The sequence below is a fragment of the Leucoraja erinacea genome, chromosome 14, assembly GCF_028641065.1.
Source record: "Leucoraja erinacea ecotype New England chromosome 14, Leri_hhj_1, whole genome shotgun sequence".
Lineage (NCBI taxonomy): Eukaryota > Metazoa > Chordata > Chondrichthyes > Rajiformes > Rajidae > Leucoraja > Leucoraja erinaceus.
This window is the reverse complement of record NC_073390.1, coordinates 31,070,366-31,358,723: the sequence shown is the minus strand read 5'-3', so window position 1 is coordinate 31,358,723 and position 288,358 is coordinate 31,070,366. Positions and strand designations below refer to the sequence as shown.

The window sequence follows — 288,358 nt, the reverse complement described above, 5'->3', positions numbered from 1 at the left end:
CGCAGACATCGCTTGCTTTGGACAGACTCAAAGGAGGGGAGTGAGGAACTGGTGATGGGTTGCGCAGTTTTCACCACCCTCTGCAGTGCTTTCCGGTCGGAGACAGAGCAGTTGCCATACCAAGTCAAGTCAAGTCAAGTCAAGTCAAGTCAAGTTTATTTGTCACATACACATACGAGATGTGCAGTGATACTGTGATACAGTTGGTAAGGATGCTCTCGATGGTGCAGCGGTAGAAGTTCACCAGAATCTGAGGAGGCAGATGGACCTTCTTAGTCTCCTCAGGAAGAAGAGATGCTGGTGAGCCTTCTTGACCAGAGTTGAGGTTTTGTGGGTCGAAGAGAGGTCATCAGAGATGTTGACCCCCAGATACCTGAAGCTGGAAACACGTTCCACCTCCATCCCGTTAGTGTGGATGGGGGTGTGCGTGCCGCCCCTAGACCTTCTGAAGTCCACAATGAGCTCCTTGGTCTTCTTGGAGTTAAGTGCCAGGTTGTTGTCAGCGCACCATGTTGCTAGGAGCTGGACCTCCATCCTATAGGCCGACTCATCGTTGTCGCTGATAGGCCAATCACTGTTGGGCCAATCACTGTTGTATCATCTGCATACTTGATGATGGTGTTAGTACCATGTACAGGTGTGCAGTCGTAGGTGAAGAGGGAGTAGAGGAGGGAGCTCAGCACACAGCCCTGTGGTACGCCGGTGTTCAGGGTGAGGGTTGAAGAGGTGTGGTTGTCTGACCTAACAGACTGGGGTCTGTTAGTTAGAAAGTCCAGTATCCAGTTGCAGAGGGAGGGGTCGATGCCCAGGTTGCTGAGTTTGGTGATCGGTTTTGAGGGGATAATAGTGTTGAATGCTGAGCTATAATCGATGAACAGCATTCTTACGTAAGTGTCTCTGTTGTCGAGGTGGGAGAGGGCGGAGTGAAGTGCCGTTGAGATGGCATCCTCCATACTCCTGTTCTTGCGGTAGGCGAACTGATAGGGGTCCAGTGTGGGTGGTAGGCAGCCTTTGAGGTGTGCGAGGAACAGCCTCTCGAAGAACTTGGTGATGATGGGAGTAAGTGCAACTGGGCGGAAGTCGTTGAGGCTCGCCACAGTGGAGTGTTTTGGCACCGGCATGATGGAGGTGGTTTTAAGGCACGTGGGGACACCTGCTTGGGCAAGTGACAGGTTGAAGATGTCATTCCAGACGTCTGTCAGCTGCGCAGCACAGGCCCTGCGGACGGGCCCGGGGATGCCGTCAGGGCCAGCACCCTTATGAGTGTGTGGCTCATGGATCAGTACTGGGCCCATTTCTGTGAACCTATGAGGTGGTTGCATTTTTCGAAGTCAAACCTGGCCAGGAACTTCACAGTGAATGATAAGGTATTTTTATTGCGTTGTCAAGCAGAGGGAGTTTAGGAATACCAACACACAGTTCCCTGAAAGTCTTCCAGGTGAAATAGTTAAGGCAAATTCAATTGGAACATATAAAATACATTTGAACAGGCACATCAGGTTGGGAGAGGCACTCAAGCTTCACATTCATAATGGGAACTGTGCAGGAAGAATATCCATGACCTCCCTGGATTTGCCAATGGTCTAAAAATCTGAATCCCTCCCCCGTGCATCAGTTCCTCAGCCGCACAATCACCTGTCCTGTCTTCAGGAGCCAGAAACAAGATGTCATGTGACACACTGTTCAGAGGCACAGATATCTGAAAGAGAAAAAGGTCAACAATCCAGGAATGGCTAGAAAGTTTCCCCTCTAAGGAAAAACACATGATAGGGGGGAAAAAAGGCTAGAGCAGAGAGATTGGATATGGGTTGTGGTGCAGAGGTACATCTTCACCCTATCAAGAAGACAGTCGTGGGGGTTGAGGGGGTGGGCGGTTTGAAGTGGGAGGGTAAAATTTCCCTGCATTGTTCCAAAATCCCCTGATTCAAATGTGGTAATGTGCATTAGAATTGCCCAACAAAGGTGTCTGTGGAATTCATTGCCACAGATGGCTGTGGAGGCTGTCATTAAGGATTTGCATGAGAGTAAGAGAAAATGCATGGAATGAGTGCAAAGGCTGTTACATGACTTTTAAAACTGTATTAGAAGAAACGTTGATTCATTCAATGCTCCAGGCAGAACAGGATCTGATTGAAAGATCCTGTTCCTCTGTAAATTTGTACTGCCTTGTGATTCAAGAGGCAATATCTCTTGAAGAAATTGTGTGAGTTGCGTGGAAGCCACACATCCATCTTTATATGGATTATTTGTTGGAGGTTTTTACTGTGAAAATTGTTATATTGAAGTTTTTTCTGTTATTTGTGAAGGCTCTAAAGGAAGAGAGGTGCAGGCCCTGTTTGTATGTTTCTCTGTTTTGTTGTATCTGTGATTTAATTTTTTTAATTTAATTTCTTTGGTTTACAAGAGACCATGGACACACATTTGGAGAAACCGGTGTTTAGGGTATTTTTAAATTGTGAATTTGAAACTGGTATTTTGGAAGGCTAAAATATTTGGAAAACAATCCTAAAACTTGCTTTTGCTAACAGGAATATTTTCTTTTCCAGAAGTTTCAATGATTTTGCACAAGATTTTTGAAATGCTTATGTTGAAACATCGTATATGAAGCAGTGATAACATAAGTAATTAAACTTCATAAAAAGTACTTTATTCAAACAACATACAGAGACCATGGCATTCGCCTCCATAATGTTCCGCATCGTAGATCATACTGAAGCCCGTGCTTCACTAATCGCATACCACCTGATGGCATAGTGGAAAATGAACATGGAGCATAGATCATGGATCGGGCCAGCAATAGCAAAACCAGGCATGGATCAAATGAGCAATAGTGATTGATCTACAATAGAAACATACAAAAATAGGTGCAGGAATAGGGCATTCAGCCCTTTGAGCAAGCACCACCATTCAATATAATCATGGCTGATCATCTAAAATCAGTACCCCGTTCCTGCCTATTCCCCACATCCCTTGATTCCTTTTGCCCTGAGAGCTAAATCTAACTCTCTCTTGAAAACATTCAGTGAATTGGTCTCCACAGCCTTCTGTGGCAGAAAAATCCACAAATTCACAACTCTCGGGGTGAAGAACTTTTTCCTCATGTCAGCCCTAAATGCCCTACCCCTTCTTCTTAAACTGTGACCCATGGTTCTTGACTCCCCCAACATCAGGAACATTTTTCGTATATCTAGCCTGTCCAATCCTTTAAATATTTTATATGTTTCTATATGAAACATATTGTTAATCATATTGTTAGCGTGGTGACTTGGAAGAAATAGGAACTGAAATTAGGGTTGACTCATTAGGGCTGAAGGTTGAAAAGTACAGAGGATGACTCCTCAAACATCTTTTAAGACCCTGGAGGATATTGCATTTCCATCAAGAATCTTGCACTTTCTATTATAGCACATACAAGTCCAGCCTTGTAAGGATGACTTGACTGTGGGCAATTTTATTCAAAGCATAACCCTGTCCGGAAAACCTTCTTCATAAGAGAACCTAGATAAACGCCATTTCTCTTTTCACATTTCTTCCCAGTCTCTCCTACAACATGAACATGACAAAATTGTCATTGAAAACCTTTAACCAAAGAGCTCAGAAGAGGAAGTCTCCAAGGACTTTTCTACAGCAGTGGTTAAACCGAATAACAAATGCACGTCCTTCCCCTGAACATTGTTCGCTCGTGTGTCAAACGATGTAGCTCAGCGTTGGCTTCTGTCATCATCCAACATGTTGAAAGAATTGTCGCCCAACACATCACAGAGTGCATCGCATCTTCGCTTCCAGGGATTGCCACGAGGAGGCTTTGTCATATGTCCCGATGTCGGAGTTTCGATCATTCCAAACTTTATTGCCTTCCATCTGCCTACCTGTTCAAGTTCAAGTTTGCATTTATTGTCACTTAACCAACTAAGATATAGTGAAATTTGAATTACCATACAGCCCTACTAAGTGAAAAGAACACAATACACACATAAAATAAAATTTAACATTAACATGCACCACAAGGGAATCAACATTCCTCACTGTGATGGAAGGCAATAAATTTCAGACATCTTCCTCTTTGTTCAACGTGGTCGGGGCTTTCAACCCTCTGCAATTGCCGTTGCCGACAGTCCTGTGTCCAGGTCCTCTCATCAGGATGATGGAAACTCCGGCATCGGGACAGATTGGAACTCTCCATGGCAATGGAGCTCCCGAGCCAGCCACTTCTTACCGGAGCCTGCGAGGGTACTTTCAGTGACTGATGTGCAAGGACACCCAGGTTTCGTTGCATCTCCCCTTTTCCTAATCTGACAGCATTAAGATAATAATCTGCATTCCTGTTCTTGCCACCAAAGTGGATAACCTCACATTTATCCACATTGTACTGCATCTGCCATGCATCTGCCCACTTACCCAATGTTCCCGTCACTGTTTTCCAAATGCACTGCTATAACATCTTTAATACTCAACTCATGCATCTTCCCCACTATCGATGTAAAGCTAACTGGTCTATAATTCCCCGTTTTCTCTCTCCCTCCCTTCTTAAAAAGTGCACTTACATTGGCTACCCTCCAGTCCACAGGAACTGATCCAGAGTAGAGAGAACATTGGAAAATGATCACCAATGCATCCACGTTTCTGAGGGACACCTCCTTGAGTACTCAGGGATGCCGACCATCTGGTGATTTATCTGTCTTCAGTACCAACAGTTTAGCTAACACCATTTCCTGACTAATATGGATTCCCTTTGGTTCCTCCCACTACATCCTCCGTACCCTCGTATTTCTGGAAGATTATTTGTGTCTTCCTTAGTGAACCCAAATAACTCATTTAACTGTTCTGCTATTTCTTTGTTTCCCATTATAAATTCACCTGTCTCTGATCACTAATCTCTTCCTTTTTACATATCTAAAGAAGCTTTTAGAGTCAGTTTTTATATGCCGCGCAAGCTTTCTTTCATGCTCTTCCCCCGCCCTCGTAATTAACCCCTTTGTCCTCCTCTGTTGAGTTCTAAATTTCTCCCAGTCCTCTGGTTTGCTGCTTCCTCTGGCCAATTTATATGCCTTTTCCCTTAGATTGAACATTATCTTTGATTTCCCTCATTAACCACAGTTGGGCCGCCTTCCCCATTTTATTTTTTCGCCAGATAGGGATGAACAAAGTTTGGAGTTCATCCATGTGGTCTTTAAATCTTTGCCATTGCGTCTCCACTGTCAACCATTTAAGTATAATTTGCCAGTCTATCCTAGTCAATTCCTGTCTCATCCCTTCATAGCCTCCTTTCTTTAAGTTCAGGACCCTAGTCTCTGAATTGACCGTCTCACTTTCCATTCTAGTGCAGAATTCCACCATATTATGGTCACTGTTGCCCAAGGGGCTTTGCAGAACAAGAACACTAACTAATCCTTCTTCATTACACAATACAATATTATAAACTGCTCTTCTTTTTAATTATTAAAATTGCCTACATTGCTGCACAATTCATATCTCAATGACAGAACATTCTCTCTCACTGATACACTGATGGTCACCCATAAATGATCAAATCTCCCTTTGCGCACTCCCATCTTTCATAAATAAGTAACGCAAACATATACTCAAGATACCAAATGCCAAATTAAACGACCGAGGACAGTCTCACAAAACATCTTCACTGACACTGCCAGTTTAAAACAGGTGAGTGACAAAGCTGGTAAACATATTTACTTTGGAATCGTACTGTATTTGTTTCTTATCTTGGAATAAAAGTGTTTTATTTGCCATGTTCTCACTTTTCCACAGATCACTAATTTCAAACTAACTCAGCGGGACAGGCAGCATCTCTGGAGAGAAGGAATGGGTGACATTTCGGGTTGAGACCATACTTCAGGCATGGAACTGTATTGTTAAAATACAGCTGCTAAAAAATTACCTCATCCCTCCCTCCATCCAAAAATCGAATGTCATTATCACTAATCATTAATCCTCAGGAAATCCTACCTCCACGCCTCCACCCTCAATGTGCACAGCTCATGTCTACCGCCTCCCCAAGATTCACAAGCAGGACTTGCTATCACAACATCATTGATGCTGGCGTGAGCTGAGTCAAACAAAGAGAGGGTGAGGCAGAAGGTGATAAACTCTGGATGGTCGGTCAGGTGCTGTTAATCCCCAACAAGGTTCCCAACATTGATATCAGCTGTTGTTATCAGTAATGTTGTTGTAACAATGCTACAAAATGTTGAGATTTTAAAAATCGTCTTTAATTTATCCCATCAGATAAAGCATAAACACAAGTTTAATTTGATACCTAATTCACTTTCATATCTTCAGTATTAAAAAAGTTATGGCCATTTTCATACTTGGAAATTGGCATCTTGTTCCCTATTGCTTTTTCATTGACAACACAAAAGCTGTGATCGAGAACATTTAAAAGCCGATAACTTTCTTAAAATTTAAGAGAACTGAAAGAAATGTTCAGTTATTATAGATTGAAGCATTCTGAAACAAATATGAAACAATCTTACTTAGATGACTTGAAATTAAAGCATATAATTAGTTAGTTACCTAATTGTAGCTAATTACAAAATTCAATTACTAGATCTAAACATCTATCCATTTCTTAAGAATAGATTAACATTTTTAAATAGCCTAAGTGTCCAAATAACATTCACACAAGAATTCAGAATATAACATAATTTTTAAATCTCATTGTCATGGTTTTATAGGCCAAATGGAAGGAATTTATTGTTTAATACCTGTAAATTAATGGCCATTTAAAGCAGCTTGCGAGTGGGATTTTCTGGAACTGGACCATTTGGAACGTTCGGTGAATCGCAACTTAAAATGTGAATTAAATACATCTTAAGAAACACTTTTATACATAAACCTAAAGTTATATACCTAAACATACATATACCTAAAGTCCGTACTGAACTGGGGAAAAGGGCATTTAGTTATGCTGCTCCCTTCGCATGGAACAAGCTGCAGAATGAACTGAAACTTAAGGAGCTGGTTTCTATAAACAGATTTAAATGCCTTCTTAATGATGTTGAAGCTGGCTCTTCTGTCTGTACATGCTTTGTTTGATGATGTTCTGACTGTGACTCTATTTATAGGTTCTCTGTTGTTTTTAAATTATTGTCTGTGACTGTGGAACTGTGCTGCTGCCAGTCTTGGCCAGGACTCTCTTGTAAAAAAGATTTTTAATCTCAATGAGACTTCTCCTGGTTAAATAAAGGTTAAAATAAATAAATAAATAAATAAAAATAAACTACTTTCTTTTACCTGGACCTCCATAAAATCCGTCCCAGTTGTCGGCATTGACGGCTTCAGAAGCTGATTTTAAAATCATTCCATTGATTAACTTGTCAGGTGAATGTTTTTTTAAAACACACAGAACGGCGGTAGGAACGATTCTTTAGCAACATCTTGCACTCCAACAAATATAATTCAGGGACCAAGCCGGGAAAAAACCCCGTTTTAAACCCCCCCCCCCCCCCCCTCAAACGCGCCAAAATCGCGCACACGGCCAGCGGCAGAATTTCAGCGCCGCTGAAGGTAAGTTTTGTAACATACCTAGTTGTTGGATGATCAGCCATGATCATATTGAATGGCGGTGCAGGCTCGAAGGGCTGAATGGCCTACTGCTGCACTTATTTTCTATGTTTCTATGTTTCTAATGGAATCTCTCCCTATATATTTTAGTATTGATTCCACTGGCACACTCAGATTTCTCAGCATTCTCCTATCGAAAGCTATCAAAAAGTTTGGTCTCCTCCATGCTCTGGGAATAATACTGTTTGATTTATTAATTCACAGGAGCCTTTGGAGCCTCATTGCCACACCATGATTCCTCATTGCCACACCATGATTCCCATTCATCGCATATTTAGCCTTGTCTTCATAATTGGAGCTAGTGTTCTGCTATATGTAATTTGGCATTTGAAAACACAACAAACTGTTCAAAAGAACATGGTAAGAATGTCACACGTGGAAGATGAAGCTACCATGGAGGATCCTCGTCCACTCCTAAATCCTGGGATTATGTTTGTGGAAACGTCAGACAACCTGGAGCTGAAGCCATTGGTGATGTGCTCAGTGGAGTCTACTGCTCGTCAAAACCCAGATAAAACAATCTATTTCTTCATGAAGGGGTTCAGTGGCAACTTGAGCCAATATCCAGAGCCTAAGTACAGACTCATCCCGTTGCTCTCCTCAATGAAGAATGTTGTCCTTCTCCCTTTAAATGCTAACGAACTGTTTGATGATACTTCATTGAATACCTGGTATCAAAAGGTAACCAATAAGAAGAAAGTGTGATGTGTTACATTTTGGGTTGTTAAACCAGAGTAGGACTTTCTCAGTGAATTCTAGGGCCCTGGGGAAGGCTGAAGAATAGAGGGAGCTAGGAGTACAAGTACATAAGACACTGAAAGTAACATCATAGGTGGACAGGGTGGTGAAGAAAGTTTTAGACATAAAGATAGACACAAAATGTTGAAGTAACTCAGTGGGTCAGGCAGCATCTCAGGAGAAAAGGTATAAGTGACGTTTCGGGTCAAGACACTTCTTCAGACTGAGAGTCGGGAAGGGATTAACTGGGCGCATGAAAAGGTTCAAAACAAATCTACCAATGACCAAGCAAAAGTGCAGTCCCCAATGATCATTTTGAGGATGTGAAGAGTCGATAACGAAGAGACATGCTGGTCTACATCGGTGAAATCATTAGGTTTAGGGTGTTGATGATGTTGCAGTTGCACAAGAATTTGGTGAGGCCCCACCTGGAGTTTTGTGTTTTGTTTTGATCACCCAGGAAAGATTCCATTAAGCTTTACCATGATATTAACCAGGAAACAAGGACTAAATTATTGGAAGAGGTTGGACAGGCTAGGAATTTGTTCTTCAAGCTAAGGAGACTGAGGGGTGATCTTATAGACGCGCCAATGTTGTTAGGGACATGGTTCAGGTAAATGCAAACAATAGAATCGTGAGGCCTGATTTTCCATACAGTAGATGGTCTGTTTAAGGAGTGAGCTGGAGGAAGTGCATGTGGCAGCTACTGCAACAGCACTTAAAAGGCATTTGGACATGTACATGATAGGAAGGGTGTGCATTGACTATTTTCTTCCTGGGAGTAAGTTGACTCAGTCTATCTGAAATTTGAGTCCAAGTTTGGTCTCCCCGAATGAGGAAGAATGAACACACTAATTGGAATGCAGTAAAGTTTCACCAGGTTGATTCCTTGCATGGCAGGTTTGTAGTATAACAGAGATTGGCTCACATAAGATTAGAAAACCCACAAGTTATCACCCTGAAATATCCAATATTCGTAAGGTGCTTGACAGGGTAAATACTGAGATGATGTTTCCCCTGAGTATGTGTCTATATTAAGCGGATGACTATCTCCAAATAGGACTTTGGCCATTCAGGATAAAATTGAGGAGGACCGTCTCTCAGTCAGAGGGTGGTGTGGTGAATCTTTGGGATTTTATGCCAAATAAGTCAGTGAGTGTTTAATGGTTGGGCATCTATAAAGCATGAATAGATAGATTTATTAATATTTGCTGCTGCAATATTCAACGTTTAAAATAGATATTAATGACCACTGTGTTGTCTGGACTGGATTATTTCAGTCAAAATAACAAACTGCAAAGGGTGCAGAGAAGATTTTTAAGGAAGTCATCAGTTCTCAAGGTTTTGAATGAAAAAAGGAGAGACTGGAGAGGCTGCATATTTCTGCATTTGAGTATAGGAGGCTGAGTAGTGACCTTCGTGTGGTTTATCACATCATAAGATGCACAGATAAGATAATAAACCTGTACAGCAGGATGGAGGCAGTTCATCTCAAACTATTTAAGAAGGAATTTGGTAAGCATGTGAATCACCACGGATCTAATCTAGATATCTGGGTGTAGAATCGATGAGTGCAGTGATCAGGTGGATGTGATTTGTCAAAGTATTTACATATAACTGTATGACTCTCCATCTGGCATGAATAAAGATGAAGGGAGGATAGAGTTGTTTCTTAAGGAATGGATCTGACAGCTTAACATGGATTGAGGGATAGGTCTGAAGGTTTAAGAGGAATTAAAATTAAGATAATGTTTCTTTCTCCATTATATTGCAGGTAAACCCAAAAGAGGAGAGGTATTGGCTCAATGTATTTGCTGATGGCTGTAGATTTGCACTGTTGTGGAAGTACGGGGGCATCTACCTGGACACTGACATTATATCAATGAAGTCTATCCCATTTGGCAACTTTACATGTCCAGAGAACTCAGATTATATCAGTGTGGGTGCAATTGGTTTCTCTCACAGGTACCATCCTTTTCTTTGGAATTGCATGAAAGATTTTGTTGCCAACTACAATGGAGCTATTTGGGGTCAACAAGGTCCTCAACTAATTACCCGTGTGATGAAGAGATGGTGTCAGATAGATAACATTGGTGCCTTTATTGGCAAAGAATGCAACAACATCTCTTTATGGATCACTGATCGATTCTACCCCATCCCATGGTCGGCTTGGGAGAAATACTTTGCTCCCTGGAAAATGAAAGACGTGGAGCGTATACTTTCAGTTTCGTATGGAGCGCATGTCTGGAATTTTATGAATTCCAGCAGAAAAAAGAAAGTAATTGCTGGAAGTGGATCATTAATTGAACATTTTTTCCAGTTATATTGTCCAACTACATACAGGAATTTAAATCAATTGAATAATATTTAGGACTTTGTATTATGCAATGAGCGAAATAACTAAACCAACAGACCTTTTAAAAGTCACAATGTAAAATATGCATAAAACACATTTGAGGACTATTAAAATTTGTGAGACGCACTGTTATCCTTATTTTTTCTGACCTGGATACACTACAATTCCCATGTACTATTTAAATTAGACTCAAACCACCAATTGACACAACATGTCTCTTCCTGGAACACCATTTCTCTCACTGACACAATCTCTCTCTCACTCAATGTTTCTCTTTCACTAGTGCAATCCCTCTCTCCGCTGGAAAGATGTGGATGGTTTGAAGAGTGTGCAGACAAAATCTAGCAGAATGCCACTGAGTTTGGAGGCGTTAGCTCTAATGACAACTTGACTTGTTTTCTCCAAAGCATCACAGCTTGAGGGGAGACCACATAGAAGTATATAAAGTTATGAGAGGCACAGACAAGGCCGATAGATGGAACCTTATTTCCAGGGTGTAGATGTCAAAGACTAGAGGGCAGAGCTTTCAGGTAAGAGGGAAAAAGTTTAAAGAACACTTGGGGGGCTAGTCATGTTCTTTAGATGGAGAATGATAGGTACAGGGCCGGATTTAGATGAAGAGAGGCCTTAAGCTATTTCACTTGTGATGGCCCCGCCCCTCCCAATACCCCCACCCCCACGGCTAGAGGATCATGACTACCCGACAGTGACAGTGTGACACTTTTAGATCCTACTGTATGTTGTCAATAAACAGTTGGTTTTAATATACATATTGGATTCACCGCGGAGCGGGCGATGCCTCACCTGGATCGCCGTTTGAAGCTCTGGAGTTGTGAGCCTGCTGCTTCAAATCATGTAGCTGTGGTTTGCGGAGCTCCCAGCCTCGGGCCGCGCTGATTTCAACATCGCGGAGCCCTGGGATCCCTTTGCCGAGGGCCGCCAGCGTGAATCTCCGCCCAGCTCAGCTTGTGGATTTTGGGAGCCGCGGTCTCTGGTAGGAAATGGCCGATTCGGAAGTCCAAGCCGCTGAGAATGTTTTTCTGTTCCGACGTCGGATGGTGACCCCAAATTTCATTGTACCAATTGGTGCATGTGACAATAAGTGTCTCTTGAATTGAATGTGGAATATTAAGAAATAAATAAATTGGACATATGGGCATCTACCTGGACACTGACATTATATCGATGAAGTCTATGTCATTTGGCAACTTTGCATGTCCAGAGAACTCAGATTATATCTCAGATTATAACTCAGAAAACTCAGCTGCACCCGCTGAGTTTCTCCAGCTTTTTTGTGTAACTTTCGATTCTCCAGCATCTGCAGTTCCTTCTTAAACCCAGATTATATCAATGTGGCTGCACTTGGTTTCTCTCACAGGCACCATCCTTTTCTTTGGAATTGCTTGAAAGATGTTGTGGCCAACTACTTTGGATATATTTGGGGTCAACAAGGTCCTAAACTGATTACCCGTGTGATGAAGAGATGGTGTCAGATGGATAACGTCAGTGCCTTTATTGGCAAAGAATGCAACGCCATCTCTTTATGGATCACTGATCGATTCTACCCCATCCCATGGTCAGCTTGGGAGAATTACTTTGCTCCCTGGAAAATTAAGGACGTGGAGCGTATATTCTCAGCTACGTATGGAGCACATGTCTGGAATTTCATGAATTCTAACAGAAAAAAAAAAGTAATTGCTGGAAGTGGATCATTAGTTGAACGTTGTTTCCAGTTATATTGTCCAACCACATACAGGAATTTAAATAAATTGAATAATATTTAGGACATTGTATTATGCAATGAGCAAAATAACTAAACCAACAGAGGACTCTGTAAAGAAACTCCAAGGTGTTGCAGGTGCATTGTCTTGACTGGATAGCTGCAAAGGGATTGTAAATAATGTTAATATTGTTGCAGGACAGTTATAACCATATAATATAACCATATAACAATTACAGCACAGAAACAGGCCATCTCGACCCTTCTAGTCCGTGCCGAACACATAATCTCCCCTAGTCCCATATACCTGCGCTCAGACCATAACCCTCCATTCCCTTCCCATCCATATAACTATCCAATTTTTTTTTTTTTTTTTTGAAGTTGTACTGCTGCTTAATGATTGGCTGAAATGTGAAGCCCTGGCAAAATTGTTTATACTGCCAGGGGAAAGGTTGCACTTAGCTGAATACTTTCCAGAAGCTTCTGTAGAAACATTGTATTGGGATTCTTAGTAATTGGATTGGGTAACTGTCAATAATACTTTAATGTAATGTAATTGATATGTGTGATTGGCTTGTAAGGGGCGCCACTCCTATGTAGTCTGGCCTGCAGGGTTTATTGACCAATGAAAGGTAGCCCCCACTAGGATCTTTGTCGATCTTCTGGAAGGGTGCTTGGGACTGCATGACCTTTTGGAAGTGTCTGCTTGCATGAGAATGTTCCGACAAAATTCCACATGCAGGGCCTCGGTTGAATGTTTTTCCCATTTACTATAACTATGGTGACTGAGCGGACCCCATACTTCACTACCATAAAGCGCAAAAGGCTGGATTACACTGTCAAATATTTTAAGCCAGATTTTAATTGGAATTTGGATGTTGTAGAATCTTCCTTTTTATTGCATACAGAGCTCTTCAAGCATTCTCTTTTAGTGCATTCATTGCCATATTGAAGCTCCCTGATGCTGCTAGAGCAAGGCAAGTGTAGCTCATAGTGTGTTCGCTAATAATACCATTGAGAGTAAATTAGTATTTATCTTCCTGACATCTGGGTCTTTTCGGCGGGAGCAGGTAATGTCATCCCTGCCTCAGAACAGAAGATTATTGGATCAGGCAGAAGATTATTGGATCTAACTGGGGAAGAAACCCATAAAACAGGAAATATTTCACAGCAATGCTTAAGTGTTCAGTCTGCTGACTGTGAGGAAATCAGATGTCTTGTTCTTTGGCAGTTGTTGGGCTGGCCATCAGTTTGACAATGGTGCACTCAATTCTTCCATTGCTGTTGTTCATTCCAATCAGATCAACTCTGATTGTTGAATGCAGTGTTGAACACTGAAGGCTCAACAGCACCTTTTTTGCAGCTACAAGAAATGCAATTTTACTTTATCTCTTTCAATCTTCCAGGGACCCAAATAGTCTTTCCAGATGAAGAACATGTATGTCCTGCAATTTACAGTACTGTTTGATGATGACAATAGTGTTGTCTCAACAGTGAGGAAATGACTGGTATATGTGTTACTGTTTTACAGAACACCTCCCTTCAGTCCACATGGGTGACCATAACCTTTCGGTTGTGTTTGAGGGATTTGTGTATTTGATCTATGTCCTGAATCTGGCTTTCTCATGGGGCCCAGTTACCCTCTGACATGACTCACACTCACAAAATTTCTTACAGCAATAGTGCGTTACTCAACCAAGTAGTTTCAGTCATGGGCATAGGATTGAACGCTGAAACAGGTTTGCTTTTCTGCACTGATACCATCTCTACATTATATTTTGAGCTCTGCCCTGCAGTTAGTCCCTGTGACATGAGCATACAGGAGGGCGGGTTTCACTGCTGGTCAGTCGACCATAATGTTCATTCCCGATCATCGTACACTCTTTTCTTCAGAAATCCAAAGGCACTGTAAGTAACGGTGACTTTCATTGTCCAAGTTTGTCTTCAGTGAGGGCTGGCTGTAGAGTTATGGGAAGCAACAAACGTTTTTCATGATGTATCATGGACTTTTATTGTTGCGAACAGTTTCATGAAACAGGGCAAGGTTGGTAGAGAACGTTTGTTTCACTGGTGCTAAGTTTTAGGCCCATCCACTCTTAAGTTTGAATGAACAAGTAATAATAAACAATTTGGTGTTTGATCGCCGAGTGTGTGTGAGTGTGTGCACACACATGTGTCTGGCATTCTATAGAGCTACTACTTTGCATTAGTCTTAATAATATACATTTCCTAATAACATATTTCATAATAGCAGCTCAGTTGAGGTTTCAATTACTTTGTCTGGACTGAAGAGAGTCCGGGTTCACCAGTATCCTGTTTGTTTTGTTCCTCTCCTGCAGGAAGCATGTCGGAGGGAGGCTGCTGCAATGAAGACGGAGAGATTGAGTATATTGTTGGGGTGATAATACAGGGTTATGCAACATTGAGACTGGGTCTGCTGTGAATGCATTGGTTAAGATTATGATTTACAGATCTGAGACAGATAATCCCCGATTATATATGTTTTATAAGTATAGAGATGGAGGAAATGAAAGCTTCAGGTCCCTGCACATCCATATCTCCGGGTAGAGTCGGCGGACTGCGGCCACGGTGGCGTAGCGGTAAAGTTGCTGCGTTACAGCACTTGCAATGCCAGAGTCCCGGGTTCGATCCTGACTAGGGGTGCAAATTTACCATAAAATGCACCAGAAAAGTGGGGAAAAGGTACAATAAAAATTGCACTTACGGATGGTCATTTATTTAGTTGCCATGAGGTCACGTCGTCACTATTATAGTATAATTATACCAAGAGAGGATTTATTTTCACTTACACCAACAAATTGTGTGTAGAATTGGACCTGCCATGACAGTCTTAATCACTGGCTTGGAAAGCCTTGTTGAACTTAACTATCGTCACCTGTGCGAGCTATACATGGTGGCGTCATGGTAATTCCGCTCATTAAGGGGCTGTGGAAGATCTTCCCCAAATTGCCGATTATCAATAAAGTAATCAAATCTCTCGTTTAACTGGGATGTGTGTCTTCATTGCCCATGACAAATAACTGGCAGGTTTGGGTTCCAGCATCTCTCCCACTATGTCTGACGTACGGGGGCTAGAGGTGCCCCAGTCCTTCTCTGTTTACTGCGTTAGCATCGGAAAGGAGCAGGATTCGGAGTCACTAGCATGTGCTGCCTGTTTGGGGAAGGACGATACCAACAGAGCATCGATTTGCACAACTAGTCCTGGCGGCTGCTGAAGGAAGCAACCAGATAAACCCCTCAGAGTGAGTACCAAGGCTTGGGCATCTATGTCAGACGAGATTGCGATTTGTCCTAGTGTCTCCAGGGTGGCCAAACAAATGATCTTTCAATACATTGTACAAACCCATTGCCAGACCGGGGATATTTGCCAACTCAATTAGTTCTGTCTATAGTTCCTCCTGGATACAGGGGTTACTCTTGTGATTATTGGTTCATAGAAGAGCATCAGCATGTCTACATCTACGTCATGTCTGAATGCATTATTATGTTTAATCATCCTTGGTCAATTGATGAAGTGTGTAACGCATGGACCTGTTCCACGGCATGAAGTCACAGAGCTTTAAAATCTTCACATAGTCACTCACGTGACTCCGAAGTAAAATAGTAAGATTAAACGAGAATTTACCAGTTTGAAGTTTGATCTTTATTTTATGAGGAGTTACGATGAGGATTACGTGCCCTCCGCTCCCAACCTCTCCTCATAAAACTCAGCTGGTAGTTCTAGTTTCTCGAATCTTACTATTCTCAGGTCAATGTTTCCCTCTCTGTGACGTCACACCGCTGCTTTTAAGATTGACGTGCTGGCGGGGTCTTCACGTAATCCCTCATCATAACTCCTCATAAAATAAAGATCAAACTTCAAACTGGTAAGTTCTCGTTTAATCTTACTATTATTGTGCAGGAATGAAGGAGTAATTATGTGCTGGATGGATACAGATTCATGCCAGGAATTCCACTTGAAAGGACTATTGCGGAGCAAAACAATATAATCATCCCTTGATAGAATGAGAATGGCAATGCCTAGAGACATTGTACTGGGCAGCAGAATTGGAAAAGCTACAAGTTGAATGTGAAAAATAATATTACTCTTCTCTTATACACAGGTCAATCCCGAAAAGGAGAAGTTTTGGACCCATGTGCTTGCTGATGGCTGTAGATTAGCACTGCTGTGGAAGTTCGGGGGCATCTACCTGGATACTGACATTATATCATTGAGGTCAATGCCGTTTGCTAACTTTACTTGCCAAGAGCAGGCAGGAATATTCAACAATGCAGCATTGGGTTTCCCTCATAAGCACCATCCTTTTATATGGAATTGCATGGAAGGTTTTGTAGTCAATATCATTGAACATGTTTGGGTTCAACAAGGACCTCAAATGATTACCCGTGTGCTGAAAAAATGGTGCCAGATAGATAATCTAACTGCCTTCATGGGCACAGAATGCAATGGTATCTCTTTATGGATCACAAGCCGGTTCTACCCAATCCCATATTCAGGCTGGGAGAAGTACTGTATTGCCTGGAAAAAGGAAGATAGAGAGCAAACCTTCTTGGCTACATATGGAATACATGTCTGGAATTTCATGAATTCCAGCAAGAAAAGAAATCTGGTTGCAGGAAATGGATCATTATTGGAATATGATTTTCAGATGTATTGTCCAACTTCATACAGAATATTAATCCATTAAATAACTAGTTTTGATACATTTAGTGTTTGATCTATTGCATCTCTAGACCCCATGAAGTTGTAATTTAGTACAGAGAACAGGTGTTGCATTTTGGGATGTCTAACAAGGGCAGGATATACACAGTGAATGGTCGGCCTCTGGGGAATTTTGTAGAGCAGAGGGATCTAGGAGTGCAGGTGCATGGTTCCTTGAAGGTCGAGTCACAGGTAGATAAGGTGGTCAAAAATGCTTTTGGCACATTGGCCTCCATCAGTCAGAGTATTGAGTATGGAGTATGGAGGTCATGCTGCATTTGTATAACACATGGGTGAGACTGCATTTAGAATATTATGTCCTGTTCTGGGCACCATGTTATAGGAAAGATATGGTCAAGCTTGAAATGGTTCAATGAAGAGTTACAAGGATGTTGCCAAGACTAGAATGTGTGAGCTATAGGGAGAGGTTGAGCAGGCTGGGTCTATTCCTTGGAGAAGGGAGGGGTGATGTTATAAAAGTGTGTAAAATCATGGGAGGAATAGATCGGATAGATGCACAGAGTCTCTTGCCTAGAGTAGGGGAATCGAGGACCAGAGGACATAGGTTTAAGGTGGAAAAGATTTAATAGGAATCTGAGGGATAACTTTTTCCACACAAAGCGTGGTGGGTGTATGGAACAATCTGCCAGAGGAGGTAGTTGAGGCTGGGACTCTTCCAACAATTAAGAAGCAGTTAGATGGTTACATGGATAGGACAGGTTTGGAGGGATATGGACCAAGTGCAGGCAGGTGGAACTAGTGTAGCTGTGACATGTTGGCCGGTGTGGGCAATTGATACAGTGTTTCCACACTGTATCACTCTATGACTATCTGCTCTCTAGAAAGGTGCAGGAAAGATCTGGGTGAGGAACATTTAATCTATCATCCATAATCAACACCAACCCACAACCCAATATCTAAACTGCTTGACTGCATTGGCCCCAGCCTAGATACAGCATGTCTGAACAATGTTTGATTCAGATATTGGGTAAAGGGGCTGTCCCACTGCGGCAACCTCATCCGTGAGTTCAGAAGACTGTCTTTGACCTTCAAGCTCGAGGGCACTCGCCTGGAAAACCTCGAGCCGGATCGACCATTAGCGATGAAACCGCAAGCTGGATCGATTGACCACAAACACACACACACACACGAACGCACACACACGAACACCCAAACTGAACAGGAAGGTAAAAGACGTCTGGCACATACCGGTCGATTTTCCTTGGACTTGAAAACTCCAATGAGCCAATTAAAATGGCCGGTCAGCGAAGGAGATTGCCTATGGCTGCCCTTGACTGCCTATAACTACAGGCAGTGTGAACTACACACTTCACGAGTTCAAAAGAAACATGCCGACCAATTTTTACTCGCGGAAAAATTTTCAACATGCTGAAAAATGTTTCTCAACCAAACTGAGGCCGCGAGTAGACTCTCTCGAACTCTCTCTAACTTCTACAGGTGCACAGTAGAGAGCATGCTGACCGGTTGCATCGTGGCTTAGTTCGGCAATTTGAGCGCCCTGGAGAGGAAAAGACTACAAAAAGTAGTAAACACTGCCCAGTCCATCATCGGCTCTGACCTCCCTTCCATCGAGGGGATTTATCGCAGTCGCTGCCTCAAAAAGGCTGGCAGTATCATCAAAGACCCACACCATCCTGGCTACACACTCATCTCCCTGCTGCCTTCAGGTAGAAGGTACAGGAGCCTGAAGACTGCAACAACCAGGTTCAGGAATAGCTACTTCCCCACAGTCATTAGGCTATTAAACCTGGCTCGGACAAAACTCTGATTATTAATAACCACTTTCTGCTATTTGCACTATATCAGTTTAGTTTATTTATTCATGTGTATATATTTATATAATGGCATATGGACACATTTATCTGTTTTGTAGTAAATGCCTACTATTTTCTGTGTGCTTAAGCAAAGCAAGAATTTCATTGTCCTATACAGGGACACATGACAATAAACTCACTTGAACTTGAACTTGAGTATGCGGGAACTTCCCTCACGCATGAAGGAGAGTTCCAGTGACCTCATAGGACCTCCTAGGACCACGTGTCGACCATGCTGCGAGTTTGAGTCAATGGCAAACTCTTCTAAACTCGCAGATTAGGTGGCCGCAGTGGGACAGGCCCTTTAGGGTTCAATGGGGATGATGGATTAAGAGTTTCACACTGAGATCTTCCCTGCACAAAATCCAGAGATCAGTTGGAACCTTATTCATGCAAACCATATGACCATATACACATGGATATGGTTAGATCTCTCTTACATCTTCCTATCCATGTATCTTAACTTTGTCTGCTAATGTAGTTTCTTCTGGCAGCTCATCCCATATTTGGACTTCACTCTGTGTGGAAAAACGTGTCCTTGAGGTCCCTCGTCAATATCTCCCCTTTCAGATTAAGCTTATGTCCTCTAGTTTTAGAATCCCCTGCCATTGGGTAAAAAGTGTGCGGATTCACTTTATCCATGCCCCTCGGGATCTTGTATATCTCGTAAGATTTCCCCTTAGCTTCCTATGATGCAAAGGAAAAAAATTCAGCATGACCTACTCTTCGCGATAATACAATGGACCAGATTGTGCTATTAAAAGCTGTGGACAACAGCATCTCTGCGTACATGGGCAAATGAGGCCTCAGAACATTATGGAATTCACAATAATGCAGGATGGGCTAAACAGAGAGGCCTTTCACTCCCCTTTGATAAAGTCGAAGAATGCGTATCTCAGTGTGAATATTGAACCGACCATTATTTAAATAAAATATGGCACACATTAAGCATGGGAGCAGCCCTGCACAGGATTGGCAGTTCATCTACGTTGGCCAATTCCCCTCCATCCAAAATACAATCCTGTCTAACCATAGTCAACACTTACTCTGGTGTTTTGATAGCCATTCCTTCTGTTAAGGCAGGCCACAATAATACCATCTGTGGCCTTTAGAAGCTTATATCCTACTTTGGAAACCCTGTTGAAATATAGCCTGATAATGGAGCCCACTTTTCAGGGCAGAAGGTGTAGGGGTGGGCATCTATCAATAGTGTGCATTAGCTGATATAAATGACTTACTACCCCCTATCAACTGGCTTGCTTGGACTGAAGAGGATGAATGATCTGCTTAGGGATAAGATCATGCTCCTTACCCATACAGATACCCTTCATGGATATTGACTGTTTTGCTTCAGGTTTTGTAGAACTTCAATACATCATCCTCTGGTGGGTAGATTGCCAATACAGATGATGGCCAGCTCCAACAGCAACAACCTCACATTAACCTCTGCTTGTGTTCCAGCCTCCAAAATATGTCATGGTAGAAAGGTAAGGGTACACCACCTAAACAACCCTCTGCAAATGGCTGAAATTCTTGCAGATGAGCAAGGCAGTGCAAGTTTTTCAATGCAGGGACGGTCTGTACCAGTTTGCTTGGGTTTGGGAAAACTTACATGGTGCAAATATTGTGTTTCGCTGAAAATAAGGGCAGATATTAGTTTGGATAAATGGATAAACCATGGAAATTAGACCATAGAAACATAGAACATAGAAATTAGGTGCAGTAGTAGGCCATTCGGCCCTTCGAGCCTGCACCGCCATTAAATCTGATCATGGCTGATCATGCAACTCAGTATCCCGTACCTGCCTTCTCTCCATACACCCTGATCCCCTTAGCCACAAGGGCCACATCTAACTCCCTCTTAAATATAGCCAATGAACTGGCCTCAACTACCCTCTGTGGCAGAGAGTTCCAGAGAATCACCACTCTCTGCGTGAAAAAAGTTCTTCTCATCTCGGTTTTAAAGGATTTCCCCCTTATCCTTAAGCTGTGACCCCTTGTCCTGGACTTCCCCAACATCGGGAACAATCTTCCTGCATCTAGCCTGTCCAACCCCTTAAGAATTTTGTAAGTTTCTATAAGATCCCCTCTCAATCTCCTAAATTCTAGAGAGTATAAACCAAGTCTATCCAGTCTTTCTGCATAAGACAGTCCTGACATCCCAGGAATCAGTCTGGTGAACCGTCTCTGCACTCCCTCTATGGGGTATATTTGTGACTGTTCTGGTCTGGCAATTGAACCAGCCGATTGAACTGACAAGGCCGTGTAGAATGTGTGGAGAGAGGATCAATGCACAAAGGAATACAATCTCCTGAAATAGATGCAAATTATTCTTGAGAATCTTGAAAATGGGCATTAGATATAGCTTCTGTGAAACTCTGTTAAACCCTACCAACCTTACCCTGCTTCGCAAAACTGCCCCCGCAATAAAAGTCCATGATACATTCTGAAAATCACAGATGAGTAACCGTACCTGAATTAATTCCACAGGGATGAGCATCAACACCTTTTTGCAGGCTACTTTAATTTAATTTTTGTTTAGAGATACAGCGCAGAAACAGGACCTTCAGCCCATCGAGTCCCAGACGACCAGCGATCCCCGTACACCAACACTGTGCCACACACAATTGAGACAATTTACAATTTTACCAAGCCAATTAGCCAACAAACTTGTACGTCTTTGGAGTATGGCAGGAAACTGGAGCTCGCAGAGAAAACCCACGCAGGTCACAGGGAGAATGTACAAACTCCATACAGACAGCACCCATAGTCAGGATCGAACCCGGGATTCTGGCACTGTATGGCAGCAACTCTACCGCTGTGCCACCGTGCCGCTATAAATTATTTGACCCATCCACCCATGACCCACCCTCCAGCTTTACATTCCACTCCTCTTTATTTCTAATCTGACATCCTTTTTGTTTCATTTTCACCTCTAGCCTTTGTCACCTCCTCCACCCATATGCCAACCCCCCCAACAAGAGTACATTGGGAGCAGTTGTTATTGGGTAAGTCTACAGCTGACATGTGGGAGTTATTTAAAGGTCAGCTAATCAAAGTGCAGGATCAGTAAGGAGGATGGATAAGGATGGCAAGGTAAAGGGAACGATAGATGACCGAAGAGGTTGTAAACTTGGTCAGGAAGAAAAAGAAAGAGTGTCAGGTTTAAGAAAGAGTCATCAGACAGGGCCATGAGAAATATGAAGGGAATATGAATAGGAATTATGAGGAATATAAAGTGAATAGTAAAAATCCCAAGCAAGTGATCAGAAGGGCCATAAGGGGCCATGAAATGTAATTGGCGAGTCAGTTTAAAGGAAATCCCAATGTTTTTTATACATATGTTAAAAACCAAAGGGTGACCAGGGAGAAGGTAGGACCGCTCGGGAATAAAGGAGTGTATACTGTATATGCCTGGAGTCGGACGATGTAAATGAGGTGCTAAATTAAGACCTTACATCTACATTCACCAAGGAGAAGGACTGGAAAGACAGAGGTCAGTGTGGAGAATACAAATATGTTAAGGCAGTTTGAGATTGAGAAGGTGGTGGTGCTGAGAATCTTGAGGACCATTAGGTGGACAGGCCTCTAGTGACATTGGATCTATCCCAAATTATTGAGGGAGGCAAGCAAGGAGATTGCAAGGGCCTTGATGAGGATCCTTGTTTCTTCTCTACCCCAGAAAGTGGCCAAAGTTGTTCCTTTGTAAGGGAAGTAGAGAGGATCCAGATATCGAAAGGATTTACTCCCATTTGGAATGGGCTAATTAGGGATAGCCAGCATGGCCTTGTGCATGGCAGGTCATGTCTTGCAAACTTGATTGTGCTTTTTGAGCAGGTGCTGAAGGAGACTGATAAAGGTAGGGTGGTGGATGTTGTATGCATGGATTTTGATTAGGCTTTCGATAACGTCCCTCACAGTAGGCTGATCCAGGAGATTAAGATGCACGGGATTCACAGTGATCTGGTCATATGGATTCAGAACTACCTTATTCATAGAAAACAAAGGTATGTGGTGAAAGGTGGATATTCAGGCTGGAGGTCTGTGACCAGTGGGTTTTGCATGGATCTGTGCTGAGACCTGTGCTGTTTATACTGTAAATGACTTGGATGTAAATGTAGATTGGTTGATGAGTAAGTTTGCTGTCGACACCAAAATTGGGGAAATTGCAGACAGTAAGGAAGACTGTCAGAAGATACAAGAGGATATAGATCAGCTGCACAAATGGGCAGAAAAATTGCAGATGGAGACTAATAACTAGTGGTGTGCCTCGGGGTTCATGGGCCCATTGTGTTTTGCCATCTGTATCAATGATATGGATGAGAACGTACAGAGCATGATTATTAAGTTTGAAAATGACACAAAAGTGGGTGGTATTGTAGATAGATTTTTAAAAATTGCAGCAGGTTCTTGATCGGTTACGCAGGTGGGCTGAGGAATGGTTGATGGAGTTTAATACAGAGAAGTGTGAGGTGTTACATTTTGGGAAATCTAACCAGGACAGAATCTACCCAGTGAATGGCAGGGCTCTGGGGAGTGTTGTGGAGCAGTCTGATCCAGGAGTGTAGGCACATTGTTCCTTGAAAATGGCATCACAGGTAGACAGGGTGGTCAAAAAGCCTTTTGACATATTGGCCGTCATCAGTCAGTGTATTGACTATAAAAGTTAGGAGGTCATGTGACAAGCTGTACAAAACATTGGCGAGACCACATTTAGAGTATTGGATGTTGTTAAGCTGGAAAGGGTGCATACAACATTGACAAGGATGTGACCAAGACTCGAGGGCTTGAGCTCTAGGGAGAGGATGACCAGACTAGGACTATATCATTTGGACGCAGAAGGATGAGGGTTGATCTTATGGAGGTATATAAGATCATGAGAGGAATAGACCAGGTAAATGGATAGTGTCTTTTACCCAGAGTCGGGGGAATCAGAGGGCACAGGTTTATGGTAAAGGTGGAAAGATTTAATAGGAACCTGAGGGGCTACTTTTTTTTATAAAAGTGTGGCAGGTGTATAGAATCTGCCGGAGGAGGTAGTTGAAGCAGGAATCATCACAATGTTTACAAAATATTTGGACAGGTACATGGAAATGATAGGTTTAGATTGATATGGTCCAAATGCAGGCAGGTGGGACTAGTGTAGATGGGACATGTTGGTCGGCATGGGCAGGTTGGGCCGATGGGCCTGTTTCCATGCTGTATGATACTATGACACCATTTACTGTGAAAAGAGGTAGAAAGAGTAAATTGTCCAGGTAAAATCGGGCAATTTAGAAAAAGAAGTTGGTTTTAAGTTGCAGTGCGGAGTGGGGGAGAGATGCATTGGACAATGGGAATATCGCTGATCGGATGAGGCCAGGAGATTGCCCATCCTAATTTTTCCCTTCCCCTTCCTCACTCAAACTGACTACCATCTGAATTTGCTGCATTCTGCTCATTAAGTACCGTGACATCATCATCAAATCTGCTGACAAGTATGCTACAGTTATGGTTCAGTGAAATGATTGCTGATTTGCAAAACCTAAATGTCAGCTCAGCCATACCCCCTGCTTCCCTCTGGACCAAGATCCCACCACGAACATAAGAACCATTACTTCCGTACAGATATAGACATAATTTTCTCTGGAGATCTTCCCTCCACAGATTCCAACGTTGTAGTTCCTCAGGCCCATGCAGCCCACTTGTGTCTCCTGTCGAGGATCCACAAAGAAGACTGGCTGACAGACCAATAGTCTCGGACTGCTCTTTTCGGACTTGACTTATTTCCTCCTTCTTTAACTCAATCCTTTCTCACATTGTGCTGTCCCTATGACAACTGCTTCCCTCTGCCACTTTGACAGTTTCCAATTCCCTAATCAGCTCATGTTCACTAAGGATGACCATCCTTCGACACCCCCATCCACTCCAGGGTGGTATGAGGAACATTTACTCCTTCCTTCAACAGTTTCCTGCCACAGACATGCTCATTCACCTGACTGAACTCAACTTCACATTGAAGAACTACACTTATTTTCTCCTGATCATAGAATTTGCTCTGGGAATTTGCTTGGAACAAGTCATGTCTGCCTCATTGTGAGATATTTAGAGCTGTCTTTGTATTCGATGTATTCTTGATCATTAGTGCTGATTTCTGCACTTTTAGATCAAAAATTTCATGACCAGTTTCAAGATCCTTGACTTTCTCGTTGGCAAGCCTGTTTGTCTACCACCACAACAGTTCCACAATAGACGACATTTCCCTGGCCCTACACTCATCTCAGGAACATCTAGATAACATGTGCACCTGTATCAGACTATAGCTCTGCCTTCAACACCGTGGTCCCATGCCGTCAAAAACCCATTTAATAACTCCTAGACTTCAGAATCAGCACCACCTTCTGCCACTGGATCCTTGACTTTTTGAATTATAGACCCCAATCAGTGAGAATAAGTGACAACGCCTCCCCCACAATAAGTCTCACCACTGGTGCCCTGCAATGTTGCATTCTCAGTCTCCCACTGCATGCCCTATACATAACCAAATTCCGCTCTTACTTCATTTATAACATTACAGATGACATTATTTTAGTGGGACGGATCTTGAATAATAATGAAACGGAGTACAGGAAAGAGATAGAGACCTTGGTAACAGTGTCAGTAAAATGAAGGAGATAATTATTGACTTCTGGAAGCATGATCAAATACATGTCCCAATCAGCATCAAAGTTCAAGGTTCACATTTATTTGTCATGTACCAATTAAGGTGCAGTGAAATGAGTTATACAATCTACACAATAGAATTTACCATAAACATCCACCACAGCATTGTTCACTGTGATGGAAGGCAATAAAGTTCAGTCAGTCCTCCTCCTTTGTTCACCTGTGGTCGGAGCCTTGACCCTCCGCAGTCAGCACAAGAACGATCTGATGAGCAAGCCCTCTCACCAGGATGATCAAAGCTCCGATGTTGGGACAAATCAAACACACTTGGTGGCTTGGAGTTCCCGAATCAGCCACTTCCTTTCTGGAGACCGCGGCTTCAAGATGTTATAGGCCGCAGGCCGGTATCAGATCTTTTTTCCGGCAATCCCCGGCAAGGGATCGGCCCCCTCCTCGATGGCAAAGTTTGCCCCACGCCTGCTGCTAGAAGCTCCGCAGGTCGAGGCTTCAGGATGTTATAGGTAGCAGGCCAGTGATCGAAGCTTATCTCTGGCGATCCGCAGCAAGGGACCGCCCCGCTCTGCGTTGGAAGTCCACGCTACACCCGCTGCTGGAGCTCTGGGCCCGACTCCAGGAAAGGCTGCACTAATCCAAGTTGTTAGGCCGCGAGGGAGGCGAAGAAGCAACAAGGAAAAAAGTTGCATCTCCGTCGAGGTAGGTGACTAAAAGCGGTCTTCCCCTACTCCCCCCCCCCCCCCCCCCCCCCCCCCCCACCCCCACCGCTCCACCACTCCCCACGTTAGACATATTCGAGAGACACTAAATCATATATTTGGACATACTGAAAAAACAAAAAAAGTCAAAATGATGAACCCGCTGCTGGCGAGGCAGCCGACTACGCAGCACCACCCAATAGTGCCGGATGGAAATGGTTGAGTGCTTCAAGATCCTAAATGTAAATATCACAAATAAACTGTCCTGGCACAGCCACATGGAAGCTATGGCTATAAACGTACAGCAACTAAGTCATGGGATTAAGGAAAATCAGCATCTCTCCAATTTCCACAGATTCACCATAGAAAGCAGACTATGGAATTGCATCACAGCTTGGTTTGGGGTCAGCTCTGCCCAAGACCACACAAAATTACCGAGAGTTGTGAATGTAACCCAGTCTATCAGGATGGGAACAGTGTAGAGGCAGCTGCCTTTGAGTCATCCTTTTCAGCCCACCAGTCTGAGCTGTTTGCTTTAATAAGAGCATGTAATGTTGGAAAAGATCTGAAAGTAATCTTATGTACAGATTCTAGATATGCATTTGGGGTAGTACATGACTTTGGACAGCTGTGGAGGAAAAGAGGATTCCTAACCTCAGCAAGGGACTCAAATATCTCATAAGTAATTGGTGACTGATTTATTACAAGCTCTGCTGCCACCTAGGCAAATTTCAGTAATGAGTTGTAGCGCTCACACAAAGGGCCAGACCTCGGTAGACATATGGAATCGCTGTGCTGACCAATCAGCAAAGGAGGTATTCCGGGAACGCAAGGTGGTGGTCCAAAAATGCCGAGGCAGGTAAAAAGTTCATGTAACGGATCTCCCTCTGAAAATCCAATGCCAACCATCTGGGAACTTACCAGGTTCTCCTGCCGACTCCAACTGCTGTTAAGGTAGAAGGAAGGAATGTGTGGGTCCATCTTCACCATTGCAAGAGTATTCGTGGAAAAGGGAGTTACTAACTTGTTTTCCTCAAGGAATTTCTTTGGTATAGGAACACCGTACCCATCGAGAGTCAAGAGTACATTAACCTGGCATGATGAACAAAGAGGATTCATGCCCATGCAAACTCGGGAGATGGAGACTCGTCAGTCAGAAATCGTGAAACTATGTCCATGAAAACTCGTGAGGTTACTTTGAGTTCTGATGAATTACATCGCCATCATTGTTAAATTGTATAACAGGAATCATTGTCATCTAACTTTGTTTGTTATCATATATGATAAAAGAGGGGAATGATAATATCAGGCATTTTAGGTGCTTGACAAAATGGATGATTTCTGCTTGTGTGAAACCTGCTTGCCATCTTTTTTCAAAAGCTGCAAAGACCATGAGGATCATGGCTCCAGAGAGTCTGTGGCCTGGGAAGGGGTTGAATGGAGGTTGATGTCCAGATGGCCATTAATTGGTAATATGGATGAGATTTTGCAGAAGGAGCTAGGTCCTGTTGCAAATGCATGCTTGGGATTGGTTGAGAAATGATGGGTTACAATAATATTGCAGACTATGTTGCATTGTTTTCCTGCTGTTACTTATGATTGGTCCAGGAGAGGGGCCTTACCCAGGATATTTATTTTATCTGGGAGAATGTTTCTTTATCTAACAGACTTGTTCCCCCTTAAGTGCTTTATGTTGAAACTATGTTATATGATATTTTATGATTTGGTTATGGAACTGTTTTTCAATGTATCTTGTAACCCTTATTGACAATTGGCTTGTAGGGCTGTGTTTGTGTGTCCCGTACCTGTTACACTTTTGTATGGCTTGATTGTATTCATGTATCGCATTATCTGATTTAATTGGAATGGACACAGATTGTGTAGCTATGCATAACTATAATGATATCTACAATCCTTTCTTCTTTGGAATATGTATTGAAGTTTTCACTGTGGAAATTAATTGTTTGTTCTATGTTATCAGTTCTTTCAAATGTTCTGAACTGCAAGCATGGAGTTCTGTTTTAACTTTTATGTGTTTTAAGTTAGTGTTCATTTATTTTTTCCTTAGGTACTGATATGAGGGAGAGGCAAAGGCTCAGATTTCACATTGGCCATGTGAAATTCATTTACGGTGTTACAAATGGAAGTGTCTTTATTCAAGATATGAGATGCCCACATTTCAGCACAAAATAAACTGATGATATGATAGGTAGACACTTCCCAATTTATATAAGGGTTATGTTGCATAGATTTCCACGTAAATCAGAATCATCTACAGTACTACTGTACATGTGTAAATTTACTATGTATGTACTATACTGCACTGCAGACACTGTATAAAGAATGTCAAGCTGGAAAGGGTGCAAATAAGATTTTTGATTATATTGCCAGGTCTCAAAGGCCTGAGATATAGGGAGAGGTTGCGCTGGTTAGAAATGTATTCCTTGGGGAGTAGGAGGATGAGGGATGATCTTACTGAAGTGTACAAAATCATAAGAGAAGTAGACTGGCTAAACGCACAGTCTTTTGCCCAGACCTGAAGGACATAGGTTTAAGGCGAGGGGGAAAGATTTAATAGAGATCTGAGGAGTAACTTTTTTAAGCAAAGGGTGGTGGGTATATGGAACAAGCGGCCGGAGGAGGTAGTTGAGGCAGGTACTATTGCGCCATTTAAGTAATATTTAGACAGCTACGGATAGAGTAGGTTTAGAGGGATATGGCCAAGCGCGGGTTGATGGGACGAGTGTAGACAGACCATGTTGGCCACTGTGGGCAATTTGAGCCGAAGGGTCTGTTTCTTGTATAGTACTGGCTATTAATGTACATTGGCTACTGGCTAATACCTTTATTAGGAATAAAATGATTTAATGGATTTTAACAACAACTACAATACAATACAGCCCTTCAAAATAAGGAATGAAAAATTATTCACACAATTGGAGAGTATGATAATTATTGTGGACTTTCAAGGTGCAGTTTCTTTCGCATGTCCTTTATTGTGCTCAGCATCTTTCACTATTGTAACCACTGTCCATACCGAGACTGGGTGAGCATGCAAAGGCTGATAAACTTTATCCACCTTCATATTTCTTTATCATTTTTATCTGTCTATCTTAGTGAGTTTAAGAATGGGTTCAACACTTTTAGTATCACTTTGCCTTTCTCCAGTCACGATTAGGGCACAAATATCAATAGCACAAGAAAACATTCACGGAAAAGCTACGGTTGATGCATGAGGCTCTGAGTGGTGGTGCCACCGATTGTGGCAGCCTCACCAGCAGCTGTCTGTCCTTTCATCCTTTTTGTTATTTTTAGTCTGTCGAAAAGTTTTGTTTTAGAGGTCTTTCAGTCTTTTTAATGTGGGGGGTGGGAGTGGGAAGCCGTCTTCTCAGTCACCACCTGGACGAGGATGCGTCTTTTCTCTGAGCCGCATCCTCGCCCCTCACGGCCTGCACACGGCACGGAAGGACAACTGATGGGAGAAGCAGTGAATTAACTGTTGGTGCCTGAAATCTTGGTTGGGATCAAACTGGGAAGTCAGGACCCAGAGTTGGAAGCCACGAGGCACAAGACGGAGGCATAAGCAATCGCCAAGAAAACACAAGTGGATGTGGTGGCGAGTCCGGAATAAAACGTGGTCGTAGAGCAGCAGGAATTGCAGAGGCAGAATGAGAAAGGATCTTGCAGAACTCCCATCGGAGAGAGGAAGAGAAATTCTTCAAAGGAGACATACCTTGAGGATATTTCACAATGGAGCAGAAAAATATAATCAAAAAGGAACTGCAGATGCTGGTTTATTCCAAAGATAGAAAATGCTGGGTCAGGCAACATCTCCGGAGGAAATGGGTATGTGACGTTTCAGTTTAGGACCTTTCATCAGATTGATTGTAGTGGGGAGAGAAATAGAAGCAAAGAAAAAGACAAATGAGAGCCGGCAACAGATGACAGGCAAGGAGGTTCCATGATAGGCTGACTGGTAGCTAGAGACAGGCATCTGTTTCCATGATGTATGACTCTATGAAACAAGCCACTACTGGTTTATAATCCTTATCAAAACATCGGCAAATTTCTTGTTGCATTTGCCTTCATTGTCCCAGTAATGGGTTTGACAAGAACAAACATGTTCTGAAATAATTTGTTTAAGAAGGAACTGCAGATGCTGGAAAATCGAAGGTACACAAAAATGCTGGAGAAACTCAGCGGGTGCAGCAGCATCTATGGAGCGAAAGAAGATATTTCACTCCATAGATGCTGCTGCACCCACTGAGTTTCTCCAGCATTTTTGTGTACCTTCTGAAATAATTTGTTTATCTGCTCATCAACATACCTGTATTTACAAATTTGCATTTGAACATGGAGCTAAGCCAATCTTAAACTGGGAAACATGCCTAAGTGTTTCAACACACCCTCACAGATGTTTATCTACCTTTTGTCTGTATTTCTGAAAGTCAGCCATAGTCATATTGGACTATTATTTTTGAAAAACTCTATTACCCCTCCTTGGATCTGTGCAACATAGTTTTATTTGGAGTGTTTTTGATTTCTTTGGAGTTTCAGGATCGATAGAAAATTTAGTGAAAGCATATTTCCAAGATTTCCGAATGTGTATTAGTACGGCAGACTTTACGACAGCATGGCTGAGACTAGAGATGGGCATTACGGCAGGGTCTACTATTTCTCTGTTAGCTTTTACAATGGCGATGGAACTAGTGATTAGAGCATCACAGTGGGTCGTCGGCAGGGAGAGATGACAGGACGGACTTTGCCTCCCTCCAATTACGGACTATATGGATGATATAACCTCAACAGTAGATTAAGAGGGACTGAGTGGAGGTGTTCAGCGAAACGATCGCCGAATCTGTGCTTGGTCAAGTTGAAACGATCGCCGAGCCTGTGCTTGGAGAAATTGACACCTGGAACAGCAGATACAGTAGATGAGGTTGGAGGAGATGCAAGTGAACCTCTGCCTCACCTGGAAAGACCTTGGATGGGTCCTTGGATGGAGTCGAGGGTGGAGGTAAAGGGACAGGTGTTGCATCTCCTGCGGTTGCATGGGAAAGTACCTGGGGAGCGGGTGGTTTGGGTGGGAAGGGACGAGTTGACCAGGGAGTTTTAGAGGGAATGGTCTCTGCAGAAAACAGAAAAATATTGGAGTGATGTCCGTTCAGTTTGTCTTAACCTACCTGATCTCCCAGTGGCTTCAAATCCCCCTCCCATTCCCAGCCTGACCTTTCTGTCCTGGGCCTCCTCCAATGTCAGGGTGAGGCCCAGCACAAATTGGAGGTACAGCACCTCATATTTCGCTTGGGTAGTTTACACCTCAGTGGTGTGAACATTGACGTCTAACTTCAGATGGCCCTTGCTTTCTCTCTCCATCCCCTCTCTTTTCCCAGTTCTCCCACTAGTCCCATGGGCCGCGGAACTGGGGGGGAGGGGGCTGGGGGGGGGGGGGGGGGGCAAGACAAGCTTCATAACTCAAAATTATCCGGCGCACAGGTGTATTTTATTCTTCTTCTGAGAACCTCCGACATCCAGAATCTCTGAATAAGTGCACAGTGAGCGGGGAAAAACCACAAACAGCCATGGCGGAAACTGATTGCCCCCCAAAACCCTCCTCCCCCTCCGCTCAATGGCCAATCACAGCTTGGTTCACCGTCGAGATATGGGGCAGTGAACAAAGCGCTGTGATTAGCCGCCGAGCGAGAGAGAGCGAGAGAGTGTGAGAGAGAGAGATAAGGCCCCAAGAGGGAGGGAGAGAGAGAGAGAGTGGGCCCTGAGAGAGAGTCGGCCCCGAGAGAGAGAGAATGTTGGCCCCGAGAGAGAGAGTTGGCCCAAGAGAGAGAGAGTGTCGGCCTCAAGAGAGAGAGAGAGAGAGAGAGTCGGCCTGAGAGTTGGGGGGTGGCCTGTATCATCCCCCAGTTTTTGGAGGTCGAGCAACAACAAAAATAATAATTGTGCCACACCCTCTTCCCGCTCGGTCATTTCACTCCCTCACCGGGTATCCCCGAAGCCGATGATCAGTGATCGCTCAGCCCCCCAACTTTCAAAAACTTTCTGCGGCCCCTGAGTCTTACTGTCTCTGACTACATTCTATCTTTGTCCTGCCCCTTCCCCTGACATCAGTCTGAAGAAGGGTCTCGACCCGAAACGTCATCCATTCCTTTTCTCCAGAGATGCTGCCTGACTCGCTGAATTTCTCCAGCATTTTGTGTCTACCCTGGTAATCATTCACTGCCGTAGGATTTTAATTATTTTCAAATCTCACAGGTTATACAAACATTCCAGGAATAGTGTTTTCTGGGTTCTAAATTAAGAAGTTACTGTAATAATATAAAGAATACCCATTTCAAAAGTGGTGACACCCTCTCAGAGAATTTGGGCATAGAGAGACATATCTGTATCAGCCAATAGCAACAGCAATATTCTTTGTTGACATATATGAAAATATGCTCTCAATTGTAAAGAAGTTAATCTTAATGTTGTATTGTTACTCAGACAATCTTGATGCAGGTGGTGAATGACTGACAATGATAGCAGCCAATAGTAACTGACAATGATAGCAGCCAATAGTAACTGACAATGATAACAGCCAATGAGAGGTACTGTAATTGATGTGTGAGCAAGTGTGTAAATAAAGTTTCTCTTCCAGTTTGAACAAGATGGATGCCCCACTGTGTTTTTTACTGCTCTGAATTATCTTCGGTCTAGCACTGGGTAGGCTGCAAGAATCGCTGCACAATGCACCTCTGCCAACAGGTTATGGGCCCAGCTTTACCTAGAGTTACCCAGAGGTACCCAGAGACAGTTACCCAGGGATTTACCACCGAGAGAAACGTCCGGTGAGAGTTAACTTTCTAAGCTAGCACCATGAGTAGACGGAGCGCCCAGTCGAGTAGCCGCTGGTCTCGGCTAGTTTTTGACGGAGATGAAAAGAACTATGAGCTGTGGGAGACGAAATTTTTGGGCCATCTTCGGTTACAAGGGCTAAAGGATACTATCTTGGAAGAGCCTACCGACAATGAAGAAGGAAACGAGGCCAAAAATTCAGAGGCATATGCTGAGCTAATCCAGTTTCTGGATGACAAGAGTTTGTCGCTGGTAATGCGAGAAGCAGCAGACGATGGGTGGAAAGCGCTAACTATTTTGAGAGATTATTATGCGGGTAAGGGAAAGCCACGTGTAATAAGTCTGTATACAGAACTGACCACTTCAAAAGTTGAGCAGCGAGAGTGTAACTGAATATGTTATAAGGGCAGAGACAGCCATCACAGCATTGAGAAACGCTGGTGAGGTATTGAGTGACGGACTGTTAATTGCAATGATTCTGAAGGGACTGCCTGAATCTTTCAAACCATTTGCTATCCATGTCACGCAAAGTGAGCAGGCAACGCCTTTTGCCGAATTTAAAACTAAATTACGGAGCTATGAAGACACGGAAAAGATGCGTGCAGCAGCATCCGACGACAATGTCATGAAGGCACGTGTGCAACCGAGTGTGAGACCCGACACGACAAGTACAAGGGTGGAGAGAGCAGACATTGTGTGTTTCAGGTGTGGCCTAAAAGGACATAAAGCCAGAGCATGTCAACGCAAGCAGTGGTGTCGTCACTGTAAAAGCACCACACATCGGGACGCAACCTGCAGACGGAAACAGCGGCGGGACGACGCACGACAAGTTTCCGGGGAGACTAACAACAAGGAATATGCATTCCTGGTGAGTGAAAGGGACGCGAAGATCCAGTCAGAGCGTAGAGTCGAGTTGAAAGGGCTGATGGTCGATACGGGGGCAACTTCGCATATCATCACTGATATAGCAAGGTTCAAGAAGTTCGACGATATGTTCCAGTCCGAGACACACTGCGTGGAGTTGGCTGACGGAACAAGGTGTGATGGAGTCGCGGAGCGCAGAGGAGACGCGGAGGTTTGCTTGGTCGACAGCCAAGGGCGTCGCCACAACACAACACTGAGGCAGGCGTTGTACATCCCCTCATACCCGCAGGACATCTTCTCTGTAAAAGCAGCTACTTCCAGCGGAGCAACCGTAATCTTCAGGGACGGGGAAGACGTCCTACAACACAAGGACGGTACAAAATTCCACATTCATGAGTACAACAGACTGTACTATTTGCACACGGTAAACGTTGAATGTGATGACCAATGTAAGAGCAGTTATGATATGCAGACATGGCATGAGATTCTAGGGCACTGTAATTATGAAGATATTCAAAAATTACCAAGTGTTGTTGAAGGTATGGCCAATTAAGGGCAAAACAGACAAACCTGCTCTACACTGTGAAGTGTGTACTCAGGGAAAGTTTATCCAAACTAGGAACAGGGACCCTGATGTAAGAGCCAAAGCAGCTTTGAAGTTGGTACACACAGATTTAGCGGGACCGATAGACCCAGAGTCCAGAGAGGGGTACAGGTTTGCGCTATCATTCACTGATGATTATTCCAGTGCAGTGTTTGTGTACTTTCTAAAGAATAAGAGTGACACAGTGCAAGCCACCGAGAGGTTTCTTGCTGACACAGCCCCATACGGGAAGATTAAATGTATGAGGTCTGACAATGGTACTGAATTCATGGGAAAGAATTACCAGGCACTACTCAGCAGAAATTGCATTAGACATGAGACCTCAGCGCCATACTCACCACACCAGAATGGTACTGCTGAGCGAAATTGGCGCACCCTGTTTGACATGGCCAGGTGTATGCTAATAGAGAGTGAGTTACCTAAACAGTTTTGGACCTATGCAGTGCAGACAGCAGCTGTAGTGAGGAACAGATGCTTTAACAAGCGCACAAAGCAGACTCCTTACTTGATGCTGACAAGAAAACGGCCCAACCTGTCTAGGATGCAAAAGTTTGGGTCTGAGTGTTATGCCTATAAACAGGACAAGAGAAAACTGGACTCAAAGTGTGAGAAGGGAATCTTTGTCGGGTACGACAAGAATAGCCCAGCTTACATGGTTTACTATCCTGACAATGGGAAAGTAAAGAAGCACAGACTGGTGAAGTTTGTGACCAAAACAATTATAGAGAGGCAGACACAGACTGACATGACCCCCAGTGACGATGACTTTGAGGTGCAGAATAGGGCCAGTAGGATGAGAAAAAATACTGATGAGAGTCCAGGACATACTCAGGGCCAAGATCCAGTAACTAGGCCTGAGGTGAATAGCCAAGCACAGATAGGTGAAAACAAGCATGAGCCTGCACGTTACCCTTCTAGATTGAGGAAGAAACCAGGTTACTTAAGTGAATATGTAACTGGCAAGGCGAGTGATGATCATGTAATGATTAACATAGATTATTGCTACAGATTGATGTGTAACATCCCCCTAACATTCAGGGAAGCTGTAACCTCAACTAACTCAAAGGAATGGGTTAACGCAATGCATGAGGAAATGCAGTCGCTGAGAGAAAATGACACATTTACCCTAACCAACTTGCCTGAGGGTAAGAAAGCAGTGGGGGGGTAGATGGGTATATGCAATCAAGAACAATGAGGATGGATCTGATAAATACAAGGCACGGTATGTAGCCAAAGGATACAGTCAAATATTGGGTGTAGACTATGAGGAGACATTTTCTCCTACTGCTAACCTGACCAGTATCAGAGTGATGATGCAAAAAGCAGCACAGGAAAACCTGATTTTACATCAGATGGATGTCAAAACTGCCTACATACATGCACCAATAGATTACGAGATTTACATGGAACAGCCAGAAGGTTACGATGTAAAATCCAGCGCAAATGAAAAGTTGGTGTATAAGTTAAAAAAGTCACTTTATGGGTTAAAACAGTCGGGTAGAAATTGGAACAAAATGCTACATGAGTATCTGACTGAAAACGACTTTGTGCAAAACCCAGCTGATCATTGTGTTTACACAAGGGAAACAGAAAATGAGAAAGTGATCATGATAATATGGGTCGATGACTTAATTATTGCTGCCAGTGATGAAAAGTCACTGAAAGCTGTGAAGGAGATGCTCACAGCCAAATTCAAGATGAAAGACATGGGCAAACTGAAACATTTTCTTGGCATTAATTTTGACCAATGTGATAACTGTGTGAGAATGTCACAGAAGAAATATGTGGAGAAAATACTTGAAAGGTTTGATATGCAAGATTGTAAACCGAGGGCAACACCTTGTGAACAAAAATTAAACTACACTGATGATGCAGAAATGATGACTGATGTCAGAAAATACAGAGAGGTAGTAGGTAGCCTAATTTATCTGACTACTTGCACGAGACCCAATCTCAGTTTTGTAGTAAGTAAACTGTCACAGTACTTTACTGAGCCGACGGAAGAGCAATGGGCTACTGTAAAACATGTACTGAGATATCTGAGAGGCACAATTGAGAAAGAGTTGTGTTACAGGAAATGTGACGACGAGAAACTGGCGTTACAAGCGTACAGTGATGCAGATTGGGCGGCTGATGTAACCGACAGACGTAGTACAACCGGTTATTGTGTAAGCCTAAACAACAATGGTCCTTTGATTTCATGGAAAACCAAAAAGCAGCCCACCGTTGCACTGTCAACTTGTGAGACTGAGTATATGGCGTTAGCCGTAACACTACAAGAGTGTATGCGCCTAGTACAATTACTAGAAGGTATTGATGGGCATCAGTACCCAACACCCAAGGTTTATGAGGATAACCAGGGTACAATTGCGTTAGCAAAGAATCCTGTAAGTAGACAGAGGTGTAAGCATGTGGACATAAAATATCACTTCGTGAGGTCCACTGTGAATCATGGCAAAATAAGTTTGGAGTATTGTCCAACAGACCAGATGGTAGCAGATGTGATGACAAAACCTGCAACAAAATTTAAGTTGATGGAGTTTGCAAAGTTTATGTTTGGAGAGTAACCATGTATGTAAAAGTCTACATGATGTAAGGTAGAAAACCTTAGGATGTCTTATTTTGAGTTAAGATAACAATGCGAGAGCAAGTGGGGGTGTTGACATATATGAAAATATGCTCTCAATTGTAAAGAAGTTAATCTTAATGTTGTATTGTTACTCAGACAATCTTGATGCAGGTGGTGAATGACTGACAATGATAGCAGCCAATAGTAACTGACAATGATAGCAGCCAATAGTAACTGACAATGATAACAGCCAATGAGAGGTACTGTAATTGATGTGTGAGCAAGTGTGTAAATAAAGTTTCTCTTCCAGTTTGAACAAGATGGATGCCCCACTGTGTTTTTTACTGCTCTGAATTATCTTTGGTCTAGCACTGGGTAGGCTGCAAGAATCGCTGCACAATGCACCTCTGCCAACATTCTTTCTGTTCTTCTGAAGCTAATGAGTCGGCAAACTAATCTGGGCAAGACTGACAAGAAGGATAGAATTTGTTTGTTTGCCTGATTTTTACGGTGTCCATTGCTGCCTGTCCATAATCCAATTTATTGGTTCTTTTAATGATATAGTATACAAAACCACATAAAACTGACCACAAAATCATAATATCAGTATTCTGTTTTCATAATTAACCCTTTATAACTAATCCATTAGCTAGTAGCCCCCCACTCGGTCATGACAGACCATGGGTGATGCATTCTAGTTGTTGGCTGCTTGCTCCAAACCTCGGCTAGACCAGCGTCGCTTGTGGCTGAAGAGACTAATGTGGGAGTGACAGTCTCTGTCGCAAAGGTCACATTTGTGTGTGGTTTCTGGTTTGTTGAATTTGCTGCGCTCCCTTCTGCGTGCCCGCTTGTCTGTCGCTGCATTCATCAGTTTCTCTTCCCCCCATTTTTGGATGTTGGTTCAGGGTCCCTCTCCATCTTGTGTAGTCAGCTGCAAGGCTCTCTCAGGACTCCACATCGATCACGAGCGCCTTCATATCCTTGCAGACAGCCTTGTAATGTAGCTGGGGGTGTAAATAGCTTGTTCTAAGCTTCCCCCCAGTTTAGTTTCAGTCAATAAGAGTCAAGCACTTGCGCATCTAAACTTTATTTTGGAAACATACAATAACAGTTCCCCACTACTATACCTAACCACCGCGGGTTCGATCCTTGTATCTGCTTGGCCAACCTCTACTAGCCTCCTGCAAGCAGAGACACTCCAAAAGGTCACGCAGTCCTTAGCGTTCTCCCAGAAGATCGACATCGGACCTCGTGGGAGCTACCTTTTGTAGGTCCCCAAACCTTGAGGGGCCGAACCATATGGGGTGGGCTCTTTACAGTCCAATAACAGATATCGATTACACAGTACATGATAGACATTTCCCTAACCCAATAATACAGTAACCAATACAATGTATTCAAACAGAGCTTCTGGAAGGAAGCAAACATAGCAACATTTGCTCAGGTATTCAAGAAACCCAGACAAGGCTTAACACTTAACTCAATCAACTTAGCAAAGTAAAGCTTTGTAACAATATTTACAATGTGTATGTCTGGTTTGCATTTACCCAATCTGTTTCAGGCAATTTACACCTAATTGTAAGTAACTGCAGATGTCCCATTCTTTCCCTGCACTCTTAATTAGGCTCACGACAAGCAAGCACCATTCCACAGAAGTCCTATTTCTGCAGAAGGCACATCTAAATTGACTAAATGACCTAGCAGCCCAAAAGCCTTTACTCAATTTTAGTGTCCTGGCATCTCCAATTTGGCCAGAATTAACAGGGGCGGCCGATGGTTCTCCACCCAAATGTCAGTTCTCCATAGAGGATGTCTTTTGGAACACGGCCATCCTCCATGCGGTGGACATGGCCCAGCCACCGCAATGTGCACTGCCTGAGTAGAGTACTGGGAAGGCCAGCGCGAGACAGGATCTCGGCATTGCACACTCTGTTTTGCCAGGATATGGCGGATGATTCTAAGGTGGAAGGTGTTGAGGCTTCTCTCCTGCCTGGTATATGTAGTCCATGTCTCACTGCCGTACAGCAGCGTGCTGTTGACACAGGCATTGTAGACTGCTATCTTTGTCTTCACTGTCAGCTTTGGGTTGGTGTACACTCGAGTTGTGAGGCAGGCGAGGGTTGTCTTCCCGATCATCTTGTCAATCTCTGTGTCCAACGAGAGGTTATCGGTGATGGTGGAGCCGAGGCACATGAACTGATGGGCGGCATTGAGTTCGTAGTCATCGATGGTGATGACAGGCGGTGCCTCTGTATCCTGCCCCGGGACGTTCGTCTTCTTCGGGCTGATGGTTGGCCTGAAGCCCTTGCAAGCTCGATAGAAGCGGTCCATCAGTGACTGTAGTTCCTGCTAGGTGTGGGACACAACTGCTGTGTCATCTGCAAACAACATGTCTCTGATGAGAACTTCACATACTTTTGTCTTTGCTCTGAGGCGGGTGAGGTTGAAGAGCCTGCGATCTGATCTAGTACGCAGGTAGATCCCTTCTGTTGCAGTGCCGAAGGCATGTTTCAGGAGCAGAGCGAAGAAAATCCCAAAAAGTGTGGGAGCGAGGATGCAACCTTGTTTGACACCACTGCAGACGTTGAAATGCTCCGAGAAGCGGCCATCGAATTGCACTGTCCCCTTCGTGTTGATGTGGAAGGATTCTATCATGCTCTGCAGTTTTGGTGGTCAGTCGATCTTTGGCTCAGCCTTAAATAGGCCATCTCTGTTGACACGGTCGAACGCCTTGGTGAGAGGCAACATACAGGGGCATTTGCTTTTCTCTGCACTTCTCCTGGAGCTGGCAAAGGGAGAAGACCATGTCTAGTGTTGGCCTTCCAGCTCGGAAACCGCACTGTAACTCTGGGTATAACGTTTTGCCAGCTTTGGCAGCTATCTTTAGCTATTATTATATCCATTAGCTATCTTTCAATATACTACACTGGAACTCTGTAAGGTATAACCTTGGGAAAGATATATCTTTATCAAGATTGCTAAATTAATCTTTGACCGACAGCCATTTCTAGGTTGTGGAGTCTTGTTTCTATGTTCCTGGTCTCATTATTGTAATGACTGGTTTCAAAAGCACATAAGCAGATGAGAAAGACCAACGACTAAAAGTGGAGAGAGAGAGGAAACTGAAACAATAAACAATCTGTTGGAGGAATTCAAGATCAAACAATATGTGTGGATGGGAAGGAATGATCGCCATTTCAGGTTGAACCTGCCTCATAACCGGTTCTGCCATTTTTACGAATTAATGTACGTACATACTCCTGATTCTAAAATGTAATTGTACCATGTGAGCTCGATCATATGTACAGATGTTCATAAACTGGGGGTTCATAATGCGGGCATGGCATGTATCCCTGTTGCTATCTCCTCATCCTGTTGTGTCATCTTAATCTGGGCCTCTGGGAGGTAATCATGCGTTTTATGATTATCGAGGTCAAACTGAACTTTGGCATTGCGAACTTTATCCTGCGTAAAAAGTTTCATCGCCAAATCTGTGGTGTTCTGTGCTAAGGTGGGGGCCCATTGTTATGACATTTCAGTTTATGGCATGTCAGTGGTTTTAACAAAGAAAGTGGAATTTTGAATTGGGTGTGTATTTCCATGTGCCTTTGGGCATGACACAATGTTTTTCTTTCTGCAGATATATTTAATTTGCATTGTTTGGATTCCACCTGTGTGCACTCTCAGATTGGTGATTCTGAATGCAAGGTGAACCCATAGGCTGATGGCCCTAGATTTCTCATGTTAAGAAGGCCGAGGCATACTTCTCCCCAGACTCAATAGCTCTTACTACTGTTGTCCTGGACTGATGAAATTGAATAAAAATTAGAACATGACTTATCTCGTGGATAATGTGACCTTCTCTTCCTATAGATTCTATGTTAAATATTTCCCACTCATTCTCTTTTGTAGTGACTGACAAACTATCAAAACAAGATTATTATAGAACATTGAACAAAGAACAGCTCAGCACAGGAATTAGCCCCTAGCCTAGTTCAATTAATTTCCTTTACGTGCAAGTGATCTATATCTTCCATTCCTTGCATTCCCAATAATAATCACTTAAATGTCGTAATGATATCTGCTTCCACCACCATCCCTGGCAATGTGCTCAAGGCACCCGCATCTCTTTGTAAAAAATATTGGCCCTGCATATCTTCTTTAAACTTTTCTCTTTCCAACTTGAAGCTCTACCCACTGGTCTATAATATTTATATGCTGGGAGAAAAAGTTCCGAATGTCTACCCTCTCTATGGCTTTTATTATTTTATCTACCTCTTTCAGGTGTCCCCTTAGCCTCCGTCATTCCACAGAAAACAAACCTAGTATGTCCAAACTTTCCTTGTAGCAAGAACACAGTCCCATTTCCCTTTCCCCATTCCCCTGTTCCCAGTAATTTATTTCTATCAAACATGCCCATCAACCTTCCTTATATCCTTTATACCATTAACCTATTTTAAGGGGCAATTTAGAGCAGACACTTAACCTAACAACGCACTTTTCAGATGCAGGGAAAGACAACCAATGCTGTCATAAAAATAATGTGCAAACTCCACACAAACTGCACCAGATTTCAGGATCGAACCAAGATCGCTGGAGCTCTGAGGTAGGAGCAGTAACACCCTGCTGCCCATTCTTACACAAACAAGCCTATCCAGGGCACAATATACCTATGTGTTTTTAAACAGAGTGTCTGTAGAATGATTGGACATTTTTTTCAAGTTCACGGGTAAGTGCTTACTGGATGAGAACTTTTTACAAGTGCGGGTAAGTTCACAGATCTTTCACATCAAAATCATATTTCTGCCAAATTTGGTGACTACTAATTAACCTGAGTAACACATTAACTCAGAAGGAATAAACTACAAACCAAACAACCTATCATGAGGGAGATCTTTGCATCAATTGATTTTTATGTTCGGAATTTAGAATTATGTTTTTGAGAGATTTTTATTTCAGTTTGCAAGGATTGCAAACAGGAATAATAACATGCAGAAGTATGTGGGCTGCCAGTGATCACCTGAACAAATGTATATGAGTTACATGGCTTGCTTAGTTTTTTAATAAACTCCTATAAGAGCTCTGTTACCACCAGAGGCGCTGGGGAGATGGCTGCTCTGCCGGCAGTCTGCGCTTTTTCATTCTTTTTGTTATTTTTTAGTTTGTTAAAAGCTTTTTTTTTAAATGTTCTTCGGTTTGTTTTATGTGCGGGGAGGGGTTCGGGGTAAACTTTTTTTCAGGTTCTTACCTTCCCGGAGATGTGATCAATTTTCGGATTACATTTTCCAGGCTCTTCGGCCTACCATCGATGGAGCTGGAAGCCTCCTCGGACTGTCGTGAGCCCCACACACTGGACAACATCGGAGCTGATCCCTTGCCTGAGATCGCTCCCGCCGCGACCACCACGGACTTCAACATGAAGGGCTCGCAGTCTCGGGTGAGGCTAGTCGGTAGCTCCAACGTCGTGGAAGGTTCACCAGCCCCGAGGCGAGTTTTGATCGTCCAGCGTGGGGGAGCTGACATCCCCTCAGTGCAGAAGCTTGATCGTCTCGACGTGGAGGGCCCGAACGCCGCCGGCTACGGGAGGCAAGTTCCCGTCAACGGGGTCTCGAGGCCCACGACCGAGGAAGAACTAAGGGAAGACTTGAACTTTATTTTACCTTCCATCACAGTGAGGAATGTGTAGGAGTCACTGTGGTGGATGTCCATGTTAAAATGTGTTTTTGAAGTGATCTGTTACTTTTAATTGTATGACTGACCTGGCCAATGAAATTCCTCGTGTGTTGCAAAACATACTTGGCGAATAAAGTGTAAGTAAACAGGTCCTTTTCAGAATGGCAGGCAGCGACTAGTGGGGTACCGCAAGGCTCAGTGCTGGGACCCCAGCTATTTACAATATATATTAATGATTTGGACGAGGGAATTGAATGCAACATCTCCAAGTTTGCGGATGACACAAAGCTGGGGGGCAGTGTTAGCTGTGAGGAGGATGCTAGGAGGCTGCAAGGTGACTTGGACAGGCTGGGCGAGTGGGCAACTGCATGGCAGATGCAGTATAATGTGGATAAATGTGAGGTTATCCACTTCGGGGCAAAAACAGGAAAGTAGACTATTATCTGAATGGTGGCCGATTACGAAAAGGGGAGATGCAACGAGACCTGTGTGCATGGTACACCAGTCATTGAAAGTAGGAATGCAGGCGCAGCAGGCAGTGAAGAAAGCAAATGGTATGTTAGCATTCATAACAAAAGGATTTGAGTATAAGAGCAGGGAGGTTCTACTGCAGTTGTACAGGGTCTTGGTGAGACCACACCTGGAGTATTGCGTACAATTTTGGTCTCCTAATCTGAGGAAATACATTCTTGCCATAGAGGGAGTGCAGAGAAGGTTCACCAGACTGATTCCTGGGATGTCAGGACTTTCATATGAAGAAAGACTGGATAGACTCGGCTTGTACTCGCTAGAATTTAGAAGATTGAGGGGGGATCTTATTGAAACTTACAAAATTCTTAAGGGGCTGGACAGGCTAGATTCAGGAAGATTGTTCCCGATGTTGGGGAAGTCCAGAACAAGGGGTCACAGTTTAAGGATAAGGGGGAAATCTTTTAGGACCGAGATGAGAAAAACATTTTTCACACAGAGAGTGGTGAATCTCTGGAATTCTCTGCCACAGTAGGTAGTTGAGGCCAGTTCATTGGCTATATTTAAGAGGGAGTTAGATGTGGCCCTTGTGGTTAAAGGTATCAGGGGGTATGGAGTGAAGGCAGATACAGGATACTGAGTTGGATGATCAGCCATGATCATATTGAATGGTGGTGCAGGCTCGAAGGGCCGAATGGCCTACTCCTACACCTATTTTCTATGTTTCTATGTTTCTATGATTCAGATTCTGATTCTCATGCTGATTTAAATCTTGATTGATTTTATATCCCAAATAGGTTCAGGGTATACTCCAGGGTAAGACATAACTATCTAGTTTCCCCAATCATCATCCCTGCCACCAAAATAAGAGCAATTGGTGCCTGAGAACACAAGGGTTTTCCCCAAGTCACGCAGTGTCCTCATCCATTATTGTTGCTCTGCCAAAATTGGAGTAAACAAAGGGATCATGTGCGATGGGTGCGTGACCAAGATAGTCAGCAGATTAAATGTTTTTGGAATTGGCTCCATAAAGATGAATGAGAGCAATTATTGGAGGAATTAAAAGCATGAGGGAAATGTTGAAGACATGGTTAGATTAGATTAGATTAGATTAGAATTCTTTATTGTCATTCAGACCTTTCGGTCTGAACGAAATTATGTTGCCTGCAATCATACACAGAACCAATAAAAACAAAACATACAATAAACACAAATTAAACATCCACCACAGTGAGTTCACCAAGCACATCCTCACTGTGATGGAGGCAAAGTCTTAGTCTCCGTCTCTTCCCTCCTTGTTCTCCCTCTGCGCTGAGGCGATCGATCCAGGCTGGAGATGCCGCCCTCCAGTCCAGCGGACCTCCATGGTGATGTCGCCGCCGCCGAAAGCCGGAACGCCGTATCCGCTCCGAGACGGCCCGCCACAGCACCAGCTCCAGGCAGCCGCCCCAGCTCCGGGCCGCCGCCCCAGCTCCGGGTGTCGCAGTCTCCGCTCCAGGCCGCCGCCCCAGCTCCGGGTCCCGCAGTCTCCGCTCCAGGCCGCCGCCCCAGCTCCGGGTCCCGCAGTCTCCACTCCGGGCCGCTGTCCCAGCTCCAGGCAGCCGCCCCAGCTCCAGGCCACTGCCCGAGCTCCAGGTCCCGCAGTCTCAGCGCTGAACCCCGCAGAATCAGCTCCAGGCCGCTGCCGAAAGCCAGGACGCCGCACTAGCAAGTCGGGCCACCGCTGCCTCAGCCCCGAAGACGGCCAGCCTCTCGTTGGTGAGTCCTGGCTGGCTCTGCCTCCGGAGCCTCGGGGTCGGTCGCAGGCTGGAGGCCGCCAGCTCCGCCATTAGGCCTCAGCACAGACGGAGGCAGAGAAGGGGGATACGACACGAAAAAGTCACATTCCCCCGAAGGAAGAGACAGAGAACATGTTTCACCCGCCCCCCCCCTCCCCCTCTAACACAACCCAGCAAACTAAAACTTAACCAAAACAAGACAAAAAAAACAACAGAAAAAAGTAAAGACAGACGGACTGCAGGTGAGCCGCAGCTGTTAACAGCGCCGCCACTTCCGGAATAGGTGCAGGAGTAGGCCATTCGGCCCTTCGAGCCAGCACCGCCATTCAATGTGATCATGGAAGGATAAAGGAGGAAGTTTATGTTTGGAACAACCTATCAACGACAATTATGTGCAGGGTGGAACTGCAGAAGCTTGTTTAAACTGAACACAGACATACAAAGTTGGACTAACTCAGCAGGTTTTGCAGCATCTCTGGAGAAAAGGAATATGTGACGTTTCGGGTTACTACCCTTCTTCAGACTGAGAGTCGGGGGAAAGGGGAATGAGATATATAGATGGTACTTAGGACAAATAAATGATCAGCCATGATCACATTGAATGGCAGTGCTGGCTCGAAGGGCCGAATGGCCTACTCCTGCACCTATTTTGTCTTGTCTGTTGAAGATATACAGAAAGCACTAATAATCAAGGTGATGTGGAACACTACTAGCTGAGCCCTGTGCCACTCACAATGATATATCTAGCAACATCTGGAGCCAAGACCTGGGGTTAAAATTACAGCACAGAGTCAAGCAACTTGTTCTTCCACTTCATTGAAAGAGTAAAGTAGTTACACCCATTCTACTTAAGTTGTCATTAATTGCAGAAGGAATGGATTTCTTCAGAGTGATAATTACGGGATTTAGACTAATGGATTATATTCATTTGTGATTAAAACTATAGGCTGGTTCCAGTCCAGCATAAGGTTAAGAATGACCATCAATTGCAACATTCTCTCAGTTTCAATGTAATTTCACAGTAATCAGCTGACAGTGTGAGATAAGAAGCATGTGTCCAATCTAAGATATATCTAGCAACATCTGGGGCCAAAATTACAGAGTCAAGCAATTTGTTCTTCCACTTCATTGAAAGAGTAAAGTAAATACACCTATTCTACTTAAGTTGTCATTTATTGGAGTGAACAAAGGGATTGTGTGCGACCAAGATAGTCAGCAATTACAGCACATCAATTACAGCACAAAATAATTTACAATGTGGAATGCAGAATTGGCAGGGCATTGAATAAGCATTTTGATTCTATCTTTAGAATCTGCCCTCTGGAAGGCGCTATAGGTGCATCAAATCTAGGACAAATAGACTCAGGAATAGGTGTTTCCCGAAAGTCATAACTACCCTTAATTCACACATGCACTGACTTCACAGCCCAACACCCGGACTTCCATCTATTCTATCCACGTACTAAAATTTGGAACTGTAATGTGTATTGTAACTGTAATTTTTAATATTTTTTAAAAACATTTTTAATATTTAATATAATCTTTAAACATCTGCCTAAGAATACTACTTATTCATCCTTCACCATTTTGCCTTTATAGATATGTATATAGCGCCACAGAATTGTGCACCTATCCCCCCCCCCCTTCCACCTTTTGTTTTGTTTTCTGTTTCTTGTTTTTTGTACTAAATTATATGTATGCACTGAGTACGAGCTGCTTTTAATCTCATTGTACATGTATAGTGACAATAAATGGCATATCTATATCTAAAAGAGGAAACAATAAATCCCTCAAAAGGCCAGGAGATAAGACTCTAATGATAGAAACATAAAAATTAGGTGCAGGAGTAGGCCATTCGGCCCTTCGAGCCTGCACCGCCATTCAATATGATCATGGCTGATCATCCAACTCAGTATCCCATACCTGCCTTCTCTGCATACCCTCTGATCCCCTTAGCCACAAGGGCCACATCTAACTCCCTCTTAAATATAGCCAATGAACTGGCCTCGACTACCCTCTGTGGCAGAGAGTTCCAGAGATTTGCCACTCTCTGTGTGAAAAAAGTTCTTCTCATCTCGGTTTTAAAGGATTTCCCCCTTATCCTTATGCTGTGACCCCTTGGACTTCCCCAACATTGGGAGCAATCTTCCTGCATCTAGCCTGTCCAACCCCTTAAGAATTTTGTAAGTTTCTATAAGATCCCCTCTCAATCTCCTAAATTCTAGAGAGTATAAAGCAAGTCTATCCAGTCTTTCTTCATGGTAAGAGAAATTTGAGAACATTTGTAGAATTATGAAGATAGTGTTTGGAAATTCAATGCAAAAATGTCAATGTCTCTAAGATCTGATAATCTGCATTCTTGAGGATTAGCAGAAGTAGTTGCAATCTTACAAAATTCAATATTGTATATTTCCTCCACAGTATTAAAGCTTCATGGACTTCATGCAATCTTTGCTGCCCTCTTGAGGAAGTTTCACCCCCCCAAATCCAATTTGAAATAGTGGATGCCTTGTGGCTGCATGGTGGCACAGCTGGTAGAGCACCACAACAGGATTACCCCGTTCAAATCTGTGTTGAGTTTGCACCCTCTCCCAGCGATCACGTGGGTCCCCTCTAAGTGCTCCAGTTTCCTCCCACATACCACGTTAAGGTTGGGTTGGTTAATTGACTGTTGTAATTCACTCTTAGTTTGGATGGTAAAATTAATGGGAATGTGGGGAGTATAGGCCACAGTGAAAATTGGTGCGGAAATGGGATTGCTCTGTGACCCTGCATAGATGATGAAGTAAGGAAAAATGCAAACGTGTGATGATCTTTCGAAATTATCAGAATTCTAGAACAATCAGAGTAATTTGGAAGACAGGATGAAAGAGCTAATTTGTATTTAAGAAAGGAGTGAGAAAGTTGCAGTCTGACATCTCTTGACAGCAATTTGTTAAAATAATCCTCACTTTACAATGATTGGGTAATTTGAAATATAATATGGCAAATGTCACGATGGCTTTATAGAAGGAGAAATTTGTTTAAAAGGGTCTGAGAGAATAAATGGCTAATTTCAAGGAGGTAGACTGTTGCTACAGGGATCTGACTGTGCTCAAGAGGTGCGCCAATTTCAATGATGGCTTTGGTGGAAAAAAGGCTAGAATGTATACGGGTTTTCTGATGAGAAAAAGTTAAGTGTGAAAGTGAAGGTGAATGCAAAGGTTTTGCGGTAAAATTGTGATCACCTCAAACTCCCACAGCTACTGGCCTTACTGGACTGGTGGATTTTCAGATTTTCTGGACTGGTGGATTTATTATCATCTAACTAATAAAACTCTCTTTGTTAGTTTGTTTCTCTTTCACATCTTCTCCAAAACCCGACGCGGCAACGGAAACATTTTTACATATTCCGGTAGAGATTCACCTTATGATTTCAAAATTCCCCTCATCTGACGCCCCTGCTCTGGATTAGGTGCTGTCAAGGCGCAGGCGCAATTTTCCTCGAGTTACGTCGCCATCCTCCCCCCAACCCCGTTCTTCAAAAAGAGCAGAAAGAACCAAAGATCTTCTCCCCCCTCCTCTCTCCCCCCTCCTCTCTCTCCCCTCCTCTCTCCCCCCCTCCTCTCCCCCCTCCTTTCTCCTCCCCCCTCTCTCCTCCTCCCCCTCCCCCCATGCCTCCCCCTGTCCCCCCTCCTCTCTCCCCCTCCTCTCTCCCCCATGCCTCCCTCTCCTCTCCCCCTCCTCTCTCCCCCCTCCTCTCTCCCTCTTCTCCCCCCCCTATCTCTCTCTCCCCCCTCCCCCATCACTTCCCTCGCTTCCCCACCCTCTTCCCTCAACACCCACCCCACGCCCCCCCCCCCCCCCCCCCCCCCCCCCCCCCCTCTCCCCCCCTCCTCCCCCCCCCCCCCACCTCCCCCTCCCCTCTTCCCCCCCCCTCCCTCCCTCTCCCCCCTCCCCCCCCCCCCCCCCTCCTCCCCCTCCCCCTCCCCCCTCTCTCCCCCTCCCCTCCCCCCTCTCCCCCTCCCCCTCTACCCCCCCCCCTCCCTCCCCCCTCTACCCCCTCCCCCTCCCCCCTCTACCCCTCCCCCCCCCTACCCCCCCCCCCCCTGTGGGTGTGTGCGGTGGTTAGTGTGTGTGTGATGCTGCAGCCCCCCCCCCCCCCCCCCCCCCCCCCCCCCCCCCCCCCCCCCCCCCCAATGCAACCGCCGATGAGGGGACGGGACCCAACGAGTCCCCCTTCGTCTAGTTAATATTAATAGTACTCCTTTTTATTATTCCAGCACACTTTCAATTCACTCTTTCAACTGCTACAAGTTAGTGTAATTACATTTCAGTAATCCTATAGATTTAAAAGGAAGGTGGGAATGGGGTCATTAAAGGGAGTGTAGGTTCAGAGCCAGTTTGAGAAGATGCAGTAGCATTTAATTCTGCTGACTGGTTAGCACACAACAAAATCCTCTCAATGTAAGGTACATGTGACACATAATTAAACTAAAATAAACTAAGCTAAACTGAACATTTCTGGGAAATTGAATAGGGATCATTGGAGTTTTAATTTAGGTATACGAAATAAATGTGGAAGACTGATAGATTTTTATGGAGAAAAATTGTGAACATTCAATTTAATGGAAACAATACGCAAAAGATTATTGTTAAGGTTTGTGAAACGTGAATGTTCATTTACTGAGGAATGTTGATGTTCTGATTTATTATAATAAGTATAATGTGGGTATACCAAATGCTTGCTGAGGCACATAGTATGCTGGACTTCATTGCTAGAATGCTTGATAGAGGAGAGAAGTCTTGCTTAGATTCTCAGAGAGATTTGGTGAGACCTCATTTAGAATCCTTGTTCAGATTTGGTGTGTTATCCAAAGAAGGATACACTCAGAGGCAATAACGCACATATTCATCAGAACATTCATGGTCCAGTTGTCTTAGTTTAGTTTAATTTAGAGATACAGCACTTAAACAGACCATTCGGCCCACCGGGTCAGCGCCGACCAGCGATCCCCACATATTAACACTATCCTATGCACACTAGGGACAATTTTTACATTTACCAAGCAAATTAACTTACAAACCTGGGAGTATCTCTGGAGAGAAAGAATGGGTGACGTTTCGGGTCAAGACCCTTCTTCAGACTCCAGCATTTTGAGTCTAACCTTGATTTAAACCAGCATCTGCAGTTCTTTCCTACACAACCTACAAACCTGTACATCTTTGGAATGTGGAAGGAAACTGAAGATCTCATAGAAAACCCATGCGGTCATGGGGAGAACATACAAACTCCATACAGACAGCACCTATAGTCGGGATTGACCTCGGGTCTCCAGCGCTGCAAGCGCTGTAGCAACTCTATTGCTGCGCCACCGTGCTGCCCCTATGAGGAACATGATTGATGTCTGTTCAGTTGTGTGAAGCACATTGCAAATGGAAGATTCTGTTGAGAATAGACGGTAGAGATCAAGAGATTCTGTCTTTAGTTTGAACATCTAGAATTAGGGAGTCACTATTTCAAATATTTTTACTCAATTATTCAGGATCAGATATGTATTGCTCATTTCCAATTCTTCTTGTTGATGGTGGTAAGCCACCTTCTTGAATGACAGCAGTCTTATCTTGGAGAGCAATAGATGTTCATCTGAGAATATTCAAGACTGAGATAAATAAATTTTGGACACCAAATGAATGGGAGGGTTGGGTACTGGCTTGGGTGCTGGACTTGAGGTACATGATTATCCATGAGCCAGCCTCTGTAAGTCCTCTCTCTCTGCATACATTCCAGATTCTTGAAAAACTGGTGGGTTGGGAAATAAGAACCTAACAACATAGAAGCAGGTGTATTGGTATTGGCTTATTACTATCATATGTACTGAAATACTCTGGAAAACATTTATTTTACTGCTGTGCAGGGAGGTATATCATACATGAGTGCATCATATAGTGTGAAACTTCAGAATATATTGTTACAGCTACAGCGAAAGTGCATGCGTCGTAACAAGGAAGATTGGAAGATCGGCAATTGATCTGTAGCATATGAGAAGTCTGTTCAAGAGCCCGATAACTGCGGGAAGAAGCTTTTCTTGAATCTGGTGGTGCATGCTTTCAAACTTTCATATCTTCAGCCTGACAGATGAGGGGAGAAGTGGGAATGACTGGGGTGTGAGTGTCCTTGATTATGTTGACTATTTTCCTCATGCAACACTGAATAGATTCAGTGGATGGGGGGAAGGCTAGCATGCTTGATTACAAGCATTACATTCACAACTCTACAGTTCTCTGTGGTCTGGGACCGAGTAGTTATCATACTAAGCTGCGATGCTTCATGGTAGCGTTAATCCTAGTCAAATTGGAGAGGCTAGGACTTTAAAATGGGGTAAAAGCTTCAGGGCTGATGGGAGATTTGGTCAATTTGGAATTGCTCTCTGCAGAACTGGGACAAGCTGCGGAGTGGTGCTAGTGTGTCTAGAGCCTAGATACAAGTTGCAAGAAAAGAATAAGAACACCTGCAGACCCTGTCAATTAGGTGCGAAATGCATAGAATGGATTGGATGGCTGTAAACCAGACATAGACCTTGTAAATAATTGTAAAAATGTTGCAGAGTTCTACTTTGCTGAGTGATGATTGGATGAGGTATTGAGCCTTGTCTGGGTTTCTTGCAGATCAGAGTAAATGTTTCTAAGTTGGCTTCCTTGAGAAGTCCTGTTTGAATACGATGTATTAAGCTGCTGTATTATTGGGTTAGGGAAATGTCTGTTATGTATGGGGTTAATTAATATCTGTAATTGGATTATAAAGAGACCGCCCTCATGTGGTTCAGCTCCTCGAGGTCCAGGGACATGTAAAAGTCCACTGCCACGAGGTCCAGCGTCGATCGTCTGGGAGAGCGCTTGGGACTGCGTGACTTTCTGGAGTGTCTCTGTTTGAGCGAGGCCTAGAGGGCTTGATCAGGCAGATACAAGGATCGAACCTGTGGTGGGATAGGTACAGTAGTTGAACTGTGTTTTGTCAACGTAAAGATTAGTTGTTCAAGTGCTTGATTCTGTGATTTTTGACTGAAACTAGACTAGGGGGAAGCTTGGAATGAGAAATGTACAGGAGGATGTCTTCCATGATGCATCTAAGGAAATGGGAAAGAGTCATTAAAGACGGCCCATGTTTGTGACTGGAGGCAGTAGCATTGATCTGCTTTATTGGTCATCTTATTGATATGGTTTGTTATGGTCAAATTGTTAATTAAATTGTTTGTATATATTTACACCTAGAAACTCTACCATCCATTGTCCTGAAGTGCTTTGTGAGTCTGGACATACCACATTCTTTATATAGGGTCGCACATTGGTGCAGCGATACTCGTGACCATACGTGCTGTCTGTGCAGTGTTTAGACATTGTCCCTGTGACCGCATGGGCTTTCTCTGTGTTCTTCAGTTTCCATCCACATTCCAAAGACGTTCAGGTTTGTAGGTTATTAAGCTTCTGTAAATTGCCCCGAGTGTGTAGGAATGTGCAACAGTAATAACATAGAACTAGTGTATGTGATTGTTGGTCAGCACAGACTCAGTGGGCCGAAGAACCTGTTTCCACACTGTATCTCTAAGTTAAAGTAAACTAAAAATTCTTGACCATCTCCACTTTCGCACCTTTCAAACAGACTGGGTAATGTACCTCTTTATATTTCGCTGTTGATGACCAGCTCCTTTTTGCTGACTTTGTTATCTTGACAACATGCTACTTTTCTTTCTCCTTCCTCTACTCCTTCTCGTCATTGTGTGGAAACAAGCCCACTGCAGTGGTGTCATCTGCAAACATCCCAAATGGATTAGGAGCTGGATTTGGCCACAGTCATTGTATATTGGGTGATTCGTAAGGACTGAGAAAGCAGTCTTAAGGTGCACCAGTGTTGAGCCATCTTGGTGGATGTTTTGTGGCATATGCTTGCTGATTGAGAACTATTGGTCAGGAAGTCAAGGATCCACTTGCAGAGTGGGTGCTGAGTCCTAGCTCCAGGAGTGTGCAGATGCGTTGGTTAGAATTGTGGGTTTGAAGGTGGGGCTTTAGTCAATGAATAAGAATCTGACATAGGTATCCTTGGCATCCAGATTTTCCAGGCATGAAAGTATGGAGCAAGGGATAAATCATCCGCCATGAGCCTATTGTGGTGGTAGGCAAATTGCAGTGAATCTTGGTTGCCTTGGAGACTGGAGCTGATGTATGGTATTACCAAACTCTCGAAGAACTTCGTGACAATGGATTTTAGAGTAGCGGATGTCAGACATTAAGGCAGGCTACTTTGTTTTGCTTTGGCACTAGGATGATATATTTATTCTTAAAGCAAATGGGAACCTCAGATTGGATTAGGGAGAAGTTAAAGAAAGTCAAGAGTGGATAGTTGACATAAATACTGACAATTAAATTCTTACTTGCAGCAGCATTACGGGCTTATAAACACAATACTCATGCATAACATATAATAAACAAAAATCAATACATTATTAACCGCAATACTAGTGCAAAAAAGCCTGACATCCTTAGTACAGCTAAAGACAGCCCATATTTCATGGATGATATACACAAATACTCTGGCTAGTTGGACTGTGCAAGTTCTCAGGGCATGGGACTCTATCTGGGCTGGTTGCTTTCTGCAGGCTTGCTCTCAAGAAGGCCAATCTAATGTCTGCTGCAGAAACTGTGGGCACAGACTGCCAGGACAACTGACATCAATTTGTCGCCCCTCTCTTCAAAACAAGCATGTACCATAATGCAGAAACAAAATGCTGGTTTGCAAAAAAATACACAAAGTGCTCGAGTAACTCCAGGTCAGGAAGCATCTCTGGAGAACATGGGTAGGTGATGTTTCGAGTCAGGACTCTTCTTCAGACTGATTGCAGGGAATTGTATTGTACTGTATGGGAATGCATCACAGGGAAAAAAGGATGCATTATTTTCCAGCAATTCTGCCTGACTTTATTGTGTAGCCCGTTGTAGCCCACTATAACATGCAAGCCTTGCCACAATCGTGTGGTAGACTTGGAGTCTAGCTTGGTTTGGAATTGCCTCTTGGTATCTCTGAAAACTTTGCGAAGGTCAGCCTCGATAACCTGCTGATCCGAGCGCGTTGCCTCCATTTACTGCAGAAACTAAATATGCAACTTAAAAATATATAATTGGAGAGCCGGATAATATCTTGTTTTTTATACGCCGTTGATTGCAAGAGGCCAATACAATGAAATCGGAAGAGTTCCTTTACAGTGCATCCATATCATTGTGCATTGCAGCTTAACAGTGCAATGTTCTGGGTTATTGCGCGTCCTATGTGTGGCTGAGCTGAATCCCGCTCCCAACTGCTTAGATCCCGCCTCCGGGCTCCAATAGATCAGCTCCGGTCTCCATGCCGTCCTCGGCGTCCCCGCCACCAGGCAACTGCCTTTACCCAGCGTCCTGTTTCCACGGCAACGCAAGCTGGGCGTCCTGTTTCCCCGGCAACCGTGGCCAGACTGGGGGAAGGGGAGGAGGGGGAGCGGGATGGGCCGGGCCGTAAGGGGCTGCTGAAGCTGAGCGGGCGAGCTCCGGAGCTGCCGTGGGTCCCCATGAGTTCACCGAGCCAGCCCGCCGAGGACAAGCTAGAGGCAGTGATCCAGGTAGGCGGCCGAGCTACCGGCAAGTTTAAATCCGGCGGCCGACTGGTTGCAAACGAGTAATGCTCAAGGCGAGGGGTATCTTCACAGGTTCAATCTTATTTTGCATTTGTAATGCTCGGAGGAATTGACCGGTTTAATATTGTAAGCAACCCCGTGCACCTGCACCGCCCAGGGCCGAATCGGACTTTGCTCCCCTGCGAGAAGCAGCTGGAAAACCCCATCCTCGAAACCAGCTATTGTTCCTCTCACCCTTCCTCTCACCAGGGGACCGCGCCGCCAGCACTTTCACAGCATTGGACATTTCCACCCATTTCCAAGCAGCAGATACCCGATGAAGAATCCCGAACCTGATCACTGTTTCTCCTTCTACAGACTGAAGAAGCATCTCGACCTGAAACGTCACCCATTCCTTCTCTCCAGAGATGCTACCTATTCCGCTGAGTTACTCCAGCATTTAATGTCTACCTTCTCTTTCTACAGATGCTGCCTGACCAGCTGAGTGCCTCCATCATTTTCTGATTTTGGTGCAGATTTTGTCTGTCTGCACCAGTAGCTCATCATTTTAAAGTTCCTTTAATTGCTCTCCTGCTGCACGGAGTTCAAACGGACAGTCAACAACGCAGAACCGTGAATTTGAGATCAGATCTAATATTTTGAATTTGAATTGTGATTTTTTTCCCCCTCCATTGCCCTTGCTGTCCATGGAACATGCTGAGCATTGTTCGTAGTGTCTGACTACACTTGAAAAGGCTGATCGTTGACTGATCGGGGATTTCCCGAGGCATGGAAAGGAATATGCAAATATAAGCCTTTGCGTTTGATTGTGCATGTCTGCATAGAAACAGGCCCTTTGGTCTATCAAGTTTTCAGCATCTGCAGCTTTTAAAAAAACTTTCAATGTTAGGCATCATTTTTGCTTTAATGATCAATAAAATTTGGTGCTTTTGGGATCACCATTTTGCAGCAGAGAATCACAGGCTAGTTACAATATTTGTTCAATTAATGCCATACATATTCCATGCAATAGTCAAAATCAAAGTAAATTTTATTCGTCACAAAAGCAATTCACTCTACCCCCCCTCCTCCACAAACCTGCAGTTACCAAACCCTTCCTCCCTTATGGATTTGGGCACAATTTCCAAATCCGCAACCAATTCTATTAACAGCTAGTGGAGTGCGGGGAAGAATTGCACTCTAAACCCCTGTGGTAAGGATTAAAACATCCTTGAGAATAATTTGTGTATAATGATCAGTTTTCTCAATGAAGTTTTCTCAATGTAATGACCGGAATATTCCTTGAGATATGTAAGTAACTTGACTGGTTCTGCTGATTTTCCCAGTGAATAAATAAAAAAACTATGGCAACATTGAAAGTTAAAAACCTGCAGATGCTGGAAATCTGAAATAAAAAGAGAAAATGCTGGGACCACTCAACTAGTCAAGCTGTACCTGTGGAAAGTAAAACAGTTGATTTAATTTCCTTTAGTTTAGAGATAAAGTTCGGAAACAAACGCTTCAGTCCACCGGTGATATCCTCATACTTACACTATCCTACACACATTAGGGACAATTTATGATTATACCAAGCCAATTAACATAAACCTGTACGCCTTTGAAGTGTGGGGGGATCCCGGAGAAAACCAACACACGTCGCAGGGAGAATGTAGAAAATCCGTATAGACAAGCACCCATAGTCAGGATCAAACCTTGGTCTCTGGCGCCATAAGGCAATAACTGAACCACTGTTCCCCCCTGTTTCAGGCTATTATAAGTGGAAAGATTTGGAAAAGGGATAAGTTTGGACTAGCAGAGAAGGAGGAGGAATAGAATAAACAAAAGGGTTCACAAACAAAGTGCTGAAAGAACTCAGTGGGTCAAGCATCTTCTGGGCATAGAATAGACATCATATTTTGTATCAGGATCCTTCTACAGACACCGGTTTGCAACAGCCAATTGCATGTATTTGGGGATATACGAAGAAACCAGAGCACTGGTGAGACAGGCAGTCACGGAGAAAGTGCAAACTTGCGGAAACAGTACCCGAGGCCAGCATTGAACCCAGGCCACTGGAGCTGTGAGATAGCAGCTCTCTAGCTATGCCACTGCATCATCATCTGGGTCAGCTATGTGTTTCCACTGGGGCAGAGAATTCCATCAATTCACCAGTCTTTGAGAGAAGAAATGTCTTCATGACTAATTTTTTAATTTTGTGGGAGGACTAACCTCACCAAGGCAGTGTGTTCCAGATTCTAACTGCCCTGTGGATGAAAGAAAATCTTCCTTGTATGCCCTTTAAAGCCTTACCCTTTTCTGTAAACCCATGTCCTTTATTTTTTTTAGCAACTCTGCTATGTGGAATGTTAGCTCCTGTCTACCCAATTTATGTCCCCCATAATTCTGTTTACCTTTATCAGCCAACCCCTGGTCCCATCCACTACCTCTGTTCCAAGGAATACCAACCCAGCCTATACAATCTCCCCTTGTCATTGAAGAAAGTTCAGTATGAAGTGTTTTCCTCTAGTATTCACAGATTGCGGATCCCTTGCTTTATTGGCAATTCTATTACTATAATCTTAACAAAATCTTGTAAAAACTGCTCAAACAGGCTTCACAATTATTCCAATGTCACCAACACTGCAGTTGTGCTGATGTTTTTCACACAGAGAGTGGTGAATCTCTGGAACTCTGCCGCAGAGGGTAGTCGAGGCCAGTTCATTGGCTATATTTAAGAGGGAGTTAGATGTGGCCCTTGTGGTTAAGGGGATCAGAGGGTATGGAGAGAAGGCAGGTACGGGATACTGAGTTGGATGATCAGCCATGATCATATTGAATGGCGGTGCAGGCTTGAAGGGCCGAATGGTCTACTCCTGCACCTAATTTCTATGTTTCTATGTTTGGTCTCACCATGTGTGCCTCTCAGCCAACGGTTATGTTATTGTTTCAGAAATTGGAAGAGACCATCCTGAATCCAGAGGTGCCTGAAGAGGATAAAGGTCTGACGATCTGTGGAGAGGGGCAGGACTCTGCTCCAACTCCCGTCTCTGCTCGAATCCGAGAGATAGTTACTAAGAATCTAACCGAGGAAAGCATGGAAGGTTAGTGTACTGCTCTAAGTACAACACCACCAGTGGGCAGTAGGGTTGTGGTAAATATAATGCTTGTGTTACCGTGGGACTGGATAGTGGCCATTAGCAAACATTATCGTAGAGCATTATTCTCCACTTTCACTTCCTGCACTCTGTTATATTTTAAGCCTTTGAGAATGTCATTACCTATGGTACTCAAACTCCCATATTCTATGAATTTATTAGTTCATAGAGTATGGGGCGCAGTAATTATCTGACATTTCTTGCCCTTGAACCGAATGTCTTGCTGCAGCATTCAAAGGGCTGTTCCAATTCCTTTGCTGTGCGTCTGAGGTCACAAATAGGTCATAATGGTGAAGGGCAGGGGATTTTATTCCACATGATATTAGTGAGCAATATAGAAGCATAGAAACATGCAAAAATAGGTGCAGAAATAGGCCATTCGACCATTCAATATGATCATGGCTGATTCAATATGATCATGCCTGTTCCTGCATTTTCCCCATATCCCTTGATTCCTTTAGCCCTTAGAGCTAAATCTCTCTCTTGAAAACATCCAGTCAAGCCTCCACTGCCTTCTGCGGAAGAGAATTCCACAGATTCACAACTCTCTGGGTGAAAATATGTTTTATGACCAGGGTAGATTCATCGTCAACATTAATGACACTAGCTTTTTATTCCAGATTTGATCAATTTAACCAAATTTAAATTCTCTTGCTATTTAACCTCTTAATCAGATGGTGCTGTAATAAAGATGGTTAGACAGAAAGAAAACATAGAAACATAGAAAATAGGTGCAGGAGTAGGCCATTCGGCCCTTTGGGCCTGCACTGCCATTCAATATGATCATGGCTGATCATCCAACTCAGTATCCCGTACCTGCCTTCTCTCCATACCCCCTGATCCCTCTAGCCACAAGGGCCGCATCTAACTCCCTCTTAAATATAGCCAATGAACTGGCCTCAACTACCTTCTGCGGCAGAGAGTTCCAGAGATTCACCACTCTCTGCGTGAAAAATGTTCTTCTCATCTCGGTTCTAAAGGATTTCCCCTCTATCCTTAAGCTGTGACCCCTTGTCCTGGACATCCCCAACATCGGGAAAAATCTTCCTGCATCTACCCTGTCCAATCGCTTTAGAATTTTGTAAGTTTCTATAAGATCCCTCCTCAATCTCAATCTCCTAAATTCTAGAAAGTTACAAAGGGGCACGATAATGGTGATGAGATCACCTCTCATTCTTCTAATCTTCAAAGAATATAGAACTAATTTATTTGGCTTCTTATGATGGGTAATCCCTCTAACCCAAATAATTAGCCGTGAATCTCATTTCGACTACCTTCAATGGCATTATTTCCTTCCTTGATTAATGACAAAAACAGTACTTCAGGGGTAGCCTTGCTTGTATCTTGTACAATAAGCGAGTTCGGTATTACAACTGTGCATGCCCAGGTCATGGGTCATTTGGGCTAAACATTCTCGCCAGCTGAGCTACTGTGTGTATACGGACCTGCGTATTCATTTCAATGAGATTTATAAATAAAGTAATCTAAGTGGGACCCGTTGGATCCCAGCATCACAAGGGAGAGCTGGTCCCCCGACGTAATATTCCACCTCTTCACAAATTCCAATATTGGTGGCCAGTGGGTGGGGGGGGGGGGCTTTCCGGGGCGCTAGTATGGGTGTTGTGGGCTGAAGAGACTGGTTTCCAGAGGGCTAGTATGGACATTATAGGCCGAATAGATTCTTGGGCTGATGGCTCAGTCACTCAAGCCTGTTGTGCTGGCAGCTCACTCACTCACGGCTGGTGGGCTGGCAGTTGACTCATGGCTATTCCCTGAAATTCCATTTTAAGCAGGGTGCAAGGCCATCAAATTTGTGCAGTTTCATATCATTTCAAGTAGGGTGCAAGGCCACTAAAGACAGTGAGTCGTGACCTCACCCTTCTCCATCTTGCATAGACTGAACCACGCCAAACTTCTGGGTTTTATAGTCCCTCCCCCCCCAACCACCCCACCAGAAGGGGTGTGGCCTTCATGGCCTGATTGACATGAGAGAGAATCTCACCATTTTTAAAACACAAATAACTCTTTTATTTTCCATCGATATGAACAATTCTTGGCACCTGATGAGCGGAGGGGGACTCTAAGATGGCCAAAAATCACAGCCGTACGTGGTAGTGTTTTTTTCTAAAATCAATACAAAACACAAACAGGATTAGACTTTTAATTATATAGAAGGCAAGGCAAATTTAATTAGGCAAGGCAACTTTAAATAGGCAAGGCAACTTTAATTAGGCAAGGCAACTTTAATTAGGCAAGGCGACTTTAATTAGGCAAGGCAACTTTAATTAGGCAACACAGCTTTAGCATTTTGAAACCAAAGGCAACACAGCTTTAGCGTTTCCAAACCAAAGGCAACACAGCTTTAGCATTTCCAAACCAAAGGCAACGCAGCTTTACATTTCCAAACCAAAGGCAACACAGCTTTAGCATTTCCAAACTATATTTTCAAACCACATTAAGGGCACTGACAGGTCAGTAAAACTACCCACAGTTTAGTAGACATGTGTTCAGTGTTATTCACAGCTCAGACTGAGAGACGTGACCCTCTCGCTCCCCCATCTTGCAGAGACTCTGAGGCACTCAACACTTCCGGGTTTTATAGTCCCTCCGGAAGGGGAGTGGCCTTCAGGAGAATCTCAACATTTTTTAAACACTAATAACTCTTTTATTTTTCATTGATGGGAAAAATCCTCTTGTCTTGCGCAGCGGAGGGGGACTTTGAGTAAGATGGCCAAAAATCACAGCCGTAAGTGGCAGCGTTTTTTCTAAAATCAATATACAGAACAACAGGAAGTGGTCAAGATCAGACATTTAGTAATATAGATTAATTTGTCAAATATATCAGCAGTGGGTCACAGCATACTGCAGGCGGCATATATTCACAATTGTATCTATTTAAATTATTGACTCAATACAGCACCAGCCTTGATAACGCAAGAATACCTGGAATGAACCTGTCAATTATCAAATCGCTGGCATTAGCCTGAGTCACAGCCATTCAATTTCATATTAATTTACACGAATTACAAGTTGTGTGGTCAACCAATTTTAGACAGTGCTTACATTCCTATCTAAATAACCTACCTGGATTGAAAGAAACGAGGAGAATGTGCTGTGTGGGGGGTAAGTTCGAAAGTTTAGATTGGATTCGACAGGCTGGTTAAACCTTCGAGGTGGGTTCGCTTAAATAAAGATGCTGTCGCCTTAACCTCTGGGGTTGGTTCCAGTCTGTCAGGGCACATAGTTGGGAGCTGGATCCGGGTGACCGGGCCGTGATAATCATGAGAATTTGCAGCCATTTGAACCACAGCCAAACTAGAGGCTTCACTCAGGAGTGGGTTACAACTCCCCAGCTGATGGGACCTGTTCTCGCTCTCTTTGAAGGAGGCGCCACGAGTAGGCAAACGCAGAGCCAACCCGTAATATGAGTGGGAGCATTTTCTCTGTCGGATTTTGTCGACAGTTGGGATGGGGGATCTGGGAGAGAAAGAGCTGGCGATGCCGCACAGATGGAACAGTCTAATAATGACCCATTAAAATCCGCTCTTCCGCCATTTGGCAACCTGGGCTGATCTGATCTAATCTGATAGCCCTCTCGCTAGCTCGCTGCGTTCCCGATCCGAACGCAGAAATTCCACAAAACCTTTGGGCTTCGGGTAACACCTGCACAAAGAGCCTTTGCTAACAAGGGCTGGTGAACTGTGCTGGCCAACGTGCACTGGGCGAGATCGCTGGGGGAAATGTACCGCAACCATCGCAACGTTGGAACGGCACAAACCCTCCACAGCTCCTTCACAGGGCCAACCCTGTACTCCGTTTTTTCTCGGGGGTAAATCTTTGCATTAACGATACATTCACACCGCCTGTAGATAAAGCATCAGTCCACATCACACTGATACAGTCGCTGCCTGCCTCAGATTAAATGTATTTTTACATATAAATTATGAATAAAGATACGGAAATGTTTCAAACACAAGTAATATTTTCTTATTCCAGCAGCAAACACATTCAAGATTAAATAAAAATAATAAATTCTTTAACTTTTTGAATATCTCATAATTGCAGATAAATGAATTGAACTCAAACTGGGACTGTGTAAGTATTGTGTGAACAGCAGAACAAGAAAGGAAGCTATTTTACTTCGGAGTCACGTGAGTGACTACGTGAAGACCCCGCCAGCACGCATGTGCAACATAGCGTCTCACGCAGTGCAACAGCGACGGACGGGAGCACGAGCTCTCCCGCAACAAGTTTAAAAACGGGACCTCTAGGTAAGTAAACTTACTCTGAGGTTGTATTTTGGAAGCTGCTTTACCTTACATGAACAAGGGAAAACAAGCAAAGAAGGTCGTACCCTGTCCGACTGCAATAGACCAGGAGGGTCCCAGCAGTGGGGGGCGACCGGCGGCACCTGGACCGCACATGCTGCGGTCCTCAGTCACCGACAATATTTCCGAGCCAAGCCCAGCGCCGCTAGCACCACAGCTCGAACAACCGCAGCGGGCTGGAGGCAAGGCTAAACGGAAGTTGGACAGGCCGGTTTACTCGGATGAGTTCGGTGTGGAAGACTCACCGCCCGAGAGCGGCAGAGGTGGCCGTTTGGGCCGTATGGAAAGGCTCATGGAGCAAATACTCCAGCGAGACTTGCTCCGGGAGATGGGGCAAGCTCGCCAAGGGAGCACATGCACTCCCGTTCCAGTGCATTATCAAGCACTGGCCATCGCATCACCCTCTGTAGAAGGAAGCATTGGCGACCAGGACTGGGCTGCTCAAGAACAGGGATCACTGGCTGAAGAACACGGGAGTATGCTGGAGGTACAGGATCAGGAAGAGCTGCTGGGAGTGGTGAACTGCTACGCGGCAACACCGTGAGCGGGACGGCCGTTACAACCTAAACTGGCGGCCAGCATTGACTACCTGTCCTTTAAACCACTCCATGAACAGGTAGTCAATGAGGCGTTGGATCTTTACACGTTTCCCGAAAATTGCATTTCGCTCAATGTGCCTGCCGTTAACAGTCAAATCTGGGGGTACATTGGGCAGGGTATCAGGACCTCAGAACCACAGATCCTGCTATTTGGCAAAGACTTACCAAAGCAAGTCAAAGATCTGGATGAAGAATCCAAGGCATTTGGACTCATGAGGGCAGGCCCTGGATCGAGCAAAACCACGCAACCCAGACGGCAGTACCCCTACGCATCCACCAGTAGGCGTCTACTTCATTGTACTTGTGAAAGCTCGGGGCCCGCATGTCATCCCCGGAAGTCTTTTTTAGGACAGTCCCAGAGCGGGCCCCATGGAAAATGCGTCACCCCGGCAGACAAGGAACCAGAAGCCCAAGAAGTGAACACTCTACCAATAACAATGGAGGTAGGTGGGTCTGGTTCCTACCAGTACATAAAAGTGGGGGGATTTTGCTAACAGGGGGTAGTCTACACCTGTTTTTGGAAGCATGGAGGACTATCACACTTGATAATTATATACTAAAAAGTATACAAGAAAATGTATTCAAGAAAATATGCCACTAGGTCAGCATGCACCCCAAAGGGGATTTACCCTCTCACTAAAAGAAAAACGTGAGAGACAAGCAGAACTGGTGAGGTTACATACAAAGGGAATCATAGAGAAATCTAAACATGAACCTTTGGAATTCGTATCAAATATATTTACTAAAACCAAAAAAGATGGTGGATGTTGCATCATCATTGACTTAACCACATTGAATACTTTTGTTAGGTATATACACTTTAAAATGGAAACATTTGTGACTACCAAACAATTGATTTCCAAAGGATACTTTATGGCAAGCATCGACTTAAAAGATGCATACTATTCAGTACCCATTCATAAGGATCATTGTAGATACCTAACATTTAACTGGATGGGGCAACTATGGCAGTACAAATCGTTGCCTTATGGTCTAACATCAGCCCCAAGACTGTTTACCAAGATATTAAAACCAGCCCTGGCAATATTAAGAAAACAAAAACATATTGTCATGGCATATCTTGATGCTATTTTGATAATAGGCAAAACCATGGAATTAGCTAATTCAGCAGTATTAGCTACTAAACATTTATTTGAAACCTTGGGGTTTGTCATACATCCAGTAAATCTAAGTTGACGCCATCCACAACTATGGACTATTGGGATTCACAATTAACTCAGTCCACATGTCTATAACATTGCCAAAAGAAAAATCAGCAGAATTGGCACAAGCCTGTAACAAATTAATGGTTAACAATCAACCAACCATTCGACAAGTGGCAAGAGTAATTGGGAAATTAGTAGCAGCATTTCCAGCTACCCAGTTTGGACCTTTGCATTATCAAAACTTACAAAGAACAAAAGTGTAAGCGTTAAAACAACATGCAGGTCACTTTGACTGAACCATGAAATTACCTATTGAAGCAATATTAGAGTTACAATGGTGGAAAGAGAACATTTGGCATAGTTCCAGTCCCATCATTATCAATATTCCAACATTAACAATACAAACAGATGCCAGTGCTCAAGGCTGGGGAGCAACTAATACCATATCCAGTACAGGTGGTAGATGGGCTAATCTAGAATCATCACTACTACAGACACTGGGTGTAAACTATTTGGAAATGTTGGGTGCGTTCTATGGGTTAAAAGTATATTGTTCAAATATGCACCATGTCCGTTTGCAGATTGACAATACCACAATGGTGGCCTATATTAACCATATGGGTGGTATAAAATCGATATCATGTGATAATTTGGTCAACACAATCTGGCAATGGTGTGTCGACAAACATATTTGGCTATCAGCAACTTACCTACCAGGTAAGCTAAATACAGTGGCAGACACCAGGTCACGTAAATTCAATGATAACACCGAATGGATGTTAAACCCCAAAGCATTTGCTGAAATCACAAAGCAATATGGAACACCAGATATCGATCTCTTTGCATCCCGACTGAATCACCAGGTACCAATATATGTCGCTTGGGAACCAGACCCTGAGGCAGCGGTGATAGATGCATTCTCGCTGAACTGGGGAACTATTTTTTCTATGCCTTTCCCCCCTTCTGCCTCATCAGTCGGGTACTACGCAAAATACAGATGGACTCTGCTTCAGGCATTTTGGTAGTACCCGACTGGCCCACACAGCCATGGTTCCCAGTGGTCCTTGACAGGGTCATTGAACCACCCATGACCATTCCCAGCGGACCAGATCTACTGATCCACCCTGTCTCAGGCGAAAGTCACCCATGCCATGACAGAATAAACCTGTTGGGTTGCAGATTCTAAAAAGACCTTTACTGGACCTGGGATTGTCAAATAGGACCATGGACACGATGACAGCATCTCACCGTCTTTCCACCAAGAAACAATATCTCTCCAGTATCAGAAAATGGGAAACGTACTGCTCAAGAACAGGGACAACATACAGATCAACAACCATAACAAATATACTGGAGTTCCTGGCCAGGCCAACCACGATGAAGGTCGAAGCTATAGCACTATCAATTGTGCTAGGAGTGCACTGTCAGCCTATCTGAGGCAGGCACCAGGACAACAGGCCATAGGGTCTCATCCGCTGGTGGCCAAATTAATGAGGGATCTTCAATACAAACCCCCCTAGACCTAGGTACACCAAGATCTGGGATGTCAGCGTTGTCCTGGCATACCTAAGGGGATGGCCACCAGCCAGATCCCTCACTCTGGAACAGCTAACCCTGAAAACGGCTTTGCTGATGGCGTTAGTCTCAGCACAAAGGGTCCAGTCCCTTTACCTACTCAGACTGGACAATATGGTCATAACATCAGACCAAATAACATTCACCATTCAGGAGCTGGTAAAACAGAGCAGACCAGGAACTTCAGGACTCATTATGGAATTCCGGCCGTACCCACCTGACCCCCGTTTATGTGTCATGGCACACCTACTACTATATATCAACACAACCAAAGATTCCCGAGGGAGAGAAAAGGCACTATGGGTCAGCCACAAAAAGCCACATGGTCGGGTGTCATGTCAAACCATCTCTAGATGGCTCAAACAGGTATTGGGAGCTGCTGGAGTGGATACTGATATTTACACATCGCACACCATCAGGGCAGCATCCACGTCGGCGGCTAACAGAATGGACGTGCCATTGGACCACATCCTGGCAACAGCGGGGTGGTCCATGGAAAGAACTTTCCAAACATTCTACAACAAGCCAATAGTAAAACCTGTTTCATTTGCAGAGAGAATTTTAGACTCTGCAAATATATAATTTAAGCCCGGGGGAGCATTATTTTCTTTGTTATTGTTTCAAATAAATACCATTATTGTTTTATAAACAGATTCATGTTTGATTACGATAACATACTTCCTCCCTTGGATGACTTTGGCAGTGAGTGAAGCATGGACTGTTACATGGTTTGAAATCACAGAGCTTTAAAATCTTCACGTAGTCACTCACGTGACTCCGAAGTAAAATAGTAAGATTAAACGAGAACTTACCAGTTTGAAGTTTGATCTTTATTTTATGAGGAGTTACGATGAGGGATTACGTGCCCTCCGCTCCCACCCTCAATTATAAAGGTCAACTGGTATCTTAGTTCTCCTTATCTTTACTATGTTTATTTCAGTTATTGTGTTGTTTCTGTGATTCCACACCGCTGTTTTGAAGTATGTCGCGCATGTGTGCTGGCGGGGTCTTCAAGTAATCCCTCATCATAACTCCTCATAAAATAAAGATCAAACTTCAAACTGGTAAGTTCTCGTTTAATCTTACTATTGTTGACAGAATTCTAGATTAATTCCTTGGTAGAATAGTTAATAATTATACACAGTTTGTACAGCACTGTGTTTGCTTTTTTAATTCTGAATGACAAATCCCATGATTTCTTGCATTTATCGAGATACCGAACCCGCTTAGTCTAACAAAACTGCTCATATTCAATGTGCAAATTACCCTTCTTGCCTTTATGAATTGCCTTTATTGCCCTTGCTTCTTGTTAACTTGTGGTGTTCCATCCCCAAGAATACCTAGATCCCCCGGTACTTTACTCATCTACAATTTCTCTCCATTTGGATTATAATGGCAGTTTCTTATTGCGTTCTCAAAGTCCAACTTTGATAGCCGTTACTCCTCGCGGATGGGTTGGAGGTAGAGTTTACGCACTCACGACACACTTGATAGTAAAAAAGTATCTTCCAAATGTTGTTTCTTGATTAATTAACCTTTTATTGAACTAGTACATAGCAAATAAATAATCCATCACTTTCCGTTCTTAATCCCTGTTCCATTCATGTGATATAAATCACATGAAAGTTTCTTCATATAAAAGCAGGCCGTCTCATTAACTTGTGTGTGTCGTGATCATGATTCATGTGTGGTAAAAAACTGTATTCTCACCATCATTCCGAGACCCAACTGACTCCTAATCTATGAGTCTGCGCTAGTCTCCTCTAGAAATAGACATGTCCCTTCTACATATCAAATCCCACCTGCAAAAGTACAGACTGGTAAAAACTAAAATATTAAAAATGACTATAATATACTGACTTAAGCTCAATGGCTCCTACATACCGGTCCCTAATTATTCTACGTATATAACAAAACAATTACTAATAGACATTAAAAAAGGAACAAAAAAGCTTAATGTATATTAAAAAACAAAAGTAACATGCATTATATTTTGCATTCAGTCTTCTTTAGCGATTCTTCCATCTTCACCTTCGCCTTCTAGAAGCAGACATATCTTATTATCAGTCTTACCAAGACATTGTTACTGAAGACGTACTGTACGCACAAAACCTTCTTATCATACTTCATCCTCTCTTAACTTCGATAGGACCAAAATAATTTACCCCATCATCTGTAAATGGAGGATTACTAGGTTGAATCCTCTCCAGAGGTAAGCCCGCCATTTTCTGTTCTCCAACTTTTCCACGCTGTCGTCTACATTCAACACAATTTTTTATTATCTTTTTTGCAGCAGCTTTGATAATCCAATATTTTTACAAAGCTTTGACAACATATAATTTCTTCCTCCATGTCTTATCTTTTCATGGATATGTCATAACAACAATGTTGAAATATGAAAGTCCTTCGATAGAATAATAGGATGCTTACCTTTCTCAGGCATTGCTAGTCTATTCAGGTGACCACCCGCTCTCAGTAGTTCTTCTTCCAATATCAAGCTTGTACAATTTACTGTCTCTTTTGACACCATGTACTCCGGCTTCTAACATCAATATTTATTTTTTGTATCTTTGTCTTTGACAGAAAGAAATAATGACGTTTTCTGCCTTGAGAGATCATCAAGGTGTAAACCCTGTCAGCAATATGATGCCTTAAAGACATGCATCTTCTTTTCAACCTTTTCCTTTAGTTTATCGGGATCTTCTTCAAAGATATCTTCAGCAATCTCTTTCCTTTTCCGAGCAAACAGCAATAACTTTGTTTAAGTTTTAAGAACCCAAGCCACCACAGTCATCAACTTATCCCTTGATGATAAATGGGTAATTAAATCATTTGTTGTGTCCGATGAATCCTTAACAATAACATTCACCATGATGTCTTGTTTAATTTCCGGATCATAGAAGAATAAGAATAACCTTTAATAATCCTTTACAGGAAATTACAGTGCCACAACAGCTTCAAGACAGACATAACACCACACATTTCAACAGATATCTTCAATACATAATAAGTTAAAATTTTTGTGCATTATAAAACCTTATAGCAGCTGGTATACAAGACTTCCTATGTCTCTCCGTTTTGCACATTGGTGCAATCAGTCTCTGACTGAAGATGCTGCACTTGATCACCTTCAGGGCGTGGAGTGGGTGAGTGGGGTTGGTCATTATTGAGCCTAGTTTTTTCAGAGTTCTGGCCTCTGCCACCTGCTTGACCGTTAGTTGCTCTGCCCCAACCACTGAGCCGGCCTTCCTGATCAGCTTATCCAGTCTGTTTTTGTCCGCTATTCGGGCGCCTTCTCCCCAACAGGCCACAGCAAAAAACAGAGCACTGGCCACCACTGAATGGTAGACACTGCACAGTAGGGGTTGACAGATATTAAATGACTTTAGCCTCCTTAAAAAATACAGTCTACTTTGTCCCTTCCTGTACACCGCCTCCATATGACTCTTCCAGTCCAGCTCACTGTCAAGCTGCACACCAAGGTACCTGTGGTTGGCGACCACCTCCACCTCAGTGCCCCTGATGGTGATTGGTGTTGGTTGAGTCCTCCTCCTCCCCCTCCTGAAATCCACAACTATCTCCTTCGTTTTTTTGGTGTTGAGATGGAGATTATTGTGTGCACTCCACTCCACAAAGTTGTTAATTGTGTCTCTATACTCCTCCTCATTGCCCCCTTTGATGAGGCCTACAACAGCTGTGTCATCTGAAAATTTCTGCAAAAAGCAGCTGTTGGTGTTATATTGACAATCCGCTGTGTAGATGGTAAACAGGAATGGAGCCAGCACAGTTCCTTGTGGAGCCCCTGTGCTGCTCATGATGGTGCTTGAGACATTGTTCTGTAGGCGCACATACTGTGGTCTGGGGAAAAGGTAATCCAAACACCACAGTACCATTAATGGATCCACCTTCATCTTCTCCATCTTCTCCCCTAGCAGTCGAGGCTGAATTGTGTTAAAAGCGCTAGAGAAGTCAAAGAATGTAATTCTTACAGATGCATCAGGGATGTCCAGATGTGTGTACGCCCTCTGCAGCATGTAAATAAGGGCATCATCGACACTGATGTTGGGCTGATATGCAAACTGTAAAGGATCCATTTGAGTTGACACACTAGTCCTGAGGTAGGAGAGGACAAGTCTCTCAAATGTCTTCATAATATGTGAAGTGAGCGCTACTGGTCTGTAGTCATTGTGGTGAGTGGGATAGGTCTTCTTTGGGACAGGTACCAGGCAAGATGTTTTCCACAGCCTTGGGACCTTCTGTAGACGCAAGCTCAGGTTGAACAGGTGTGTTAGAATACCACACAGCTCTGAGGAGCAAGTCTTCAGTAGCCTTGGGCTGATGTCATCGGGCCCCACTGCTTTCCCTGGCTTCAGTCTGTCCAGCATCATCTTGACCTGCGCAGTATGAAGAGTCATAGGTAGGGCTGGTGGTGTAGTAGTAGGTGGGAAGGGGGGACCCCGTGCAGATGACATCTCAGGAGTATTGGAGAGAGGGAGGGGAGATGGTGAGGAAGCATCAACGGTCAGCAGACCAGGTGGGGGAGACTGGGATGGTGTGGGATTTGAAATCATTAGCATTGATTTCAAATCCCAGTTCATGTTTTGGCAGTAAGTTCCATTATGGGAATTGTCATTTGCTTCAATGGTGCCACTCTGCCTTTCCCATTAAGAATGCAACATGTACTTCCTTGTCATCATTTTCCAGTCTTAGATACGAAACAGTATTGTAGCCACTTTCACTGGCATCTGAGAAGTGATGCAGCTGTGCACATCTGATTTGACCAAAATTTGTAGGCTTCATGCACCGGTCCACTTTAAATTCCGAGCTCTTGTCGAGAACTGCTAACCATTCTGTCCATCGCTGAGAGAAGGTTTGCGTTATACTCTCATCCCATCCAAGTTTTTTCTCACAGAGATCCTGCAAAATTAACCTGGCTGGCAGTGTAAATGGTGCAAAAAAAGGGTCATAAATAGAACCAATCACGGATATGATACCCCTTCTTTGACATGGTCGCTGTTGAATCGAGATTCTGAACTTGAACACATCTGTTTCAACGCACCAGTGTAATCCTAGTGCTCTTTCCATTGGCAGATTGTCTTTGTCCAAATGCAACTCTCTGGTCTCCTTGGCTCTGTTATCTGGTGGAATGGTTTCCAATACAACGCGGCTGTTGCTGATCCACTTGGATAGCACAAATCCTCCCTTATTACAAAAAGAAGTCAGATGTTTTACCATTTGAATTGCTTCCTCTTCCGTCTAGCACCCGGTTGCTGAGATTAAGTTTTTTCGCCCATCCACTTACTCAGTGCTAGTTCTGAGTCATGCCAGATATTCTCTGGCTGTAGATTTGATTTAGCTGCTGTTTCCAGCTTAGTAGCTCCTTCTTTGGCTAAGGAACTCTTCTTCTGAGATATTCTTGTGCCACATCTTGAACCCTGACCTTCCAGTGCCTCCTTCTTCGTCTTGCCAACTGCCAACTTCATGGCTATCTTCAGCAAACAATCTTTTCTGCTTCTATAAAACAATCATTATTTTCAAAGTTGTATTGGCTTCTTTGCCAGTGTCTGTTGTGAATAGTCGTTAGCTGGGCACGCTGCATCTCCTCGGAATCCAAAACATAAATTAAAACTGAGCTTTTCAAGGTCAACAACTAGCAGCTATCTTCAAGTTAGCATAAGCAAACTTCTGACTGCATTCTTTACTTCTGCAGAACATTTTCACAGGCTATTAAACTTTAAACTTCTGGAAGCTTTCAAATATGATAAAATAGTAAGATTAAACGAGAACTTACCAGTTTGAAGTTTGATCTGTATTTTACGTGAAGAACCCGCTTCCAACGCATGCGTGTCATTCTTCAAAGCAGCGGTGTGAGGTCACAGAAACCTATAATGACCTAACATAGTAAGATTATCAAAGAGATACCAGTTTTTGATATGATCATAAGAGGGTGGGAGCGGAGGGCACGTATTCCCTCAACGTTCCCCCTCATAAAATACAGATCAAACTTCAAACTGGTAAGTTCTCGTTTAATCTTACTATTTTACTTCGGAGTCACGTGAGTGACTTTGTGAAGATTTCAAAGCTCTGTGACCTCATGCCGTGGAACGAGTCCATGCTTCACAACTGCCTTGGGTATTGGGAGAGAGCATCATTAGTAATTTTAAAACACACTTATGCAAAGAATTGTGTGGTATAACGAAAAAAGATATACATTTTTTAAATTGACAATCATAGCCCTGTAACCTTTCGGGCAAATTATATTGTTGAACATAAAATGGTTTCTGAACACGATGATGGCTCCAAAAAATAACTGGTTTATTATAAAACCTTTGGAAAAACCTTTTGGATGACCATCCTGCCATTCTGAGGATTTGGTCTGTGGGTACCTCTAGAATTTTTGCTGCGGATGTTGCTGCAGCCCTGGTGGAATGAAAGTTAAAAACATTAGTGTCTATTCCTGCCATCTTTAGGACATATTTGAGCCACCTTGATATAGTTTGGGTCGTGACCCTTTTGTGCGGTTTCTTGTAAGAGATTAACAACGCCATTCTCTGACCTCGAATGCTCTTAGTATATTCTATGTATAGTTGGATGTGTCGCGCTATACACAGTCGTTCGTCATATGGGTATACCATAAATTCAAACACTTGACCCGATGAACCTGGTCTGTTTTCTTTTATTAAATCCTGTATGACAAACACCAGTTTCTCGGGTGAGATGATCAGGGAGTCCAGGCTCAGTTTGCTTAATGGCTGGACTCGTTGTGCGGTAACTAACGCCATGAGCATAACCATCTTCATGGTCCGTTACTGAAGTGACAATGCTGTTATGGGCTACCAGCTCCTCAGCATGTTTAGAACGACACCCACGTCCCAGATTTCGGAGTACCTGGTTTTAGGGGGATTACCATTGAATATGCCCCTCATGAGTTTTGTTACCAGGGGGTGCGTTCCCACCGTGTGCCACTCCGTTCCTTGTGATAGGTAATTGGAGAGTGCACTTCTGGCACTATTGATGGCACTGTAGCTCCAACGATTATCATAATGGAGGCTAGTTAAAATTCCAATACGGCCAGAATGTTCTTGGCCTTTTGGTCGAGGTTGTTGTCCAAGCAGTATATGCCCCATTTCTTGATGTGTCCAAGGTACTGCTTCCGTGTTGACAGTCTTAGTGCAGATGAGATGAGATTCATCGTCCTGTCTGACAGCCCCATGCCGTGTAGTGGGTCTTTCAGACTCTACAAATCAACAAATCCATAGTCTTATGGCATGGATGACTGCCCCCAGTCACTGGATGAATTAATAAATTTGGCTATGTTCATGTGGGAACATGGTTCTAACACCATCCCCTGTATGACCGAATACCATGATTGAGTAGGCCAGTCGGGTACTATGAGAATCCCAGATGCTGAGTCTAGTTGAATTTTTTCCCTAGTACCCCATTGATGGGGCAGAACGGGGGAAATACATCACCCTATGGCTTTGTTTACATAACAATGCCAAGCTGGTTTTAGAATTTTAGTAAATAATATTGGGGCTGATGTTTGCCCCTTTGGTAAGCTCTATATTGCCAAAGTTCCCCCTCTTTTGAGTCAATGCCTGCCATATAGAAAAACCCAGCTGACACCAAGTCTTTATCAGTAATAAGAGTATCCATCTTAAAATGAACATCTTGAACGAATGTGTTTAGGGTTGAAAGGTCAATGATAATCCTGCAACCCCCATCTATTTTATTTTTAATAAATATGTTTGATACAAATTCTAATGTTCCATGAAAAGTATGCTCAATCACACCTTTTGTGTACAATTTTTGTAGCACCATGTGGGCTTTAGATTGTTTGGGTTATGTAAGGACAAAATGCCATTCTGGTGTATGTTCAGATTCAGATTCAGATTCAGATTCAGATTCAATTTTAATTGTCATTGTCAGTGTACAGTACAGAGACAACGAAATGCATTTAGCATCTCCCTTGAAGAGCGACATAGCAAACGATTTGAAAAAAAAAAAAATAATAAGTGTCCGGGTGTTCGGGGGGGGGGGTGGTGATTGGCAGTCACCGAGGTACGTTGTTTAGTAGAGTGACAGCTGCCGGAAAGAAGCTGTTCCTCGACCTGCTGGTTCGGCAACGGAGAGACCTGTAGCGCCTCCCGGATGGTAGGAGGGTAAACAGTCCATGGTTGGGGTGAGAGCAGTCCTTGGCGATGCTGAGCGCCCTCCGCAGACAAAGGCTTGCTTTGGACAGACTCAATGGAGGGGAGCGTGGAACCGGTGATGCGTTGGGTTGGTAAATTCTATCAGATAGCCCTGAATACTGCTGAGATTATATGAATCCGTAGTGATTTTATACCATAACTGTAGTGTTGCAACCTCCCCTCCCCCACCATCGTGGGTCCCTTTTTAACAGAAGAACCACACCCACCTACCTCCATGGTTACCGGTGGTTGTGTTATTTCCTTGGTTTTTGAAAAAGGGGGTTCTGGTTTGATATCTCTTGTTCGGGGTTGTGTGGGAGGTTGAGGCTTCCGCATCTTCCAGGGTGGCCGTCCCTGGCCATACCCTAAAAAGGCTACTGCGGGTTATATTGATTTCTGGCACTGCCACTGGTATGAGCCACATTTTTTATGGCCTTGCATGTGGCTGGTATCGTGCTCCAAAATAGGCCCTTGCGCTGGCCTTGATGAGCCCCAGTGTCTTGGCTTCGTCCACCCACAGTTCTTTGTTTGCAAATGGTAGCATTTTAGGGGTCCAGTGCTGGCTGAATGGCAGCCTTCCACATGTAGTTCAGCTCATATTGCATATTACTAAAACAGAGCTAGTGCGTCTTGATGGTCTTTGGTTACCTCTGTTTAGTCCAGGGTGCGGGTGTATGCTGTGATCCCTTCCGTCAATCCCTTTAAGGTTTTTTGGATCTTGAGGTCCTGGTTCCTGATGTTCGTCCCCATATGCTGCCAAATGCATTGGTTTACACTGGGCACCTGTAATGCCTCACCGTTGCCAGGTGGCAGATGTCTGGCCAGTCTCTGTAAATATTTCTTGTTGGAGTTTGTGGCCGGACATATAGTAATACTATTGCCATCCTGGATCCAAGTCTACCCCTGTTTGACTTGGTTAAAGTAATCAGCCACCATGTCCAGCAGAGTCCCTGCTGTGTTAGGATCGTGGGACGCTGTATTACCAGGCTCTGACCCATCAGGGTCCTGCCTACTCTTTTTTATAGAGTTAGAGATCTCTAGGGGTCCCGCACGGGGTACCCATGTGGGGCTTACCTCCTGCCCACTTGTCTTTTGTTCTGCGGACCCCTCTTGCAGGTCAGCCCAGAACTGACCCGCAGTGCTCCCCTCTGATGGGGTAGAAGCATTGTGCAGCCCTCAAAGAGGTACTGCTGTGGGTTTATCACGTCGGAGCAAGGCTCCATACACCGCTTCTTCCCGCTCCAGCGCTCTCGGGCGCTGGCCGCCGGCGGTTATGCAAAGTCGGACCCCTCTGAGTCCACGACCTTGTTTGTTTTGTGTCTAGCCTTACCGCTCGGCCGCATGGATCTGGCCGGTGCGGGGCCGACATCGGGCACAGCTGATCCCACTACGGGTGATCCAAGTGCCGCTGGCTGCTGCTGGCTGCCCGCTGCTCCACGGTCCTCCTTCTCCAGCTTTGTCCTTCCTTCCGTGGAGTGGATATGGCCGGTGTGGAGGACATCTGGCACAGCTGATTCCATCTAGCCCACCAGCTTTGTCGCAGCCCGTTGTTTCTGCACCTGCAATCACCATAGAAATGCAACAAAAAATCGCAGCTCTTACCTGCAGGTCCAAGTTGTTGCTAGGGGTGAGCGTCGTTCCACCCGTCTGCTGCCGTTATTGACTGGTCAAATCAACGGCTCTATTTGAATGGTCTCCCGCCTGGCCGTGGTGTTCTGGCTGGTGCGGGACCAGGTCAGCACTGGTCTCCTTATAACGGGAGTTAAACGTGCCTATGGCGGCTGCTACTGCCGGCTGCCTCTGTCTCCCCAGCCAGCTTTACTAGCAGCACTATGGACAGTCCTTTGTCCAGCTTCCCCTCCTGTACAGACGCAGTGTGGAGAAACAATTTTTGTTTTTTGCTCCCTCTCCCGCCCGTTGCGGGAGCGAGTCGGGAGCGAAAGTTGGGCACAGCTATTCTTATTACGGGAGCCGACTCTGGTCGCAGCTGTTGTCCCCTGTTGCGCTTACTCCACCTGGCTTAGCCACGGCAGGAGCGCAATCTCATATTGTCCCCTAATTTTTAAAAAGGGGGCAGAGCACTAATACAACCTACTGTTGTGTAGGTTATTGGCTCTGTTTTTTCCTCCACCCCGTATGGGGTGAAGTTGGCACTCGCTCCCGTTATGGGAGACAGTGGTGCCGACTTCCGTTGCTGGCTGCCTGCTGCTGTTCAGCGGCAGCTCGGCAGTCTTCCTGGAAACAAGAAGAAAAGGTAAGGAAATTTCTTACCTGTTCCGCAGCCCCAGACCCATGTAGCGTCGGTCCTTGGCTGTTGTCCCTGTTGTCGGACTGACGGCTCCGGAGTACTTCCTTGTCAGCGTTTTTTCTCCCGAAGCTGAAGTCCATTTTATCCCCTGATTTTAAAAGGGGCCAGAGCACTAATACAACCCACTGTTTTGTGGGTTGTTGGCTCTGTTTTTTCCCCCGCCCCGTATGGGGTGAAGTTGGCACTCGCTCCCGTTATGGGAGACAGTGGTGCCGAGTTCCGTTGCTGGCTGACTGCTGCTGTACAGCAGCAGCTCGGCAGCCTTCCTGCAAACAATAAGAAAGGTAAGGAAATTTCTTACCTGTTCCGCAGCCCCAGGCCCATGTAGCGTCGGTCTTTGGGGCTGTTGTCCGGGCTGTCGGCTCCGGAGTGCTCCCTTGTCGGCGTTCTCTTCCCGGAGCTGAAGTCGCACGAACTCCCGCTAAGGGAGACTGTCGTGCCACCGGCCGTTGCTGGCTGCCTGCTGCTTGCAGACTTCTCCCCCGCCAGCTTTCAACAGCCTTCTGTAGAAAAAAGGTAAATATGGAAACGATGTTCACTTACCTTACTGTTGCAGGTTTGAAACCCTGCCATTTGGGAGGAACGTCCTTCCTCCCCACAATGACCAGTTGCAATGCGTGTAGCGTAATGACACGCATGCGTTGGAAGCGGGTTCTTCACGAAGTCACTCACGTGACTCCGAAGTAAAATTGTCGATCAACTCACGGCGCTCTCGGTCAAATAAGTCTTCAATCTTCTTCTAATGACCCAGGCTGCAATGTGTCAGAGTTGCCTGCGGCCAACATATTCTTTGATTCAGGATTTAAGCTCTAATCTCTGGCAGATATTCAGCTTCTTCTTCAGTTCCACTGTTGAATCAGTCTTTGGCTTACAACCTCCTGGTGGTAACACAGTTTTTTACTTATTATAAAGGCATTTTCTTATTACGCTCTCATAGTCCAACTTTGATAGCCCTTACTCCTCGTGGATGGGTTGGAGGTATAGGCTACACACTCACGGCACACTTAAGGGTCTGTCCCACTTACGTGACTTTTACGGCGACTGCCGGAATCCGACATAGGTCATTACAGGTTGCCGAAACGTTTCAACAAAAAGTACAGACTGATAAAACCTAAAGTATTAAAAATGACTATAATATACTGACTTAAGCTTAATGGCTCCTACGTGGATAATCCTTTGCATCCTGGTGTGAAACTACACAATCTCACATCTTCGCACATTGAATTCTATTTGCCATGATTTTGACCTTAACCACTTAACCTATCCACTATCCTGTTGTAGAGTCTGAATATCCGTATTGCAACATGCCCATTCGCCTATTTTAGTGCCATCAGCAAACCTGGATATCTTGCACTCTGCCCCCTCCTCCAGATCTTTAATATACATTGTAAGTAATTGAGGGGCAAGAATTGATTCCTGGGGCACTTCAGTACTTAAGTAGCTGCTCTTATTCCAAATCTCCTTTCTATATGATAACCATTCTTTAACCATTCATGTTAACCCACATCCCTTTGTGTCTGAAGAAGGGGTTCGACCCGAAACGTTGCCTATTTCCTTCGCTCCATAGATGCAGCCTCACCCGCTGAGTTTCTCCAGCATTTTTGTCATCCCTCAATACCATGAGCTTTTACAATATGCTCCAACGTTTAGTTTTATTTATCTGAGAAAAAAAATTAAATCCCGCAAATGACAATCAAGGTGAAATTGAGTTTAGATTTGTTTAGTTCAGAGATACAATGCGGATACAGTGCCTTGGCCCACCGAGTCCACGCTGACTAGTGATCCCTGCACATTAACACTGTCCTACGCACACTAGGGACAATTTACCAAGCCAATTAAACACAAAATCTGTACGTTTTTGGAATGTGGGGGGAAACCGGAGAAAACCCACGGAGAAAACCCACGCAGGTCACGGGGAGAAGGTGCAAATTCTGTACAGACAAGTACCCGTAGTCAGAATCGAACCCAGGTCTCTGATGCTGTAAGGCAGCAACTTTATCGCTGTGACCCCGTTGAGTTAAGACATGAATATTTCACTGGAAAGCAAACATCCATCCATATTTGGCCTGATTTGGCCCCTATACAACTTCAGTCCTACACCAACACATTTGATGCTTAACCTCGCCAAATACCCTAACAGGCTTTAAAAATGCTATAGGAAGCTATTTCTGGAACACCCGTTGTACTAGCACAGAGCAGAGAGGAAGCATCAGTTCATTAACATCTGTGCAAAGGCAATTATAGTGGTCAACAGATGCCAGCGAGAAATAACTGGCCTGTTAACTTACCATCTGTAGTTGGGAACATGCTGAAATGTAGCTAGTCATTTAGAAAGATGTAATGTAATCAAACCACTAATCAAAATGTTTATGGAAAAGAAAGCATGTCTGATACTCCAAGGATGTTACACAAACATCAGATCAATAGAAATTAACTTTCCGATGTCATATATGGATTTCTAGAAGTACAAGCACAAGCACTATGTTACCGTAACTATTTTCCAATGATAGTTTAGAAAATTCTGCTCAATCTGAACATAGAGGTATTAATTTTAATTCTTTAATGTTATCCATGCAGTTGGCAGGAGTTCAATGGCCGGTCTTCAGAGAGAGAATTGTATGCTGCAGGAGGAACTGTCTCGTATGGAAGACTTATTAGCGCAGAGCCATGCTGAGCGCGATGAGCTGGCCATCAAGTTTTGTGCGGTCAACGAGCGGGTAAGCTGGGGCAAAGATATGTACTGGAAGTGAAGCCTCTGAACTGATTCACTATTGTTGATTTTTAAGAATAATTTAGACCCAGCATTCAATAAATGAGAGCAGAAATGTTTGCTCTGCTACCTTCCAGTCACAGCTGCACATAGGAATTTGATAATTTGTCAAATGAAAGTCTGCCCCTTCCCTACCTTACCTGTTGAGATGTCGAATCGTACACCATGGAAACAGATTTTGCAGAGACAGCCATTTTTCCAGTGCCTCTAGATACCTCCTGCAGGTAGACCAGGCCTAGGAAGCACCTTGATGTGCAGTGACCATTGCTGTCCAATGGAACACGAGTTTTATGCTAAGTCTGAGGTCTTGATCTTCAAATACCTTTTTCCTAATCCTCAATGCAAGGGACGGTGTATTTCAACATTGATGCTTGCCTTTATCAAAAAGTGGCTCCCAAGATACGGGAAAACATTTTCCAGGGTTCTGCTGTGAACATTTCATGACTTGTAAAATACTGTATCTGACATGATACATACTGCAGTAGATGTGAAAGGATCATGTACCTACTGTTAGAATTAAAGTTATTTTGTGCGCTCATTGTGATACTTTAACAAGCACCATCTGTTACTTATGCCTCAGCACACCCTGGTTGAATTATTCTGACAATCTACTTATTATATTCCTTGTTTCAACAGTATCACTGACCAAAGCTAAATCCATCTTCTACTTCCTACCAAGATCGGTTTCCATTCTTTAACAACTTTACCTGATGTTAATCAAAGACCAAACCAAGAGCTCGAGCCATATTGATAAATCCAACATTGGCCTCTCTTCTGCAGCCAAGCCCATCGTGCCCCCAAATCTCCTTGTCTAATCCATTGTTTAATCATTTGATCATTCTACCTTCACGTTTACATTAAATCTGTCCCTCATTACCTCAATGCCTCGGTTTTTCTCTTTCTTCTTAAAACCTCTGAGCATAAATTACAGTGCAATGTCTACTTTCCTCCTCTGTAGGTACATTGATTTATTAGATAACATTTCAGGTGTTCAAAAAAAAACTATCCAAGATGTGTCCATTAACTTAGATGCCGTGTAAATTCAATGTAGTTCTCAGACTTTGCCAGCAGGTAGCAGTATTGATTCAAGCAGCCTTACTCTCTCAGTATTCACTTTCGCCTGATGCATCTAAATGGGTTTAAAAACACAAAAGTACAAACTCCTCATGAGGCTAATCCTTATAATTTCTGAAAGATGTCACCTGAAGCCTCATGTTGAGTGGTAACTGTTCACACAGTGACATGTTTTCATTTCTATCACATCTTTAACATAAACACTATAGTCCACATTTCGGGTCACTGAGTCCATGCAAGTTTACGTTACAATCCTCTTTCCCAGTAATTTTCTTTGTAAATTATTTTACCCACTTCCCACTCAACTCCCCCCAGATTCCACCCCTACAATGGGGATAGGTTTACAGTTGCCAACTAACCTGCCAATCCACATGTTTTGGGCTGTGGGAGGAAACCGGAGCACCCCGAGGAAACAGTCACAGGGAGAACATGCAGATTTGGGACAGTGTCAGGATTGACCCAGGTCACAGGAGCTGTAAGGTGGTGGCTCTACTGAGTGCTTAAGGTGTTTCATGGTTGGGTGTTGAATCTAATATAAAAGTGTTTAATCATTTGATCATTCTATCTTCACGTTTATATTAAATCTGTTCCTCATTACCTCAATGCCTCGGTTTTTCTCTTTCCTCTTAAAACCTCTGAGCATAAATTACAGTGCAATGTCTACTTTCCTCCTCTGTAGGTACATTGATTTGTTAGATAACATTTCAGGTGTATAAAAAAAGCTATCCAAGATGTGTCCATTAACTTAGATGCCGTGTAAATTCAATGTAGTTGAGAGTTCAAGAAAAGAAAAGCTTTTAAATAATGCTTAAAACATTAGTATTAGTATTAGATTATCATTGACACATGTACCAAGATACAGCGAAAAGCTTTGGTTTGCGTGCTTTCCGGTAATATCATATCATATATGAATACATCAGTAGTGCAAAGAAGAAAGGTAACAAAGAGCTGAATATAGTAATACAGATACAGAGAAAAAAGTGCGTAGGGCCGCAACGAGGTTGCGCTGTTTTGGTCCCTTTATTTAAGAAAGGATGTCTAGAAGAGATTCACAAAATTGACTCTTTGAATGAGTAATTTGTGCTATCATGAACAACAAAAAGACCTGTGGTCGTAGTCTCACAGAAAGATGTTATTGAAACATGTAAGATGCTTGGGGGCATGACAGATGTTGTGATGTACACTTGTAGGGAAGTGGAAACATGGGGACACAGTTACAAGAGATCAGTCATTTAAAACGGAAGTACATAAAAAATATCTTCTCCCAGAGGGTGGTGAATTTCTAAAGTTATCCCTGAAGGGCTCTGGAGGTAAGACCATTGAAGGAATGTGAAGAGGTGGTATTTATATTTTTGTGGTAGACTAGAGAATTGTTGGCTAAGGGGAAATGGCACAGAAGAAGCGTTGAGGCCTGTGAGAACGTGGCATAATTATATTGAATGGCAGCGCAGGCTCGAGGGACAGGTGACCTACTCCAGCTCCTATTTTTTTGTGCTATTCTGGTTTCTTGTGTGCTGTGGTGCATCCTGTAGAAGGTAAATAACTGCAGTGTGATTACAACAGTAGCAGAGTCCACAAAGCATCAATGTGGTAGACAAGGGTTGCTTTATCCTGGAATGTGTTTCACTATCTTGAGTTTGACTGGGGTGCCACACAAGAGTATTGGTGGGTGGGTGGAGGCAAGTCTTTGGAGAGAGTAGGAGGTAAGTCCTGTGCTGCAGATTCTATCTTGGCCATGTAGTTGAGAATTAACAAGGCTGATTACCCTGTGGCGTCAACGATGACATTGGGTTCGACAGTGACCACACCGACACTCGCAGTTGGGTAAACTCATAAGATGAATTTTATTTACAGTGGCAAATAAAGTCCAGGAGCACATGGGGGCATTGTCCCGCACCTTCAGGACATTGGCAATCTCAGGGTTGTTCCAGCAACTCGGTCCTGGTTTTCAAAGGAGGAGGCATGGTGATAGGCTTCACCCTGCAGTTTGCCTTTGCCTCAAGAGGAGGGGCTGGCGATCTTAGGTTTATCCTGATGTCTTAGCTTTGGGTTTGTAGAGGCAGACTGGCAGTCTTGGAATATCCTGGCAGCTCAGTCGTTGTTTCACTGTGCGTATGCAGTTCCTTTTTGACTGTGGGCATGAAGAGTCACTGGTGTCGCAGGCTTGCCCTGGCCACTCAGTCTTAGCCTCAGTAGAGGTGCTGACTGTCAAAAGCTTCTTCCCAACACCCCAGTTTTGACCACACAGAGGAGCTGGTGGTCTCGGGTTTGTTCCTGTGACTCAGCCTTCCTCGAACTTGCAAAAAGGGAACACAGCTAGCAGGAAGGTGTCTCTCTCTCTCTCTCTCTCTCTCACCCAGCAGTTACCAATGATGATGGGGTTCGGCCTCTCCTGGTCACTCAGCCAGTGATAGAGATTAGAGCAACATGCAAATATAGTTTGCATCATTGTAGCATTACTATTCCGGTGAAAAAGTCCGGTGTCTGTAATGAGCTTGGTTGGAAGATTGTGGCTACACTCCAGTTTATGGGAGAACCTTTCAGTAGTCTTTTTTTATCATCTCTATGACAGGATGTTAAGGGTGGTCCTTGATGAGTACTCATGAGGCACAAATCCTTCCATTTTGTTCCTCCGGCTTGCATCTTTGTCAGGAACTGCTGCATGAAAGTACATACTGCTTTATTGTGTGAGGTAGTTTTCCACTTTGCTTGGAAGTTTGTCTACCTCTGGAGCACATCTATGCTAGAATCATGGCCTTCTGTGCTTTGCTTCATTCAGCCATTTGACTGATGTCACTGATGTCACATTGGGTGAATCGGTAGAGCTGCTGCCTCATAAATCCAGTAATCCATGTTCAATCATGCCCTCCGATGCCATATTTGTGGATTTTACACGCTCTCCCTGTGACTTAAGTGGCATTTGACAAGGCAAGACAAGACAAGAGACATTTATTGTCACATGTACCAATTGGTACAGTGAAATTTGTGGTCACCATACAGCCATACGAATAAAAAAGAGCACAGAAGAAGGCTCTGCAGAGAGTAGTGCGTTCGGCCGAACGCACTATGGGAACTTCACTCACCCCCCTGCAGGAACTATACAACAGGAGGTGCAACTCCAGAGCAAACAAAATCATGAGAGACCCCTTCCACCCCTGCAACGGACTGTTCCAGCTGCTACGGTCAGGCAAACGCCTCCGTTGCCATGCAGTGAGAACGGAGAGGTTGAGAAGGAGTTTCTTCCCAGAGGCAATTCGGACTGTAAACGCCTATCTCACCAGGGACTAACTCTACAGAACGTTTTTCCTTCTATTATTTATTATGTAAAAGAATATGTGTGTTATGATTGTGTTTATAATTTGTTTGGTTGTTTTGTTGTTTGTCTTTTGCACAAAAGTCCGCGAGCATTGCCACTTTCATTTCACTGCACATCTCGTATGTGTATGTGACAAATAAACTTGACTTGACTTGACTTGACTTGACTTGAGAACACGATAGTGTTTAACATAGACATCCCCACACAGCGGAATCAAAGTTTCACACTCTGAGGGAAGGCACCAAAGTTCAGTCATCTTCCACTGTTGTTCACCCATGGTCGGGGGGCTCCCGAACCCTTCGCTGTCACCGCTATGGGCGGCCCGATGTTCAGGCCCACTCGTCGGATGATAAAACTCCAACATCGGAACAGGAGAACATTCTCAGCGGCTTGGAGTACCGAATTGGCCATTTCCTACCGGAGACCGAGGCTCCCGAAGTCCACAGGCCGAGTTGGGCGGAGATTCACGCTGGCGGCCTCGGCAAAGGGATCCCAGGACTCCACAATGTTGAAGTCTGCGATGGAAGCTCTGCAAACCGCAAGCTGTGTTGAAGCAGCAGGCCCAACACTCCGGAGCTTCAAACGGCGATCCAGGTAAGGCATCGCCCGCTCTGCGGTGAATCCAGTGCTGCACCGCTGCTGAAGCTTTGGTCCGGTCCCCGGCAGGAAAGGCTGCGCCAATCCAGTTGGTAGGACGTGGGGGGGGTGAAGATGCGACTCGGAGAATAGTCACAGGAAGTGACTGAGATACAGTTACCCCCTTACCCTACTCCCCTCCCCCATATAGAAATACTAAAACAATCCTCCAAACGCACTTTTAAACAAACTAAAAATTAAAAAAAGATAGAAAAGCAGACAGACTGTAGGCAGAGGCTGCCATCATGTGGCACCCCTAGTGGCTGTTGGGTGATCCGTTGTCCCTCCACGTCCCAAAGACGTGTTGGTTGGTTAATTGGCTATGGTAAATTGCCCCTAATGTGAATGGAAAAACAAGTGGGTGGGGGAAATAACAGGAATGCGGGAGAATTAAAAAATGGGATTAATGTAGGATTAGTATAAATGGATGGTTGATGGTCAGTGTGGACATGAAAGGCTGACGGATCTGTTTCTGTGCTGTATGTCTCTATGAATATATGACTCTATGAACGGAATTGATTAAAGACTGATAGTGTGAACTCAGGAAAGTTGACATGGATAGTCCACTCAAAATTTGTGGTTGCTAATGGTTATGAGTGATAGTCATGTCTATTTGAATGGGTGAGGATGTCCCTCCATTTCAATGGTAGGGCTGCTGAAATGGGGCTAGGATGCAAGCTCTCATGTAATTGAGAGGTTATTAAAAATAAAACTCCGAGGTAGTGACTACTCTGTTGCAGACTGACGTAGCAGCTCAGAGGGAGGAGGGGTTCATAGGCAATGTGGCAAATTTTGGTGATACTGTTATGTTTGCAAAGAAGAGCATCCTGCTACTGCCACAGTAAAGGAAGGTGCGAAAAGATAGAGCAAGGATATCTCCTGGAAGGGATGCTGGGGTCTCTGGATAGCGAGAAAGAAAGTATAGGGACAGGTATTACATGTCTTCCAGTTGCAAGGGAAAGTACCTGGGGAGGGGGTTAGTTTGGGTGGGTAGGAATGAGGAACCAAGGGGTTGTGGAGGGTTCTTCCAGCAGAGGTTGAGGTTCACATGCTTCTCGTCTAATCTCATCTACTGCATACAGCATTACTGATGTAGCCTCCTGTACATTGGCGTAACCAAGATAACCTAGAATAGGTAATCATCTTTTCACACACGTGCTCAGTCCGCCAAGGCTTACTGGATCACCTGGTTACTAACCCTTCCCATTCTCATTCTGACCATTCTATCCTGGACCTCCTCCATTGCCAGAGTGAGGCCGCACGCAAAAATGGAGAAACAGACCTCATATTCCGCTTGGGTAGCTTATAGCCCAATGGTAGGGATATTGAATCCCCGGATTTTAGGTAACCTCAAAAACCTCTCCCCTCCCCTTTCTACCCAACATCCCACTTGCTCCCCCTTCTACCCTGTGTCCCACTTGGACTCCCATCTATTTTTCTCTCTCCCTCCACCTCTTCCTCCCCCATCATTCTTTCCTCTGGCCTCACAATTCACAACTCTTCAATCTTTTTGGCCCAGATCTTTTGCTTTTTCATCTCGGGCTGTTGTCTAACCATTTGCCTATTAAAAAGAAAATCCCTTATCTGTGTTCACCGAATATTACCATGCTTTGTCTTGGCCCTCTCTTTCCAGGTATTTCTCAAATCCCCCCCCCCCCCCCCCCCCCCCCCCCCCCCCCCCCAACAATCAGTCTGACGAAGGGTCTTGATACAAAACATCATCACCTATCCATGTTCTCCATGGATGCTGCCTGACCCATTGAGTTACTCCAGCACTTTGTGGGGTTTTTTCGTAAACCAGTATCTGCAGTTCCTTGTTTCTCCACGGGTACTTAAAAGGTTCGTAACTTTGTGCAGTGCTCTAGGAGTGTAGCCTCTGTTTCCAAGGGATGTAGGGGTGAGATATGAAGGCGCACTGGCCACAAGTCTGCCAATCGATCTAGGGTCGGAGGGGATGACATAGGAATTGAGGAAGCTGGAATTGTTATACTTGTATGAGAAAAGGCAGGACGAGTGAATGCGTACAATGCGATTTAAGAGCAGGAATGGGAAGATTTTTTAGATCAAATTATCACATATCAAAACGAATTAGTAAATTAAAGCTAATACCGGTTTGTTAACCGCACATTGTGTTTGACAAATCTAATTAAATCTTTGACAAAGTAGCTGAGGGTTGTGTCATTAATATAGTGTCTATGTATTTTAAAAAGGTACTTTAAAATGTATCTCATTAGTAAAACTAAAGCCTGTACGATTTGAGTATCAATGAATGAATGGATACAAAACTGGTTTAGGCACATAAATTTGAAAATAATGGTGAATGATAATATTTTGGTATGGGGGGATATATACGTCAGTGTCTCTCAGAAGGTGCTTTATACCACACTTTATGGTCTTAAATATACAAGGTTTAATTGCAAAGTTTGCAAATGATTTGAAGCTTGGAAATTTACTAAGCAATGAGGCAGATGTTTCCCTTAAGGAAGCAGCATTGACGTGATGGTCAAATGATCTCCCTCTGTGCTGTGTGCTCCTTTAATTTTATGATTTTTAATGTTGCTGAAGAAAACTATGACTCACCCAAAGATGACGGCTCAGATGAGGTAACAGAAATATATGGCTACTCTTTAAAAAAGTCCTCATGCATAGAGTTTGTACAAGCCAGCTGAATTGAAAGTCTTGTAGCAAGCTTCTGTGATAATGTGATGCAAAGTTTGTTTTCTTAATCTCCCTGGTAACAGGCTTGAGAAACAGTCCAACATACAATTTAGCAAATAGGTCTCTATTTGTCTCACAGTTTGCTTGAGTTAAGATTAGCCAATTTTCCAAATCCTTGATATCTTGGCATCTCTAATCCAGGAAGTAAAGAATAAACTGCACATGGTTGGGCCATCCCAGCAGAGGTGTAATTTAGAAATCTGTAGAGGTGAGAGATCACCCACTCTGGTGACTTGAGCAAATGATCTAGGCTGACCCTCTCCAGAGCAGCACTGAGGGAGTACTGTACATAGGAACATTAGAACAGTAGGAAGCCATGCACATCTTCTGACCAATCTGCATTTAAATTATATCCAACTGTATAGTTGCAGCGGGCCAATTGTGCAGAACAGGGATCTACTTGTTGAACCCAGTTTAGAAGATAATGATAATAATAAAAATAATATATTTTATTGTCATTGCACACAAGTGCAACGAGATTTGGGTATGCAGCTTCCATCCGACATCATAACTTAAATAACTACTACAATTTAGGTTTAGATACCCCGAGAACATGGTTTGTACAAAGAACATTACAACAGTAAAATAGTCAAAACAGACCAAAGTGCAGGTGTGTCTGTGCGACGTGACCATCCGAGGGAGACAGTCCATGGGGGTGGGGGCACTCAGCAGGGCCGGTTCAGAGCAGCTATAGCTCTGGGAAAGAAGCTGTTCCTGAGTCTGGAGGTGCAGGCGTAGAAGGCCTTGTAACGTCTGATGGAAGGAAGTAGCTCGAACAGTCCATTACAAGGGTGTGAGGAGTCTTTGTGAATGCTGACGGCCTTCCTGAGGCACCGTGTGTGGTAGATGCCCTCCAAGGCTGGTAGCGGTGTCCCAATGATCTTCTGCGCTCTGTGGACGACGCGCTGAAGAGCTCTCCTCTCCGCCTAGATGAAACACACTATTCAATAATGTTTCTAGTTTCAATATATTGTTGAGTTTCCCAAGCCTTGGGGAAATATGACAAGTAATATGCAAAAGGGGCTGGATCCCTCGGTCAGTACGGTGTTCGGGGTAAGCCATACTTCCTCCTGATCATAACTCCACCCTTTGCTCTGAAATTCCAATAGTAAATATCAGAGCTTACTTTTGAAATATAATTGGCTGAAAATTGCTAGAGAAAGTCTTTTAAAGTAAATCTGCTGTTAAAAACTGAAATGTAGTCAGAAAAACTGTGGAATTAGTTGATATGTTTGAGAGATAAGTTAACAGTAATAATGCATTGTAAAGACCACAAGAACTACAGAGCAAAATACAAAACACTGGAGTTTACTCAGTGGTTCAGGCAGCATGTATGGAGGGCATGGACGGGTGATATGTTTCTGGTCTACACCCTTCTTCAGATGATAATGTACAGGTGGTTGATTTGAGTCTTCTGCTCTCTTTTCAGATATAGAAATACGAGATTTTTATATCAATGTGTAATTCTTATACCATCAATAGAAATAATTACTTCTTAGATGTGCAAGAAATTCAAGCTAATTTGGTTTAGTGCAGGTGAGAGTTGTGGACGAAGTTGGGAAGGTTCTGGGAGTGTGTGTTGTCAAGTCAAGTCAAGTCAAGTTTATTCGTCACAGACACATACGAGATGTACAGTGAAATTAAAAGTGGCAATGCTCGCGGACTTTGTGCAAAAAAGACAAACAAACAAACAACCAAACAAACTACAAACAGAATGGAACAGAATCACAAATTATTTTACATATTAAATATAATTATTGCCAAGTTATTGCCAAGTGCAGAAAAGCCAAACAATTGATTGCTCCAACTCTAGCATTTTGGAATGCAGGTTGTTGTAATTTGGATTTCATTCAATATTTCTGATGGCCACAGAAGATTTGAATATGCTCTCTGCATCCATTCGATGTTCCATTATGAGTCCTGATAGCAAACCTCCAAAACCCGGAAAAGCTACCAAAATAACTCCTGAAGAGATTCCATGTATTGGATTCAGCAGAAATCTTTTCAGCAGCTGAGAACCATATAACATATAACCATATAACAATTACCGCACGGAAACAGGCCATCTCGGCCCTTCTAGACCGTGCCGAACACTTACTCTCACCTAGTCCTATCTACCTGCACTCAGACCATAACCCTCCATTCCTTTCCCGTCCATATACCTATCCAATTTATTTTTAAATTATAAAATCGAACCTGCCTCCACCACTTCCACTGGAAGCTCATTCCACACAGCTACCACTCTCTGAGTAAAGAAGTTCCCCCTCATGTTACCCCTAAACTTTTGTCCCTTAATTCTCAAATCATGTCCTTGTGTTTGAATCTTCTCAATGGAAAAAGCTTATCCACGTCAACTCTGTCTATCCCTCTCATAATTTTAAAGACCTCTATCAAGTCCCCCCTTAACCTTCTGTGCTCCAAAGAATAAAGACCTATCTTGGTCAGCCTCTCTCTGTAACTTAGGTGCTGAAACCCAGGCAGCATTCTAGTAAATCTCCTCTGTACTCTCTCAATTTTGTTGACATTTTTCCTATAATTTGGTGACCACAATTGTGCACCATACTCCAGAATTGGTCTCACCAATGCCTTGTACAATTTTAACATTACATCCCAACTTCTATACTCAATGCTCTGATTTATAAAGGCCGGCACACCAAAAGCTTTTGTTACCACCCTATCTACATGAGATTCCACCTTTAGAGAACTATGCACAGTTATTCCTAGATCCCTCTGTTCAACTGCATTCCTCAATTCGTTACCATTTACCATGTGCGTCCTATTTTGATTTGTCCTACCAAGATGTAGCACCTCACACATCAGCATTAAACTCCTTCTGCCATCTTTCAGCCCACTCTTCCAAATGGCCTAAATCTCTCTGTAGACTTTGAAATTCTACTTCATTATCCACAACACCGCCTATCTGATTATCATCTGCATACTTACTAATCCAATTTACCACACCATCATCCAGATCATTGATGTCTATGACAAACAACTGAGGACCCAACACAGATCTCCGAGGCACCCCACTAGTCACCAGCCTCCAACCTGACAAACAGTTATCCACCATTTCTCTCTGGTATCTCCCATTCAGCCACTGTTGAATCCATCTTGCTACAGCACTATTAATACCCAACAATTGAACCTTCTTAACCAACCTTCCATGTGGAACCTTGTCAAAGGCCTTACTGAAGTCCATATAGACAACATCCACCGCTTTACCTTCATCAATTTTCCTAGTAACCTCTTCAAAAAATTCAAGAAGATTAGTCAAACATGACCTTCCAGGCACAAATCCATGTTGACTGTTCCTAATCAGACCCTGTTTATCCAGATGATTATATATGTTATCTCTAAGTATCCTTTCCATTAATTTGCCAACCACTGACGTCAAACTAACAGGTCTATAATTGCTAGGTTTACTCTTAGAACCCTTTTTAAACAATGGAACAACATGTGCGGTACGCCAATCCTCCGGCACTATTCCCATTTCTAATGACATTTGAAATATTTCTGTCAAAGCCCCTGCTATTTCTACAATAACTTCCCTCAATGTCCTAGGGAATATCCTGTGAGGACCTGGAGACTTATCCACTTTTATATTTTTCAAAAGTGTCAGTACTTCCTCTTCTTTGAACCCATTCTCAGCCTGAGTTAATATAATGCATCCTCTGTTTTGAAAGTGTGCGCAAAGTCAATCGGTCTGACCTGAAACAGCACATATCCATGTTCTCCAGAGATGCTACCAGACCCACTGAATTACTCCAGCGTTGTGTATTTTGTGCTTTGTAACCCAACATCTGCAGTTCCTTGTTTCTGCAAAGCCTTTCTGTTTACTCCTGTTCACTTTTTCAAACATTTGCTCATGTTTAGCCTCTCATAACATGCATTCTTTGATTTGTGTGACTCATAGTAAACCAAGAAAACCCAAACTTGTCTCAACATAAGTCTCGTCTGAAGATGGGTCTCACCCCGAAACGTCACACATTCCTTCTCTCCAGAGATGCTGCCTGACCCGCTGAGTTACTCAAGCATTTTGTGTCTACCATGTCTCTTTCTACCGTGCTAATCAAAAGGTCCCATCTCTCTCACTGCGTGAACCCAACTCACTTCTTCCAGCAATCTTCCAGCAGTGTCCTCCTTTGTGCCCCACCCCTCCCCAAACTGTAATCCTAGCTCTCAGGCATTGTAGCAGAGCCACGGACTACAACTTGTGTTGGCTCTTGACCGGCCGATTACGGATGTTCCAAGTGGTCCATTTCTCTTCATCTCTGCAGGAAACTGCTCAGCTGCCACACTGACCACAATGTCCTTGAGGCTGGCTGCCCCAGTGTAACATCAGGCAATTTTCAATAGACAATAGACAATGGGTGTAGGAGTAGGCCATTCGGCCCTTTGAGCCAGCACCGCCATTCAATGTGATCATGGCTGATCATCCCCAATCAGAACCCATTCCTGCCTTCTCCCCATATCCCCTGACTCCACTATCTTTAAGAGCCCTATCTAGCTCTCTCTTGAAAATATCCAGAGAACTGGCCTCCAACGCCGTCTGGCAGAGAATTCCACAGACTCACAACTCTGTGTGAAAAAGGCAGTGATGTGATGGTGTAGATGGTGGCATCTTCTACTTAGTTTAGTTTAGTTTAGTTTAGAGATCCAGCACAGAAACAGGCCCTTCGGCCCACTGGGTCTGCGCCGAACAGTTATTCCCTGCACTACACCCACTACATTTACATTTGTGTGTACATTACCAAGCCAATTAACCTACATATCTGTACGTCTTTGGAGTGTGGGAGGAAGCCGAAGTTCTCGGAGAAAACCTACGCAGGTCACGGGGAGAACGTACAAACTCCGTATAGACAGCACCCGTAGTCGGGATCGAACCCGGGCCTCCAGTGTTGCATTCACTGTAGGGCAGCAACTTTATCGCTTGCCACCGTGCTGACCTATTTGCAATCACCTTGCTCCTTGACTGGCCACACCTCTTCTAATCTCTGCCAGACCCAAAACTTCAACTGTACATTTCCCTCCACAGATGCTGCCAGATTGGCTGAACTCCCCCAGTGCTGGTGGTAAGACATTGTTGAAACCTTTGTACATCAGGTGGATGTGCCTTCATTTGTCAGTCACCCACTACACAGGGTGAGTGAGGATAGTTAGCCTTTGGGATCAGTAAGCTTTGGAAACTATTCCAACCCTGGGGTTCCCATCATTTATTGAAGACTGAAAATCAATTTGCTTGGCAAGTCTTTCCTCCCATAAATCTACACTGACTTTCCCTCAACAAAAAATTCATGACTCTCTCAGGATCCTTCTAATACCTTAACCACAACAGATGTAAGAGGCAGCGTTTTGTAAACTCCCTTCGAAAGATTGATGTTACATTAGTTACGACCCATCCTCTTTTCTAATGATTTCCTGAAGTTGGTCCCAAGAGCAGGTCCATTCGCTGGTCACTTCTTGACGTAAACTTTAAGGAAGCTTGAAGCAATGTATTAAGACTTCCATTACTCACTTTGTTACACAAATATCCACTCATCGCTTACACCAATGGACACGTTGTCAAGCTGGCACACATTCACCATTCGCACTGACATTCTGTTGACATTGCCACACTAATGCAGGTTTGCTGCCCAAGCAAACTGGCAACAATTCTGCTTCACTGTTGATTACAATAAAGGCATTCATATCTCCCTGTGACTCTACCACTTGGGCCCGTAACAATGATGCAGCTCAGAGTGTATGCCTACTTTGTGCTGCCTCCATGGTCACGACCTGGGGAACAGTTGATCCCGGCCATGGTTCGCTGTGCCCGCGTCCGTCGCTGGCAAGGGAGTCCACAGAGTTCATGCACACTGCCTGTTTGAGGGGAAGAGGAGGGGGGTGACGCCAGAGTGGAAAGAAGAAAACGTATGGAACTGATTTTGTGTGGCAGTGGCCGTACGGGTGGGGGGGGGGGGGGGGGGGGGGGGGGGAGTGGATGGGGGGTGCGGTTGGAAGGAGGGGGCACTGTTGTTTTCACAGATGTGCTGCATAAAAGAAGGGATTGTGTGGCAGTAACTAATGTAGTAAATTACCTGTACTGAATGGGTCCGTTCCCAGCGTGCTTCAGGGCTCAGGGACAAATGAGCCCATTGTACCTCTGTGAAAGCGAGCTGCAGGCTGAGGTGGAATGCCAGACATCCCCCAATTTCCCTGATCAGAAGCCCCCCTGAGCGACCAGCGTTCAAGGTATAGGAGTGGAGAAAAGATCTCTTGCTCCCTTGGAGAGAGAGCACAGGGTCTTTGTGTTTAGTGAGCAGGAGTCAGGTTTCTGCTGTGTAACTCTTTAAGAGCTGGTGGAACATGACGAACGGCACTTGTCAAATATTAATATGGGACATGTTATAATGAAAGCTTTACAAAATTCAGACCCACTCTTTGAATCTGCAAGGAATGCCCCTTATCCCCCACCCCCTTCCCAATGTTTGCCGTACATGTTACAAACTATAATAAGGTTGGCTAGCATAAGCCCATATTTTTGCATGCCAGCTTCAATCATCTCCAGTACTTTTCTTTGTATTCAGTAATTGTCCTATTAATGGTGGGAGCCATTAGTAATGAGGAAACATAGACTCGGCCATTTCTTTAACCTGATTCAGCAGTAAGCACACCCTGTGGGGCTTCTGCAGAAGGAACCCTCTTTGTTTTTCAATCTTAGCAGGGTAATTCCTGCAGCATCAGCATACCACTTCCAATATCTGAGTGGGATATTCTACCAGAGGCAGTATAAATAATTGCGCTGTTATTTGTGTTGACTGTAGCAAAGAACAACTGATGTAGGACCCCTGCTACTCCTTAAATAAATAGCCTTCATCTCATCAATCAAGATTAAATTTCAACCCTGTGCATTTAACCATTTGCTTTCATTTGTTACTGGATGGATTTGGGCAATTGCATCATTGTGTATATGTATATAGCATTCCTCAGGTGGATGAGGAAGTGAAATCAAAACTCCAGTATGATTTTTGTAAAGTTTGTGCATAATTCAGTTACTGTCATTGTATATGTGAAGATTAAATGGGGCAATGCAGCCTGTCGTATAATACATATATTTAAACAATGACAGATAGGGAAGAAATAAAGTTTGCGGTTAATCAAGATACACAAGAGACTGCAGATGCTGAAATCTTGAGCAAAAAACAAACTGCTGGAGGAACTCAACAAGTCAGGCAATATCTGTGGAGGAAAATGGACAGACGATGTTTTGAGTCAGGATCCTTCTTCACAATGTGTGGAAAAGAACTGCATATGTTGGTTGATGCCAAAGAAATACACAAACTGCTGGAGTAACTCAACAGGCCAGGCAGAATCTCTGGTGAAAAAGGATAGGAGACGTTTTGGGTTGGGACCCTTCTTCAGACCTTCTTCAGCCCTTCTGCAGAATGATGATTTGTCAAGCCAGTCCCCCAAATTGTGATATTTCACACATCATTTGCTCCACTGCACCCACTTGTTCTCCTAGGATAAAAAGACTCAGCTGTATAATTAGCTTGACAATATTTCAAATGGGCCGAATTGTACAAACACACTGAAATATAGCAAATACTGGCGGTAAATGGGGCTGCAGGAGCTTGAATTTCTTCATTAAATGCCCTCATCCCATTGTCTTTGGAATCTAGACTAAATGGTCACATCATCTGTCCTGGTGGGTTGTTGAAAAATGCCCCATGTAAGCACTTGCTTACTTCATCAATACTGATCCGCCAGTTTTCAATGTATGTTCTAATAAAGTTAGCAAATACATTTAAATGTAATCAAGCAATTAAGTGTAAAATAACGCGGAATGAGCAAACGGATATAAAGTTAAAGGTTAGGAATAAAGAGGTTCAAGAAACAGATGTGCCTCCGTGGAACAGCTGTACATTATTAGCCAGGAAACTTTCCTTACTTCTCATTTGGGCCTGTCCCACTGTACGAGTTCATTCAAGAGTTCTCCCGAGTTTACCCTGATTCGAACTCCGGAGATTTACGGTAATGATCGCTCGTAGGTACTTGGGGCTCTCGTGGGCATTTTTCAACATGTTGAAATTCCGAGTACCTGTCGTTAGCGTTACGAGCTGCTAAGAGACGTCCCGAGCTCTGACGTACCCGCTACATACATTCTACTTGCTTCCACGAGTTTGATTTTTTTTTAAACTCGGGAGAGCTCTTGAATGAGCTCGTACAGTGGGACAGCCCTTAGTCAAACACTGGATATGTTGCAGTTTGCTGCACATGTATGAGCTGGTTGAGAAATTGGATCAATTAATACCTATTTTTGTCTTAACTGGCTTAATTCGGAGGGGATTGTACCAGACCATATCTAGCTGAAACAATGCTTCTCATGCAGTAACCATGCAAGCATACCTGATATCTTTCAGTGTACATAATAACATTGCCATGCACGCAATTCCCAATTCCACTCCTACCAGCACAAAAGGTACAGCTTACAATCACCATGAAAAGCCATCAGTATAACTCAACGCTCATCACTCTCTGTCATCCACAGTTCTGACTGGGTTGCTTTAGAACACACCACAGGATTCAGGTGCTGTTTCTTCCCAGCTGTTATCAGGCAATTGAACCATCCTACCAACAACTAGAGACCACTCCTGAACTACTATCTTTCTTTTTGGAGACCCTTGGACTATCTTTGATCAGATTTTATTGCACTAAATGTTATTCACGTTATTCCCTTAATCATGCATCTGTACACTGTGGATGGCTCGATTGTAATCATGTATTATCTCTTCATTGACTGGTTAGCGCACAACAAAACCTTTTCTGTACACGTGACAATAAACTAAATTCAACTCAAACTCAACTCAAAAGTTCACAGAGCATGCCTAACCAAACAGAGAGAGTTGTAGAAACACAGAAAATAGGTGCAGGAGAAGGCCATTCGGCACTTCGAGCCAGTGCCGCCATTCAATATGATCATGGCTAATCATCCAAAATCAGTATCCCATTCCTGCTTTCTCCCCATATCCCTTGATTTCATTAGCCCTAAGAGCTATATCTAACTCTCTCTTGAATACATCTACAACATTGAGCTATGGTAATCACTGCATGGGTACTTCAGTGTTGAAGCCACTGGAGATGTTATTACAGCTTGGTTGTGCCGATAAGGGTGGGTCGCAACTGAGGAGTAATAGGCAAAGGCATCTCAACTCATGAATAGTCTACTTGCATGGAGCCTTCAAAGGCATCACCATCCACCAGAATCTCTGGAACAATGGGTTTGCAGGCTCCAGTTTTCCAAGGCTGCCTTCAACAGGATGTATGACATTCTGTGGAAGAACCTTTACAATGATCTTATACCTAGACCACTTTCTTTGCAGGTGTTTTAATGCATGCTTTTGATGAAAACTGCTGCTATAAACTTTATTTTTGGCCATTTCACCTATTCTGTGGGAGCCAAAAGAAGCCACATTTTAGGCCAACAAAAGTGAGAAATTGAGCTTTGAGATGACTATTTGTATTTATATGAGCATGTTCTTCTTCTTCTTCGGCAGTCCCTCAGGATGCCTCTTGATCTGTGTAGGTTCTGAAGTGGCTAATGTGGTTATGGTCACTTCCACAGTTGGGACAGGAAGTGGTTCGACACTTGTTAGGTTGTGCGCTCCTTCCACCACTTACAGAAGGCTTCTGTGTGCTTCTTCAATGTTTGCTCACGGGCCAGAGATTCCCAGGAGTTAGTGGGGATGTTACATAATTTTTCAATTAAGTTTTGAACGCATCTTTGAATCTTTTCCTCTGTCCGATCAGAACCAAAGTGCCTGTTTCAGGAATCTGATATCAGGCATAGAAGCAAAGTGGCATGCCTAACTAATTGACTGAGTAAAAGGGTTTCAGTATTGTTGGTGCTACTTGGATGGGTTTATCATGATTGTGAATTGTCCAATTGTCAAGAACAATGGAGGCTTCAGAAATTGATAGACATTGCTTGATCCACCGTGAATATGAATCTCCCTCATGTCAAGGCACCTATCATCAAAGACCCACTCCACCCTGACCATGCCTTCAACTTTCTGCTACCATCGGGAAGAAGGTACAGTACAGGAGCCTGAGACTGTTGCCTCTAGGTTCAGGAACAGCTTCTTCTTGTCAACCATCAAGCTCTTCGATCTGCCTGCATAGCTCTATCCATATCACTACCTCAGCGACAAACTACTATGAAGTTTGCACTTCCAAAGTTGTGTTACCTACTTTGGTTTGCACCATCAGGGTTTGGTTAACTTAAATTAATTGTTAATATATTTTGTATTTATTTGTGTTGGTGCATTTAATGTGGCTGTAAAGCTGCAGCAAATAATAATTGCATTGTTTCCTGTGCATATAACAATTAAATACCCTTGCCTCTTGGGATTGCTTCCTTTAACCAAAATAGAGATTCTTATTTTTAAGAATACCACAGAAACAATGCAGAAATTGCCACTGTAAAATCTTAGTAGTCGGCAAGATACAGAAATATTGTAAGGTAGCTGATGATAAATTCAGATTTAAAATGCCAGGGTTTAATTTATTCTTTTTTTGCTTTTCACTGGAGTGGTTTATGGCAGCTAACCCACTGAATGAGGTTATTCTAGTAGATTTAGTTTGCTTTGATCTTCAAGAAGACATTTGCCGAAACATCTTCATTTCAGATTAGTAAAGAAGCTTGGAGAATAAATGGAATTAATCTGGCTGGATATATTTTTGGCTGAAGATCGGTGGACTAATGATTAATGGCAAATGCTTTGCTTGGAACTGATGCAGCGCTGCTTAACGGGGTCCATCCACAAACGTGGGCTTTCCAGAATATTTGTGATCAACATGAAGAGACGTCTTACAACTTGGCTCCACAATATACATTTTGAAAAACTTCTAGTATGGCAGCTCCACATTTGCTGTGGAAACCTTGCTACCCACCATAGTTGTGTTGGTGATTGTCGGAGCACAGCTGACCCTCACTGGAAGTGTACAGATTAAGTAGGTTGCGATGTTGAGTTGTATTCAACACTGATCTGATACCAGCGCTACAATGTTTGGAGATCAGCTTCTCAATGTCCACAGTAATGGAAAATCCCGCATCACCCTTATTTAACAAATTAATTTCTACTCGCTGGTTAGAAGTTGCCTTATTTTTACTGGCTGTTGTCCCAATTGTGTGAGTTTTTGCTGCTTCCTATAGTTCATTAAAGCTTCAAAAATTTAAGCCAGAACTTCTGTATGAACCAAATGTTTAAGATGTGCATCCATTCCTCTTGAAATTTAGCATTACCGAGGTAGAGAACAGATGGCATGGAGAGAAATGGAAGCTGCTGAATGAAGAAGGAGAAGGGATAATGAAGACCTATGATCTGAGGAAAGTTGCATGAGATGTGTCCTTCATTAAGACTACCAACAAATATACCCGCCTATCCCATCCACAACTGTGGCTTCAGAGTGGCCAGGATCAGGTTGCTTGTGACTGTTCAGGTCAATGTGTCCATCAACTTTAATGCATTTATTTGCAACCCAGCAGTTTCATATCTATTGATGCAAAATGGAGTGGCATCAGAAAAGATGAACAGTAGGAGGCCATTCGGTGTCTCTTTCTGCCCCAGCATTCAATATGAGCATGACTGATGTTCTCCAGGCCTCAACTCCTCCCCAGTGCCAGATCCCCTTAATCCTCATTTCCTCAATCTCTCAAAAAATATCTACAGGGGCTCCCCGGATTACAGACTTGACTTCAGGAAATCCAACTTTGCAAATTCTCCGGTAAAATATTAAATACGTTTTCAAGATAATAATAATTTTAATAAAATGTATTTATTAACAAGTGGAAACGGACTATATTCATGATTTTAATTATGGGTAGTGTTTGGGTGAACATAGAAGATATTTGATTAGTATAGGTTGTGTTTGCAGAGCAATATGATATGAGTTGTTATGGAAAACATACGTTTCTGACATGGCAAAATTGGTTCACAGACAGTTATCGGGAACTCTTTCATAACCTGGGAACTGTGTTATCCATAACCTGGAATCACGTGTGTTACAAACATGATTGAAGAGGTGAAAAAGGGATTAATGAGGGTTGTTGTCTATATGGACATTAGTAAGACATGTGAAAAGGGCGCTTGTTGTAGACTGCTCCATGGTGGCATGGTAGTTTCAATTCATACATGGCTTATGTGGTGTTCCACAGAGATCAGTGTTAGGATCTGTGTTGGAACAGAGATCAGTGTTGCTGTTTTCTGTCTATAAACATCTTGCATGTTACAGAAGAAGAAAATTATGAGATACATACTTTGGTTAGTCAGTCAGATTTTTGGATATGTGGGGAATGGAAAGATATGAATCATACGTAGGCAGGATTAATTAGTTTAACTTGTTGTGTAGGAAGGAACTGCAGATGCTGGTTTACACCAAGGATAGAATAAAATGTTGGAGTAACAGCGGGTCAGGGAGCATCTCCGGAGAAAAGAATAGGTGACATTTTGAGTCGCGACCCACTTCAGATGTTTGGCACAGATATTGTGGGCTGAAGGGCCAATTCCTATGCTGTACTGTTCTCTGGCAGATGTGTGTCAGGTTGAACCTACTCTCAACTGCACTGGAATTTCCCCTTAGGACTGGTAAAGCAAGTGGTGATTTGCTACTCGCTACAAAACTCCACTACTATCTGTTTGCTGATCTGTTGCCACTAGCTACACTAGCAGTCCCAAATTTGTCCTTTGCCAATTGTCCAACAGCGTTCTCTATTCTGATGAAGGGTCCCACATCTGAGGTTTTAACTGTTTCTCTTTCAACAGATGCTTCCTGATCCGCTAAATGTTTCCAGCCTTTCTGTTTTTATTTCAGCTTTCCTCCCTCTGTTGCTGATAACTTCATGGTTCACTTGAACACAATGGAAAAAATCAGACTCAAAATTGCATACATTTATAAATTGAAGCATTTAATTTTGCATAATAGTGTCAGTTTAGCACTATTGTGGATTTTTTTAAATGTGTATTTTGGAGCGGCACCTGCTGGTGCCGGTAGGTAGTCGAACCCTGCGGTAGGTTACCTTGATCATGTGACTGTGGGAGGGGTTTTGTTTTCGCGCGTTTTCTGGGCTAGCCCCATTCATTACTTTGATCACCGTTGTGGTAACATCATTTTGTATCAGTTGTCATTTGATCCTTGTTTTTTTTCTCTGCTTTGATAAAGCTTGTTTGTGAAAACGACTGACATCTCGACTCGCTAAAATGTCCCCGTTTTCTTGTTCAGTGCTCCAGCACAGTGCAACATCTGGGAGGACATCTATCTGCAGACTTGCAAGCTGTGATTTCAGACTGTGTTATTTCAACAAGAGCAGGGGCATTGAAGGCTTGCAATGTGAATGATAGGCAGTTGCAGAGGCATTGTCAGGTGACAGTGATGACAGACATTGTTTTACAAATGGAAATCAGCAGCTCCTTGGATCCATTTAGCAGATACCTGGGCAGAGATATACCAGATTGATTTAACAATGGACCATAAGGTTCTTCCAACAGTGATATCCAGAGTTAAATCAACAGCCTGAACATGCATGCCAGAAGTCTGAGATTTCAGATGTTGGGGTCTTCTGCTGAAATGGAAGGCAAATTGATGGCCAAGATGGTTGTCCACTTTTTTGCTTGAAGTGACAGGCTCCAATCCCTACCCAAAGCCTGCAGAATTGAATGTGAGCTCCTCATTGCTCCTTGGACTTTGCGTTCTGCTCTGTTAACAAGTTTTGCCAAACAGCAAGAATTTCATTGTCTATATCTTTTTTCTGTTACTTATCCTAATGAAGACCCCTACATAGTATGATGCCTTTACAGTACCATTACATTTGCTGATGATGTAGTTGAAAGTGGGTTGAAAGTGAACACAATTCATTTTGATTATCTTCAAAGGTCTATGTATCATCTTATGTTATTGTACTGGGATATTGCCAAAAAACTGTCATGGTAGGGCATTTTGCATAGAAACACCAAACAGGCGCCAAAAGGAGGTTACATTATGAAATAGGCGTGTGGAATTTGGTATCTCAGTAACCTAATTTTCTCAAATTAATTAGGCGAGGAAGGTAAATCGTGGCTCAAATTGCAGGGAAACTTTGTTGCCGTTGAATTTTGATCTTGAGTATGCATAGCCAAGCCATTTTGGTTAAAGGAAGATGGATTTGAAAACATCCATCTAAAGGATTTCCGGGAAGTTATCAATCAGAGGTGCACACCATGAGGCATCAAACCATTGCAGAAAACCATTCATCGGAGCCTCAGGATGTCTATTTGTATCACAAAATGCCTTAATCTACATTGTGCTGCTTTTTCCCTAATTGCCTACCTCTAGTTCTTCTCTTCCCCAACGATGAACTTGCAATGGTGTTGTTTCAATGCGATGCCAGTGACAATGGCACTGGTGTACATTTTGGAGGCCATTTTCATCAGCCTCATCCAAGAGCGGAACTCGCTATCAAAACATGGAGGGGACGAGGGACACAATTTTTTTGGCGGCCACACGCGCATGCGCGCACACTCACACACATACATGCGCGAGGCTTCGGAGGCTCAATCCAGCGCTAAATGCAGCACAACTCTGCCTGTCTCACCGGGTTAACCAACAGCCCTGTCTGGACTGACGGGACACCAGCGCTGCTTCACCCATATTTCCCGCAAGTCCAGGAAGGGTTGTAAACTCACCTGGTGTGACAGGCAGAGTTAACTGGGTTTAGCGCTGTTTCTCTGCGCTAGCCCGTCTGATTCCTGATCAAAGATCCTATAGTGGAGGATCTTTGCTGCCGACCTCTCTGGCCACCCGCGGGGAGGGGGGGGTGCGGGTACTCGGGAGGGGACGGAGATTTCACCGGGTTTTAAAATCCAGATTACAAAAACTTGGGGGGGATGTCCCCCACCTCTCAAAACATAGAAACATAGAAACATAGAAATTAGGTGCAGGAGTAGGCCATTCGGCCCTTCGAGCCTGCATCGCCATTCAATATGATCATGGCTGATCATCCAACTCAGTATCCCGTACCTGCCTTCTCTCCATACCCCTGATCCCCTTAGCCACAAGGGCCACATCTAACTCCCTCTTAAATATAGCCAATGAACTGGCCTCAACTACCCTCTGTGGCAGAGAGTTCCAGAGATTCACCACTCTCTGCGTGAAAAAAAAAGTTCTTCTCATCTCGGTTTTAAAGGATTTCCCCTTTATCCTTAAGCTGTGACCCCTTGTCCTGGACTTCCCTAACATTGGGAACAATCTTCCTGCATCCAGCCTGTCCAACCCCTTAAGAATTTTGTAAGTTTCTATAAGATCCCCTCTCAATCTTCTAAATTCTAGAGAGTATAAACCAAGTCTATCCAGTCTTTCTTCATAAGACAGTCCTGACATCCCAGGAATCAGTCTGGTGAACCGTCTCTGCACTCCCTCTATGGCAATAATGTCCTTCCTCAGATTTGGAGACCAAAACTGTACGCAATACTCCAGGTGTGGTCTCACCAAGACCCTGTACAACTGCAGTAGAACCTCTCTGCTCCTATACTCAAATCCTTTTGCAATGAAAGCTAACATACCATTCTCTTTCTTTACTGCCTGCTGCACCTGCATGCCTACCTTCAATGACTGGTGTACCATGACACCCAGGTCTCGCTGCATCTCCCCCTTTCCCAATCGGCCACCGTTTAGATAATAGTCTGCTTTCCTATTTTTGCCACCAAAATGGATAACCTCACATTTATCCACATTATACTGCATCTGCCAAACATTTGCCCACTCACCCAGCCTATCCAAGTCACCCTGCAATCTCCTAGCATCCTCCTCACAGCTAACACTGCCCCCAGCTTAGTGTCATCCGCAAACTTGGAGATATTGCCTTCAATTCCCTCATCCAGATCATTAATATATATTGTAAATAGCTGGGGTCCCAGTACTGAGCCTTGGGGTACCCCACTAGTCACTGCCTGCCATTGTGAAAAGGACCCGTTTACTCCTACTCTTTGCTTCCTGTTTGCCAGCCAGTTCTCTATCCACATCAATACTGAACCCCCAATGCCTTGTGCTTTAAGTTTGTATACTATACATGGAGGGGATGTGTCCCCTCTGCCCCCCCCCCCCGGGTTTTCCACCCCTGGCCTCATCATCACTGCAGATACCTGGACAGCTTTGTATTATTCTACAAACTTTGAGGTGGAATGGAAAGGAAGACCACATGAACTGTTTTCTGGGACAAACGAACAAATAATGTCATGAGGTTAGATTTCACTTGTTTTGAGTTTTGTTGCTAAAGATCCATTAACCAACTTAGTTAGGTCTAGCAGCCCCAATGTGTAGAATTATTTTCCATTGTTGGCACTAAATGTAACCCACCAGTCTGTTAAATCATATGTCAAACAAAATGGTAATGTTCTTACTCTGTGAGAAAGTTGGCTGTGGTTTCCTGAGAAATGAGTTCTCACTAGAATCCTGGACAATACTTTATCTAATGTCACCGAAACATGTTGTCTGATCATCTGATCATACATGAGATACATGGGATTATGCTGTATATCAAATAATTACTTTACTCTAAACAACAAAAGTAACTAGTCGTTGTGTGACATAGTGGCACAGCTGGAAGAGCTGTTGTCTCATAGCTTCAAGGACCCAGGTTCAATCCTAGCTTTCGGTGGAATTTACATGTTCTCTGACCATGTTGCTTTGTCCCAGGTGCTCCCAAAGGACCTGTGGACACGTACATGGATTGCAAATGTTAAGAGGAACATGGGTCAAATATGGGGAGCTTAGATAGGCATTTTGGTCAGTATGGACAATTCTATACTGTATAACTGTGACTGGTTTTCTCCCACATTCCAAAGAAGTGTGGGTTGGTAGATTAATTGGCCATGTAAATCACCCCTTAGTATGTGAGTGGTAGTGGGATCTGGGAGTAGTTGATAGGAATGTGAGAAAAATAAAATGTAAGATTAATGTAAATGTGTGCTTGATGTGTTAAAGGGCCTGTTTCCATGCTGTGCAGGGTTCTATGCCAGTCTACGACTTCAAAAGAATATTGTTGGCAGAAAAACTTGGCATCACTCTAAGGCAGAAAGCATTGTGTAAACAAAATATTTCTTCATTTTCCATCTACCATGATTCTTGAGAGGAAAGAGGCAGAATTGCTCATTTGGATTTGCACACATGCCCACCTTTTAAAAATTATGATAGAATTTGAAAGGGAGGTATTGCATGACTACCACAGGTGTGAATGATGCTGCCTTTGGTACTCTAGCATTCTCTTGGGTCTGAAATATCTTGGATCTTGTGATCTACCTCAGGCCAGCAGCATAATCAAGGACGAGTCGCACCCTGGCCGCACCCTCTTCTCCCCTCTATCAGGCAAAAGGTATAGAAGTGTGAAAACGCACACCACCAGATTCAGGGACTGTTTCTTCCCAACTGTTGTCAGGCAACTGAATCATCCGACCACAATCAGAGCAGTGCTGAGCTACTATCTACCTCGTTGATGACTCTCTGTCTGTCCTTGATCGGACTTTGCTGGCTTTATCAGCCATGATCATATTGAATGGCGGTGAAGGCTCGAAGGGCCAAATGGCCTACTCCTGCACCTAATTTCTATGTTTCTATTGTACTAAACATTACTCCCTTATCATGTATCTGTACACTGTAAATGTATTGAATGTAATCATGTATTGTCTTTCTGCTGACTGGTTACCACGCAACAGAAGCTTTTCACTGTACCTCGGTACATGTGACACTAAACAAAACTAAACTAGGAATGGGACTTTACAATTTAACATTTAGAGGGGATGTTTGTAGTTTCAGTGTCACCAATGGACTGAACAAATCTGGGGATAAACCTTGGGAATGAGATAGGCCGATGTCTCCAAAACTCAAATTTGAATCCCATGTTATATCCTCCTGTAATGCAGAGGAAGATTCCGGAAAACTTTGGTGGTAGTGGGTGAGGAACGGTAATTATAAGAAGGATAGCACTGATCAGATTTGTGCCATTTATTCGTGTGTCGCTCCACTCTGCCCTTTGGTCCTTCTGGTGAGATACAACCTATGAGAAAATAACCTCCTAGGGTAAGGAAGAGGAAGAGAGAAGCAAAGTACAATGTGGGTAGTGTAGTTTGTGTTGAATGTAATTACTTTACACACAACAACACTGCATAAGGGACAAATCTTCAGCCTGGAGGTAGAGCTGAAGGTCCAAGGGTTAATGGTGTTTACTATTTTGAAAACCTCTCAATTAAACAATACAAGTGGAGTTATATTTACCGGACCTGCCATGCTCAAACATTCCAGCAGGGATAATAAAGAAAGCGAATTAATGACCTGGGAATTTTAATTAGAGATCAGCAGTTGCCAGGGGTCTGAATGGAGCCAAAACGTTCCCTGTTCCAAAAGCAGAGCCAAGTGTAAAGGCCAAGGTCGTTAAGAGCAGTTTGCAAAGTTAGTAGAACAGCAAGGGGTTATTGTGTCAGGCCATAACTTGAGGGAGTGTGGTTGAAGTGTGCCTTGAGACTGCATTTCACTTATCCAGTATTGTTAGCATTTGTTGGGCTTTGTGGAATCAGCTTGGTGGCTTTTTCCTGCTTCATTGTGTTCTGTTCGGTCAGATCAAAAAGGTGTTACAGCTGGGCACCCCCAGTACAGATCCTCTCTGTTTGGTGGTTTTCAGCTCGGATTGTTAAAGAGGCCAGTGTTACCACAGCTTTACTCGCAATAACATCTACGGCCATTTATATGGTCCCTTCATAAATGTGTTATTAAATAAAGACTTGGTGTTGGGCCACACAAGTAAATAGTCAAAAGTGTGGTTGCAGAATGAACCAAATGTGCAGAGGAATTAAATTTGAATTTGGCCAGGCCAGAAGGAATGAACCACATGATGGTTTATCTGGGAAAGGGGCTGCTTTTGTGTGAAGGATGAGCTAACAAAGAGTTGTGGAGGGAGTGGTCTCTATGGAAAGCAGAAAGGGGTGAGGATTTCAAGATGTGATTGTCTGGGGGATCATGTTGAATGTGATCACCCCACCAGCCTCTGCATCCAATTCATAATTCTCTGACAGTTCCGCCACCTTCATCATTGTTATATTCCGGACGGCAGAATGAATAACAACTTACATGCAGGCTGCCTGGATCACAAGAGAGAGTTTTATTACCCAACATTCCCTGCTTATATGCAACACCAACTCATTAACATATGTATGAATACATTACAATCATGATTGCACCGGCTATGATATCTTATCAGCTTTCTTCCCCCTACTACAATCAGTCTGAGAAAGGGTCCAAACCCAAAAGGTTGCCTTCCCATTCCACAAATGCCACCTGACCCACTGAGTTACTCCAGCGCTTTGTGTTTTACATTAGAATCTCATACAGTGGCTTTCGTCTTCACAATAATTAATTGGAAGTAATTTCTAGCTTTTCGTGACTGGCTGTTCGGGAAACAGAGTGGCAATTTAGAGAGAGCAGAGGGGTCAAGGGACATGACAGTAAAGTAATGATGGGTGTAATCTTGGGAACCTTATTGGCCTGTCCCACTTGGCACTTTTTTAGGCAACTGCTGCCGACTGTCATAGTCGCAGCCGGTCGCCGAAAAACCAGCGGTCACCTACGTCATCCTGGCGACAACCTACGACGGCACTTATGTCAGGAGAAGTCAAGCTACGTTCATTGGTGTCAAATCCACTGCCGCCAAAAAATTTTCAACATGTTGAAAATTTAGCGCCGACCAGAAAGACGCTACAACTTTTTGCGTGACTGAGGAGACTACTCCCGGCGACCACTGTGGAACATGTGGCGACAAACTAGCTGCCTGTAGTTGCCTGAAATATCGCCTAAGTGGGACAGGCCCATAAGGTTTTGTTTTCAGATGACGTTACTGAGGGACAACATATAGATAAGAATTAGCAGGGGGCCAAGGAGAGGTACTACATGGATGCGAGCTATAATGGAAGGGAAGTCATACGTTTGATTCTTTGGTCACAACTGGATGAATAGGCACAAAATCAAGCAGTTGTGGCCCCCACTTAATTGAACCATGAGGAAGACACATTGGAAAATAATTATGGGAATAATATATCAAAAGTTGTGATTGTTGATGGATTACTTTGCCATAATCTGATTGGATATCGTGAATTAAATCATCAATGTTATGTTATTATAGAGACAAAAAACAGCCTGGAGAAACACAAATTAGGGATTCTTGGAAATATAGCATGAACTTGGGAAGCTGCAGCATACCCCAGCAATTTAAGGAGGAAGGGGAGGTTGAAAGTGGGATCGGTTGCACGCAAGGACCACAGGGATACGGGGGTTTGGTCATTGAGAAGAGAGGTGACTATGGCAGATTTCCAGTCTTCCAGTTTGATTAAAATGTATATATGGATCTTACCAACCAGCTCCCTGGTACTGAGCATGTTGAGTTAGTGTCCAGACAAACTGCAGAAAATATCCTATTTAATGCAGTGAGATAATGACTTCAGGTGTGTTTGTTCACTCTCTTAAGAGAAAGTCTGCAGTCTGTGTTATCCTGCATCTGATGGTGGAGAAAAGAGGTACTTTATTTTTGAGATACAGCCTGGAAACAGATCTTTCGGCCCACTGTGTCTGTCAACCAGCAATGCCCGCACATTAACATTATCCTACACACACTAGGGATAATTTACAGTTATACAAAGCCAATTAGCCTACAAACCTGTTTGTCTTTGGAGAGTGGGAGGAAACCGGAGATCTCGGAGTAAACCCACGCAGGACACGAGGGAGAACGTACAAACTCCGAACAGACAGCATCCATAGTCAGGATCAAACCGGGGTCTCTGGAACTGTACACTAAACCTGAGTCTCTGGACCTCTGTACTGCCTTACATCTCCTTGGACTGTATTTATGGGTTTCAGTCTATGCTCAGCATTTGCTACTTCTGTTTGCACACCTTCCTAAGAATGGTGTAAATACTGTCAATCAACTTCAGAAGAGAATTAAATAGATAGTTGAAAAAAACGACTTCATGCAGTTATTGGAGAAAACCTGGCAAAATGAGACCGAATGGATAGATGAACGGTAGAATCATGGAGGAATTGATAGTAATCTCAGTTGAGAAAATATAATGGAATTAGAGTAGGATTAGTGAAAATAGGTGCTTCTTCTTCTTACATATGGCATGCACAGCCTAAAGTTGTAGGACAACATGTTCTATTTGAAAGAATAGGTGCTTGATGGTTGGCATGTACTTGGTGGGCCAAAGGACCCACTTCCTTGCTATATGTCTGTGGATCTATGTGGATTATTGGAGTATGTTTCAGGATCTCAGCGGAAGCCTGACTAATTGTACAAAAAAGGTTTCACAAAGCATGGGCTTCTCTTGGGGGAAAACTGTTAATTTGTGCCAAGATTAGTTCTTCCCCATTTGAATTAAATTGTAATGTAATTGGCAATTCCAATGAGTAACAAATTGGTCAATAACCACACATGTTTGCAAAGCAGCAAAATCTTCAATAGTTCCTGTGTCCCCTCTCGCTCTCTCTCACTTTCTCTCTCTCTCTGTAGTATAGAAAATAAAAGAAAAGGGACTCCTTCAGAAGTACAGAATGTGTCGGGGAATACTTAAAACACAATTAGGTGAGCAAAAAGTGGCATTAAATATCAGTGGTGGGCAAGTATTTTATGTTTATTTAGGGCAGTGATAAATCTGAGGGGAGTTGGTAAGAATGTGTGGAGAAAAAGAGCAATCCAAGTAGGGTTAAGGCCCTGTCCCACTTTCACGACCTAATTGGCGACCTCTGCCGAGTTTGCCCTTGACTCATACTCGCAGCATGGTTGTCATGAGGTTGTAGGAGGTCTTCGTAACACTTCCTCATGCTCGTGAGTGATCTCCACGTACTCGTGACCTCAAGTGGGTCGCGGCGTTTTTTCCAACCTGATAAAAAAATCCATGAGTAAATAAAAGGTCGGCATGGAAAAAATTGATATTTTTTACTTGTAGGTAGGTCGTGGGTAGGTCGTAGTGGGTTGTGATGGTAGTCGTAGGTAGTCGTAGACAGTCGTAGGTTGTCGTAGGTCAGTAACTGGCCCGAGAAAAAAAATTCAAACATGACATCATTTTATCATGTGATCATTTCCACTCGTAGTTGTAGTTGGTCTTAGTTGTGGAAGACTGAGGTCGAGGGGGGTCGTAGGAGGTCATAGACATAGTCGCAGGAGGTCGTAGATATAGTCGTAGCCATAGTCGTAGGAGGTCTTTTACTTCGGCGAGTCAACACAACATTGACATTTTTTTCAACTCGTCTAGGGTCTTCTAAACTCCTGGATTAGGTCATCCAAGTGGGACAGGCCCTTTAGTATAAATTGATAATTGATGGTCAGTCTAAAATTGATGGGCCGAAGGACCTGTTTCATACTATATCTCTCTGTGACTCCATATCACCGTCCAATTGAGACATCACAGGACATCTGCATCACCCATGCTAAGACTGGTCTCAATGTTGTTCTGAGTACTGCTTAAACCCTTCTGTTATCTGCATTGGTCTAGCCCTCAAACAACAGCAACAACAGAAACATCGCTGTACCCTTGTGCTACTACCTGGCAAACTGCAAAACGTAATGCATCATGCTGAACGAAAGCCAAATTGGAATAAATGTGAATCGTCCCTTTCAAACATTGCTGTAACTGTGCGGAATGAATTTCTCTTCACTTTCTCTGAGGATCATGCCCAGCGGTGCTTGCCGGCTCCACCACCCACCTCCCCCACCCCAACTCCCACTGCTCCGTGCTGTCACCAGTTGGAAAATATGCGGAATAGAAAGGGGGAAAATTTCAATTTCTCATCAAGTCGTAAGCAGAAAGCTTGCCCTATATTTCATCTGATTTACAGTTAGGAAAGTAACTATGATTAACTACACATTGAATTTGAATGCAGTTATTTAGGATTGATGCACTCAGGCTTGAAGCGTGGGAAGTAAGGGATGCAGCCAAGAAAAACAAGATAAGGAGATATGTGGATGGAGCCAAGGTTCGGGTCAATTCTGAAAGGGATATTTTTGTACTGTATCACATGAATGGAAATGTGTTAACAAACAGCTTTATATTAGATAGCCAGGTTTTATTCTAAACAAATCTTAAGATTATGGAAATCTGAAACAAAAACCAAAAATTCTGAAAACCCTCAGCCAGATGATCATCAATTGTTACATTTGAACAAGAATTAAGTGTTCGGTCCCTTGTGCCTGTTCTGCTGTTGAATCAAATTGTGGGTGTTCTGTGACTCGTTACTAAAATCCTGTTTGCTCAGGTCCATAATATATTTGGTTAATAAATATCTGCCAATCATGCTTAAGATTCAGCAGCTACTGCCCATTGTTTCAAGCCTTAGTTCCTGAATTTATGTAAGCAAAGTTATTTGGACCCCGATCTGATCCAGAATGCCCCCATCGGTCCCACATCACATCATCTGATAGTTTCTTAAGCAATTCCAGACCTCTCGCTCCACTGTCTTACCCAAGAGACCGTTCCATATGTTGTTGCATTCGCAAAGAACTTCCTGACATGTCCTAAATTTCTTATGGCCTAGCTTTAACCTTCAACACATTTGTCCTGCTTTTATGATCATTTGAAAGCCTTTTCTGAAGTTTTTATTCCACTTTAATATCTGAGGTATGATGGCTATGTAGATAAATTGCCTGGGGTGGTGGAGGAGCCAGATATGATAGTGGAGATTAAGAAGCTTTTAGATAAGCACGTGGAATTGCAGAGAAAAGAGGGAAATGGATCATATACAGGCAGATGAGATCAGTTTAACTTGCCATCATGTTCAGCACAAACATTGTACTCCTACTCCTACTCCTGTGCTGCATTGTTCTATGGTCTAAATAGATTTGATGTGTGTTAACAATGATTGCATTGAATGGTTAAATAGGTTTGAAAGACTATGGCCTACTCCTGCTTCTGCTCGAGACAATTTACAGCAGCCAATTAACCTACCAACCTGCAAGTCACTGGTACATGGAAGCACTTGGAGAAAGAACCACAACCTCACAGGTGAAAACGTCGAACAGATAGCACCTGAGCTCACGAATTTGGGTCTCTGGAGCTGTGAAGCAGTAGCTCTACTAACTGCACCATGGGGTTGCCTGACTTTCAGTCGGAAATGTAGATCAATAAAGAAAAGGACAGGTTTTGTGTAGATTATTTAATAGAATAGAATTGAATTGAATTGAAATGAAAGCCACAGCATGGAAACAGGCCTTTTGGCCCACCAAATTCACGGCAACCATCGATCAAGTTTAAGTTCAAGAGATTTTATTGTCATCCGCCACTTCTATGTTCCACTTTTGCATCTGCACCCTACACACTTTGGGGTGATTTACAGAGGCCAATTTAACCTACAAATCCCCACTTCTTTCGGATGTGGGAGGAAACCAGAGCACACAGAGGAAACCCATGGGAAACCACAGGGAAATGTTCAAACTTCACACTGAGGTTAGGAGCGAACCTGGTCTCTGGCGTTGTGAGGTAGCAGTTTCACCAGCTGATGATCAGCATTTAAGTGAGGGAAGAAACACGAAAAATGATAGATTATAATGCTGGAAGGGATTAAGGAATTGAATGTCCAACAAACTGCTTAATAAATCTTATATATCAAATAAAACAGAGCACTGTGAATTCTCAACAGATTTGGGATAATGTTTCAAGTCAATGATCTTTCATTAGGAATAGGAAAAGTTAGACATTGAGGTTGTAGACAAGAGGAAGGAGTGACCTGAAAAATTAACTCTTTATGCAGACAATGCAGACATTTCCTGATCTAGTGTGCATTTCCAACACCTTTGGTTTTATTTCAGCTATCCAACATCTGCAGTTTTTTGCTATTCAGCTCCTTAGTCACGGGAGCTGGTTCAACACGGACATCAAAGAATGAGTTCTTGATTTTGGCAAGATTTAGAGAAGCACGTATAGCAATAGAGGAAATATGATCATATAAATTTGATTTTGAAAATGTTTTTCAGACCACAGCCGAAGTCCCCAGCCAAATTTGCGTTAAGTAGACATTTCAGATCAAGCCTTAACTGTGCTTTTTAATACCCTATCACTGCTATTGACTTTGCTCAATGCATGGCTTGTCTTCTATTTGGCACCAAGGAGTTCATCAACCAATTTCCTATTTTTTCAAGACTAAGATTTCACCCTATTCTTCAGAGAGCTCTCAAATCAAAGGTCATCAGACATACATCTGAAGTTATGTTTAAGAAAGAACTGCAGCTGCTGGAAAAATCGAAAGTAGATAAAATCGCTGGAGAAACTCAGCGGGTGAGGCAGCATCTATTGTGAAGGAATAGGCGATGTTTCAGGTCGAGACTCTTAAGAGTCGAGTCGAGACCCTTAGGAGACCCTTCGGGTCACCTATTCTTTCCCTCCATAGATGCTGTCTCACCCGCTGAGTTTCTCCAGCCATTTGGTCTACCTTGCATCTGAAGTTATACTCAGCTGCTTTTCGAGTATGGATATTTTCATCCCTGCTTGTGTGCAATCAAGGGCAATTTTTTACCAGATCCAGTACAGCTTCAGACAATAATCTATACACATATAAAACTCATCTTGTCCTCTTCCGGTTTGCATTGTTTTTAATTTTGCGCAAAAACGGTACCCGATAGCGCTACGATTTTTTGCCACCTTACTCGTCATTCTCCTGTGCTGCACGTGCTTCAAGTTTTGTTCCAATCGGTGTTATATTACAAAAGTTATTAGTCTCTCCTTTCATTCGCTGGGACGGCTATGCCCCTTCCGGAACCTGTTGTCAATCACCAGTGGTGAGAATAAAGCTGAAGGAGCAGAGTGAGCAGAGTGGGGGCTGCGATCGCGGGTAGGCGGGGGCTGTGTTCGCGGGCGGGGGCTGTGTTCGTGGGCGGGGCCTGTGTTCACGGGCGGGCGGGGGCTGTGTCCGCGGGCAAGCGGGGGCTGCGTTCCGCGGGTGGGCCTGTGTTCGCAGGCCAGAGGGGGCTGTGTTCGCGAGCGGGGCCTGTGTTCGCGGGCAAGCAGGGATTGTGTTCTGCGGGTGGGGCTGTGTCCACGGGCGGTGGCGGCGACTACCACGATGAAGTGCAGCCAGGGCCGGGAGCTGCTGAGTATGACAGGAGCCGGGGACGGGAGCCACTGAGTCAGTTCGGAGCCTGATCCTGGCGATGGTTAGCCCTAAAATGGAGCTGCTTCTCGTATACAGATTTTTGTAGTTTGGCACCAGTAATACTCAATGGATGTGGAAAAAAAAGCATCACAAATTTAAATTTATCACTGATTGTCACTGATTTCCTCTAAACATCAACAACATTCAGTCTGAAGAAGGATCCCAACCTGAAATAATGTCTACCCATATGTCGTTCTCTGGAGATGAGTCACTGCGTGTAACTTTATCACATAACTCCTCCTCGTGTGAGACTCTTGTGGACTTGGTCTCTTTCTTCTATTTATTTCTTCTTCACCAGTGTTCTAACTTTGCTTAAATATTCAGTTTGATGTTATTGTTTTAACTTGCTCAATTGAACCTTACAAAGGGATTATGCAACCAAAACAAAATGTAATCATCATCAATATAGTGAAATGTGAGTTTGACGCTTGATTCTCTCCTCTCGTCGCGTTTACCATCTTATGGCATAGACGCTGTCTTGCAGTTACTATCTAAACTGATGATGAGAGATTGTGGAAATGGATGAGTTATCCACAAGAAACAGTCCCATTCTGCCTCACAGAAAGTGAATGGAGTAGATGTATTTATAGGCTTCACCAAGCCAAAGGAAGATTGATGGAGAAGTAATGAGTTTTAAACCCATGAGCTCCCAGAAGCAAGGAGGCAGTTCAGTAGCATTGAATTGTTAGGATCTGGTTTTAATCTCCACTGGAACCAAATAAAGATTATTGCTATGATACAAAGCAGCTGACCTGGCAGCGTAATTACACCATTACAGGGACATTGTTAACAATTAAAACAATGGAGGCCGTGTTGTGAAACATTATCTGCCCAAAGAGTGAAGATTAAATACAAAGAATGTTTGTTTTGAGGAACCAGAGTTAATGGTGCCCCCTGCCTTCCTCCCCTCCCCCCAGCTCTCACAGAGGACTAGATTGTTGAGGCCACAGCCAGCTGCTTCCTGTTAACGGGACAACCTGCCTGCAGAGGATGAGGCAACTGATTGGATTTTACTCAGCAACAACCTTTCCCACTGCCCCCTTCCCCCCTCCCCCACAACAACAATTCCCCATACCCCTTCCGCTTTTGCCCATCACTAATGGCCATGCACATTTTGTGCTAGGATTTCCCCCAGGCTTTGGAAAGCAAAATTAAATTAAAACATTCGGACCAGAAGTGTCCATCTGTTGCGGCCAAAGCAGGAGGTGAAAATGGGACTCTGTGGACATAATAAGAACAATATATCTTGGAAATGTTTTGGGATTGCATGATTAAATATTACAGTCACCCCTCACCCAGATAATAGACTTAGAATAGAACACACCCTTTTCATCGTTGTAACGTACGCTCCTGTTTCTTGTGGACCACAGCCGATACTGTTAACTTTTGGATGGAAGACAGTTATTAGCTACAAAGGAAACCCAAAGTAAATATAAGCTAACTACTCCTACAATCTCATGTGTGTACACCGTCCAAATGGCAGAGCCCAGTTTAATCCCTGCAGGTCTCACACTATAAAATCCAAAACTCTTGGATTTGGAAAAAGCTATTCGTAGTTGGTGCATGCCAAGGGCGCAATTAATTGGCTATGAGATTCTCTTCTTTTCAATAGAACGTTTATGATTTTTAACGGGATGAATTGCCAGCTCCTGGTCTTGTATTTTTTCAGTCCAGCATGTGGCTTACCCATCTAGGCCTGAGGCCTTACTCTGCCAGCTCCCTTCACCCCAACCATTGGGCATATCGTTTTACCCTCACTTTCTCGCTGCAATTTTCACTAAGCACCTTCTGACCTACCATTTGCTGATCTGTGTACTTGCAAGTTCAGGAGCATGGGGCCATTTAATGGTGGATCCATTGTCCAGGTCCGGTATGGGTGTGAGACTGGAACCAGATCTAGGGTTGGGATCAGCTTTAAGAAAACCAGGGGTTCGGAATCCAGGCTGAATATGAAACTTATTATATGAGACCTGCATCAAAGTTGTCATATCCATGGAGAAGTTAATTGATATAAGGAATTGAGGTCTTAAATGTCATTGACAGCAGCCGTGGCAATATTCGGGGAAGTCTTTGCTGTGATCCCTCATGAGTACTAATGACTTTGTGTGCACAGCTCTGATCATGTAGTCTTGTTGTACCACTTGTCCGGTAATCCATGCAATTCAGGTCATCACGCACCTTTACTCAGTAACTCCTTCAGATTTTTTTAGTTTAGTTTAGAGATACAGTGTGGAAACAGGCCCTTCGGCCCACCGAATCTGCGATCCCTGCGCACTAACACTATCTTACACACACTAGAGGCAATTGGAGGAGGAAACTGGAGTGTCCAGGGAAAATTCACGCAGGTCACGGGAAGAAGGTTCAAACTCCGCACAGACAGCACCCGTAAGTTAGGATTGAACCCGGGATCTCTGGCGCTGTAAGGCAGCAACTCTACCTCCGCGGCAGTGCTTTATGGATCGGCACAACTATAGTGGATCATATGTAGCACCTGCTTCCAACCAGTGGAAATCTTCATGTTTTAGACCGAGATTTGAGTTGTTCAAATTTTTCTTTGCATCCAACAAGTTTTTCGAGAGGAGATAATGGAATGTCTTGTTATGATGAGCTCTGCAATGCAGAGAGACGACAACTTTTCAGTCAGTTGGAGGGATAACTATTTTATAATAACATGGTGACATCCTTGAAATGCCGAAACAACTGCAGATTCTTGAATCTGAAATAAGGAGAACATTACTGAATAAATCTCAACAGATCAGGCAGCATTTGTGGAAGGAGAATAATCAATAATTTACGTCTGTGACCCTTTGTCTGGGCATCAACCATTTTCTGTTTATTGATGATTAGTCAGACCTGATGGCATGGTACAGCTTTCTTCACATTCAGTTTGATTATTTACCGACTAGGTAGACTGCTTCTGATGAGCATGCAAAGGAAACATGGATGCGGGTCAAAAGGTTTAATTGCTCTCTGGTTAATGCCTCACATTTTTTCCTTGCGTCCGGCTTTATTTTGAACAAACATGTTTAAATTTAGAAACAAATTACTTTCTGGAATTTCCACACTACCAAGCAAAAGAGACCTCAGGTGAAGAAGGCATAAAACATGAGAGGTGGAAATATTTGCAAGAAAGTGATTGGCACAAGTAAAATTTGACAATAGACAATAGGTGCAGGAGTAGGCCATTCGGCCCTTTGAGCCAGCACCGCCATTCAATGTGACCATGGTTGATCGTTCACAATCAGTACCCCATTACTGCCTTCTCCCCATATCCCCTGACTTTGCGAACTTTAAGATCCCTATCTAGCTCTTTCTTGAAAGTATCCAGAGAACCAGCCTCCACCTAAGGCAGAGAATTCCACAGACTCACAACTCTGTGTGAAAAAGTGTTTCCTCATCTCCATTCTAAATGGCTTACCCCTTATTCTTAAACTGTGGCCCCTGGTTGTGGACTTCCCCCAACATCGGGAACATGGTTCCTGGCTCTAGCGTGTCCAAACTGTTAATAATCTTATATGTTTCAATAAGATCGCCTCTCATCCTTCTAAGTTCCAGAGTATACAAGCCCAGCCGCTCCATTCTCTCAGCATATGACAGTCCCGCCATCCCGGGAATTAACCTTGTGAACTATGATGCACGCCCTCAATAGCAAAAATGTCCTTCCTCAAAATTGGAGACCAAAACTTCGCACAATACTCCAGGTGTGGTCTCACTAGGGCCCTGTACAACTGCAGAAGGACCTCTTTGCTCCTATACTCAACTCCTCATGTTATGAAGGCCAACATGCCATTCACTTTCTTCACTGCCTGCTGTAGCTGCATGCTTACTTTCACCGACTGACGAACAAGGACCTCCCAGATCCCGTTGTACTTCCCCCTTACCCAACTTGACACTATTTAGATAATAATATGCCTTCCTGTTTTTGCTACCACAGTGGATAACCTCACATTATCCACATTAAACTGTATCTGCCATGCATCTGCCCACTCACTCAACCTGTCCAAGTCACCCTGTATTCTCATAGCATCCTCCTCATAGTTCACACTGCCACCCAGCTTTGTGTCATCTGCAAATTTGTTAATGTTACTTGTAATCCCTTCATCTAAATCATTAATATATATTGTAATATATTGCTGCAGTCCCAGCACCGAGTCTTGCGGTACCTCACTATTCACTGCCTGCTGTTCTGAAAAGGACCCATTAATCCCTACTCATTGTTTCCTGTCCGCCAACTAATTTTCTATCCATGTCAGCACTCTACCGCCAATACCATGTGCCCTAATTTCGCCAACTAATCTCCTATGTGGGATCTTATCAAATGCTTTCTGAAAGTCCAGATACACTACATCCACTGAAATTTCAGAAGATTAGTCAAGCATGATTTCCCCTTCTTAAATCCATGCTGACTCAGACCAATCCTGTTACTGCTATCCAAATGTGATGCTATTTCATCTTTTATGATTGACTCCAGCATCTTCCCCACCACCGATGTCAGACTAACAGGTCAATAATTCCGTTTTCTCCCTCCTGCCTTTTTTAAAAAGTGGGATAACATTAGCTACCCTCCAATCCACAGGAACTGACCCTGAATCTATAGAACATTGGAAAATTATCACCAATGCATCCACGATTTCTAGAGCCACTTCCTTAAGTACTCTGGGATGCAGACCATCAGGCCCTGAGGATTTATCAGCTTTCAGTCCCATTAGTCTACCCAAAACCATTTCCTGCCTAATGCAGATTTCCTTCAGTTCCACAGTCACTCCAGATCCTCTGACTATTAGTACATCAGGAAAATTGTTTGTGTCCTCCTTAGTGAAGAAGGATCCAAAGTACCCGTTCAACTCATCTGTCATTTCCTTGTTCCCCATAATAAATTCACCCTTTTCCATCTTCAAGGGTTCAACTTTGGTCTTAAATGATTTTTCCCCTTTCACATACCCAAAAAAGCTTTTATTATCCTCCTTTATATTCTTGGCTAGCTTACCTTCGTGCCTCATCTTTTCTCCCCGTATTGCCTTTTTAGTTTTCTTCTGTTGCTCTTTAAACGTTACCCCAGCCTCTGGCTTCCTGCTCATCTTTGCTATGTTGTACTTCTTCGCTTTTATTTTTATACTGTCCCTGACTTCCCTTGTCAGCCACAGTCGCCCCTTACTCCCCTTGGAATCTTTCTTCCTCTTTGGAATTAACTAATCCTGCACCCTCTGTATTATTCCCAGATAAACCTGCCATTGTTGTTCCACTGTCATCCCTGCTAGGGTATGTTTTCAGTCAACATACCTGAATTTGGCCAGCTCCTCCTTCATGGCTCCATAGTCCCCTTTGTTCAAATGTAATACTGACACCTCCGATTTACCCTTCTCCCTCTCAAATTGTAGATTAAAACTTATTATATTATGGTCACTACCTCCTAATAGCACCTTAACCTCATTCCTTTATCAAATCTGGTTCATTACACAACACTTAATCCAGAATTGCCTTCTCCCTGGTATGCTCCAGTACAAGCTGTTCTAAGAATCCATCACAGGGGCACTCCACAAACTCCCTTTCTTGGGGTCCAGTACCAACCTGGTTTACCCAGTCTACCTGCATGTTGAAATCCCCCATAACAACTGTAGTATTGCCTTTATGACATGCCTATTTTAACTCTTGATTAAATCTGCACCTTATTTCCAGGCTACTGTTTGGGGGCCTGTAGATAACTCCCATTAGGTCATTTTACCCTTACAATTCCTCAGTTCTATCCATGTTGGAAGTTCAAGGAGCAAGAAAACATTTTTGTGCATAAGAATTTGATGTTTATCAATCTGAAGGATTTATAGCAAGAAGGAATAGGATGATTTCTATTTCAGGTACTCTCAGTATCAAATGTTTCGTTATGAAGTAAAGTGCCCTCTACAGTCATGCATCAAACAGGCATTAATTTCCTGTATACAGATCACCAAGAATTCACTAGTTGAGTAAAAAACAGCAGTTAGATCTCTCTACACTAATGGAAGAGACTTTGAGCTTCAATGTGGCATGGCCTCATTAAACTAAAAGTCAGTCTACCTTGTCCCACCACATCCACATACCTGGTACTATATGGATTAGATGGAGTGAAAAGCACCATCTATCCAGTAAGCATCTTATAGTGAGCTATTGCATGGGTTTGTTAACAAGAAATCTCCTCAAGATGCCCGAACATAAAACATATGACCGTAGCAGAGGTTTCCTGGTATCCTTGCCAGCACCTAAGACAGATGATGTGGTCACCAACTTTGTTGTTTTATATGGCATATAGTTGTATACAAATGAGCAACCTTGTTCCTGCAATACAACAATGATAATACATTAGTTGCAGTGTCCTGAGGAAACACAAGACTTCAAAGAAATGCACAGATATCAGTCTTCATCAATGATGGGAGAGTGTAATCGCCAATCAATTAGACTCTGACAACTTCCATTCATTTTCCAGACACACTTTATTTACTTGAGTACGAGGAGAGCAGCACCGTCCCAGTTACTTTATTACTGTGAAATTCCAATCGGAATGGTCAACATTTCATACAGATTTTGACCCTTGAAATTGTGCAAGCTTTCTAATTTCTTATCAACAATAAAAATACATTCTCAAAACATTAATATACTAATGCAATAACACTAATACAAGTAAACCTACATGCTATTTAATCCTTTATTTAATTTTCAATATCAAGAACCTTGTAGCGTGCATCAAAGAATACCCATCCCATGGCATTGGGGTACGTCAATGGATACCTATCAGGAACGTTGATATGCGTCAATGGATGCCTAAAGATGTTGTGCTGTACAGCTATCCTAACCTTTGTCATACTGCAGCTTCCACAAGAGCTGGGGTGAAATACAGAACTAAAACTTAATGTTGCCTTTCCAGTGGGGAGGCAGCCATTGCGCAACCTTTTGCAGACAAAACATTACATTAATGAAGCTGAACATCATCGAGAGTATCACATCACATATACGGTGCACGGTGACACAGCCAGTAGGACAGCTGGTTCACAGCATCAGCAATTTAGATTCAACCCTGACCTCAGCTCCTGTCAGCATGGAGTTTTCACATTCTCCTTGTGACTGCATGGGCTTCCCCAGTGCTCTCATTTCCTCGTAGCTCAAAGATGTGTAGGTTGTTGGGTTAATTGAGTACTTAATTGCACCTAGTTTGCAGTGAGTGGTAGAATGCGGGGAGAGTTGGTGAGATGTGGATGAAATAACATGGGATTAGTGCAAATGGCTTGATGGTGGATGCAAACTTGGTGGATTGGAGGACTGCTTTCTATAACTGTGCACTATAACTCTGGGGGGGCTCAGGAGGCCCCGGCCACGGGTGAACAACAAGAGGAAGATGACTGAACTTTGGTGCCTTCCCTCACAATAGGAAACTTTGATTCCGCTGTGTGGGGATGTTTATGTTAAAGTCTATCGTGTGCTGTGTTCTTTTTTTTATTCGTATGGCTGTATGGTGACCACAAATTTCACTGTACCAATTTGGTGCATGTGACAATAAATGTCTCTTGAATCGCTTGAATCTTGATATGATAGCCCATGTCACTAATCTGTTTCCTCTGCTATCTGTTTCATTAGTTGGAGAAATCCCTCAAGTTGGAAGTGTCTGAGAGGGAGCAAGAGGTGGCTGAGTCAAAGGCTGTATCAGATCTTCGTCGCCAGTTTGAGGATGAAGAGAGAGTATACAGGAGAAAGCTCCAGGCCTATCAGGATGGACAGCAGCGTCAAGCTCAACTTGTACAGAAGCTTCAGGCCAAGGTAGGAATTTCCTTTCAATGCAGATTTTAATCCACATAAATGTCACAGGTTGACCTACAATTCAGAGGATGGAATTTAGTTTGAAGGGAGGAGCAATTGCCAAGCAGGATTAGTGAGGAAGGATTGAAAGTGGAATAAATATCAACTAAGCTTGATAGCTGGGGTCTCTTTAGTGCAGAGCTGTTCACATCTATCAGCCATTAACTGAACCATTACTTAGAAATGAAGGAATGGGACAGTGGTTAATAAAAAAAAGGACTGACAGTTTAAAAATTGCTGGCTTAGTTTGAGGAACTAAGGTTCCTTAGGTTGAGGAAGGAAGGGATGTTGGGAAACCCAGATTGTAAGGTTTCTGTGGCACTGTAACCACATCAGTTGTAATACAGCGCTGCAGGATGTAGGGAACAAGTCCAAGGTTTTTTCTGGATCACTTTTTATTTGTTGTCAGGAAGCGGCAGGATTATTTGGACACTTCGGTTGTTGATGATTTATATTTAAACAGCTTGCCAGGCCATTTCAGATGTGTTGACAGTATTGTGTGAAATTGGAACAAAGTGTAAATTATTTTAAGCCATCAGGATATCTATAACTATGAGGGGAGTAATTGGGGTATCCTGGGAACCACCAAAACTACAAAAACCAAGCACTGAATACTCTGAAATTTGGGTCCAACAATTTGACTGTGTCACAACCACATTTCGGTATAAAATTGGGATCCAAGAATCTTTCTGACAAGACCACATTAGAGACTCCTTGCAACATTTAGGGAAGTGGCCTGTGTTAGACGGAGGACCTTTTTGTGACATTGGTCTGTGTGAAATCAAGTGATGAACTGGTCCATTATTTCATGGTGTAAAAGTCACCATGAAGGAGTCAATTTACCAACTGTACAACCAATGTAAAGTATTTAATCTGTAGACAAGCCTCAAGTCCTTTACACAGTGTCCTTGAAAATCTCTCATTGCCCCAAACCCTCACTGATCTTGCACTGACTGGTGTCTTAATCTATCCCATCACTACTGCTAATGTTTAAAATTAAATCTTCTTCAAGTGTAAGTTCCTTAACTCTAATTATTCATGCCTCTGCTTTGTTTGGTTTCTGCACTTTCAGTTTACACAGCTGTACCTGATTTCATTTTGTTTGTCCTTGTATGGGACCAGCTCGCTTTTATTGCTTCTTTGCCCCACTCTCTTTTACTTACTGTTGGACTTAGCTACTTACAGGTTTGGATTTGAAATGGTGAAGTTTTTCCTGATGCAGGATCTCAGCCCGAAACGTCGACTGGACTTGTGCTTCCACAGCTGCTTCTGTAATGTTCTCCCAGCAGTTTGCAATCTGCAATCTTGTGACTCAATTTTTATTCTAATGTATGGTTTTGCTTTCAAAGCAGTGGTTAAGCAACCTTCAAGAAACCTGTCTAACGATCAATCATTTGACTGTTCCATAATGAATTGGGTTAGTGCAGCAATATTGGGAGCAGTCAGGTGGTGTGTTTGGCCTCCATTGCTCTATGATACAGGACTATGATGCCCAGCTTGTTTCATGGTGCTCTAATAATTCCTGGTCTCACAAGAGGAGGCAATTGTGCCTGAACTGCCTCGTTGAATGAGCTATCCAATTAGTCTCATTCCCCTCTCTGTTCATATAGCATAGAAAAATGTTACTGTTCAGGAACACATCCATTTTTCTGAATACACTCCCAGCACCAGAGGGCAGCACCGTGGTGTAGCTGGTAGAGCTGTTCTCTCACTGCTCCTGTGACACTGGATCAATTCTGACTTTGTGACGTTTGTATGGAGTTTGCATGTTCTTCCTGTAACCACCTGGGTTTTCCCCGGCTGCTCCAGTCTCCTTACATCCCCATGACATGAGCTGATAGGTTAAATGGCTGCTGCAAATTGCCCCCAGTGTGTAGGTTGGCATAATCTGTGGGGGTGGGGGGGGGGGGGGGGGGAGTTGATAATAAGAATATGGGGAGATTAATGTGGGATTTGTGTAGGATTGATGTGGATGATTACTCGATGATTGGCAAGAATAATGGGCTGAAGGTCCTGTTTTATTCTGCATGATTATGCCAACCTGTTGCATGAGAAAGACTCTTCATCTCCTTCCAATTGTCAATTGCAAGTGTCACCTCGTTACTGATACTCTTCAGTGGGATCGTTCATCCCATTTGTTAAAAATCTCCATCAAACCTTCCCTTAATCCTCTTTATCATACCGTTTGCAAGATGGCATCGGAATTTGGCGATTCTTTGCATGTTGGTCCCAGAGGGGGCGTCTACTCTCATCCAGTGCAATTGCTCATCTCTTTTAAATCACTTTTCTATCTGTCCGACTTACCACTATCCCAATGCGGACATTGGACTTTGTCTCTGGAACTGTGGCGCTACAATGCTGAGAACTATATTCTGCATTCTGTACCTTTTCCTTTGCTCTACCCACTGTACTTGAGTTTGGCTTGATTATATGTATGTATAGTATTGTCTGATTTGATAGGTTAGCATGCAAAACAAAGCTTATCACTGTACCTTGGTACACGTGACAATAATAAACCTAAACCTAACTTCTGTACTTTTGTCTAATTACCTCCTTACATAATTCTCCAAAAAGCTTTCCACCCAAGTTCCCAATGCAGTTTCTTATGGAATTCTGATGGGAAGCATCCAAAATGTAAATGGCCTTATTGGGATCCAGCCTGTAAATTGTTCCATGCATTCATCACTGTTCCATTAATTTGCCAGCTATGAGTGCCAGCAACTGGATTTCTGTTGGTATCGGGTTGGAAAAGACAAGAGGCTATGTTATTGTCCCCCTTACTTGTGAGTTTGTTGCAAAAATATTTAAATACAAATACTTGAAATAGCTAAAAGGTTTAAAGCTGTCTTTTTGTGCAATAATTATTCACTATGTTTAAGTTTGCATATTTCCAAATTGTAACCAAGTTGATCCTAGTTTTATCTTGTTTAATCCAGTCTAATCCAAATGTAACCTTCATTAAATCATCAACTGATTCTGTGGCACAACTCTACAGGGATTTCAGTTTGGTGCGGAACAATGAACTCTTGTGCTGCTTCCACGAACGAGATCCAGGCTGTGGCTCAGTGGGAATAACCTCCCCGCAGCTTAAGAAAATAAATCTGTATTGAACGGGGAATAGTATGAGCACAAAACTCAATGTGGTTACGAGCTCTGAGTCTGAGGAGCTACATTTAGCCAAAACGTTTCACAGGGCACACATACGGGGAATGTGTGGAGGCACATTTACAGGACAAACTGTGGGAGAAGGTTGTAGAAATACGATTCACAGGATACACCGCAGAGAACACTAAAGGTATATTTATAAAGTACAGTGCGGGATACACATGCGTAATGTACACAACGTGGTCATAGGGTCACCATGTCAGGATGCCATGGATAGTACAGTAGATGAATAATTCGGTGACCCATTTACAAACTGCAGTAGTGCATTATGATGTTATCATTATTTAAAAAAATGCTAGACTGCCATCTTCATCTCTGCTCTATCTTAGCATCAGATGTTAACCATTTCTCTCTCCACAACTACCATTGGACCTATTGTGTATTTCCAGCAATTTTCTTATTTTATTTCAGTTTTACACCATCCACAATATTTTAATGTTGATTGATTGAAAGGTTCGTCAAAGTGACATGTCAATCATCATCACTTGAAAGGATGGGTGACTGTTGGGTCTGAGGAATAATGTCCAGGTGAATATAGGACGAGGAATGATTGTGGCAAAACAGGACCTTAGATAGTGGCGGTAGTGGCATGGTTGTGCAGCGGTAGAGTTGCTGCCAGACAGCGCTTGCTGCACCGGAGACCTGGGTTTGATCCCGACTACAGGTGTTTTCTACTCAGTCTGTGCGTTCTCCCTGTGACTGCGTACGTGGGTTTTCTCAAAGATCTTCGGTTTCCTCCCACTTTTCAAAGACGTACAGTTTGTAGGTCAATTTCTTTGGTATGTGTAATTATTGTCCCTAATGTGTGTGCAGGAGGGTATTAATGTGTGGGGATCACTGGTCGGTGCAGACTTGGTAGGCCGAAGGGCCTGTTTCCATGCTGTATCTTTAAACTAAACTAAAAGTGGTGAGGTTTGATTGGATGTCACAAAAGAGGTACTGATGGATGTGGAAACAAAATGTAATTTTAAAGGGAAGAGTGATGGTCAGCTGGGAGATGAATGGATACAGAGATACAAGCAAGGGTGAATAGTTTCACAAAGATGGATGTAGTTAAAAAAAATCTGAAACTCAGCACAAGATTGAACATGATTTAACATTTACAAAACAATGGCCAAGATAGGCATTTAATTAGCAGTCATGGAGCAATTTGTATTGGAATTTAAAAGTGATAGATTTGACATTCCCATTGTTGATCAAGATGAAAATGGATTCATTAATAATTAAAAATTGGAAAATAAACATTAAGGCAGTCGACAGGCTAAAGAAATTGCAGTGAAGTGCTACTGTTTTTGCATTGATTGTAAATACATCTTTTCCAACATTTCTTGTCAGGCTGTCAAGGACACAAAAAATATCTTACCTGTGTCAAGCCTGAGTACTTTAAGAATGAATGCTTACTCAATTTTCTTATTCCTGGCTTAATCCCTAAGTACTTTTTCCAAGAACATGAGACCTTTTGATGCTTATGTTGACAAAAAATCATTGAAGTCAGTTCAACTCTCTATTAGAGTTGGCACATTTTGTTTAGAGACAAAGCATAGAAACAGGCCCTTCAGCCCACTGAGTCCATGCTGACCATCATTCACATTAGTTCCATATTATCCCCGGTTACACAAAAAAGCTGGAGAAACTCAGCGGGTGCAGCAGCATCTATGGAGCGAAGGAAATAGGCAACGTTTCGGGCCGAAACCCTTCTTCAAGGGTTTCGGCCCGAAACGTTGTCTATTTCCTTCGCTCCATAGATGCTGCTGCACCCGCTGAGTTTCTCCAGCTTTTTTGTGTAACCTTCGATTCTCCAGCATCTGCAGTTCCCTCTTAAACTCCATATTATCCCCATTTTGTCTCTACTCCCTGCATACTAGGGCCAAGTTTACAGAGGCCAGTTAAATTACAGACCTGCACGTTTTTGGGAAGTTGAAGCGAACCAGAACATCTGGAAGAAACCCACTTGGTCTCAAGAAGAACATACAAACTCCATACAGACAGCACCAGAGGTCAGGATCAAACCCGAGTCCCTGGTGCTGTGAGGTCAGGAGCTCTACCTGCTACATCACCATGCTGCCCATTTGCATCATAGTTAGGTACAATCCTGAAGATCCCACAAAACTGGCGACATGCATTATAGGGCATCAATTTGGGACAGGTCTTGTGCATTAGATAGGATTTAAAGTAAGGTACTGGTGCAATGCCACAACTCTAGGTTGCTTCCGGGGATCTTGCCCACTGAAAGTGCAAATGCAGTTTAGCTCTCTGCAAACAAAATGAACTCCCAGTCATTCAAATCCGGTTTGGGTTGGACCAGCGGAGGATATTCTCCACAGGAAAATGTTCAGAGTGAGATGGGGAGGTTAGAGATTCTGCATTGGTCTGGAGCCACCTTTGTGCCCGAGCGTTTGCGTTTCAATAAATCAGCGATAATATGGCTTGTAGTAGTTTGTAAATCTTGAGATCCTGCTTCTGGCTCACTCGTTAATTCAAAATGTGAGCTGGGCTTCGGAGTGTGAGCAGAAGCGTGCAATTGGTGCCGTGTGTCTGGAGTGGTGCTGGGGTCAGAGTTGTGGTCCTCAGGGGGTCAGGTCCGTGAGTGGATTTATAGCCAGAACGAGGGGGTTCCAGAGTATTTGTAGGTTTCTGCTCCCTTTAAACTTATTGGGTTCACTGGAAAATGTATGACACTAGTGTACAACATGAAAGTAAAATAAAACTGAGTTTAGATATTAATGGGTTTAATGTTTAGTAGTCCGGATAATCTGCTGAATTATCAGAGTTTGATAGGATATGGTAAATAATCTGAAAAATATTCGAAGAGTTTGAGTTGGAGACTTTGATTAACGAGGGAAGGGAGGATGCTCAGAAGCTTTTAGGTATGGATTGTTTAGCTTGTGGAACTGCCTGTTGAAGGCACACACTGATAGCTTCTGGCACCACATGGTAACAATTTTTTTGTACATAGAAAACTATGAAACCTGAACCGTAAGAATTGTATGATAAACATGAATTTAACTGTGCAATCTTTTCACATAAGGTGTTCTCTTAAAGCAGCAGATTTCAAAGGAAGGTGATCGTGGGTGGGAATGTCTGAGCCTTCTGGAGTTAGTCAGAGGCAGCTAGTTCAATACCTTTGAGGCACTGGATTATTAAAACTGACCTTTTCATCAGTGCCATCTTCTCACAATTCCTCCCTCTTCCCCATGAACAAGAGTCTTTATCTGGTACAAAGAGAGTTCCTGGGAACCATCTTCTCCAAGGACCTTAAGTGGGGGGCTGCCATCGACTCCACAGTCAAAAAGGCACAACAGAGGATGTACTTCCTATGGAAGCACAGGCAATGATGGTCCAATTCTACCCGGCCATTGTAGAGCCTGTTCTCACCTTCTCCATCATGGTCTAGTTTGGCTCAGCCACCAAACACGACACCTGGAGGCTGCAGCGAATCGTCCGATCAGCAGAAAAGGTTATTGGCTGCAACCTTCCCTCCACTGTACACTGCAAGGGCCAGGAATCAAGCGGGCAAGATCATCTCTGACCCCTCTCACCCTGGCCACAAACTCTTTGAAGCACTTCCATCTGGAAGGCGACTCTGGATTGTCAAAGCTGTTACAGCCAGACATAAAAACAGTTTTTATCCACGAGTAGTTGCTCTACTCAACAGCCAAAAATCTGTAGCCTCCCTTTGATCTGGTATTTTGTTGGTTCACATGCTTGATCAATGGTGGTTTATCATTAATGTTTTATTATTATTAATGTTTAGTGTTTTCTGAGTCATTCGTAACTGTCACTGTATGTCATGTTGTTACTTGTGGGCGGAGCACCAAGGCAAATTCCTTCTATGTGAATACTTGGCCAATAAACTTACTTACTTACTTAATTCTTGGTGATTCATGACTGACTTGAGTAGTCGTTTCCCTAATACAGCCGTTTGGTTGAAGACCTCATCCTCAGTCAAGACCTGCTCAAGTAGTTGAGGGCAACTCCTCTTCTTTAGAGATCCAATGTCGCAGAGACATTGAAGACACTATCGCTCTGCACCCAACAGGCTCCATCCATAGCTGAGACAAGCACATAGCGGCCAGTGAATCATGTTTCCAACTGTGTGCTGCTTTGTTCACACTAGTTTTCCACATTTCAATTTTATACTTAGAAAATAAGTTGTAGGGCAAATGCATCCACAATGCAGTTGACTATCATAGCCAGAATTGGATAGCTTCATATGAGTTCCTTTTGTGTAGAAGGGGATGGGAGCTTATCAAGGTGAGGATTGTCCATGATGTCAACTGGATCACTTCCCATTTCAGCGACCCGGTTTATGAGTTATCCTGAAATGGCAATGTGCGGCTCTGGATTTTTATTTCCAACGTTATACTTCTTTACACTTGATCTGATTGACACAGACCATAAGAATGTAAGGACATAGGAACAGGTGTAGGCCACTAGGCCCCTCAAGTCTGCCCTGCCGTTCAATATGATTGTTATTGATCTACCATTGGCCATTTCTATGTCAACTTCTCAAACCCTCGGTTCACCAGTCTTATAAAAAAGGATCTAATTCCTCTTTAAATACCTGCAGTGATCTAGCCTCCACAACTGGCTGATGTAGAGAATTCCAGATTTCTGTGGGAAATAATTCCTCGGTGCCTCAGTTTTAAATAACCATCCTCTTACAACCAAGTGGTGTAGTGATAGAGCTGTTCCCTTAGAGCACCATAGACCCGGGTTTGATCCTGACTACGGGTGCTGTCCGTACAAAGTTTGTATGTTCTCCCCATGGCTGAGTGGGCTTCCTCCGGGTGCTCCGGGTTCCTTCCACACTCCAAAGACGTACAGGTTTGTAGGTTAATTGGCTTCTGTAAAATTGTAAATTGTCCCTAGTGTGTATAGGGTGATCGCCGGTCGGCGCAGACTCGGTGGGCTGAAGGGCCTGTTTTCGCACTGTATCACTAAAGTCTAAAGTCTCCTCATTGACGAGTCTCCCACAAGATGAAATATCTCGAAATCTGTCTTGCTGTGCCCCTTCAGGATCCTATTCATGAGATTACCCCCATTCTTCTAAACTTGAAGAAATTAGAACTAATTTCCCTGGCTGCTTGTGATGGCACATTTTCCTCATCCTAGGAATTAACCCAGTGGGTCTCTATTGGACTGACTCCAATTCCACTATATCCTTTCTTAATTAAATCTCTGAAACGAGCCAGAAGGACATTTTCTGTTCAAGACCACAAGCAATAGAATAGCCTTGAATTTAGTTTACATGGGCCATTTATAGGCAGCAGGGAGCAAAAGCAATCACTCAAGGCAAGAGCTCACCCTACATCCCAGAGGCAAAAGAACCACTCACCCACAATCACTGAAGCAGAGTTTTCTGTATCAATGTTGCTAAAGCATTTTGAAGTGTTAAATCCGCTGCAGTATTTGGCAAATATAAGGAATGCTCGGACCCAAGCTGCGTTTGGGCAGATGACTCGAGATAAACTCAGACCTGCTCCAAGAAAGATCCTGATCTAAACACAGAATACTGACAGGGCAAACCACTTCCCATTGCATAGGATTCCTGCTCCAAGAATAACAGTTAAAGCACATAAACTACTGATCCAAGCAAAGAATGTTCCAGATTATCCATGTTGAATGGCCAGGGCATTGAACCGAAAAATTCCCCAGGCATTGAGACACAGCAGCACATTTCCAAGGCTAATCGCCCTTAAATCTAATAATTGAGCATGTTTCAGTTTTCCTGTTACAGTTACTAATCAAATGAATGAATGATTAAAGGGCCTGTACACGTGGGTTGACTAATTGACTATTTTTTATCTTGTTATAGAATGCTCAGTCCGATGTCTTATTTCCAATCAAATGGAGCTATTTGTGAAAAATGTATAATCAATGAATGTTTTTTATTAAGTCAGCCATTCGCTAGATTAAACTTCAGGTTCAACCGTTTTACAATATTAAATTAAAACACTAGCATTTCTATGAGTATTTTTTATTTCCTCAGGACATCCTGAAGCACTTTCCATCTAATGAAGTATGTTTTATTTGTGGAGTAACAGTTAAAGGAAATAAAGCCCTTGTCCCACTTTCCGAGTTACGAATTCTCCCGTGTTTTCCCCTTGATTCAAACTCGGAGATGCTAGCCGTAGGTACTCGGGGCTATTTGTTTTACTCGTGGACATTTTTCAACATGCTGAAAAAACGTCCTGACTTACCTGATGCCCCGAGTGCCTACGGCTGGCATTACAAGCTGCTACGAAATATCTACGGACTCGCTAAGGACATTCTCCAGGTTTGAATCAAGGGGAAAACTCAGGAGAATTTGTGAGTAACTCGGGAAAGTGGGACGGGGCTTAAGGCAGCCAAACTGAACACACTAGGGGGGTTATAACCAGCAATATGATAATGCTAAAATATTGGGATATTGAGCGAGACCATCACTCCTCTTTTTCCAAACAATGCCGTGGGATTCTGCTTGTTCTGGGTTGTTTTTCAGATCGAGATGAGGGCACTAGGTTTTAGAACTGTTGTTTATTGTGGGTTCTTTTGTTATTGTGTAGCTGAGTATCACTGCAACTACATTAGGCGTGGAGCATTAAATAACACAACTGTTTATTGTAGCAGTTGAGCCCAGACTTCCTGGAAGCATGTTACAAACAATATTACAATAACTAACTGGCTAACTCATTCTCTTAATGTAGTAGCAATCCAGCAACTTTAAGATAGCACTTGGACGTAACAGCTGGTGAATTTGTATCACTTCCCTTTTTTTGTTCACCAAAGTCATAAAACTGTGTAAACAGTTGAACATATTTACATTGAGAACTTGTACACTAGTAAGTTGAAAGGAGTCAATCACAGACTTGTATATCAAGTTCCATTCAAGAATTTGCATACCCACCTATGCCTTGAACAGACACAAGAGGTTCCCTAATCTTTTGAGATCTTCCTTGCTATCTCTTTGAATTGATCTTATTATTTCACCTTGATGTTGTTGCTGTAATACTGCAAATCCCTACTGTTATTTGTCTAGCTAAAACAGCCCACCTAAGTGATCACCATCCAATTCACCCCTGGTGTCACTGACTACTTCAAAGAAGATACGATCAAGGGGCAATGTATCCCTCACCAGTATCGCTATCGCTCTGCCCTCTGGTTCAGTGGCAACCTCATTGTTTCTTGCACTTGGGTCAAATGCCGCTAATTGTATGCGAAATGTTTACGAGTTTCTATATGTGTCGCTCCAATCAACGCGTGTGGAGCCATTTGTGTATTGACAACAACAAAAGTCATTTTATGCTAATCAGTTGTATTTTGAGTCTCTACAGTTAAGGTCATAAGTAATAGGAGCAGATTTAGGCCATTCGGCCCATCGTCTACTCTTCCATTCAATCATGGCTGATCTATCTCTCCCTCCCAATGCCATTCGTCTGCCTTCTCCCCATAACCCCTGACACCCGTACTGATCAATAACCTATCTATCTCTGCCTTAAAAATATCCTTTGACTTGGCCTCCACAGCCTTCTGTGGCAAAGAATTCAATAGATTCACCAACATCTGACTAAAGAAATTCCTCCTCATCTCCTTCCTAAAGGAACGTCCTTTAATTCTGAGGCTATGACCTTTAGTCCTAGACTCTCCCACCATCCTCTCCACATCCACTCTATACAAGCCTATCTACAGTGGCCGTAAGGAATCTCAGTTTTGTCATGACTATATATCATCATTCAGTAACCGTGAGTCCAACAGAGATTTTGCTGTCTTTTCATCAGTGACACCCACCATTATGTCTTGCATTGACTGTTTCATTATATCCCAAATCCAAGGTATACTTTACTGCCGTGAGTGCTTACCGGTTGAAAGTAACCTTCCTCCTTCTGATACTGCAATGTGCCATCACATTCCTGCCAATTACAGCAATACCCTGCCACTTTCAGAATTGTCTCCGACATGTACAGGAAACCCAGAATGAACTCCAGTTTATAACCAATTGAGTTTATAACCATTGAGTAATCTTGCATAGTTCATGCAGGAATTTTCATTATAGGCTCGCTGTGGTTGGAATTCCCCACAAGGAGTGCAAAAGGCGGAAGTTACCTGCAAGGTACTTTGTGGTCAAATGTTTGCTCAGCCAGTCTGATATGCCAACAAGGGACTGATACTCCCTTGTATATTTTATCGCGCATATCTTAAAGTTGTCCACATGCTTCAATAGGGCATCTCGGTGGTGCAGTTAGTGTAGCTGTTGTCTAATGGCTTCAGTAGCACAGGTTCGAACCCAACCTCAGGTGCTCTCTGTGTGGAGTTTGTATATCCACGTGTGACAGTGTGGATTTCGCCCCACAACCTTAAGGTGTGAGGATTGACAATTTAATTGACTACTTTAAATTGGTCCTGGTGTGTATGTGTGTCAGAGAATTGGGGGGAAATTGGTACAAATGCGAGGAGAATAAAATAGAATGAATGTAAATGGGCAGTGTGATTGATGGTCAGTGTAGAATCAGTGAGCAAGAGCCTGTTTCTGTGCTATAGGTCTCTGCGAGAATATTTTACAATTAACAATTATGTACAAAATAATGTGTTTATAAACATTTGCTTCTTATGTATGCCACAGCTAGGCACCAAAGGTGTACAGGTCAGAGGTAAAATATTTTTTTCTCCCCTTTCAGGTTCTGCAGTATAAGAAGCGGTGTGGTGAGTTGGAACAGGAGATCCTTGAGAAAACCTCTGAGTCGGAACAGCAGAAAGTGTCAGTGAGTAGCAGTCACCAATATTTCATCCTCAGCGCTGGGGGGCGGCTGGACACTTGTAAGTCAGTGAGAAGGTTTGACACTTGGTTACACACTTACCTGCAATCAGCATCTTTTCATTTCTGGAGCTGTCAACATTTTGAATGACTAAGTTGGCTTAACAATTGGCCAAACATGTCAGCGAATGTTTATAGAAGTGGATGTGGGAATGAAAGAGTGACAGTCAAAGCAAGAGGTCTGGAGCCAAAACTAAAAGGGATTTTCCACAGCTTATGGCCACGATGATATGTGACAATGCGATGATCTTATTGGTCAGACTAATCAATGCATAGGTGAAAATTAAAAATAGGACAAAGCACACAAAATGAGCTGGAGAAAGAGGGCACAAAGAATAAATAGAGGAAGAGAGAATTTTCCTCAATATCAATAAGCTTTAAAGGAAAACTGGTCAGATTCCTGCCCTATTTATTAATGGCCAGTGTTTTGACTGATTGCGTAAGTCACTGCTGACTTAATTTTTTCAATGAGTACATACAAACTTCACTGTGGATTACTTTTAGGTATTACACTACTGCTGTTGGCATTCTGGAGAGTTTTACACTGGGATGTGAAGTGCTAGGGTGAATGAATATCCTAAACACTTACAGTATCTGGGTAGGGGAGCAGCAACAACTAATTGATTTTACATTTACAATTTACATTGCTTTTACATAGAAAACAGCCTAAGTTTCTTCACGGTGGAGGTGTGTTAAAAGATTGTGGATTGGTTTATGCTTATTATTATTGTCTCGCCCACTGAGTAACAAAGCCCAAGGAAGGTGATCAGAGAATAAAAAGCAGGACATTAAAGTTAAGTATTGGAGCTGAGGGGAAGAGAATGTATAGTAGGTTACAAGATGCATGAGAATCACATAGGCATACAACATTGGCACATTTGTCACAGAAGGCTGTGGAGGCCAATTCAATAGATATTTTTAAGGCAGGGATAGATAGATCCTTAATGAGTACAGGTGTCAGGGGTTATGGGGAGAAGGCAGGAACATGGGGTTAGGAGGGAGAGATCGATCAACTATGATTCAATGCCAGAGCAGACTTGATGGGCTTGCTCCTATCACTTATGATCTTAGGTCGGTGGGGGCGCTGCAAGCCGGCACCCTGTCAGCAGCGTGTCCGTTTTTTTCTACTTTTTTTGTTTTTTTAGTGTGTTTTAAAGTATGTTTTTGATGTTTCTCAGTGTGTTTTGTGTGGGGGGTGGTGTGGGGGGGTAAGGGGGAAACCGCTTCGGTCGCCTCCTCCACGGAGAGGCGACTTTTTCCAGGTCGCCTCCCCCGTGGCCTAACAGCAAGGATCGGCGCGGCCTTTCCCGGAGACGCGCCCGGGGCTTCAGCGGCGGGCGCAGTGCGGACTCGGCGTGGAGCGGGCGAGCCCTCGCTGGGGCTCGCTGGAGGGGAGCGCTCCGTTTCGCTGGCCCGCGGCAGCCGGCAGCCTGAAGCCGCGGTCTGCAGAGCTCCAGCTGGCGCGGCGTCTGCAGCCCGGGATCCCTCGTGGGGGACCCGGGGGGAAGAAGAAGCTCCGAATGCCGGCCCGCGGCCAACTTCTACCGCGGGCCCAGCGTGAACTTACCATCACCCCTGGAGGGGAGCTTCGACCGCCGGCCCTGTTGTCTGCGGTGCTTCTGGCTGCGGCACGAATTTTAAATCTTCGACCGCCGGCCTGCGGCCTACACCAGCCTGAAGCCGCGGTCTCCGGTGGGAAAGAGACGATCCTGGACTTACCTTGACTTTTACCTTGTCCTTTATCATCTGGACGCCCGCAGCGACGGCTACGGAGGGTTGAGGTCCCGACCACGGTGGGAAAATGGAGGAGGACTGGCCAATTTCTGTGCCTTCCACCACAGTGATGAATGCCGTGGTGGTTGTTTGTGTTAAATTTTTATTGTGTTTGTGTGTTCTTTATTATTGTACCGCTGCTGACAAATTCATTTCACTTGCACTTTATGTGCAATGTGACGAATAAAACGGATTGATTGATTGATTGATTGATGACCTTATGACACTGAAACAGGCCCTTCAACCCACCAGGTCTGAGTCTATTTACACATCCAACACAAATTACAAGTTATTCTCCTTATATTCCCATATCCACATTAGGGACAATTAACCTACTACAAACTCGCACATCTTTGGGGTGTGGGAGGAAACTAGGAAAACAGTGGTCAGAAAGAGAATAGGCAAAGACCACACAGGCAACACAAAAAGTCAGGATTGAACCTGGATCACTGGAGCCATGAGGCAGTAGCTGGTGGCACCACTAATGTTTGGCAAGATTGCAAAGGAATTTATACTGACAAGGAATTTGAATTCATGGGTGCTGCAAGTCACCTCAAGCATGATGAGCAATTGATGTTCAAGTTGGGTTACAGTCCACACAAGGAGGTAAAGGCGAAAATATGAAACTGTGTCAGCTGGTTCCTTAGTAGCAGGTGTGAACATCTCAATGTGTGACTTGATTTAATACTTGTCTCAGAACAAACAGCTTGGGTGGCTAGATGTTCAGCTGAAGGGTAAGCAAGGAACAGAAGCATGGAAATAATTAAAAGGTATAAGGATGTCACCAGCAATAGAAGGAAAAGACCAACACAGGTGTTTGGGAATCGTGATCTACATGTTCACAACTCCCAAGCACCTGTGGTGGTCTTATACCTTCTATTGCTGATGATATCCTTATCCATGTTTTAATTATTTCCAACCTACTGTTCCTTGCTCATCCTCTTCAGCTGAACATCTAGTCACCTAATCTCTTCTAAGACAAGTGAGATGGCATGCAATCAGAGCATCCCTTGTTTCTGTCTCAATTATTCTAGCAAGGGTTTCCATCCTGCCTTCTCCACAGTTTATGCCAGCTGTTGATAATATTAGTTACAGAGCCGCTTGGACACAACAGAATCCCACTTGAGGAGAACGGAATATGAGCATGACACTGAGCTGGAGACTACCCTCATTCGCCTGGAGGAAGAGCAGCAAAGGTCAGTGACACTTGTCCTTTTCAATACCTGGAGGTATTGCCCGTTATTCTACGGAGTACAGGTGCCCACAGTGACTCTCAGGTTGCCAATCGGTAGTAGGTAATACACAGGAGCCTAATATGAAGGAAATGGGTTTGGCCAGCTAAAACATGGATTTGTGAAAAAGGAATCATTTTGACAAATGTGTTTGAGGTTGCAATGAGTAGAATAGATGAGGGGGTTGATATTAGTGTCGATTTGGAACTTCATTAAAATGCCACACAAGAGATAATTAAATTAGGCGACACAAAGTCCAGAGTAATATACAAACGTAGATTGACAATTGTTTTGTGAGTAGAGTACAAATAATAAGGTTATTTTCAGGTTTGGTAGATGTAAAAGGGTTTGGTACTGGGGCCCCTAGGTTTCACAGTCTATACCAAAGATTTGGATGAGGGCATGAAATCTATGCAAGTGTGTTAATAATATAAAGCTGGTTGGCTGTGTGGATTGTGAGAAGAATGCTAAAAGGCTTCGGGGGACTAGGTGTATGGGTGAGGACATGGCAGATGTATTGTAATGTGGAAAAATGTGAGGTCAAGGGGAGGAAAAAGTGGAAAAGGTGGAGTAGTTTTTATGTGGTGAGAAATTGAAAGGTGTTGGTGTACTAGTGGACCTCAGTGTCCTTCTACACAAATCGTTGATATTTAACATACAGCAAGCAGTTAGGAAGGCAATGGGCATATTGGCTTAAATTGGAAGAAGATTTAAGGACGGCAGCTAAAATGCCATGCCACAATTAATTAGGCTGTTGCTGAATAAGTGCCCGGGTAATGGGAGTGCAACAGCAGTTTAGTTTAGTTTAGTTTAGTTTACTAGGGACAATTTTACATTGATACCAAGCTAATTAACCTTCAAACCTGTACGTCTTTCGAGTGTGTGAGGAAACTGAAGATCTCGGAGCAAACTCATGCAGGTCACGGAGAGAATATACAAACTCCATACAGACAGCACCCTTAGTCAGGATCAAACCTGAGTTTCTGCTGCTGTAAGGCAGCAACTCTACCGCTATGCTACTGTGCCGCCCTTGTTGCAGTTCTTGCAGGTTTAGCATGTAAAAGCTGGGAGTCTGAAAAGAGAGGCCATTCTTTCTGAAGAAGGGTTCGACCATTGAAGAACATGAGAGGAAACGTATTCACTCAAATGGGAGGAATCTTTGAAGTCCTGTTCTCAAGAGGGTGGAGGCTCTGTCACCGGCATAACTCTCTGCCATCTACTGATGCCAGAGAGATATTGATAGAGTTTTGACTATGAGGCAGTCGAGGAACTTGGTGTCAGTTCAAAAATGTGGTGCTGAGGTAAAAGACTAGCAATGATCCAATTTAATAAATGGCTTTCTGCTGCTTCTGTTTCTGACCTGGTTCATGGACATAATGAAATTCTTATGAAGAAAATTGAAGAAAAGATTAAAGAGGGAATGGGATTCCAGAATGAGGTTTCTACTCCTCACCAGAAATATGTTAATGCAGAGAGTGGGAATGTTGTTCATTTTAATGGCAAACTCATAAGTTTGGAGTCATGGTGACATGTCATTAGTGAGTAGAATTAGGCCATTTGACCCATCAAGTCTACTCCGCCATTCAATCATGGCTGATTTATCTCTCCCTCCTAATCCCATTCTCTTGCCTTCTCCCCATAACCTCTGACACCTGTACTAATCAAGAATCTATCTCTGACTTTAAAATATTCACTGACGGCCTCCACAGCCTTCTGTGGCAAAGAATTCCATATATTAACCACCCTCTGACTAAATACATTTTTTCCTCGTCTCCTTCCTAAAAGAACGTCCTTTAATACTGAGGCTGTGACCTCTAGTCCTAGACTCTCCCACTAGTGGAAATATCCTCTCCACATCCACTCTGTCCAAGGTTTTCACTATTCTGTATGTTTCAATGAAGTCCCCCCTCATTCTTCTAAACTCCAGCGAGTTCAGGCCCAGTGCCGACAAATGGTCTTCATAGATCAACCTACTAATTCCTGGGATTACATCTGATTACATATGAGGTAAAACTCCAAGCTTTTTTTTCACCTCTTATGAACATCTCTCTTGCCCCTTACACACTTCCCTAAGTCCTCTCTGAATAGGTTTCACCCATTATGGATGGCTCAGCGCTGATTGGAGGGGTTGTTTTGTGCAGGTGCCTGTGAAATGTTGGATTGATACAACCAAATATCGTACACATAAGAAATGTTGAATACCTCAGCAAAAGGAATTATTGTACAATTGTCAAATTTTCAGTCAAATCAAAACAAAACTTATAAACTATTACCGAGCGTGCAAGGACATTGTGTGGTCAGTTGTGTGAAAGGACTGTGTGTGGCCCAGTGCATCATCCTGTCATAGAGTGAAAGGACAAGGTGTGATCCACTAAACCTCTCCCAAAGTGTGCAAGGGCAGCACGTAATCCTCTGCACCATTCAGAGCCATGGTTAAAATTGACAGGGTATGATCAGCTTAGCACCAACTATTCTGACGATAGATTTACACACACACACACACACACACACACACACACACACACACACACACACACACACACACACACACACACACACACACACACACACACACACACACACACACACACACACACACACACACACACACACACACACTTATATATATATATAAGAATTTATAGATAAAGCCGAATTAACCAGAGCATGATTAATTTCAACAGAAAGCTGCAACCAGTGAGTAAATAATGTTTGCTTCATCTGTTATGAATCTATAAAAAGTACAGAAAGAAGCCTCCTATTTTACACCTGAATGAGGATTTTTACTACTGCTTGCAGTAAAATTTGTAGCTTGATGAACTGGAGTAATCCAGCTACAAGGCCAGGCACAGTAGTGTGGTTTTCATACACAGTCATAACCCTTCTGAAACCAGTACCACTCTGCGGTTGACACCTGGCTGCAGGTGCTGTTTGAATCCGATCACTAGGGAACATTTTCTGCTTGACTCAGAGTTTCTGCTCAAATGTTGTGTTTGGCTCTGAGGGTCTGCTTATGGCAGTGAGTGGGAAGTGGTTTGATGCACAGCTGTTGGATTGAGATACATGTTTATCTGGAATTGACTGTACCAGTGTGTGCCTGACTGTTCCTGATGTCCTAATTTTTTACCTACTAGCCAAGACTCATCTTAGCTTAGAGTTACAGACTCCACTGCACGCATATAGAAGCATTTATAAAAACTGCATGCCAGGTCATTGAACTTTTGTTTCTATTCCCTTCCATTCGTAGCTTTCAACCCATAATTATTTGGTAAGTATATTAATGATGAATTTACTCTATTAATTTAACATGTGTCAGCTCGACCTACTTGGCAACACTCACTCCTTGGGGCTAAAACGTTATTTGCTCCAAGGATCTGAGCACATAAACTAGACCAGCACCAGGGGAGTGCTGGAGTTTAGAAGGTGTCATTTTTCAAACAAGCTGTAAAGTTTGCTCAGGTGGGCGTTGAAAGATCCCACAGCCCCATTCAAAGAAGAACGGGGAATTTCCTTCCAGTCATTTGGACAACTTGCCTCTCTCAAGCAGACCAACCAGCATAAGATTAACTGGCCTTTCATCCCAGTTGGATTTCTTGTGGAAATTCGCTGCGCAGTAATTGGAAACATGTCCGGTCGTTCACCGTCAGCAAGTGCACTTTGAAAGTAATTCAATAGATCTTAAGCACTTTGGGATGTGCTGGTCCCTGCTATTGGGAGCAGGATTAATTTTGCTTTTAAAGTAGTGTAACTTAGAGTTCATGAAGATGTCTTTTCCTTTAGCAGCTCTTTCTAACCAATACCAGCTGTGTAAATGGGAAATCTTTCAATGCCAGTAGAGTTGTAATGACAACACAAAGCACAACTAAACAGATTTCTTCATCCTGTTCTACTCAAACCTCTGAGCGGAGAGAAAATAACCCTTTCCATAAGTTGACGCATTCAACAGACCCTTCCTCAGTGATCTGAAAGACCACCAAACCACCACCTAGTAAAAGACCAAATGCTGTCAACAATGAGGACACTTTTATCTTTGGTGTCCTCAATGAAAATTGCAGCATTGGTCATGCAAGAGGAGTGATAACAGAGGAAGCATCTACGATTCTCTAAAAGTGGCATTGGGAAAACCTCAGCTCTAGCACTTGTCCATTGGTTTTTTTAGTCTATGCGATTCTTTGTGGGAGTGACAGAGTAAATGTTGAGAGAATGTGGGCCATGGTTTCAGAATAACCGGTTGCCCATTTCAGATAAAGCCCAGCAAGCATTTCTTCTCTCAGAGGATGGAGAATGTTTGGAATTCTCTGCCCCAGAGATCTGTCAAGATGAAGTCTTTGAATATAAGGTGCGGATTGGCAAACACTTAAACCACAAGGGAATCGAGGAGTGGAAAGTGGCACTGAGGCCAAGTTGGGTCTGCTATGATCTTGTTAAATGACAAAACTGGGTCAAGGAGGTAGATTGATCTACCTCTGCCCCCTTTGTTATGTGTTCTTATGTTCATTTGATTCATGTTGGTGAATTGCATCCTAGCAAAGTGAATGACCAGGGCTGTAGTCAAGGTTTCACCCTAAGCTGATAGTGGGAAATGTTCTGATGAGGGAAATTCAGAAACCTTGAGAGAAAACAAGATAACAGTGCAAGGGGAAGAAGCAGTAACGATAATTTGAATCTCTTAGGACTGGACATTCAAACACAAGAGAACAACTACAGTTGGGAAAGGCCTGTGCACACCTCCTTTGCCGCAAGAGCCTTTCATGCTCTGCTTCCCACTATTTCTACAGATGCACTGTAGAAAATATTCTAACTGGTTGCACCATGGCTTGGTATGGCAATTTCGATGCACAGGAATGCAGAAGGCTGTAGAGAGAGGTGGACTCAGACCTTTCAATTATTGAAGGCATCTACATGAAGCACTGAATCAAGAAGGTGGCATCGATCATAAAGTATCCCCTCCATCCAGACCTTGCCCTCTTCTCCTACAACCATTGTGGAGGCATAGAATCGCACCATCACCAGGTTGAGGAACAGCTATTTCCCTACAACCATCTGGTTCTTGAACTAATCTGCACAACCCTAATCATTTGTCAGCAAAGGAATACTGGAACCACTCTTTGCACTACTGTAGACTTGTTTTCTAATTGTGTTTTGAACTATTATCTTATTTTTTCTCCATATTCCCTTTTCAGTGTCTTGTGGCATTTATATGTAATTTTTGTTTTTGTGTGTGGTCAGAGTCTCTATACTTGTAATTCTGCTGCAGGTAAGATTTTCATTTTACCTGTAGCTCACTATATGGATGAACATGACAATAAACTCAACTTGACTTGCCCATTGTAACTATCAAACTCATCCCACCATTCCCACTTGCATACAGTCGCATACAGTCTTATCCCTCTGTGATCGAGCCCAACTACTAATCAGGTCTTTCACAGGATTGGTAAAATAGCCTCCTGAACCTCTCCATTCCATGTGCTGGAATGGAGAGGTTTTCCTCCCCTGCAATTTCCTCCCCTGCTTATCCATGGTAGCCACTATCCACCTATCTTCCTGAACCAGCTGACTGCCCAATGTCTCTAATCCAGAACCCTGCACAATGACCAATTTACCACCTTTAATGCTTCTTATTAAGCATCACCAGTCCTCAAAAACAACATAATCACCAATACAATTACTTCAGGCACATCACAACTCTCATTAATCCATGTGTGGCTGAAGGAGGGTACACACAGCCACAAGCCATTTTGTTCAATTTGCTATGAAAGCCAACATTTGTGTTCTTAACTGCTAGTTGCACCTTCTTATTTGCTTTAATTGACTAATGTACAAGAATGCTTTGCACATCAACATTTTCCAATCTACACAATAGGTTGCTTTCAGTTATTCCTACCAAAGTGGATAACTTTACATTTATGTACATTTTACAGTATCTGCCACACTTCTGCCCACTCATTCCATCTATCCAAGTTTCCATTTTTACATCTCCACACACTGCACACAATTCCTCCCATTTTAGTCTCATTGGCAAGCCTTGTACAGTCTCAGATTTTAAATAGCTGGAGTCCAAACATTAATCCCTGTAGTATCCCTCTACTTATTGCCTACTGTGAAAAGACCTATTTATTCATACACTCTCTTTCAGGTATGTCAAGTGGTTTTCAATCCAAACTAATGTATTACTTCTCAATACAATGCAACTTTACACATCAACTTTATATGTGGGATTTTACCGAGACTTTCTGGGAATCCACGTGTGGCATGCACTTGGCTACCTTTAATCAGTCACATCCTGAAACTCAAACAGGTTTTCATATCCTGACTTTCATTTCATGAATTTATGCTGACCTTATTAAATCCTATTGATATTTTCTGTGCCCTGCTATTCCATCCTGTACACTGTTATGGAAATAGCGCCATCTGTGGTGCAGCACCGATGATGAAATACCTATGAGGCAGACTGAAGAAGGCCATAATTAGTTGTGTAGTTGTAATGGAGCAGTTTACAGTAAGGAAACACAATAATAAAACATGGTGTCAGATTGGGGCCTGTTTCAGGATTCGTCGAGAGTTTTGATTGGGTGCACGGCGACGGCAGACCACTTTTGTGAGTGAGTACTACTGAGAGACGAGTGTGTGGCCTACATGTTTCCATCAATTGAGGGGCAGATTTGTCAAGAAAATGGAGCAGCTAAAGCCCCCTAGGCAAATGAATTTTGAGGCAAGGAACCTGCCAATGGAGTAGAGACAATGGAGGGAGGAGTTTGAGCTCTATGTTGATTTGAGCATGGCAGGGAAGGATGACAAGACAATGAGGAAACTGCTCATGTATCTAGTTGGACCGCAAGGGAGAGAGCTCTAGGGAGGGACCAAACGCTAGAGATCAGGATGCCGGAGGGCAACGTACAAGAAGTTACGCTAGAGCAGGCTAACGATGCTTTCAAACAGCATTTTCAACCCGTGAGGAACAAGACCATCGACAGGTATAGATTCTTTACGTGGAGCCAAGAAAGAGGGCAGACTTTTGATTTGTTTTTAATAGAACTGAAGCTCTTGGCAGCTCATTGCGGTTTCAGACAGTTGAAGGATTCACTGATACGTGATAGAATAATATGCGGCATAGGAGATGATATGCTGCGGGAGAGACTTCTCCGAGAAACCTCACTTGACTTAGAAGAGTGTGTGAAGGCATGTCAGGCATTGGTGCTTGCCAAGGCCAGAGTTGATGTCCTGTTAAGTGACCAATGATAAGATGTCTGTGCAGTGAGACAAGAGGGCAAAATATACCAGCCAACCATACAGTGCAAATACTGCAGATACAAACATGAGAGGAAGCAGGACAGCCCAGCAGATGGGTTCATCTCAGTGTGTAAAGAGAACATAATCACATTGAATGGCAAGGAAATCCCTCTGAGCAAGGAAAGACTGATGGCTGAGTATGCTGATGTGTTTGAAGGGACTGGTAAATTTGAGTGCAAGTACCATCTGCAGGTAGATGACAGCATAACACTGGTGATCCATCCACCACGAAGAGTCCCTGTAGCCTCATGGAGTAAGTTGAAAGAGGAGTTAGACAGACTAACAGAAGCTGAAATAATTGCCCCAGTAGAGACCCACACTCGTGGGCATCCAGCCTTGTGTGTGTGAAAAAGCCTATTGGAAAGTTGAGAGTGTGCTTAGACCCGAGGGACCTGAACAAGGGGCTGAAAATAAGTAATTACCCAATGATGACGATTGAAGATGTCCTCACAGAACACCAGATCAGCTCATCAGAGATAATGGGCCACAGTTCACAGGTGAGGAGCATTATGTGGCAGTGGAAGTTTGAACATACGACCACATCACCGCATTATCCACAGAGTGATGCAAAGGCGGAGAGCAGTGTGAAAGTTGCAAAGTCATTACTGAGGAAGGCTAAGGCTGCAGGAGCCTACCCTTACCTGAGCATACTAGCTTTTCGCAACACACCAACACCTGGGAGAGTAGCAGTCCAGTACAAAGACTGATGAACAGACATGCCAGGACCATTCTACCAACTACTCAGAGGCTGCTCAAACCTGAAATTCAGAAAAAGGTAGGAGCTGAGTTGAGAGCAGCTAGAGACAGACAAGCCGACTACTACAACGGAGAATCCCAAGATCTGATTTCCCTGAATGCTGGTGATCCAGTTCGAGTGAAGCCGACCCGTGACTGACATCAACCCTGGAGGAAGGCTGTGGTTGTAGGCCATGTGGCGCAACCCAGATCTTATGAAGTCAGAACCGAGTACGGCGTCATCTATCGTCGGAATCGGCGCCATCTGAGGAAGATCAAAGAGTCATTTCATCGCGCTGATGTTGACCTGGATGCCTGGTGACATCGCCTGAACTGGAGCAAGACAATCGACCTAGGGGCCGACCGCCGGTCCCTAGGGAGCATCAACCCTGGTTGACCGGGATGACCTGGTGATGACGCCTAAATCGAAGCAAGACAATTGACCTATGAGCCGACCACTCGTCCCCAGGGAGCATCAAACCCTGACAACAAAATCTGGTAGATGCGTTCGAAAACCACGCTATCTGCAGCATTATGTGCCCAAATAAGGATAGGGCCTGTACTTGTCGTTGATTATAGATTTAAAAGGCTATTAGGTTATGTTTAAAAAGTTAATGTTATATTGTTCTTTTATAGTTTGATATGCATAGTTTATGTAGAAGTAGTAATGGCCATTTTAAAACTAAATAAATAAATAGATAAATAAATTGATAAATAAAAAGGGGAAAGGAAATGAGGAACCAGACATGTGTTGTTCAAAGTTTAGATAATTCCGAGCACTGAACTGTCGTAGATCCAAGGAACGAGAATTTGGAAGCTACCACGGAAATGGACTGTCAAATGCATGTTGGAAAATGGACTGTCGGACACATGTTGGACTCAGTGAAATAAGATGCCATGGAAGAATGTAATTTATTGCTATACATGTAAAGTGCCTGTACATGTGTGTTTTGTAAACAAAGGGGGATGTTATGGGAATAGCGCCATTTGTGGTGCAGTACCGATGATGCAATACCCGTGAGGCAGTAGCCAAGATGGATCCTGAATTAAAATGGCTGAACCCAAGGCTCGAGTGTAAAGCCTCTGTTAATTAGTTGTGTAGCTGTAATGGAGCAATTTACAGTAAGGAAACACAATAATAAAACATACACTAGCATTGAATTGAATCAAGGTTGCGGATAGTGCTTCTTATTTCTCTGGCCCTATTTTCCTTTAATTCCTCCCTTTTATTAGATTATTGGTCCCTATCTTTAAGGAGAGTCCCTTGTGTCCTCTTCAGTTAAGAATGATCAAAGCAAGAGGATATGGCGGTAGAATGAGAGCAGGAGAGCTAGTCTTCTGACCTTTGAAGCCTGACCATCTTTCAATAAGATGATATCTGATCAGATAACTGCAGGTCCCTGCACTGTCCCCTTGGTGAACCATCTGCTGGCTCATCTACGTTGGCACAGTGTTTAAATGAAAAATTCTCAGTCCCGTCAAAGTTTCCGCTGCTCAGAGATCTGCAAACACCTCTGTCCTTATAACTTTCCAAAGTAATTTGCACACCTACAATTTCTGTCTATTAGTATATATATTTGCTTAATCCAGCATTGTGCACTCACTGTTAAGGCGCAAGGCTGTGGAATTCCCTCCTTAAATTCTCCTTCCAAAGGCTCTTTACATTCCTTTTCGTCCATTAGATTCTATCACCGGCCCCGATATTTTGTTTTGTTGCTCTCCGCAACAAACTTTGTTTGAGTGAATGCTTCTGTGAAGTGACTTTGGGGATTTTGTTGAGTTGAAGTTTCGAAGTAAACACAAAAATGTTTGATGTTCCAAGGATCTCTGTCATGCTTTTTTTTTGAGACAGAAGCAGCAGCTTAACCCAGGTCAATTCCATGTTGCGGGAACAACTGGAACAGGCCAATGTGGCCAATCAAAGACTCAGCGAGGATATCCGCAAAATCACAGTGGATTTCGGCAAGGCTAGGAATGAACTGGAGCACAGAGAAATGAGGCAGCGGTGGGAGCAAGAGGTATGTATGTTAACAGCTTTGTGCATTCCATCTCTTCTCTTAACATACAAATTGTCTGTTTTTATTACACCATTACAAGAAGAATCTGGTGGCTTTGGAGAAGGTGCAGAAGAGGTTTACTAGAATGCTGCCTGGATTAGATATTAGCAATATGGAGAGGTTGGATCAACTTGGATTGTTTTCTCTGCAGTGTCGAAGGCTGAGGGGGGACTGATAGAAGACCATACAATTATGAGAGGCATAGATTGGGTTGACAAACAGAACCTTTTTTCCCAGGGTGAAAATGTCAAAGACAAGAGGGCATGACTTAAGATGAGAAGGGCGAAGTTTAAAGGAAATGAGCAAAACAAGTTTTTTTTACACAGAGATTGGTGGGTGCCTGGAGTTGCCAGGGGTTGTGGTAGAGACAGCTAGGTGAGTGGCATTAAGAGGCTTTTGTCATCATGATTGGCATGTACCTGTGGGCCGAAGGACCTGTTCCTGTGATGTACTGTCTATGTTCTCTGTTCATCAACAAATAAACCAAAACATAGATATAGTCAATGAAAAGTAAGGGATCTAATGCCCGGATCATAAATCTTGCAGAAATCCATTATGCAAAGTGACAGATGCTCATAGATAGTGGGGATTCCTCTGTGAAAGCCTTTCTAAAAGTTGACCTCCTGGTATAATTTAATGGAGCCTTAATGTGTAACCATTCAGGATAAGAATAGTGTGTTCTCGACAAGATAAACCCTAAAATAGCCAATTAATATGCAAGTGCACTCATTGCCAGTGTTCAATGGGAAAAATATCTCCTTCACTCTCACTAGAATTGTTCTTTCTCTCACTGTTTTCTAGGGATTCCAAATTGAATATACGAACATGACCAACATGCCCCAAAATTAGCACTCAAAAGACCTCTTCAGAAATTGCGTGAATTGGCTACAATCCATCACTGGCTGACACAACACATTATGTTTTCACAATAAAACAATTCCTAGATCTGTATCAAAATGGGCAAGAGTGGGTGTCGATTGTGCTATGAATGAAAATATTACAGATAGACAATGTACATGAGAATAAACAAGATTTTGTCTCTTCTTTCAGATCCATGGCCCCTGTCTAAGTGGTGCTCATGGCAAGCTGCTGGCATTGTGGAGGCAGATTGCTGGGGTACGCAGTGACCTTACAGATCTGAAGAATGGGACACAGCAGTAAGTGTTGTCGATGGATGGATGGATGGGGCCATTGCACACTTATAGCCAGAAGATCAGCAGCATGAAATCCTTCCTAATTAAGAGCAGTCATAGAGAGATGAAGCACAGAAACATGCCCTTTGCCCTCTGAATCTGCACTAACCATCAATCATCCATTTACACAATTCCTACACTAATGGCTTTATGTTTTCCCCACATTGCCAACCAACTCTCCCCAGGACCTGTCACCTACCCACACTAATTTGCAGCAGCCATGTTAACCATGTTAGCTTAGGAGAGGGTGCAGAAGAGGGTTACCGAGATGCTGCCAGGATCGGAGGTTCTACAAACCTTGATTCATTTCTCAGGAGTGCCGGAGGTGGAGTTGAAGTTGATAAAGTATACAAAATTATGAATCGGATGAAACGGGGTAAACAGTCATAGCCTTTTTCCCCAAGGTGGAAATATCAATGACTAGAGGGCATAGCTTTAAGATGAGGTGGTGGGGAATGGTTTAAATGAGATATGTGGGAAAAGTTTATTTTAACAGAGAGTGGTAGGTGCTTGGAACACGCTTCTGGTGGAAGCAGATACGATAATGGCCTTTAGGCAGCTTTTAGCTAGGCACATGAATATGCTGGGAATGGAAGGATGTGAATCATGTGTTGACAGAAAGGATTAGTTTAATTTGGCAACATGTTAAGCACAGACATTGTGGGCGGAAGGGCCTGTTCTAGTGCCCTATGAATTACATTATCTGATCCCTTAATTTACTTAGAAGTGCAATCAGGCCATTTATGAGCATACTCTTTCCAAGTCAAAACTCCATCATCAAGTTCGCTGACGACACCACTGTTGTGGGACATATCACTGATGGGGATGTCAGAGTATAGAAGAGAGATCGAGTGACTGTCCATACGGTGCCAGCACAATTACCTGGCCCTCAACATCAGCAAAACCAAGGAACTGATTGTGGAATTTGGAAGGAGTAGGATGGCGACCCACAGTCCCGTTTACATCAACGGGTCGATGGTTGAAAGGGTCAAGAGCTTCAAATTCCAGGGCGTGCACATCTCTGAAGATCTTTCCTGGTCCGAGAACACTGATGCAGTTGTTAAGAAAGCACATCAGCGCCTCTACTTCCTGAGAAGATTACGGAGAGTCGGTTTGTCAAGGAGGACTCTCTCTAACTTCTACAGGTGCGCAGTAGAGAGCATGCTGACCGGTTGCAACGTGGCATTTTTTGGCAACTTGAGCGCCCTTGAGAGGAAAAGACTACAAAAAGTAGTAATCACTGCCCAGTCCATCATCGGCTCTGACCTCCCTTCCATCGAGGGGATCTATCACAGTCGCTGCCTCAAAAATGCTGGCAATATCATCAAGGACCCACACCATCCTGGCCACACACTCATCTCCCCGCTACCTTCAGGTAGAAGGTACAGGAGCCTGAAGACTGCAACGACCAGGTTCAGGAATAGCTACTTCCCCACAGCCATTAGGCTATTAAACTTGGCTCGGACAAAACTCTGAACATTAATAGCCCATTATCTGTTATTTGCACTTTTTCAGTTTATTTATTCATGTGTGTATTTGCGTATATAATGGTATATGGACACACTGATCTGTTTTGTAGTCAATGCCTACTATGTTCTGTTGTGCTGAAGCAAAGCAAGAATTGCATTGTCCTGTCAGGGACACATGACAATAAACTCTCTTGACTTGACTTGATCCACTCTCCCCAGAAATCTCATGGAGGTAAAGACTGATGTTTCCCGGACAACACGACGCCTGCAGACTGCTTGCCTGAACCTGGACTCCAACTTGCGCCTGTCTCAGGGGAGCACAACGTCTACACTGGAGAAGTACACGATGCAAAGTGGTCGACTCGAGCAGCAGCTCCGTGACAAGGTCAAAGAGATGATTCAATTGCAGAGCAAGTGTGATGTGGACAAAGCAGAGCTTCATGCAAGGTACGTGGCCACGTGATAATGCAGGTAAAAACATAGACTGCAAGATTCTGCTGTTTGGCCAGTGGGTGCCGATTTAGTCTTGGTACATGATCACAGGTTTGTAGCATATTGTCAAGTTGTAAACTGCACCAGCAATGGCAACATGTTCATGCTCTAGAAGGATGAAAAATTAGCAGCTTGCAACATTGGTTGGTGTCTAATGTACTTCCAATACTGTCTCAGTGATGTAGCCAACATCTTATATTCAACATGTATGGGGGGATCCAGTAAAGGATTCCCAACAGTATTATTCTAAGCCATGAGCAGGGCCGGATTTAGATGAAGAGAGGCCCTAAGCCTCTTGTAAAATCACTTGTGAGGCCCCTCCCAATCCCCCACCCCCACGACTAGAGGACCATGACTACCCGACAGTGACAGTGTGGATGAATGAATCTCTTTATTGAATGAATGAAGAGTGTGACACTTTTAGATCCTACTGTATGTAAGATAATATTAAAATTGCGAGACAGATAAGACAGACCAGTCTTTTCCTTTTGTTTTCTTTTGATTTTGTTATATTGGACAGACAGTTAAGATTCTCGTTAAGAAAATGAAATATGGACAATTTTTATTTCTTGTGGAGGTTTATTAGGGCATGAAAAAGTAGTGCAGGAACATTGTTTTTTTTAAAACTTTTATTTCTATTAAACTGTGGGGGAAAGGGTCACCAAGTGTGTCTTGTGGAAGTTACCTGTGCTGCAGAACTCTGCAACTCAAGCTCACCCCTGTGTCTATACAGGTGGGTAAGTTCTTCTTTATCGGTCCCCAGCCCTCGGGTTGCCTGTGACTTAATGCGGCACAACTCCAGAGACAATGATCAATCCTGACCTCTGGTGTTCTCCATGTGGAGTTTGCAGGTTTCTCCCGGGTGTTCCGTTTCCTCCCACAACCCAGTCATGCAGGTTGGTGAATTATTTGACCACCATTAATAGCTTCTTGGTGTTGCTTAGAATCACAGGAAAGTTGATGAGTGTCCGAGACAATAAGTTGCAGGGCTGCATAGAGAAAAAGAAGGGTGGGGGGTTGAGACTAATGGGACTGCTCTTCTGGGTGCTGGCATGTGTTGCAGTAAGTAAGATAATGCAAAACAGTTGTGGGCAATTCTGCTGCTTGACATTGAAAGGGCCGTTTGTTTGCTATCATCCATTTTACACAATCACTTAACATCTACTGCCTCCTGTGAAGGCAGTCAGACTAAAATTACCTGGCGCCTGCAAAAATGCACTTTCTGTAGTGGGTTCCTGTGATCAAAATAGGAAGCAGCCCAGGAGTACTGAGGCCCATCATCTCAGCCCATTAGCTTATTATGTAAGATCAACTAATTCAATACAGCCCAACAATCAAAACCAGGACCCTGCTGTCTTTCTCTGTTCCACTCTACTGCTGAAATATTACCGATTCATGTGAAGAACGTTAAACTATCCCAAAATATGATTTTATCTAACTGTTCACAATTCAGTCGAGTGCAAAAACAACAGCAATTAATAAGAGTTCAAAATGAGTCCTGCTAGAAGGCGAGCACTGGAAAAAACACAAAAACGCAACGCAAAACAACAATATATACTCAGTGTAAACCAGTGGGGTATATTTTGTGTGATGGTTCATAAGTTCTGGGAACAGAATAATTCCATTTGGCCCATCGAGTTTGCCATTCAATCGTGGCTGATCTCTCTTTTGCTCTCAACCCAATTCTCCTGCCTCTGCCCCATAACCCCTGACACCCTTACTAAACAAAAATCTGCGAATCTCCGCCGTAAAAATATCCATGGACTTGTAATAGAGGTGATATCAAATCAGTAACCAATTTTACATCTCTCCTGATTTTTATTCTTACAAACTTTGTGGGAAGATAAAATGTGGAAGTATTGCTTTGTGCTGCCCTCTCATTATCATCTGTTGTACACTGTTGCTGAAGGTCAAATGTCATAATTATAGTTGGTTCTACCACTTCCTCTGGCAACATGTTGCACCCAGGCACCACCCTCCGTGTGAAAAAGTTACTTCTCAATTCCCTTAAATCCTCCCCCTCACACCTTAAACCTATGTTCTCGAATTTTAGATGCCCTTATCTTGGGAAAAAGACTGTGGCTATACACCTTATCTATGATGCTCAAGATTTTATATACTTCTATATGGTCATCCCACAGCCTCCTATACTCCAAGCGAAAATATCTTAGCCTATCCAGCCTCTTCTCATAATTCAAACTCTCCTCTTCTGGTAACATCCTCATAAATCTTTTCTTGCATCCTTTCCAGTGTAATGACATCCTTCCTATAGAAGCGTGATCAGAACTGTACACAGAACTCCAAATGTGGCTGTACCTGCACCCAAAAAATTTACTCAGTTATCTGAGTAAGCATGCTAAACACCTTCAACCTGTGTTGGCACTATCAAATAACCATGTTCCTGCACCCTCAGGTCTCATTTTTCTACAACACATCCAAGGGGTCTACCATTTAATGTGCAAATTCTACCCTGGTTTGTCTTAGCAAAGTGCAATGCCTCATATATAATTAACTTAAATGCCATCTCCCATTCCGTGACTTATTCGCGGAGTTGATCAGGATCTTATTGTAATATTAAATAACTATTTTATGGGTTTGTCCCACTTAGGCGACTTGCTAGGCGACTGCAGGAAACTATGCGGTCACCACATGTTTGCGGGTGGTTGCCGGGTAGTCACCTTCATGGTCGTGGGGAGTTCCTGCATTCTGTGAACTAGTCGCGGCCTCATTATGGTCGCCACAAATTTTTCAACATGTTGAAAAATTAGCGGTGACCAGAAGATGTAGTCAGAATTCTCGTGCCGTAGGTGCAGTGGTAGTGGGTTGCCAGGAGGTCGAAGGTTGTCGTAGGTTCTCGTAGGTGCTGACCGGTGAATTTCATTGGTTCATTGGGGGAAAAAAGCGTAAGCAGTAGTTTTCAGAACCAGGGGTAACCAACTGGCAATGTTAATGTCTGCCGAGCTTCACAGCCGTGTATGTCTAGTTTCTAAAAGTTGTCTCCACTCCTTCTCTCCCCCCCCCTCCCCCCCTCTTTTAAAGGACTTATGTGACCCTTCCCATACACTGCTTTCATTCCATCTTAATTACAGCGCCAACCTTCCTGTTCATCGTGGTGTGTGTCTGTATCGCATTGGCTTTGAACTGTGCGAAGTTCACTCAGACAGCGCTCTCCCTGCTTGCCCTGTCCCCCGCCTGAATAATGGGCTGGTGAAGGAAGTGATGTGTGTGTGTTCCACTGACAATCGCCGGCAGTCGCCTGAAAAATCGCCTAAGTGGGACAGGCCCATAACTGTCCATATACCATCCACAAACTTACTAATCATGCCACTGACATTTACATCTAAATAGTTAATATAAATAAAGAAAAACAACAGTGGGCCTAGCACTAATCCCTGTGGTAGACCATTTGTTACAAATCTGCAGCCTCAAAAACAACATTCTATCACCATCCTCTATCTGTTTAAGAAGGAACTGCAGATGCTGGAAAATCAAAGGTAGGCAAAAATGCTGGAGAAACTCAGCGAGTGCAGCAGCATCTATGGAGCGAAGGAAATAGGCACCATTTCGGGGCCCCGAAACGTTGCCTATTTCCTTCGCTCCATTGATGCTGCTGCACCCGCTGAGTTTCTCCAGAATTTTGTCTAACATAGAAACATAGAACTTTGGTGCAGGAGTAGGCTATTCGGCCCTTCGAGCCTGCACCGCCATTCAATATGATCATGGCTGATCATCCAACTCAGTATCCCGTACCTGCCTTCTCTCCATACCCTCTGATCCCCTGAGCCACAAGGGCCACATCTAACTCCCTCTTAAATATAGCCAATGAGCTGGCCTTGGCTACCCTCTGTGGCAGAGAGTTTCGGAGATTCACCACTCTCTGTGTGAAAAAAGTTCTTCTCATCTCGGTTTTAAAGGATTTCCCCCTTATACTTAAGCTGTGACCCCTTGTCCTGGACTTCCCCAACATCGGGAACAATCTTCCTGCATCTAGCCTGTCCAACCCCTTAAGAATATTGTAAGTTTCTATAAGATCTACTCTATATCTCCTAAATTCTAGAGAGTATAAACCAAGTCTATCCAGTCTTTCTTCATAAGACAGTCCTGACATCCCAGGAATCAGTCTGGTGAACCTTCTCTGCACTCCCTCTATGACAATAATGTCTTTCCTCAGATTTGGAGACCAAAACTGTACGCAATACTCCAGGTGTGGTCGCACCAAGACCCTGTACAACTGCAGTAGAACCTCCCTGCTCCTATACTCAAATCCTTTTGCTATGAAAGCTAACATACCATTCGCTTTCTTCACTGCCTGCTGCACCTGCATGCCTACTTTCAATGACTGGTGTACCATGACACCCAGGTCTCGCTGCATCTCCCCTTTTCCTAATCGGCCACCATTTAGATAATAGTCTGTTTTCCTGTTTTTGCCACCAAAATGGATAACCTCACATTTATCTACATATTCTAACATCCTCTATCTGCTATCTTTAAGCCAATTTTGTATCCAATTGACCAGCTTGCATTGGATCCCATGTGATCTAACCTTCCTATCATGCTGCTTCTTGTTAAAGACCTTGCTGACGTTCATGTATATATTCTATTCTCTCCCTAGTTACTACAGGTATTTTGCCTTTAATAGACATAACATCTATGTTTAATGTTAAACTCTTTAGATTCCCCTTAATCATATCTTTCATAGCTATCTCATAACCCCTTTTTGCCCTCGTAATTTCCCTCTTAAGTGAGCTCCTACACCCCTGATACTCCTCAATGCATTCACGATCCCAACCTCTTATACCTGATGTGATTCTGTTTTCGTAATCGGAGCCACAATATCTCATCATTCAGAGTTCCTTATTCCTGACGTTCTTCCCCTTTATTCTAACAGGAGCTTGCTGCCCGTAACACTCGCTCTCTCACATTTAAATCATTATCTTCCACACATCAGATGTCCTTTTAACTCCAAACACCCTTCCCTTCAACTTCTGAAAGTCTTTGTCTAGTACCTTCAACATTCCTAGCCCTCAAACATTACTTTGGTTTTGTGGAAAGGAAAATTTTGTTTTTAAGTAATTAATGTAAAAGATCAGTTATATTGATTTTGTGCACCATTACTTTGGATAATTGTCAAGGTGAAGATGAATTGTCAAGGTGAAGTAGTCAGGTGTAGGAGGTTAGCGTTGAGTGTAAGAGTGATTTAGATGTAAATTAGATCTGCTTGGGGTTCTCAGAATTACAATAGGATCATTGATGGAAAAAGGTAACATTTAATTTCAAAACCTAATTAATAGAGTGATTCAGTAACGAGAGAATGAATTTAAGATCATTGTCATGGAACAAAAGAGAAAGGATAGCTGAGTCTAATTTTCTGCAGGGAGGTGCTGGGACATGGGGAATCCTATGGGAACAGCAGAGCAAGCAGACTCAATCATTTAAACAGGTAGTGGGAAGAGCTGGGAGATGTAATGGAGACATTGTCTTAGAAAGCTGACCATGTGTTTCCATAACTCCTTATAACATAGAAAGTGTCCATTCAGTTCATTGACTTCACGGTAGCTCCCAAAGCAATCCCCAAGACTCTACCACTGATCTGCACACTAGTAGTAGTTAATTAACCTTCCAACCCAAACCCAGATGGAAGAAAACTGGAGCACCTAGAGAAAAGCCATGGGATCATGGGATGGTGTTACGAGGCAGCAGATATAGTAGTTGTGCCACCGAGCATTCTTAACATTTGCCAGCAATTGCAGGGAATAACTGGTCATGGTTTCCACACATTCTGCACACTGGGAGTTTCTTTTTATAGATGCCTGTCGCTGCTTTTATCACAGAACTCAGAGAGCCCTAACCAAATGAGGATATGAAATACTTTTACTGGGTTCATTAGTCAACAATGTGACAATATTGGCTGCTGCCGACTGAGGTAGCTTTGTATTGGCATTGTAACCGTGCACCACAAGAGGGCCTCACAGAGCCAATTGAATAGGAAAGCCCCCTCAATGAAAGAAGCTGGCAAGTCAACCATTCAGTGAATTCTGGGGGTCTGTTCTGTTCCAACACCGTGAATAACCCAGTATTCCACTTCCTGAATTTGGTTCCACTGTCTCCAAGTGGTCTCCCTGGTTTCCTGCTGGTCCCAATTCAAAAACGGGTAGATTCTAATCACAGCAACTTCTATAATAGCAAAACAATTGAAAATACTCAGCAGGTTGGGCATCATCTGTGGAAAGAGAAACAGAGTTAATATAACAGGCCAAAACCTCTTCATCAGAACTTCATTGGAAATCTGCTGAGTTTTTCTAGGGTCTCTGCTAATATTTCAGATTTCTAGCATCTGCAGTTATTTTTTTTATTTTCATCAACCATCTGTTTGTATGCAACACTTTAACAAAAGCCACGAAGCTTCAAGTGATCTGAAGCTTACAAGTCCTTCAGAGAAGATGCCAGAGAAGATTGATAAGAATGGGGCGATGGTTAAGGTCCTTGAAGGTGGAGTAGATTAAGCTTTTGGCTTTGGGCAGAGATGGTATAAGAGAACTTTCATAAAGATGTTACAAATTTGATAGATTTTGATAGAAGTGCAAGAACCCGTTTCCTCTGCTAGGAGGGCTTGTAACCAGAGGACACTTATCAGGTAGCTGGCAAAATAACCAGTGATGAGGGATGAAGGATTTTTTTATACAGTGAATAGGAATGTGATGGCAGACAGTGTAGTACTAGAAGATTCAATGGTATCCTTGGAAAGGACTGAATTAATATTTACAAAAGCACCAGTTCCAAGTCTATAGGAAAAAGCAGGAGTTGACCTGGTTGTATCATCTTTGTAAACTGCTGGTCTGTACCAATGTCCTCTCTCTCTGCTGTTTTTTTTAATTGAAACATTTAATAAAGAAATAAAGGCTTTGAACCATTAGAGTTGCTTCACTTTTGGTGAACTACATACAGCTTTTCCATTTGAGACCTGTCCCTTGTGGTGTTCTGTGTTTTTATTTCAGGATTAGTGATTTATCAGTTGCCTTGGAGAGACTCAAGATGCAGAATGCTGAGAAGGAGCGAACTATTACCTCGCTCAACCGTAACCTGGAGAAGTTGGTAGGTTTGACTTCCATGACTTGACACCGTGAGATGTGATTAATCAACAGAGGAAGGCAGGAACTGGATTATGCTGCCCAGCACTTAAGATTCTTTCCGAAACCTTTTTGCACCCAATCTTTCCAGATGTTTACAAATTGTGTGAAATAAAGAGCCTGAGGTTTAGTTCTTTTTTACTACGAATTGACAAATCTAAGTGAGTATTGGAAATTGGCTTCTAAAAATGAATCTCGGGAGTGTGAAAGGGAAAAAAAATCTGATCAAGGGGTGGAGTAGTGTCAATGGGGGTTTCAAGAATAAGAGCTGGTTTAATTCTGAATCTTTCTGAAGTAAAGTAGCAAACAGAAAACTTGGGTACCCTCAGTAAGTGCGAAGAGCATTGTGGAGAGGAATTTTTTAGATGGATGAGTCTAGATTCGTAATTATTTTGGAATAAAAATATTCCTCCTTTCACATATATTTCCAAGATATTCCTATTGATATCAAATTTGCTTTCCTGAACAAAGCCTTCTGCTGAAAACCAGCAAATAGTTTCCCAATATTCTTACTGCGATTATGCATGTTGTCGGATTTTTCTGCAGTCTTTTTGATCTGAACAAACATTTATCACCCCTCTTCATGGAATTTTTAATTAACGTTTGAAGAAGGAAATATTTGTCACTGCTTCAACTTTTCACAGAATTTCTTCGCTAGGTTTGAATTGCTATTTGATTCTTGGCTGCTAACAGGAATCGGGTAGAACTGAAGTTACAAGTGAAACCCAGGAGAACGAAGCCCTGAGGAACGAGATAGAATCCTTACACCAAACCTTACACAACATCGCCCAGGTACAGAACAATAGAGGTTAATGCATGAGAGGGATTGATGGGCAGCTCTTTAAAAATATGCTCTTTAAAAATATGTGGGATTGATGGGTAGCTGGACTCAAATGTCTAGTGACCAGGGGACTCCAAGAGAATGGAGAGAGGGGAGATGAATGCTCAGAGAAAGCATCACTGAGGGCTGAATATTAAAACACAAAGTACAAAAGCAGGAGCAGACCATTCTATCCCTTATGCCTGCTCAACCAGTTGTTAAGATCGTAGCTGGATTGTTACCTCAGCCTACCTTCATGCACCAGCCACTTATCTATTGGTTTCCTCAGCATCAAACAATCTATTAACCTCTGTCCTGAGAATCCTTTATGAGTGAGCTTCAGTGGCCCTCCAGGTTAGAAAATTCACTCCAACGCTCTTATTACCGGGCGGCAGAGTGGCGCAGCTGCAGAGTTGCTGCCTTACAGCACCAGAGACTTGGGTTCGATCCTGACCACAGGTGCTGTCTGTACAAAGTTTGTACATTCACTCGGTGACCATGTGGGTTTTCTCCAAGTGCTCTGATCTCCTCCCACATTCGAAAGGCGTACAGGTTTGTAGATTACTTGGCCTCTGTGAAATTGTAAAAGAATCGTTCCTAGTGTGTAGAATAGTGCTGGTGTGCGGGTGATCGTTGGTTGGTATGGACTCTGTGGGCTGAAAGGCCTCTTTCTATACTGTATCTCTAAAGTCTAAATTCCAAAGATTCACTCATCTCAGAGGGAAGAAATGTGCATGGCCACATATTCACTTGCTGTGAATGAGACACGCAGCAAGTGGACACTTCATCTTTGCATCTAACCTGGCCAAGAAACAGGGCCACGTCTTTCTATGTCCCACGGCAAATAGGCTCAATAGCGGATATGAATGTGTGGCTGAGGAGCTGATGCAGGGGGCAGGGATTTAGATTCTTAGACCACTGGGATCTGTTTTGGGTAAGGGTGAATTGTACGAAATGGACGGGTTGCACCTTAACAGGCGGGGGACCAGCATTCTGACAGGCAGGTTTGCCTCTGCTACATGGGTGGGTTTAAACTAAATAATGGGGGGAGGAGACAAATTGGAAATACACGGATGGAGTTAAAGGGAAAGAGAGTATAGGAAAAGTTAAGAAAGACACCAGAATTAATGGGGCAGAAAGCTCACGAAGGGATAGGAGAGTATGGCCAAGTGAAATAGGAATCGATGTGAAAGGTGAGGTGAGTAATGGATTAAAAGTATTATATATGAATGCACGGTATAAGAAGTAAAGTGGATGAGCTTGAGGCTCAGTTAGAGATTGGTAGATATGACATTATGAGGATTATAGAGACATGGCTGCAGCAGGATCGGGACTGGGAACTGGATATTCAGTGTTATACGTCCTATAGAAAGGACAGATAGGTGGGCAGAGGAGGTAGGGTTGCTCTGTTGGTGAGGGATGAAATTCAGTCCCTTGCGAGGGGTGACATAGGGACTAACAATGTAGAGTCGCTGTGGATAGAATTAAGGAATTGTAAAGGTAAGAAGACATTAATGGGAGTTATCTACAGGGACTGGTTTCCAGAGCGCTAGTATGGACATTGTGGGCCGAATGGATTCTTGGGCTGGTGGCTCGGTCACTCAAGCCTGTTGTGCTAGCAGCTCACTCATTCATGGCTGGTGGGCTGGCAGTTGACTCACGGGTATTCCTTGAAATTCCATTTCAAGCAGGGTGCAAGGCCACCAAATTCAAGTGCAGTTTCTTACCACTTCAAGCAGAGTGCAAGGCCACTAAAGACAGCGACTCGTGACCTCTCCCTCCTCCATCTTGCAGAGACTGAGCCACACCCACACTTTTGGGTTTTATAGTCCCTCCCACCAGAAGGGGTGTGGTCTTCATGGCATGATTGACAGGAGAGAGAACCTCAACATTTTTTAAACTCTTTTATTTTTCATTAATGGGAAAAAATTGTGGCACCTGATGAGCGGAAGGGGACTCTGAGTAAGATGGCCAAAAATCACAGCCATACGTGGTAGTGCTTTTTCTAAAATCAATATAAAGCACAAACAGGAAGTGGTCAAGATTATGCTTTTAATTATATAGAAGGCAAGGCAACTTTAATTAGGCAAGGCAACTTTAATTAGGCAACACAGCTTTAGCATTTCCAAACCACAGGCAACACAGCTTTAGCATTTCCAAACCACAGGCAGCACAGCTTTAGCATTTCCAAACCAAAGGCAACACAGCTTTAGCTTCTCCAAACCAAAGGCAACACAGATTTAGCATTTCCAAACCAAAGGCAACACAGCTTTAGCATTTCCAAACTATATTTTCAAATCACATTAAGGGCACTGACAGGTGTTCAGTGTTATTCACAGCTCAGACTGAGAGACGTGACCCTCTCGCTCCCCCATCTTGCAGAGACTGACTGAGGCACTCAACACTTCCGTGTTTTATAGTCCCTCCGGAAGGGGGCGTGGCCTTCAGGGGAGAGAATCTCAACATTTTTCAAACACTTAATAACTCTTTTATTTTTCATCGATGTGAAAAATCCTCTTGTCCTGCGCAGCGGATGGGGATTCTGAGTAAGATGGCCAAAAATCACAGTCGTAAGTGGCAGCGTTTTTTCTAAAATCAATATACAGGACAACAGGAAGTGGTCAAGATCAGACTTTTAGTAATATAGATATGATGAGAAAAAACGTTTTCACCCAGAGTTGTGAATTTGTGGAATTCTCTGCCAATGAAGGCAGTAGAGGCTAATTCACTGGATGAATAAAAGAGAGTTAGATAGAGCTCTAGGGCTAGCGGCATCAAGGTATATGGGGAGTAGGCAGGCAAGGTTTTTGATTGTGGATGATCAGCCATGATCACAATGAATGACGGTGCCGGCTCAAAAGCCAAATGTCCTCCTCTTTGCACCTATTTTCTATGTTTCTATGTATTCTTCTTAATGGAGCCATAACTTCATTCAGCATAGACCCAACTCATCTAATCTCAGAATACAAATCTGCAAGCTTCCAATCTATTTGTGAATTTTTGTTACAGTGAAACATGAACAGGGAGACCAGACCTGCTGCACCTGATATTCCAAACCCTATATAATTATTGTACACGTTATTTACTCTTGACCTCATAAACACTTGCAATAACCTTCAGCAGATCACTTGCCTTCCTCAATGCTTGCAGTCTAACATCTAGTTGTTCCTGCAGAAAAACATCAGGTCCCTCTGAATAGCGGCTACTTCCATTCTTTCACTGTTTAAAAAATGATCTCTTTTCTGCTTTTCCTTGCTATCAAAGTCGATGACCTCATGTTATTTTTGCATCATATACATCTGCCATACCCTTAATCTTACACTGATTCTCTCTGAAACTTCTTTACGTCCTCTGCACAACCCAAGCTGCCAGCCAGCCATTCCCAAAGTATTACATTTGAACCCCTCACAATATTGATATAAATGGTAAGCAGGAGCCACCAGGAGTCCATTGTTCTCCCTGACAATGGCAACTGGACACACAGTTGGGCGGTGTTGTACCAAAGACATGCTTACCATGCCTTTACATATGATCATTGATCACGATATTATGGTGGTTGTGGGTGGAAGGGATGCAGGGATAAGAGCCTTTCAACTGCGAGAAGACATAATATATAGAGAAAAGTTAGATCTGTGTTAACTTTTTGATCGCATTCGATGTATGTGCAATCATCATTCTGCTCGCTCTTTTCCAGGTTGCCATTATAGATGCAGAGACATCGAGCTCTCTGTCCAGAGAAGGAGCAACTGAAGGGACTGAGGCTGACTCTGGCAGACTGGGATCGCCCTTCATGCCGGACTCCCCCGTGCTCCTCACATCTTCTCCCCGGAGGCGCAGGTCCCCCCCGCGTTCCCGGTCCCCGCTGCGCAGCATGTCCCCACCCGGTGGAGATCGCACCTTGTCCGCTGTCCAGTCGGCACTGCAACGACGCCACCTGCAGGTGCAGGTGAGTGATCTTGGCTGCGGTTTCGTCGCCAGGCCATAAGGCGCTCGCCTGGAAAGGCTTTTAATGGTTCCTGATGGGTTTCAGGGTTTAGAAAAGGGAAATTTATTAGCAAGGAGCATGGTATACATTCTTGTTCAGTTACAACTTTCAAAAATCTGGGCATTCATTTAAATACATGGCACATTTAGCGCATGCAAACAAATACAAATTCATCCACTTGATGTCTTGCATGCAACTGCCCTTTCCTCGGGACTTGCATTTTCAGATACTTAAACATGGACACTTTGAGTAAAATCTGCCTTCAGCACCACCGTCTCACTGTTTCACCAACTACCCAAGGCCAACTATGCATCAGTCCCAAAGACCGGTCTAGCCTGGGAAAGGTTAGTAGCTCATGCAATATGGGCTCTTTCTAACCATGCACAGTCATTCGGTCAGTTGCTAAAAGCCCAGTTAGGGAGACTGCAACACGCTTCATGATTACTAAAGCATTAAGTGTTTGGGCTGAATGTAAAATCAAAAGATATTTAATAATTAATCCTGGATAAGCACAAATTATACATTGGAAAGAAATGCAGAACAAGTGAGAAAGTTCTGTGTTCAGTCAATAACTGTTTGAACACTATGAGGCGTGGGAGGAAAAGGTTAAATAGTTGGTCAGCTCATCCCAGTCAATCTGCTTCTGGTTGCTGGGCATGGATTTGGAGTTTCACAATGAGACTGTGTGATCTATAAACGGCACTGATTGTAGTCCCTTCCCATCTGAACCTTTTTCTTGTTCACAGTAGTTCAAAGGCATCCTTACATACCTGTGGTTGCAAAAATGTTGAGACTTTCTAATCGGTGCAACAGCCCTGTTTATAATTCTTATTAAAAAGAGAGAAAGAAAAAAAACAGATTACACAATAAATCTGTGAACTCTGTCCAACTGGGGTGGAGGGGAAGTGTTTGAAGTTGTCAGCTCTTCGGTTGCATTTAATGAGGTGGAAATAGTTGAACTCATTTGATACTTAGTCTTTTGAACATTGTGCAATTAGAATTAGCCAAGGAGGATTATGGAGTTTGAGAATAGCATTTTGCTGGCAATTAGTAGCATGTCTTGTATTAATTTGGTGTGACAAAGGCTGGGAACGTCAGCATTATCTGACAGGCTTTTCATCACCCATTGCTAAGCAGCATTGAACAAGAGAAGCGAGGAACTTTGAGCCAATGAAACAATGAACTCTACGTGGAAAATGCTGAGCGGGCGTTTTTGAGAAAGTAATTTAGGAGATTCAGGCAAAATCATCTTCTTGGATTTGGACCTAGCCAATCATTGGTTGAAATGTTATTTAGGGAACCTGAGTGAGATGGAGGGAAGGAAACATGTTCGGAACAGGTGAAGAAAGTTAGGTGTTTACTATGCAATGATTGGTAAATTGGCATGAATGAGCTGCAGAACTTTAGCCAGAGAATTGAGACAGAAGAAACAGCAGATAGTGGAATCTTGAGCAAAACACAAAGTGCGAGGGGAACTCAGCAGGTCAGGCGGCATCTGTGGAGGGAATGGACAGGCTATTTTTCAGGTCTGGACCCTTCTTCAGTGATTATAGTGAGGGGGAGAAATCTGGAAATGGTGAGTGGGGGCAGGAATAAGCCTGGCAAGTATTAAATAGATATAGATGAGGGGTTTTGATTGGCAGATGGGTGGAGTACATGACAAAGGCAAGAGGTGCAAAGGAGACATCAGGGTGTCAGTTAAGGAGAGAAGCCGAGTGAAATCTAAAGTCAGAGGGAGAGTTATGTGACAGAGTGGAAGGAGTGGGGATAGAAGGGAAATGAGGGACTCGGGACGGGGGTTGACGAGGGAAATGAAGGAGTCAACTGGGGTGGTGGGAGATAGTAGGAGAAATGGGTGTGCACCAGTGTGATAGGAGGGGCAGGGTAAGAGAGATATCTGGGGGGAGTATGGCCTTGACAGACAAGGCCTTGGCAAACAGAGTGCAAATGTTCAGCAAACTGTTTGGCTAGTCTACACTTGGTCTCACCGATGTAAAGGAGGCCACATCAGGAACACTGAATGCAATGGACAATGTTTGAAAGGGTGCATGTGAACCTCTGTCTCACATTGAAAGTCCATATATGCAAAATCTGTTGCCCTGCCGTCATCAATTGCAAACTCAAAAACGCTAATCTGATTTGTAATGGTTGGAAAATTGGAACAAGAGCCCAAGTCTTGAGAGAGTTGGATATAACTCTTAGGGCTAACGGAATCAAGGGATATGGGGAGAAAGTTAGAACCGGGTACTGATTCTGGATGATCAGCAGGAACCGTGTACTGATTCTGGCTCGAAGGACCGAATGGCCTCCTATGTTTTCCATGTTTCTGTTTCTATGTAAGGTGATCATTAGGGCTAGAACATTAGTACAAGAACACTAACACTGGGTCAGAAGTAAAAGCAGGGATGCTGGAAATCCTTGGCAGGACAGTCAACACCTGTGAAGTGAGAAACATTTATTAATGTACAAATCAAAACACAATATCTGGAAAAACTTAGCAGGTCAGAATTACGAAAGAAAAACTTAACATTTCAGGTCAATGTCTTTAAACATTAGGGATACATCGCTGAAACAAGCCTTTTGGCCCATGGAGTCCACGCCGACCATCGATCACCCCATACTCTCGCACTGTCGAACACGTCAGGGAGAATTTATAATTTTATCTAAACCAATTAACTTACAAACCTGTATATCTGTGGAGTGTGGGTGGAAACCGGAGCACCCAGAGAAAACCCACACGGTCTCAGAAAGAACGTACAACCTCTGTACAGACAGCACCCATAGCCAGGATTGAACCTGGGTCTCTGGCGCTGTAAGGCAGTAACTCTATCGCTGCACAACCATGCAATCCCTTCATCAGAACTAAGAAACAAGCAAGTAAGTCTAGATGGCAGAGAGTTAGGAAGGACAATGGACGAAACAAAGGGAATGTCTGTAATAGGGTGAAATGAGGGACAACCATTGAATGGACAGTTAAGACACTTTTGTAGGGTATTGTGTTGTCTGGGGACTGGAACATCCCCAGCAGTTTGGAAAATACAAATGAAAGAAACGAAGAGAAAAAAAATAGGGAGAAATGGCAAGCACAAAGGATCTAAACAGAAAGAAACTTATGTTCATTGACATTAGAGAATTCAAAGGGTGACGTTTCGGGTCGAGACTGAAGTCTGTAAAAAGGGTCTCAACCCGAAACGTCATCCATTCCTTCCTTCCAGAAATGCTGCTTGTCCCGCAGAGTTACTCCAGCGTTTTGTGTCTACCTTCAATTTAAACCAGCATCTGCAGTTCTTTCCTACACATTGGAGAAGCCAATATCGATTCCTGCAATGTGCCAAGATGATATTGTTCCCTGTGCTTGCATTGGGCCTTGTAACATGCAGAAGACCAGTGAGAGAGGTCGAGAGAGAGAATGAAATGTGATGGTGAATTAAAATAGCAGGCAGAGGGAATCTCAGGGTCAACCCTGTGGACTGAACCCAAGTACTCTGCAAAGTGATCGCCCAATCGTACATCACATTGTGAATACTGAATGTAGTGCATTCGATTGGAAGAAGTGAAAGTGTCATCTCTGGAAAGATTGTTTGGGTGTCTGGATGGTGGGAAGGTAAGAAGTGAAAAGATAGCCATTACATTTCCTAAGGTTGTATGTAGAAGTATCATATAATGGGGAGTAGTAGGTGGGAATGTAAAAGTGGACTGACGACTCATGAAGAGAGCAGTCCCTTCAATATCTTGAAAGAGAAGAGGAGGGAAATGGAATTTTCGAATTCAGCCCCTGCAGGTAATGGTACCAACACAGTTGTTGATGTACTGGAGAAAGATACTCAGGATGTGGGTCTGAATATAATTAAAACAAAGATTATTCCACATATTACACAAAGAAAGCTGGCATAGCTTAGGCCCGTCAGAGTGCCCATCTTATCTGGAGAAAGGGAGTAGAGTTGAAGGAAAGATGTTTTAACTATTTAATCTTAATTAAGAATAAAATAATAAGTATGTTGATGGAGTTGGATCTCTATTCAAGGAAGAAGTGACAAGCTCTTAGACATTCCTGGTGTGGGGCGGAGAGGTAGAGAGATAATTCATGAAGATGAACCGATTTGGAGCAGGGATACCAAACTATCGGCGTAATGGAGGTTGAAGTCTCTCGGGTGTGAGCGGGAAGCAACTGAACTAGGGAGAAAGAATGGAGTCAAGGTAGAAAAAAATAAGTTTGGTGAGGCAAGAGTGGGCTGACACAATGAGTCTGAGGTAGACAAAAATGCTGGAGAAACTCAGCGGGTGCGGCAGCATCTATGGAGCGAAGGAAATAGGCAATGTTTCGGGCTGAAACCCTTCTTCAGACTGACACAATGAGTCTGCCTGGTCAACCCTGTTTGTTGATCTTGGGCAGGATGTTGAGGCAGGCAGTTCGGGGTCGGGGCACCCCAATGTTGGAAACTGATGGGATGATCTAATTTTCAATTCTGAAGGAGCATGGACTTTAATTTGTTTGGCATTCCTCACAGATGCTATCTGATCTGATTTTCGTTTATATCTTTGATTTTCAGCATCAATATGATTTTGTTTTGCTTTTCGAACACAAATTCCATGACTGTGTTGACGAATAGCACTAACTATACGGCATAAATTTAATCATGACTCTGGGGCTCACATAAGAGCTATAACACTGGATCTATTGAAGAAAATAATATTAAAGACAGTACGATGTCAAGGTCGAGCTTAATTTACGTGATATTGGGCTAATAGTACGAGGTGAGAAAGAGAGTTATCCTGGTTAATGATAGGTCAACAATCACAACAAAGGTGTCAAAGATGTCAGAACAAAGGTGTACTGGTTGTTTAATTGGCCCCTGTAACCTACCGACAGTGTGGGCTGCAAAAAACGAATCATAGGAAAATTGATAGACACATGAGAGACAATGTGTGACAGGGGTTGAAGCGAACTTGAGACTGATGGAAATGCTCCCCTGAGAATCGACGTGGAGCCGATTAGTCAAACAGTCCTATTCTGTGTTGTAATAATCGAAAGCTGTAATGGAAGCGCAGAGGCAAAGGCACAAACTAGGTCATAAATGGGGTATTTACAGTTGTTTGATTAGCAGAATGCAACAAAATTATAATTAAGGCTTTAACAGTAGATTAGAGTTAAGCATTTATCACACTTATTACGGGTAGAGGTAGAAGATTGAACAATGTCACATATAGGCCAATGACATTTGGTCAAAGGGGCTTGTTGACATATGTCAAGGTGAGGTACAGAGGCTATAAACATTTTGCTTGCTGGTCACAGGCACATAGATGAAGACGACACATAGAAATTAATTTATTCATAAGCCATACAAGTGTGTGCAAAATCCACGACGTTAGTGTAAAAAACACAATTATAAATTAAGTCTATTGTAATGCAAGAGGCAGTCCGTAATATACAGTTACTTAGGTAAGATTGGGGTTGTACTGTGGTTGGAGCAGGAACAGTCTTTTGGTGCATACAAAGAGGAAGGAGATACAGTGCAGATACAGTGAAGACATATTACTGAACTATCAAGAACTAGTGGCAGGGCATGTCGGATTATGCAAAAATGTATGAAAATGCTCTCTTGTTGACACTGGTAAGATAATTCTATCTCCTTCAGACTGAAGCCAGTTCTTGAGGACAGTAGAAACAATTAACTGCAGCTGCTGGTTTACGCTGAGTTACTCCAGCACTTTGTGTCTCAAAAAAAGGCACAACGTGCTGGAGTAACTCAGCGTGTCAGGCAGCAACTGTGGAGAACATGGATTGGTGATGCTGCCTGACCCACTAAGTTACTCCAGCACTTTGTGTCTTGAAGACAGTGCTCAAGACATTCACAATTTACGCCCTCTCCTTCCACCATCATTAATATCCATTGGTATCCATCAATCATCAGAAGATTGGATGATGTTTATACTATTTCCAAACATGCTTCCCCTCCATCTCCATGGCTGGATCTGAAAAATATTTCCAGTTTTAGATCCACAACCTTACTATGTTGTTCCTTTGTCTTGTTGGCAATTTAGAGAAAACCCTTTAGTGAAGTCCAAAAACTATAGCTCAGTGAAGAAATCACTTACACTGACTTTGTGTATGATAAACTATGACAAACTATAACATAAATTATGGTCATATCCAGCAAAACAAATACTCGGCACAGTGAAAAAAAAATCACAAATTAAATTTATTGAGGTGATCGTTTTGGCCAGAGTGGTTAAACAGTTAAAATATGGTTGAACGATTTTTCTAATTTAAAGTAGCCTTGAAATCCAGCCCAGCGGTGTTGCAAGTCACGGGCCACTGCAACTCAACCTTAACCTGTCAGTCTTTGTCAAACGGTAGAATGAGTTAGTTATTGAAGTGACTGCTTTGATCACACCCATGCCCTTTATGTATTTAATAGATAGCAGCTCACTGGGAATGTAAGTTGCATTTCTTGAAAGAAACAAAATCAAAATTCTGAAGGGTTATTATTTGTGAATTATCACTGTGTGGCTCTGTGAGGAATTATTACATGTGTGCTTAGTGATGCAAATTCCTGCTATATTTTAATCATTTTGTCCCTTATGCTTGGACACAACAGTGGAAATTATTCAAGGTGGGAATTTTATCTGAGAATCTTGAGGACTTTTAATTCCTTTTGGTGCAAGTGCTTGTTTGGTGAATTACCTCTTGTTTGAGTCAAATTATAATGCATTAATATTTTCTCTGTGAGCCCAATCATTCTTTCTTCTTCTCTCTCCAGTCAGACAGTAGATACAAAAACTTGAAAGCATGTACTACCAGATGAAACAAGAGATTTTTCCTCATGTTATCAAACTGTTGCACAATTCTTTCATACATTAAGGAAGAACCTGGAGTACAGTGTGCTGTTTTGGTCTCCAAATTTGAGGAAGGACATTCTTGCTATTGAGGGAGTGCCGCATAGGTTCACAAGGTTAATTCCCGGGATGGCGGGACGGTCATATGCTGAGAGAATGAAGCGGCTGGGCTTGTGTACTCTGGAATTTAGAAGGATGAGAGGGATACTCATTGAAACATGTAAATTAATTAAGCGTTTGGACACGCTAGAGGCAGGAAACATGTTCCCAATGTTGGGGGAGTCCAGAACGAGGGCCCACAGTTTAAGAATAAGGGGTAAGCCATTTAGAATGGAGATGAGGAAACACTTTTTCACACAGAGAATTGTGAGTCTGTGGAATTCTTTGCTCAGATGCCGGTGGAGGCCGGTTCTCTAGATACTTTCAAGAGAGAGCTAGGTAGGGCTCTTAAAGATAGCGGAGTCAAGGGATATGGGGGAAGGCAGGAACGGGGTACTGATTGTGAATGATCAGCCATGATCACATTGAATGGCTCGAATGGCCAAATGACTTATTTCTGCACCCATTGCCTATAATTCCTGATTTTCCAATCTACCTCAACGGTAGATGATTAGGAGAATGGGCAAAGGAGTGGCAGATGGAATACAGTGTGGGAAAGTATGGATTCATGCATTTTGGTAGTAGGAATAAAGGCTATTTTCTAAATGGGTGATGATTCAGAAATCGGAGGTGTAAAGGGACTTGGAAGTGCTGGTGCAGGATTCCCAAAAGCGAATTGAATCAGTAGCAATAAAAGTAAATGCAATGTCAGCATTTATTTTGAGAGGACTAGAATAGGTTAAAGGTTCAAGGATGGTTCAAGGATTCAAGGATTCTTTATTATCAAAATGAAACATGGATGCAATATTGTGGATTTATAAGGCACTAGTTAGACCGCATTTGGAATATTGTGAGCAGAAATGGGCACCATAACTGAAAAAGGATGTGCTGGCATTGGAGTGGATCCAGATGAGGTTTATGAGAATGTTCCTGGATTTGAGTTAACGTATGGTGAGCATTTGACGACAGTGGGTCTGTACTCACGGAGTTTGAGGATAAGGGGGTCCTCATTGAAATTTATCTAATAGTGAAAGGCCTGGGTAGAATGGATGTAGAGAGGATGTTTTCACTAATTGGAGAGTCTAGAATCAGAGGGCATAGCCTCAGAATAATAGGATATACCTTTAGAATGGAGATGAGGAGAAATTTATTTAGTCATAGTGTAGTGAATCTGTGGAATTCATTACCATAGACGACTGTGGTGGCCATATCATTGGATATTTTTAAAGGCATAGATTGACAAATACTTGATTAGTAAAGGTATCAAGAGTTATAGGGAGAAGGCAGGAGAATGGGGTTGAGAAGGAAGGAAAGGTCAGCAATGAATGAATGGCGGAGAAGATGCTGGGCTGAATGGCCCACTTCTGTTCTTCTGACCTATGAACTTATCAACTCATTGCACTGTTTTTTACTGTAGCTATTCTGTAGCTGTAACACTATAGTCTGCACTCTGTTTATTTTTTCTTTTGCACCACAGGATGTGCTGATCTATGGTATGATTTGCCTGGACAGTACACAAAATAGCTTTTCACTCAGTACTAAGTTTAGGTTTAGTTTTATTGTTATGTGTATTGAGGTACAGAGAAAACCTTTGTTTTTACATAGTATCCAAACAGAATAGATATACCATACATCAATACAATCAAGTCAAACTCAAGTACAATAGGTAGAGGAAAGGGGAAGATACAGAGTACAGAATATAGTTCTCAGCAATATCGCGCATTGCAGCTCTTCCGTTCGTGACAATAAGAAGCCAAAACCAATACCAAGACTCAGCTTTGATTCAGAGTGAGACTACTTTCTGCTCTGTTAGTGTTAGATGCAGAAAGAAGTTCTGCCTTTACAGTGTCCACTCTCTGTTTCACCATGTTATTTCCACTACCGGTCTGTGGTGGTTTGTTAAATTCCTTTTTGTCCAATGATTAATTAATGATATTGCATATAATTAGTTAAGGCAGAAACTTCACGCTGGAATCTTTAGGACTTTGATCGCTTTTTTAGTGTGGTGCAAGTGGTTGTTTAGTGAATGCCTCTTGTTTCAGTCAATTTATAATGCATGAGGCATGGGCATTTTTTGCAGGAGCTTCGTGGAAGAATGGAAGCTATTCAGGATGTAAGCAGCTCCGTGAAGAAACAACTGGGAGACAGCGAGAGTGAACGGAGGCAGTTGGAGCAGAAACTAGTGAAGCTGAAGGGTGAGGCTGAAGAGTCGAACCGAGCCAAAGAAGATGCCAAGAGGGACACAGGACGCTACCGATCCTCCCTGGAAATCCTTGCAAGGTAGGTTGTGAAAACAAGGAACTGCGGATGCTGATATACAGAAAAGGACACAAAGTGCTGGAGTAATGGGTCAGGCAGCATCTTTGGAGAATTTGGACTGGTTAGATTTCGGGTCGGTATCTTACTTCAGACTGATCTAAAGTCTGAGTTCACCTGCTGAGTTACTCCAACACTTTGTGCCTTTTCTTGGAAGGTAGTTCATCTTCTGTTTGAAGGACATATGAACATATGAATCAAGAGTAGGCTACTTGGCCCATCAAGCCTGCTCTGCAGCTCAATAAGTTTGTGGCTAACCTGCTTGTAACCTCAACTGGCATTGTGGTCTACCTGCAGTGGGTTTTTCATCACCTTGTATATTAAAGTGCTACCGACCTCTGTTTTTAAAATTATCTGATTCCACCACTCTTTGAGGTAGAGACGTCCAAAGACTCATGACTCCCCAAGGGAAAAATGTTGCCCCAACTCTATCTTAAATAGCAAACCTCTTATTTTAAAACAGTGGCATAGAACATAGAACAGAGAAACCCTTTGACCCACAATGTCTGTGCCGAACGTGATGCCAAGACCAACTCTAATCTGTATGCATATTAGGTATGTTACAAAACCTACCTGAATCGTGTCTGAGTATCTGCCCCACCCCGTGTGCGCGATTCTGGCGCTGTTTAGAGGGGGCGGGTTTAAAACGCGATTTTTACTAGGCTGTTGCAATCGAAAATGTTCAGCCTAGTAAATCATTAACGGAAAATCGCTGGAAGACCCCGTCGCAAAAGGTATTATTAGTTTTTATGGCCTTGTATAATAGTTATAGTAGTTTAAAAATCACTCTCTCAACCCGCAACCTCTCGCAGCCCCAGGGTTTTATAAAGCAAACAATTAAAGGTATGTACCTTATTTTTACATTAAAAGGGGCTTCTTAAGAACCCTGTATATAAAGTTTTCTATAGCGAATAGTTCATTTTGGGCTCTTTATATCCCGCAGTATTTTTCTGGGCACTTGAGGGCACAAATCCAGCGCAATGTGAACGTTCTAAACCAGCGCGTTCACAGGAACCCACTAGAAAGTTGATTTAAATTGACTTTAATTTACAGCAATTGAACACTAAATTCCTTCCATTTGGCCTATAAATTGATGTAAATTAGATTTAAAAATCATGTTTTATTGTGAATTATTTGTGAATATTATTTGGACACTTAGGCTATTTAAAAATGTTAATCATTTATTAAGAAATTGATAGATGTTTAGATTTAGTAATTGAAGTTTGAAATTAGCTACAATTGGGTAACTAACTACTTATATGCTTTAATTTCAGGTCCTCCAAGTAAGATTATTTTATATTTGTTTCAGAATGGTTCAATCTATGATAACTGAAAATTTCATTCAGTTCTCTTAATTTTTAAGAAGGTTATGGGCTTTTGACTGTCCTCGATCACAGCTTTTTTGTTATGTCCATAGAAAATCAATAGGGAACAAGATGCTAATTTCCGAGTATGAAAATGGCCATAACTTTTTTATTACTTGAGATATGAAAGTGAATTAGGTGTCAAATTAAACTTATTGTTATGCGTTATCTGATGGGATAAATTGCAGACTTGATTTTTTTAATCTCAAAATTTTGTAACATTGCTATGCATATAATCCATATCCCTCCATTCCATGCATATCCATGTGCCTGTTTAAAAGTATCTTTAAGGCCGCTATTTTATCTGCCTCAACCACCATCCCCAGCAGCACGTTCTGTTACTCGCCACCCTCTGTGTAAAAAAATTGCCCCTGACATCTTTTTATATTTTGCCCCCCTCTCCTTAAAATTTGTCCAGGGAAAAAGGTCTACTCTATCTATGCCTCTCATAATTTAACATACTTCTATCAGGTCAAGATTCAAGAGTGTTTTATTGACATATGTCTCAGACAGAACAATGACATTCTTATTTGCAGCAGCAAATCAGAATAAGTAAACATAGTACACTAAACAATATAATAAACAAAAAAAGGTCAGTGGGTATATACCCTCCCCTCTATCTCCAGTGTTCCCGAGAAAACAATTCAAGTCTGTCCAAACTTTCCCTGCAGCTAATACCCGCTAATCCAGGCATAATTCTGGTAAACCTTCTTTGCTCGCTTTCCAAATCCTTCACATTCTTGTGTTGAGGCGACCAGAACTGCATACAATATTCCAAACGCGGCCTAACTAAAATCCATATAGCTGCATTATGACTTCCTATCTCTTATACTCAATGCCCCCACCAATGGTAACAATACCATATGGCTTTTTTTTAACCACTCTATCTGTGCGTGTTGCTACTTTCATGGAAATATGGACTTGGACCCCTTGATCCCTCTGGACATAATTGTTGTTAAAGTTAAAGGTATCAAAGGTATCAAAGGTATTTTATTGGTCACATTCACATACACCTAGGTGTAGTGAAGTGAAATCCTTCTTGCCATTTTGCAGCACATAAAGAAGGAATACAGACATAACATTAATAAGAGTTTTAAACATAAAGAACGTCCCCCCACAATGGTTCCCATTATGAGGGAAGGCAAAAAGTCCAGTCCCCAACCCCAGTTCACCCATAGTCGGGCCTATTGAGGCCTCCACAGTTGCCTCTACGGAGGCCCGATGTTCCAGGCCGTTCTCGCCGGGTGATGTTGCTCTGGCGTCGGGAGAGTCCTCTCAGCGGCCTGGGAACCCTGGAACGGCCGCTTCCGCACTATTCAACCTCCTAAAGTGCAACACCTCACAATTGCTCAAATTAAACTCTGACACTGAGTTCTAGAGCCTCTGACTGGAGGAAACATCTTCTCCAAATCCGTACAGTCAAAGCTCCTCAAGATATATGCATCCAATGTCCCCTCATTTTCCTGAATATAAGGCAACCAGGCTTAATCTTCTCTGAACTGCCACAGGTAAATAACTGAAACATACATTTGTATCCAGTTCCCCATATAATCTATATATATATATATATTATATATAACTAAAACTCTCATCTTGTTTGTTTGTATGCATGCGAGCGTGTGTGCTCCCGAAACTACGCCAAAACGGTACATTATAACACGTAACATTTTCTGGCCCACCTTAATGACCATTGTCCTGGGGTGTGCTGTGGTAAGTTTCGAACAGATTGATGTTATATTTTACAAGTTATTCACATTTTAAACTTTCCAAAAAACACTTTTACAAAAATCATTTTTCCACACCCTGACCGTTAGCCATGTACGATGTCACAATGACGTCACAATGGGATCCCGAATCTAATTTACAGTAAAAATTGAGATTTAAAAAAAATGTTTAATAAAAATTTTCCGTTTTCATTCACAATGACTTCACAATAGAATTGGAAGACTCATTTATATTAAAAAATCGGGATTTAAAAAAAACTCAGTTTTAATCAAATTCTTGGGGGGAGGTTTCATTTTTTTTTTAAATCGCGATTTTAATTGGCAGGGGTGGGATGGGGGAAGTGAGTGGGGGAACAGGGGGATAGAGGGAGAAGAGGGGTAGGGAGGGGAGAGGGGTTATGGAGGGAGAAAGTGAATGACTGAGGGTATCCGCGCCTGCGGATTTAAAAATAACTGAAAGTCTCCCCGCGCATGCGCAGTGGGTCCAGTATCCACCGATGCAAGATTTGAAATGACCACGGCACTGGGGCGAGGTCTGGGGGCGGCAGTGTTGCTGCTCCGGGCCCGCGGGATGGGAGAGAAGCGGGACCCGGGGCTAAGTCTAGGCAGCAGCCTCGGCCTCTCCCTCCCCCTTCCCCGGCTCCAGGCCGCTTGGCCCATCCCCCCTGACAGCCCCTGCCTCAAGTACTTCATCACTGACATTGTGGGGAAAACGAGGCTGGCAGTGGTTTACATCGAAATCCTAGGGAGGAGAGAGAATGAGGGGATTGAGGGAGAGGAGGTGGTAGGGAGGGGAGTGGGGGAGGTGAGGGGGGAGAGTGGGGGAGGAGGGGGGAGTAGGGGAGAGGAGGGGAATGGGGGATAGTAAGGAAGGGGGGATAGTAGGGAGAGGAGGGCAGTAGGGGAGGTGAGGAGGGAGAGAGGAGGGTTGGATAGGGGGGGAGGTGAGGAGGAGGGGGAGGGAGGGGATAGAGGGTGGGGGATAGGGAGGGGAGAGGGGTTATGGAGGGAGGGAGGGAGGGATGGAGGGAGGAGTGACTGAGGGTAGGGGAAAGGAGAGGGAGGGAGAGGTGAAGGAGGGAGCGGGGAGGAGGAGAGGGAAAATAGGAGGGGGAGAGAGTATGTGAGGTAATGGAGGAGGTGAGGGCGAAGAAAGAGGAGGGGAGAGAGGTGTGCGTGGAGGAAGCAGAGGAGGGTTGGTGGAGGGTGGGGAGAGGAATGATAATGGAGGAGGGGAATAGGGGACTGAAGAGGGAGAGTGAGATGCGTTCACATTGATCTTAAATTTTACAAGTTATTGCCATTTTAAACTTTAAAAACGTCGCCGGCCGTGACTGCGTAGTTGGGTAGAATATTGCATTGGGGGAACGGGGCCCAATGGGTCCCACTTGGTCTAGTAATCAATAAAATATTGCTAGCTTTCGTATTTGCCTGCTGAACCTACATACTAATCTACAAAATCAAGGACGTGGACATCCATATTTCCCTATATCTCAAACGTTCTGTACTAATTCACCATTTAGTCAAGAGCTTTTCCGACTTTTCCTCCCAAATCTGCTGATTTTGTGTTTTCCCATGTAATATTCCACTCGACAGATCTTTCCCAATTAATTTGACCAATCAATCCTTTGCAACCTCATTATACCCTCTTCACAAAGTGCTTTCCTGCTTTTCTTTGTGTCCGTTTTGTTTAGAGATACAATGCAGAAACAGGCCCTTCAGCCCACCGAGTCTGCGCCGACCAGTGATCATACACCAACACTATCCTACACACACTAGGAACAATTTGCAATGCTACCAAGCTAATTAATCTACAAACCTGTACATCTTTGGAGTGTGAGGAAACCTGAGCACACGGAGTAAACTCGAGCCAGTCACAGGGAGAACATACAAACTTTGTACAGACAGCACAGCAGCCAGGATCGAACCCGGGTCTCTGGCGCTGTAAGGCAGCAACTCTACCACTATGCCACCATCATCAGAAATGTTAATAACCATACCTCTGTCCTTTCATCCAAGTTATTAATATAAATTGTAAAAAGCTGAGACCCTAGCACCGATCCCTGTGGCACTCTGCTTTTAACATCTTGCCAAACAGAAAAGGACCTATTCATGTCTAATCTCTCTTTACTGTGAGCCAATCTTTTATCCACATCAGCATGCTATCTCCAACACAATGAATCTTTAAGAAGCAAGCTGAAGCACTCTTTGTTACTGATTAGACAGAGCTACAACTATCGGCAATGGGGAAACTCTATGTTTTCCAGATGAAATCAAAGCAAGATAACTGAAGCCAGCATCCACTCAAAGCCTGGTGTCCCCATCCTTTGTATTATGGAGACAATTGTAGAATTATGTAACATATGTACAGCTGTCCTACCAAATGGAAATTCTGGAACAAGTACAATCAAATCAAAAGCAAAACTTCAGCCAATACGTATGTTATTAATTAGCCGCAACCTCATTGTGAAAGAAAAGGTGTACATCCCAGGGTTTTGTTGACAGTAATTTACCTATCTTAAACTGAGGTCATTCTTTCAATCTCTTTCTTGTGCAACCTGTATCCCTTATTACAGTATCATTCATTTCATGTATTTTCCACCATTACTCCAAATATGTCAATGATTGTTTTGCAGGATGCAGCCTGCTATTTAAAAAGTGCACAGCTATTCTGTAAGTGAAGTGCATGATCCCAATGTTGAGGTCTTCAATACAATCTCAACCACATTTACTTTTGTTTCTACTGATGGGAATAAAGAAAGTCTTATCAGTTGTTTATCTTTTTATAATATTAGCACTTTTCAGACCATTTTGCAGTGCATTTCATGTATATCTATTTTTGTATTGCGATAACAAAAGGGAATGGAGACGAGTCTGAACTTAAGGGAAGGGGGGGGGGGGGGGGTGGGGGGGTTGCAAACCGCAACATCACCTATTCATGTTCTCCAGAAATGGGTGGGGCAGGCATGAGTTGGTAGTTTGGGAGATGATTTGCTTCTGCTGCTGTTTGAGCAGGGCCAACTATGTGCTTTTGTATGGAGGAACTCAAGGTCATCAATGCCATCCGAATGCCTGTACTCTACATCAATCAGTCATTGTCCAAGGAATTTCCACGAGCTGGAAGAAATGTCACCCTTTTACAAGGAGACTTTGTGAACATCTTTGAATAGTTTCCTCTGAAAACTTGGTGATTTCTTGCTGCGATGGAACTTCCAGTATGAGGAGACCAACAGTGTAGATTTTGCTAAATTTTGGCCAGGGAGAGGACACTGATGTTGATTCATGCATCCTATCTGCATTTGAAGGACTATGTGGAAACAACATTTTGATGACATCTCTCCAATGCCTGAAAGAGCTTGCCTTAGGTAGACCACGTGTTAAAACTCTTCAGGAGTGCTGTAATCACTGCTATCCATTAGTTTTGTGTTGGATTTGAGATCTTGATCTTTTAATGTCCTTTTCTTTAGGCGACAAAGGTCTTTGCTAGTGTATGGATGGCCATCAGTCCTCTCACATCCACCTAAGCAAAATATATTTTTGTTGGATACATCGAACAGTCCTTATTCCAGGCATACACTGGCCCTACCACCCAACTATTTATTTGCTTCATCGAAGCGCCTGTGCAGAACTCATGAACTTTATTAGCTCCACCACTAACTTTCACCCTGCTCTCAAATTCACCTGGACTATCTCGGACACCACCTTTATCGATCTCTCTGATTCCATCACAGGAGACAGACTATCAACTTTATCCCACCCTGCCTCTTGCAAAGACGCTATTCCCTACTCTCAATTCCGCCATCATGCCGCATCTGCTTCCAAGATGCGGTGCAGGCTCGAAGGGCCGAATGGCCTACTCCTGCACCTATTTTCTATGTTCCATACAAGGACATTTGAGATATCATCATTCTTCGTGGAACGTTGGTCCCCCGCTTCTGTCATAGAGGAGGCCCTTACACATGCCTCCTCATTGTCCCGTAGTTCTGCAGTCACTCCTAAGGGATCCTACCACCAATCACATTTTCCAATCTCCACACCTTTCCGCCTTCTGCAGAGACCGTTTCCTTCGCAAATCCTTTCCCCATCCAAATCACTGGCTCCCTAGGTACTTTCCCCTGCAACAGCAGGATATGCAACACCTGTCCTTGTATCTCCTCCCTTCATTACACCTAGGGACAGTCCTTTCAGGTTAGATAGAGATACAAATCTACCTCCTCTAATCTCATCTACTGTGCTACTGGTGCTCCTGATGCGAGCTCCTGTACATCCTTGAGATCAAACGTAGACTCACCGACCGTTTCGCTGAACAATTACGCTTGGTAGCCTAGCCCTACGGGATCTCCCGGTTGTCAACCATTTCAACTTCCCTCATTTCAAGTCATTTCAATGGCCATACTGACCTTTCTGTCCTGGGACTCCTCCATTGCCAGTGTGAGGCCACACGGAAATTGGAGGAAAAGCACCTCTTATTTCGCTTGGGCAGCTTACAACCCAGTGGGATGAACATTGAATTTTCTGCTTCTAAGTAACTTATGCCCATACTCTCCTCTACCCTTGCCCCCTTCCTCCACCCTAGTTGTTTTACCAGTTCCACAGTTTCACCACATTGCTTTCCTCGTGAGATCACACTGTCCCTGGCTAACAATTGTCTTACCCTGCCTGAGGACATTTGTGGCTGACCCTAATTAGTCCTAGCCATTTCTCTCCTCCAGTTCTTTACCACCCTGACCCCTATTTTCAGTCCGAAGAAGGGTCCCGACCCAAAATGTCACCCATCCTTTTTCTCCAGAAATGCTGCCTGACCCGCTGAGTTACTCCAGTACTTTGTGCCTATATTCGGTTTAACATCTCATCTGAAAGGCAGCTCCTCTAACAGTGCAGCGACCCCCTCAGAAATGTTGTCTTATGACTTGGCAGCTGCCATTTAAAGCTGATCTGTAGATCCAAGTCCAATTGGTTCACAATTCCCAGAAAACTGACCGGAGATGTTCAAGAATAGAGAAGGCCTTTGTGCGGAACCATATAAACTGAAGCAACTAACTTGCTAATAACTCAGAGATGCCAGAGTGTATTTATGTGAATGCCCAGGCATGGTCAGGAAAAAAATCTTGCTTGATGGAATTACGCCAGATGTAAACTCAAAGCCTCTTTGTGGAGCTGGTAATACAGCCTCGTGGGCAGGGGGTGCACCTTGTTGTGTTTTGGTTCACATTCCTTCCAGCAATTAAAAAAAATGTTTAAAGGAATTCTATAAAGATCCAATCTTGCTTAAGGGCCACTCCTTATAATAAGTGCGACAAAATGTCCGTAATTTATTGGTCTTTACCATATATTGCTTTTCTTCACTTAGAACAGATTTCTTTTAGAAAACACACATGACCTCTCACCTGCAAATTTGAGTCTCATAGGAAATAAAAGGCAGCCTTGTGCTCAGAGTTATTTATGTGCCCTGGACGACCAGATCCATTGATTGCCTTCAGGTTACACTTGAGATTTCAGCTACACATCCACATCATTTTAGCAGATATAAACAGGAAATGCTCGGCAGGTCAGCCAGCATCTGAAGCAAGGACAGAGTTAAAAATTTAGCTTGGCAATCACTTGAGAAAATGATTAATTTCTGTTCTGGCATATTTTTGTAAGACTATCCTACCAAACAGGTTTATTCCCAGGTAAAATGGCTTACAGCACAAGCACAAACTGTTGCTGCCAGCTTTACTGACACAGTAGCTGTTAAACTAATCTGTGAGGTATAAGAGTTGAGAATATTTAATTCATCCCTTTTTCACATCTGTTAATAAAAGTTGGACATTTACTGCTCAGAAAGGAAATGACTGGTCATTGGTATACCTACCAGTTTTATTTCCACACCTGTTATAGCTGTTTTTACTCATTGGTATATCAAGAGTATTTGGTGTTTCAACCCAGAAAAGAATATCAGCCTAAACGTGTGCTTGGTTACTGGAGCAGGCGACCTCAGTCTTTTAACTCAGAGATAAAAGTAAATTGCCTTTGGGTCATACAGCACGGAAACGGTCCTTTGGCCCACAGACTGCACCACCCATAAACCAGCACGTATACTGATCCTACAATCCCATTTTAGCTTAGATAGATAAAAATGCTGCATTAACTCAGCAGGCCAGGCAGTATCTCTGGAGAAAAGTAACAGGTGATGTTTCAGTTCAAGACCCTTTTAGTTTATGATGACACGGTGGCTCAGCGGTAGAGTTGCTGCCTTGCAGCGCTTAAAGTGCCAGAGACACCAGTGCATGTCTTGTACGGAGTTTGTATGTTCTCTCCATGACCATGTGGGTTTTCTCCGTTTCCCCCTACTCACCAAAGGTATGTAGGTTAATTGGCTTGGTATATATGTAAAAATTCTCCATAGTCTAGGATAGTGTTACCTACACACCCGGGGCAATTTGCAATACCCAGTTGACCTACCAGCTTGCTCGTCTGTGGGATGTAGGAAGAAATCCGAGCACCCAAAGCAGTCGCAGGGGGAATGGGCAAACTCCACACTGTCAGGACTCGAGGTCAGGATTGAACCCACATCATGGCTGTATGAGGCAGTGGCTTTATTACCATCCCATCCTAAAGCCCCATTTTATAACCTTAGGCAGAGTAGTTGAGTATTTTCCACCAATCCATCCATTATTTCACAAATCATTGGCCGCCAAGGTAGTAACATTTCCTGACAATTTTGACAATCCTCAATCTCATATATTCCCCCAGTTCTTTAAATCTTTTGAAATCTGCGCTGTTCCCTTTTTTACATCTCCCATTGCCAGAACTCTTCTGCTGTTGATCACATACTGCCCATGTGAGATCCTTTTGGAAGCTTCTGTTTTAACCAATGTCTGACTTTCCCGCACTCCCCACAGTGAAAAGGCAAACTTGGAGAAAGTGGTTCATTCTTTGAGCCAACAGATCGATAACTTGCAGCTGGACATGGAGCGCCTGAAAGCTGTGAACGATGATCTGCAGCGACAACGTGATCACGTCGAGGACAAGAGGGAAGAGATGCAGAAGGACAATGAACAAGCCAAGAAAGAGCTTCTGAGAAGGTGAGCATACAGCAGTGGCAGGCAAATGCATGTCAGTTTCAGTTTAGTTCATTGTCACATGTAACTGAGGTACAATGAAAAGTTGCTTGCTAACCAGTCAGCGGAAACACAATACCTGATTACAATGGCAGCATTTACAATGTATATTGGATATATGATAAGGCAATAATGTTTAGTGCAAGGTAAGACAGTAATGTCCGATCAACAATAGTCCAAGGGGCACCTATAAGATAGATAGTACAAACACTTTTGACTGTACCTTGGTACATGTGACAATAAACTAAACAAAACAAACTAAACTCTAGTTAGTGAGAGGATGCTTCAGTTGCCTGATAACAGCTAGGAAGAAACTGTCCCTGAATCTGGAGCTGTGTGTTTTCACACTTCTATACCTTTTACTCGATGGGAGAGGAGAGAAGAGGGAGTGGCCAGGGAACAACTCGTCCTTGTTTATGCTGCTGGGCCTGTCGAGGCAATGTGAGGCATAAATGGAATCAACGGAAGGGAGGTTGGTTTGTGTGATGGTCTGGCCTGTGTCTACAATTTGCTGCAATTTCTTGGGGTCTTGGATGGAACTGTTCACAAACCAAGCTGTGATGCATCATGATAAAATGTTTTCCATAATGCATCTATAGAAGTTGGTGAGAGTTGTTGGGGAACATATTATCAGATACATTTTGGTGAGCTGATTAATATCCTGCATAGAATCATGTTCAGCACCTTATCCAAATGCTTCACAGTTTGCCTGGAACTGGACAGAATATTCTAGTTGTGGCTGACGCATTGCATTATATAGTTTTGTCATCAATTCTAGAGTAGAAACAAGGAACTGCAGAAGCTGATTTGCAAAAAAAGAGACACAAATGGTTGTAACTCGGCAGGTCAGGCAGCATCTCTGGAGAACATGGATAAATTATGTTTTGCGTCGAGATCCTTCTTCAGACTGATTCTGGAGGTGGGGGGGGGGGGGGGGTGGTGGTGAAAGCTAGAAGAGAGGAGGGGCAGGACAAGCATGGCAGGTAATAGATGAATACAGGCAAGAGGAGGTTTTGATAGGCAGATAGTTGGAAAAAGGCTAGAGACGGTGAGAGGCAAAAGGATTTGCGATTTGTGAAGCCAAAGGGAGGAATGTAGGTGGAGGGGAGAAATAGATGCGAGTCCAGATGGAGCACAGTGGATGTGGAGGATTGGCTTGTCAGAGGTTACCTAAATTTGATTCAATGTTCATACAATTGGATTGTAAGCTACCCAAGTAGAATATGAGGTGCTGCTCCTCTAGTTTCCCAATGTTGCCTCCTGTACATTGGCGAGACTAAGCATAGACACAGCGACTGTTTCACTGAACATTTGCACTCGGTCTGCCATGGTCTACTGGATCTTGTGTTTGCTAACCAATTTAAACTTCTTCCCATTCCTATACTGACTTTTCTGTCAAGGGCGTCCTCCATTTCAGAGTCAGGCCACACACAAACTAGAGGAACAGCACCCTATATTCCACTTGGGCAGTTTACAACCCAATGGTTTGACCATCCAATTTTAGGTAATCTCTAACCCCCCCCCCCCCCCCCCTCTTCTGTCTCCCCCTCCACTGCTCCCCCCCCCCCCCCCCCCCCCCCCCCCCCCCCCCCCCCCCCCCCCCCCCCCCTCCTTCCGCCTTTTGTCTCACACCTTTTTTTTCATCTTTGGCTTTTGCCCAACCATCTGCCTATCACCCCACCCCCACCCATGGCCTGTGTTCCACTACGATCAGACTGAAGAAAGGTCCCAATCTAAAACATCACCTATCCACATTGTCCAGGGATGCTACCTGATCTGCTGAGTTACTCCACCACATTGTGCATCATTTGTAATAGGTTTCGCATTCTTTTTCAAATTCACCTTCTCAATTCACCCTGCCCATTTCCCCTGAACTGTGCATATATTGTATTCTCCAGATCTATGCTCTTAAACACCTTTAGATATGTGCCCTACAATCTATATTGCCTCTTTTTAAACTTCCTACAAAAATGTAATATGGTACATTTTTCAGCATTAAACATTGTCTGCCATTCATCTGCCCATTCCACTAGCTTGCCTGTATTTCTTTTAGCAGCCTCCTCCCAGTTCATTACGCTTCCATTTTTCAAATTGAAAAATGTATGAAGTGGAAAGTGTCAAATAATGGAGCATGAGAAGGGAATGACAGGTAGCAAAGAAAACCCAGAAAGTTATTTATAAGCACGATTAAGTAAAGGATAGGTGACTGACTGATTAAGGGCAAGCTTTTTGTGCAGGCAGTGAGTAAGACTGGGAGTTAGATGTGGCCCTTGTGGCTAAGGGGATCAGGGGGTATGGAGAGAAGGCAGGTACGGGATACTGAGTTGGATGATCAGCCATGATCATATTGAATGGCGGTGCAGGCTCGAAGGGCCAAATGGCCTACTCCTGCGCCTAATTTCTATGTTTCTATGTTTCTAAGACTCAAGAGTTAAGAGTATCAAGAGTGTTTTAACTGAACAATACAATTTGTTCTTACTGCATCTTTACAGGCACATTGCTATAATCGGGTTGATATAGTATACCGTTAGTAACTTGCATCATCCTCTATGGGGAAGAGGGCTCCTCAGATGTATCAGTAAAGATAAAAGATGGGATGAAAATTTAGGTAGTTAAAAGCTTTTTCAGTCCTCATAGAAAATACTTCCAGGTAACTGAAGGAAGGTAAGGTGTTTATAGTGGAGGCTCTAACCAAAGCATAAAATCCTTCTTGAAAATTGAAGTAACTGCAGAGGTTGAAAGAGTGTAAATGTTCTACCCCTGTTTGAAAATGTATGAGAGTGACTGGGGACAGATAAGTCCAACATTGGTCGCGGAGAAAATTTCAGAGACAATAAACCAAACAAAATTAATTTGCATTTTGAAAACTATGGGGCAATTAATGAAAGTCTGCATTTAATTGACTGGGTTTGATTAATGATTGAATTCTTTGGTGCAAGCTGATAATGATAATAAATTCATATTATCAAAATGAACTTTCAAAGGGTTTTTGACAAAGTACCATAAAATGAACATGTCACATAGTTGTGCGTAGGATTCAAGATATATTATCCGCATGGATGCCAAATTGGCTGAAGTGAAAGCAGAGAATAATGACGAATGGCTGTTTCTCAGGCTGAACTGAACAGTGGTGTTACCCAGTAGTCATTAATAGGATCATAGCTCTTTTGGATAGGTACTATTTATATTGGTTAAATGGAGCAGAATTTCAAAAGTGGAGATTGAGCTGCAATTCAGAAATGTTGTCAGATGTGAGGTGGCTGGTAACAGACCTCTGGACGACATTTGCAAGTTGGTAAAACAGATAATCATATGGCAGAGGAAATTTAAAACCAAGAAGTGAAGTAAATTTGGCAGGATGAATGAGTGGGAGGAATAATATACACTACAGTTTAAAAGGCTTGTAGCATTGGAGAGAATAGAGAGTGCCAGTGTTCAAAACTTGGACAAGTTGAGATGGTTGTTAAAACAGAATCTTTCATTCATTTACAGAAGAAACACTAAACCTCATGCTAAGTCTTTAGAAAGCGTTGGGTAGGCCCCGGCATGAGTGTCACATTCAGTTCTGGCCAATACACTTTAGGATGGATGATATGAGCCTGCAGAGGAGATTGACAAAGATGGTGTTAGGCATCAGAGGAGGAAATTAGACACAAGGAGACTGAAGACGTTGACACCGGTCACAGAGCAGAAAAGATTGGCAGCATCTTAGACTGAACTCCTCCAAATTACGAAGGGTTTTGGTAGAACGAGTCAGGAGAAGCTGTTTCCAGTGTAGGATTCATTAACAAGAGGATGCAGATTTAAGATGATTGGCAAAGGAACCATGGATAATGAAATTTCACATGCATGCATTTCCCAGGGTTTCCCTAAATTTCAGCCAAGGAACAAGATCTGAATGGATATTTTTTCCATTCTCCTCAGCCAAACAGGCCACATCTTGAAACTTAACTTTAACAGATGTCTTCTGATCAACCAGCTTGGAGCTGTCAGTTGTGTCTAATCTGGAGATCACAAGGATAACTCAGGACTACCATCAGTCGAAGTTACTTAAATAAGACTTATTCCTCAATGCACTATCAAAGGGCACTGTACCACTGGAGGTGTTACCTTTTGAACTTGGGATGAAGCCAATGGTTGGTTGATTGGAGAATATGTGGTAGCATCTTGAAGGAAAGGAAGGGAGTTATACCAGAGTACTGTTTATTCATTTATTATTCAATAACCTTGTACTAAACACATGATCTTTGTATATCCTGTTGTTAGCAGATTGGCACATTTCCTGCATTGCTTTATTTCAAAAGTATTAAATTGCTGTAAAGCATTTTGTTAAGGTTGCTGATGGAACTTTATGAAGGCAGGTTCCTTTCAAAGGAGTCGGATTCAATGAGTGTCTTTAGATCTCCGGCAGAGACCTGAAAGATTGTGACATTCACTTAAGAAAAATCACCAATGACGCTGTAATATGGATGTAAGGATTTGTTTTCCAATAGGCAGAAGTCATTGGAGCTTATGGAGGTGAAGAACTCGACTCTGAGGAAAGAGTTGGTGACGATTAAGGAAACTCTGAACAAAGCTACGCTGGAGAAGGAGGTGTTACAGAATGAGAAGGGAGGATTGGTTGAGGCTCTCGCCAAGGTATGTGGTGCAAACCTTGAGGAAACCATCAAGCAGGGCATGACCTCAAAGAAGAAGCATTATGCAGAGATCAGAGCGGAGATCCATGGACAATGAGTTTACAGCAATTCTTTGAGATAACTCCATGTGCACATATTTTCAAATGATCCTTTAATCTCATGGAATAACAAAAATAATTATCAATCTCAAATTTTATGATTTGCAGTTGGATTATTTTACAATGTGGGTACTTCCTAATCACAAACGAAAATCCGGCTTAATTTTTATATTCAACCTCCTAGACATAAACTCTTCAACCATCTGAAACAGTTCCTCTCTTGATAAATTTTGATCCTCCTTAAATCTTGTGCTTCATTGAAATTACCCCTATCCTACCAATTACCAGCAGAGTTTAGGTTATTTTTTCCTCATAACTTAATCCTTGTATCAGTCTAGTAAATCTATGCTGCACTCCCAAGCTAACAGTGAGTCCCTGGCATTGCTCATTGTATTTCAGGTATGGTCAAACCTGTGCTTTGCATCGCAGTAGCAAAGCTACTACCCCTTTGTACATCAGGCCTCTGAACATTAAGGTTGACATACTATTTGCAATTTTCTGAGTATTTACAGGATCTGGCTCCAAGGTCAATTATACTGCATCCTTTACATGGAAACCCACATCTTGATTCTTTAGAATAAACTCTTTTAAACAATTTTTCAGTTTACAAGTGATGATATTTTCCTACATTGAAGTCTGTTTGTTGCAGATGCTTCTACATTTGCATAATCTATTAATGCTCATAATTTAATACTTCCATCTCCACTGCCTAGAAAGGAGTGTTATTGGTGAACTTGGAACTATGTACCTTTCTATTCTATCATCTAAACTATTTACAGTGACATAAAAGTCTGACAATCAGCTAACTCACCATTTTGAGATCCCAATAGTTTAGTTTAATATGGAGCATGGAAACAGGCCCTTCGATCCACTGTGTCTGCGCCGACCAACCCATTCACAGTAGTTCTATCCGACACACGAGGGATAATTTACAGAAGCCAGTCAACCTACAAACCTGCACGTCTTTGGAATGTGGGAGGAAACTGGTGCACCGGGAGAAAACATGCACGGTCACACGGAGAACGTATAAATCCGTACAGCACCAGATCAAACCCATGTAACTGGTGCTGTAAGGTAGCGACGCTACCGCTGCGCCACTATGTACCCGGGCACTGGTTGCTTCCTACTTAGTAGTCCTGATTCCTGCATTCCTGACCACTTACTGTAGCTCAAGTTCCAGCCCCGTACCAGCGCTTCTTTTAGATGATCTGGTTCTGCTTTCGACGCTCCCTTGAAACTTAAGTTCCGTTAAAATGTTACTGTGTAGGATTTTTTTCATTTGACTTAAAAGTGAACAGAAGTATTAATAAAATAACGTCTGCCAGTCCAGAAAACCTGTTCAGCTGTACAGTTGTAGGTCTACTGTAGGTTCCTGTGTGATGCCATTAGTCACTTCTGCCTATCTGAATCGCACACCATTCATCCCACATCCCCCCTGCCGCTTGCTTTTCTGCTCATGCCCATAAATTTCCACCAGTTCCACAAGTTTCAACTTAAGTTATTACTGAATTAATTTTTGAAATATAAATTTGATGATCTCTTGCCCGCTATATAAGATGTATATATTTTAAAAAAATCAATAGGCTGCACAGAAAGCATGGCCCGAGGAAAATCATGACACAAAATCCATCTACTGGATTTATGGCACCTATACAGGATTGTAAAAGTCATATTCACATTTTATTGATGATGGCATATTTAAATAGACTCTGGGAGATGATTCTGACAAACCGCATTAATCTCTGGTTAACCGCTTACCTAATTCTAATAATCACTTATTTATTTGTTCATTTTAAACATGAATTAATTACTTACCTAATTTTAACCATTATTAGTTCATATGGATTATGAATGCAGCCCTTCATTGATTTTTTTCTTCATTGGAATATTATTATCATGGATTCAGCTTTATGTACAGCTAAATTCAACGGGATCAATTCCAATTAAGCATAATGTTCAACTTATTGAGTTTGTTTTACACAGAGCTGACCTAGAAATGAGGTCATGTACACCCACTGGTGTTACAATAAAATGCCTGATGGTTTAAATAATTGAATCCATTTGTTTTTAATCCAATCAAAGCTATATTTTTTATAGATATTTTAAAATATGATTATCCCCGCTATTTTGTGCAGTGTTATGGGTGGTGAATGTTAGTTAATGTTCCCTCTTATTTATAAGCTGTCCACATCTATTTTATAGAAGCATTTGGATATCAATTATGATCCTATTTTATAGATATACATTTAACTGTTTTGTAGCAGCATCTGGAAAAGTTTAAGAAGGAACTGCAGATGTTGGAAAATCAAAGGTAGACAAAAATGCTAAAGAAACTCAGCGGGTGAGGCAGCATCTATGGAGTCTGAAGAAGGGTTTAGACCTTAAACATAGCCTATTTCCTTCGCTGGATAGATGCTGCCTCACCCGCTGACTTTCTCCAGCATTTTTGTCTACTCTGGAAAAGTTTGCCTTACTTAGGGGAGCTGTAGGATTTGGAAGAGTTTAATCTATATTTGGTTGATTATTTCGGAACATTTCTCTTCTCATTTATCTTCCTTTACCACTCTTGCTTTGACACGTGGTTGTGAGGTCAGGCACACAGATTACTTCCAGGGCATTACCCAGAAGGAACACTGAATGAGCAGATACACTAACCTCCATCTTTCTCATGGAGCTCCACCCCACACTAGGACCCATGAAAGCTCTTGATGCTGTGTAATTAAGACTGATATCCAGTAGAGAATTTTGTTTTGTAATTTATTGGAAAAGTAAACATTTATTGTCCGTTCTGAATTTATTTTCAACTAAATGACGCATCAGGTAAAAGGTTTAGAAGTGTGAAAACACACACCTCCAGATTCTTCCCAGCTGTTATCAGGCAACTGAATCATCCTACCACAACCAGAGAGCAGTGCTGAATTACTATCTACCTCGGTTTGACCCTCGGACTATCTTTCATCAGACATTGCTGGCTTCACGTTGCACTAAATGTTATACCCTTTTCATGTATCTATGCACTGTAAATTCATCAGACATTGCTGGCTTCACGTTGCACTAAATGTTATACCCTTTTCATGTATCTATGCACTGTAAATAGCTCAATTGATGTGTTGTATCTTTCTGCTGACCAGATCCGTTTCAGAGGGGAATTGAGAACAACCTTGCTATGAGTTAAGGGTGGCACAACAGGTAGTGCTGCTGCTTTCCACTATAGAGAGCCAGGTTCAATCTTGACCCCCCTGGAAATCAGTGTGAAGTTACATGTTCTTGCAATTGCATGGATTTACTCTAGGTTCCCCCAATATGCCAAACATGTGTAGGTTTTTAAGTTAATTAGCAGGGGAGTAGAATGGAGTTGATTGGCATCTGAGAGAGGATAGGTTACCAAGAAATGTGGGGCAATTAGATTGTTCTGGGAGCCAGCATCAGTCAATTGGCTGATGGGTTCAGGAAAAAGTAAGATAAGGTGGAATGGGGATTTCTTTTCTCAAAGGACAAGGAAAATGCTTACAACAATCCAGCAGTTTCATGATTACCATCATTAAAGTTTATGTTTACCCTGGATATATTTTTAATTAGTTCACCATTAAAAATGTAAAGATAACATTAACTTGGAAAGATTGTGGATTCATCATGATGTTACCTGGACTTGCAGGATTGTGATATAGGGAGAGGCTGGATAAGCTAGGACCTGTTTTCCTTTGGCTTGTGGGAGGGTGAGGAGTGACCTTATTGATGAGGGACATGGATGAAGTGAACACTCAGAGTCTTTTCCTCAGGGTAGAAGATTCTAACCCAAGAGGGCAAAGGTGAGAGAAGAGAGATTTAAGAGGGACCTGAGGGACAATGTTTTTACTCAGAAGGTAGTTATATCTTGAATGAACTGCTAGAGGAGGCTATGGAAGCAACTATAATTACAACATTCAAAAGTTATTTGGACAGATATATGGAAAGCAAGGTTGAAAAGGATATGGGCCAAATGCAGACAAATGGGACTAACACAAAATACCAACTTGGTCAGCATGGACAAGGTGAACCGAAGTGTCTGTTTCCGTGCTGTATGACTAGTCTTACATTTCCTAAAATGGGAATAGAATTTTTGCCTTGGGCCTTCTAGGTTACCAGTCCAGTTACATAATATTTATTCTTGTGGAAGACCTGACCAAGTTCTGAAGTCATTCGATAAAGCTTTCACTTCTTTCAGCTTCAAACGATAACAAAAGCTTCTTGTCCATTTCACAGTCTGTGACTGCATTTTAGGCTCCACTGCAGTGTTTACATAAGATTGATTGTTTTTCTTTGTGTGATTGACATGGGTTTTTTTTTAATTATGTTGAATTCTTTTTCGGACTTCGTGGCAATGTATGGTTGTATCTGTTATCTGTTTGACTTCCTGTCTGATTTGCATGTGCCTTGTCCTGCTAACATTTATTGTTATCTTGAAGGCATTCTTCTCATTTCGATCTTGCAGGCTGAGCTGACGAGCGCAGACTTTGAGTTGTCGTTAAATAAGCTGAAGACGGAGAAAGACGCCCTGCGCGACTCCCTTGCCAAGATGAGTGCACTCAGTGAAGGATTGGCTCAGGATAAGGTTGAATTGAATCGTATCCTCCTCCGGGTAAGTTAGCTGAGCCAGCTTCAAAAGACCCCCCTCAGAACAGAACCACTTTGATACACTTTAATTCTGGCACTCATGGATCAGATAAAATGCACATTGTTAAACCTCTGAGAACTCATGCATCGTAACTTACAGTAAAGACCAGAAATGCAATAATTTTGAGTACGGTTCCCAGTCTGCTCATGGCAAAATTGCCTGAGGAGATGTTACAAGAAGCCTCTTCATGTGGATTGATTCAATACTCTCCCTGATTTCTTTTTCACCCTGAAATGATTCAGTCGTCAGGATTTCCTTCATGATTAGGCAGAGACCACAATTATTCCATTAACTCCTGTTATAATACTGAACCACTTGGCTATCAGACATGTCCACATTTTTCACCTCTTCCGGATCCTAAAAAGGAAAATGGCATCAGTGAATGTGGGTTAAAGCACTTTCATGATGCACAACGGCATGGAATTCTCTCGGGATCAACAAACTACGTGACTTACTGTAAATTGCACAGCTCTCTTATATTCCTTGCAAGCCCTTGTAATGTGTCAGGAAGGCATCAATATCAGCTTTTGATAATCATCTTCCAAGCCATCTTGGAAAACATTACAGGTGCAACACCTCTCCAAGAGGTTGACAAAACGGTGTCCCCTTCCCCCTGCTCTGACTGTGGCGGACTCTCGAACTGAACCATGTAATTCTAATGTCTTAGCTGTGGTTTTGCTGTGTCAAATACAATGACACAATCTCTTCCTTCTTCTCAACCACAACCTTGTCTTCTTTTCAAGCATACTTCGTGGTGGCTGGCTACCTAATGGAGTGTTGCTCGAGGGAGTGTAGCTTGAGTGAGGGCAAGGGTCTTATGTGGCTGTTTCTTGCGCATTTGCTTTACACACAAAAACATTAAATGCAATGAAGATGTCACATACAGTATGTCTGAAATGTCAACTATTCCTTCTCTCCAGAGATGCTGCCTGTCCCGCTGAGTTACTCCAGCTTGTGTGTGTGTAAGTGAATGAGCACAAGAGAGGTGCAGTTCCAAGGATTAGTTTTCACTTTGACATGATTAATGACATGGAATTTCTTTCAACACTACGTCAGAGTGAGTCACCCCAGGAGCAGGCTCAGCACCCACCTGCTGCCAGCGCTTCATGGTGGTCCTGGGTGGCTTTTTTTTGCTCGGGTGTATAAAGAACTCCCTCATCCTCTCGCCCTGCCGTCATATGGGTTTTCCTGGTCTGAAGACAGCGCTGCTGCCCCCTTTCACTTCCTCTCACCCCTTTCAGTTGGAAACTCTGCAGGACAGGACACTTCTATAGAGTGTAGAGTAAGAGCTTGAACACTGGTGTGAGTAAAGTCTGGGGGCTACTGTAAATGTGATATTTAACATTTAGGACCTGCTTTATCAATGAGATTGGAGCTGCCCTTTTACAGGGAATCCTGATTTGAAAGCACATGCATGGAAAGGCAGAAGTTGTGGTGGTTGAAACATGTAGTTAACGTTTCCATTTGGGACCAAGAGAATTTTAGGACATGTTTTATTTGCATGGCTTCCAACATTAGGGATATTCATGCCTGAACAACAATCAGACTAGATACTCCCAAGACCAGAGCAAGATTTAATTTAAACTTCTTGAGTTTCATATGTCAGCAAATAATTAGCATTTTCATTTCAAAGAAAATCGTTCATTGATGTTCAGTGATTGTAATCTTTCTGTGGACTGCCTACCACAGTTCTACTGGCTAGTAATGGAAATTTATCTCCAAACAAGTTTAGTAATTGGAGATATAGGGATTCTCCTCTTGTCAAGATCTCAGCCAAGGATACGCAGATTATTTCAGTGAGGTTGTGAATATGTTATGGGCCAGTAAGTAAAGTCCTGCAATGGAACGGCACATGTCTCTTTCAAAATACAGTCTTTATTTGCCTGTGCCATGGCTAAAAGTGGCCTCAGAATTGAGTACATATTTAGGAGTATTAATTTCTGGTAGCGATATTAGAACAGGAAAGTGAGCATGGTGTTCATCATAAATACATCATGTCCACCAGTTCATAAGTCACGGGGGCAGAGGTAGGCCATTCAGCCCATCGAGTCTACGCCCCCATTCAATCATCGATCTATCTTTTCCTCTCAGCCCATTCTCCTGCCTTCTCCCCAAATCCCTTGATAACCATACTAATCAAGAATCTGTCAATCCCTGCCTCAAAAAACTCCACTGCCGAATGTGGCAATGAATTTGACAGATTGATCACCCTCTGACTCTGAAGAAGACCCACCCATCCTCTGAAGAAATTCCTCCTCATCTCCTTCCTCAAGGTATGTCCTTTTATCCTGAGGCTACTCCCTTTGGTTCTAGACTCCCCCAAAAGTAGAAACATCCTCTCCTCATCCACTCTATCCAGGCCTTTAACTATTTAGTACACTTCATTGAGCCTCCTCCTCCCCCCCCCCCCCCCCCCCCCCCCCCCCCCAATCCCTCAATCTTCAAAACTGCAGTGAGTACAGGCCCAGTGCTGTCGACCTGCTCCAAATCCAACACATCCTTCCTCTGATATGGGATATGGGGCCCAAACTTCCTCACAATACTCTGAATGTGGTCAGATCAGTGCCTTATAAAGCCTCAGCATTACATCCCTGTTTTTGTATTCTAGTCCTCAAAATAAATGATGTTAACATTGCATTTGCCTTCCTTACTACTGATTCAACTTGCAAATTGACCTTTAAGAAATCCTGCACCAGCACTCCCATCCCTTTGCACCTCCAATTACTGAATCCTCACCCCATTTAGAAAGTAGTCTATGCCTTTATTTCTGCGACCAAAATGCATGACTACACTTTGCTACTGTAATTCCACTTCTTTGCTCACACTCACCCAACCTGTTTAAGTCCTTCTGCTGAGTTCCTGCATTCTCAACACCATCTGCTCCTCCACCAATCTTTGTATCATCTGCAATCTTGGCCACAAATCTTCAGTTCCCTCGTCCAAATTATTGATATACAACATGAAGAATAGTGGCCCCAACACCGACCCCTGCGGAACACCACTAGTCACCAGCAGCCAGCCTTCTGCACCTTCTACAGCCTTCAACAGCTCCAGCAGTAAAAGCCCCCATTATTGCCACTCTTTGCTTTCTGCCATCCAGCCAACCTTCTGCCAACCATTGTAGTATCCTCCCTATGATACCATGGGCTCTCATCATCTTTAGCAACCTCGCGTGTCACCTTATCAAAGGCATTCTGAAAATTCAGGTAATCTATTGAGATAGCTTTTATCACTTTAATATTTTCTTTTGTGAGTATATTATTTTTTTCATTTTCATTGAGAGCCTTAGATATGCCATTTATAGATAATGGCATATCTAAGGCTCTCAATGAAAATGAAAAAAATAATATACTCACAAAAGAAAATATTAAAGTGATAAAAAGCTATCTCAATAGATTACCTGAATTTTCAGAAGGCCTTTGATAAGGTGACACACGTGAGGTTGCTAAAGATGATGAGAGCCCATGGTATCAGAGGGAGGATACTACAATGGATCCTCCCTTTTTTCATTTTCATTGAGAGCCTTGGTCAAGAACAGAACTATTCATAGACAGAATTACACAATATCACCCCAATTATTAGATGTGTTCTCCATCCCTTATTGCTCTTAATATTCACATTCGCAAGCATCTCTTTCATAACATCAGTTTATTGTGCAGAATTGGGCCAATGTGCTTGGAGCATTCACAGTTAAAGCTCGGGGTTAATGCCAGTTAAATGTTTCTGTTCTCTTAGATGGAAGCTGATAGATCAGTTCTACAAGGACAGAAGAAAGAGATTGAGAAAGCAAAAGCTAATATCCACGATGTGTTGGTCCGTGTGGAACAGGAGAAAATGAACCTGGACACCGAGAAACATGGATTAGACCAATCCCTGCAGATTGTGGAAGCAACCCGTGAACAGCTAGAACACGATATATTGATTCTCCAAAGAGAGAGGGATCTGCTTCAAGATCAAATTGGACAGGTATGAACTAAAGGATGTTCCAACAGCTGGTGCAATGTTTCTCTTTATTAAATCTAAATGGTCTGTTTGTTTTATCCCCTTTATTGTCGACAGAGACAAGAAATCTTCAGGGAGTGGGAATGTGATTAACATAGCTGGCAATACTTCCATTTAGATATTTAGCCAAATAAATAACAGCAACAGTGGAAGGATGTAAAAAGTACAGCAAACGTCTTTTGCCTCTCTCTTTTCTTATCAATTGCTCTTTAACTGCCTCCTTGCCCCATTTTTTAAGCTATCTGTCGTAATATTTTCATAGATAGACACAAAATGCTGGAGTAACTCAGCGAGACACGCAGCATCTCTGGAAAGAAGGATTGGGTGTCGTTTCGAGTCAGGACCTTTCTTCAGACTGTTCTTCTTCACACCAGTCTGAAGAAAGGTCTTGACCCAAAACGTCACCCATTCCTTCTCTCCACAGATGCTTCCTCTCCTCCTGAGTTACTCCAGCATTTTGTGTCTATCTTCGATTTAAACCAGCTTCTGCAGTTCTTTCCTACATATATCTTATGTGGCTCAGTGGCTAATCTGTTTGCATTGTGTATTTATGAATGATTTTGAGAAGTCTTACTATTGTTAAAGGAACTATGGAGATACAAGGCATTGGCATTGGAGAGGTTATGAGGGATTCAGAAACTATGGTCCCATGTCATGGTTGTCCAGAGGTTTAGTGAAGATAACTATAAATTGAGATGACCTTCCTATTCCTATTATTTTTGCTAAGATTATAGGAAGGTAGTAAGCGTAACCCCACTTTTTAAGAAGGGAGGGAGAGAGAAAACGGGGAATTACAGACCAGTTAGTCTAACATCGGTAGTGGGGAAACTGTTAGAGTCAGTTATTAAAGATGGGATAGCAGCACATTTGGAAAGTGGTGAAATCATTGGACAAAGTCAGCATGGATTTACGAAAGGTAAATCATGTCTGACGAATCTTATAGAATTTTTCGAGGATGTAACTAGTAGTGTGGATAGGGGAGAACCAGTGGATGTGGTGTATCTGGACTTCCAGAAGGCTTTCGACAAGGTCCCACATAAGAGATTAGTATACAAACTTAAAGTACACGGCATTGGGGGTTCAGTATTGATGTGGATAGAGAACTGGCTGGCAAACAGGAAGCAAAGAGTAGGAGTAAACGGGTCCTTTTCACAATGGTAGGCAGTGACTAGTGGGGTACCGCAAGGCTCAGTGCTGGGACCCCAGCTATTTACAATATATATTAATGATCTGGATGAGGGAATTGAAGGCAATATCTCCAAGTTTGCGGATGACCCTAAGCTGGGGGGCAGTTAGCTGTGAGGAGGATGTTAGGAGACTGCAAGGTGACTTGGATAGGCTGGGTGAGTGGGCAAATGTTTGGCAGATGCAGTATAATGAGGATAAATGTGAGGTTATCCATTTTGGTGGCAAAAACAGGAAAGCAGACTATTATCTAAATGGTGGCCGACTAGGAAAAGGGGAGATGCAGCGAGACCTGGGTGTCATGGTACACCAGTCATTGAAAGTAGGCATGCAGGTGCAGCAGGCAGTGAAGAAAGCGAATGGTATGTTAGCTTTCATAGCAAAAGGATTTGAGTATAGGAACAGGGAGGTTCTACTGCAGTTGTACAGGGTCTTGGTGAGACCACACCTGGAGTATTGCGTACAGTTTTGGTCTCCAAATCTGAGGAAGGACATTATTGCCATAGAGGGAGTGCAGAGAAGGTTCACCAGACTGATTCCTGGGATGTCAGGACTGTCTTATGAAGAAAGACTGGATATACTTGGTTTATACTCTCTAGAATTTAGGAGATTGAGAGGGGATCTTATAGAAACTTACAAAATTCTTAAGGGGTTGGACAGGCTAGATGGAGGAAGATTGCTCCCGATGTTGGGGAAGTCCAGGACAAGGGGTCACAGCTTAAGGATAAGGGGGAAATCCTTTAAAACCAAGATGAGAAGAACTTTTATCACACAGAGAGTGGTGAATCTCTGGAACTCTCTGCCGCAGAGGGTAGTCAAGGCCAGTTCATTGGCTATATAGAGTTAGATGTGGCCCTTGTGGCTAAGGGTATCAGAGGGTATGGAGAGAAGGCAGGTACGGGATACTGAGTTGGATGATCAGCCATGATCATATTGAATGGCGGTGCAGGCTCGAAGGGCCGAATGGCCTACTCCTGCACCTAATTTCTATGTTTCTATGTAAACATTAGACATAGACATAGAAGATTCTGTAACTTCACAACTTCAAATGCTCATGAACAAAGGAGGTTGCAGAAAGAGGTGGACATTGCCTGGTCCATTACTGGTACTGACCTCCCCATGTGCGAAGGGATCTACAGGGATTGCTGCTTCAAGAAGGCAGGTAATATCGTCAAAAACCTACACCACCCTGACCATGCATTCTTTGCATACTCCGGAAGAAGGTACTGGAGTCTGAAAACCATTACCTCCAGGTTCAAGAACAGTTTCTTCCTATCAACGTTCAGGTTATCGAACCAGCCTGCACAGCCCTAACACCCACCCCACCTCAGCACAGAAATTGCACAGACTTTGCACTAACATGGTTGCTCTAGGTACTTTGGTTTGTGCCCTATCATGTAGCAATGTTACAACATTTTGAGATTTTAAAAATCAAGTCTGCAATTTATCCCATCAGATAAAGCATAAAAAGAAGTTTAATTTGACACCTAATTCACTTTCATATCTTCGGTATTAAAGAAGTTATGTCAATTTTCCTACTCTGAAATTAGCATCTTGTTCCCTATTGCTTTTCCATTGACTTAACTCAAAAGTTGTGATCGAGAGTCAAAAGCCCATAACTTTCTTAAAAATTAAAAGAACTGAATGAAATTTTCAGTTATTATAGATTGAAACATTCTGAAACAAATATGAAACAATCTTACTTGGATGACCTGAACTTAAAGCATATAATTAGTTAGTTACGTAATTGTAGCTAATTACAAAATTCAATTACTAGATCTAAACATCTATCTATTTCTTAAGAAAAGATTAACATTTTTAAATAGCCTAAGTATTCAAATAACATTCACACAAGAATTCACAATATAACGTGATTTTTAAATCTTTGTCATGAAATTATAGGCCAAATGGAAGGAATTTAATGTTTAATTCCCGTAAATTAATGTGTATTTTAATCATCTTGTGAGTGGGTTTTTGTGGAATGCGATCGATTGGAACGTTGTAGTTGCAGTGAATTTGAACCCCATATTGGCCGGAAAAACACTGCCGGTTCGAATGAGGCCAAAATCACATTATCGCCAAGGAAATTTTTATTAAAGTCATCCTAAGAAGCAAGTTTATATGTAAAATAGACGACTTACATTTTGTTTTGTCGCCTACGTGAGATCCGTCCCATTATAGGCGTTGACGGCGTTAGAAGTAGTTTTTTATTTTACTCCAGGGATTAAATTCTCCGGCAATTAAAAAAAAACTTCCGAGAACGGAAGTCGGAACGATTTTTCTGCAGCAGCTTAACAACCTAAGGAAGTTCGACTCCGTCAGGCAGGAGAAAACGGCATTTTAATCCCGCCCCCCCCCCTTAAAGGCGCCAAAGCCGCGCATACGGCCAGTGGCAGAACTGCAGCGCCGCTGAAGGTAAGTATTTACACAGAGAGTGGTGAATCTGTGGAATTCTCTGCCACAGAAGGTAGTTGAGGCCAGTTCATTGGCTATATTTAAGAGGGAGTTAGATGTGGCCCTTGTGGCTAAAGGGATCAGGGGGTATGGAAAGAAGGCAGGGATGGGATACTGAGTTGGATGATCAGCCATGATCATATCGAATGGCAGTGCAGGCTCGAAGGGCCAAATGGCCTCCTCCTGCACCTATTTTCTATGTTTCTACAGTATGTAACATCGCTATATCATTGTCTGGCTTACTTGGAATAACTCATAATGTATTGCATATTTATCCAGTCTGAAAAAGGGCCCCAAGCCTGAAATGTCACCTATCCATGTTGCCTGACCCACTGAGTTATTCCAGCACTGTTTTTTTTATTGTAAACTAGCATTTGCAGTTCTTTGTTCCTACATTATATATATAAATATTTGTTGTTGTTGTTGGTGGTGTATCTAAAGTGCTCGTGAGGCTGGGGCAAGTATGTATTTCATTGTTCCAGTTCATATCCAGCACCATTAACATATATAACACTATTAACTCATCAAGTTGACCTGGTTACTGTAACCTTTGGTCAAATTGCAGCTCAAGTGCTGAGCTCACATTTCCTTTTTAGAGGTCGTCCAGCATCCTGCATCTCTGTGCCAGGTCCCGATGTTTGTTTCATCTTGCCCTGCTCTTCTGTCCTATGCAGGTGAATCGGCAGAAGCAGTCCCTGAGTGAGCAGCTAGCTCAGGTGCAGCGGGACGGTGAACTCCAGAGTGCTGGACTCCTTCGGGCCAGCAAGGAGAAAGAAGAAATAATGAAGGAAAAGGCCGGCCTGGTGGTGCAGCTGACAGCTGCTGAGAGGGAGAGCAGAGCACTGTCTGAAGAGATAGCTGTCCTTAGGTGGGGGAGTCTGAACCTGTACACTCTCCTTGAATGCTTCAAGTAGAGGGAACCTTCAGTACAATTGTTGCCCTTTGCATGTTGTCGGACATCTAATGCAATCCTTAGGCCCTGGCCTGTGGAACCACAAGAAATAATGATGAAGCTATTTTTGCCAATTCCAAGTTTTGACCCATGAGAGAGATCAGCAATAATCATGTTGAATAGTACGGCGGGCTTGAGGGCCAAGAGATTAATTCATCCTCCCATTTTCTAATGCTCATGTGTTTCAGTGAAAATGTTGGATTCTCATTATAAGAGCATTGAACCTAGAACTGCAGAGCACAGGAACAAGCCCTTCAGTTCACAATGTCTGTATTGAACATAATGCCTAAGTAAATTAATCTCATCTGTCTGCACATGATCCATATCCCCCCATTCCCTGCATGTGCTTATTGAAGACCCACTTAAGGGCATTTAACTGAAGCAACATTGAAGGGACTGGCCATGCATTGAATTGCCCATTATTGCTGCCTGATCATTGCTGGTGTCATTCACATCAGTGGGCAAGAGGCACCTACCATTTCTCGCTGATTTGAGATTACAAATAACTTTTAATGGTCATGTCCAGCCTGCAGTAATACAGCACCAAAACAGGACCTTCAGCCTGCCGAGTCCATGCTGAAAACAAATCACCCATTTTAACCAATCCCACATCAGTCCCATTTTATTTTCCCCATATTCCCCATCAACATCCGTGTTCTATCATTCCCCTACACACGAGAGGCAACTACTGTGGCCAATTAACCTGCCATCAACCTCGATGTATTTGTGATTTGGGAGGAAACCAAAGCAGCCGGAGGAAACCCGTGCAGTTACGGGGAGAACATGCAAGCTACAACGGAAGTCAAGATTAAACTCTGGTAAGCAGAGCTGAGATAGCAACTCAACCTGCTGTATCACTGTAATGCCCTGGAGCGTACTTCTGTGAGGAGAGGAATATTCTATTCTCCTTTATCACTGAAGTTTTGATCCATCACTGGGTTGTGGTATATTTGCTCAGATTGGGATGGTGCCTCCTTGTTATTTAATCTACCACAGACGTGCGACCATCCAGCCACCCCTCACTGATTCATCCGGGCCCACCCCACCCTCCAGCCCACCTCATGCTCTCCTCCCAGACTGACACAGCAATATTGCTTTGTTTGATGGACCCTGGATAATCTACAAGCAGTGCCTGGTCACAGATAACTAGCGTACCACAGAGAGAGCTGAGGTGAGATGTTAACCACAATATTCACTAACAGAAATATCAACTTACTTCCATGTCCTCGAACTGATGTAAGGCTTTCTACATCAATCTGTATCTAATTGATAGCTCACAACTGCAGATCAGTCCTGATTGCCATTTCACCAGCACGTGTGTTTTACCTAGAGATCACGTACATTGCATGTCGACCCTCAACTCAGATCTTACTTATCATTTTTATTTTGCTGTACTTTCCAGGGCAGACAAGGAAGCACTAGAGACCAACCTGTTTGTAGCTCAGCAGCTTGTTGTACAGCTTGAGTCCCACAAGGAGCAGCTCGAGGGAGAAAATCAAACCATTCTGCTTGCGAAGGAGTCTCTTATAGGTGATTTGAGTGCATTTATCTAAAAGTGTATATTTTGTATGTGTGTGCATGCATGCCCTTGTGTGCACTTGTGTGCATGTACACGTATGGGGGCAAATTTATTTTGTTGTTCACCTGTGAATAATGAGCACTGTGTTAACTCTTTACATACCACTCTTAGGCCAGGTGCAATTTAGTACTTAGTTTGTTTCTCATTCAATAGTGCAGAGGAATCTAGGAGTGCAGGTGCATAGTTCCTTGAAGGTCGAGTCGCAGGTAGATAAGGTGGCCAAAAAGGTTTTTGGCACATTGGTCTTCATCAGTCAGAGTATTGATTATAGAAGTTGGGAGGTCATGTTGCAGTTGGATAAGACGTTGGTGAAACCGCATTTAGAATATTGTGTTCAGTTCTGGGCACCATGTTATAGGAAAGATATTGTCAAGCTTGAAAGGGTTCAGAAAAGATTTACGAGGATGAGGACTTGAGGCTGTGAGCAATAGGGAGAGGTTGAGTAGACTGGGTCTCTATTCCTGGGAGCGCAGGAGGATGAGGGGCGATCTTATAGAGTTGTACAAAATTATGATAGGAATAGATCGGGTTGATGCACAGAGTCTCTTGCCCAGAGTAGGGGAATCAAGGACCAGAGGACATAGGTTCAAGGTGAAGGGAAAAAGATTTAATAGGAATCCGAGGGGGTAGTTGAGGCTGGGACTATCCCATCGTTTAAGAAAATCGTTAAACAGGTACGTGGATAGGACAGGTTTGGAGGGATATGGACCAAGCACAGGCAGGTGGGACTAGTGTAGCTGAGACATGCTGGCTGGAGTGGGCAAGTTGGGCCGAAGTGCCTGTTTCTACACTGTATCACTCTATGACTCCATTATGCAGCAGATTGATTTAAAATAAAATGAAGCGATCATAAAATAATTCACTAAGCATAAAAAACGTAGACATTTTTCAATATTAATTCATCATAGAATATAAAAAGATATGTTAAATCTTCCGCAGACAAATTAATGTAAAGAAAAAATAAGGGAGGTATAAAATTAATTCACAAGTAACGATATTGAAAATATTAATGTTTTTTCGCCAGTGTATACCAGGAAGACTAATGTCTTGAATGTGATATTAAACAGAGATATTCAGAAAATATGTGAAATGTTTGATGTTGGTAGGAGGATATAATGGAAAAGGAGAGATATTTGATAAAGAATCTGAAGTTGAAGAAAAATTGTGTTGGATTACACCCAAGTATATTAAAAGAAGTTGACGGAAAGGTACCAGAGGCAATGTAATACATATATATAATTTCATTTCCCAGAGATTTTACTGACAGCTGGAACGACTTTGTTATTTAAAGTAGAAGATCCAACAGAATACAATAGATCCAGTTGAGTTAGCACCGGTGGTAGAACGAGTCGTCTTTAATAAAGTTGTAGTCGACAGTCTTGTAGAAACTGAAAACATAATAAGGAATGGTCAGCACAGCTTTGAAGAGACAAGATCATATATGACCAAAGATAGACACAAAAAGCTGGAGTAACTCAGCGGGTCAAACAGCAGGTCTGGAGAAAAGGAATAGGTGACATTGCGGGTCGAGACCCTTCTTTTAGCTCTTCATATACGACCAAACCTTTGTGAATTATTTAAAGAAGTGACAGAAAAAGTAGTAAACGATTAGTGTGGGAGATAAAATATACACATAGCTCACGTTTTAAGTGTACATGATCTATGTGTTTTCGAAATAACATGCTTGTTCCTTTAGTAGCAAAGCTTGATTTACGCGCTCGTATTTTTGAAATAACGCGCTTAAATTTACTGCTGTCAGCGTAGTCGGATATATGTATATAATTTACGCTCTTTGAATTACGTGCTGCTTTTCAAGCATATACACCCTGCATAAAATGCAAGGTGAATGCATTTACATTTTTAAGGGACATTGATTAGATAATGATAGTCGACTTAGAACTAAGGTCAATGCCAGTCACATTTGGGGAGAATTTCTGAATGCTTAACAATGATAAACAAAATAGTAAACAGACAGCAGAAGTAGTCAGATATAGGGACAGGTGAAAAAAGATGGGAAGTGTTCCATAAGGATTGATCCTTCTACAACTCTGCATGCTTTTCATGAACAATTTAAACTCAGGAATTCAAAGCGCAATTTCAAATGAAATAGGCAGCACTGGTTTGAGGTGAGATCCAAAGGTGGGCCTTGTGGTTAATGAAAAGGAAGGAGAATGCGGATGAGGAGAAATTAGCTCCAGATGGGGGAAGTTCAATGTTGCTTCACATGAGAACATATTAAACCTGATGAAAGGCAGGGCAGTTCTGCCCAGTGACCGGGTACATACGTATTCTTATCAGTCAATAGACAATAGGTGCAGGAGCAGGCCATTCGGCCCTTCGAGCCAGCACCGCCATTTACTGTGATCATGGCTGATCATCTACAGTCAATACCCCGTTTCTGCCTTCTCACCATATCCTTTGACTCTGCCATCTTTAAGAGCTCTATCTAACTCTCTCTTGAAAGCATCCAGAGAATCGACCTCCATTGCCTTCTGAGGCAGAGAATTCCACAGACTCGCAACTCCCAGGGTGAAAAAAAAATTCCTTTGGCGGTGCTGGCTCGAAGGGCTGAATGGCCTACTCCTGCACCTATTGTCTATTGTCTATTTCTGTTCTGTGGCCTACCCCTTATTCCTAAACTGTGGCCCCTGGTTCTGCACTCCCCCAACATCGGGAATATGTTTCCTGCCTCTAGCGTGTCCAATCCCTTAATAATCTTATATGTTTCAATAAAATTCCCTCTCATCCTTCTAAATTCCAGTGTATACAAGCCTAGTCACTCCATTCTTTCAACTTATGACAGTCCAGCCATCCCGGAAATTAACCTTGTGAACCTACACTGCACTCCCTCAATAGATAGAATGTCCTTCCTCAAATTTGGAGACCAAAACTGCACACAATATTCCAGGTGTGGTCTCATCAGGGACCTGTACAACTGTAGAAGGACCTCTTTGCTCCTATACTTAACTCCTCTTGTTATGAAGGCCAACATGCCATTAGCTTTCTTCACTGCCTGCTGTACCTGCATGCTTACTTTCAGTGACTGATGTACAAGAACACCCAGATCTTGTTGTACTTCTCCTTTTCCTAACTTGACACCATTCAGATAATAATTTGCCTTCCAGTTCTTGCCACCGAAGTGGATAATCTCTCATTTATCCACATTATGCATCTGCCCACTCACCCAACCTGTCCACGTCACCCTGCATCCTCATGGCATCCTCCTCACAGATCACACTGCCACCCAGCTTTGTGTCATTGCACATTTGCTAATGTTACTTTTAATCCCTTCATCTAAATTAAGTCAAATCAGTCAAATATTTGATGTATATTGTAAACAGCTGCAGTCCCAGCACCGAGCATTGCGGTACCACACTAGTCATTGCATGCCATTCTGAAAGGGACCCGTTAATCCGTACTCTTTGTACAATAATACAATAATACCGTTTATTTGTCATTTGAACCTCACATGAAGTTCAAACGAAATTTGGTTTCTGCAGCCATACAAGAAAAGTACCAAGACACAACACCAACACAATTTACACAAACATCCATCACAGTGAATCTCCTCCTCACTGTGATGGAAGGCAAAGTCTTGTCTCTCCCCTGCTCTCCATTCCTCTCCCGAAGTCAAAGTTAAAGCCCCCGGCGGGTGCTAGCAAGTCCCACGGCCACTTAAAGCCGCGCGGGGCGATGTAAGGCCCTGCCCCGGGTCTTGATGTTGGAGCCCCCGGCGGGCACTAGCAAGTCCGCGGCCATTTAAAGCCGCGCGGGGCGATGTAAGGCCCCTCTCCAGGTCACTCTCAACCCCGCAATTCGAGCGGGAGAAGTCGCCGTTGCCGGTGCCCCGCAAAGCAGTCTCCCACCGGGGACCCACGAGCTCCCGGTGTCACCATCCACCAGAGTCGGGTCACAGCAGCGAGCCACCACAGCTCTCCACTCTGCGAAGCTGGCCATCTCCACGATGGTATGTCCGCAGCTCCGCAGGTTCCGTGACTTGAGTTGTCGTTCCGGTAGGAGGCCGCTCCACGGTGCTAGGCCCCAACGGCAACAGAGACCCGACGGGGGAAAGGTCGGGTCCCCGTACAGGGAAGAGATCTAAATGTTTCCCCCACCCACCCCCCATGCCCCCCACACATACACAGTCAAAAACCCACCACAAACTTTACACTCTACAGGACAATAAAATAAAAAAAGACAGACGGACTGCAGAGGTCGCGCAGCCAACCCTTTGTTTCCTGTTTGCAAACCAATTTTCTATCCATGTCAGTACCCTACCCCAAATACCATGTGTGCTAATTTTGTCCACTAATCTCCTATGAGGGTCCTTATCAAAGGCATTCTGAAAGTCCAGATACACTACATCTACTGGCTCTCTCTTTTCCATTTTCCTAGTTACATCCTCAAAAAATTCCAGAAGATTGTCAACCATAATTTTACCTTCACAAATCCTCACTGACTCGGACCGATCCTGTTACTGTTATCCAAATGTGCTGCTATTTCATCTTTTATAATTGACTACAGCATCTTCCCCACCATCGATGTCAGTCTAGCTGGTCTACAATTCCCTGTTTTCTCTCTCCCTCTATTATTAAAAAGTGGGATAACATTAGCTACCCTCCAATCCACAGGAACTAATCTTGAATCTATGGAACATTAGAAAATGATCACAAATGTGTCCACGATTTCTTGAGCCGGTGCTGAGAAAGCAGATCTGCTACAGTCAAGCCACTTGTTAAACCTTAGCGTGTGTTCACTGCCTGTCCTGTTTATCAGTATTGCAACATGACTTTACATCAATAACTGTAAAAAGCAGGGAATGTCCCAAGGTTATTAAAGATATTAATGCAAACATGTCCTTTGCTCCTAGAGACAAGCCCCGCTAGTACCTGCAACTTTGCCAAGGGATAAATTTTGTCCTATTTCACACACTAGCATTGCCCACTGAGTCATCATCAGCTTTACCCATTCTCAGCTGAGTCTACTGCACACAGATACGCTGCACACCTGCCAGAAACCATGGGTAGTTGTAGAATTTTGCTTGGACATGTGTTCACTGTTATCTTTTTTGTGCTGTTTCAGCTGAGCTTGATCTTGTCCGTAAAGACATGGACTTGCAGCTAATCAACGTTGAGCGAGACAAGGACTTCCTACAGCAAAAACTGGGTCAAGTGGAGCAGGAGATCCAGATCTCACTGAAAAATGAGCAGCTGCTTCATGAAGAGGATGTTGAACGACTTCAGAAAGAGAAGGTATGTGGTAATCAGGCCACAGCAGCTTAATGAAGTAATCAGCTGAATGCCAGGTTTTGCATCTGGGTTGAGCAAAGACCATGCACAATCCACTCCACTATACCATTCTGCTTACTTATTCAAGCTATCTGTAACCCACTTGCAACCAATCTCATCAAGGAGTCATAATAGTTTCCTAACAAAAATTCCTACGGTAATGTTTACTGCTCTCAAAGGCAAATGGGATACAGTGTGTCCAGGTCTCCTTTATAAGCGGTTAATATTTGAGGCACTCTGATGCCAATCCGTTTGAAACAGGACTCAAAGTTGTTACATCAAGGATGCGCTGAAGTAAAGACTGAATAGATAGTTCCAATCTAATAAATTGCAACATAAGCTGGCTTTTGAACAATGTGGATCGTGAAAAACTACAGTATTCCTCGGCATAACTTTCAATTTATGTCCACAGGATCGGCTGCGCCTTGAGCTGACAGCAGAGAAGGATGAAGTCATTCAGCACCTTCAACAGGAACGTGAAGACCAAGTCAATCGCCTTGAGGAGGAAAAAGAGGAGCTGAATGAAGACATTCTTGCTTTACATAAAGAGAGGGATGAGAGTCTGATTCAAGCAGAGAGCAAGAAACAGCAGGTATTAAGCAAATTTGATTTCCTTAGGGGTCATAAAGTAAATTGCAAGTAAACCTCTTTGGAGGTCTTTTAGTCTTTTTATGTGGGGGGTGGGAGGGAGGGAGAGGGGAAACCGTTTCCCAGTCACTACCTGGTCGAGGATGCGTCTTTTCTTCGAGCCGCATCTTCGCCCCCTCCGCCATAGCGGCGACTGCAGGGGGCTCAATACGATACTCAATATTCAGGAGGGATAGACAGAAAGGAAAAGGAGGCGGGGTAGCGTTGCTGGTTAGAGAAGAGATTAACGCAATAGAAAGGACGGACATTAGCTTGGATAGACATATGCAATTGGATGTGGAATCGATATGGGTAGAGCTGTGAAACACTAAGGGGCAGAAAACGCTGGTGGGAGTTGTGTACAAGCCACCTAACTGTAGTAGTGGAGTTGGGGATGGCATCAAACAGGAAATTAGAAATGCGTGCAACAAAGGTAAAACAAATATAATGGGTGACTTCAATCTACATATAGATTGGGTGAATCAAATTGGCTGGGGTGCTGAGGAAGAGGATTTCTTGGAATGTATGCGGGATAGTTTTCTAAACCAACATGTAGAGGAACCAACGAGAGAGCAGGCTATTCTAGACTGGGTATTGAGTAATGAGGAAGGGTTAGTTAGCAGTCTTGTTGTGTGTGGCCCCTTGGGCAAGAGTGACCATGATATGGTTGAATTCTTCATTAGGATGGAGAGTGACATTGTTAATTCAGAAACAAGGGTCCTGAACTTAAAGAAAGGTGACTTTGAGGGTATGAGACATGAATTGGCCAAGATAGACTGGCAAATGATTCATAAAGGGTTGACGGTGGATATGCAATGGAAGGCATTTAAAAACTGCATGGATGAACTACAACAATTGTTCATCCCAGTTTGGCAAAAGAATAAATCAGGGAAGGTAGTGCATCCATGGATAACAAGGGAAATCAGGGATAGTATCAAAAAAAAGATGAAGCCTTCAAATTAGCCAGAAAAAGCAGCCTACCAGAGGACTGGGAGGAATTCAGAGTCCTGCAGAGGAGGACAAATGGCTTAATTAGGAAAGGGAAAATAGATTATGAAAGAAAACTGGCAGGGAACATAAAAACTGACTGCAAAAGTTTTTATAGATATGTGAAGAGGAAAAGATTAGTTAAAGCAAATGTAGGTCCCTTGCAGTCCGAAACAGGCGAATTGATCATGGGGAACAAGGACATGGCAGACCAATTGAATAACTACTTTGGTTCTGTCTTCACTAAGGAAGACATAAATAATCTGCCGGAAATAGCAAGGGACCGGGGGATAAATGAGATGGAGGAACTGAGTGAAATCCAGGTTTGCCGGGAAGTGGTGTTAGGTAAATTGAACGGTTTAAAGGCCGATAAATCCCCAGGGCCAGATAAGTTGCATCCCAGAGTACTTAAGGAAGTAGCCGCAGAAATAGTGGATGCATTAGTGATAATTTTTCAAAACTCTTTAGATTCTGGAGTAGTTCCTGATGACTGGAGGGTAATGTAACCCCACTTTTTAAAAATGGAGGGAGAGAGAAAACGGGAATTACAGACCAGTTAGTCTAACATCGGTGGTGGGGAAAATTCTGGAGTCAGCACATTTGGAAAGTGGTGAATTCATCGGACAAAGTCAGCATGGATTTATGAAAGGTAAATCATGTCTGACGAATCTTATATAATTTTTTGAGGATGTAACTAGTAGAGTGGATAAGGGAGAGCCAGTGGATGTGTTATATCTGGACTTTCAGAAGGCTTTCGACAAGGTCCCACATAAGAGATTAGTATACAAACTTAAAGCACATGGTATTGGGGGTTCAGCATTGATGTGGATAGAGAACTGGCTGGCAGACAGGAAGCAAAGAGTAGGAGTAAACGGGTCCTTTTCACAATGGCAGGCAGTGACTAGTGGGATACCGCAAGGCTCATTGCTGGGACCCCAGCTATTTACAATATATATTAATGATCTGGATGAGGGAATTGAATGCAACATTTCCAAGTTTACGGATGACACGAAGCTGGGGGGCAGTGTTAGCTGTGAGGAGGATGCTAGGAGGCTGCAAGGTGACTTGGATAGGTTGGGTGAGTGGGCAAATGCATGTCGGATGCAGTATAATGTGGATAAATGTGAGGTTATCCACTTTGGTGGCAAAAACAGGAAAGTAGACTATTATCCGATTGGTGGCCGATTAGGAAAAGGGGAGATGCAACGAGACCTGTGTGACATGGTACACCAGTCATTGAAAGTAGGAATGCAGGCGCAGCAGGCAGTGAATAAAGCAAATGGTATGTTAACATTCATAGTAAAAGGATTTGAGTATAAGAGCAGGGAGGTTCTACTGCAGTTGTACAGGGTCTTGGTGAGACAACACCTGGAGTATTGCGTACAGGTCTCCTAATCTGAGGAAAGCCATTGTTGCCATAGAGGGAGTACAGAGAAGGTTCACCAGACTGATTCCTGGGATGGCAGGACTTTCATATGAAGAAAGACTGGATAGACTCGGCTTGTACACGCTAGAATTTAGAAGATTGAGGGGGGATCTTATAGAAACTTACAAAATTCTTAAGGGGTTAGACAGGCTAGATGCAGGAAGACTAGAACTAGGGGTCACAGTTTAAGGATAAGATGGAAGTCTTTTAGGACCGAGATGAGAAAATCATTTCTTACACAGAGAGTGGTGAATCTCTGGAATTCTCTGCCACAGAAGGTAGTTGAGGTTAGTTCATTGGCTATATTTAAGAGGGAGTTAGATGTGGCCCTTGTGGCTAATGGGATCAGGGGGTATGGAGAGAAGGCAGGTATGGGATACTGAGTTGGATGATCGGCCATGATCATATTGAATGGCGGTGCAGGCTTGAAGGGCCGAATGGCCTACTCCTGCACCTATTTTCTATGTTTCTATGGGGGATGAACAAGAGGAAGATGACTGAACTTTATTGCCTTCCCTCACAGTATGAAACGTTGATTCCGCTGTGGGGGATGTTCATGTTAAACTCCACAGTGTGTTGTGTTTATTTTATTTGTGTGGCTACATGGTAACTCAAATTTCACTGCACCAATTTGTGTATGTGTCAATAAATGTAACTTGAACTTGAACTTGTAACTTGAACTTGAACTTAACCAATGGAGGGTCTTAAATTGATCCCTTGGCTTCCACTAGTTGCATTGCTTTATTGCAATCCATTGTTTCCTATGTGATGGGCAATGATCAACTCATCCTGACCTTCTTTGTTAATCACAAATTGTGACTTTATCATAAAATCCCTTTTTCAAATTGGGATACATTCCTGCTGAATGCTATGAACAAGCTGTTTGTATATCTTCCACAGTTCATATACTGACCTGTCTCTTGGCTTGCTTTTTCAATCCACCTTGGACAATCTATTTCTTCAGCTAAGACAAATAATTTAAAAGCAAGTCTAACTTTGTGATAGAATAGTCTAAAATCCTTGTTTAGTTGAAGTTCCATTTGTTTGCTGAAATTATTAATTTGCTGTGAATCTATCAAAGTTGTAGATGTTGTCTTGTGGAGAATATGATTTTTCCAGAAAAAAATGATCAGTGTATTTAGTATTAGTTTGCTGTTGTCATGTGTATTGAGATACTGTGAAAAACGTTGTTTTGCGTGCTCTCCAAGCAAATCATACAATACATGAATACAGCAGTTGGTATAAATGGGAAAGGAAACTAAATACAGAATATAGTGTTGCAACTACAGAGAACGTATAACGGCCTCAATAATGTAGGTTGGGAGATCAAAAACTCATCCTTAACATTTGAGATGTGTGCTCGTATCTAACAATAGCAGGAAAGAAGCTGTTCTTGAACCTGATGGCACATGCTCTCAAGCTACTGTATCTTCTGCCAGAAGGGAAAGGAAAGAAGAGAGAATGACTGGGTGTGAATGGTCCTTGATTACATCGCTGCTTTACAGACTGCTTTATCAAGGCAGCATGATGTAGGTGGAGTCGATGAGGGAGGCTGTTTCAGCTGCATCTGCATCCACAATCCTGCAATTTCGTATGGTCTTCGGCCATGCAGTTGCCGAACCCAGCTGTGATGGTGCATATGTAGGAATTACTACGAGGGAGTTAGGGACATGCTGAATTTCCCCATTGTACAAGATCTTCCAATACACAATTTAATTCTTCATTTTCTTTCATTGGAAGCCATCAGCTTTCACAGCTCCCAATAATTTGAGCAACCATTTTTGTATTTTCAAGGAATTGTATTTTAAAGAGTCAGAGAAAAATATCTTGTCAGAAAAACTCAGCCACACTCAACATGAGCTCAGTAATTCAAACATGGAGATCGATCGATTGAAACGTGAGCTGCACAACCAACAGGAGCAGGACAAGGTGACAAACGTTTGCTTTCATGTCTATTTCTGTAATTTTAAATCCAAATACATTAATGCCACATCTGATTATGTGATCGCTCAAAGCAACATTGTGCAGTGATCAGTATATTACATTTTATATGTTTTACAATTTACAAAAACTATTCTATGTTATAAAATTGAGTTTCTGTGTATTAAAACCTTTTTTGATGAATAAGAGAGGAACAAATCAACTCTATCATCTTGTTTTCTCCAGAATACTATTAACAACATAAATGGTGACCTTAAGGACCTCCAAGGCCAGTTTGAAGAAGCGGTGGCCACGCATGAACGAGAGGTCAAACGTCTCAACGAGCAGCTTAAAGACTTAACCCGCCAGAAAGAAGGGTCTCTCAGAGAGGTTGGTTCAAAAATAACCTCTTTAATTTCCTTAGACACATGGTCATTTATGATTGAGTAGTGATTCCTTCTCTGCCCATGATTGTAACATTGGAAGGTCTGAGGAAGCAAGTTTGTAGACAGGCAACCGAACCAGCTCAAAGGAGAGGAGCAGTTGAACTACTCAAAATAGTCATTAGGAGCAAACATTTGAAGTGAAAACTTGTGGGAGGAATTGATCTGATTAAAAGTATTTTGGCAGTCGACACAGGTGCAGAAGTAACATATAGTGTAGAATATTTTAATGAAAACATGTTCGCATTGTAGAGAAAGAGAACAATTTTGATGAGAAGTGATATAAAAGATCCAGTTATCAATACAGGTTATTGAGGTATAAATCACAAAATAATTAAGAAACCCTTGGATTTGTAACAAAATGTAAAAAAATGCAAAACAAAGTATTCATATTCCAACATATTAGTGGTTGGGATATTTCATCTTCCCACAGTCCATTGCAAGTAGGTTATAAAAGCATTGGGCAAAAATTGCTGTTGAGATTCATTAAGGTGTTATAATTATGAAGAAAGGTTTGCAGGGAAGCTTTTAATCAGAAGTTTTAAGTAGTTTTACAGTGAATTTGATAAAAGGTGTGACTTGATGCCCACTTTGTTGAAGATGAGCAGATGGACAGTTAAATGTCCCCCTCAGAAACCTCCATGCTCCCACATTCCCAGTTATGGATCTGCTCCATTCAACAAGCAGTGCAAAGATCTTACCAAAGCCAGCTGTCTCCTTATTTTCATTTCAGGAACCAACTGCAGGTTTAGCTTTGATTGGTTAGGTTAGTTTAGAGATACAGAATGGAAACAGGCCTTTTGGCCAACAGAGTCCACGCTGACCAGCGACCCTCGTACACTATCACTATCCTACACATGAGGGACAATTTACCATCTTTTGCCAAAGCCAATTAACCTACAAACCTGTAGTGTGGGTGGAAACTGGAGCACATGGGAAAAACCCACGTGGTCACAGGGAGAACTAACAAACTCCGTACAGAAAGGACCCATAGTCAGGATCGAACCCGGGTCTCTGGCCATCGTGCTGTGGTTAGTAATTGTAATGTTCAATGCCATTTGCTGTTATTATGCTCAGTAGTAACCTTGGAACTACATGAACCAGGCATCTCAAGGTCCGGGAAAAATTCCACCAAAGCTGTACCTCCAAAATGCACAAAATCTACTGGAACCTAAGTGAACCAATACTAGCTTCCTCTACTGGGTCAATGTCCCCAGCATTGAGGCCCTAGTTACTCTAAGTCAACCATGTTGGGCAAACCACATTGCTCATATGAACAACACAGACTTCTGAAACAGACACTTAACTCTGTTCAATTATCAAGGGAGGAGGTTACCAGGTAGAAAGAGAAAAGGATTCAAGGATGTGCTCAAAGCTTCCTTGAAGATGTGTAACACCCTCACTAACTTCTGTGGACACTTTGTCCATGACTGCTCATCGAGGAGAGTGCATTTGAGATGATATGCAAATACTTCAGCCTTTGAATTTGGAGTACATAGAAGCCCTGTGTAGTAGCAAAAGGAATATTCTTCCATGTAAACTAACCACCACCATCTCATCAACAATTACTTGCCCGATTTGAGGAGGAGTTTGTAGATCTAAAGTTCTGAGTATCCTCTGCCAGTTGTCAATATGCATCTTCTAAGGCTGTCGATGATCCTTGAAATCCACCTAACCCAGACACACATGAATTTTACTGTGTAAATCCAAATACATAAACTTAATCCCACTCCATGCTGGACTCCTCTTCAGAGATTGACAAGGCAGGATGCCCAAACCTAGCTTCAGTCTTTCCAGTCAAATAGTTTTAATGCATAAATCATCATGGAACTGCATTTTGTTATAAAGGATAAGCATAGAGAGCCAGGATTCCTGTGCAAACATGTTATCCAGGAGTAGTCAAAGTGACTATAAATCCCCTTGAAAGGGTTAAAATGGTTGGAACTGAATAAAAAGCAAAACAAATCCGTTAAACCATGACCGATTATTTTTGTTGGCAGTTTCACCAGCCTCTGAGACTGATGTATGGACCACACAAATGACAGATTTCTCATTGGCAATTAAATTTGTTTATGTATGTTCCCTTATAGACTAAGTGCTCAAGTTAATCCTTTTGTTTACTCTTTATTAGTTTATTATATGACCGATTGTTCAAGTAAAATATTCTTATTTCCACCCACAAAACCAGATCTGCGTGGCGCCAGCCAAGTCCCTGCTTATCTTAGAAGGAACAATAAAGTTTTTATAGCTCCTTTCACACTGGGAATAATCCGAGAACATGGTATTTATTTTATAAATGTGGAAAAGTGCTTGCAGCTGCTCCAGAGATGTCTATTTGAGTTGTCAAGCTATTGTAACAATGGAGGGGATGTGTGTTTATTGACTCGGGAATATGAGGCTTTTGCAGGAATAGGAAGCATGTTCAAACAAAGGTTGGCGGCACAGTTCTGAGTTTGGTCATAGGTCACGAGGATCTGGAATCACATGTTTCCCAGGCAAATCAGAGGGCATGTCATGGCCTCGTGTATTCCAGTGCCATTCACAGGGGAATGAAATGATCGGGGTTAGGACCAAGATCTACACTAAAACTTGCTGGCATCTTGTAAACATGCTGACATTGCTTGGAGAACAAATGCGGCGATCAGATGCTGCAGATGTTCTACCAATCTGTGGTGGCCTGTGCCATCTTCTTCACTGTCGTGTGGTGGGCAGCAGGACGAAGGACGCGAACGGCAACAGGATTAACAAGTTCATCAGGAAGGCTGGCTCCGTCCTGGGGGCGGAGTTGAATTTATTGGAGTTGATCTTGGAGGGGAGGATGCTCCTCCAACTGCAGAGCATCTTGGACAATACAGCTCACCCCCTCCATTACACACTGGTCAATCTTTAGCAACAGACTGGTTCCACCAAGATGCAGGACACAATGCCGCAGGAGATCTTTTTTCCCTGTGGCTATCAAACTGTACAACTCATCCCCTTTCTGTCATGAGGTAGACTGACTCCCCTCTCCAGCCTCCCCCCTCCCCCTTCCCTCCCCCCTCCCCCTCATTAGTAGAATGCCAGATCTGGACAGGGCCTCAAGTAGCTTTAGAATACGTGAAAATTCTCTGCAAACTCCCTTGTCAGCTCTTAGGCCTAAAGGAATCAATGGATGATGGGAGAAAAAGCAGGAACGGGGTATTGATTTTAGATGATCAGCCATGATCATATTGAATGGCGGTGCTGGCTCGAAGGCCTGAATGGCCTACTCCAGCACTTATTTTTCTATGTTTCTGTTTGATCTATTGCTCCCACATTCACAGACATCCTGTGATTCTTGATTAAAGAGGTCTTTCTGCATTTCTTAATGTTCATGATCAGATACACTGGCTGCAGAGACCATTGCAGCAATCTTCCTGCCCGTGGATTATTAACTCTCTCCCGGCATCCAGCCAAATTCATGCCCAATTTTTGGCTGTTTCCTCCCCATCTACATCTGCACAGCCTTCATCGACTAATTTCATCTGTGGAGTCTCTTGAATGTATTCTCCTGGTCTTTTCTCCCAACCACCATTTCACCTCTTTTTCTTGCTGTTTTTTTCTCAAATTCATCACTTTTCCTGTCCTTAAAAAGACCACTTAGTATTTTTTATACACAATCTATCTTTCCTATCAAGTTCCTCACCTGGGGTTGCCAGTTCAGTTTCAATTAATGCATCCCTGCCATCTGTTTTAGCTCAGCTCACCACTGACACCGTGATTCACTCTCTCTGCCATTTTACCTATTGTCTTTTCCTTCATAGACCCGTTTCCATAGCCCAGTGTTGCCCATAGTTTTACTCCTATCTAATTCAGAAATCATTTTATCTCGTGAAAAGGTTTTTGTCTCTATCGTGTCATTACTTGTTAAAATGTAGCTTACATGCAAAACTTGATAATTTGTTTTAAAATCTCCTTAGCTACCTTTGTTTTTAATTTTGTTTGACAACACATGGATGTTAAAGCTCATTTATGCTGAAAACTATTGCTTTTTCTTTCAACTTTGTTTGCATGTTCAAATTACCCCTTAATATTCAAACAGGTTGTTTCAGTGATCCTATCCACTAGTTATCTCGTGTTTCCCATATAGACAATAGACAATAAACAATGGGCTTCCGTTCTTGCCCTTTAAAGGCTGCTGCATTTATCTGGTTGATAATGGAAGGTGCATTTCCCTCTTCTAACTGTGGCTGGTGAACAGGTGGAGGAGTTGAAGACGCAGCTCCGCATGGTGGAGGATGCTAGAGATGGAACTCGCCGAGACCTCATCGAGGCTCACAGGAAGGTCCGCGAGAATGAGGAAGGTCAGGAGGTGCAGCGCAAAGAGAACCTGGAGCTCAAACGTGTTCTCAACGATGAAGTCCGAGAGAAGGAGGCCATCCAGAAGTCCAATGAGGAGCTCAGGAATAACATCAAAAAGATTGAGAGTGAGAGAATCAGGTATTGTGTGTTTGGATGTTGCAGTCAAAATGCTAATCCACTTCCCAAATGCATACCTGGCCAAACTAATGTTGTTAGCATGTCCATGCACCATCCCATAAGTATGCTTTAATAAACATACTCCATGCATGTGCTGCATTTATCCAGAGCTGTTATGCCTTGTAATCTTTTGCTCTGAATACAATGATACAACTGCATCCTGAATACAGTGACAAAACTGTGACAAAACTATACCTTGGATGTACTGCTAAAACTGTAGCTTAAATACAGTACTTAAAAAAAGAGGCAAAAAAAAATAATCAAACCCTTCCCAGAGCTATACCCTAAACATTGTCTGTGCTACACCCTAACCAGACACAATTAACCAAACTACAAGCTCTCTCTCCCAAAATTTGATTTTATGCTTTTGATATGTGTGTGACTAATAAGAACTGATCTGGTAACTCTGTGGCTAGTTTAAAGAGAACAAACGAGGAGAAGGAGCAGAAGATCAACATCTTGGAAGAAGCCAAAACCGCGTTTCAGAACGAGACAGGAGAACTTCGCACAAATCTCAGGGAAGTGGAAAAATCCCGGCTGGATGCACGACGAGAATTGCAGGAACTTCGGCGCCAGGTGAGAGAAGGAGACTGCAAACAATTGAAAAGGGGGAAAAACTGCAAATACTGGAAATCAAAACACTGGGGGTTTAAGAGACTGAAGATGCGGGAATCGTGAGTAAAAAACAAAGTGCTAGGGATACTCATCATATCAGGCGGCACATGTGAAAGAAGTAACTGTAGCTGGTGAATCTGTGGAATCCTTTATCATAGAAGCACGTGAAGGCCAATTAATATTTTTAAGGCAGAGATGGATGATTAGTTTGGGCTTCAGAGATTATGGGGATATGGTAGGAGAATGGGGTTAGGAGGGAGAGATAGATCAGCCATGGTTGATTGAATGGCAGAGTAGACTTGATGGGTTGAATGGCCTAATTCTGCTCCTATCACTTATGACAACATTTCGGCTTGATGACCCTTCATGGTGATTGAAGAAGGGTCTTTGACCTGAAACATTAACTCCGAGTAGCCCCAGCACTTTCATTATTGTGCATTCTTAATTCATTGCCTAGTTATTTTCTGTATTCTGTACATTTACAGTACAGCCCAACTCAAAGTTATACCAATATCTACCAACTGCCTATATTTCCTAAATTACAATATTGACTACATGTCATAAGAAAAATTAAATACATGGGCTCAACCTGTGATCAGAGAGGTTGTGAAATAAATTATAAGTTGAATTAATTGCAGCCCTAATCAGTCCTCATATCTGCACTCTGGAATCGAATGAACTTTTTTTTGGCACAATCATTGTCAGCTCACAATGATTTAGTCTTCTGAATTGTCAATTTTAGTAAAGGACTATGGGTCAGATTTACTTAATAATTGCCCTGCAGAGAATCTTATAACATGGAATCGTAAAATGATCACTGCAAAAGGAGGCCATTTGACCAACCACATTCATACCAGCTTTCAACCAGAGCAAGTCCCTGTCCAGCTCCACTTCCATTCGCTTTTGAAGGGTACAATGGAACCTGTCTCTATCACATTTGTGGGCAGTATGTTCCAGATTCCAACTAAATTCCGTGTTACCTTCATTTTCTCCGGATGTCACTTGCAATTCTCTTCAGCCACAAAGAGGAGGACATTCACTACAGATATGGTGGTGAAAGGAAAAGTACTAAGGTGCTTCATTTTACTGAAAACACCTGGATTTGTATGCCTGTAATTTGATATTTTTTTCATGAATAACTCTGAATACTAGCAGAGATATCCTTTTTTACATAAAGTCGCTGTTATCATTCTGCACAGATAAGTATCACACATATGGCAGCTGCTGTTATATATGTGAACCTTGTAGCTGGTGAAGTTGTTCAAGGAAATCATCCATTAGTGTCACCACTGAGCCATCCACAGAATGAATATCTCAGCACCTAGCTGCTGAAATAAAGCATCCCTTGATAATTTTTCCTCATTACATTCTTAATTCTCTTCCCCTATATTTTATACCCATGATTTCTATTTTTTGAGTTCTCCCTTCATTCATGTTGTCTGGACCATCTTATCATTTTATATATTTCCATCAGATGCTCCCCAAATTTATTTGTAGAAAACAGTCCCACCTGCTTGAGTCTGATAAAGTCCTCTTAACTGCAGCTCCTCACTCTGGAATTGATTGGTGGCAATATTTTTTAATCATCTCCAATCTTCTCACATACCTATGCAGTTGAAGGTAGACTATGGTTTTATGACTTCCCTAATATCTGTTGATAAAGATGACATGACAAGCAACGTTCAGTCTTTACATGTTCATACATCTCACCACTTGCTTCAAACTTATCTGGAATTGGATGTTATAAGTCTTGGTCCAATCTGAGAGTGCCAAGTGCTCCACACGGCATGGCTAAAAGGAGAGATCAATATTTGTAAAGGACCTGGCACTTCATTTAATATCTTTAGAGAACATCGTGACAGGTTCAGATAGTAGATGCAGAAGGATAAATAGTTTGCAGAAACAAGGAATGGCTGGTTTACCAAGGAAAGACACAAAATGCTGGAGTAACTAGCAGTTCAGACAGGAGGACATGGATCGGTGATGTTTTGGGTTGAGACCTTTCTTCAGTCTGAAGAAGGGTCTCAACCCGCGACATCACCCTTCTATGTTCTCCCGGGATGCTGCCTGATTCACTGAATTACTCCAGCATTTTGTGTCTTTCCTAAATGTTTCACAGCCTTGCTTGTTCATGTTTAAGCAGCAGGGGATATTTGAAGGGAATGTTCCCACTGGACATGAGATGGATTCCGTAGTGAGGTATATTGCCCAAGATTTGATCTGCGGTATGTGAGTGTGATGGGCTTGATGCTGGTTTCTATAAATTCTTCAATGTAAATATCTTGAAGTATCAGGAAGTTGCTCAAAAACCTGCTTCCATATCTGCTATTTGCTGATCCCTGTGTTGCTAACTTTACTGTTTACCCAGGTAAAGATGTTGGATAACGAGAATGCAAAGAAGAGCAAGGAAGTGGCAGAGCTGCAATCCCGCATCGAATTAGATGAACAGCGGGATGAGGAGAGCAGGCGGGAATCTCTTTGCCTGAAGAAAAAAATGACAGAAGCAGAAGTAGGCCGTGAAACAGCTCGCAAAGAGGTGGGATCGTTAATTAACAAAAACAAAGTCTTATACAAACTTTACTCAAATCAAATATACCTTTTGTTGCAGACATAAGAAACTGTAGATGCAGGAATCTTGAGCAAAACACAATGTACTGGAAGAACTCGGCGGGTCAGGCAGCATCTGCAGAGGGAATGGATAGGCGATGTTTTGAGCTGGGACCCTTCTTAAGACTGACAGAAATGGGGGGGGGGGGGGGGGGGAGAGATGGTGGAAAAGAGGTGGGGCAGAGCAAAGTCTGGTAAGTGATAGATGGAAACAGGGGAGGAATATTTGTCTGGCAAATGGTGGATAAGAGCTAGAGAAGAAAAGAGGACAAAAGGGTGGCAGATAAGGAGAGAATATAAAACCAGTGGGAGGGATATAGGTGGAGTGGGACTGGGAAGGGGGAGATATGGAGAGAAATGGGAGTTTATTACCTAAAATTGGAGAATTCAGTGGTAATGCTGTTGGGATGTAAGCTATCCAAGCGGAATATGAGGTGCTTTTCCTGCTGTTTGCATGTGACCTCTGACAATGGAGGTGGCCCAGGACCGAAAGGGCGGTATGAGAATGGAAAGGGAGTTAAATTGGTTTGCAACCGGGAGCTCCAGCAGGCCTAGTCTTGCATGGAGGCCACATTGGGAACACCGAATTCAGTAGGTGAGGTTAGTGGAGGTGCATATGAACTTGGTCTTACCTGGGAGTGCTGCTGGGGGCCCTAGATGGAGATGAGGGAGGAAGTGTGGGGGCAGGCGTTATATCTCCTGTGGTTGCATCAGAAAGTACCTGGGGAGGGAGGGAGGGATTTGAGTGGGAAGGGATGAATGAACCAAGGACTTAGAGAGGAAACCAGAAAGGGCTGGGGATGGGAAGATGTGACTAGTGGTGGGTTAGAGGTGGTGGAAATGTCAGAGAATGATGTGTTAGCTGTGGAGGCTTTTGTTAAGCTGCTCTGGATGTTGTCATTCTTTGAATAGTTCTGTGAAATATTTCAGTGCACCAAAGCATGCAGATGGGAATGATGTTAAACATCTGTTGTGAAAACGTAGAAACTTAATCAATTTACATTGGAAGATTAGTGGGATTGGTGTGCAATCTAAAAACAGGACTTCTAAACACAGCTTTTGAATCAAAACCAGGAGTAATATCACATCAGAATCTTCCCTGCATCTGCAGAAGGATGCATATGTGACATGCTCTTCCACCCAGGCAGAGGTACAACGCTTCTGCAAAACATTCCCCAGCTCGTGCATCTCTTCAGTGTGAGCAGGGCACTGGGCAGGGACCTGCTGCTGTGAAGAGTGAAGACACTGGGAGCTAGACCTTTGAGACATAGTGTCTTTCAGCAACTCAGACCCAGGCTGTATCCTCAATTGGCTCAACTAGAGAACACATCGAACAGGAGCGTTTTAGGTCATCTATCACTATGTGAACTCCATCTGTGGACTCAAGGGCGAATGATACTGCCTCTCAGCAGCTATACTTCAGTCCTACCGGGGATACTGAAATGTAGCACTATGAGTTTGAAAGCTGTACATTAGGTCGTAAAAGGGAGTTTAATTTTACTGAAAAAGATTAGCATTTCCTTGCCAATTATTTTATTTTTTTCTTGTTATAATGATCCTGTTGAAATATGGCCTGATTTGCGGCAAATCACATATTTCATTGTGCAGAGCCAAGTGTCACACACATGACATCTGCTGGTATTGCCGTGGGCCCTGTTGCACCCTAGCTAGAGATGTTAATAGTCAATAGTAATAGCACACAGATATCCATGGAATTAATATCTCAGCACCTACCTGCTAAAATAAAGCATTCCTGTTAATTTAAGCAGTTGTTGGAACAGTTTGTTGTCAAATTTGAAGCTGCCCACTACCCTCCCTCATGTGGAGTGTTATTGAGTCATAGAGTTACTGTGTATAGTGTGGAAACAGGCCCTGTGACCCAACTTGTCCATAGTTGGCATTAAACATAGACACAAAATGCGGGAATAGTTCTGTGGGTCAGGCAGCATCTCTGGAGAAAATAGATGAGTAATATTTTGGGTTCCTTTTTAGGCTTATTTCCCTACATTTGACCCATTTCTCTCTAAACCCTTCCTATTATCTGTTCAAATCTCTTTTGGAAGTCGTAATTGCATCTGCTGCTATAGATTCCCCTGGCAGCTTGTGCCAGATGCAGCCTATCCTTTGAGTGAAATGGTTACCCCTGAGGTCCCTCTTAAATCTCTCCCCACTCATCTTAAGCCTATGCCACATAGTTTTAGGATCTAATCTGGGAAGAAGTCAATGAACATTCACTTTATCTATGCTCTTCATGATTTTGTATGACACCACTTTGCCTCCAACGCTCCAATAAGAAAAATCCCAGCCTTTTCAGCTCCCTATAACTCTAACCTCTGTGTCCCCAAAACATCTTGGTAATTATTTTCTGCACCCTTTCCAACTTCATGAAACCCTTTCTATAGCTGGGCGACCAATCCTGCACACAACAGTTCTTTCCCATCATCCATTCCATTAGACAAATCTTCAAAGAGCTCTAGAGTTAGTTGGTTTCCTTTTCAAAAATTCATGTTGATTCTGCCCAATTCTATTATATTTTCCAAATTAATTTACATTCTCTGTTTTAGATTCCAACATATTTCCAACCGCCACTTTCTGCCTACAGATTTTTTTGTTCCCTGCTTTCTCTCATCTTTCTTTCTTGAATATTTGGATCACATTTCTGATCTATTTTGGATCATGTTCCAATGTACAAGAACTATCGCTGAATCTGTAGAATTTTAGAAGATGTTATCCAGAGTATCCACTATCTCCAGAGCCACTTCTTTCAAAACTTTAGAATGTAGACCAACAGGGCCTTGGAGTTTATAATATAATGTTCCTAGATCTGCTGTCTTTTACTTTGTCATTCACACTGGAACCTCTGACTCTCCTGTATTCTGGGAGGTTTATGTATTCTTTCATGAATACAATGTTTTTGTTTAATTCCTTGCATGTTTCCATATGTCCCATTGAAACTAATCTATGTATGTGAGAGACTCACATTTGCCTTCTACATGTTGAATCTCTTACAATCTGTTTTTCTGTTTCTCATTAGTTTACTCTATTATTCAGTTTTGCCTTTCTTTATCAATTCCCAGTCAACCTACATTGAATTACAAAACATTCCCAGTCCTCAAGCTTACTGCTTTTTCTGGAAAATTTTTAGAACCTTGTTCCCATGTTTACCCAAGCAACCTATCCCTCATACCTTCATGTTTAAGAAAGAACTGCAGATGCTGGAAAAATCGAAGGTAGACAGAAATTCTGGAGAAACTCAGCGGGTGAGGCAGCATGAATGAATGAATGAATCTCTATTGTCATTGCACATGGTACAACGAAATTTAAAAGTCAATCCAATGGTGCGATTCACAAGAACAATTTTAAATATATAAGAAAAGGTAAAAATATATACATATTAAAAAATTGCAGATAATTTTTGCCACTAATTTGCCATTATGAGGTATTCGGCATTGTACAGTTATATACAGTTATATAGTACCCTGTAGTGCAAATGGTTCAGTACATTCAGGATGTTTTTAAGGTGCTTGTGGGTAAGAACCATTCAGTTGAATGTGAGTGTTATTTCTTATTTTGCATTGTTAAGTTCTGATCAGTCTGAAGTCTAGGTCTCGACCCGAAACAACGCCTATTCCTTCTCTCCATAGATGCAGCCTCACCCGCTGAGTTTCTCCAGCATTTTTGTCCACCTCATACCTTCATAGTTTGTTTAGATTGGAAACTGATTTCAAATTGAACTACAGTATTTTAAAACCAATTAACATTGCATTCTTGTGGTCATTCTTCACGTGAGGCAGTTTTGCAACAAATTAATTAATTAACCATTGAACAAAACTAGATCTAAAACTGCCTATTCCCCAGTTAATTCTTCAGCATTCTGATCCAGATATACAGCTTGTAAACTTTGGAGAAATTCACCCCCTGCAATGCTAATACTAATTTAAATTCCCCAGTCTACATGTATACTGTATAAATTATGGTCACAAGGAAGATAAAGTTTTGAGAAGGAGATACATTTCTTGACAATGGTAAAAGCAGTACTGACTTGCATAACAGATGGCTAACTCTATTGCGTACATAACATTTGAGGTTTTTACAAAAATATGTTCTGCGATAAATTTTATTCAACCAGTTTATCTCAATTTTCATTGTTAGAAGTCTTGGAAGTGGCATCATTGCATAATCTTAACAGAATATTAGAAAGTAGTTTGATTATTTTGGGAATAGCAGATCAGTATTACTAATTTCACCCTTGCCTTAATTCTTTCCCAAGAGGTCAATAGCAGCCATCTAGTGAATGTTGACATTCAGGCCATTTCAGTCACTGTAAGGACTGTAACGTCAGGATAGGATAGGATCAACTTATCTGATTCATTGATTATAGCAATAAAAGTGACCAATCAGCCTCACTGTTAACTGTATCAGTTTGTCTGAAATACCACCGAAACTGACAAGCCCTGTACATTATTTGATTTTTGCAGATTGCTGTCCTTCATAAGAAGATAATAGACATGGAAAATATGTTTCATGGACGCGAGAAAGAACTTCTTGAACAGTTGGAGAATTTCCATTTGAATGAGAAGAAGTTCCTAGACAACAACCGAAACCTGGAAAAGAAGCTACAACAAGCGCAGGAGGAAGCAGACGAGCTGACATTGAAGATTCGGGCCTTGGAAGGGCACGTCACTGGTCTTGAAGCTGAACTGGCCAAGGTAGAGTCAGCCAAGAGGGATATAGAGTACAGATTGGATAGCTTGTACTCTACACTGCGGAGAACCTTAGGAATTGGACGTTCTGGACGTAGCCCATCTCCGCGGAGACCTCACTCTCCCATCAAAGGTACCAAAAGCCAAATTGTACATTTCGGTTTAACTGGTCATTCTTGTTGTTTGTAATTTTGCTTATTACTGGACCCATGTTTGCTTACTCATGATCCATGCCATCAGGAGGACAGGGCAGGCTTGATGGACCTAATGTTCTTATCTGTTATGTTGTTCCAAGCATCTGCGATTTAATGATGACACTTAGAGACTGGAACATTGCAAATGTTACATCCTTATTCAAAAAATGTACGGGCACAAACCCTGTACAGAGCAAAGAATTTAACTTTTGTGGTGTGGGAACCTGTGGAAACAATAATCAGTGGGAAAATTAGAATTATTTTAATGCATGGATCAATTAAGACAAAACTAACATGGAGTTCTTAAAGACAAATTATGTCTCACTAACAAATACCAGAAAGTGTCGGTGAGGGAAGTGTAGTTGATGTGGTATACAGTACGATTCTTAAAACTGGTGACCCTGACATTTTGATGGATGTTTGGATATGCCTCCTATTAATGTAACCGTACACTTTTAATGTGTTTTATTTTAGATGTTACAAAATAATATAATTTTATTTTCCAAATGTAGCCGGTAAGTTTAATGAGTGTGCAAAAAACAGGACCCAGAGAGCTTAAATGGATCGCGAGAAATGGATCCTAGGTGAGGATCTATGGAATTTGTGGATTCTATTTTAAATGGAACTTGGGAATTTAAAAGGGCTATGGGAACAGGGCACTGGTCAGCTTGAAGGGCGTGTGGGAAATAGTGCCCTGGTGATTTCAAGGAAGATAACAATTTATAACAGGTATTATTTCAACATTTGCAGCTGGCCCAGAATTCAGAGATGTGGAATGCTGTGAGGAAGGTAGGGGAAATATTCAGACTAATGGAATAAGCATAATTTAACCTTTATGAAATTTGAAGTGGGAAGAATGAGAAGAGACAATATCAACCAGAGGGCAAGATTCTAAAAAGATGTACACCAGAATGATCTGGGTGACTTAATGCGTAGCTCTTTGTATTTGACACGAAAGGCTGAGAAATTGGTTAAAAAAAACATACAGAATCATGGGTTTTAGAAAAAGGCACAAACTATACTAACAAAGTCATGATGAACCTTTGTAAAACTCTGGTTTTTGCACTAATGGAATATTGTGTCCAGTTCTGGAAAGATGTAAAACTTTAAAGGAGGTGCAGGAATGATTTATGAAAATAATTCCAGAAAATGAACATTTTCTTTTACCTGGATAGAGTGGAAAAGCTGATGGGCCACTTGTAACAGAGATATTTAAGGTATTTAAAATGATGACAAGTCTAGGTAAGATGAATAGAGAGAGATTAATCATGAACAAGTGTTCGTCTTTGGCAAATGTACCAAATGCAACATGAGGAATAGTATTTCTGTGCAGCTCTTGGACGAGTTTTGATTTCAGTAGCTGAAAGAATAGTGGAGGCAGATTTACTTGTACTATTTAAGAGGCTGTAAATTATTAGAAAATTAAATAATTTGCAGGCTGTCGGAAGAGGGCATGGATGTGGAACTGGCTGGATTACTCTCTACATGGAGACTGTATGAACTTGACATGTCAAACAGCCGCCTCCTGTGCTGGATCAATGAATCTGTGATTAACTGGACTCTCTGTATTTTGAAACCCTAGGACTTGACAACACATTTTCCACCACCACCACCAACGGAAGGGGCAATCCCGTCCCACAAACCCGATCTCCCAGTCGCAGCCGTTCTGTCTCACCTTACCGTTCCGTGTCACCCTCCCGAGGCGAGGAGTACATGGCAAACATCGATCCTGAAGTGATTAAAAGTGGCTTGCAAGATTTCCTGCAGGAACTCCGAGACACACAAAGGCACAGGGTCAAGTATCTCAAAACATTAGTGTACTCACCCACTCCTATTCTGCTTCCCATAGGGATTAAATTGATCTGTATTTTTGTGTGAGGCGTGCAGGTGTTCCCAGGACTGCGATATCATGTAGGCAATGCGTTAGTGTAGCACATCTCCAGAGATAATTCATGATTGGAAAATGGAAATAGTTACCATGTCTTGAAAAGCAGAGAGAGATGTTTGCAGAACAGATTTTAGGGAAGGTAGTTGGAAGAAAATTCCCTAATATGTATTAAAAACCTTAGCTGAAAGTTTGCAGGGAAAATTAGAGATTTGACAGATGGTGGGTGAGCCAGAGAGAGGTGAGGATGGAAAAATCAGCATTCATGGTATTGTCCACTCGTGCTTGACTTTGAGATAGTAATAGTGAGAACTGAGTGGCTTTCAAGGCCATTTTAGGGTGTATTTGAGTCAACCTCATTGGTGTGCTGGAGATACACTGGGTAAGGACAACACATTTTTTTTCCAGATGGGTTTTTACAACCATTCAGTAGTTTATGTGGCCATTAATGAATGAATGTTGCAAATTATTACCAGAAGAGACACTGAACCACTGTGTCACTGCCGTGCTCTTGAAAGGCGACAAGAACAGGCAGAGGTCTTGGAAGGATTTCAAAATAATATTACATTTTATCTTGTTGGGGCTGGAAAATAAACGTAGATAAGTGACAAATGAGTTGATGAGCAAATGCATCATCAGGGCATTTATAGGTATATTTGGTTACACAAATACTAAGATAATAGGATCAGGTGTGAAGGGGAATAACCAGGCATTTTTGCACAAATTATAAATTGTCTATCCGAGGGACAGAGAAGGATTTGAAACTCACCTTAAGGTCATACAGTTGCCAAAGTTTTTACATGGTCAAGTTCATTTAAGCTAGGAGGAAGGAGGCAGTGGCAAGGTAACAAAGTTGCTGGGTTGGGGGGCATAGAACATTACAGGAACGGGCATGGGCCCACAATGTTTGTGCCGAGCATGATGCCTGCAGTTTGAGGGGAGTTGCTGACTGTCAGAGACAAAGTCTTAATGCTGAAACATTAAAGTCAAGCAACAGCCCCTCTCCAGCCCTCCCTATCACCCACCCGACCCCGTCTGGTTATTCCTGTCTGTGTAAGAGGCCTCTGGTGGATACAATGAAGAACATAGAACATTCTCTGTTGTTCTGGCCAACCTTTCCCCTACCACAAACATGATGGGAAAATCAAATGAACTTATTATTCATGTTGTGCATTTAATTTAGTGTTAAAGCATGGAAGTAGGCCCTTCAGCCCACCAAGTCCATGCTGACCATCAATAACCCGTTCACACTAGTTCCACATTATCTCCCACTTTCTCATCCATTCCCTGCATGCTAGGGGCAATTTTAGAGTTCATTTAGCCTTTGCGGAACTTATACTGTAAACTGCATGAATGAGAAGTTAATATGATTTTTCCATCATGTTGGTGGCAGGGGAGAGGTTGTGTCAGGACCTCAGAGAATATTCCTTATTTTTCTTTGGATGGGTCAGAGGCCTCTTACACGGACAGGAACAACCAGGTGCGGTTGGGGTTGATGGTTGGAAAGGGTGAGGGGGGCAATTGGTTGGCTTTTAAGTATCATCATTAAGACTTTGTTGCTGACAATCAGCAACTCCCCCAAAACTGCAGGTTCTTATACACTCATGGGATGTGGGTACCTCAGGAAAGAAATAGCATTAATTGACCATCCCTACGTACCTTTCCAAGGCAATGGTGAACTTCTTAAACCATTGCAGTCTATGCCATTTTGGTTTGATGTAACTAATTGGTAGGCTAATTTTTCACAGTAATTCACCCTGTGGTGTTCGATAATGGATAATGGTGAGAAGAATCAATGGGGAAGTGATGGTATGTGTGAAAGGGAATAAGGTGCAGGGAAATAAGTAGAACAGGCATGGATCTAGTGGAAGTTTCTCTCTCTTGGGAGTTGACATGGACCCAGTGAGGCAATTGGCCTCTGTCCATGTCACCATAAGTATAAGAATTGACTCATTAAGAATTCATTGGTTAAGTGTTAATGATATTACTGTAGTCTGGAGTCTTGCATGTGTCAGATGGATCAAGGAAAACAGATGTTTGTCCCTGAGGAACATTAGTTCTGTTCTGGTAACATTCTGCCTACTTTGGGGCAGCACGGTGATGCAGCAGTAGAGATGCTGCCTTCCAATGCCAGAGACCTGAGTTCAGTAATGACTACAGGTATATGGAGTTGGTACTTTCTTCCTCTGACGATATGGGTTTTCACCGGGTGCTCTGGTTTCCTCCCACATTCCAGTGATGTGCGTGCTTGTGGGTTAATTGGCTTCTGTAAGTTGTCCCTAGTGTGTAGGATAGAGCCAATGTATGGGGATTGCTGGTTGGTGTGGACTCAGTGGGCCAAATGGCCTGTTTCCAAGCTCTATATTTAAATTAAACTAAACGAAACTATGGAGCACAGCGTGCTTTACAGAGTGTTCATAGTCAGTCAGGAGGAGGCTCTAAGACTTGTTATTTGGTTCCACATTTAGGATGAGGCTCATATTCAACTGGCGAACCTGGCCAGGCAGCTGACACAGGCGGAAACAGAACGAGACCGGACGAACGCACGTGCTCAGCTGCTCCAGAAATCCTTGACCGAGGCAGAGGAAGGTGGGTGGAATGATGACGGTAATGGGAAGAGGCTGGACAATGCGCGCTGCATTTTGTCACAGGGTGATGTAATGATGCAGAGATGAATATGATCTAAATCAATGTGACTATCATACTTGTGGGGTGCTCCATGCATGGGAACTCAGTTAAACTTGCCCTTGCACACCTGTGACTGAAAAATAGAATCCTCAATGATGTCTGTGACAGAAAAATAGAGTCATTAATAGTGCAACTACCCTGCACGAAAACTTCTGTTTCCTCACCTCAACCGGTTTTGCATATTGAAGTGTTCGCACTGAGCCAGGCACCAGCTGACTCCTTTAATCTGCTGGGGTAGGTATGGCATGCTAACACAGTAATTAGTGATTCTATCTCACAGATACAAGGACCCAGGTTCGATATTGACCTCAGATGCTGCTCATAACACACACATTTAGGTTTCTGTTTGCCAAAGCTGCGTTTGGAAGCTAATTGCCATAAATTAACCCTTTGTGTGGGTAATTGGCAAAGGCATCAAAGGGGAGTCGATGGGCTTATGAGAGAGAATATATTCCATAGTTACTGAGAAGTAAGGGGAATGTGACTGATGGGTTGCTCTTCTAGAAACCACCATTGATTCACTGGGCCAAATGGCCTCATTCGGTATTATGGCCAGTAAGTGCAAATTGATTACATGGTCTTGTGAAATTAGCATGTAAACAATTGGGGGTAAGAATAGAAAACATAATAGTGGGAGCTCAGAGTTCTTCTTCCAGACCTCAACAGAACTCAAAAGCATTGTAAAATTAAAAAAAACTGGAAATGCTGGAAACATACAATGCCAGGCAGCATCTGCAGAAATGGAAATGTTTCAGATCCATGTTCCATAGATGCAATCAAAATGATTTACAGTATTCCAGGTTTGTAGTCTCATCAATGCCATATCAAATTGAAAAATAATTTCTTTGTTTTGTACTTCTTCTTCTTTCGAGTCTATCTTGTTACAAATGTTAACATCGCTGTCATTGTCCATCCTGAAGAGGACGCAAGCTTTCGGCGACAATTAATGGGAGCCACCACTTAGAATAGATGATGGTGGTAGCAGAATTAGCTCAGGATACTTCCAGTTTCCAGCCCCGCGACGTGGACGCTTCTGCTATGGGGCCTGTTTTGTACTCCAATGCACATAACATAAGTCAACTTGCCTTCCTTATCACTTGTTCTACCTCCATGTTAACTTGCGATATTTTAGAGAGTGGTACATTTGATGCCTCTTCGCACCAATACTTTTTGGCATTTTTAAAAATATTCTGTTTTCAAGTCTTCTGACCCAAAGTAAATAACCTCCAATTTTCCTTCACTAGATTTAATTTATTACCTTCCTATGCTCGCTTAACCAGTTCTACCCCTTTGAAAACTGGATAAATGACAGTGTCATTTCATCTGTCATTACTGCAGTGCCTTCTAGTGATCTGTATGTGCTTTGTGAATATCTGTTTACCAAACTGAAATAGACCCGTTTATTTCTGATTCTGAATTCTGATCCTTAAATCCCACATGCATTTTTTTTTCTGTTTGTCAAACATGAAATTCTGGGTATCGTTCATCCAGTGTCCACCCGATAGCTGCTCTGCTAAATAAATCCTGAAAGAAAACCTCTCTGAATTTGGCAAAACTATTTTCCTTCTGTGAAAACGTTCTCTAATCAATTTACTTTCCATCTGCCTTGTTACCATCCATTTAGTGGTGGGCTTCATCCTTTTCTCAAAGACTGATGGCAGGATGACTGGTCTATAGCTTCTTCATAACTATCTCCTCCCATTCTTGAAAAGAATAATCTCGTTTGCTATTCTCCTGCCCACGGGAATGTTTTCAGAATTTTGAATGATCACCTTCAAAGCATTCACTATCTCATCTGCCATCTTGATCAGAACCTTGGGATGTTGATCATTGGGTCCAGAGTTTCCAGTTTTTAATCCCATTAATTATCCTGCTACTTAATCTTTACTGATATTAAATCCCTTTACTGATATTAAATTCTTAGTTTCCTACTAATTCTACAGGGAAGGTAATATAAGATATTGGTTTCTTGTCTCACCCTCATTCTCATTATAATTTCTACTTCCTCTGCTATTAGATGCTATAATTTCTATTTCCTCTGCTACCTACTTTTCTACTTTTGGCACTGTTTTTACACAATGATGGAAGTTCAAATTATTATTTTATTTCTTAGTTCATAGGTTCATAAATCATGGGAGCAGAATTGGGCCATTCAGCCCATTGAATCCATTCTGCCATTCAATCATGGCCAATCATGGCTTTCCCTCTCAACGCCATTCTTCTGTATTCTCCCCATAACCTTTGACACCCTTACTAATCAGGAATCGGTCTAACTCTGCTTTAAAAATACTCAATGATTTGGCCTGCACAGTTGTCTGTCGCAATGAATTCTACAGATTCACTGCTCTCGGGGAAGTGGAGTTGAGGTAAAAGAAGAACAGTGGTATGATTGAATTGTGAGCAGGCTGGAGAGGGTGAGTGGCTTGCTCCTGCTTGTACTCTTGCCATCCAATATTAGCTTTTGACAGCATGGTTCTGAGATGAAGTGTTTGGTTGACAGGAGACTTGTATTTTGATATTTTGCCGCTAAAGTTCCAGATTTAGTAATTTCCTTACTTTGTTTTGAAGGAAAGCGTGGATTAGACGGACGGTTGAACAGTGCTCAGACTGCACTCACGCTGCATGAAGAGACTATCAAATGTGGCGAGCGAGAGAGGAAGGCCCTGGTTGAACAAGTGGCCACATGGGAGCAGAGTCTGCAGTCATCCGAAGGGGAGAAGCGAGCTTATCAGGTAATGGCTACCAAAGAGAAAGATGGCCAATGACCTTCCACCTGCGTAGATCTGACCCATCAGTGTATTCAGTCTAATATTCAAGTTATTACCCATGTGTTGAGTGAAACTGCTGACTGACTTGAAGGGTTTTCAGTATTGATCAATAAGATCAGTTCGAAGATGATACAGGAAATTGACATTGTAAATCCACTCGGTCAAAGGAATGTACTGGAGACCATAGGAACCAGAAAGTGGAAGTAAGAATATTTTAAATCAATGATTTTTACAGAAAATATTGTGTTTGTTTAGCATTTCTTACAAAATTAGGAAGCTAGTATTGATCAATTAAAATAATAAAGTTAATGCTTTAAATATGCCATATTTTCAACAATGGTTTATCGGTCTAATTTGGCAATTGGTTTAGTAAAAATAATATTTTCTCTCTGGACTGACTGCTTTCAACTGCATTTCTAACCCAATATATTAATCTTTGCAAATGCATGGGTTGGAAACCAAATAATAGAGTCAAAGAGAGATGCAGCAGGAAACAATCCTTTCGGGACACCCAGTCTATACTGACCATCAACCACACATTTACACTAACCTTGAATATATTTTAATTTTCTCCCCACTACCCATCAACTCCCATCCCATTACAGATTCTACCATTTATCTACATGCTCCATACAAATGTAGCTGAGGCTTGTTCATGAGGTGAAAAAAGTCGTCAAAAGTCAAGTCAAGTTAGATTTATTCGGAACGTGCACAATAAAGTGCAGTGAAATGAACTTGCCAGCAGCGGTACATAGAAACATAGAAATTAGGTGCAGGAGTAGGCCATTCGGCCCTTCGAGCCTGCACCGCCATTCAATATGATCATGGCTGATCATCCAACTCAGTATCCCGTACCTGCCTTCTCTCCATACCCCCTGATCCCCTTAGCCACAAGGGCCACATCTAACTCCCTCTTAAATATAGCCAATGAACTGGCCTCAACTACCCTCTGTGGCAGAGAATTCCAGAGATTCACCACTCTACAATTAAAAAAAAGTACACACAATACACAATAAAAGTTTAAAACAAACATCCACCACAGCATTCATCGCTGTGGTGGAAGGCACAAAGTTTGGTCAGTCCTCCTCCATTTTCCCCCGTGGTCGGGACCACAACCCTCCGCAGTCGCCGCTGCGGGCGGCCAGATGTGCAGATAAGGTAAGTCCTGAATCGGTGCTTCCCTACCGGAGACTGCGGCTTCAAGATGGTGTAGGCCACAGGCTACGGGTCGAAGATCTAAAGTCCACGCCACGCCAAAAGTCCTTAACACGGAATGATGAAAGAAGCCAAACAAATAAGTATTAGAATCTCTTGCTTGAGGGGAGCGATACCCTCTAACCCATGTTCTCAGGTAGTAAATCTCCTGTCTTCAATAATCACATCATCATTGTGATAGCGATCTACTTGATAGAGTTTTCACATGGCAATTACAGTGATTATGTACATGAGACAAAGACATTATTCCTACCCACTGTAATCGGTGTTACACAGCTATCATTGTATCAAAATTAGAAGTGATCATTGCTATTCTAATTCCTGCAGCTCTCTAGTATACAGCAGCATTATAAGCCTTGATTTCCGGCTTCCCATTATTGACTACGTCATTCCAAGATTTCATAAACAGGAACCCAGTCTGCATTGGAAATCAGACTGGATGATTCTTACCCTACGTCTCTTGACTGAGGCTCAAACAATGGCACATACATGTCAAAAAGGAGGGACCATAATCATGGCTTCCAGAAACAGATGAAAAAGAACAAATGAGCAGTTCACATGATGAATGAATTAATTAATAATTTTATTGGCCAAGTATTCACATACAAGGAATTTGCCTTGGTGCTCTGCCCACAAGTGGCAACATGACATACAGTGACAGTTAACAATGATACCTAAAGCATTAAACATGAATAATAAAGCATTATTGATTAAACATGTGAATTAAATACAATACAGAACAAAAGGGGGCTACAGATGATGGTGATGGTAATCCTAAACATGTATTCACATGACCTGCATTCTTTTGGTGCCTTGTCCCCGATGTTAAACACGCATCTTAATTAATTAATTGTGCCTCAGTGATCCTGGCAAGTCCTATCTTCTCAAAACCGTACTTTATTGCAAAACTCCGATTATCCGGCATGGCAAATTTCACAAACCTTTGGATGTTATTTCTATATGCCTTGTTATGAATGTCTTTCCTTACAGGAGAAGGTTAACAAGATGAAAGCGAATGAGGCCAAGCTGGAGGTGGAAAAACGCAAGTTGAAAGATGCACTGGAAGCATCTGACAACCGTGCCACCAAGCTGGAGCTGCTGCGCCGCTCCCTTGAGGGGGAGCTGCAGCGGGTGCAGCTGTCCCTGAGCGACCGTGAGACCGAGACGCAGGTCCTCCAAGACCGCATCGAGATGCTTCAGCGGCAGGTGGCTGACAGCGAGACGAAGGCGGCCTCTCTCCAGCTCAATGTGGATCGACTGTCAATGACACTGGCCAAGACGGAAGAAAGTGAGAGCAGTCTGAAGGACAAGGTGCAGAGCTTATCGTTGACTCTCTCGGACACGAGTGCTGGCAGTACATTACTGCAGGACCGGAATTCCCAGCTTCAGAAGGCCCTAATCTCCACTGAACAAGACCGAAGAGTACTTCAGGTAAATTCTTCGGCTAGTTGCAGTGCCATTGTATTTCTTTTAGAATTGAATTATTCTTTGCTTTTGTTATCCAGAGGATTCATTATTGCAACTCTCTCCCGGTTGGCACACCGCTTCATAATGTACACCTGCCCCAAATTTCCTTACATCTCTATAGACTTACAGTGTCCTCATTCATCACTCCATTCTATATCAGCATTTTTTCAACTGCACCTGGATTGTAAAATATTCCTTCCTGGACAGATGCATTCACCCAATCTCTATAAACTCCACCTCCAATCCTCCAAAAGCTGCATTCTTCTAAATGTCGAGCAAAACACATCGTGCTGGAGGAACTCGGCAGGTCAGGCAGCTTCTGTGGAGGGAATGTGAATGCATGTTTCGAGACGGGACCCTTCTTCAGAGACCCTGTGTCTCCAAATTCTCAATCATGCCATAATTTTGTTCACTCTGGGCCTTCCACCGCTGAAGTTCTAAGCTTCTCCAGTGCAATCTCCTCCTTTAAGACGTTTTTTAACATCTGCCTCTTTGACCAGGCATTTGGTTACTCTTCTGATTCTCTTTACGTGGCACCATGCGGGTTTTTTGCTGATGAATGCACTGCAGATTGACAAATGGTAGTTTCCTCATTTTGTTATTCTTGCTGGTCAAGTTTTGTGTATCAAACAGACCTAACACGATCAAAGCACTGCAGACGCTGTAGATCTGAAATAAATGTGGAAGATGCCACAGATACTCAACAGACCACACAGCATAAAGTTCAAGTTCAAGTTACATTTATTGTCACATGCACCAATTGATACAGTGAGATTTGAGTTACCATACAGCATACGAATAAAAGGAACAATACATGTTACAGTTTAACATAAACACCCCCCACAGCGGAATCAACGTTTCCCACTGTGAGGGAAGTTCAGTCATCCTCCTCTTTGTTCACCCGCGGTCAGGGCCTTTTGGGCCCTCCACAGTCGCCGCTACGTCGGCTCGATGTTCAGGCCCTCTCGCCGGGATGATCAGAGCTCCGACGTCGGAACAGAAGAACACTCTCAGCGGCTTGCAGTTTCCGAATCGGCCACTTCCTACCGGAGATGCAGCTCCCAAAGTTCACAGGCCGAGCTGGGCAGAGCTCCAACAATGGCGACCCCTCAGCAAAGGATCCCAGAACCCCGCGATGTTAAAGTCAGCGCCACCCGCAAACCACAGCTCCACGGTGTTAATCAGCAGGCCCAACACTCTGGAGGTTCAACAGGCGATCCCTGGTAAGGCATCGTCCCGCTCTGCGATGGAATTCAGTGCTGCGCCGCTGCTGAAGCTCTGGCCGGTCTCCGGCAGGAAAGGCCAGGGCTTGGGGGGGGGGGGGGGGGGGGAGGTGCGACCCTGGACTCGGAGAAAAGACACTTCTTCGACCAGAAAGTGACTGGGAAACAGTTTCCCCTCTTCCACATAACAGTTTCCACCTCCCCCACATAAAAAAGACTAAGAAACCTCCAAAAACATACTTTAACACAGACTGAAAATAACAAATAGGGTGAAAGGACGGACAAACTGCTGGCGAGGCTGCCGAGTGTGGCGCCACCCGATGACAATGATTAATGGAGAAAAACAGTTACTGATTCAATTTGAAATGTCAACTTTCTATGTCTCTGTTGCAGCCTGATCAACTGACCATTTACAACATTTTCAGTTGTTTTATTCCAATATGATCAATATATACTGGAGTACAAGTATATTTTTTATACAAGTGCAGGAGAGGGAGAGTGGTTCAGCAGAACATCACAGAGAGCAGCGTGTGTGCATGCAATAAATATGAATGCCAGTGAACCTTTACGTACTAAAGACCATGCTATGTGCCTATTAATATATTGCTGTATCAGTTACTGCTGTTAGTTAGGTGTTGACCACATCAATAGGGGCGCTGTTGGTAGTTCTATTCTTGTAATTTGGCAGAGTGAATTCCTGCCCCAAATCACTGTGGGGGCACCTTCGCCAGAAGGACAGCAGTATTTCCTCAAGGGCAATGAAGGGGCAATAAATGATGGTCTTGCCGGCATTGCTCAAATCCTCAAACCTGAAAGCAAAAAAGCACAAAAGGGTCTAGTGCACTGTACAGCAAGGACTGGAATCAACAAGGAAGAAAACTGGAAATTTGGAATCAGATCAGCTGTTCAAGCCTCATCTGCCTGGGAGATAAAATGAAGCCGTCCGGGTACTTGCAGCTACTTCTTCCTCAGGGCCATCACTGAAAATGTGTGATTGTGGAGATTCAATAATACTCCAATAATCACCTTCCGATACTTCAAAAATCCCGATAATTCAGCATCTGGCCCAAGCAGTTCCCAGTGAGCGGGTCCCAGCCCTCCAATAGGCCCTGTAGGCCCGGTTCACACATCACGGACGTCGACAATACCTGCACCACGAGAGAGAGGAGAGACCTGCGAGCAACCACCAGGAGCGAGGTGGGCCCTCCAAGATTGAGGTGGCCAATTGAGATCTAGGGTACCATCGGAGAGCAAGAACATCAAAGAGCCGTTGGAGAATGAGGAGGGCCATCAAGATGGAAATGCGGACTCAAGAGCGATGGCGAGGGGGGGAAAGGTGGTGGTGGCTATTGCCACATGCAGCGGCAAACAGTTGATACGACTGTTTGATGAATCTTTGCCAGTGCCATAATGTGGCAGCACTTGATTTTACCGGGTTGCATGCAAAACAAAACATTTCTCTGTGCTTAGGTACATGTGACAATAAAGTAAAGTGTCATTGAATCAGTCCCTCATTGGGAGATGTTTGACGCATTCCCCTTCAACCCACTGGGGCCCTGGTTCCTGCAATCTGTTTCTACTACCAAGGGCCCTTGTTCCCACATTTCATTTAGACTTACTGAGTTCACTCAAGATGTCATTATAATATTGCATAACAATAGAATAAGTGGCTTAAAAATGTGAAGAGTATTAATAGAAATAAGGTCCATCTGTTCATTAAAATTTGTGAGGCAGGGTTCAACTAAATGTTGTATACCATGCTCTCCGATGTTAAACAAGCATCTTAATCATTTAATTGTGTCTTTGTGACCCTGGCAAGTCCCATCTTCCTAAAATAGTACGTTATTGTAACATTTTGATTATCCGGCATGGCAAATTTCAGATTTTTGAATGAATGAATGATTACGTTTATTGTCCAAGTATTCAAATACAAGGAATTTGCCTTGGTGCTCCGCCCGCAAGTGACAATATGACATACAGTGACAGTTAAGAATGACACATAAAACATTAAACATTAATAATAAAACATTATTGATTAAACATGTGAATTAAATAAAATACCAGAGCAAAAGGAGGCAACAGATTTTTGGTTATTGAGTAGAGCTACTAGCTCTATGGATGTTATTTCTATTAATACCACAACACTCATTTAATTCACTTAATAAAACATATTACATAGTATTTCAATAAATTTTATAGAACCCAGTAAGTTTATGTAAACAATGGAAGCCATATCATGGTGAGTAGTAAAGAGTGCAGAAACCAGGGTTTTGGTGAATTGAAGGGGAGTATACAGATGAGGTCCTAGGATTAAATGACTGTAGAATTCACATCATACTTTGACTTTTGAATAGGGCTCGGGGGATTTTGGTTATGTTATCTGATGAAAAGCACCATTCAAGAATCAAGGTGATACAGTTTATCTCAGCAGTGTTCTGGCTTACTGACAAATGGCCCATTGATGCATCGGAGTTCTATAATGCAGAAAAGAACAGCTAACATAAGTGGTCTGAAACTAAAGGCAATAGAATATGGAGTGCAGTACAAAGGTAGAAACTACTTGCTTCACTGTGACTGTGAAATCTTGGATGTGCTAAAGTCATAACAAACAGCCCAATAACATCCAAAGAGTCTGAAGAAGAGTCTCGACCCGAAACGTTACCCATTCCTTCTCTCCAAAGATGCTGCCTGTCGCGCTGAGTTACTCCAGCATTTTGTGTCTACCTTCGATTTAAACCAGCATTTGCGTTTTTTTACTACCAATAACATCCAACACTGTTTGTGCACCGTATCACAAGAAAGATAATAATAATAATTATTAAATTATAATAATCACTATAATATAAATATAATAATAATTATTACAATTATTGTCAGCTCCATAATTTTTTGAGCCCTTATATTTTCATACCAACAATATATACGGCCTTTTCATCAAAGTAACTACTCTTATGTAAGTTCCAATGCAAGAATCAAACTTAAACACTCTGAAGACAATGTTCCGACACATTGGTGTGTATGATTTTAACTGACGGGCTAGGCTCTACATAACATTTTATTTTAACTAATTATGGGGGAGAACATTAAAGATTTTGAACTTTTACATAACAGTACGTTCATTAATCAGTCAACTTTTCATTTTACTAGCCCACATCAGTGATAACAGATCTGCAGCATTTTTTATATCTTACACATTTTGTTTCCACTGACTTCAATGGAAATAAAATGAAGTCATATAGAGATACGCCCATCAGATGCCTATTCACACCAGTCCTACACTAATCCTACTTGATTTCTCCACATTCCTGTCAACTTCACCCTGATCCACCATTCACCTATCCCCCGAGGCAATTTGTAGCAGCCAATTAATCTACCAATTTGTACACTTTTTGTTTGGAATGTAGGAGGAAACAGTAATGCCTGTAGGAAACTCTTGCAGTTGCATGAACAAATAGTAAACTCCACCCAGACAGCACCAGAGGGTAGGATTAAATATGGGTGTGGAGCTGTGACAAGGTAGTATTTGATGCAACCCTGGCCTAATGCTGTGAGTAGGTTAGAGATCACATGGGAAGAATGAAACGGGTTGCCATAGGACATGTAAAAATGTGTGATGGTTGGCACAGACTCAGGCTGAAGGGCTTGTTCCTATGCTGTGTAGGAAGGAACTGCAGATGCTGGTTTATACTGAAAATAGACACAAAATGCTGGAGTAACTCAGCGGTACAGGCAGCATCTCTGGATTGAGTGACGTTTCTGGTTGAGACCCTTCTTCAGAACAGTGACTGTGCTGTATCTCTCTGTGATATTGTGACTGCATGGCCACTTGTTAATCTCCATTCACGAATTGCAGTCTTGCTTCTATTCCTGTATATGAACAAGATATTGGGCATCTCCTGGCACAGAGGTGGAGAGAAAATCTGGTTGAGGAAATTCATAATTCCAACTGCTTCCCTGAAAACATGTAGACTAATGAAACACCAGGTATCCTGTGAACATGTAAGATGATGCAGAGGCCTCAGTGTGGGAGGAAATTGATTAATTTCCACCTGGAATTTATGTTATAGTTATGTTATGTTGGATCTTATAGAAATATATAAAATTCTTAAAGGATTGGACATGCTAGATGCAGGAAAAATGTTCCCGATGTTGGGGGAGTCCACAACCAGTAGACACAGTTTAGAATAAGGGGTAGGTCATTTAGGACTGAGATGAGGAAAATCCTTTTCACCCAGAGAGTTGTGAATCTGCGGAATTCTCTGCCACAGAAGGTAGTGGGGGTCAATTCACTGGGTGTTTTCAAGAGAGAGTTAGATTTAACTCTTAGGGGTAAAGGAATCAAGGGGTATGGGGAAAAATCAGGAAAGGGGTATTGATTTTAGATGATCAGCCATGATCATATTGAATGTCGGTGCTGGTTCGATGGCCGAATGGCCTACTCCAAAACATATTTTTCTTTGTGTCTATATTCTTTATAATAGTTACCAATGGTTTAGATTCTTCCAATGAAAGTCACTTTGTACCTCAATTATTAAGCTTATCCCTGTTTGGCTAAGCAGTTGGACCCTGTTATTAATGCTCAATAGAAGGACAAAACTTTCTCGAAACATCTTTGTTCCTGGTCTCCTACTGTTAACTGTGCCCCAGTGCCAGCAGCAAAACAAATCCAATACTTCTTGGGTATTTTGAAATGGCTGGAGGCCAGTTTCAGAGCTCCAAGTTTAGGGAAGACCCAGAAACCGAGAATGGGAAAAGCAGCACAACAAACACCAGCTGCATCCAATTACCCTGGTGACCTGAACAACCTTAACTGAATGTGTTGCTCATGCAGACAACAGGAGTTGCGCAAAATCCAATGCGGGTCCAGTTTCTGAGTGTTACATATTTAACACTTTCAGATAATTCAATGCACTGAAGGCCAGATTTTGCTTAAAATCTGAAAAGATGACTCATAAATCTCAGAGCAAAGAAACAAACCGCTAGAGGATCTCTGTGGATTGATCAGCATCTGTTACGGGTAAAGAGTTGTTGACGTTCCAGGTTGAGATTCTGAGGGAAGACAACCGGTATAGAGAGGAGAGGGGCTATGGTGAAACAGGGACTGGTATGTGATAGACACAAAATGCTGGAGTAATTTAGCAGGACAGGCAGCATCTCTGGAGAGAAGGAATGGGTGACGTTTTGGGTCGAGACCCAAAACGTCACCCATTCCTTCTCTCCAGAGATGCTGCCTGTCCTGCTAAATTACTCCAGCATTTTGTGTCTACCTTCGATTTAAACCAGCATCTGCAGTTCTTTCCTACAAATACTGGTATGTGATAGGTGGGCCGAGGAGTGGTGAGGGATGATGAGCAGAAGGAGCCAGGAGGGACAGGGGGAGAATCCAGTTGGGCAAAGGAGACAGGTGAGTGATAGATAGAAGCAGACAAAAAAAGGGCAGATAAAACCATATGGGGGAGGTGGAGACAGAGGCTACTGGGTGACAAGCAGGAACACTACCAAAGGGCAGAGGTGCTGGAATGTGATAGGCAGGTAATAATAGGATCCATAAAGGAAGAGATGAAGGCCAAATGGAACCAGATGAAGAGGAATCCGGGAGTGGTGTTTGGGTAGACGGTAGATGGAACCAGGAGGGGAGTGGGGCAAAAATAGATGATGGGGTAGTTGGAGGGGCGAATTGTAAAGGGAACAAAATAGGAGGATCTGGGGTGGACTGGAAGGAAAGAGAGAGGGGAACGCAGGTAATCAGTGTTGTGTAATATGACCCGTGCACAGCAGTAACAACTCCTAGTCTTTATTGTAACACAAGCGGAGGAAACATTACATGCTATCGTCTCCGTAGTCAGCATCAAGTCTGACCGTGAGATGGTGAAGTACTCTTATCAATAGTCCGGGATAGGGATGAAGATCCAGACTGGACTACAAACAGAATGTGCAGCATGCATAATACGTGTGGTGATAGATATAGTAAAGGCAGGCTAATATGGTTAATCTACAGTCAGAGTAACCTGAAATTGGAAAAGTTAACATTCATAACATATAGTTGTAGCCTACCCAGGCAGGATAAAATGTGGTTTTCTTATAGTTTGCGTTGCAACACACCCTGGCGGTGGAGAAGGCCATGGACAGACATGTTGATGTGGGAATGTGAAAAGGCATTGAAATGACATGCAAAAGGAGCTAGGGATGGCCAATGCGCAGGTTCTCTGTAAACCAGTCGCCTTGTGTCTTGCGCTTTATGAGGTAACTTTAGGAACACTCAGCTTAAAAACCGTCTCTATATTAATCAAAGCTGACAATTAAATTAGATAAATATCTTCCAGTCTCTCAATCTTTGATCACCATTCTTCTTTCTCTTCCTTGGCGTATCTATCCAAATTTCTCTGCTCATTTGTAGTGTTTAACTGCCTATCCCTTCTCGTCTCTGTGTTTGTCTCTCCATCTCTGCTTCTTCAATGCAGTGGTTTATTATTGTCACGTGTGCCAAGATAAAGTGAAAAACGTAGTTTTGCAACTATTCAGGCATATCATGCCATACATGAGTACTACAGAAAGGGAGGACTGAATACAGAGAAAGGAAATAGTGTTTTTTACAGTGTAGATTTTAAAAAAGTGCAAGGTCTGAAACAAGAGAGATTGGGAGATCAAGATACATCCTTAGCATACAGGAAATCTGTTGAAGTCGGATAACAGTGGGGAAGAAGCTGTCCATGGTTATTGCTTTCGAGTTTTTATATCTTCTACCTGGCAGGAGAGAGAAAAAGACGGAACAACCACGATGCAAGCAGACTTTGCTAATGTTGGCGGCTCTCCTTGCAATATGTCTGCTCTCCATTTCTTATCCCTAGTTATCCGTTTATCCCTGCTCCTAAGTGTGTCCATCTCCCTCTCCCTGAATGTGTCTAACCATTTCTCCCTGCTTCTTCAGTGCAATTGAATCTGATGCTTGTTTTTTCTTTGCTCGGCTCTATCTCATGCCCAGTTTTAACATGTCATTAGCCCTGAGAAGCTGCTAATTTGTGGAAAAGATTTTGAAAAAGGTTCAGGAGCCTGTTATCCCTTCTATCCATGCCCTAGATTTGTGACCTCAGGAATAAATCAGAGTTTCACTCGGGCACATTAAACATTAATGCATTACTGACATTATTGCACAAATTTGTGCTTTCACGGACAAGGATAACAGCAGATAGGGAACGTTACAAGTGGCTTGGTTATGATGGAAAACAATTTGCAGTGTGCAAGGTGAAGTTGCCCTGGAGTTGTGGGAGTAGTGGTGGTAGTGGGAGTGCAGCAATACTGACAGCCTTTTGAAGTGGGGATAGAGAGTAGTGTGAGGTACAATCTGACAGTGGGGTGTGTGTGATACTGTGCAAAGCTAAGTCTGATTCTGCGGGTGATATCACCACCCAGACTAGGAGAGAGCTCTCAGTGTGTTTACCTTGGCAGAGTGCCAGTATACCAAGTGCTGTGACATTTATAACAGTGCATTTTTAACAGAGAGCAGCATCAGAGGTAGGATTGGGAAGCAGGCGTGAAGGTGAACCTGGGGTTGAGAACCAGTTGCCACATTGTTCCTCCTTATCTCAACTGTTGCTGAATTGTGTGCAGGAAGGTGGTCATCATCTTTCTCCTTCCTTTGGCATGTAAACCAGATATCCCACGTCAATGCAAGAGGGCATTGAATACTCGGGGCATGTTCTGGCTGCATAATCTACATGTACCACTTTGTGATATGTCTATTTGCAAAGAAGGCAGACAGAAAATCATTGTCATAGAATGAAGCATAAATGCAATACGGATTTCGATTAGCATTTCTAGTCACATCACAAAGTTCTTTATAACCAAAGTGTAGCCACTGTTGCAGCCAATTTACACATAAATAATCTCCGCACACAGCAATGTGACAATGCCACCACTATCTGTTTTGGTAATGCCAAGTTAGGGACAACCAGCCAGTCAGGGAGTCAAGGATGGAAGCCAGGGTTGATTTATGAGTCTGGGCTGAGCTCCAAGGTAGTGAAGTCTCAGTGACGTGGAGCAAGAGCAGGCTGAAAGGAGTAGAAGGTAAGTGTGAGATATCTAATGTGGAAATCGTTTCGGATGTACAAACACAGCTCGTGTCAGAAAATGCTGGGTCAAATTTCCACAGTGTATCTTACTTTCGCCAAACTGCATTCTCTGTCACCAAGTGCTGAAATAAACAGCGCCGTGAGACTGATTTTCTCGACCGCATTCTATGGCAATGCCGCACTTCCTCAGCATGTTCTACATGAAGTGTTTGCTTTAACACAATATGGTTATTGCAAAAAAGATTCACCACCCCCTTGATTTTTTTTGCATTCTTATGAAAAAAAAAGAGATACATGTTGGTTATTCCCAATGTTTGCCAATCACACTCTCCGATGTAGAAACCCATTCTGATGTCTCTCGGTGAGAGATGAGGGGATAATAGGGTAATGGGGGTGAGAGAGAAAGTGGCAAACTGTGAAAGAACAAGTACCATGAAGAATATGAAGTCTTGAATGAGTTGGGCTGGCAATCACAAAGGACCTAACCTTAGGACGTTGGGGAAAGGATGGAATAAAAAAATCCATTGCCTAACAGCCATTGTCTTTTCGTGTCCAAAGGAACAATTACAAATTAGATGACGTGAGAATAAAAAATTTGTTAATCCCAAGACTCTTGATGCAATATTTCTTGTAATGATGCAATCCGAGAGCTTCCCAATGGAGATATACACAAAATGCTGGAGTAACGCAGTGGACAGGCAGCATTTCTGGAGAGAAGGAATGGGTGACGTTTCGGCTCGAGACCCTTCAAAAGTCTGAAGAAGGGTCTCGACCCAAAACGTCACCCATTCCTCTCTCCAGAGATGCTGCCTGTCCCGCTGAGTTACTCCAGGATTTAGTGTCTATCTTCGGTTTAAACCAGCATCTGCAGTTCCTTCCTACACAGGTTCCGAATGGAGTAGCTTTTGATTAATGAAAGGTAACAGATTCTCAGGAAATCACTGCATTTAACGAAGTAGTTATCTTTTAATTTGTCACCGTCTTATGGCCATTATTGGAGAGAAATTAGCCTTGAAATTGGACTTCATCCTTTTCCCTTGTACTAAACCATTGTTCCCTTTAACAATACTATGCACGTGTCTACTCCCAACTCAGGATAGGTGAGAAACTTGTTGATTTATCTGTGGCTGCCACGCTGACTCATGGGAATAGAAATCTTTAAAATTCTAAAAGGGAAAAGCTAATGATTAAGAAAAAATGTTTCTGCTTAAGGAGAAATTCAAACCAAAGGGCCCAGAATACAGAAAAGACACCGATAAATCCACAACAAAGTTCAGGAGAGAATTAATTTCCCCGTGTCATTTGGAGTAGTGGATGAGACTAGCAATTTAAGGGTCAAATGGATAAAAGGAGAGAAAGGAACAGATAAATATATTGATCAGATTAGAGAGGAGGCTCTTCTGATTGTATAAAGTTCAACGTAATTTGGTCCAGATAGATTGTTCCCATGCCATTAACACAATTCCACTCAATGTTTAAATATATACACTTAGCTCATTTAAATGGTGTTTATTGCTTGTGTCCTTGCCCCAGGAACGGCTAGACACCATCCGTCAGGGACTTGCAGACACTAAGAAGAAGAACCACGCCCTGGTAGAACGTGTGCAGTCCATGCAGAGCTCACAAGGGGATCTGGAGCTGAGGCGCTTGGACCTTGATAGTCAGAATCGTCAACTGCAGGAGGTGGGTTATGAAAACACAGATTGTACCAGATTTATCTCAAGTCAAGAGGCACTATGGAAGTGAGAAGTTAACTCGGAACAATTGGTGGAGTTGAAACACAGGCCACTGATTGCTGCACAATCAGGTCCAAACGCTGGTCCATCGACATTCACATCTGCATTTTCCACAGAGTGGAACTGAAAAGTGTTCACAGCAGGAATTCTGGTCATCGATTGTCCACTTTCTTAGTTCAAGGCAATTTAAGGTCAACTGTGGCAGATCCTAAGATCATAAGTGATAGGAGTAGAATTAGGCCATTCGGCCCATCAAGTCTACTCCACCATTTAATTATAGGTTATCTATCTCTCCCTCCTAACCCTATTCTGCCTTCTCCCCATAACCTCTGACACCCATTCTAATCAATAATCTATCTATCTATCTCTGCCCTAAATATATCCACTGACTGCCTCCACAGCCTTCTGTGGCAAAGAATTCCATAAATTCACCACCCTCTGACTAAAGAAATTCCTCTTCATCTCCATCCTAAAAGAAAATCCTATAATTCTGACGCTATGACCTCTTGTCCTAGACTCGCCCATAAGTAGAAACATCCTCTCCACATCCACTCTATCCAAGCCTTGAACCAAGATTAATTGGTTTGATAAAGTCAAACCTTGTATATTAAACCTGGTTTGCTGACTGTGCCCATTGAGATATAAGGATGGCGCTGTGGTTGAGCCGCTCACTCTGTAATGACTATGGGGAGAGGGGTGAGCGAAACCAGCTAGATTGCTACTATTATCGAATGATTTAATGTTGACTCAGTTTTCTGCACTGTAGCGCTGTTCAGAGGGTTGGAAGGGATGGAGCACAGATAGATTTTCCCAGTAAATATGATAAAGATCAATGGAAACACCAAAGAAGGAACAAGCTGCCTCTGTTCAATGCCCTCAGGCCACACAGACATGTCTGCCCTGTTATTCATACCTATTTAAAGGAGTGATACCAGTCATATAGAAAAATTGGGAGATTTTTTTCAATTTCTATGCTAAAGCTTGTAGGAGCAATTGATTATCAAGACTTCAAGGGCCTGTGCTCTCATCCATGTATTCATACAGCACCTAAACAGGTAATTTGGTCCATTGCATAGCAGATCCTCTGCTGGGAGCAGCACGCAATGTGTTGCTACAATTACAGTCTTTTGTTGGTCAGTGATATACAAAATATTATTTTGGAGAGAGATTGCACTTCAAAAAAGTTAGAACATAGTACGCCGCAGGCACAGGCCCTTTGGCAGACGATGATTGTGCCGAACATGATCCTTAGTTAAACAAATCTGACTGTGTCCGTACATGAGCCATATCCCTCAATTCACTGCTCTTCCATGTGCCTATCTAAATGCATCTTAAACGCCACTATCGTATCTGCCTCCACCACCACCCCTGGCAATGTGTTCCAGGTCCCCACCACTCTCTGTGTGAAGAAACCTCCACATATATCTCCATTAAACGGGTGTCAAGGATTATGTGGACATCAGGAAAATGGGATTAGGAGGCAGAGATCAGCCATGATTGAATGGCGGGGTAGACTGGGTGGGCCGAATGGCCTAATTATACTCCTATAACCACAGAATATGGTGCCATATGATGAAATAATGTGTCGACTGGGCTTGTATTTACTGGAATTTAGAAGGATGAGTGGGTATCTTATAGAAACATAACATTCTTAAAGGATTGGACAGGCTAAATGCAGAAAAAATGTTCCCAATATTCGGGAAGTCCAGAACCAGGGGTCACAGTTAAAAAATAAGGGGTAGGCCATTTAGGACTGAGATGAGGTAAAATGTCTTCACCCAGAGAGTTGTCAATTTGTGGAATTCTCTGCCACAGAAGGCAGTGGAGGCCAATTCACTGGACTTTAAAGAAAGAGTTAGATTTAGCTCTTAGAGCTAAAGGAATCATGGATCATGGGGAAAAAGCAGAAATGGGGTACTGATTTTAGATGATCAGCCATGATCATATCGAATAGCGGTGTTGGCTTGAAAGGCCGAATGGCCTACTCCTGCACCTATTTTTCTATGTTTCTAGAATTTGTGAACTTATATCTAAGTTCTCTAGTGTTGGACATTTCTATCCATCTCTCCCTGTAGCTGAATCCCTCTAATCCAGACAGCATTCTGGTAAAAGTCTGCACCCTCTACAAAGCTTCCATGTCTTTCCTGTAATGGCGGACCAGAACTGCACGCAATACACCAAATGCGGCCTGACCAAAGTCCCTTAGAGCAGCATCATGACTTCCTGACTCTTATATTCAGTGCCACTAGCAATGAAGGCAGGCATACCATATACATTCTTTACCTCTACATTTTCCTCCCAGCTCTGGTTGAATTCCACAAGTGGATTAGTTATAGATCTCCACCCTCCTTTTGCCAGATGTTGCAGAAGCGACAGGAGAGTGAGCAGGAGGTCCTGAAGGTCATCAAGAAGCTTCAGCAAGAGAAGCACATCTACCAGGAGCGAGTGGCCAACCTACAGAGGGCTGTGGCGCAGCTAGAGAATGAGAAGCGAGAGCTGCAACGTTCAAAAGTGTGCCTCGAGAAGGACCAATCTGCCCTGAGGAGAACACTGGATAAGGTGAGAGGATCACTAACCTTAACTTGTCATTTTTATATTCATTCAAGGGATATGGGCTTTACATGCTGAGCGTTTAATTGCCCACCTCTAGATGCCCTGGAGAAAGTGGTGGTGAGCTTCCTTATTGAACCATTGCAATAATTGAGGTGTGGATATATCAGCAGAGTTTTTCAGGATTTTGACCCAGCGATGGTAAAAGAATGACAATATATTTCTAGGTCAGGATGGTCTTTGACTTGTTCGGTGTATGCTTCCCCCCCCCCCCCCCCCCCCCCCCCCCCCACCTCCACCCCCCTGCCCACACACACCCTCAAACCCCTCCTCCCCTCCCACACATGAAGAGGAGGGGGGATATGGGGAAATGAGCCGTGCCTGTGCAGTTAGGGGCTATGGGTGAGTTGTGGAATATTACTTTGGGGGAACGGGTTGCGTTGGGGGAACAGGTGAGTGGTGGAATATTGCTTTGGGGAATGGGTTGCGTTGGGGAGACCAGGCCTCCCTTGCCACCCAACGGGTCCCACTTAGTCTGGTTTTCTTGGAAAAGCTTTCGCTGCGATTATTAGTGCCAATGACATGGGTTAAATCCTGACTTCCAGTACTGTCTGTGTAGAGTATGCATTCTCCTCTCGCATCTCAAATACATACTCAAGGTATTTTAATTGGCCATTGTAAATTGCTCCTAATGTCATAGAGTCATACAGCACAGAAACAGGCCCTTCAGCCCACCGTGTCTTTGCTGACCTTCCTGTTCTAATCTCAATTGTCAGTACTTGGCGTGTAGCCTCGTGCCATGACGATGCAGGTCCTTGTCTTGAAAGTTAGAATCAGGAAGAAGATGAAAAAGTTGAGAGAATGTTAGTGGGGGATTGTTTTGCTCTGATAGCCTGAATAAACTATATTGGCCAGGTTACACAAAAAAGCTGGAGAAACTCAGCGGGTGCAGCAGCATCTATGGAGCGAAGGAAATAGGCAACGTTTCGGGCCGAAACCCTTCTTCAGACTGGAGATTCAACTGCAGATTCTCCAGTATCTGCAGTTCCCTCTTAAAAACTATATTGGCCAAATGGTCTCATGTTAGATCATAAGAATAAACTGTGATCTATACGAAAGATAAAGAGTACTAGATGGCAGTGGGAAGGGATTTTGCGGTTTCCACTCTTTCCTCCTTTCTTGGATTTTCGGGATAGAGTGGGTAGTTTTTGTTTTTGCACCATAGGGTAAGCTTTCCTGCCATGATTCTGATGAGCTAGGTGGCCTAACTCCTGCTCTTTTTTTAAATTCTTATATTAAGTTACATTGCTATAGCATAATTAAAAATGGAGAATATTCTCCCAAGCTTGGAGCATTACCCATGAACCATCATTACTGATACCATCCATGCTCTGGTTGTATTATCAGGTTGCCTCACTTTGAGTGAGACAAGGGCTAATTCCTTCTGTAGTCTCTCTCAGTTTTGCTCTACATCCTGTGCACCTTCTACAGGGGTGTGTTTGTAAACAGCGACAGACAAGCTTGTCATTTTTATTTATTCTGTTGTGCAAAGTTCATTTATATTGGTTCTGTCCATAATTCTTACCTGCTGCAGCCAATCTTATATTCAATACCATTTATCTGCACGGAATTTTGACTTGGGTGGACAGCTTTGCTGGTCATGATGGATCTGCCCGGAGTGAATATGACTGGTAATGGGCAGTTAAGTAGTACAACCAATAGAGCTGCCAACTCACCTCCATTGACCTCTGGTGCTGCCTGCATGGAGTTCACATGTTCCCCAGATGCTCCAGTTTCATCCCACATCTCAAAGGCACCTCAGTTGATAGGTTAATTGGCCTCTGTAAATTGGTAAATTGCCACTCGTGGCTGTGAGTAATTAAATTGGGTGGGTTGAAGATTTATTTTTAAATGGTTCATGTAGGATTCGTGTAAATGGCACAGACTTGGTAGGGCAAATGGCCTGTCTCACAATGTTTCTCAAAGTAAACTTTGTGTGCTTGCCACCTTGGAAATGCTACCCGTGCCAAAAAATAAGATACCTTTGTAATTATTTTCATTTTACTTGGGATGGATTTTGGTTGCCGTCAGTTCCAGGTGAAATCAGACTGACTGAGATGCTGGCTGGATGCCGCCTTAGATGTTCCCCCATCTCGGTCACAGGCCCAATAGCCCAAATCACACACTGTTTCCTCCGTCAATTGCCAAGAATTAGAGCGCTTGGCTGAAACATACAATCCTTGTTAAAAAGTCACAAAATAATTAGGGGTATATTGGACAAAGACTGAGCCAGTTAAAGGGTTGGCTGCATGACATCAATGTTTTGGAACACGTATCTGCCAGCCTCAGTTCTGAAGGATATTGTAAACTGATTGTCTCTTTATAGTTTGCAGTCTTTCATACAATCCGCACCTTTGTTGCATACTGAGATTTCTGACTACATCATCACACCACATCTCACAGAGGCGTAGGGCCGCTAACATCACGGTGAACCTCTCCCTGTGTTTTCCCTCACCTCATAGCAACCCTTTACACAGCTGTTCTTTGGCTGCAACAGGGAGAGTTTCCTTCGGTGTTCAACATGCTTCCCAAAGATCAGCTGGACAGTGATGCAGCATTTGCAGGCTTCACAACCAGCTTCTACTGGGACTACACATGTCCATGAGCCTGTGCACATGTCACCATTGTACATTTCTTAATATATTTATGCCAAAACACAAAAAAGTTTTTTCCATTAGATCTGACTGGATGGTTGCAAGACATAATTAATATGCAAGACATAATTAACATGCCACAAATGTGAAAGTGAAATTTTAAATAATGGTGTTCCAAACTACTTTGTTTTAACATTATTGCTGTCTTAAGGCCTTCCAATGTAATCACGTTGTCGGGATTCCAGAGGCTGGAATTTTGGTTTGCTGACCCTTTTGAGCCAGATCCTGCTATAAATTTAGCTCCAACTTTGTGTACAGTCGTGTTGTCCTATTCCTTACTTCAACCTCCAAACTCAGGTCATCAAAAGGTTCGTGCTTGGTTCTTGCCGAACCTTATCACGGTCTTTCAGGTAGCAGGGAAACAGATCCTTTGGTCCACTGAGTACATTACGACCATCAACCTCTAGAGTGTGTGTGCTCCAATTATAAAATATCAGTCATCTTAAATCTCAAATCTTTTTCTTAAATCTTAGCCCAGTTTGCTGAATATCACAACAGATTTGGTACATCTCGTCACTTTTTGCTTCACATATATTTTTCATGAAGTGCTGAGCTTGTTTCTGTTGAGATTTTGTAACTGAATAAATGGTAAAAATGGGCTGGAGTGCAAAGGATCACCCAGTGGCAGTTATTTATTGCCAGTTTATTGAATCTTGACACAAACAGAACATGTCTTGGCAAACGGGTTCTGTTTATTACAATTCAAGCTGCAAAATCCAAGGGCCTGAATCAGCAGAAGTGCATCATAAATGTTCATTTTGACCAGCAGCTAAACCATATTTGTGTGTGGGCCGATCATTCACTTTCCATTGCGGCCCATTCCTCAGTCTGAGCTGTGTGATGGCACTGTGCCTGCCTCCGGGTTAGCGCCCACCCTGCTTTGTTTAAAGTTTGAGAAGCCCATTAGAAACCCTTGTAACAAATAAAATCAAACTTTAAAATAAATCAAAACTAACTTGCTTCCCTTTCTCTGCGGGTCTGATGGCTCCTGCGGTCAGAGAGAATGGAATCGGCGTCAGTGGTTTTGTCAGTTTACAATGTATTTTAGCGGTGCTCCGTTACAGTGGAAGAAAAATTAGCTTTTATATAGTCCCTGTGATGAACTCAAGAATGTGCAATAGTGATTTACAGTCAGGAATGGTGTGGCGTAGGACACTTTGGCCACTGCCCCACATTCAACAATTAAATGAATAATAAAATGTTCCGTAGCTGTGATGATGGTTGAGGTAGAACTGTTAGCCATGTCAACAGTACCCCCTTGTTTGTCTTTGAATTAGGCTACAGAATCTTTAAGTACAAGAATCTTTTCAAACTAGTGGGGTCTTGGTCTAGCAACTCTTCCAAAAGAAGGCACCGGAGAATCTCTACATTGGAACGTTCTTCTGAATTTTATATTCAGGTCTACGGAGTGCAACTTGAACCCCAAACTTTTGATTCAAAGGCATGGGAGGTAGCATGGAAATCATTGTCACCATCGGGCTCTGCGAGTGGTAATAGTCAAGTACTTGAGATACTTTACATGAACCATTGGATAGAGAACCTGGAGCTGATTGCAACATGGATTCTGCCAAATAGGACTGAGATGAGCAGAATTTGTGGAAAGGATTGTAAATTGTTTGAAATCTCTAGCCTGGAGAGCAGTAGAGATCCTCATGAAGGCAACTCCCCGGAAACCACCCACGATCATGTGGTAACCATGTGGTGACTGCATAGTCTTCTGCAGTTGCCTAAAATGTCACCTAAGTGGGACAGGCCCATAATAAAGAAGAAATATCACATATATATAGTGATTGCCAATCTCGTGATTATATCCCTTTAGTGATATAATATAGCATATAATATGAAAATGGAATTACAATCAGCAGTCGGAATGGTCCATCCCCACACCCACCAGATTCCCTGGAAAGGTAATCTCCCTGTGTCTCGCAGTTGGACAAAGGACAAAGGACATTTATTGTCACATATGCCAATTGGTGTAGTGAAATTTGAGTTGCCATTTGCAGCACACCAATAAAAATAAAACACAACATTAAAAAATTTAACATTGAGCATAAAAACATCCTCCCACAATGGTTCCCACTGTGAGGGAAGGCAACAAAATCCAGTCCTCTTCCTCTTCTTCACCTATGGTCGGGCCTATTGAGGCCTCCGCAGTTGCCGCGATGGCGGCCCGATGTTTCAGGCCCTCTCGCTGGATGATGGAGCTTCGGTGTCGGAAGAACACTCTCAGCAGCTGGGAGTATCTGGAACAGCCGCTTCCTACCAAAGACCGCGGCTCCGGTAGTCCACAGGCCATGCTGGTCGGAGTTCCGACACTGGCGATCTCGGCGAGAGATCCCAGGCTCCGCGGTGTTTAAAAGTCAGCACCGCCCGTGGCTGGACGCTCTGCAACGTCAGCCCCACAACGTCAGCCCCGCAACGTCAGCTCCGCAACGTCAGCTGGAGTCGGCGGTCACAACACTCGCCCTCGGTAAGGCATTGCCCGCTCCGCCATGGTGCTTCAGCGCTGTGCCGCCACATAAGCTGAGGTTCTGGCCGGTCCCGGCAGCAAACGCTGCTCCAGTCCCGTTGATCGGCCGCGAGGAAGGGGCGAAGATGCGGCTTGGAGGAAAGCCGCATCTCCGACTAGGTAGGGACTGAGAAATACAGTTTCCCCCTTCCCTACCCCCCGCATAAAAAGACAAGACCTCCAAAACAAAAACCTTTAACACACTAAAAATTAAAAAGGGTGAAAGTACAAACAGCTGCAGGCAGGGCAGCCATACTAGACAGTGCCCCCACTCATTGTTGTTAGACTGTTGATTTATTTTTACTTCTTATTGTCTCCTCCCTATGTACTTTACATGATTCTTTTCCCTGGATCATATTGAATCACAAACAGAATGAGTCTGTACTTAACAGGTTGCATTTCCTTCCCCAGCAGAGGTAAACAAAGTTAAATTCAATATAATTCTGTGATATTTATTAACATAGCAGAAAATACTATTTAATGGTGCATGGGTACCTGCTTTTATTTAATAGTTGAATCTGAAACTAGGGCTACTTATCCTTGCAATGGTCAATCAGTTTAGAGAGTTAAGGGCCTGTCCCACTTACGTATCCTTGGCATGCAAATTACACGACCTCGTGGTCGCGTTGAGGCGAACGGGCATCGTATGGACACGCGGGGCCGCTCCCACTGAGAAGCGCGGAGGGGTATGTTGTTGTGTGCGACATCGTGCGGGGCTCCGAAATTTTTGTAGCAAACGAAATCTTCGCGCACCAACGACCTGTCGCGTAACTGACGTCCAAAGTGGGATAGGCCCAAGACCCTGGCGTGACGCAACGTCTCACCTCCAACACCAGCAGAAGCAGGCAAACGATTGCCAAGCTCGGCCTGGGGCACACGGCCGTTGCAGTCCGGATCCACCCCCACTCTACTACCAGAGCGGGGGCCAAGAAAATTGAAGATGGACACAAAATGCAGGAGTAACTCAGCGGGACCGGCAGCATCTCTGGAGAGAAGGAATGGATGATATTTCGGGTCAAGACCCTTCTTTTCGAAGAAGAGTCTCGACACGAAACGTCACCCATTGCTTCTCTCCAGAGATGCTGCCGGTCCCGCTGAGTTACTCCAGCTTTGTGTCCATCTTCAAATGAGGTCACGCGCTCCAGACGGCTGTGCGTGCGCATGAAATCGCGCGTGACCTTCACGGGACCGTCGCGCCTCAACGCGACCACAACGTAATTTGCCAAGGACACTTAAGTGGGACAGGACTTTAGGAAGAAGGCTGAAAATCAAACTTCTATGGTTGTTATCTCTGGATTGTTTCCAGTACCTCGTGCTGGTGAGGGCAGGAACAGGGAGATAGGGCATCTGAATGTGTCGCTGAGGAGCTGGTGCAGGGAACAAGGAATTTAGATTTATAGACCACTGGGATCCCTTCTGTGGTAGGGGTGACCTGTACAAAAGAGACGGGTTACACCTTAACTGGAGGGGGACCAACATTCTGGCAGGCAGGTTTGCTAGTGCTACATGGGTTGGTTTAAACTAAATAGCGGGGGAGTGGTTGACAAATTGGGAGTATTAGGATGGAGTTGAAGGGGAAGAGAGTACAGGAAAGTTACAAAAGACACCCGAATTAATGGGACGGAAAGTTCAAGAAGGGATAGGAGAGCCAGGTCAGGTGAAATAGGAACCGGTGTGAGAGGGGAGGTGAAAACCGAATTAAAAGTGTTACACCTGTATATATGAATGCGGGAAGTATAAGAAATAAAGTGGATGAGCTTGGCGCTCAATTAGAAATTAATAAGTATGATGTTGTGGGAATTACAGAGACATGGCTACAAGAGGACCAGGTCTGGGAACTGAATGTTCAGGGGTATACGTCCTATCATAAAGACAGACAGGTGGGCAGAAGGGGTAAGGTGGCTCTGATGGTAAAGAATGAAATTCAGTCCCTTGCGAGGGGTGGCCTAGAATCAGAAGATGTAGTCATTGCGCATAGAACTGAGAAATTACAAGGATAAAAAGATCCTAATGGGAGTTATCTACAGGTCCCCAAACAGCAGCCTGGAGATGGGGGGCAAGTTGTATCATGAGTTAAAATTATTATGTGACAAAGGTAATGCTATGGTGTTTATGGGAGATTTCAACATGCAGGTAGACTGGGAAAATCAGGTTGGTACTGGATCCCAAGAAAGGGAGTTTGTAGAGTGCCTCCGAGATGGATTTTTAGAGCAGCTTGTACTGGAGCCTACCAGGGAGAAGGCCATTCTGGATTTAGTGTTGTGTAATGAACCGGATTTGATAAGGGAACTCAAGATGAAGGAACCATTAGGAGGTAGTGACCATAATATGATAAATTTTAATCTGCAATTTGAGCGAGAGAAGGTCAAATCGAAGTGTCAGTATTGCAGTTAAACAAAGGGGCATGAGGGAGCAGCTAGCCAAAGTTAACTGGAAAGGGACCCTAGCAGGGATGAGGGTGGAACAGCAATGGCAGGTGTTTCTGGGAATAATCCAGAAGATGCAGGATCATTTCATTCCAAAGAGGAAGAAAGATTCTAAGGGGAGTAGAAGGCGACCGTGGCTGACAAGGGAAGTTAAGGACGGTATAATAATATAAGAGAAGACGTATAACATATAGATGAGCGGGAAGCCAGAGGATTGGGAAACTTTTAAAGATCAACAGAAGATAACTAAAAAGGCAATAGGGGGAAAAAAGATGAAGTAAGGTAAGCTAGCGAAGAATATAAAGGAGGATAGTAAAAGCTTTTTAGGTACGTGAAGAGGAGAAAATTAGTTAAGCCAAATGTGGGTCCCTTGAAGACAGAAACAGGTGAATTTATTATGGGGAACAAGAAAATAAAAGACAAGTTGAGCAGGTACTTTGGTTCTGTCTTCACTAAGGTAGACACAAACAATCTCCCAGATGTACTAGGGGACAGAGGACCTAGGGTGACAGTGGAACTGAAGGAAATTCACATTAGTCGGAAATTGGTGTTGGGCAAACTGATGGGACTGAATGCTGATAAATCCCCAGGGCCTGGTGGCCTGCATTCCATGGTGCTCAAGGAGGTGGCTCTGGAAATTGTGGACACATTGGTGATCATTTTCCAATGTTCTATAGATTCTGGATCAGTTCCTGTGGATTGGAGGGTAGCTAATGTTATCCCACTTTTCAAGGAAGGAGGGAGAGAGAAAGCAGGGAATTATAGACCAGTTTCACTGACATCGATGGTGGGGAAGATGCTAGAGTCGATGATCAAACTTGTAATAGCGGTGCATTTGGATAGCAGAAATAGGATCGGTCCAAGTCAGCATGCATTTACGAAGCGGAAATCATGCTTGACAAATCTGGAATTTTTTGAGGATGTAACAAGTAAAATGGACAAGGGAGAGCCAGTGGATGTAGTGTACCTGGGCTTTCAGAAAGCCTTTGATAAGGTCCCACACAGGAAATTAGTGGGCAAAATTAGAGCACATGGTATTGGAGGTAGGGTATTGACATAAATAGAAAATTGGTTGGCAGACAGGAAATAAAGATTAGGGATTAACGGGTCCCTTTCAGAATGGCAGGCCGTGACTAGCGGGGTGCCGTACGGCTGGGTGCTGGGACCGCATCTATTTACAATATACATTAATGATTTAGATGAAGGAATTAAAAGTAACATTCGCAAATTTGCGGATGACACAAAGCTGGGTGGCAGTATGTACTGTGAAGAGGATGCTAGGAGGATGCAGAGTGACTTGGACAGGTTGGGTGAGTGGGCAGATACATTGCAGATGCAGTATAATGTGGATAAATTATGGCTGAGACGGCGTTCTGGCTGGTGGCGGCGACCTGAACCGGGGCTCGGCCGCGGGCCAGTGGACGACGTCGTCGGGAGCTCGCAGGTCACAGGCTGGTGCCTGTTTTCCGGAGCTCCCGTGGCAACAGCTGCGTCCGCTGGACTGGAGGGCAGCAGCTTCGACCACCCCGGGCCGCGGAGCTTGAACCGCGGGACTGACTTACCATCGCCCGGTGGGGTATCGCCTCAGCGCAGAGGGAGAAGAGGAGGGAAGAGACAGTAACTCTAAGACTTTTGCCTCCATCACAGTGAGGAGGTGCTTGGTGAACTCACTGTGGTGGATGTAAATTTGTGTTTATTGTGTGTTGTTATTATTACATGTATGGCTGCAGGCAATGACATTTCGTTTAGACCAAAAGGTCTGAATGACAAATAAAGGATTCAATTCAATAAATGTGAGATTATTCACTTTGGGGCAAGAACAGGAAGGCAGATTATTATCTGAATAGTGTCAGGTTATGAAAAGGAGAAGTACAACGAGACCTGGGTGTCCTAGTACATCTGTCACTGAAAGTAAGCATACAGGTACAACAGGCAGTGAATAAAGCTAATGGCATGTTGGCCTCCATAACGAGAGGAATTGAGTATAGGAGCAAAGACGTCCGTCCTTCTGCAGTTGTACAGAAGCCATACAGTTCTGCAGACCACAGCTGGAGTATTGTGTGCAGTTTTGGTCTCCAAATTTGAGGAAGGACATTCTTGCTATTGAGGGAGTGCAGCGTAGGTTTACGAGGTTAATTCCCGGGATGGCGGGACGGTCATATGATGAAAGAATGGAGCAGCTGGGCTTGTATTCACTGGAATTTAGAAGGATGGGAGGGGATCTTATAGAAAAATATAAAATTATTCAGGGATTGGACACTCTAGATACAGGGAACATGTTCCCAATGTTGGGATAGTCCAAAACCATGGGCCACAGTTTAAGAATAAGGGGTAGGCCATCTAGAACTGAGATGAGGAAAAACCTTTTCACACAGAGAGTTGTGAATTCGTGGAATTCTCTGCCGCAGAAGGCAGTGGAGGCCGATTCATTGGATGCAGTCTAAAGAGAGCTCTTAGAGCTAGCTGAATGAAGGGGTATGGGGAGAAGGCAGGAATGGGGTACTGATTGTGGATGATCAGCTATGATAACATTGAATGGCGGTGCTGGCTCGAAGGGCCAAATTACCTACTCCTGCACCTATTATCTATGTATCAACGTATCATTTTCTTTGGAGTTATTGGGAAGAATATCGACCTTGATTCTAATTCTGTTGAAGTATGTAAATACCTACAATAGTCTCCTGGCATGAAATAGCCCTTTGTAACTGTAGTTGTATCTTCACGGGATCTCTGTGAGTTTATTTTTAAGTAATTTGTCAGGATCTGGGTGTCACTTGCAAGAGTAGTATAATTCCTAGCTCCTGCACCTATATCAGAGCAATCATACATTGAATGAATTATCGGACCAAGGTCCTTCTTCAAGCTCATCTGAATTTCAGATTCACCAGTGTTGTTCTGTAGTTACACATAGACCAGATGGCAGATGATCTTTCCTGAAAGTCGTAAATGAGCCAGATGGGTTTTTACAATTGTTCTTCGTTTTGTGGTAATGATTATTCATTGTTTGTTTTTGGAGCCTAATTTAATTAACTGCAATGGTGGGATTTAAACTCTGGCCCTGGGTTGTTAATCCTGGCCTCTTGGTTATTAGTCATGATAACCACAACATCACCATAACCTCCATATCCATGTAATAATATTTATGGTGTCTTCCAAGACCATATTACCATTTGAAGGACTCTCCGGGAAATGCGATGCTTTTGCACGAGTATCAACAATTACAAAGTCTGAAAATTATTGGAGTGGTATAAAAATATTATGTAGGGTATTTGATCTCCTAGACTTGCATACTATTATAAACTTTGTTTTTAACAAGATATTTTTCCACCTTGTAAAGCCCCTGTCCCACTTTCACGACCTAATTGACGACCTCTGCCGAGTTTGCCCTTGACTCGTACTCGCAGCATGGTCACCACGAGGTTGTAGGAGGTCTTCGTAACTCTTCCTCAAGCTCGTGAGTGGTCTCCGCGCACTAGTGGCCTCAAGTAGGTCGCGCCATTTTTTCCAGCCGGATAAAAAATGTCCACGAGTAAAAAAAAGATTGACATGGGTTAAAATGATACTTTTTACTCATAGGTAGGTCGTAGTAGGTCGTGATAGTAGTCGTTGGTAGTCGTAGATAGTCATAGGTCGGTAACTGGCCCAAGAAAAAAAATGCAAACATGACATAATTTTATCATGTGATCATTTCCACTCGTAGCTAGGAGGAGTTGGTCTTAGGTGTGGAAGACTGAGGTCGAGGGGGGTCGTAGGAGGTCGTAGACATAGTTGTAGGAGATCGTAGACATAGTCGTAGGAGGTCTTTTACTTTGGCGAGTCAACACGACCTTGACATTTTGTTCAACTCATCTAGGGTCTTCTAAACTCATGGATTAGGTTGTCCAAGTGAGACAGGCCCTTAAGTATAAGGCTACCTTTGGCCTTCATGTGAATATACTGCAGGAGGACCATGGTTTGACTATTCTTTCAGAGGATGGTTTATAAGCTCATAAGACACAGAAGCAGAATTAGGCCACTCAGCACATCGAATCTGCTCGCCATTTGATAAAGGCTGATCTATTTTTCCCCCTCAACCCCATTCTCCCATGCTTAACCTTTGAAACCCATGCTCATCAGGAACCTATCAATCTCTGCTTTAAAAATACCCAATGTCTTGGCATCCACAGCAGTCTGTGGAAATCAGCAGAATTCCACAGATTTACCACACTCTGGCTAAAGAAATGTCTCGTCATCTCCATTCTAAAGCTACGTTCTTTTATTCTGAGGCTGTGGCCTCGGGGTCCTAGACTTTTTCACTACTGGAAACAGATTGACAACTCTTTGTCAACAATGGACCCTTGCCCTTGATGAGAAATGTTTGCACAGAATTAACTCTTATTAGCTTATTTTCCAGTCATTTTATGATATTGCGTCATATTCCAGTTCTCTCAGACTAATTAGCTTGCCATTATTATAGCCTCTGTATTTACCTCATTATTATTTGCAGCAGGAACTTTTCTAGGGAAAAAAAAGTTTCTTACCTAAGTAAAGTTTTGCAAGGATTGCTATCCTGCTCTACGGTTCAAATTGTTTATCAAATACAAAATTAGTTTTGAGTTTCGTTAAATCTTCTGAATGACTTCAACATGTGAATGGGTGATTCAGTTATATGGTGGTATTGCAAGATCAGGAAAGGTCAATGAGGTAATTCCCAGTTGACAATTTCAACTGAATTTCCAAGACCAAAAATAATTAATGAAGAGTAATTAAGAAGGCACCAAGACCAAAAATGGCTTCCTCTGTAGATTTAATTTAAATATTATTTGCTTGTGTTGCAAGTATTGGCAGAAAAACAAAATGTGAAGAAACATTAACCACTAAATATTTAAGGAGATTAATGCGGAACCACACCCTTCTTTTGTGTGGATGAATTCTAATAAAAACATTTCCAATTTGCCAAGTAAAGTTATGTGGTAATGAGAATCTATAAACTGCGTCTGATCACATTTTTTTATGGCAATGAAACATTTAATCATTTGTTCCCCAACTAGTCTGCTCAGAGTGCACAGAAAAACATCAAACAACAAGCATAATGAGATCAATAAAATATAAATGTAAATAATAGGAACATTCAGCATTTAGGATGGCAATTCTAAATTTACAGTTGCTTAAGTGGGGAATAGCTTGTATAGAATACGCATGACTTGAATATAGGGCCTGTCCCACTAACGCGACTTTTCAGAGACTGTCTTCAACCTTCAAGCTCGAGGGCACTCGCCTGAAAAACCTCGAGCTGGATCGACCGTCGCGATGAAACCGCGAGGTGGATTGAACACACACACACACACACACACACACACACACACACACACACACACACACACACACACACACACACACACACACACACACACACACATAGCAAAGGCAGGGGCCAGGGATAGCGGGGGAGCGCTGTCTGAAATTCACACCCGCGATGAACAGGAAGGTAAAAGATGGCTGCCACAGTTAAGGTAAGGCCTTTAGAGAGCGCAGAAGGGGGGGGGGGGAGAAGGAGTGGAGACATTTTTAAGAAGCCAGACAACTTTAATAAAGTTTAGCAAGCATTTTACATTACCGGTCAGTTTTCCTCGGTTCTGAAAACTCAAATGAGCCAATTAAAATACCCTTGACTCTATAGACTGTTCAATCAGGCAAAATCTCCAACTTTGCAGCAAGTGACTAACAAGGGGGTTTGATTGAATTCTAATCTTTCTCTTATTTTGCAGCTCCCTTTCTGTGAACCACTAAGACAATGTTTGTACGTGGAGTTAATCAGGAAAAGATTACATTATAGTTTTTAATTGGGCAAAATAATTTCTCTGTTGTACAACATAGTAAGATAGTGGCTCTACTAAATGTACAACCAGGAACAGCCTTAAAGGCCTGTCCCACTTTCACAACCGAATTCACAACCTTTTTAACTCGTGGACGTTTTTCATCAGGCTAGAAAAACGCCCCGACCTACTTGATGCCACGAGTACCTACGACTAGCATCATGGCCTGCTACGACCTACCTACGACCTCCTATGACCTCGTGACTACCATGCTGCGAGTAAGAGTCAAGAGCAAACTCGGCAGAGGTCATGAATTAGGTTGTGAAATTGGTATAGGCCCTTTAGCTCAGTTTTTACTATCTTACCATGAGTTTCAGAAGTTCTAACTGTACTCCAGAAACTTGAGTACACAATCTGGAGTGATTGATTAACACAATACTGAAGGGATACTATCTTACAGATACTATGTGGAACTGAGGCTCCATCTGCTCTCATAGGTGAACATACGTGTTCTCATTCCACCATTTGGAAAGTGCTCCATTCCTCACAGATAGGGTTGCCAACCTTCTCACTCCCAAATAAGGGACAAAAGGTCAAAATAAGGGACAAATTCCTGACAGCAATTCATTGGACTGAATGATGAGTTGGCCCGGGTGCTGGGCTGTACACAAAGCCCAGCCAGCGGGCCAGCTGAGGAGTTTTGGCCCAGGCCACGCGACATCGCGTGCAATGTCCAGCACCCCATCCAACACATGAACCGATGATCGGCCATGAGAAAGAGGGGTGGTGGTGTCGGTGGTAAGCGAAAGTCCAAAGGTCGGACAGCTGGCCAGACTGGCGACCGGTGGGGCCACGGGCGAGGTGCTGCTGCACTCCATGGGCTGCACTACATCGGTACGGGGAGGCGGGGCAAGACGCGGTGCTTCCACCCGACAGTCCCCCTCGATCCGAGTAGTAGCAGTCAAATACGGGACAAGGCTGGTCCCAGAATGTGGGGGGAACAAAATGGGAATAATGTGGGATTGGTGTAAATGATCAGTGCAGACTCATTAGACTGAAGTGCCTATTTCGCTGCGATGTGACCATAACAATTACGTCTCACCCTTATTTTCGGGAAACATATATCAAAAGCCTGTATGAGCATTGAAACACTTTCCTACAATCCAAATGCTATGAAAGGTCCTAAATAAATTCACATCACTTTCAGCCCTTTTTTCTCCTTTCATTCATCATTGACACTCGGTACACCAGGATATTCAAAATGCCTACCTGTCAAGGAGTGAAATTCTTGAAGCACTTTTTAAAAAATTGCTGGCATCTTTGGGTCAAATTCCTGTGTGCTACATTTGAGGAGTCATTAAGCTGTTTATTTAAAAATGGGCCAATGGCTGTTATAATAGCACTGACAAGAATTTGACACAAGTGTGTCAGTTTGTGAAAACAGTGCGCAAGGAATTTCAGCCCCACTCCCTTTTGCACTCTGCAATGAACTTGGCCAAACTGCTGAATGCAAAAGCAGGAGATTGTTCAGCTCTCAGGCTGTTGCTTCACACATCTCTGTTGGGCTGTGAAACAGTTTCAATCCAAATAAAATCTACCCATCCCCGTTTTTTAATTTTCAATTGACAGTAGTGTTTTGTGGGGAGTGAGTGCCCAGATTTCAGCCGTGAACAGGAGAAATAGAACTCGTGTGACCCCATTTCGATCCTGGCCTCGGCTGATGTCTATGTTCTGTCCGTGGCTTCAAAGAAAAAATAGGTGCAGGAGTAGGCCATTCAAGGATTTGAGTATAGGAGCAGGGAGGTTCTACTGCAGTTGTACAGGGTCTTGGTGAGACCACACCTGGAGTATTGCGTACAGTTTTGGTCTCCAAATCTGAGGAAGGACATTATTGCCATAGAGGGAGTGCAGAGAAGGTTTGCCAGACTGATTCCTGGGATGTCAGGACTTTCATATGAGGAAAGACTGGATAGACTCGGTTTGTAGAATTTAGGAGATTGAGGGGGGATCTTATAGAAACTTACAAAATTCTTAAGGGGTTGGACAGGCTAGATGCAGGAAGATTGTTCCCGATGTTAGGGAAGTCCAGGACAAGGGGTCACAGCTTAAGGATAGAGGGGAAATCCTTTAGGACCGAGATGAGAATAACATTTTTCACACAGAGAGTGGTGAATCTCTGGAACTCTCTGCCACAGAAGGTAGTTGAGGCCAGTTTATTGGCTATATTTAAGAGGGAGTTAGATGTGACCCTTGTGGCTAAAGGGAGCAGGGGGAATGGAGAGAAGGCAGGTACGGGATACTGAGTTGGATGATCAGCCATGATCATATTGAATGACGGTGCAGGCTCGAAGGGCCGAATGGCCTACTCCTGCACCTATGTTCTATGTTTCTATGTGTTCGGCCCTTCGAGCCAACACCACATGTGGCTTGGTGTGTGGATGGGTATCATTGATGTGCTGGTGGGTGGAAGAATTTAAGGAGAGTTGATGGTGGCGCACTGCTACGACTCGACTACGGTGGATGGTGGCACCGGGACCTCACGGGTCCCCAGTGGGAGACCGCTTTGCGGGGCACTGGCAACGGCGACTTCTCCCGCTCGAAATGCGGGGTTGAAAGTGACCTGGAGCAGGGCCTTACATCGCCCGGCGCGGCTTTAAAACACCGCGGACTTGCTAGCGCCTGCCGGGGGCTCCAACATCGGGACCCGGAGCAGGGCCTTACATCGCCCGGCGCGGCTTTAAGTCGCTGTGGGACTTGCTAGCGCCCGCCGGGAACTATGACTTTGACTTCGGGAGAGGAATGGAGGGCAGGGGAGAGACAAGACTTTGCCTTCCATCACAGTGAGGAGGAGATTTACTGTGATGGATGTTTGTGTAAATTGTGTTGGTGTGTGTCTTGGTTCTTTTCTTGTATGACTGCAGAAACCAAATTTCGTTTGAACTTCATGTGAGGTTCAAATGACAAATAAACGGTATTGTATTGTATTGTATGGGAATGTGAAGAGAATAAAATGGTTTAAAAAGTTGGATTGGTAAAATGGATGGTTGATGATTGGTAGTGACTCAGGCTGAGGGCCTGTTTCCATGGACGTATCTCTCTCTTTCCATTAATTCCTGACATCATCCCCTCAGTATCCTAGTTCAGCTGTAAGGCTACATCATCATGTTCTGGACCCCCACCAAATGTTCTGCCTATTTAAACCATCAAATCCCTTAATTATCCTAAACACCTCAAATAGATATCTATTTAATGTAACATTCTCTGAGCTCCCTCAGTTAGTTTCCACTTGCTGCTTGGTTTTGTTCTGAACTCTAGAAGGCTTTCCCAACAGACACCCAGCTGTTGGAAAGGGGAAAGGGAATAGGCAGCTTATAAAGATCAAAACGCCCAGCTAAAGGCGATTGCTTTTTCAGTTAATATTCCTCCTACTATCTTACCCTCTCTCCAATCACCCACCAAACTGATTTTCCAGGCCTATCCAATGTGAGCCCCGTTCAGTCACCTATCACACCGATTACCGTATTTCAGCCCAGTTGCAGCAGGGTGGCATTTATGACTCCATTGATGCCCTGTTGCCAATCTATGACAGAAAAAAATCTCATCTGCCTTTAATGCTTAGCAAATGGAGGTCTCAGTCAAGTCAGCATTTAGCACATTCCATCATCACTCAGGGAATCCTAATCTCTTCAGTTCAAACATTAAGTCTCAGAGATGAAAGGACTCTCGGTGTTTATAAAATCAATGTTCTTTCTTAAGGTGATAAAGAAATGTGTGGGGCTGAATTCTTTGTTTTTACAGTATCCTGTCAGAATGACACACAGCTTTGCTTATTCAGTATCTTGTTAAGCTGGAAGATTCCTTAAAAGCATTTGTCATTGAGATCCTTTATCACAGAAACCTTAACTCTGGTGTGTTAGCATTAAGCATTAAGTCTTCCAAAGATAATGTATGGTCACTCATTCTTAATGTGTGGATGAGTTGTGTAGCTAACTTGGGAGATGTCAGGAGAAGCTTTTAAACCAGCATTTGTTTTTCAGGCTGAATTCTCCACCCTGTTTACCTGAGGGCCAGGTGCTACTCTCCTAGGGGATCTGTAATATTTGATGACGATATCCCTAATGGTGCTGAGCCAGCTGTTTTGATCTAGCAAGGGCAAAGGAAGGAAATTAGCCATGCATTCAGAGCCTTGCGGTGGTCATGAGGAGGTGAAACAGGATACTGTTGCCTGCAATGTCCCAGAGGACGCATGCAATGCCAGTGCTCATAGTCTGGGCTTACATTTGTGGAATTCCCCTTGGATAAGAGAGGCTGGTGCCGGTTCATAGTTTGTCCTGACATAGAATCAGACCTTCAGGAGGGAAGGGAAAGGAATGTTAAAGGATGCGTTGTAACTGCTGGATTAGGAATTTTTAGGGACATCTGGCTCAGATGTTTATGCCTCTCATTCTCACCTTTTGTTGCAATCTTTATCATCTTTGAAAGCTTCATCCTAAACACAGAAAGAGCATGGATTATAGTAAAAACTATACATAAAATAGTCCCAAACCAGTTAGGATCACAAAATGTATCCACAGAAGATGTTGAGATGTACTCTGTTGATTTCTGCCTCCCTATTCACTTCCATCATAGTTTTAAAAAATGGACTATTGACCGAGCTCCTGTGTTGCCACATTCTGCTGATTATGTCAAAGAGGACCACAGATTTGAAAACTTGGTTTCGCTCTTCAAGCTGGGAGTTGGGTCGGGGGTGAATTCATCATGCCGGCAAGAATCTATACAGCCATAATGTTCACAGTCAGCTTCATCTGAAGATCTAAATACTGGCAATAGATACAAATTGCTGGAGAAACTCAGTGGGTAAGGCAGCATCTCTGGAAAAAAAAGATAGGTGAGGTTTTGGGTCGAGACCCTTGTTCAGTCCGAAATGTCACCCATCCTTTTTCTCCAGAGGTGCTACCTGACCTGCTGAGTTACACCAGCACGTTGTGTCTATGTTCGGTATAAAACAGTGACTGCAGTTCCTTCCCAGCCAAATACAGGTGACTGGAATGGAATGGTAGACCTAGTGGAAAGCAAAGTCGTCAGCAACATTTACAAGGCAAGGCTGTAATATAAATTTGCAACAGTCAGTGAATCACTCAACGCAAATTTAACAAGGCTATGTTTCACAGAAAAAAACTCACTGGTTTTCTAAGCTGTGACTCTAATGAATTGAGTTCATGGATCAGGCCTGTGCTTGTCCCAGGTTGTCTACAGTGAACACACACACAATGTCTGGAATCCAGGGCAACATGAACTTTGAACAACTGCTGTTGTTTGTGATCACTGCAATCGTCCATACATGCAAATTCATGATTACTGCATAACCACTCTCAAAATATAATTACTTATTTAATGTAATCTTAGCACACAGGGACATCTCACTTTGCAAAAATCAACTAAATGGTTAGCATTTAATGATGCTGATTCAACATGACAAGTGCCAGTTCATAAGTTATAGGAGCAGAATTAGGCCATTCAGCCCATCAGGTTTACTCCCCCATTCAATCGTGGCTGATCTATTTTTCCCTCTCAACCCCATTCTCCTGCCTTTACTCCATAACCCCTGATACCTGTACTAATCAAGAATCTGCCAATTTCCACCTTAAAAATATCAATTGATGGAGTCCACAGCCTTGTGTGGTAATGAATTCCACAGATTCACCATTCTCTGACTAAAGAAATCCTTCCTCTTCTCCTTTCTAGTTCTAGTTCCAGTTCTGTCAATTGAGCTCTTGTGTTTCCGGTCTTTGCATGTTTTAAGATGAGCAGTTTCCCAAGAAGTCTCATGGAAGATCCCACCTTTCGAAACACTTAACCTCCGTTCGTAATGCACAAATACATGCAGGAATCACTAGAAGCACTCAGCTGGTCAGCTGCATCTGAGGAAATAGAAAACTAAAATTAAGGACTTTGACATCAAGTCCGGAAGGGTGCAAGGGAGCACCTCATCAACGGAGAAAATGCAACAGTTCCGTACTTCAATGTTCATTCCTTTCTTCTGTTGTGAAAGTACATCTCGAATTATTGGAGGGGGAGGGGGGGAGGAAGGGGAGGGGGGGGGGGGGGGGGGGGAGAGAATGGGTCACTGTGGCCTGGAGCTCTCATCCCAGGGATTTCCGCTCCAAGTAACTGATATTGTAGCTACCACCGTACGTTCTACCACCAGCCTCCAGCAGGTAGCTGACATCAGTGGGTATCACTGTCACTGACCACATCTCACCACCACATGGGTAGTAGCGTTGCAGAAATCCCTCTCGTCTTTCATCAACTGCTATAAAGATGGAGACGGCCATGGAAGGGTGGATCACAGCAAAACCTGACAGATGCTGATCAGCCTGCAGATTCTTCCCCTTTTTGTTACACTGCAAGGGAAGAATGTACAGATAGATCAACAACCTCTCAAATTACTGCCTACCAGAATTGGCACTCTCCCAACTCACTGAAGGAATGAGAGACATACTTTTGTTGACCCACCCTACTTCATTTGGCACAAGGAAAGGTACTGTGTGGTACTTGTCTTGTACGTGAGTCTGAGTGCATCTGCTTGTCTGTTTGTGTAAGACGAGTTTTGCGTGTGAGTGTATACATGTATATTGTGCTTGCGGCTCTGTGTGTGCATCAGTGTATTTGTGAGAGAGAGTGTGTGTGTCTAAGCATCTGTATGTGTATGGCACCGTGTGTGACTTTGTATGTTTGGTTTTGTGCGAGTGTGTCTGTGAGTGCGTGCATAAGGCTGTGCACGTCTCTGTCCATGTGTGACTGTGTGTTTGTGTGTATGCATGTGTGCCTGCATGTGGCTCAGGAGGCAGAACTATGGCTTCACGCATGAGAAGGAATGCAGTCCTCAGAACTGTGTTTTCCTGTGCTGGACCCAATTTGCAGACAGCCTCTAGTTCAAGGACCAGGGCTCCTCACAGGATTCTCCTTGCCTTGACTGGGCCTGAGTGTTACATGTGAAGGGATCAATGTGAATGGCCCCACTCTATCTCTCGTCATTGTGATAACTGTTTCTCGTTTCAGATTGAGCGGGGCAGGTTGAAGTCTGAAGAAGATGCCTTGCGGCTCTCCGCTGAGAAAGGGCAGTTGGATCAGTCGCTCAATGGCGCAGAAATGGATCTCGCAGAAACACAAAGGCAGATTCAGCAACTGCAGGTCAGGACGAGTCACATCCACTGGATGTTCATCATTCTCTCAGTCACTGGACATAACTCGCTTCCTCTCTCACTGGGATTTCTTCCCTCTGAACTTCCCTCACTCTCTTGTTCATTTCAGTCCTCGAACATTAGCCTTCTGCTCTATTTATCTTAACTGGACGTTTCTGAGAACTTCGAGACATTAGAGTATTGGTTTGCACAGTGAAGCAGCTAATAGAGCTACTGCCTCGCAGCTCCAGTGACCCAGGTTCAATCTGGACATCCTGTGCTATCTGTGTGGAGTTTGGGAATGCCCAACTAACTTACTAAAGCCCCTGTCTCACGGTGCGAGTCCACCCACCAGTGACCCAGAGTGAAAGAAAAAATCAGACTCATGGTTGTGTACGAGATTCCAAGTTTATGTTCAAGAGTTTAACCGAGTTCTAACAGGAACTGAAGGAAATCCACATTAGGCAGGAAATGGTGTTGGATAGACTGATGGGACTGAAGGCTGATAAATCCCCGGGGCCTGATGGTCTGCATCCCAGGGTACTTAAGTAAGTGGCTCCAGAAATCGTGGATGTATTGGTGATAATTTTCCAATGTTCTATAGACTCAGGATCAGTTCCTGTGGATTGGAGGGTAGCTAATGTTATCCCACTTTTTAAGAAAGGCGGGAGAGAGAAAACATGGAATTATAGACCAGTTAGCCTGACATTGGTGGTGGGGAAGATGCTGGAGTCAATTATAAAAGATGAGATAGCCGAACATTTGGATAGCAGTAACAGGATCGGTCCAAGTCAACATGGATTTACGAAGGGGAAATCATGCTTGACTAATCTTCTGGAATTTTTTGTAGATGTAACTAGGAAAATGGACAAGGGAGAGCCAGTAGATGTAGTGTACCTAGACTTTCCGAAAGCATTTGATAACGTCCCACATAGGAGATTAGTGGGCAAAATTAGGGCACATGGTATTGGGGGTAGGGTGCTGACATGGATAGAAAATTGGTTGGCAGACAGGAAACAAAGAGCAGGGATTAACGGGTCCTTTTCAGAATGGCAGGCAGTGACTAGTGGGGTACCACAAGGCTCGGTGCTGGGGCCACAGCTATTTACAATATACATCAATGATTTGGATGAAGGGATTCAAAGTAACATTAGCTAATTTGCAGATGACACAAAGCTGGGTGGCAGTGTGAACTGTGAGGAGGATGCTATGAGAATGCAGGGTGGCTTGGACATGTTGGGAGAGTGGGCAGATGCATGGCAGATGAAGTTTAATGCGGATAAATGTGAGGTTATCCACTTTGGTAGCAAAAACAGGAAGGCAGATTACTATCTAAATTGCGTCAAGTTGGCAAAAGGGGAAGTACAACGGGATCTGGAGGTCCTTGTACATCAGTCTATGAAAGTAAGAATGCAGATACAGCAGGCAGTGAAAAAAGCGAATGGCATGTTGGCGTTTATAACAAGAGTAATCGAATATAGGAGCAAAGAGGTCCTTCTGCAGTTGCACAGAGCCCAAGTGAGACCACACCTGGAGTATTGTGTGCAGTTTTGGTCCCCTAATTTGAGGAAGGACATTCTTGCTATTGAAGGAGTGCAGCGTAGGTTTACAAGGTTAATTCCCGGGATGGCGGGACTGTCATATGCTGAGAGAATGGAGCAGCTGGGCTTGTACACTCTGGAGTTTAGAAGGATGAGGCAGGTTCTCTGGATGCTATCAAGAGAGAGCTAGATAGGGCTCTTAAAAATAGCAGAGTCAGGGGATATGGGGAGAAGGCAGGAATGGGGTACTGATTGGGGAAGATCAGCCATGATCACATTGAATGGCGGTGCTGGCTCGAAGGGCCGAATGGAATACTCCTGCACCTATTGTCTATTGTCTATTGCACTAAATGGTTTACAGATGCCAAATAAACATGTGTAGGAAGGAACTGCAGATGCTGGTTTAAACCAAAGATAGACACAAAACACTGGAGTAACTCAGCAGGACAGGCAGCATTTCTGGAGAGAAGTAATGGGCGACGTTTCAGGTTGAGACCCTTCTTCAGACTCACTTTTCGGGTCAAGACCGTTCTTTCGGGTCTCGACCCGAAACATCACCCATTACTTCTCTCCAGAGATGCTGCCTGTCCCACTGAGTTACTCCAGCTTTTTGTGTCTGCCAAATAAGCATGTTGCTTCCGTTAAATTCTCGTCAGGAAGTGAAATCAAGTAAAAGTGTCCTTTAAAAAAAATGAAAATAGTAATTTGCTAGACTAAGTGGGACCCGTTGGTCCCAGCATCACACGGGAGGGCTGGTCACCAACGCAATATTCCACCTCTCCACCAATTCCAATACTGTACGCCAGTCTGTTACGCTAGTATGGGTGTTGCGGGCCGAAGGTACTAGTTTCTAGAGGGCTAGTATAGACATTGTGGGCCGTATGGATGCTTGGGCAGGCATCCAACTGTTGCAACGATTTTAAAAGCCAAGCCAAGGCAAACAATTGGGCTGCAGCCACCCGACAACCAAAATTCATTTTGGGAACACAAACTTGTTAAAAAAAAGGCGAGGCAAACAATTGGGCTGCAGACACCCGACCATCAAAATTCACTTTGATGGGTCCAACAGGTTTTCACCTGGTTACAGATGCACACAATTGAGTAGGAACAGATAAAACCATGACCAGTGTCGGATTATTCATGCTCTGCTCAGTGGACGCAGATGTTGCACCTCAAGTGCCGTCAACCACCAAGAAATTTGTTGAGCAGTAGTGAAGAATGTGTGAGGTTTTGGCAAGCGTCCTAGCTGTAATCTGTAAGCTGCAGAAAGATTAGTGTCTTGGACAGGAATGCTCTGAAGTTGAAAACATTTGTCAATGGTGACAGTGACCAGCAGCAAGGACCACCAAAGGAATTGGCCACACATGTGCCTGAAGGCACTCAAGACTATGAATGCACATTGAATATGATGCCTTGTTACCAGCTTTGTGATTCATTGGCTCAATGACTGTTTAGTTGCGGGAAAGTGTATGATAGTCACATCAGTGAGTGAGGATATGGATGTGGCCACACTGATGAAAAGACATCCTCTTCCCCCTCATTCACCCTTCATGTCTAATTGACAGTGTTAAGGGCCTGTCCCACGAGCATGCGACAGCATGCGACAAGTGCGACCTAACGTGGTCGCTTGAGCCGTATGGCCTCGCGGGACCGGTCCCACTTTGATCGCTGGAGCCGTATGGAGTTGGTCCCGACATCGCGCGGGGCTCCGGAAAACTGACAGTTCAAAAATTCCGCGCGGCAATGGCCTGCCGGCCCGCAGCCGCATTGAGGCCGTACGCACCGCCTCGACGGGCATACACAGCGTCTCGACGCCATACGTCACGCGCGAACTTCCCGCAGACTTCGCTCGAACTTCACGTCACTCACTCGACCTCCGCGCAGCCCCCGCTTCTGGTTTGGTCGCGATCGCCACATGCAGTCGCATGCTGGTGGAACCGGCCCTGCACGGGGATCACTCGACCTCCGCGCGGCCCCCGCTTCCAGTTTGGTCGCGCTTGTGGCATGCTCGTGGGACAGGCCCTTTACTCCCGTCTATTTTAGCATCCTCAGGAGCTGCGAGAAGTGCAGAAGATCTCAGCTGTGCTTATTCCTTAGTGAAGCCATGGAGTACAACATGTAGGAACAGGAAGATTAAAGTTCAACAGTTGCACTTGGGCGTTTAAACAGTTAGTGTACTGCGGTGCAGTTCTTTGGACTGGCATTAAATTTGGTTTTGCTCCCATTTTCTGGTCTAGCGCAATTTTGATTCTCCATGGCAATTAGTTATGTGACAACTGTAGCTTTGCTGATAACTCTTGAGTCAAAAGACTGGGTTCATGTTATGCTGCAGCAGAGCCTGATACTATAACCTGTGATAATGGAGGAGTGCTGACTGTTAGATGTTCCCCCTTTAGCTGAAATCTTAAACAGACTTTGTCTCTTATCTTGGATGCAAGTCAAAGCTCTCATGTTACGTTCAGAGAAGAAGAGGGGTTATTTCCATTATTCTACTAATATCTGCATCTCCGATGCTCTCTCCAACATTGCAACTGAGCACAGATTCTAGGAGAGACAGACAAATGGCAGAGGAGCTGTGGAAAACGACAATACTCCCATAAAGATGCAATTTTATTGCCTGTGTCAGTCTGGCTGTTCCCAGCAGGACGTGGGGAGACTAATCTTTATCTGCTCATGTGGGAACAATTGTAGACAGCAGCTTGTGCCACAGGCAGGATTGAAAGGAGAGACAGAGCTTGGAGCACAGCAGAAGCGGGGGTGGGGGGTGGGAGAGAAATTGTCAAAGTGATGAAAATCAGAACAAAAATTGCAGGTGCTGGAAATCTAAGTTACCATTTAAGATGTAGTTGAGGTATGTTCTCGCTCGGAGAATGGTAACTCTTTAGAATCCTCTATCATGGGAAGGTTGTGTAGGCTCAATCATTGTGTTAATTCAAAAGAGTGATGATTACGTCTTTGCATGGTAATGCCCCTGTCCCACTTAGGAAACCTGAACGTAAACCTCTGGAGACTTTGCGCCCCACCCAAATCCGTAAGACTTCTTACACAACAACAGGCCCACTCTCCTGGAATGTAGCTCATTAAGCAGGTCCTGCAGCTTGCTTCAATTGAATATGGAGCTGTTTTCTTCACGGTAGCCACTGTATGTGTTGCTGCAGTCTGGCTGCTCCATCCCTTTACATATTGTTGCCGTTCTCTGGCAACTGTGATGAGTTGGAAATTGTGTGTACCCTGTTTTAGCCCCGATTTTGTAGGTGTAAATCTTCCTAAGTCTGTTTTACACTGGATCTTGGCTAGTTCCACTATATATTTGTGGGGAACACAATTTTTCATCAAAAACGTGAAATCTAATTTCATCTCATCTGTCTTTGAACTTCCACAGTTCCACAGAGAGATGTTTCACAGCTGTAACATCTGTAATCTTGCTCTTGCTTCAGATTTGTAATACTCAACTTCTCATCGAAGAATGAGACACTTGTCCACCCCTGTCATTGCAAAGTGCTTTGAGCGGCTGATCTTGGCTCACCTCAAAGCCTGCCTCCCCCCCACACTGGACCCCCATCAGTTTGCCTACCGGACCAACAGGTCTACAGAGGACGCCATATCGGCGGCCCTACACTCTGCCCTGTCCCACCTGGACCACAACAACTCCTACATCAGGCTGCTGTTCATAGATTTCAGCTCTGCCTTTAACACCGTCATCCCAGCCAGCTTGATCACCAAACTCAGTGGACTTGGCATCTCCACCTCCCTCTGCAACTGGACATTGGACTTCCTCACTAACAGACCACAGTCTGTTAGGGTCAATAACCTCACCTCCTCCACTATAACACTGAACACCGGAGTGCCACAGGGCTGTGTGCTCAGCCCTCTCCTCTACTCCCTCTTCAGCCACGACTGCATCCCAAAGCACGGATCCAACGCCATTATTAAGTTTGCTGACGATACCACGGTAGTAGGACTGATCAGCGACAACGATGAGTCAGCCTACAGGGATGAGATCCAGCACCTGACCACCTGGTGTGCCGACAATAACCTCATCCTCAACTCCAAAAAGACGAAGGAGATTATTGTCGACTTCAGGCAGACCAGAGGAGGCAGTCATACCGCCATCCATATCAACGGGACTGAGGTGGAGCGCGTCTCCAGCTATAAATTCCTCGGAGTGCATATCTCGGAGGACTTGTCCTGGTCCCTCAACACCTCCAAGCTGATCATAAAGGCACAGCAGCGCCTTTACTTCCTTAGGAGGCTCAAGAAAGCCCAACTGTCCCCCCAGATCCTGACCAACTTCTACCGCTGTACCATAGAGAGTATCCTGACCACCTGCTTCACGGTATGGTACAGCAGCTGCACTGCTGCGGACAGGAAAGCACTACAACGGGTGGTGAAAACCGCGCAGCACATCATCGGTGCCCCGCTCCCTGCCATGGATGCCCTCCACCGAAAACGGTGTCTGAGACGGGCTGGGAAGATCATCAAAGACCCCTCACACCCCAACCATGGACTGTTTGCCCTCCTCCCATCAGGGAGGCGGTACAGGAGCCTCAGGTCACGTACCAGCAGGATGAGGAAAAGCTTCTATAACAACACAATCACACTGCTGAACTCGGAGTCCCGACGATAGACTTCTCTGGTCCCTCCGTCCCCCTTTGTTTAATCATTCTGTATTTCCTGATTATTCTGTATCTTCTCTCTTTCTACTTTTTTCTTGTCTTTTCTCTTTATGTACAACTACTACGGTCTGACGCAAAACTGCATTTCGTTGTACTGATACTTGTATTTGTGCGATGACATTAAAGTTGAATTGAATTGAATTGTGAAATGCTTCCCTTAGCAAGAGGATTGTTGGCTTCAAATTTACATCGTGCATGAAACGAGATTAGGTTCATTCTTTATCACTTGACATGTGATTCTTCTTTCAGGCAATGCCCCATCAAAAGTATCTATTGAATCCTAAAGAGCTTTGTTTGGAATAGTAACAATATAAATGAAAGATTTTCTATCTTGTTACTGTATTTTTTACTGTATTACTCTGTCTTCCCCTATGCTGGTGAAACAATCCTACTTTTGGTTAGTTTAGAGATACAGCATGGAAACAGGCACTTTGGCCCACCGATTCCATGCCGACCAGCGATCACCACACACTAACACTATACTACACACACCAGGGACCATTTACAATTAAACCAAGCCAATTAACCTACTAACCTGTACATCTTTGCAGTGTGGGCAGAAACCGGAGATACTGGAGAAAACCCACACATGTCGTAGGCAGAACATACAAACGTTGTACAGACAAGCACCTGTAGTCAGGATCGCACCCGTAGTCAGGATCGTGGCACTGTGAAACAACCACTCTACCACTTCGCCACCGTGCTGTCTACTAGTGGCCATTGTAAATGAGCCCTTAACCTCATCAGAGGAGTTAGTGTGAGGGAGGGTGGTGACAGGATCCTTTGAGGCTTCAATAATATTGAGGCAAATTAGTTATAAAGTTCATGAAGAAGGGAGACTAAAAACAAAACAACCCGGTGCTCCAGCTGTTGGGCTGTCCCAGTGCCTGGGAATCCCTGGGAAAACCCTTTTTTTTCTCAGGAGCAGCCCACGGTGTCAGTCAGGACACGGTGGTGGGGAGGGGGGGGGAGACGACACACATGCTTTAGGGAGTGTAAGCAATGCCCGTTATTCCTGCATGAAGTTGGTGCAATTGCATTTAATCCGCATTTAGGCTAACAGGCTAACAGCCTTGCGTGCTTTCTGCCAACGTCACCCAGTCGAACTTTTTTCTGACAGGAGCTGACAGCTGAAATGGAGCGGAGCCACAGTCAGAGACTGATTGAGCTGACTACCCGCCACCATCAGGAGCTAGAGAAGGAAACTGGGCGCCTGCGGACTGCTAACCAACAGGCTGAGAGGGTACTGGAGGCCAAGGAACGAGCTCACAGACAGCGTGTCAAAGAACTCGAAGAACAGGTGTGTGTCTTGTACGCCTGCTTTGCCCCATCAACCAAGGACAATTTACTGACAGCAAACCACAGCATGTTATCTCCAAAATCTGACCAGTGAGAAACTGGGGAATTTGACATGTTTAAAATTGTGATAAGAGTAAGCGAGGAAACATGGACAGGTGTTTTCCTTTGACAGGTAATTGAATGTAGGCTGAGATTTTAGATAAGAAATTTGCAGAGATTAGAGGGTTATTGGAATGTGGCCTGTTTGGTGATATGGTAGGTAGTCCCAGCATTCTGAAATGTATGGGATAATTCATGATACATAAAAGGAGAATGGTGATTCTGGGACAATAGAATTAGTCTGGGGATAAGAAACTTTGGGAATGAACATCAGACCCTGAAACACAGTGTAGACAAGACAATGGCTTCTTCAAGTCCTAACATTTCAATGGATCTATGTTTCTGAAAATATGCCTGCTGCCTTATTTCCTGCTCGTTCATTATACCAGCACAGCTAAATATTTAATTTTACTATTCCAGGAACTGGCAGTCTTTACACGGAAATCTACTGCCAAGAAGGAAGTATTTAGCCTCCCCATGAGTTATATGACTGTGTATCTGCCACAGTCGGCCAAACACAGTCGACAATGGCAACTCAGGCTAGGAAGGAGGTTTGGGAATTATCTAACATTACCACATTATGATTCTGGATTGCTATCCATTCCTCTATTACTATGCTGCCTAACCATGGAATAGATTCAAGCTGAGCTCACGATCAGGCTAAACTGTGAAGCACGTCTTGCGTAGAAACCTGTGTGAATGGCTATTTGGTTGCAGTAGAAGCTGACAGCAAGCATTTAAGAAACAAGCCAGATCAAGAGGTAATATTGTAACAAGAATTCTAGATGTCCATGAAGGAGCCGCTGGCTCGATGGAAATAAATGAAGTTTAACGGAAATAAATTATGTTTAATGGTAAAAGATTTAGCAGATTCAGTTTTGATTTAGACCAGTCATATTGATTTAGAACTTGGTTTAGAAGTATTGAAGGGTTGCAAATTGATCCAGCTGCCAGATATAAAGAGTCTTAATTTATCAAACAGTGTTCCGATTTTGCTGACTCAAGGAATTGCAGATGCTAGAATAATGAGCAAAACACAAAGTGCTGGAGAACTCAGTGGGTCAGGCAGCACCTGCGGAGGGAATGGGCAGGCAACGTTTCAAGTTGGGACTCTTATTCAGGTTGATTCTGATTTTGCATGTTACTGATTGTACTGATTACTGAGAATGAAAATGGATTCCTTTAAACAGAGCCAACTCAAAAGGTATTGTTGAATGTTATATGAAACTAACTCACCAGGTCACCTATTCTGTTTGTTTAGGTGTTTATCCTACAGGAGCAGTTGGATCGGGAGATGAGGAAAAGACAAGCCTATATTTCACAAATGCTCAGGTCAGGAAAGTAACTGGGCAGCAAATCGAGCCCACATATGTCCTAAGGGGAGCCAAAGGATAACATTGAATACTCCAGGCAAAGTGTTTAAATGGATGAATGAGTAGCTACCATTTTATGACAATCTTCTTGAAAATAACGGCTCCGTAAACCTTTATATTTGAACTACAGATCTAAAGAGATAATCCTCAGCACCCGCACATCTAGGAGGGTTCCTTAAACTGGATGCTGGCATAGGTCAAAAGGTCTTGCTGACACCCTCCATTTGATTGGACTGTGGCCTACAGCTACCAAATGGGTTTTCCGACCCCACAGCTCCAGCAGACATTCCTGCTCCTTCTCACATCTAACTTCAATACTGTGAATAGACTGATCTTTTGAATCGTTCACACTGGGACATCTATCTGAAACCTTCTCAGTAACCACTGACCTCAGCCTCTGTCGAGACAGAGACTGTTGACATTATTGACGTGGCATTTTCCAGATGACAGCTGTATTCATTTGCCCTGTTTGCTCACTTAACTATCCATAGCTGTACTCCTGAGATTCAAAGAACAACATTCCCATGGAAGTACATAAAACACATTCATGAACATTGCACATGCCCTCTGTTTGGTACCTTACACTTTTGGTTTCATGGTTGAGAGCTATGATCCAGAGCAGGATGGTATCTGAACTGACACAGGATTAATCCAAGAGTTATGTGTTCCATTGCAACCATGGTGAGAAATAGGCTTTCTGCACCCTCAGCTGATGGCCTAGAATCTCATAGGTCAGAGAGGAATGGCTACCCAACCCTAAATAATGAACGCTATATTGAAACCAATTCAGCAGCCAAATATTGCAAATGTTTCTGCTCCTTTTTTTGTGGGATAGCCTGGCAAAGAAGGAGATCCCAAAAGGCTGTAATGCTAAAAATGAGCACACAAGAGGATCTCAAGTTTGATCCTCGGTGTGTGATAATGTTGCTCCTTTAAACTGAGGTGGAAGTGGCAGTGTAATTAAACTAGGTCATAGAAGAAGCTTCATCTGATTCCTGCAGCCCGTCACTAATTTCAGGATAACTGGATCAGGTTCAGGTGCTGGCAATTCTCCTTCCTCAAATCACCCAAAGACAGCCTGTGTTCATGCTCGAGAGATGCCAAAGTATACCAAGCCTTGCCACAGGGTTGTATTTAACAGCCACTACTATCAAACTCTGTTTTACAGCATTTTTATTTCCTCATGAAACATGCAAACTTTTAAAGTCCAAATTTGGCGTTGTCTAAACATCATGTCTGGATTTATTTCTTACTATTTCTTTGCCCTTAATAAAATCATTCCAAGTGCCCAGGTATCATCGATGACTGATTATGTCAGATCTCCATCAAGGCCCCATTCAGATGCTCACTTAGACAGGAGTCATTCTTTGATGACTTGAGTCCAGGTTGACCAAAATAACTACCTATACTGTCACCTTCCCAAAAGGATTTAACTTTCTGCTTAACAAAATGGAAAAGCTGACTAAAAATATATACATCTATCAATTCAACAGATAGACTAAGAGATAATCATGCACATCTCATCACCCACCCCTCCCACATATTGCGGACAATATTTTAATATCAACTCCCCATTGAGGGATTTTTCTTTTAATCATAATTTTAAATTAATTTCCATGTCTTTATCTCTACTATTTCTACTGGGTGTGGTATATCTAATATTCTGAGTTGCTTCTTATCATGTCAGAATTTGTGTTTGATGGCTTGATTTAGTATTGTGTTTAACTTCATTCAAATAAAATGTGAGCCCAACCATAGTTGTAGTCAAACCAAATTTAATAAGAGTTCATGTAAAATCTTTGTATAGTTTTGTAAAGTGATTATAATTCAATTTTTTAATTAATAAAAACTGGTTATAATGTGAATTTAATGGGATGTGTTGGAGTTATTCTGTATATAATGTTTGCAACATAGGGCTGCCCTTCTTAATTAACAAACTTGCAATTAACTGTTGGTTGACTTTAGCTAACTGCATGTTGGTTGGTTATGAGTTTGAAGTTAACCAAAGCATTCATCCAAAGATAGACACCTTCTCATACCTCTAGTTTTCCCTTCCCTGACTCTCAGTTTGATGAAGGGTCTTGACTGAAACATCACCTATTCCTTTTCTCCAGAAATGCTGCCTGACCCACTGGGTTACTCAAGCATTTTATGTCAATCTTCGATGTAAACCAGGATCTGCTGTTCCTTCTTACACAAAATATTCATCCAACTCGTATAAAATCATAAGAGGAATAGATCAAGCATATGCAAAGAGCCTCTCGCCCAAAGTAGGTGAATCAAGGACCAGAGGACATAGGTTTAAGGTAAAAGATTTAATAGGAACCTAAGGGGTAACTTTTTCACACAGGGTACATGTAATAAGCTACCAGGAGGAGGTAGTTGAGGCAGGGATTATCGCAACATTCAAGGAACAGTTAGACAGGTACATGGATAGGACAGGTTTAGAGGGATATATGGACCAACATTGTGCAGGTGGGACCAGTGTAGCTAGGACATGCTGGCTGGTGTGGGCAAGTTGGGCTGAAGGGCCTGTTTCCACACTGTGTGATTCTATGACTATAACTCTCTTTTGAAATGTTGCACTGAATCTTTTTCCACCACCCTTTTCCGCCACTACATTTTAGATCATGAATAAATTCTCCTCAACTCTGGGTTTTCCCCCCAGTTATTGTCATCCTGAATTAGTGTTTTCCCTCCGTCCAGTGAAAACATCTGTGCAGTTGTCTCTGCTTTGACCACTTAAAAAAAATACTGTTGGCAGCTTCTGTTACAATTAAACATCCAATTTAAGAAGAATGTGAAAGCTGTGGGGGTTCTTAAAGAAAATTCTGCAAATCATGTGATCATTTCTAGTTTATGGCATTGATCAATTACACAGGAAAAAAAATATTAATGTCTTGTTTTCCAGATCCTTTATGGCCATGCATAATGTACATGACATGTAGCAGCCTGGCGAGTATCAGCTGCTAGTTAACCATGGGGGCAAACCAGAAATAAGCCCAACCAGTCTTCACCTGACATTTTTAAACAAGGGGTCACTGCAAATGGTTTATTATAACGTGCCATTTGTGGGTATCCAAGCTTGCTATAGCTGCACTCAGCATTGCCCAGAATGTAAACCATTTTGTGGTACCCTCTATCAGTAAATGACAGAGGCAACCTAGTTTTCTCCCTTGTAAAAGATTTGTAACAACATTTAACTTGGGTTCGGAGAATGGAAAGGCTTTCAAACATTAGGATAAAGCAAAATCCCAGATCTAACCAGCTTCTTGTTTTGCTGCTGTGCTCTAGCACAGCTGTTGTAAGAGTGGTGAATGTGGATTTCAATGGCACACAGCAACCTCTTGCCACAGCTGTCAATCCCATGTGCCCAAGGGAAGGCATGATTACAACATTGGCTTAATTCACTGCGAGAATTCCGAGAATGAAAGACTCCTTGTTTTTTGGGAAGCTTGTGTCTGAAGCCAGGAATTCCTCTTGCCAAGCCCTTGCTTCTCTGAAGTTCTCGCTGTTGATACAACAACTAGTTGCGGGTTGCAAGCTAGAGGAATGCAATCACCAATCAACTTTCTGCACTGATTTCAAGTTAACTTGTTAAACCAGAACTGCTCCCCAACCAACCATGAATGGTTCAAGCACGTTCGAAGAGTTTATATTGTTAAGTGAATACCTGCCTCCGTTGCTAAGCACTGCAAGCATGTTTATGTTAGAGCTTGTCATATATAGAAAAGTACATTGATGGTAACCATAGTTTGTTTATGTATAGAAGCAGTATGATTTATGATAAAGTTGGCTGCTTCGGGGATGTATACCAGCATTTCTGGGTTCCATAGCAAGTGCAGTTGCATTGCAATGGGTATTTCCATTCCTCAGTGCTTGAAACTATGAAGAAATTAGGTGTTACCAACTGCACCTGGCACTATTGGCAAAGATTTGTTAATCTGGGCATTAGGTTTGAACTAATGTTATTAAAGATTGGCTCAATCTATATTACACGATAAGCAAAATGGACCCATTGGCAAAGCTTGTGTAGCATAAAGTATTGGATCAAACATTTGAGACTGTTGGTAACAAAGGAAGGCCACTTTGATAGTGAAACAGTGCATGGTTCAATAAACCAATCTGTTTGTAGCCAGGCCTGCCTCCATAATTCCAAGAAAGTTTCTCATTTCTAGCGTCCATTAAAATTGCCTAAACCAATGGCTTTCTATGGTGACTGCTCCACTGGATACCTACCCTTTTGGGAGAATTTGTTGCATCACTCTCTTCATCTGTAAATTATTTTATCTAGCGTATTTTGAAATTGGGGTTTCTCATCATCACCTTGATTGATCTCATCAGTCCATTTCATGTTCTTCAGAATTTCAACTAAATCACATTTCTGCGCATAGTAGAATTTCTCATTACCTTCCATCTAATCATTGCTCATCAATATTGTGTTTCGAGAGTACAAACCAAAATATTAATTCAAATAAATTTGTAAAGAACATTTAACGAAAACATCCACCACAGTGACTCCTCAACATTCCTCACTGTGTAGCGCCATCAATTAGTGTTCCTTGAACACTGGGAAGCTTCTCGTATCTATAAAAAGATATAACACTGAAGCAAGCCATTCACACTATTTGATCCATACTAGTGATAATGCTCCTCGTGTGACTCTACCAGCCCTTTCTATCAAGCCCATTTCATCTCTCTCTTCCTTTCTCTATCAGTGTGTTCAGATTCCTCTTGAATGAATTCACTTCAATTGCTTCCACTGATACTGAGATAGAATGGTGCATGGAACATGGGAAATTGGAACCTTGCGTAACTGCTAGGGTTGCTGGATGTGGTGCTCAGTATTGTGACCAACAGATTCCATGCTATTATAGATTCAATGGCAATATGAGATTGACCTCTAACTCTGCCCTTGGAATTTATAGCAGCTTTGTGATTTCTGACATGTGGGTTTGATAAAAAATCAAAGTATTAATAGGACAAACTGAAGATCTAGAATTCAGTAGTGAGCTTCAATGATAAACTTTTCAGTTGCGGGTTTAACACATTCTAGATATCTAAGACCAATGCTACAAACTAGGTTTATTTCTTACCATTTGCTGAACCCAGGTCAGCCTGGGCTAATGAATGTGCAACTTCTCATTAAGTTAAATATGAGTTGTAACTTTAGCGGATGAGGTGATGTATATATTCCCCAAACCTGGGAATGGGTACAGTATTGAAAGTCAGTGATGAAACATTATCACTATTTGATGGAGATAGAATTGCCATGTCCAAGTTGGTCCAGAAGAGTCTCTGCCTCAGAGATTAATTTCCTACAGAAAATGGTGAGCATCCAAGGAGAAAATTCATTGCGTCAGTCAAAATTATAACATGTGTGAATCTACATTCCCTCCAAAATAGTTGCATGATAGATCATTATGCTTGATCAACTATTGCTGTTTATGCTGTTTACTCATTCCAAGATTTCATGACTAGGTCACCTCTAACCAGCCGCAGAACAAGTCCCAACCTTGAGATTGCCTATTGACATTGAACATTAGCTTCTTCCGCTTAAAGCCAGGCTCTGTTGGTGGGGACTTGGAGGATAAAAGGGCACATTTCAATATGGATCTGGTCGATCAAATTACCTATTTCCATGACATTCCTATGACTAAATGTATCTGCTGCAAGATGCACATACATGTATAGGGTCTGCAATGGGTGATGGAGATTATCATAGAGATGACTTGCCAAAAGACTTCATGACGTAACAAAAAAGAGTGTGGGCTTCACAGATTTCCGAGGCGATGATGGTAGTTGTAAAGGTGCCCTGGCGGTGGGGGGGGGATACCTCACTGGATACCTCAGGAAAGTTTGAACAACTTTATAGGGGTGGCACAGTGGCTTAGCGTTAGCTCCAGAGATCCACGTTAGATCCAGACTACAGGCTCGATCCTGACTACAGGAATATGTACGTTCTCCCTGTGACTGCGTGGGACTTCTCTGGCTCCTCCCACACGCCAAAGACATATAGGTTTGTAGGATAATTGGCTTTGGTAAAAAAATTGTAAATTGTAAATTCCAGAGCAAGAGAGGTTTGGAAGATCACCAATAATTATCTGTTCACCCAAGTCTTTTAAAAGCTTGGAATGGAAGGATTTGACCAGGGAACTGGTTGGGTTCCTGTCCTCTACTACTCACCAGTAGAACATCCTTTCTAAAATTAATTACTTTAAGTTTCTCACTCATATTCATATCTTGGTTCTCAAAATTTCCAAGGCATACTTTCTTGCTGTTTCCAAAATGTGTATTTAATAAGAGGGTGGTGGTGGTGAAGAGGGAGGAGAGGGTGGTGGATTTGCGGAATTCTTTGCTACAGAAGGCTGTGGAGGCAAGCCAATGGATATTTTTAAGGCAGATCTGGTCGATCCTGACCACAGGTGCTGCCTGTGTGGAGTTTGTACGTTCTCCCCGTGACCTGCGTGGGTTTTCTCCTGGTGCTCCGGTTTCCTCCCACACCCCAAAGACGTGCGGGTTTGTAGGTTAATTGGTTTTGGTAAAATATTATAAATTGTCCCTAATGTGTGTAGGACAGTGTTAGTGTGCGGGGATCGCTGGTCGGCGCGGACTCGGTACGCCGAGAGGCCTGTTTCCGCGATGTACCTAAACTAAACTAAATTGGGTTAGGAGGGAGAGATACATCAGCCATGATTGAATGGTGGAGTAGATTTGATGGGCTGAATGGCCTAATTCTGCTCCAATCACTTATGACCTCATAACAATTTCCCCTTTTCTGCTTGTTCTTCCTGCTTTTACCTTTAAATAATTGTTGTTTACTTCCAGAACTGTCAATCCTTTTCAATGTTATTATTGAAGTTTTTCAGTGCTCTGTTTATCGTGCTGCTTTACTGCTGTAATTGAATTTCTTCCCCTTTATTAAATTCCCTTGGTTACCTTTTGTTTATTTCTCTAAGTCTCCCAGTTCTGAGGTTTGATATTTACTCTTGGTAATATTTTAAGCTTTTTTACTTTGATCTAAAGTTATTTATACAATGTAAAACAATCATTCACCTGTGACAGAAGCACTTGGTTTTATTTTGCAACATTGCTCTCACTGACTCGAATTTTCATGCTGGCACCTGTCTTGTCTCTGGCCATACTTATAGTCTCTCTGTTATTGTCATCCACACTCAAGCTTCACCAATATATGAACCTATACTCTCAGCTCAAATTGTTTCCCTCTCTGTTTTGCCATTCCTTGAAAGAATTCTAGTTTACCTTCAGTGAAAAAGTTCTTAATGCTTGCTAGCTCCTGCCCCTTCTCAGCCTGCTGTTCATATCCCTGCTCCTCTCCATCTACTTCCACTACCTCCTACTCCATCTGTTCCGCTTAAACCCTTGCTGCATTTTTAGTTCCGTCTCCAAGTCTTTCCGCTTTGTAATGGTGTGTCGCACAATGGAACGAGAATGCTCCGAATGCTTCCAAGGTATTGAAAAGTAACCATTTGTCTTCATTTTTTCATATCTAGGCATCAGTGACATGGACAACATTTATTACTTATCCCAAGTAGCCCTTGATGGTGATTATGATGGAGGTGTTAGTGAGCTGCCTTCCTGAACCCTCTATAATCCTTCTGGTTATGTTTCTCCAACAGAGCCACTGAGGCAGTATGTTTCTTGGATATTAGCCAAGCAACAATGAAGGACTGCCAGTATATTTCCAAGTCAGGATGATGCATGACTTGGAGGGGAACCTGCAGATGATGGTTTTCCCATGGGCCCATTGCCCTTGCCTTCCTTGATGGTAGAGTTGGCAGGTTTGGGAGGTGCTGTTGGAGTAAACTGCGTGGCCAAGTACATTGCATTTTATAGATGGATATGCTCAATTGCGGAGAGATTGGGCACTTAGGGAGATGGATGGGGAACCAGTCAATTGGGCCACAGTACCCTGAATGATGTTGAGCTTCTTGAGTATTGTTGAGCAACATTCATTCAGGCAAGTTTAGCTTAGCTTAGTCTAGTTTAGTTTAGTTTAGTTTTTAGTTTAGTGTCACATGAACCAAGTTAGAGCGAAAAACTTTTGTTGCTTGCTAACCAGTCAGCAGAAAGACAATACATGGTTATAATCAAACCATCCACAGTGGAGAGTGTTCCACCTCATTCCTGACATGCCTCGTGGATGATAGAATGACATTAGGATTCACTATAGGATGCCCAGCCTCTGATCTGACCTTGTAGCTAGAGTATTTCTCTCCCTGTTCCTGAATGTGTGGTCAAAAGAGATTTTGATAGTGCTGGCATCCAATCAGCAATGCTTTCAGACTGACAGCCTGATATCCCATTTGGCATATTCATCCTGAATGTCCTTCTGGGTAGCACATGCTAATGCTCTGACTAGGCTGGTTGGGACTGCTTTGGCAACCAAAGTGCAGGTGCACATCAATCACCAATTGGAATAAATTCTACATCCAATGCACCAAAATTATGAATGTTTTGCAGCCAAAATTTGCAGTCTTTGAATATTATAATTTCTAAAATTATTAGCAGTCTGAGGAGAACCCTTTGGATTGACAGTCAACAATCTTTCCATCCAACTAGTAAGAACGGGATTGGAGCATGAAGAAGTACAAAACAGTTGAACATTGGCCAAGTAGGAGGCAGGTAGTTTGAGATGGAAATCCTCAGATAAACCTCTGGAAATATGGGAGACATGAGTAGATTATTCTTTGGATAGCACACTGTCAAAGCTGGAAAATCTGCTGTCACGCAGCTGCAGGTACCCGGGTCCGGGTACTGTCTGAGTGAAGTTTGCATGTCGTTCACATAACATTCCCCTGGGAGGTCCTCCCGCATCCTGAAGACTTTAGACTTTAAAGATATAGTGTGTTAACAGGCCGCTTCGGTCACCTCATACATTAATGCTATCCTGCACACTGGGGACAATTTACAATTTACAGAAGCCAATTAACCTACAAACATGTACATCTTTGGATTGTGGGAGGAAAACAGGAGCACCCGGAGCAAACCCACACAGTCATAGGGAGAACGTACAAACTTCATACAGACAGCACTCATAGGCAGGATCAAACCAGGGTCTCTGGCGATGTAAGGCAGCAACTCTACTGCTGTGCCACCCCGTGCAAATAAGAAGAGGTGTGGAGCATGAACATAGACACGACAGTTGGACAATGGCAAAATAATTGGTGGCAGGTTTATGAAGATGTGCCAGAAGGTAATTGACCACTAAATTGCCCCTTTGTGTATCTGAGTTATAGGATCTGGATGCTGCGGGGAAGTAATATGTGGGGATTAAATTAGGATCAGGATAGCATTATTGTAAATGAGTGGTTGATGGTTGGAAACACAAGAGATTGCAGACACTGGAAGTTTGAGTAAAAACACGCAGCTGCAGGTACCCGGGTCGGGTACTGTCTGAGTGAAGTTTGCATGTTGTTCACATGACATTCCCCTGGGAGGTCCTCCCGCATCCTGAAGACTTTAGACTTTAAAGATATAGTGTGTTAACAGGCCCTTCGGTCACCTCATACATTAATGCTATCCTGCACACTGGGGACAATTTACAATTTACAGAAGCCAATTAACCTACAAACATGTACATCTTTGGATTGTGGGAGGAAACAGGAGCACCCGGAGCAAACCCACACAGTCATAGGGAGAACGTACAAACTTCATACAGACAGCACTCATAGGCAGGATCAAACCAGGGTCTCTGGCGATGTAAGGCAGCAACTCTACTGCTGTGCCACCCCGTGCAAATAAGAAGAGGTCTGGAGCATGAACATAGACACGACAGTTGGACAATGGCAAAATAATTGGTGGCAGGTTTATGAAGATGTGCCAGAAGGTAATTGACCACTAAATTGCCCCTTTGTGTATCTGAGTTATAGGATCTGGATGCTGCGGGGAAATTAATGGTAATATGTGGGGATTAAATTAGGATCAGGATAGCATTATTGTAAATGAGTGGTTGATGGTTGGAAACACAAGAGATTGCAGACACTGGAAGTTTGAGTAAAAATCAAACTGCTCTCGAAACGCAGTATCTGCAGAGGGAAAAGGACAGACGATGTTTTGGTTCAGGACCCTTCTTCAGATTGAAGATTGAAGACTAGTACGGACTTGGTGGGCCAAAAGGACTGTTTCTATCCCACATAACTATGACTCTCTGTGTTTAGTTGTTAGTTTTAGAGATACAGCGTGGAAAAAGGCCCTTCGGTCCACCGAGTCCATGCCGACCATTGATCCTTGCACACTAACACTATCCTACACACACTAGGGACAATTTACAATTTTAACAAATCAATTAGCAGACAAACTTGTACGTCTTTAGAATGTGGGAGGAAACCCATGCAGGTCACGGGCAGAACGTACAAACTCCGTATGGACAGCACCCATAGTCAGGATCAAACCTGGGTTTCTGGTGCTGTAAGGCAGTAATTTTACTGCTGCTCCAACATGCCGCCCTGTCCTCTCAGTGGTGCCAACTCTAGCCTGTTCAGTAGGCTCAACCACTTAACTTACCGACTATTTTTGTATACAAAATTAAATAGTTTATTTCATAGTAAAAATATCCAGAGAAAAATATATATATTCATAGTTCGTACAGTTTACACATTGAGTTTCTACATACATCCATTACAGTCGGTACTGGTGTTTATATGGCAATCTCTTGATTTTTAAGAACACACCATACAGGCTCTGTACTCCTACACACTGTTTATGAAGGTTCAGTAGGGCAACATTATGAGCATTCTTTCCCTGTACCTTTGCACATGTTGTTTCTTGAGTGTGTCTAAATTTATCATAGACTCGGTGCAACTCTGACAGCCCGCTGACTAACCACTTAGAAGTCTTGATGGTTCAGCATCTGGCTCACAAGTGATGCTACCTAAGGACCCCCCCCCCCCCCCCCCCCTCCCTCCCCACACTTAAAATGATGGGGGCCCATGTTACCATGCTCCAGTGAAGCAAAGTGCAAAGTGATGCATTTTGAGATGTTAAAATGGAGCAGGGTTTACACAATAAATAACAGGGCATGGGGAGTGCCGTAGAATAGAGAGACCTAGAAACATAGCTCCCTGAAAGTAGTGACACAATAGGCCAGGTGGTGAATGTATGCCTCACTTGGGGATTTAGATGGGGATTGAGTACATGTTGCAATGTTATGTTCCAGTTGTACTGTATAAGTTGCATAGGACATTGGTGAGACTGAACCAGGAACATTGTGTGCAGCTCAGGTCAGCTAGAGAGAGTGCAGAAAAGATTCACAAGGATGGTGCCAGGAGTGACGAGTGCGAGTTGGAGGCACAGGAACTGCAGATGCTGGCTTACAACAAAGAAAAACATAATATGCTGGAATAACTCAGTGGGTTAGGCAACATTTCAGAAGAACATGGATAGGTGATCATTCGGGTCGAGACCCTTCTTCAGACTGATTTTTAGTTGGGAGGAAGAAAGATGGTGGCAGGAAGAGGGATGGGGGCAGGACAAATTCTGGTGAGTTATAGGCGGATACAGGTGAAGGGAGCATGAATTGTGAGACCAAAGCAAGGAAAATAGATGGAAAGAGACGAGGGATGGGAGTTGGGAGAAATGGATTCAAATACCCGGTATTGGGAAGAGAGGGTGGAGAAAGGAGGAGGGTTATATGTGGGTTATTTACCTAAAATTGGAGAATTCAATATTCATACTGTTATGTTTTAAACTATTCAAGTGGAATATGAGGTGCTGTTCCTCCAGATTGTGCGTGGCCTCACTATGTCAATGGAGGAGGCCCACAACAGAAAGATGAGTGTAGGAATGGAACGGGGAGTTAAAATGATTAGCAACCGGGAGATCCAGCAGGCCTTGCGGACCGAGCGCAAATGTTTGGCGAAATGGTCACTTAGTCTATGCTTGGCATATCTCCCGCGATTGCAGGGGAAAGTACCTGGGACAGATGTATGGATCATTAATTAATGGACGATGTATGGATCATTCATTTTCAAAGTTACAAGGAATGTTTAAACTGGGTAAATGCTTTTTGTTCTTTTGGCTCAGGCCAAATTAACTGAAATTGATAAGCCAATTAAAGAATAAAGAACCTGACGTGGGTATCACAATGGTCAGTATATT

General features: G+C 43.1%; 3 protein-coding genes across 3 annotated transcripts; all 3 read left to right on the top strand.

Moving 5' to 3' along the window:
* The first annotated feature begins 7,788 nt into the window (after positions 1–7,788).
* On the top strand, positions 7,789–10,845 carry LOC129703793 (alpha-1,4-N-acetylglucosaminyltransferase-like). The gene is made up of 2 exons (XM_055646504.1): positions 7,789–8,262; positions 10,094–10,845. The coding sequence occupies exons 1-2, from the start codon at positions 7,813–7,815 to the stop codon at positions 10,688–10,690; spliced, it is 1,047 nt and encodes a 348-aa protein (XP_055502479.1). The 5' UTR covers positions 7,789–7,812; the 3' UTR covers positions 10,691–10,845.
* A 5,668-nt stretch (positions 10,846–16,513) lies between these two features.
* On the top strand, positions 16,514–18,939 carry LOC129703151 (alpha-1,4-N-acetylglucosaminyltransferase-like; the record flags this gene model as incomplete). Its single annotated transcript, XM_055645318.1, has 1 exon — positions 16,514–18,939. A coding segment is annotated over one exon (591 nt), but the record flags the coding sequence as incomplete, so codon positions are not given.
* Positions 18,940–54,624: 35,685 nt separating this feature from the next.
* Positions 54,625–283,664, top strand: LOC129703508 (rootletin-like). Its single transcript, XM_055646034.1, has 36 exons — positions 54,625–54,736; positions 57,681–57,831; positions 78,631–78,770; positions 120,360–120,539; positions 132,401–132,484; positions 135,400–135,506; positions 145,420–145,585; positions 146,675–146,781; positions 148,506–148,733; positions 155,774–155,870; positions 156,599–156,697; positions 160,420–160,671; positions 169,727–169,926; positions 179,935–180,117; positions 184,647–184,791; positions 189,360–189,506; positions 193,278–193,508; positions 197,858–198,051; positions 199,538–199,665; positions 204,797–204,966; positions 205,415–205,594; positions 209,837–209,971; positions 210,209–210,352; positions 214,625–214,863; positions 215,319–215,478; positions 217,886–218,053; positions 222,603–222,960; positions 224,604–224,815; positions 227,375–227,495; positions 230,163–230,326; positions 232,568–233,008; positions 243,870–244,019; positions 246,431–246,631; positions 267,129–267,260; positions 274,588–274,767; positions 276,127–283,664. The coding sequence occupies exons 1-36, from the start codon at positions 54,686–54,688 to the stop codon at positions 276,208–276,210; spliced, it is 6,129 nt and encodes a 2,042-aa protein (XP_055502009.1). The 5' UTR covers positions 54,625–54,685; the 3' UTR covers positions 276,211–283,664.
* The last annotated feature ends 4,694 nt before the right edge of the window (positions 283,665–288,358 follow it).

Bases quoted from the DNA above. Each gene is read 5' to 3' on its own strand.
- LOC129703508 (XM_055646034.1), top strand. From the start codon at position 54,686: ATGAGTTCACCGAGCCAGCCCGCCGAGGACAAGCTAGAGGCAGTGATC. The intron at 199,666-204,796 runs GTGATTTGAGTG...GTGCTGTTTCAG, and splicing joins TGCGAAGGAGTCTCTTATAG to CTGAGCTTGATCTTGTCCGT. The intron at 205,595-209,836 runs GTATTAAGCAAA...TGTATTTTCAAG, and splicing joins CAGAGAGCAAGAAACAGCAG to GAATTGTATTTTAAAGAGTC.
- LOC129703793 (XM_055646504.1), top strand. From the start codon at position 7,813: ATGATTCCTCATTGCCACACCATGATTCCCATTCATCGCATATTTAGC. The intron at 8,263-10,093 runs GTAACCAATAAG...ATTATATTGCAG, and splicing joins TGAATACCTGGTATCAAAAG to GTAAACCCAAAAGAGGAGAG.